The 288,358-nt window shown below is 40.6% G+C and overlaps 10 protein-coding genes across 13 annotated transcripts in view; 4 read left to right on the top strand and 6 right to left on the bottom strand.

Moving 5' to 3' along the window:
• LOC112553874 (synaptotagmin-4-like) overlaps positions 1 to 12,933 on the bottom strand; it is a 13,896-nt gene extending 963 nt beyond the window's left edge. The window contains exons 1-4 of the mRNA XM_025221347.1: positions 12,502 to 12,933; positions 8,778 to 9,634; positions 4,448 to 4,571; positions 1 to 3,610 (exon numbers count right to left, since the gene is read on the bottom strand). The exon at positions 1 to 3,610 is cut by the window's left edge and continues 963 nt beyond it. Of these exons, the coding sequence (XP_025077132.1) occupies positions 3,303 to 3,610; positions 4,448 to 4,571; positions 8,778 to 9,634; positions 12,502 to 12,535 (1,323 nt within the window). The 5' untranslated portion in view covers positions 12,536 to 12,933 and the 3' untranslated portion in view covers positions 1 to 3,302. The remainder of the gene's footprint in view (positions 3,611 to 4,447; positions 4,572 to 8,777; positions 9,635 to 12,501) is intronic.
• Positions 12,934 to 88,283: 75,350 nt separating this feature from the next.
• Positions 88,284 to 193,241, top strand: LOC112554484 (ras-specific guanine nucleotide-releasing factor 1-like). Its single transcript, XM_025222264.1, has 31 exons — positions 88,284 to 88,550; positions 134,128 to 134,234; positions 140,212 to 140,359; positions 140,691 to 140,780; positions 142,710 to 142,963; positions 143,276 to 143,355; positions 144,115 to 144,308; positions 147,819 to 147,938; positions 152,442 to 152,498; positions 152,736 to 152,853; positions 164,155 to 164,324; positions 164,434 to 164,512; positions 164,971 to 165,185; positions 165,533 to 165,615; positions 175,553 to 175,628; positions 176,456 to 176,646; positions 176,882 to 177,093; positions 177,717 to 178,445; positions 179,226 to 179,367; positions 184,368 to 184,477; positions 184,693 to 184,799; positions 185,370 to 185,406; positions 185,636 to 185,745; positions 187,309 to 187,488; positions 187,691 to 187,704; positions 187,810 to 187,908; positions 188,223 to 188,307; positions 188,478 to 188,675; positions 189,933 to 190,012; positions 191,244 to 191,337; positions 193,125 to 193,241. The coding sequence occupies exons 1-31, from the start codon at positions 88,284 to 88,286 to the stop codon at positions 193,239 to 193,241; spliced, it is 4,563 nt and encodes a 1,520-aa protein (XP_025078049.1).
• Positions 193,242 to 201,357: 8,116 nt separating this feature from the next.
• Positions 201,358 to 218,779, top strand: LOC112553625 (sorting nexin-2-like). The gene is made up of 12 exons (XM_025220974.1): positions 201,358 to 201,509; positions 202,888 to 202,978; positions 204,707 to 204,927; positions 205,345 to 205,452; positions 205,906 to 206,047; positions 206,229 to 206,307; positions 206,504 to 206,696; positions 215,219 to 215,312; positions 215,924 to 216,129; positions 216,712 to 216,855; positions 217,059 to 217,211; positions 217,526 to 218,779. The coding sequence occupies exons 1-12, from the start codon at positions 201,429 to 201,431 to the stop codon at positions 217,574 to 217,576; spliced, it is 1,563 nt and encodes a 520-aa protein (XP_025076759.1). The 5' UTR covers positions 201,358 to 201,428; the 3' UTR covers positions 217,577 to 218,779.
• Positions 217,727 to 227,683, bottom strand: LOC112553627 (programmed cell death protein 7-like). Of its 2 annotated transcripts, none has more exons than XM_025220976.1 (9): positions 226,533 to 227,683; positions 225,912 to 226,055; positions 224,940 to 225,026; positions 222,711 to 223,846; positions 222,424 to 222,562; positions 221,630 to 221,742; positions 220,274 to 220,397; positions 218,558 to 218,645; positions 217,727 to 217,905 (listed from the first exon to the last, which is right to left on the bottom strand). In XM_025220976.1, exons 4-9 carry the CDS (start codon positions 222,750 to 222,752, stop codon positions 217,782 to 217,784), a joined length of 630 nt encoding a protein of 209 aa, XP_025076761.1. In that variant the 5' UTR covers positions 222,753 to 223,846; positions 224,940 to 225,026; positions 225,912 to 226,055; positions 226,533 to 227,683; the 3' UTR covers positions 217,727 to 217,781. The 2 variants fall into 2 exon arrangements, with proteins under 2 accessions (XP_025076761.1, XP_025076762.1); XM_025220977.1 differs by having other exon boundaries at positions 222,711 to 222,841.
• On the bottom strand, positions 226,790 to 227,092 carry LOC112554483 (pre-mRNA 3'-end-processing factor FIP1-like). The gene has a single exon (XM_025222263.1). It carries the CDS (start codon positions 227,090 to 227,092, stop codon positions 226,790 to 226,792), a length of 303 nt encoding a protein of 100 aa, XP_025078048.1.
• Positions 227,684 to 227,760: 77 nt separating the features above from the next.
• On the top strand, positions 227,761 to 236,896 carry LOC112553626 (protein prenyltransferase alpha subunit repeat-containing protein 1-like). Its single transcript, XM_025220975.1, has 7 exons — positions 227,761 to 227,976; positions 228,832 to 229,001; positions 230,888 to 230,963; positions 231,066 to 231,170; positions 231,814 to 232,153; positions 233,292 to 233,518; positions 234,071 to 236,896. Exons 1-7 carry the CDS (start codon positions 227,909 to 227,911, stop codon positions 234,327 to 234,329), a joined length of 1,245 nt encoding a protein of 414 aa, XP_025076760.1. The 5' UTR covers positions 227,761 to 227,908; the 3' UTR covers positions 234,330 to 236,896.
• A 105-nt stretch (positions 236,897 to 237,001) lies between these two features.
• Positions 237,002 to 243,801, bottom strand: LOC112553624 (peroxisomal NADH pyrophosphatase NUDT12-like). 2 transcript variants are annotated; one of them, XM_025220973.1, is made up of 7 exons: positions 243,678 to 243,801; positions 242,200 to 242,318; positions 241,540 to 241,645; positions 240,549 to 241,192; positions 238,697 to 238,840; positions 238,124 to 238,275; positions 237,002 to 237,696 (listed from the first exon to the last, which is right to left on the bottom strand). In XM_025220973.1, the coding sequence occupies exons 2-7, from the start codon at positions 242,303 to 242,305 to the stop codon at positions 237,574 to 237,576; spliced, it is 1,275 nt and encodes a 424-aa protein (XP_025076758.1). In that variant the 5' UTR covers positions 242,306 to 242,318; positions 243,678 to 243,801; the 3' UTR covers positions 237,002 to 237,573. The 2 variants fall into 2 exon arrangements, with proteins under 2 accessions (XP_025076758.1, XP_025076757.1); XM_025220972.1 differs by having other exon boundaries at positions 242,200 to 242,306; positions 243,678 to 243,796.
• A 1,176-nt stretch (positions 243,802 to 244,977) lies between these two features.
• LOC112554481 lies at positions 244,978 to 246,894 on the bottom strand. The gene is made up of 3 exons (XM_025222262.1): positions 246,867 to 246,894; positions 245,863 to 246,277; positions 244,978 to 245,433 (listed from the first exon to the last, which is right to left on the bottom strand). The coding sequence occupies exons 1-3, from the start codon at positions 246,892 to 246,894 to the stop codon at positions 245,184 to 245,186; spliced, it is 693 nt and encodes a 230-aa protein (XP_025078047.1). The 3' UTR covers positions 244,978 to 245,183.
• Positions 246,895 to 254,759: 7,865 nt separating this feature from the next.
• Positions 254,760 to 263,331, top strand: LOC112554417 (major facilitator superfamily domain-containing protein 12-like). The gene is given in 13 exon segments (XM_025222185.1): positions 254,760 to 255,044; positions 256,358 to 256,489; positions 257,102 to 257,252; positions 257,665 to 257,875; positions 258,087 to 258,207; positions 258,913 to 258,975; positions 258,977 to 259,114; positions 260,383 to 260,475; positions 260,937 to 261,029; positions 261,544 to 261,717; positions 262,090 to 262,184; positions 262,452 to 262,582; positions 262,703 to 263,331. Coding segments are annotated over 12 exon segments (1,590 nt in total). The 5' UTR covers positions 254,760 to 255,044; positions 256,358 to 256,369; the 3' UTR covers positions 262,903 to 263,331.
• Positions 263,332 to 265,317: 1,986 nt separating this feature from the next.
• On the bottom strand, positions 265,318 to 271,189 carry LOC112554277 (proline-rich protein PRCC-like). Of its 2 annotated transcripts, none has more exons than XM_025221989.1 (7): positions 270,513 to 271,188; positions 270,211 to 270,380; positions 269,923 to 269,973; positions 268,905 to 269,668; positions 268,597 to 268,669; positions 268,151 to 268,351; positions 265,318 to 266,320 (listed from the first exon to the last, which is right to left on the bottom strand). In XM_025221989.1, the coding sequence occupies exons 1-7, from the start codon at positions 270,736 to 270,738 to the stop codon at positions 266,234 to 266,236; spliced, it is 1,572 nt and encodes a 523-aa protein (XP_025077774.1). In that variant the 5' UTR covers positions 270,739 to 271,188; the 3' UTR covers positions 265,318 to 266,233. The 2 variants fall into 2 exon arrangements, with proteins under 2 accessions (XP_025077774.1, XP_025077775.1); XM_025221990.1 differs by having other exon boundaries at positions 266,187 to 266,320; positions 268,597 to 268,665; positions 268,904 to 269,668; positions 270,513 to 271,189.
• Positions 271,190 to 288,358: the final 17,169 nt, after the last annotated feature.

Raw genomic sequence — 288,358 nt, 5'->3', positions numbered from 1 at the left:
GGGTGTTTGTTCGGTCGGACCATAGAATAAGATTGTAAACAGATAAAAACAAATACTGTTCATTATTAAGACAACGACATCAAAAACAAACTCTATGTACAAAACTGATTAATTTACGACTGGGACCCAAGCGGTAAGAACTATCATTCAACAGGGTTTACAATAAAAGAAAGAGAGGAGTTTGAACGCTCGGATTCCAGAATGTCTTCCCCTTCTGAAGGATTTCAGATATCGACTTGCCCGTGTGTGCTGCACTTAATGCCCTCGGTGGCTGCTGATGGAGATCAAGGATGGGGGAGTGGGATGGTGGAGGTGATGGAGCCAGACAGGTGTTTTTGTGCTTCATGCCTCGCGTGTCCCTTGGGAACATCATCAGTTGATGGAGGAGGAAGGAGACGTGTAAGGTCTTCTTAGAACAGCCACCCGGCTGCACCCGTTCATAATGTTCATTGCAGCAGTTTGTCACCTCATTAAACATGGCATCAGTTGTAATGCTATGGTGTCGATCATACAAACAACATGAGGAGAATAGAACGATCCTCTGAGTGGTGTCATGTCATGGAGACAGAGAGAGCAATACACTAGTCCTCATGGCAGAGATGGACCAAAGGTACTCCAAGTGAATGTGTGTGTGTGTGAGAGAGAGAGAGAGAGGGAGTGAGAGACAGAGAGAAAGAGAGAGCTACATGCTGCGTTTCAAAAGCCAGGACTATCACTTTGAAAAAAAAAATTTCAACGGAAGCAGACTTCACGAGACTTGAATTCAAAACCGAAAGTGCAACTACGGCAAGTCGGAACATTTGATAATGATGTGCAGGTGTTTGTTTATATCAGAAATGAGACAACTTTATCCACAATCATTTCAATCTCGTAATCTGGACACCAGCACCCATACAAAACATACTATTTACACAGTGAATTTTGTTGTTAAAGCTATATGTTGAAGCCACAAAGCATCTTGAACTATTGTCCTTACTTACCTGAGGTTTATCATCTTTGATCTTTAAGTTTGGCATGTAAAGCACTCAAGTGAGATTTACTTCTAAAATAAAACAGCAATGAGACTAACAAAGGGGTGTACGGAGTAGAATTAGCTTCTTTTTGTTCAGCAGACTCCTGTAAACAATTAAGTTTAGTGGCTATGTTTGCGACCACGCAATTATCAAATATTTTGTGTTTATTTATGCGTTTGATTGTGTGTTAAAAACGAATACACGCAGAAATAAATGAATTATACAAATTACAAAAGTAAATCAGAAAGATTTAAAAAAATAGAAAACAAACTGTGTATACGATAAAACTCTCACATTTTGTTTCAATTTAAAGGACAGACCTCACTCGCGCAAATGAATCCGTTCTTTTGCCGGCTGTACGGGTGCACGGATACCCGACAAAAATATAAGAAGGAAGCGAACGCCTTACGCAACGAGTTGATGACAGGAGAAGTGAAGCTGAGGGTGAACAAGGTGGGAGACCAACATCACTTAGTTCCTCTGATTCCCTCTTACATTCATGATGGGGACGGGACACATGTTTTCATTCTCACATCTGTTTCCATGGCAAAGCTTCCATTAGTTCGACATGCTGGTTTTTTAGCATCTCCAGCCTTTGTGAATTTAGTATATGTTTGTTTTTGTTATTTGTGTTAGGACTCCTTTCCTGAAATAAATTCATTTTTAATTCATTTTTTTCCTGTTGTAGTTGAGGCTTCTTGTGCAAATAAATGTCTTCTGATGAATTCATACCATCAGTTAACTACACATTATCAATATATGCAATATGTTGATGATAAGTATGGACTTTATCACATCATTTCAGTGTCAACTGGATTTGGAATCTGTCTATTGCACAATATTTCAGAATAGATAATCTCTTCCCTGTGGATTACAAGAAGAATGGTAATGATAAAACCGTGGATGGGACATAATGGCTCACAAATAAGAAAGAAAGAAATAAGGAAAAATAAAAAAAGGAAAGACTCCAAAAAGATATTATAAGAACAAAACTGTGAGAATGTAACACTGTTTTAATCATGTTCTATGTGTTATTTTGAAAATTTTTATTTTAAGGGAGATCATGCCACCTGGGTTTTGTCGAATAATTATAAAAAGCAATAAAGTTTGTGTGAGGTCATCTGGTTTCCCGGATCATAGATGACATTCTTGCTGAATCCTTAAATAAAAAAGAAAGCCACCTAGCCACAAATCACTGCTGAAGAGCTACACAAAAAGAAATCCTCCTGTCCAAAGGTGTCTGTCAAAGTGAAGGTATCCTACCCTGTGTTATTGCGCGTTCGCACTGAGTTCACCCCGGGTGCACCGTTTGTCAACAGAAATCACAAGGAAGTGAAAGTTTGCTACATGGTTACCATTAGTTCCTAGCTTACCACCTCTGTCTCTAAAAAATAAAAATCTTGCTCACATTTGTTTCAGAAATCGTCGGACAGTCCACGATGGACACGAAGGACAGGACAACGACGCTGGACGACAAGCACATCAACGACACGCACAACAACACATGACGCATGCGCCACAGTGTGACCTTCCAATGGGCTTTTAGTGCTTCGACACCACTATTACAATGTAGAAAACATCATGATTGGCTATTTACAAATACAATATGTATCCTCTTGGTTACGATCAGCTCGGGGTCAGTAATGACCTAGGTAATGTAGATAATGGGTTATTACAGAGAAGTCTGTATCTACAACTACTCGGGTTAGAGGGTATTTTCAATCCATTGTCCTCTTGGAAAACCAACGAAACGAAAACGAACTTAAAATCAGAAACAAAATACAAAAACAGATCGTTTATCCCTTCATCAGCACTCCCAGATCAACAGCAAAACTTATCATGAGCAAACCGCAGTTTCTACTTGAAGTTTTATTGAGCGAAATGTTGGACAATGGGAAACTTTACAGAACGAGGTTTTCTTCTTCCTGTAATCACCACCCGCTAAAACAGACGCTCAAATTTTTAAAATAAACTTCGTGGATTTTTTAAACGGTTTAACTATAATTACCGCCGGCTTTTAAATGGTTTAGCTATCATTATCACTTGTTCTATGATCTCACCATGTTGTACAACACACAGGGAGCTGCGCACTGTGAAAACTTCATTATTTTTAGTATCACACGCATTTATTACATTTTTTAATATTTCTAACAGTCTCTTACAGACATCCCTCCCTCCTCCACTAATCTACCCTTCAGCACCCGCATCCCCCACTCCCTCCATCCATCTGTCCACAGACAGCCCAACCATGGCGGTCACGGCTGATTGCCCCTCGTCTCCTGGAAGCTGCTACTCACTCAGCTTGTGCCACTCGGCGATCTGTTTGCGCGGGCAGTTCATGACCTCGTTCCAGTGATTGGCCTCCTGTCCTCCGATCTTGACCCCTATCTCCAGGCGCCCGACCACCTCGTTCTTTGTCATGCGGTCCCAGTCGAGGACGAGGAACTCCAGCGAGATGTTCTGCAGGCCTTCATTGTAAGGGACGTCGAAAAGGAAGGACTCGTTGAAGACGGGGTTCAGGGTTCGCTTCTTGACATGGGTCTTCTTCTTGGCGATGCGTTGGCCGTTGTACAGGAGATAAATCTTGACGTAAGGATCTGCAACAGAGCGGCACTCGTTACTTGGGTAGCAACACTGGCCTCTTGTAGGGTGTATGCCATGCATCCATTCTTTCATTTCTCCTTCTTCTGCTTTTTCATTATTTTTTTTTTATCTCCAGTCCAGTAACAACCTTGATTTTTTTCCAAGAACAAAACAGTCTACTGACTTAGAATCATGAATTGAGTGTTGGACATGACGTTGGACACTCTCTAAACAGGTTCAAGTAAAAAATGTCAACTGATTATGTAACTGCGCATGTCAGCGCAAAGGAGGAACTAGAATCTGCGAAATAAATGATAAATAGGGATCGATTATTTAAAATCAGATGGTGTGAAATACATAGCTATCGACATGTTGACCAGAATGTCGTTTTTTTGTTTGCTAGCATCGCACTTAGCAAGAACAGAAACAGTTTTTGTGTCCTGGCGGTAAAAGCAATTTGTGTTGACGATGCCGAGCCTAGAACTTAACAGTAATCGATCTTGTAATGGCTGTTGATTTGTTTTATGGTGGCAGACAGGAAGGAACTATAAGCCCAGTAATCCCGTTCTTTTGTGTGTGTGTGTTTGAACATTGCGGTCAATCGCTACATTCTGGTTAAGATACAACACAAAACAAACCTGCTCTTCACGAATCACGCACGCACGTACACACAAAGATTCAGACACATACACACGCAGACATTACACAAATATGAAGTCAAATGTTGTTTTTTAGACACATACAAACACAAACACACACAAAGACAAACACACAAACACAAACATACACATAAACACACACACACAGATACAAACACAAACACACACAAAATGTTAGGATTGTATTCTCACCCGACAGTCCAGTGATGTCCATCTTGGGTAGATTTCTGGCCTTTAGCACCACCACTCCCAGACGATTAGCTGCGGGCTGGTAGCAGAGGGACACGAGTAACTCTCCACGGCCTTGATTCCGGAACTGTCAACAAAAACACACACCACGTGACACAAAGTTCATGAACACAATAGGACGACTCATTAAACTCTGCATAACCCTACAAAGTCTGACTGATATCCCCAAGCTAGACCACCCGTCCGAGTCATTACATAAATCTCACCCAACATTCATGTTCATGTCGATATTTTAGTTCAGGGTCCTGTTTCATGTTTTTTTCCCCCGTTTGTTGCGAAGCAAGCAGCTGCAGTGGATGTATCAGTCGATGGTGGCGCAGTGCCTGGACGTAGGGCAACAAAAACAAGTTTCAAGACCCACTACCGTTGGGATACCGCCATTTGTACTGCCTCCCCTCGATCAGTTTGACGGTGTACAGCTCTGTCATGGCCCCCAGACACCGCCACGACCCTTCCCTCCTCCCACGCTATTGATCTGTGAGTGGCTCGGTCCTCCTCTCGGCACCAAATCCACACCGAGCTGCTTGAAAAGACTGCGGAATCCACCGGCCGCGGTTTCCATGGTTATGTGGGCACAGGAACGGTCACTAGTGTCCGAGAACGAGGGTGGAAACCTGACGTCAACAACGGTTGCCCTGGCAACCCCGCAGTGAAGTTCGGTTCCACCTTGTGACCATGTCCTTGAAGGTGTCAACATTTTATGTAATAATTTTTCTTGACAGTTTTCATTCGTCTCTCATGGTTAATCGTTTGAAGATGGGGAGGATGTTTGTAGGCGTTTGTCTCGGGAATGGATGAGTTGTATTCACTAAGGGTAGACTCCTGCACTGAACTGTGAGAAAATATATTTTTGCACCTTCGGTAGTCCATTGATTTCTTGTAGATTTTTGTTGTTGTTGCTTTTTTTACATGTGCTGTTTAATTATTTCAAACAAAGGTCTTAAAGTGCATCGTTGAATAGTAAATGAACGTTTCTTCCAGTAGGACTGATGTTATCTGTCGTGGATGTTGTCTTCAATCAGCTCTCATTTTCTTCTTATCTGTTCTGTTGTTTTTGTTGTTTTTGTGCGTATGAATAAGATATGTGTGCGTGAGTGAGTTAATGAGAAAGAGAATGAGGAGGCTGTGTACTGATGTGAAAGTAAATGGACAGTGCTTTGGTTGCCTCCGCTTGAAGCCGCGAGGCCGCCATGTTGCTGCTCGTGCAAGGACGCTGTCTCTCACCTGTAATTTTCATAATTTTCGTAAACTGTCAAAGCAGTAATTTTTTTCTTCAACTATTGTAATTGTTGTTTTTTTTTTATTTTTTTTTATTTTTAATGAGGAGTTAGGTGCCAGTCTGTTCATCTTCCGTACGATGGCTTATGTGATATTCTGTTTTTTGGTAGTTTATTATTGAAGCTCCAAAGAAAGAAAAATATATCTGTTTGCGAGCATAAATAATAATAACTTATGTGTTGTAAGATGATGCGTGATTGCTTCAGCAAGTGGCACCACAAGGCGCGCAGGTGTCTCCAATAATGTTGGATGAGTGTGGGTGGGAAAAACAACTTCTCTGACGAGAGTGACTTCTATTAGAGCTGACATCATCTGAGATTTCCGAACCTCAAAATAGCATTTCTTGCTCAAAACCAAGACAACCTGCTTTTTGTGAACATCACGTGTCCTGCTTCGTGCTACTCACTCCTTGGAGGAAAGGAACTGCGATGTCGTTATGTGGGGAAAAAATAAAGGTGGATGTGAACATTGGAAGTCAGAGAACCGTTCACCGTGTCATTTCCCTTCACAGACTTCACCTACACTGTCGCACAGAAAATCATTTAAAGGCAGAATTCAAGCAATGGCAAATGTCAGGAGGCCTTTGTGCTCGACCGAGGCAAACTAGAATTAAAGTAATATTTGCTATCCACAAAAGGGAATAATCAGTCATCCGGATTTTTTTTTTCTCAAACGAAGGAATCTTATTCATAAATAATATTAGTTAGGATCAGGTGATGTATTGCCAGTAAAAGATGCAATGGTAAAAATAGAATAAAAACCGATGAGAACTGTGATAAAATCTTGATTTATTTACAGGGGTGAAAAATCGGTGAAGGATTAATGTGATTATAAAGTTTTTTTTTGTAATCAGTAAAAATCGATCACCGTGATTTTTTCCCACTTCCTGTCCTCTTTTCCCCAGACGGAAAATAAAAAATATAGAGGTGGGGAGTGGTGGTTAAACACTGGTTCATGAGTAGAGTGAGAGGCACAGTGAAGGGGGAGGAGAGTTCATGCAAACACGCGCATAACAAGGTCGCCCGATGTTGTCATGTGTACCGAGCGTGACAAGTCTGGAATCGGTTGGCCTCGTTTCCCAGAACTGGTTTCTCTGGTTTTGGTATTTCCCTGTCTCTGGCTTCACTCCTGAAGTGTCACAGTTTCTCTCTCACACACACGCAAGCAAGCACACACCCACTCTCTCTCTCTCTTTGCGTGTTTGTCAATTAATTTGTAAAAGGTGACAACAAACAACTCAGCCCGGACCCCATCACGCAACCCACGTACATGGAACAGGACTGATGGGTGCAGGGGATGTCGGGGATTAGAACCCAACTGTTCATGCCAGTCAATTAGCCAGTGCGCATGTCATGAAACAACATCAGATAGAAACAGTCCTTCTTGGTGACTGAGTGAGTGTTGCTCGTGAAATCATTCAGCGTGGCCGCAGCCCTTGAGTAACATTTGTCAGGCTGTGATAACAAAACAATAGCTTTTTTTATAATTCATGTCTCGCATGAACACCAACCCATTAGCTGTAGAGCCTCTCAAGTGAACACATGTCATCACCTGGGTTCCTGCCAGGTAGAGAGTCAGAAACGGATAGCAGAGTGGTTAGAGCAATGTAGTCCGAATCCGGAGGCACGCCGGTTCGATACCCGTGTTAGCAGAGGGAACTTGCAAACTTTTCAAGTTGTCAGTACATGATCTCATGAAGGATTTGGAAGGGTAAGGCAGTGAGAGAGAGAGAGATGGGTGCCCCACTACCTGTAAAAAAAAAGCCTGCCCCGAGGCCTCGAACTACTCGCCTTCAAAGTGTGGTTCGCAGAAGACCTTTACCAACTAAGGACCGAATCATCTCACAGTTGCCTACATTTCGTGGTTCAAACCCACTTAAGCAGTAATTGCGTTTTTTTATTCCCTGTCTGTCAAGGGGTGGGGAGAGGCAGGGGTCCTTAGTAAGACTAAGTGCTACAAGTTGTCGGATGGTCTGTTGCTGTCAGGAGCGGCCGCCAGGTAAAACTTGTTTAGATAAACACCTGTGTAGACATGCTCCTTGCAGACAGCGGGATCAATCAGTCTAATCTTTGTACCTCCGTGTGTGCGGGGTGATGTGAACGTTGTGAACAGCTCTCACTACCCAAACTCTACTCACAGAACGGTCGACAAGGCGGATTAATCTTCAGTAATCACCCACATGGGTAGAGTGATATTCAGTAATCACTTAAAACAATCCCCAAGAGTGGATACTACTCAGTAATCACCCACACGAATAATCGACAGACCAGAGGGACATTCAGTAAGCAACCATCAAACAATTGCCAAGACGGAGAATATTCAGTCATCCCCCGGAGGGCGACCAACAAGACAGAGTGATCTTTAGTCATCCCCCACAAGACCATGAACAAGACGCAGTAAACATCATTAAGCACCCAAATAAACAAGATGGAGTAATAGTCCACCAGAAAATGATAAACAAGTGACACCCAGTGATCAATCTTGACCATATGCTGAGGGTGGTTGTTTACTCGCTCCCACATGACCGGACAACGCTCGCTGATTATTGATCGTTGATCTCCCTGTTAAGAAACTCTCCAGGCTGTGAGATCGGATTCTGTTAAGCGATAAGCTGCGGAAATATTACCAAACGCTACACATCAGGTAAAATAAACTGCATTTCCGTGTATTTCAATTAGCAAGGGGTACAGCTACAAGAGCACACCTTGATGCATACAGAAATAAATAAAAATTAAGAGGGGTTAACATAAAAACAATTGATAAATTAGACTAGAGGAAAACACAGTAAGAAATATTCCTATAGAAATTTTAAGAAAAGTTTCTAAGACATGCGAGGAGATAAAGTTCAAATGCATACAATCGTTAGTTGCCTCAGTTTATGTAAAATTACTCCAAACCCCTGCTCACCCCTTTTCCCCAGGATCCTAAACACCGATGACAGAAGGTTTTCCTCAGACACAAACTGAAAATCTGGACGAAAGTTCTCTGGACTAACCTTCAGGTGGCGCGGCGTGATATCTCGCGTGACGAGTGCCTCCTTCTTCTCCACATCGATGTCGGACAAGGGGTAGATGACCTCGCCGATGATTTCATCGCGCGAGAAGCGGTCGAAGCTAAGAACGACGAAGTGCAAAGTGATGGCCGGCATTTGGTTGGCATTGATGCCGTAGAAGGTGAAGGTCTCGTCGTACTCGGGGTTCAAGGTCTTGCGCACGACCCGTGTCTTGCACTTGTGTTTCTTCTCCGGCAGCAGCTGCAGCTTGACGTAGGGGTCACAGCCCCCCACGGCGGGGTCACGAGGTGGCAGGTCGCTGGCACGAACCACGCTGACCATCAGGGCGCAGCGGGCTTCGTCATGCTCCACGGAGAAGCTAAGACTCCCCAGCTTGGTGGGAGGAGGATGGCGGGAAGGAGCCTCCCCCGACTCGTCCGTGTCGCAGCACCGCTGCTGAGCTTCCTCCTTCTCCGGCGTGGCGCCATCCTTTTCGTTTTCCAGGTACACCTCCGCGGCTTTCACGTGCACGGGGTCAAGCCCTCCTCCTCCACCCGATTGCGAGAAGCCCGTGGTGGGCATGCGCTCCAGGGAGGATCCTTCGCCGCTAGGTGGCGTGATGGGACTGGTGGCCTTGGACTTCATCACCTTGGAGCCGCCGCCTGTGCCTCGCACTGGGATGCTCTTCTTGAAGCTGCCCGAGCTGCTCTCTTGCAGACCTTTCTTGATGGCAGACGACAGGCGGTTCTGGGCGTTTCGCATGATCCGCCGACGGTAGCACTTGTAGGCCATGGCGGCCATTGCAGCCACGAAGACCACGCATGCCAAGCCGATTACAACGCCGACTGCCGGGGACACCGCTGGCCAACAAAGTCAGATAACTCTCAGTTGAAATTTGCTAACATTTTTAACTAGCAATTGTGTCCTTCTCTGTATATTGTGTTTATTACCTAACAAAACTTCCAAGTGAGAATACTGTCAGTCTTTTCCAGTCTCCTTACATAAGAGAAAATCTTCGCAATATTGTACAACATTAACACAGTCACTAATCTCGTGAGCATTGTCCAGGCAGCAAGTTCATTACCCTGTCACTAAAATAGTCTTTAATAGTGCAAAATGCGGCAACAACATATATTAACAGATGACAAAGATTTCCAGGCTCACATAGTCTGAAAAAAACTGAAAGGAAAGGTAAACAAGCTAAACATCGATTACAACTTCAGTGCATCTGCAAAAAAAGAGAAAACGCAGTAGTGTGCTATGAAAGAAACTAGAAATACGATAGAATGTATTTCGGAATAACCACAAATACATATCTCATACTCCAGAATAAACTACAAGTAGGTACACTGTACTTCAGAATAAGCTAGAAATACGTTATACTGTATTATGGAGTCACATCGAAATACTTGTATTACAATATAAATGAGATATGCAGTATAATGTAAAGCGGAATAATCTATATATGTATATCCCAGAGTCGTATTATTCAGTTTGTCATATTGTGAAGCAGGAAGGACATTTTCGGCAAAAAGCAATAAAAAACAGGCATCTAAAATCTTTTTGTCCCGCACATATTTTCTGGGAGAGAAATGTCCCTTATCTCAGTTGCTCATCAAATATGTATTGTGTATATACATAGACACATTGTTATTCCGTATAGCTCTTATTTATTGGTAATATTAAAAATAGGCTTCTCTTTATACCTCAATAACAACTTCAAAAACCTTCCCTTTAAGGACTGAAGCATTTTATTTTGTGTGTACATTTTTGTGGTCTGCCTTCTTTTACTAAATACTCTCGTAGTTTCGGGCAATGTCTTGGTGACACCAACACCAATGTCATCAACAAAGTAATGTCGGCGAAAAAAACAACGACATCTGAAAACATTCTGCTTATATAAACCGCATTTTAAATGACCCTCATCGTGCTTGGAAGGTCTCTACCTCCAGGGAATGGCCTCCTGATGCCGGTCTTAGGCCTTAATCACCCTCTTCCATTCCCAGCCACTGTTCCCTCCGTTACCATGGGAGCCCAGCTTTTCATCGATCTCTACATCGCACGTGCCGACAGCGCTTCTCGAGAATGTACGCCATGCTCGTCGTGATCAAAAAAAAAAAAAAAAAAAATTCTCAGAAGGGGGAAAGAAATCATCTAGAGGAAAGTGTCGCCTAGTTGCACCAGTAGCTTGCCGTAAAAGTTCGAGAGTAAAATCGTCCATTTTCCGAGTCCAGTCCACGTTTTAGGTAATTGCGCAGAACGAAGACGCGGACTGCGGCGATGTGAGTGTAAACAGCTTCCGTCGAAAATCGATGTTTTGTTAGTTTTGCGCAAATGTTTTGAAACTACTTCTTCTTTCAAAAAAAAAAAAAATTATCTTCATGATCTTGCCTCCTACTCTCATGTCCAAGTCTTTCCTCAAACAGACAATTTATTTACGTGATCTGAGCTTCATGTCTATTAAATTGTAATAATTTTGTTTACAGACGATTCCTTACACTAAACATTAAATATACAATGAGTAAACGATAATATTTGTCTATCATACATGCTCATTTCTGAAAGCAGAAAGAGATTATGTCAGACAATTAGGAACAGAACTGTCTTCGTCTTGCTGCTCACACCTACACATGCACGTCATCTCATTATCATTGGTGTCGCTCCTTTTTCGTTTCCAAAGTTGACGAGTTGTGCTTTACCAAGAGTCAGAAATAAACTCTTTCATACAAATACCAATCCCAACAAATACGGTATATAAGTAAGTAATTGTATATTTAGTTTCTATATATATATGTTTGCTTTTTTAAAGCCTTTCAGATGGTGACACTTCAATTCAAACATATTGCCACATCGACTGAAACCCTTAAGCAACACTCGTTTCTATTTTTATCACGAACACAGACTTAATCACTCCCACCCACCCACCTATCTACCCCACACACCCAGCCACCCGAGTGGTGACGTCGCCACAATTGTGTGCAGTAGAAGTCGTTGGGATGAGGAGACATTTTGATGAAGAGGAAAGGAAAGACGAGTTTATACAGCAGAAACAATGATTTGAGTGTATGTTAGAAATTCCACAGCTTTTATATTTACTGACAGGAAAAAAAGTGAGGCAAATTTGTTTGTTTGTTTGTTTGTTTGTGTGTTTGTTTGTTTTATATACAACTCGAATATAATGTAGTAAATATGCTAATGAGTCGACGTCTCACGCTTCAAAACAGAGCACGATCTAATAATTTTATCAACAAATGGTGATTAAATGTAAATTTCTTATCAAAACCGCCTTTCTTATTGAAACAGTGACTGTTAGATAACGTACTTATGGATTTGTTTATTTATTCACTCTAGTCCATTAACTGTTGATCGTTGATCATACAGTTCGCCAAGACAAATATAAATGTAATATTTTCTTTATCGGAATCTTGAAAAAGCTGAGGAGATTCTTTTCTGAAATATGTGCAGCAGTATAGACATTTTATATAACTGCTGTCAGGGTCTGTTCTTTGAATCACCTTTGGAAAAACAACATCTTTTCTATGAAAAAGGTGTTTAATGAACGATTAATTAATTGATATGCGTGAAAGACAAACCGTAAAAACGACAGAAAATTCCTACTAGATGGTATTTTACAGAACCATGAAGAGCTCTCTCAAAGAATATGGACAGCGAAGTGGAGCCTGACCATGACTCAGCTGACAGTACAGGAATGTCCAGAGCTGCTTACCTCCTCCATGGATCGTTTCGTCGTGGGCCCCCATGAATGGAAGAGAATAAACACACGGACTTTTTTCTCTACAACAGCGAGAAGATAGTGAAATACGGCCTTCGAACGCCCACTGCTGTTTCTTTGTTCTTTTCCTGCAGCTCTATGCACCTTAGAAGGCCTAGGACAAACAAAACTTTGACCTATACTGTTCTGTCTGCCATTCTCTTTCTGTCCAATATGGCGTCGGCAGAAAAGAAATGGTTTCCCTCCTCTTCCAGCACCGGAGCCAGTGGCGTCAGTGCTGCATCAGTGTGGCTGCATGCGCGCTGTCTCTCTCTCTGTCTCTCCACAGAATATCGATCTCTTCTTGCTGTTCTCTGGTCTCTGGTCTCGTTCCAACAGTTTGACGCTCAGGACGTCAGCACAAACTCTGACGTGGATTGGACACCGCCGCGCGACCAGTTCTCCTCTCAACAGCAGTCAGCTTCCGGTCTTGAGGCCTTTTAGTGTTGTTGGGGGGTTGGTGGAGGGCTCACACGACGATTCGATAGTCCATTATTAATCGCAGTGTCAGGTGTTGTTCCTTGAACTCTAACCTTTGTCTCGATGCCGCGCAACGTTTTGTGTGCGTTTGCCGTGCGTGCGACACGAACACAACCGACCGTGTCACGCTGGTTATTATTTGACAAAATGTAATATGGGGGCAAGAAGCCCGCATCACTTTGGGTGACAAACCAATCGAATATTTGCCTTGATGAGCTGGTTTATTAAAAGTTTATTAAAAAGTAATTTCAGATAAGATCAAAGGGTTGAGAAATGGGAGAAAACAGGTAGGAATACCCGGAGAAAGCGTCAGCCGACTAACCAAGCAAACGTTTGTCATATTCTGAGAATCGTGAGAGTGGAGAAAGAGAGAACATATCTGAACCTAGTTCTTTTTTATATTCATGAAGATATAAAGCGAGCGTCGTTCCATTATACTGTTGGGTGACTCTTTATGTTGATTGTGCTTTGTCACTCTCCCCTTTACTATCAATTAAGATGCTTTTGTCACTCACTGTTTTTTTTTTTAAGTAGGCCACACTAGTTATACTATTTTGACAGCCAGATGCACTGATAAAAAGGTAATATAATATTGAATACTGCAACTCCTTACTCCCAGGCTGCATGCAGTCCTCATCCATACATTATAGAAAGTATAGAGCGCGGCTACACGTCTGATCCTTAGAGCTAAGAAACGGTGGATATTAGCATAATTATCATGTACCGCCACAAGTACATGTTGCAATACTCTAATGTGTGTGTGAGAGAGGGGGACAGGCTTTTTATTCAATACTACTCTATCGCAATAGGCCCATTTAGTTAATTGTTTTTTACTCGTACAGATGACACAACTGTTTTGAAGTTGACCGAATTTATTGCAAATGCCTCGACAATTAGAAGTAAAAATGCTCAAATTACGTGTGCAAGACCGGAATCCCTAATTTTAAATAATTAGACTACACATACATATCACATAACTGTTATCACTATTTAATTATTGACAGAATAGATATGCACCATTCAACAGACTATAGGTAACATAATTGATATGAAAATATGTAATATGAAGGAAATACATCTGTGTATGTGTTGTATAGATACGGGTATTTTAGTATACTTTAATTCTATAACTAAAAATATATACATAATGTAGTTTTACAACAGTGGGATATTTATTAACTTAGCTCCATTTTTTTGTCTACGAGAAAACGAATTATCATTACCAACATGCATCACCATGTTAATAGATGATCATACAATTGTTGCATATCACCAACAGTTTTCTAATCCCCCTTGTCTTGATATCAAATGCTGAGGCAATAAACAATGTCCGTCAAAAAATTTCTTTCTTTCTTTCATTCATTCTTTCTTTCTTCCTCTCTCTCTCTCTCGCCCCAGAGGCCATGTAAAGGTTGTGTACGGTTGTGAAGTGACCTTTGGGAAATGTTTTTAAGCCAGCGGGGTTGCAGACTTTGCTCTCTGGACAGCCTTAAGCGGCATCTTGATAACCTTTGATATTTTGTAGTTGACGAGAAGGCATTTGTATTCCTGTCTCACTTTTTGGTGGACTACTACATAAAATTTGCCTCCAGCAAAATTTCTTCATGACAAGTACACAATAGAAAGAGGGTAAGACTTTTGTTTGGTCAGTGAGTGAGAGAGCGAACGAGAAAACTAAGACGTTTCCATTTTGTCTCCACTGACACTCCGTCAGTGTAGGGGAGAGAATCCTTAATGGACTCCTTCGAACAAAATAGCAGTTATTTCCCTTGCATCAGGAGACTGTTATCAAGCGTTGAAGATTAAATAGAAAACGTGAGTTTGAGTGATTTCAATCTTAATCTGTTATCTTAATATTTTAATAGTCGACATATTAGTGCGTGTGGGCGCATGTGTTTGTTATGTAATGTATAACGGTTTATGTGTTTAGTATGTATTTTGTGCATTATCAGTGTATTTTTTGTGTGTATATTTACATTCCTATTGTTTTGTATTATGTGTGTATGTGTACTCACAAGGGAGTTGGGCTGTCAACGTGCAAACGCAAATAAGCTCTAAGCATACACTGCTGATGAATATGGTGACCGAGATTTTTGTTTGATTATTGATTGATATTTTTTAACTTTTCAGCTCACGCTGAAAACTTCAACTCCTTTTTTCTGCCCATTCATAAATTCATTCACCAATCACCTCTCACTACACAGCTCAAAGGCCTAGTAGTGCGCAACATGTTTGACTATTTGTCGTGCTCAGTGTAAGATGCTATTTCCTAGAGTCTAGGGGAATACCACCCTTTTCTTTTCGAGATACACGCCTACAAAAAGAAAATATTAACCTCATGTGTGTCCACAAAATCACCTAATGAACATCATGGGCGCAACTCACTTATTGGCCTAAACCATCACAGTGTAAACGTATATACAGTTCTGACCTCCGTGTTGTTGACTTATTTCTGTGTCTGGTGATGTCTAGAGGAGTGTATCGAGAGAACGAAAGAAGAGAAAGGGGAGGAGATTTTTCCACAGATGAAACTAGTATCTTTCACCGTGCACTGCATGACCCTCATAAAGTTTTGTACCCCACTAGTCCTTTAAAGCCTTGTTTACACTTTGCTTTCATTGCTTTACTTCAACCGCCACGCACGAGAGAACAGGTGCTCTCACATTTGCAGGGAGGCTGGCGACTGCAACACGTCATCAGCACCCGCCTGCCGCAGCTGCCGACGTCAGCACGCCATCAGCACCAGCCTACTGCACTCGTCGACAGAAGAGGAACATCAACACCTCTCTCCAGCCTACTGCAGGTGCTGACGTAAGCCAAACGTCAGCAACCGCCTTCTGCAGCTGCTCTGGCCGTCACGTGACCTGATCACGCGCACTAGAGGTAGCTGCAGCAGCACTCGTGACTACGTCACAGTAGCGCCGTTGCTAAGGAAGCATCGATCGATGGAGTTGTCGGCCTTGCTCCTGGCGGCCATCAGAAGTCCCTTGTTCGTTCGCCTTCCTGCCTGCAGGTGGAGTCCTTCACGTTCTGCTGAACTGACTTCCTCGTGCTTACCAAAAATTGGGATTCATTCAGGCGTGCGTTCCTTCCTGAACTTAATGATGGAGGAGATTTACAGCGGGCTAGCATGCAAGGCGATGCAGATATACCTTTGTTTTATTTGCCCCTTAAAACAACAAAAATTAATCTTTTAACGGTTAATATAAGCTGAATCTTACGGTGTTAGACTCACACAAGATAAACGCCAATAACAGATCACATGACAGTTTAGACATCCACTATCAGAATGAAAAGAATAATGCGATGCATGTACCAGTGAAACACATGTACTACATAAACACTTAGCATAAAATTATCATTATCAAAACATTCCTCTCTCTCTCTTTCACACACACACACACAGAGCGAAAGAGATGGAGAGATGACCTGCACTGTGTAGAACTCTGTTTCAGTTCACAATAAAATAATGTCTAAATGCGTGTGTCCAAAGAAAGTCACTAATGGGGAACTTCTTCTACAAACTTATAGCCCCGGTCACAACACTACAACGAAGAAGCAAGATAAAAGTATCTTTTTTATGTTTTGCTAAACCAAGAAAAATTCGGATCACAGAATTCCGGCAGTAACTCCACGAGTGCAAAGGGATTTCATAAGCACCATTCAAAACTCCCTCCATTGTGCAGATAATGAAAGCAGAAATACTACCAACCCCAGAGAATTTTATAAATTAAAGAGCATGGTCTAACCTGGAAAATCGTTTGGAATAAACAGCCAGTCGATAGCAGCTGAGGTCTCCAGCGGATTCCTGTTGTGCTGCGGGGGTATCTAAGAGAGTAGTCAGAAAGGAATGAAGAAAAAGGAAATGAAAGAGGAAAAGGGAAAAAAAATGGAGTGACAGTGCAACACCGCCAGGTAGCAGCAGCTACTGTCTCGCAATACACGCCATTGCCCCCGTGAAATGTTTGCATGCTGAGACCAGCTGTATCTATTATTATCAGTTATCATAGCCATAGATTGTTATTACATCCACTCTTCTTGCTTTGCTCTTGATGCACCACCAGTTTCCGCTTCCTTCACAGACACTTCATTCCTGAAGCTAATTATTTCCCTACTCTCTCCCTTTCTCTTTCTCTCTGTTCTTGCACGCACTTGGTCCAATATTGAAGCCTGGCCAGAGAAGCAAGCGTGAAATTAATTCACTTTAATTGCAGAAACACCTGTCAGAGTGGAGGCCAAATGGCGGATGTGCAAGTCATATATAAAAAATCTTTCTTGCCTAGTCGGCCTGCAAATAAAAAAATAAATAAAAAACTGGAGAAAAAACATCCGATATAATTAAAGTAATTCTTGCTCATTAAATAATTATTCTGTTGGTCTTTGTGTATTTCTGCCTTTTCTTCTTACTGGTATGCTAACAGCTTTGATAAATATCGTATGCCAAGCTGTCAAAATTACTCAGAATCTGTTCCCTAAAAAAGTCTGTGGGAATAAATTATGAGCATTTTCATGGCTTCTTTGGCAATCTTTCTATCCGACTAAAAAGAAACTTTAATCGCAGAATTTCTTCATTGAAAGCAGAAGTCTTGTGGTGCGGGAGCCTTGGTTCACAGGTACCAAGAACCCGGATGGCAGTGCGCTCCTCCTCCTCCTCCTCCCCCTTCTCCTCCTCCTCCTCCTCCTCTTCGTGTAGCAGACGACACAGGAAGCAGAGATCTGATTAAACAAGACAGCCGCTAGCCTCGTTATCTGTAATTGCTGTAAGATTACACAAGCGCTTTGCATGCGGTAAAACGACCAATAAATTCCCTGAAATTCCCAAAGAGCTTTTCACAACAATACTGACATTCCAATAATAAAGAAGAGAAAGATAAAAAAAAAAAAGATACCCAGTCATCATAAAAAAATAATGTCAGGTCACCCAGGGGCCGTAGTTAGGAAACGAGAGTAAGTCGTTTTCCCAGGGAACAATCAAGGAAAAGCTTGTTTTCGTAGTCACAATGCGATCCCCAGACCTCGGATGTTACTTAACTCCAGGGCATCTTAACCACCGTCTTATGACTACTGCCCCAGGGGTAAAACAATATCTTCAGGGTCTGGATGCCGTTTTATAGCTTCGGAAATAACACGTTTATCCTGGAGTTCCCCATCTTGTCTCGACTTATTCTGGCTTCATCACTAAGGCCCCTGAAAACAAGCTCGGCCCCCACCAACTCTACACAAAATGGGTCATAAAACGACAAAAAAAATCCGCCACCTAGCGTGGATGAAACAAGGGAGAAAATTTGCCCTCCGGATTGCAGAATACCCAAGGGGACATGGTGGATTGCTTAAAAACGAGTTTTCCGCAGGCTGGCGGCTGTGGGCAATCAAGGCGAACAGTGGATGTCAAGCATGTACCCTTATTCCCTTCCCCGAAAATCGGTCTCGAGGGACAGTCCTCGTCTTAAAACTGTTCACAGGGCTTCGGGAAGGAAACACATCGAGAGAAAAAAAAAAACAAGAACATAAAACAAAGAGAATTGTTTGGATGATTCGCTTGGCTGTTGGGAATGGGAACCTAAGACTTGGCCACTCTCCCCATAGAAGAGATGGTTTGGAAAAAGTCAGCTCGCAAATAGCTCCCTTCTCTATTTTGTCCCGTGTTATTCTTCCCTGAAAGGTTTGCCTTCCATAAACCATGAACTATGAAACGGACGAACGATCAAACTCTCAAGGGTAAAAAGTCGCATTTTTTCGAACAGACTAGTCAAGTCTTTAATCCCAACCAAGCTCGGCTACCATTAACCCCGCACTGCCATAATTTGTCTTAAGAAGGAATATAAATAATAATAGGAATAATAATAAGAAGAAGAATGATGGGAGGTGATTTGCTGCGCAAAACCAAAAAGATTTTATGGGAAGATGTTGCATAGAGGGTAAACCTTAGTAACTTATACCTGTGTGTCAGTGGCATAGAAATCGGGGGTACGGGTGGCAAGGGGAACAGCCCAGCCCCTCAAAACAGATGCTGGGTAGGCAAGAATGTGAACATCGTTCACTGTCAACATGAATTCCCTCAGCCACCCACCAACAAGCCGGGCATCTTCCTTCGCCACTGTGTGTGTGTGAGCGCGTATGTCCTGCAAAATGCATTGACACGTCCGCTCATGACAGCAAGGTGGCGCTACCAGCTCTTGTTGTTGAGGTGACATCATCACGTGCAGGATGTCACGTGATGGTAATTGTGCACACCTGTCAGAAAGGCGACCGTCGATGCTAATGTAGCACGCTTCACAAGCCACGCACAAAAGGGCAGTTCAATCTCTGCTGAATGAAAGTAAATGTTCTTTCTTTCCTTTCTTGTTGCATATTGTATTCCAGGAATTTTTATTTTTAATTTGTTTATTTTTTTTGGCTTTGCAAAATTTTGCTTAGATTTGGAATTTCCTGTCCTTGTTTTCTCCTTCTTTGATATGTGCGTGTGCGTGGGCGTGCATTCGGCTTTGTGTGTGTGTGTGTGAGAGAGAGTGGATTTTTTTTTTTTTGTTGCTTGTTTGTTGTTTTTTGTTTGTTTTTTTTTTTTTTTTTTTACAGCGTACAGCTTGAGCTTCGAACACTGTGGCAGTTGAAGAATGAATGACGGTGGAATGACCATTAACCAGGGCACTTCACACCGCGTGGAGCTCAGCCGCTGGCATCACTGGACCTCGCTCTGGGGACCTGCTCCTGCCTCACCCTCCCCACAGCCCCCACAGCCCCACAGCCCCCACTTAGCCCCCCACTTAGCCCCCACAGCCCCCACTTAGCCCCCACTTGGTAGTCCAGACCACGAGGGACCGCAGCTAAGCCGCTTGCACGGATGTAGGTCAGGATGCAAATGAGATCACACCGATATGCTCACCCTCTGCTCCAATCAATTTCTTCCAGCATTTTTCCCATCAGGCTAGCACTTCCGGTCTGTGAGGAATTAATCAAGCTTGACATTTCTATACCTACCTGCAATCAGTTTTCTCTTTATTCTTATCGCTCAACCAGTGCAAGTGGCTATCAAACCTCCCCACACCCCTGCCGTTCATACCTCAGTTCATTTTCCCAGTGTTTCTTGCTGGTCAAACATCAGTCCCTTCATTCAAACTGTCGCTTCTGGCATTTAACTCACATTTAATCAACCTTGTCATTCTGTTTCAGTCGTTTTTCATCCGTCATCATTTTCGTTTGTTAGTTTGCTAGGTATATTTGATTTCAAAAATGGACAATGGTCATTAAACTAGATTGAAACAACCGGCTGGCGGGGTAAGAGGTCACCTATACAGTCTGGCATCAACCATGAGGCTTACCATCCTATTTTAAATATTTTGTTATAACAATTCACTTTTGGTCTACCATTTCTGTCAGTACACATAGTTTTTCTGTTGTTGATATTCCCTGGCTATCATTGAAGGTATTTTGCAAAATATTTGTAACTTCTGGAGTCGCCTCTGTAATGACCAACTGAACATTTCTTGTAGTTTTTTTCTCTCAAAAGAAGAAGGAGAAGCATTTATTCTGCTCACCTCGTTGCCTAATATTCGTTCCCTCACTATAGTCTCTTTATTTTACCCTAACATTTTCTGGGATAATAGCCTATCAGGCTGTGTTTAGAAAGAAGCAGCCAGCCTGAACTTCCTTCACTACAGACCGTGTTATCAGAGAGAGAGAGAGAGAAGAGATATTTAATAACGATAGGTTCTGTGTTTGAAAGTGCATTATATTGCTGTAGGTTTTGATTTCCTCGATTATGTTCAAGCCAGCTCGATGTTTTAAGGTTTTCTCGATAATATAGAAATTGTCGCATCCCACAGAAGTTTATCCGATGTTTGATCCTGTCGAGCAGTGGTGAGGAGACTTCCCAATGATTTCTGAAAAAAAAAAAGGCTCAAGAAAAACCTTTTGCGAAAGACGATGGATATAAGGGCATTTTTTGACTGGTCAGCTTGTTTAGATTACTATCCTGTTCTTTCAACTGTTCAGGAATCACCAGAAAATCGCAGGATGACTACCGGGGTGGATGTAGCCCCAAGTCTCATGAGCCCACCCCGCTCCAAGTCAAGAACGATATCATGGCAAATTAACCCGGAACACACATGCACCAGCAGACCTGCAATGGAGGATTTATTGAGCAGGAATGGAGAACAGCAATGAACATGGAGAACAGCAATGATGCTCCAAGTCCCACGCTCTTGGTGCGTAGGTGAAAATCTTCCGCTCCAGCAATCCAGGGATAAAAGATGTCTTCAGCAGTTGTACTCAGAAAACAGTGTATTGAGTTAAAAGTCTTTTGGTTGAGACCGGCTTTATGATTCTGTCCAAGTTTCTGCTCTTTCTTTCTTTCCCTTCTCCATCCTGTCCTTACACCATGTATACATATGAACGTATGTGTGTGTGTTTTGATAGAGTACTGAAGGTAAGTAAGCAGACATTTTGCTTGTGTGGCCATCGTGTGGGAGGCAGCAAAGGGTGTGGGCCCGGTGCGTATAGATTACCTGAAGAACAAAAGTAAGAGACCGCCCACACGGTAATCGTCTACCCTATTAGCGGTGCACCTCGTCATGAAAAACACAAGAAACACCTTCCACACCTGCAGGAAATGTCAGTCTGTAGGCGGCCATTGAACACAGTCGAGCGCGTGTCCCTGTGTGCGTGTACATGTGCCTGGGTCCTGAGCAATCAAAAATGAAGGTAAAGGTCGTCTGCTTACCATTTTTATGACCGTTGTGGGAAGGGAAATGATGAAAACTTAACTTTTCTTACTGCCAGCTTTATGTGAGAGCACTGTCCATTCCTTCTCCCTCTCTGTCTTACCTTCCTCAGCCCTCAGGGACCCATACCCGCCAGCTATCAACTGAGAAAAGTTGGCTGTGTCACACGGGTATCGAACCTTGGCACCTTGCAGTTTGAACGCCAGCGCTTTAACTACTCGGCTATCAGCTTCTCCAAGAGAGCGGAAAGAAGACACAAACAGCACAACTGTCTGTCTCTCCTTATTTTGCCTTTCTATCTGTCTTTCTCCATCACATATTTTTAGAGACGTTTATTTATTCTGTTATATACTACATAAAAGTATGCGGATGCTGATGAAATGCTATATATAGAATGTTTATATGTACAAGTCACGGTTGACCTTGCTCTGTTTTGATTTGTTAGCTCTGTATGTATAGGCTGATGACCTTTTAATGATTCAAATCTGTTCAATTATATATAAATATTTCTATCCGCTATTTCTCATTTCCATCCATCTCTATCTTGTCTCTGTCTCTCATTCTTCCTTCTGCCTCTCTATCTGGGTCTCTGTCTTTGTCTTCCCTATATCTTTCACTCTTTTTTTCTATTTTTTACCTCCCTCTGTGTTACTCTTTCTCTTAGACTCCTTCTTTCTACTCTCCTTTCTCTTATCTTTTTTTATTTATCCCACCCTCCTTCTCTCTCTCTCTTTTCCCCCATTTGCGTCAGGAGACCAGAATCCTTAACCGCAGACACAAGACAGTCTCTAATACTTGTATTGAAAAATCAAATTCTGCACAAAGCACACAGCTTCTCCACTCCTTCAGTTGCTTCGATCGCCGGCATTCTAACCTGAAGCTTTGTTTTGTCAGTGCTGTCTCTTCCTATTAGCTCTGCACCTATAGCCACTCCAAAACGTCTTTTCTCCGTTTTTCCCTTCGAAAATGCGAAATGCCACATTTCAACAACAACAAAAAAATTAAGAGGAAATCTTTGTTTTAAACTTAAGAGGGCGGATACGTGATAAAGAAGATGCTTGAGATGGTACACTGTGCTTCTGTGAGTGAGTATTGAGTCAACAAAGCTCAATAATGCTTCAACACAAAATGTACTTAAGCTTGTGGAGAGACAGAAGACTTTTGTGTCGTTCAACCGAGGTGCAAGAGGATACCCACCCCACCACCCCACATGTCTTTTCAATCAGCCACCCGCTCATTCAAGCATCCAGAAAAACGTGGTCATAAGTTAAGTAAGTGTGATGGTACTCCTGTACTCGCGAAACCACAATGGTTACTTAAGCTAAACTTTTACCAAAGAGAGAATCAAACTACACTCTTTGTCTTCGATTTTTGTATTTTGGTAATCTCCTGGATCTCTCAAGTTGCAAGTAATTCGACCATCATCATTTTTGGTTTCAATTACATCGAACGTTTGTTTGTGTTCGCTGCTGCCATCAGTCCAGGAAGGAAAACTTTTTTTTACCCAACTCCGGCGTCGCCACCGCCATAATCGTCATCATCATCAATCATCATCATGCTCCAACCTCCATCATCATAATCATCATCATCATCGTCGTCACCGATGGCGCCAGCCAAGTCAACGACGTCCTTGTCATCATCAACGTTGTCTTTGTAAACGTTCCTCAGGCTGGTTGTCGCCATGATGCAAGGGCAGACTACTGACTATGGACTACTTCGAAACGAATTTTCAGCACTAAGTATCAGAACGAGCCTGGTGGTCGAATACGCTTCCAGCTTCATTGGAAAATATCTGCTGGGTGGTCACAATGGAGTATTTGTCAATTAGTCTGCCCATGCGTAGTACTCTCGTCAGTGGTTAAACCGGAAGTAAGGGTTCGGACTACCTTTACCGAGTCATGCGAGATAAGTGGACAAATCATTGTATAAACTGTCCCATGGGTCTTTTTTGTTGTTTAAAAAAATGGCAGAGAAATATTAGCATTATCTGCTTTCCTGCAGGGGGATGCCTAAAAACCTCCAAAGACAAAATTTATGGCTGCGAACGATTCGAAGAAAAAACTTCAAGCAGTCAGCAGTACGAGGACGACATTTTGTATCAGGATTTCAGATAAACGAGCTAGATACCAGCAGTGCATCGTGGGTATGAAAGTCGGGTGAAAACATACAAAGTCACCACGACTAGTAAATGAACTGCTTACAGGGAAAGCTGGAACATCCTTCTGGGACTGGAACCACAGTGAGGTCAGAGACGTGTGTTGCAGCATCAGACATGGCTTTCGAAATAACGGTTGGCGGAGAAAGCCTTAGAAGTGTGAAAAATAATTAGTGCTGTTGAAAGATTTTTACTTTAATACTTTAAAAATACCCACTGCTTGCACAATGCATATTTTTATTATAGAAACGAATCCAGAGGAATTTGCAGAGTGTTGATTGACTACTAGTTTTACATTTCACAGACATGTGCTTCTTATATATATATATAGCGTGAATAATTATCTTATTCCAATGGTCCTGATCAGTTTCTCTCTCTCTCTCTCTCTCACACACTTCTATAAAATGAATCCTTCCCTCCTACAGGACTGTGTCGGACAGTGTACCTGATGCTCCACGCTTACTGATGTACACGTTGCTATTTCACGGCAGCCTGCGCAACCTGCCGTTGGCGGTGTACCTGATGGAGTCAGGGTTGATAGCGTCGCTGATTCAGCCACAACAAAACAATGCCCACTCTGCAGGAAACACACAGACACTATGTCTGAAATAACAAATCAGTCTTCGCAATCAGTGTTTCAATGCTTTTCATGACATTCGGCAGTGTGTGACAGAGACACGCAAACTCTCAAACCCAATAAAAATATTCCACAAAAACATGAATTCACATGTATTCTACCTATTCCAGTCTTTCTATGAAATCGTCAGCTGGCGACCAGTTTAATAAACCTGGACCCCCTGTCGCTCCCATGCACGCTTCAAGAATTCTCAGAAAAACAAAAGAAAAAATTAATTTTGCTATTCATTTTATTTAACAATGTGTAACTGAAATAGCAAACAACAAAAATAAAATAAGTAAAGATAAAAAAAAGAAAAAAACGACAGTTTTAATTTGTTTCAATAGCATTTCTTGCGAGAATATGGGTTAAAATATTTCAATTTCAGAATTTTGCTGCTCGGGGAAAGTGTGTTGAAAGAGCAGACGGCGGTTATTTATATGTTAGCCAGTCAGACAAAGAGCTGCAGGGCCGTGAAAGCCAAGATTTGTTCAAAGAATTTTGAAGAAAAGGGCAGGAAAAGGTAATGATCGTGTTGTTTACTCACTTATTCAACTCTTACTCTCCTCCTCTTTCACGTGCACACTTTTTCTTACATCGCAAAGGGATTTTAGAAATTTTACATTTTGATACTCACGAAGAGATGGACAATCTAAACTTAAATACTATTAACCAGTTTTTGATGTTTTTGTATTTTAATTATGTGGTATCTTCTTTAAAATTTCAGTCCATATGTACAGGCCATGATCAACACAGTAACACATGCTCTCAGCTCCCCCTGCTTGCCTCCAACACACGTGACTTCAAATGTTTCTTAGGCTATAAACCAGCTTTGCAATTCTGAGTAAAAAATAGGGAATGTCTGTATTAAATTGTATCGATATTCCATTTTCTCTTGGATTGGTTTCTTCCTGTGTATATCCCATCATGCATTTTAGTTTAATATATATTTTGTGCTTGATTCTTCATTCCTTTTTTCTTCTTGAAGAAGTCCTTCTGGAAAAGGTAAACGACTTGTTGCTGGGAACATGACACGTAGATGAGATGCTCGAAAAAGAAATTGTAACTACCAAAACAACTAGACCTCAACCTAATAGTGTAGTTTTTAAACAATTCTTTAAGATCTTATGGTGTATCAGTTCGAACCTCAAGAACGAGCCAGAGGTAAGCTTACACTGGTTGCTGTAGAAATGTTCGTATAACGAGCCACTGTTTATAGACTGATTCCAAGTTTTTTCGACTGAACCTGAAGATTTGTACAGTAGCTGAAACAATGGGTTTTTTTTCTTACATGGAGAAGAAAAATAAGATATACACGAGGGATACTAGCAATGATGTGCGAAAGTAAGTTTGATGAAGACTACCACACCATCACCACACCAACACTCCACCACAACTTCATTATGATCTTGGAAATGGGAGGATGCAGCAAAGACGACTTCATTCGTCACCAAAAGTGGACTTGTCGCAAAGTTCTTTTTCCCAGGGAACCAAAGGAAGAAGAATCGCAACGTTAGCAGCAACTGTCTCCTCAAAGTCTGGCCACAAACTTAAAAAGAAACTGTCCAATAATGCTATTGCGGGAATGATTGCCAAGTGTTTAAAGACAGGAGTTTTCGAAAAGACGGATGGAAGTTAAACAGGAGCCTCAAAGCGAGGCTTGCAGGATCAGATGCTTGCATTGTTGACTTCTTTAAATCATTTAGTACACCTGGGTAATAAATGTGTTTTGAGAGAGAGTTTCTGATTTATTTTGAGCATCATGGATATCTTGGACTCTTCGCCATAATTCTGCTGTGTACTGAAATGGTAATTCGGCCATTGTTACGCATGAACGAGGGTGGGTATGAGAGAGAGAAAGTAGCTTGAAAGAGAAAAACTGTGAATCCATCGTGAGACGCGTTGTTAAAAGATTTTCACGCCTTCTTTTGCGAGAGTGGAAATCTTTTCTTCACTGATGAGTTAACGACCCTCACCAAACCTCTTCTTACAACTGTCACGTGTCACAGCCCATCACCGACCTCAGCATCTCTCTCTTCCTCTCTCATTCCACCCTCGCTCTCTTCACGACTACAGCGCATGCGTCGTGCCGACGACAGGAGACAAAATACTTCGAACATATAAACACAGAACGAAAGTGAGGTCAATCAATAGTTCACAAGACATGCGTACAGAGGCAATGGATACTTCAGCCGGCAAAACGCGATGCCCTACTTCCAAGGATTCTCCCCCAGAAAAAAATAATCCGTGGAATTAAAACTGTTCTCATTGAAAGAAACAGAAGACATACGAATGCTGCCAGCGGGGGGAACAATGAATTTTGCAAGGAAAGGTGGGAGAAGAGAAGAACATTAATGTTGCCGACGCCTGGTTGGCCACAGATAAGCGACAAGAGGATCTGGAAAGGTTTCCATCCATTGCGAGAGCTGTCAGTGGCATCGCACCGTGGCTGTAAAATGAATTCAAACACTTCCTCTCTCTCTCTTTCCATCGTCGTAATAGCTGAGCACCAGTCTTTGACGAACCAACAATTTCTGCAGACCAGGGCTTCTACAGAGACACCTGCGTGTATCAAGGGATCCAGGAAGAAGTGAAGAGGACATTTATGTCTCTGAGCCAGATTCATGATGTTACAGTCATCAAGTGCAAATACTCAGAACTCAGACTAATAATTTTAAAGGAAACAATAATAATGAGGTTATGGCAACTACTATGTTCATTAATAATTCATTGAAGACGAGACTGTAGCATCTTATTCATTTCTTTATTATTTTGTCTTCATTTCTTTAACCTAGATATGTTGCAGCGACAGATTTCTTCAACATGTTTAGTATATGAACATCTATCCGCCTTCGTGTCTCGGCCAGGGTTCATTTGGGTGGTGAACTCTACCAGCTGTGTTGTTATTGTGTTGTTATTGTCAACTTTCGATCTTTCACTTCATTTGATCCTGGCTTATTCTTGACAGGTGTCAGCGGAGAGAAATAATGAAACATGTGTACACTTGGTGTCCTTTCTCCTTCTCGACAACAGGTACAGTATGCAACGAAGTAAAGAAGCCACGTGACTTTTTTTTTTTTTTCTCTCTCATCAGTGTCATCTCAAATTATGATGTTTTCAACATTTCCTCTTCGTTATTGCAATTTTCTCTGCGTTGTATTTTTCTGTTATAGCTACCTGTAGCATCTCAATATTGAAAAAAATTAATGTAAACAAGTGCACACGCTTCATCACAAACGGACAGTTTCCAAACATATCTGATTACCGAGTCGGAAATTCGTAATCAAAACTCCTAACAGATTTGGTGAAAATCAGACAAACGATATGGATTTGGTTTCAACCCTCGCCAACTCACCAACACCTCCCCCCACACACAAACACCCTCACACACACACACACAAGCACCCCCACACCCACACAAACACCCCCCAACCCACACAAACATCCACACCCACACAATACTCGCCACACTCTTCCGCATTTATGACAATCGTTCAGTAAGTTTTTGCGATGTAGGCGGGTGGGTTTCAGGTGTTGGCGATGTACCCGTGTAAGTCGGCGCGTACCTGTGTGAACGCGAGAAGCTGTGATACGAGAGTTGGGGGGTGAGTGTTGGCAGGTGGGGAAGGCAAGGAAGGGACGATGCTGCATTTGTCATCGACCGTCAGCCAAGGGAGGGAAGTGCACCCTGCCAGCATGCGGGTGGTGAGAGCAGAGCCAGCGCCTGATGACTCATCAGAGGCGACGCCAAACGACAGTTATTTCTGTCTTCTCACTTGCTGCACCTGCGTAGGTAAGATGACACAAAAAGGAGGGAGAGTGGGGAGGGAAAATCAAAGAGGACACATGCTGCGCAGCGCTGCGCGATGACAAGGGGAGACAATGCCAGCTCGCTTCCATGCGCGCGCATGCGCACTGGCGATGAACAGCGACAGCAGCTTCCTTTAACCCATCCGCGTTGATGTCGAAACCTGCTGGAAGGTCTTTTTTCTGCGCCTTCTTTCCATTCAGAATCAGATTTGTTGGTTAGTTGAAAGTCGTGTTGCGTGTTTATTATTACAAGAAAAATGTTTGTGATTGAGTTCGGCGACATCTTATATACACAGCACAAAACTACTCGTTACTTTTTGCTTTCTTTCCCGACTTGATTACAGGAGACTAATTCACTTCGTCTGGCTGTTCTGGCTCTTATCGTTTAGAGAAAGAGAGAATAATTATGGATACTTGATATGGGACTGTACTTCTTAACTTTCAATCTTGCGTCTCTTCAAAAAAGAATTCAACATGGCGCTGCCTGTCAATTTTTAGACCACCTTTCCAGACAACTACTCCAGGATTAAAGAAAACAATTTTATTGGCTTTCTGTTTCAAAAAGAAATAAGTACACGATGGCATTTCTTTGCTATAAAATGGTTGTACAAGTTCGACACCTGCTAACCTACTATCTATTTCATTCAATACTGGTACTAGGAGAGTTGTATAGGGCTAAACGACAGTTTCAGACGCTGTTGAGGTGAGTGGCTTGCAAGTGCTAGCTTTTTTTTAAAAAATGAGTTTTGAAATGTTTCTTGATACCACCGAGGGGGCAAGGGGAGACAATCCCAATCATATCACAAGGACTAGAGTTTGGTGCAGGGGGTGCGAGTGTGGGATGTGGATATCAGGTGATGAACGAAGTATCCTTGATGTTGAGGAAGGAAGAAAGGTAATCGGAAGCACAATGATTAACACATTTGTAGCAAACTCAGTCCAGTTGTCTACTCTCTCTCTCTGTTGCACGAGGCCTTTAGCAACGCTCGCCTTTTAAATGCTACTCGCATGATTATTGCTCATTATCTGTTCATAGTTAGCAGCTTTTGAAATTCTCTTCCTTTTCATGTCCAACATTCATCGACTAACCAGTTTTTTAAATTATCTCTAAGGACGCACTTCATGAATTGCTATTTTTAACTCCCGCCTGTTGCTTCTTTGTGGGACTGTATGGGGCTGAGGTCAGAAGCTTTATAAATCATCATCATCATCATCATCATCATCATCTTAAGCCAGAGTCTGTTCTGTTCACTCTCGAATTCAACACCCTCACCTCTCAGATCGTACCTGACTGGACAAAATGGCAGACTTCCTGACCGACTTTTGTCATGCAAATGATTCACATTTTGGGCCGGCTGTGCAACTACTGTCGTCAAATAATCTTCGGGTGACTTCAGGGTGGGTCAGAATTACTTAGTCAACTGCCGCTGACCAGTCAGTTAAAACATCCCTCGAGCAAGCCGTGTACTAAAAAAAAAACAATGTGCACTTCACACCCTCTCGAAAAAATTGCGATTAGCATGCGCTAGCATGCAGTGGGATCACCACCCAGTCCTCCCTCTCTCTCCTCGGGAGGAGCTTCGTGAGCAGGCACGCAATGGATCCCCTCCAGGGGTCTGGTGCATAGTGGCGCGATTCTCGCAGTCTGCTAATACTGCTAATATTTTATTTTAACCTGGCATTCACAGGCCGCAACTGTGCACCCAGGTTGCGGTTCTGGACTGAGTGCCAGGAATCTTACAGGCGGAACCGCGGACGACTGAGCCGCTTCCGATTAGGGTGACTCGTCTCCCTTGCAGGGCCCCCAACTTGAGTGACGCGCGAGAAGATGGCGGACTTCCGCTTGGCCTGAACTTGCGATTGGGCACACGCTGTTGCCCACACTCCATGTACAGGAATCATTTTGCATTCTTATTGAAGAGAAGTCGATGGTCTGCTCCAAAGAAGAAGCCTAGCTGAGTTTGTTTTTTTTTTTTAATTAAGGTGAAATAATTTAACAAAATCCTTCTATGATTGGAAGTTGCACGACTCTCTCAATCCGTCCTCTCTGCATCTTCTCATCAGTGAGATAGCAAGTCGGTCGATGTCTTTTCTCTACCCTTACAGATTCACCATATCCCCATATCTCAGTCCACGTTCTTTGGCTATTTTCTATTTCTTTGGCTATATGTGGTTCTGTGATCGTTGATAGGCTATCCTCAACATTCTTCTGTTTCTGTACTCGGTGCCCCCTAACCTCGAACTGGCTTTCCTATATACCAGACATCTGTACAGGAACGGTGAACAGTTGTCTGACTGGATGGATTGTGTGCTGTATGAAAAAGAAATGTAATGGTAATAGCTCATAAAAATGCAGAACACTTTCTATAAGTCAGGAACCTCGCGTTTGTCTCCAGAGACTTGTGATCAGATTTAGAATGGATATCATCATTACTGGCAGACAACAATTCGGATTTAAACGCAGTAAACAGGACCAGGACTAATTCCTACTGTTTGCCGACAAGCGCATCAGGTTCGCTAGTTGTTTGTTGAGGTTGTTTTCGTGAAGTGGGACACAAAGTCAGACCAGAGTTATTCTCAGATAATAAAGGTCTTTGGCCTTTCTCTAAAGTTCGCACATTGCTAGAGGACTGAGTACGAGCTCTGCTGCTCTGCACGCGATGTGTTGAGCTGTGGGCTACAGCAACCTCACTCCTCGTGATGTCATCACGGATGTTTAGGTGGACTGCTGTCTGTCTGCCGAGACCAACGCTCCGCTGCTAGTCTCGGCGAGCCTAAACATGGATGTGACTAAACCGGAAGCTTTGTACACACTTGCCTCGTTTTAGTAGTTAACTGGGAAAAAAAATCGTCTGCCAGCAGTATTTATGCAAAACATATTCATGCAATTTGTTATTTAAAATTCTAATTGAGATTAAAGCATCTGTTTTCTTTTCAAACCACTGTTTTGGGCTTTGACCAAGATCTCAGAATGCCCTTTTCAAACCTCTCTGTTGTGGAGACTGATAATGTTCTGTGGTTCAATTCACAAAATAATGTGAATGGCTTGGCATCACAATTAACATGTCCTCCCCAACCTTCCCTCCCCCTGCTCTCCCACTGACTGCAGCATTTGCAAGTAGAGCACATTCACTCATGAGAGGGATTCGCTTCTTTCCGTGCTAAGAACTTTTCTCCAAATTAGAGAAAGTTTATTATCTTTGTTTTATCTTAACTACGGAGAAATATTATCTCTTACTCTTGTAATGAGCCCAGGCTTTTGAAAAAATTGCTATCTTGTAAACCTTTAAATATAACAAACCTGCTCGGTCTGTTTCAACAAAGCAACCTTTTGAGTGTGTCTGGCTTATGTTAAAGCGATTGTAGAATGAGTTTGGACAGAGGATCGATTGAAGCGACAAACAAAACTTGAAGAAAGTTTCTGAAAATCTTCTTCTCTCCTCTCTAGTGTCTGCTGTTCTTTATGTCTGTGTCTCGGTGTGTGCTCCTGAAGCTCTTTCACCCGCCTGCCTCTTTGCTTGTCTGACTATTTATCTTGTCCACGATGATTGTTTGTTTGTTTATGCGGATAAACTTCTCTCGTTATCGCCCCTACCCCACCCTACCCCACCCACCCACGTGTCTGTAGTCTCAGTTCTGCATCCTTGGCAAGTAATCTCTATTCTAATCTCTGTTCTTTCCCCATTTTGATTCTGGCAAACAATTTACCTCCGAAGTGTGGTGTGCGCATGACCACATGCTGTGACGTGTCGGGGAGGGAGTAAAATATACATCAGCTCCACCAGTTGGGGTCACGTGCACTAAACGGGTGGAATAATTCTATCGTGGTGGTCTGCCTGCCTTGTGTCGGTGCTCATCCGCTTCTGTTTAGACTATTTGTCTTCCGTGAATCATTTTGTCTGTCTTTATTTTTCGTTCTCTGTGTATGTCTTCTGTGCATGCGTGAATGTTTGTATGCACGTATGGATATGTGTATATATGTGTGAATGTATTCCTTTTTTGTGTCTGCGTGTATCACATGGCATGCATATACTATTTGTATATATGTATATATTATCTCTGCATCTCCATCATGCTTGCAGCCGATCCTGCTGAGTTCAATCGATTGTTGCCACGATCGATTTTGCAGAATACTCATTAATCACACCCTCAGTCCCAACCACATGCGGATGCTAGACAAAGTCTCCAATTTAAGTGCAATCCCATTTCTTTCGACTGTGATTGATATTTATTAAAAGCTGTCCTCCCGGGTACTTTGATGTGTAAAGAACATGGAGCTCGAGAACAAGTTCGGGTCTACGGTGCTATAGAAATTATATTATTATCATTATGATCATTCTCATTATCATCCTCACTATTCTGTTATTCTCTCCTGTCCCTTCGTCTAAAATTTCTTACATACTGGTGTTATTTATTGTTTTCCTTCTTTTTGTTTTCGCAAGTCGGGTGTGCTAAGCTGGTGAAGTTCTAATTACTTTTGTTGAGAAAAGCACAAGGGAACGCTAGCATGTTCGAGAGCTTCATGTCTATGGTGGTCGAGTCAGAGACCGTACTTGTACCCCGTCGCCGGAAATGAATCTTGAACTTATTCCAAAACACAAGTACGAACACAGCTTTTTACTCACATTCATCATCTAAAACTGATCTGAAAGCTGAAGAGTAGCACTACTGAACCGATCTTCAATAGTCCAGAAACACCTCCAGCACAGTGACTTGAAGAAGGCATTCGATGAAGCATTTCTTGTTTTCCTTGCTCATCCTCCGCAAGATCCAGCTGACAGCTGCAGCTGCCAGACTTTACAAGCGAGCAAGCGAGAGAGATAGAGAGACAAAGAAGAGAGAGAGACTAGTTTCCAAATAGCTACACCAAACACAAGAAACCACACGAAGTTCTCGTCCATACTGACCACCTAGTCCCTCCCATCAGATGCTCCACTCGCAGCCCCCAAGTCCCATGGCGACTGTTCCGGCGTGAGCGCTATGCATGAGCATACTCCTCGCATTCCCATCAGAATCGTGCGCCTACCATCCCACATCTTCCACCTCCAAGCCTCCATCTCCTCGTCGATTAGACGGGTGATAGAGATGCACAAGGGAGGTGGAAATGTGACCGACTCGCAATGTCCGGATTCAGGGGTGAGAGTAAGAGGGTATTTCATGCATGTCAAGGGCGGAGTCTAGGGTGCATATACTGAGTGGAATTTTCTGGAGCAAAGATCCTAATCCGAGGACTTGAAGACAGCAGTTGTGATCTCGATGAATTGTTTTTCCTTCTCATTCTCCAAACCGTTTTCATTTTATATTCTTCTTCATTATAATGTGGGTCTCTATCACATGGCTTCATTGTTATTGAACCTCATCACGAGGACCAGTCACTGATGTCACGAGGGAAGTGTGCGCAGCCAGCCATGCAGCCAGAACATGAGCTGTAGGTGGCGTTGACTCACAACCAACATGGAAAACCCAACTGAAAACACGATGAACATCGCCATCTGTGGGTTTGTGTGCACAGGGGAGAAAACAAACTGAAAAATGTGAGATACTTTATGATTTGTCTTGACTTTCACGATTTTTCTGGCCTTCTTGTTTCTTGATGCCTTACCAAGGAAGGTTCCAGCTCAGCCTGCAGGCAGGGAGGCAGGAGGGGCCGAGTCCTGGAGCTTTGCAGAGTCGGTGTTCTTGCTCTGCGCATCCTGAGCGGAGATTAGGTGTTGGCGCAGTGGGAGACATAAAGCACATTAAGTATGCATGAAGACTTTAACAATGTGGGACCACTTCAACACAAGCTAACTTTGTCTTTTTTTCTTTTCTTTTTCTTATTTTGTTTTTTCTTTTTTTTCTCTCTCTCTCTTGCTTATGGTGCGTCGTTGAGTACATCACATTTATATTTCTGCTTCGAATCGTCTTCTATGTTTTCCTCCTTCAAAACAAATCCTTGACCTTCTTGGAGAACCTCAACTACCCCGTCATCCTGGTATGATAATTATCGTCGATGTCCTCTCATTACTAATTGTGTTCTATGAAGGATAGAGCTCGCCACAGTACTCTAATGATGTCATCTCATGCCTCGAACGAGTTGTTATGAAAACAGTTTTACAAACAATTAATGTAAACAGCATTGTGTATTGACCAAATTTCTAATTGGTGTGCTTAGTGCCCCTTGTCTTTTAATTTTGAGAGAATACTTAATAATCGAACTTTTTTTTCATTATTTATTGCTAACGGTGAAAATCGAGAAGAATTTCCTGACATAACCTCTTCTGAGTGACCTGTAGACCCTGTTAAACAATGAGACACATGCTGGTATGATCAGAAGTCAGTTCCCTTTTCCGATTAATCTCTTATGAGATAAAATAATAAAATAACCTCTTACATGAGAAATATTCCTGTATTCTCACACTTTGATTGTCCGACACCGCAGTGCCACTGAGGCCGAGACAAACCAAAGTGTTTGGCAAACCTTCTCCATCACACCTCACGAAACTCCGAACGACTACGAATGGCTGTTGTTTTATTTTGACTGTGGTCAGCACGGAGCTCGTCTTATCCCTGGTTACCTTTCCTTTTTCAATCATCACAGTGACTGGAAGGGCAGAGGACGAAAGTGGCTCAACGTGCCTAGACCATGGTATGTGAAAGGAGGAGTCAACTCTCTCCTTCCGCAGCCGTTATCTCCCTTGATAAATTATTGAGATATTTCTGCCAAGCAGCTGTTGGAAAGGCGAGAGTTCTCTAACCTCAGCCCATCAACCTTCTGCTCTACATCTGAGTCAAGTAACACCGAGGTAAAGAGTATTTTTCCTTACTTGCAATAACAGATGGTTTCTCTATATTTTAAGTTCACCAACAGCTCTGAAATTCATGGACAATTTTTACATGTTCCAATTTTCTGACGACTTTGGCTGTTCAGAAATGTCTGTGTTTGTGTTTACTAGACATCATCTGCGTCTTTTGTAATAATATTCAGACGTAAACGTCTAAGTGTTTGTGGTGAGCGGGTGTCTACTGTTCCAGTCATCTGCAACACAAACCATCGTTCAACTGGTGCTGACATCGCAGTCATGTTAACTCAGCCACGTGACTGGCTCATACTGGAGAATGTACGTAATGAAGAATAAAACAATCTCATCACATGCTTGCAAGTCACTCATTCGTGGATTTGAAAATGAGTTCAATGTGTTTTTTGAATCCCAAGCGACGAGGCTTGTCATTGTTGCGGCGTTGTCATGGTACCTCAGTGCTCTAGGGAGGCCAGGCACGGTATAAATGCTGGTTTTAATTTTACAGGAAGTCCTCTAGAATTCAGTAATGTGCTGCATAGACAGAGGTAGACCAAACTGAACCTTGGTTGAAAGCGTTTTCAAACTTTCAATGGAACCAGAGACTTGAAATCAGGGTTATGAACATTTCGGGCACCGGGGCTGTTTCATATGAAGCTTGGACGTCTGGGGCATTAGCCGACCTCTGAGTTGTTTCAAAAAAAATGCGACCCAGAGCTTTTACGGCAAAGAGAAAACTGGTATTATTCTCTCATTAAAAATGAAAATGAAAAACTAGTGTGTCGTGTCTTCGTTACCAACACCAGTATCAGATTTGTTATCAGATCTGCTTGGTTGATTAAATGGTAGGGTTTTAAGTGGTGATGCCTACCACTCTATGGTAGAAAGGGTAGAAACCAGAGTAACGGCAGAAATCCTAAGGGCCAGCCATGGGAACAACTGTCGCAACAAAAGAAAAATTCTCGGGTCCAGAGAGGAGAATAGAACGCAGGACCTCAGTGTATTGGTGACAGGTTGGCTCCGAGCCATCGCATTGTCCTTAGAGAAAACAAGAAAAAAAAGGAGAGGAAGCGAAAAAAAAAGAGGAAAAGAGAGGCAGAGACAGGACAGCAAAAGAAAGATACAGAAAAACAGAGACAGAGAGAGGAAAAAAATAAAGATAACGTGAGATTCTCTAGAGTATTAAAAATGAAGTAGCTATCAATTTATGGAGAACTAAATTGTTGAGGACAACGAACGTGAGATGCGTTCACCGCTCTGTCTGCAACCATATGATCCTCTCTTCCCTCCCTCCTACGTTAATCACCTCTTTCTTTGTCCAAGATTCCGGTGGCTGCCTTCAGGGACCGGGTGCGCACCACGGTGCTGGCCTCTAGCTGATGACGATCACATGGATGGTGCCTTCCAGCCATCACTGGCACCTTGACCCGACCCCAGTTAGGTCAGAGGTCAAAGACATTCTGCCTCTGTCCCTTACGGGTTCTGAGAATGGAGGAGGACCTGAGTGAGGAGGTGAGGGGTTGCCAGGTGACAGACGAATGACTATTTGTTTATCTTGTGGACATGCGCAGTGCCTCCAGGGTAGCGAATGTAGCCAACAGGTTCAGGGTAGGCTTTGCAATAGTCGCAAATAAAAGTGATGCAGATCTTCGCACGAATTAGTTCCTGTCATTACAAGCTGTATCTCATGTCCTTATGAAGGCCGAACACCTGCTGCGAATTGGCAAACAGAAAGCGAGTAAACAAACACCGACAGACAAGAGCTCGACAAGAACAATGAAAGCTATTAAGAGCGATCATTGAAATGTATGTCTGTCGGAAAACTAATTTATGTGTGTATTAATGTTGGTGTCATATTGTGTGTGAGAGAGAAATATCGGAGAGAGAAAGATACTAAGCTATCATATGTATGTGCATGCAAGATACCGAGGTATAAAAATACGCTAAGCTATCAGAAGAGAGATACTAAGATATATATATACTGAGGTATCGGAAAAAATGGGTTCGATATATGTATATACACACAGATATCGGGAGAGAGATAGTAAGATATATACATATTACATTACAACTATCAAAATGGAGAGAAAGATGGAGAGGGAGAGAGAGAGGCTAGTTGGAGAGGGAGAAAAAGGTAAAAAAAAAAAGTGAAAAAATAAAAAGGGAAAGGGATATTGGTGATCATGGAAAATTTCCAGGTCCTGTATCCCTCGTGGGACCTGCAACTGCTGTGGACATGTGACAGCACCAGTATGTAACCAGCTGCAAGCTTCAGCTTGTATAAAACCTGTGTTTACGACTAAAACAATTCGGTGTTTGTGTCTCTAGAGAAGCCGAAGCAATAAAAAAAAGTTCAGTGACATGAAGTCCGATTAGCATCTTATTACCTCCATGTTACAGTTAGTGTATGCTACCTTCTAAGGACCTCACATGGTCTTCTAATATTTTATTGCATCTTTATAAATGTTTGTTGTAAATGGCAGCCATCATCAAATTTATTGTAATTAATGACATTTTAATTTTTTATTACATGTATTTTCTTTACAATGTTATTTTTATGATTAAATGTTTTATTATTATCTTCTTGTTGCTAAAATCACTTGATTCGTTTTGCTCTTATGTTATTCACACACACACACACACATACACACGACACACATTCACACACATACGGAAAGACAGACAAAACCGGAGAAAGACAGTAAAAGACACAGGAAGGGTTGGAAGGTAGAGTGCAAGACGGTCGTGGGCGATATCCAATCTGTAATATGGGTTTGACATTTTCCCTCACCTCGCATGGCAGGAGCTCGCCATAAGCGGCTTTTAAATGGTTGCAAGGAGCTGTCTCAGCGAAACAGATATTTAGAGAAATGTGTTCACATATTCTGTGTCTGGATGAATGGGTGGCCCTCTGTGCACGTCTGTCTTTCTGTTGGTCCAATTGCACTTTGAACTTTGCCCCTTCCCCCAAACACCGGGTATCGGCTGGCACATCAGCTCCCAGTGAGCACAATCATAATCTCGAGAGACTACAGCGAGACTAGACTAATGGCGCAGGTTCTACGATTGTTGATGTCCTTTCCATGCATTGTGACCAAACGTTTGCAACGAGATAACGAGACAGAGACAACGATTTTTTTTCTTTTTTTTTTTGCGTGAGCAGTATATGTCACCTGTCACCTGGCCAAATGGAAAGTCTGGCTATCTGACAATAGTGGTATTTGCTACAGTAATTTGTCGGGATCGCTTCGTGAGAATGACAGAAACAGATATGATAGACTGTAAGTAGTGTTCACTAGCTTGCACTCCTGTGTTTGTCAAAGGTGATGCGTGCGCGAGACTTGCGGTGTGACAGACGCCTGATCACCTCTGACCGACTTTCTCCGAAGAGATGAGCTATTGATCAGCTGATAACACCGTCGATAGCTGACATTTTCTGCAGGATTCACTGATTACAATAACTGATTGCATAAGCTAGATACTCCACTAGGATCGCCAGTCCTTATCTGTCATCATCCAGCAGGATGTACATCTCGCGCAGCTTCCCTGGGTAGTGGCTCAGAGGGAGCTGTGTCCATGAGGATGAAAGCTAAACGGCGCTGAAAGAGATTAGGGAACACAATCCTGGTTATATTCAGCTGGGAAAGAATTTAGTCACAGCTATAGACTTTCAACAAAAAACACCAAATTACCGGAAAACCAACACAATGTCATCAAGTACTCTGCACGCCCTTACACGAATACAGCTGCACACACATCCGGGGATCACAGGACTTTAAAGCCACCTAACACCATCGTCACAGGGAGTATAATCCACACCCCAATGCGACATGGTCTGGAACTCGCTTGGTGCGGGGATAGTCCTAACCCTGCAAGTCACGTATTTTAATTTTTGCAAGTTTGTTAATTTAAATTATTTTATTTCATTTTTTTTTTTACAATTTTTCTAGCTTTTACCCTAAAGCTTTTATAATCTTTTAAACGAGTTATTTCAAAAACACCCATTAATCACGAGTCGACCGTAAACAGAATTTCATAGTATGAAATAATCGACAGATGTCAACTTGAGTATAACGATGTGGACTAATCGATATTCCGCCTGATGAGGTGAGCGATGTCAAGGGAAGCTAGCATCGTGCTCCGCATGGCGCTGCAGGCTCATCCGATGTGCCACCCACCCACCCTACCCTACCCCATCCCATAACCCCCATCCCACCCAAACTCTGGAGTACGGGGATTTCGGTTTTTGTTTTGTTGTTGTTGCTTTGTATTACTAAAGGTTAATAATAAAAAGTGTCCCGGATGTCCCATTCATGTGAGTGGAGAGGCTGAAGAAAAGTGTTCACCTCACGCTCGCTGCCCTTCTAGTGGCACGTGCCCGGCCCGTCACCCCCGTGAGTTCTGCCACAGCCTCCGTAAGTGAAGCCTCATCATGGCAGAGCGCGTGCACAGCACCTCATGGAATGTAGTTCTTTATCAAAACTCACTTGACAACGTTTTTTTTTCAGAAAAATACGTTCAGCCCTGAAACGCTAGACAATGAATAAAATGAATCAAAATGATAGAGCGAGAAACTTTAGTATTTTTTAAATTATTTTTTAAGTTGAACGTCGAACAGAAAGTTGTCATTGACACTAGCTACCTTAAGAGAAGAAGATAAAAGAAAAGCATATTACAACATAACAGAAGAGGTATCATGTCCGTACGTCTTGAGTAAGATGTCAACAAGGGAAGTGGACGACAGGAGAAAGCAACTCATGTCATTGCGTGATTCTTTGTTGTCTCTCTTTAGGGCAAGATGTTTATTTACTGCACTCGTGAGATATGTTTAATTATCATTTTAGTTTTTGTCTTAATATAATTTGGTGGGCTCTACTGTGGCACTAAGATGGATCCACCCTCGTATATTTGTGAGACTGTCAAGTCAGTATTTTTATAATTAAACACCTGTGTGCTCTAAGTTCACGCTTCATCAAGGTGGGAATATTTTAGAGACAGAATCCTCCTCCTTTGAACAAATATTGAACACAGACTGTAAACTTTATCGAGGAGTGTGTACTCGTTTATGTCTTGCTAGCAAAGTCTGAACGAGGACTATAAAATTCTGCGCACATCTTTCGCGCACCTTATTACTAAAAGGTGGATAGTGAAGAAGAGGTGAGCGATGTCAGCCTCATTTTCTCGTCCTGACCAAGCTGGTCCAGCGGTCTTGCGAGTCTAGACATCTGTGGGTAGGGATGCAGGGGACAGCCGGGGTGTCCTGCGTGTCTCACAGCACCTTTTATTGCCCTCTAAGACAAACTAATCACTTCCTGTCGTCTTCCTGCTTGCTGAACCAGATGGGATGCTTACGCTCAGCCTGCCAATTCCAGCCTCGGCATACAGGGACAGGCAACCCCGGGGTCGATCACTGGGTGCTGCAAACCCGCCGGCTACCCTCCCCAGGCTTCGCGCCGTGCTGCACTCGTCTTGAAGATGCTGGCGAGGGTTGGGTGACGATGGAGACAAGTTAAAAAGGCAGTAGAACTCTCACACCTGGAGGTACTACCCTACGTCTCCACCCCAAGAACCACACTTCACATCAATATACCCGACTCAAATAAAAGGACAAATCGAAAGTTGATAATAATGTCATACCTGGAAGTGTAATTGTTAGATACCACCCGGATGGATCCAAGTATCTTTCCTCGTGCACAATACAGATAATAGATGCATATTATATTGGAAGTTGGATTTTTTTTCATTTTTTTCAGTTACTCAAGGTATTACAGTTGGATTACAATTTTTCAAATGAAATGTGCAGGCTGGAAGCAACTTCTGGTTACATATCTTCCGCCTCATAAGGCAATCTGTTAGGTTGCGTGCCTTCGTGTATGTCCGTCTGTCTTTTTTCTGTAAAGATCCAGGCACCTGTTGTTGTTGTTGTTTTTATTGTTGTTGTTGTTGTTGTTGTTGTTGTTGTTGCAGGATGACTCTTAATACCTCATTCTTTATTTTATGGAATTATTGCTCTTGACTTATCTGTGTTATTCGAAGGATGGAATACAGAAAGAGTACTGACAGAGACATCATGGTGTATATCCCTGTGTTCTTAGAATTAAAAGTGGGTGGTTATTAAAAGTTTATGCTATGGATGCTTGTAGTTTGGTCGAAGTGATCATAGAGATAACTTATGTGTATTTTTTTAACTACTGTACGACTACAGGTAATTTGTATTTGTTAGAGAGATGCAGCAGTTATAAGAGATGAGGGCAGTGCCAGCCATCTAAGCACCGACTTTGGTAACGACTGTTATTTCTTTCTTTCACATATCTGGCACACTGACACCAGCACAACAAATACATGTTTTCTTTCCCTCCATCTCTCTCTCTCATTCCCTCACACACGCACACTGTCATGCACGCCACAACAGCATCCCCACCACCCAACTCACATTCACAGTTATTTTGACATAATTACGTAATCTCGGGTACACGCACCCGCTTCTCCCCTTCTCACACGCTCTGTTGATTTCCTTATTCTTGGTTCAATGATGTCATCCCTCCAGGACTAGGAACAAGCAGACATTAAATGCCAGAGGCCGTTCTTTTGTCACTTCTCTTTATGATCTCGTCCAGGAAAAATCTTTCGGCGAGAACACGCGCACTGTAGCTGCATCCTTTGCCCTCACTCTCCCGCTCTCTCTCTCTCCTCCTCCTCTGCCGACGAGAAGACTATGTAGGTCACCGCCAGGGGACGACTGCAGTGCCTCCAGCGGCCAATCAGAACGAGGGCTCAACTCTCGCTAAGATCACTCAGATGGCTCGCGCAAATCAACGGTCGGCCGGATGCTGAGGTGGCGCATATGTCTTTTGGCTGAGTGATGAGCTTATTAAAATGGCGGGAATGAACGAGAACAGGGGCTCCCGAGCCTCGCAGTGAAAACTAGGTTAAGTGGAGAAAGTTGCAGGATAAGAGCTTTTACTGGGACTTCAAGTCTATCATCTTGCATTTGTTGTCTGAGTTTTTATTAATTATCGTAGGTGCATCTTAGTTAAGTGTGTGCATGCCATGGCATTCGAAGTGGTTCTATCAAACTATTATAGTTTTTGCACTAAAAACACTTGTCTCACGAGTATTACTCTTTACATAGATTGTCAATAGTTGTGATTATAGTTAATTGTTTTACTCAGCAAGTTTACTGATACTCTCCGTCCTTACTGTTTCTTCCCTGATTCCTCTTTGCATCTTCCGTCTTCTGTTACATGTCTGTACAATTGTTTCTACATTTGTGTTTGTCCATGTCTCCTATTTGTCTTCAGCGCTGATAGCATGCTCCTTCGTGCTCTATATAAATCACACTTTTATTATTAGTAGTATTAATGTTGTTGTCTTGTGTGAAATAACCTTTCAAGCAAAATTAGATGAGAAGTTTTCATAGAGAGCATGCTCAGAAGAAGTGTTCCCTAGGGATTCATTGTAGAAGGACCATGCACAATTTAAAAATGTGCTTGACGTGAAAACACTTTTGTTAGATTTTCTTCCCACCATTATCACTCATATCAAGTATTTCCTTTTGTGTTGGCTTTCAGTTTACCGTTCTCTTTTCAATCCATCACCTCTACATTTTTGCTTTTAAGAATGTATCCTTTCGAGTTTGTTTTGAGTAAACCACTCGTTTTTGTTTGTTTGTTTTTTCATTTTGTTTTTGTTTTTTGTGTTTGTTTTTTTGTTATTTGGGTTTTTTTTTGTTTGTTTGTTTGTTTGGTTCGTTGGTTGTTTTTTTTTTGTTGTTTTTTTGTTGGGTTTTTTTTTGTTTTTTTTTTTTTTGGCTGTTGAATTATGCGATCTTCACTTCAGTCAAATATGGATAATAATAAATAAATGAAAAAGCCTTGTTTACTCGAGTGATGAACAAGAAACTCGGAACTGTATCACTAAATCCTAAGACTTGTTGTGTGACCAAGCACGTGTATAGGTGGATTGCTGTCTGTCTGCCAAGACCAACGCAGTTCTCCGCTGTTAGTCTCGGCGAGCCGTAACAAAGAATGTGACTAAACCGGAAGCTTTCTTGTCTCACGCCTCGTTTTATCAGTCTGTCAGCAGTCCAGGGATATTAGTTCGTGGTATGACCGACTGTCACAGCCAGATGCATTACTTCATTCTACATCACATTTTCTGCAAGTGTGAAAAGGGATCTGAACTCTCCCATTCCCTCTGCCACTTCCCATGTCGTGACGGCCACGTGTACATTAGATGACATCGTACACCCGACGACAGTTGTTGAAGTCAGCGCCAGCAACCTGCCTACACTCCATCTCGCGCGCCGCCTGGCGGCCAGCATCCTCATGTCTGCAGGTGGGCGGAGGAGGTGAAAGGTGCTTGTGTGGGCCGCTTGCAGGAAGAGAGCTATAAATAGTCATTTGCGTCATCGCCGCATGATGCCCGTATGTGGGGATCCAAGAAAAAGAACACGCAAACTTACTTTCATTATTTAATTCATCGGAGGAGGATATCGAGACCAGATAACACTTTTAAAAATATTCAAATTGCGAAAGGCTGGTTAATCTGTCTACGATTTTTGAATCTGTGAAAGCCGTTAACGAACGCAGTAGCTGCAGTAGTCTCTGTCCAGGATCTGTGACAAAGATGCAGGAAATTTGCTTCGTTTCCAAGGAATTTTTTTCTCTTTTTTTTTTTCTCTTTGTCGTCGTCTTCTATCCTCTTGCGGATTCTCAGCTCTTCATGTGCGTTGAAGTTTTTTATGCTTTCATAGATGCGCGTGTAGGCTGTAGTCCTTGCACACGTGGTCGCACGTGGAGAGATTTTTTTTTATCCGATTTCCCCGCTCGCTATTTCATGTCTCATGAATATTAATCGTACGGTGGCACACACACACACACACACAAACCACACTAGCCCTCTGTTACAATCTTCGTTGCTCGATAACGATGTTGACAAATTTATGCTTTTGTCTTTATTGTCTGTCTTTCTTTCCTTCCCTTCTTTCTTCCTCTATTCCACATTTGTTACACTTTTTTCTTTCTTTCGATCTTTCTCCGATATCCAAGACCAAGCAGATTCTTGCAGAAGCGGATAGGATTCATGAATCTTCGCTGCCCACAGCTTCCATAAAACAGCTTTTTATCAAAAGGTATTTTGTGGGACAATGACAGTGACCTGAAAAGAAATAGGCCAGCGTTTCTTAGTGGGTCAGTAGGTCAGTAATGACGACAAAGGAGAGCGGATATCATTTATTAGGTCAGTGGGTCAGTGCACTTAACTTAAATGTAGCACGGCATGTACTTCCAGACAGAATGAAAGAATGAACGTGTAGCACTTGATGTTCATTTTTGTTTCCTCTGACCATCTTGTATTACATACGTTCACTTCTTTTTCTATCTCTCTCTCACATATCACATGCACAACACAGATAGAACATAAATACATACACAAAATACAATACGAGATATAAACACTAAAGAGAAAGAGAGCGAAGGAGGGGTGGGGAAAGTTAGTGAAAATGGAGGGAAGGGGCGGTAAACGGTGGAGAGGCACAGCCGCCGCCGCTGCCGCAGCTCCACCAGCAGCTGATGCAGCAACAACAACAAAAGTACACCCGCGATGCCGAGAGGCCAGAAGGGAGACGTGCTTCAGAAAGAGTTAAAAGGTAACAACTCTTCAGCCTGGGAGGAAAAGTGGGTTGAGAAGAGGAGGGTGCTGAGAGAGAGAGGGGGGTCGCCTTGTTATGCGCGTGGCTGGGATGTGAGGCACCCGGCCTCTCGCACCGCTCCTCACCAGACTGCTCTTGATGCGACTGACTTTGGAAGACATCTTGTCTCCCTCCTCCTCGCCCCTCCCTGAGGTTACCCGGCACTGTCACTAGAGAGACCAGCTATAACAAGTCCTGCTACTGTTCATTATTATACCTCGAATTATATAACACTGTGGCTCCTTGTTACCCTTTATTTCTCGACTCATATCATATTCCTCGAGGTGTATCGTTTTCTTTCCTGGAATTATACAATACTTTATTATTCTTCGAGTTATAGTAATTTCTAGGTCTCTAAAATTATAATCAGCAATAACTGGAATATCACTAGATGTACCTGTCACACTAGACCCGTCACTAACTTTGAATCCAATGTTAGGGTTAGCTATAGTTGAGCGAAATCACCCATTCTAGGTCGATTTATATCGTTGGTGTTGCTGTTGTCGTTGTTGTTGTTGTTAGAAGTCATCAAAATGTCCTATTATTAGTAACACTGTTAGTTATAAGGCTGTTGATGAAGCTAGTTACATCGCTTGCAAGGTTGTCCAGCATCCTTAGTGGACAAAGCCCACAGTTTGCTTCTATCTTGAATTTTCAAGTTTTGCTGACGAGGACAGCTCGCCCACGACCACCAGATGGCGCTAGACTGTGTCCAGCCTTGCGGCCGTTGAGGACAGGCTGCGCAGTGACATGACCCAAATGACACGCACAAGAGACAATGTTTGCTACCTCCTGCAGCCATCCGTTGCCGTTAGCAACCAGAGTTCGAAATAGCATCGCTACAACCTTTTACATCTGCAGCCTCTCCCTCCTTCCTTGATATTGTGTGTGCGTGCGTGTGTGTGTGCGTACGTTTGCGAGCGTGTGTGTGCGTACGTTTGCGAGCGTGTGTGTGTGCGTGCGTGTGTGTGTGCGTACGTTTGCGAGCGTGTGTGTGTGCGCGCGTGTGTGTGTCTGTGAGCGTGTGTGTGCGTGTCTGTGTGTGTGTGTTACCATGTTTCAAACTGATGCTTTTGTCCATTAGTAGCATTCCACAGCTGCTAGACGCAGTCGAGGCGCAGACGACAAAAAGGTTTCCGTCTTGTCAGTGCAGCAGGCGGCCGCGCCATGCCATACCGCCATCCTCAGGTGATGGTCAGCAAGGCTTGCCTGTATTCGTCCTTTCAATCATTCCCCATACTCCTTTTCTCTCCATTGTTTGTCCTTATCCTTTTCCTCTAAATCTTATATGCAGTAAAATACAGTATTACATGCAGTCTTACAGAGCTTTTTTGTTTTCTTCACTGTTTTATCTTCTGTGGTCTTCCATTACTTTTTTATTTTAATTTATTTATTTTTGGCTTAAAGCTATATCATTGCTGTAATTTTGCCAATTCATTTTTTTTTGTCTTACATTGACACTGTATTAAATAAAATGTGACTATGGAAATCAATAATTAGGTAATGCACCCACAGCCTAATGATCTCAGGGACAGGGAATTATAAGTGGTTCAACGTGACTAATGTTTTGCATGAAACGCTTAGTCCAGCCCTCTTATAGCTTTCATGGCAGCCCTTCATCTTCCCCGAAATGTTTGAAAAGGGCAGCGGAGCTTTCTGGGTCAAGCTTCGAATCCTTTTCTTCCCACCCATCCCCCACACACACGTTCTTCACGACAACAACCTGCTGAACACTTCATAATTTTGGTTTCCCTTTCAGCTTTTCGCACGAAGACCTCGTCTATGAAAGATCTGACATCGGTAACGATAAGCAAACATGACTAAAGAATGGAATGACATCAGAGCTGAGTTGGGGCACGACTGTTTACTTGTACTAGATAATACCTCGACTAGATGAGAGGTACTTTATTTAATAACAACTTTGAATTTAATGTCAAGAGAGTTTATAAAGATTATATGGAAACTATACTATAATTACCATACAGATACGGTACAGAAGCGAGACCTGGACCTTGCTAACAGAGCAAGAGCGAAGAATCCAGGCGTTCAAGATGAAGTGCTTCAGGAGACTGCTCTGGGTCTCCTACAGAGAGAAAAATACTTTGTTCGCAGTCACCTGCCTGATGAGTCTCAGGAGTCTCAACTTGCTATCGTCAATCGGCAGAAACGGAACGGAGCGCCAGGACTGCCAACTGCCATCGTGGGACCTCCAAATACTCTGTGACCCAAACGGTGGCTAGATGTCAGAGGCAGATGTTCGACTCCAAGGCCAGCAAAAGTCGCCGAGGGTAAAGAAACATCTGTGCATTTGTCCGTGCTCCGAAGCACCGGAGCCTGGAGGTTCACGACGCACCCTGGAGGTTTGCAATTTGTCTTTTCTCCCAATGTTTGAGTGTAGGCACAGCTTTGGGGCTGAGAGCAAAAGGTTGGCGCTCGCCTTGAGAAGAAACCCTTGGCAGGAGACCAACCCTTTGTAACGGACGCTGACACATGCATTTTAAGACGGAGTTGTACTCAAGAGAGCGTGCAAGCGTGCGTCTGTGTGTATGTGTGTTTGCTTTATTCCTTGATTTCAAACATCAGGTCTCAGATGTGATACAGGGTGTGTAGAGAGCATTTGTGGACGTTCAGCCGTTGTGAACAGCGCTCCCAGACACCCTGTGTACCCCACACAGTCTGACCGACAGCAGCCTCATTACCCATCCTCCATCATTACCAATGCAGCAGAGTTTGCCCGCGATGTGCTGGAGGGCACAGGGGCGGGCTGAGAGAAAGGGCTCGAGATGGCTAGCACCGTGCCACTCACACCTGTTGTGCCCCGAGACCCGCCATTATCTCCTCCACAACTTGCAAAGCCAGCATAAAGACTGGTCTCAAACGTGATGTCGGGCCTGGCACTGGCCCTGAGTGATTGTACCTCCAGCGAAATAAACAGATAATCAAAAAACTTCCGCACTGCAAGCTTTCCCTTCTTCTTCTTCCCGCACACCCTCCAACACTGTCACCGAAAAGAGTCTTGGGAGTGACAAGACGATGGTCATGTCGGCTGATGTCTGCTTCCACAAGGATGACAGAACTCTGCATCTGCTTTAGTCATGCTGGTCCTGTTGGAGGGATGTGATTGCACTGGTGACAAATGAGAGATAAGGACCACACACCGGACATTCCAGGCAGCAAGCAAATGGCTCGGTGCTTGTTTTTCACTGTGGAAAAAAAAATGTCACAGCTGCAGCTGCGACTTCTGTTTGCATGGCAGCAGTGACCGTGAACTCACTTAATTGATATTTGTGGACATTGAACATTTGTTTCATTCAAAAGCTCTCGTAAACAAAATTAATCTTATTGCAATCATCCATTTCTACTACGGTGACTGTAGTAGTGTCACCAGTGATGACATTTATTATCTCTATCCATCCTGCTCTCCAGCAAACCTGTGATCTGAATTGCAAAATGCGGCAACTGCGCCATTGTGTGAATTTATTTCTTATAGCTAAAAAGTCTTCTATAAATCGTATTAAAGGATAGCCCTAGCCTTTCTTTTCGCCATTATTTACCTCCCCTGATAAAGCAGCTATTATTTACCTCCCCTGATAAACCAGGTGGTAATATACATGGTTGACAAGGGTGAGAGTTACAAACCCGGGTAAGTGTCCAACCTACAAGCTTATGTTCGAAACTGGGGTTACTACCTACAAGGCTACATTACAGTTTATTATTTCATTTTTATTTCTGTCAAAATTCTAACTTCCTTGTCCGAAAAAAACAAGCTAATCTGCATTTAGGTAAGGATAGACCCTCTCACCAACATTAAAACTTTCTTTGAAATAATGAAGTATTCAGGAGGATAAATTAAAAAAAAAAACTCTTTGAAATGAATACATTTTCATACACTGACACCTGTAACCTAGTCTCTCCATTCTGTCAGGTATTTCTTTCTCGTTCACTGGATGCTAGAGAAGGACTTCCGCAAGGTAGCGCTGTGCCAGTGTGGTTATGAGGCTGGGGCCGTGCGGAATCCAGCGAAGCGATCTCGTTACAAGACATTAGTGTGGCGGCGGCCCGCAGGCGGCCCGAAATGAGGTGACAGGTTGCGGGCATGGGAGGGAAGGGAGGGACTGACGATCGGCTTGCCATGGCAATTATTCCAAACCAGCTCTCGCACTTTACTGCCCCTGCTGGCCCTGTCCATACAGTTCTTGCTTTGCTTGAAGAGTATTGTGCTTTATGTATCTACCACGTCCTTTCCAATTTTGTCAGGACCAGACAGGAATCGCTCTTCTGATACAGGAGGCGTCGAAGTGCGGTTGAGGCGGGTTCGAATCCTCTCGTTGGAACAATTAAGCAACCATGCTCTTGTTTTGGGACGCAAAGCTGATTCTATCGGAAATATTTGTTATTTCAGTTGTTTATAAAGATAAGTATTTTTTCCCCGGTTTTTTTTTAACGACAAACGGCTGTTTTGCGAGTACTATACCTGACAAATGATAGACAATGATTCAGCATAGGATATTTCTCTAATACTTCATTCGACCTCCCCCAGTTCCCCCTACCTATTACCTCCTTGAGGGGTTACAGAATTTAGGGATTCCGTAGTAATTCCAATAATGCAAGTAATTCCTAGAACAGAAGCTTGTTTTGCGTTTGCTTAATTGTTCTATCATGTTTTTCCCTATGTAATTGTTTCTATTCACCTGTATTATGTTTCTTTTTTGTGTGATATGTATAAAAACAATAACAACCCCATGTGAATTGAATTAGCATGGAAATAGCCAACCAACGTAGTGAAAACTCTTATCGCTCAGGAACACAATATGGTGTTAGTGGAGAAAAATCCTTTGCAGCCTGTGTTATCACTTTTCAAATGGGTGATGCACGCTGGGATCAACATCTGGCTACAAAACTTTCATTCCAAATGGCATTCTATAGACACGAGATTTTTATTTAATGTTGCGTGCGTTGGTGTAAGTCTGTGTGTGAGCGCGTTTGTATGTGTGTGTTGTAAAGCGCCATGAGCTGGTTCAAAGGGTCACGATATGGCTCTGTTTATGTTCACTTTGTTATCAGTAGTATACTAGTAGTAGTATATTACCTTGTTTGAGTCCACAAGAAATCTTATCCAAACAAACGGAAACACATCGCACAAAGCAACAATAAAAACAAAAGCAGACCAGGCACCAGCCCTGTATCCGGCTCTGGGAAATCGCGACAACGTGGCTATTTGATGAATGAATATAGTTTCGGTCGATGGCAGAGTGAACAGTCAAGAACTAATGTACATGCATAAATAATGAGGTAAACAATCCGCGCTACCACTACGAGAGGTATAGTTTTTGTTGACCTTTGGAATAGCGAATAACGGGGACGGAGTTTAGGCCAGAGATAGCAGGAGGCCGACTAGTCAGTGAATCCATGAAAAGTTGGAGAAATACTCTCTTTGCTATAGGTTTTAGGTTAAAGGTCATAGGCTAAACTAAGAAAATCACGGAGCAATGGACGTAATGATTACTTACTTAAGAACCGAAGTGTTTCGAGTTTTTGTTTGGTTTGGTTTTAGTTCCTTTTGTTTTAGTTTTGGTTTTGGTTTTGGCTTGGCTTGGCTTGGTTTGGTTTGGTTTAGTTTTGGTTTTGGTTTTGGTTCAGGTTCAGGTTTTGGTTTTGGTTTTGGTTTGGTTTGGTTTAGTTTTGGTTTAGGTTTAGGTTTAGGTTTAGGTTTAGGTTTTAGTTTTGGATTTGGTTTTGGTTTGGTCTTGGTTTTGTTTTGGTTTAGTTTCAGTGGGGTTTCTTCCCTTGTTTTGGTTTGATTTTGTTTTGGCTTTGTTTCGTTCTGTTTTGAATGACCAACAGCAGGAAGCAAACTTTAGTTTCTTTTGACTCTCCCCTTGCATTTTTCCCTAAAGAATAGTGGCATTAAAAGTTAGATGAAATGGAGGACACCCACAAATCAATAAAGAGCAAAGTAGAACTCTTGTTTCAATTCCAGTGTTGTGCTCCAACTTCAGGATCTGGCTATAAAAACCATTAGGGCAATGCAGTGCGAGCCCGGTGTTTTGCTGTCACAACTTGAGTCCCGGTGACACGTTTCATAACCATAGTTACGATTCCATTTCAAGCAACAATAGCTCCATGGCAATCCTATTTACATCCTCTTGATGTTTAAAAGGAACTCAAGGTTTGTGGTAACAGATGGTACTAACGGACAGTCCATACAGATGTGACAAAAACCAATGTGAGGAGAGTGACATTTTTTCTCACTGGGAAGTTGCTATCTGTGCCACTTTAAAACGTGTTCCCGAGATAATAAAACTTGATAACGAGGGACACATTCGACAGAAGAGTTCATAATTAAGTTACTGATAACGCTCGCTGATGCAACAACTGCTCGATTGTGGAAAGTGGTTGTCACCCACGTTTTCGAGAGTTTGCGAGAGCGGGTGAGAGAGATGACGGAGTAGGAAGGGAGGAAAGGATGGAGTGAGCTGTTTAGAAAATGTGGACTAGACACTTTTACAGGCTTCAAACCGTATTTTGTGTGGGATGCCAAGAGGGAAGTTCATCCCATACAATGACCCACAGCTTTTGACAAATGAGATTAATTAATCACTAATTTTTTTTTTTTCACCAGCTCTCTGCTTCATCTTTGTTTTACACTAAAAATTTTCCTTTCCGTCTGTATGTAGTGCAAAAAGGTCAAACTAGCGAGTCCGATCGGTTTCTCGTTCTGTTGGCTGATGGCCCACGATAATGGCTTCGCAGTGTTCTCATGTTTCGATACAGCAGCGATGCAGAACAACGAGCAGACGAAATAACCACGGGTACGAGAAGCAGGCCATTGCCCTCGTCTGGTGAGAAACATTAGAATGCCTCGTCACCGTACCCACACCACTTGTGCAGCTACATCATTCAAGGAGCGTAACTCTTGAAGTGCCATCAGTGTACATCAAAGAAATGTAGTCGAGGCGATGAATAAGCTTCTGCCGAGCACAAAGCTTCCACTTCCGCTGGCCAGAGTGCAGTTTCATTTTACCTCAGGTTGCGCGGGACGAGTCTACTACCCACCATCTCCCTCCCTGGATTAGCCGTCTCTTTGAGGACTTCTATTAACCAGAGGCGGAAATTGATGGGATTGGTTACAGCAGTTAACCCTTCTCCAACTTGCTTATGTCCCCTGCTGTCGATCTCCCTCTGTACTGTATCTCACTGAAGGGAAGGGAAGGAGATATGATGGAGAAAATAGGCATTCTTGCAAAGTTATGTAAGACATTGTAACTTTGTTCATTCACTTTGCTTTTATTTGTTATTCTTTTTTTCATACCTGTCTGTTTTTTCTTTCATTTTCTCTCGCTGTCCGTTTTTCATCTCTTTCTCTCTCTCTCATCATCTATATTTTACACTTTACATAATGGATTGCGACGAAGGCTTAGTAGCTCACAAGATTTTTATGATTTTTATGTTTAGTTTTATATATTGTTTATTTTCGAGTTTTCAATTGTTCACACTTGGCTTTTTTGTTGTTCATGTTTAGGTTTCTGCTGTTTATTTGTGGTTTTTCTTCAGTTGTTTTATTGTGTTATTTTATTATTTGAGTTTAGTTCTTTCATATTGTTCACGGAGTTTTGTTTATTCTGACATTTTTTTATGATGCACTTGTGTATTGTTCTTTGTTGGCTTGTCTTTTTGTGTATTTCACAGTTCATCATGTATTCTGACATTACCTAAGTTGACAAAGTTGATTAAGAGTAGAAAGTAAGACTGGTTATCATACAGAGTAGGTGACTCTCATAGAGATGAAGACTGGCTATCATAGAGAGTAAGTGGTTATCATAGAGAGTATTAATGGTTGTCATAGAAACTGTGGCGATCATAGAGAGTAAGACTGGTTATTATAGAAAGTAAGTCTGGCTATCATGGATAGTAAGTGGCTATCATAGAGGGAAGACTGGGTATCAGATGAAACCTTGAATAGGACGCTCCCTCCGCCGAGAAGGAGAAGTCGCTGTAAAAAAAAAAAAATCTTAAAAACTGAACAAAATGAGCGTGAAGATTGTAGAAGACAGACAGATACAGGGAGGAGGCAGGAGATGGGGTTGACAAGTTTCTCTCCTAACTGTGCGTAGCAGCTTCACGCCTGGCACGTCACAATCAATACACCTATTGTACGCACCTTCACGAGTCCCCTTGTCAATGGCGCTCGATACTCCTCTGTTTGCTCGGCGCCGTGCTGCGGCAGCAGGGGGATGCAGCTGTCGATACAGCTGTCGATACAGCTGCCGAAAATCGTTCTGGGCAAAAGCTACTTCACTGGGGCTGCAGCGCTCTCTCAACCGCCGTCAATCAACAACGGCCTCGGGGACAACAGATGTCACTGCCTAAGAATGGCAAATACAATGACATGCCACTTCCCTTCTTTTTTATCGGCTACAACTTATTAATCAAATTCTGCTTTGTGTTTTCTCGCTCTGGTCAGCCCCGGTCTGGTCTCTGGAGGGGCACTTGAGTGACTTTCCTTGGCTTAGATGGAAGCGACCTTCGCCCGTGACTGTGGTCTTCGTGGGTTCGAGAACAGCAGGAAGGTGGAGACTGGATGGTAATGATCATGATGGTTAGTTCGCGACTATCTCTCACGTGTTTATGTTTATTCAGCTCAATGGACGTGTGTTGGTATGCAAGAAATAATCAACTCAGCACCTTTATTTGAGATATTTCAGATGCATACATAGTCTTCCGTCACCTGTCACAACATGATGTGACATGACATATTTAGTAATGTATTGATTAACATTTGGTTGCGTGGAACTTTACAGTTTTTTAATTACTTAAACGGGGTTTCTGTTATTGTTGTTGTTTAATTAGTGCAGGAAACATAATATAATATAATATAAATTTTGTGATTCAAATAGACAGGACCTGGAGCAATCAGGTGAAACGTGTGTTGGAACGAATGAACGCGTAAATGTCAGGATGAATACATGAGTGCACGTATGAGAGCATCTGTGACAATCTCATGTATATATGTTTACTCAGTGCGGTCGAATGGATGTGCGTTCGCGTGCACTAAAGAAAGATAAAATCAAATCAATTCTTCTTTTGAGGTATGTCGTCTCACACACACTCAGTCACAACGACAGGACACCCCTGTATGTCAACACCAAACCAAGAATTGTCAGGTTTTTGCTAGAAAGAGAAGGGTGTACCAGAAATGGTGTGCAACGGGTGCTGCCAGCGAGACTTGAACCTGTTACCGACATGTTGGGTCGCCTAGCAACACTATGAGAACGCGGATGAGTGCAATGCTCTTTTGTAGGAAGCTGATTGTAGGTGTTAATGAGCAGGTGTGACTGCAGGCGACAGGACTGGAAGGTGTTAATGACACTGGCACGAACTGCCAGACCAATGACAGTAAGATCAGTGACATAAAGCTATCGACAACAGTACACATTAGCCATCAGGATCTTGTCGGGAAAAGACTGTTTCGGGATCTTTTTATTGTATACTTTTACTTTATTTATTCGTTCGTTTGTTTATTTAAAATTCAGCTTCAATGATCAAACGTTAAACTCTGTTGGGATGTGCGAGCGAAAGGCTTTCCCTCTTGAACAGAGTGGAAATCAATCAGGTCACGACATGACCTAGAACTGAGAGGTCATGCAATATTTATTTTCGGTATCACCATACAGTCTCAATTGCAGCAAATAGGTTATATTTGTAACATTAATACATCTTGTGTAACGTATATCCATCCTTAAAACTGCATAAAATCGACAACAAGTTTACTTAACATCCAAGCCCACAAGATTACAATCGCAGGTCGTAGAAGAAAAGAACGAGAAAGAAAAGTATTGTTGTTTGAAGCAGGACCAGCAACTAAAGCTCTATATCACTGTAAACAATCCAGCCTTGTAAACAGATGTTACATGTAGAGGACGAACAGCATAACTGAGATAAGATTTGAACACAGAGCAGCCAACTCTCACTGTATTGGTGACAGGTGCGAACCTTTGCGCCACCTGACGGCCTGTAGAAGAGAGAAAGAAAGTGTATTATAAGCCAACGCATAAACGATTCACAATTATTTGTCTATTTCACGAAATAATAAAAGTATATTGTATTTTATATACACATGCAGGCTGTGTAGCCAATTTTTTCGAATAGTCGCAAGAATTGTGGGTTGAAAAAATTTTGACTCGTCCTTCCTGCAACACATTTGTTTTCTTTATGCAAATTATACTTTTGCTAATATGGACAGAATGAACATCACGAAAACTGTACACCACATCGCATGCACACAACTACAATCACCACAGGAGGATACAGGATGGTCTACATGTCCGGAGGGGAGACGGTTGTCAAATAATATAATGAATAATTGCTTGATACTAGTATTGTAAGAATCAGGCGCCTGTAATCTGTAATGTACCACAATGTCAGGGTAGGAATGTCTGGCGGACAGGCAGACCCAAAAAGAGAAGGAGAGAAGAGCTGAGAGCTTTCGAGCTCAGAATAACTGTCATTTTACATTGATTGCGGCAGTTATGCCTGATTTTGTCTCCTGTTAAATAAATTGTTGTATTATAATTTTTATAACCGTTGCCATCGCTTTGTGGAATGAATGAATTTGCAAAATTGGAGTTAAGGCTCCGTTTTTCTCTCTATTTCTTTCTCTCTTTTCTCTCGCTTTTTTTTACCTTTGTCTTCAATGATAATGCTTTATTCATCATTCCGGAAATTAAATAAAGTATTAATTAAAATATTTTCACCATCACTTGTTTTTTGCATGTCTAAATTTGTTTTCTTTCTTTTATTTTTTTTCCTCTCCTTTGCTTTCTTTCTTGTTTGTTTCTGTTTTTGTTTTGTTTTTTTCATTCAGGCTTTGGTGTCAGGTAAACTGGTTTATTCTCTCTTCTTTTCTTCGTGTCATCATCATTTATATGAGTAAAGCTGACTTTATTTCTTTTGGCACTGTTGTATTCGTTGTTGTTTGTGTTGTCTTTGTGAGGATTCTTTCCTCTTTTATCTTGATTCTGTTCCTTCTCTGAGAAATGAACATTTAGGGCTACTACATAAGTTAGAGTCAGGATCTGGATTAGGATTAGCGCTGGCGTGAGAGCAGAACAAGCAGATGAAAAGGTCACGGAGGTCAGTTGTTGTCGCTGAGGCTGCAGAAGGCTGATGGCACAAAACAAAGACCAAGTAGAAGACGGTCTGCGCATGCGTTGCTCAAGTTAGTGGAGAGAAAAAAGTAAGACTGCTTAGAATCCCGTAAAGATTAGGATCAGTTTGAATCTCGTCTGTTTTCGTGTCTGTTGGTGTGTAAAAAGTTGAATGTCTTGTATGATGCTGTGTTTAATAAGAGAAATTACACGGGACTCTTTCTTCTCTTTCGTCCTCCAATGATGCCAACTCGATCCCATTGTCAGCTGATCAATGATATGGTTGGACATTGCTCATAGCCATCTTGATTTTTGTCACTAATATATTTTATCACTAATCCAACTAACGGCACACCACCGATCACTTGAGTTCAAATCCTAACAATGACCGACACTTCCTGTCCCTCGCTGACGTCACACAGCCAGCCACAATCAAAAATATTCGATCTAAGAAAATAATTTAGGTTGGACAAAATCAAAAGTGCAGTTTGTTGTTCTCACAATGAACAAGGTTGTTGTCGAAAGAATGATACTCACTGCAACTATTTAATCAAGAGCCTATTGCAAGAGACTTACAACTGATCCAGCCAGGCACGTGAGACTAATCATCCATGGAAACCAAGCAGCCAATCAGGACACCGCAAAGCTGCTGGACTCCCGCATGCAGCCACACGAACTAAACTCACCATGGATGGTTGCTAATGACGCTTTCTGTTGCAAGGAATACGGTCTTGCTAGATGGCAAGGTTTTATTATTGTCGTTAAAGTTGTAGCGACTTAATTGGGGAGCAGGTGGAGAGGAAAATCTCGTGAAAATTTTATTATTATTTTGTCGTTCTTTCTCTCTGTTAAGTATATTTCTTTATTTAATCTTCTTTCTCTGTCCCTTGCACATTCTGTATTGTCAATAATGCTTTTGTAGCTTCTGTGAGCAGTGTGTGTCAGATTTCTTCTGTTTCACAAGCTTCACGAAGAATGCATAACAGAGTGTATGTGACTATTGTCATGCCCCACTCCAGTCAATTGCAGTCGACCTCCATATTTCCTTCCTTCTCGATACTAACCACAGCCCAAATCGCAAACATCATTTACCTGAATGCAGGTCTGTATTCTTACCTCCTAATGAAGTCACAAGTTTCTAGAATGAGGACTCCACGAGTAACAGACACCCGCAGCATCAAAGGTTTCCTGAAGCTGTTCTGAGTCATGGATGTATCACATCACATCATATCACATCAAAAGATCCATTACATGTTGTATGAGTCTCATTTGCACAAACATAAAAGCAAGTGTCTTATCAAAGATAGGTGGCTGTTGTGGACAGGTCCACAACAAAAACAAATAATCGCCTTTAATGAAGATATTTTGTGGCTACCTGTTTGTTTTTCATTGGAAGATTTTTAAACAAAAAAAATTGATAATTGCGTCTTTTCACGGGTAAAATAAAATCTTTTCAATAAAGAGATTAGTGAATTTTTTTCCTATGACAAAAATTGTTTTAAAAATTGTGAGGGATTGGACCAGACGACTTTGAGCAGCGTGTACAGCCACGAGAATAATTTCTTCTCCCACGTTCCAGCCTTCCCTTGTGCTAAATAATTCGCATGAAATTGAAGCTAAACACATTTGATATGGCAAAATCAATCAACCATCCTGTCACTTCACACTCGCACTCAAGTACACGCAGCTACACGCACGAACACTCACTCATTCTCCCTGACCTTCACCCTCCAAGCAAACCCAACCAACCACCTCCCTTAATCCCCACTGCGCTTGTCGCGGCGCCCCCTGCCGAGATGAGAACGAGTCTGGATATTCAGTCCCCTGAGAGGAGGCAACTCCAGTCGTTTTCGATGCTGCCGGTGCATTTTCTGCTGAGCTTGCCGACCCCAGTGTCTTGCTGACACCATTTTGAATACCACCATCCCCATCGGAACACCAGTCCCTCCCTCTCACCACATCATTTCAGCCTTCTATTCTTTTTTTTTTTTTTTTTTTTCCACCTCGAAGCATTCCCCTCGTTGATAATTATAATAAAGCCGTCGTTGACTTTCCACTGAGTTATTTATGCGATTGTCCGGGCTTTGGCCAAGTTTATCAACGGTCTTCTTAGAGCAGATAACTGTGCACCATCTGAGATCTCAATAACCCGGATGTTATAATAATGACATGGTATGTTGTGTTCAGTTGGAGTAAATGTTGTGAAGTGAGGTCTACCAAGACTGAAAGTGCAAAGCAACTCGTCTTTCACTGGTTCCTAAACATGCACACACGTGGACACACACACCCTCACATCAATATCTAAAACACACACACATATATATGCACATTTTTTTTAATCCAGAAGCTTCGACAAAAGCCACATCTACATGGTGACAACAGCAACAAAAGATGGCCCCGCCCCCTCGTCGCTTTGCGTTAATTATTGACGGATTAGTGGGAGACAGGTGAGAACCAAGTCTGTTCGCGGGAAAATCCGAGTTAATTATTAACGGATCAGCGAGCCTGATAGCCTGGTTCGTTTCGCAGGAAAAGTCCGGTCTCGGAGCCTCCTCACAGGACGAGATTGTGTCGAGTGTAAAGGGAGATAACACAGTCGACGCTGTGCAGAGGGGGGTAAGCACAACGACAAGACACGAGATCGACAGAAATTCCAGTTCAGCGGAACTTGAAAATATCTGTGCACTGTTCTCATACTGATGGATAGACCCTGGCTGGCTTTGCTTGAAGACAGCTGGCCGCCATGTTGATAGTGTTTGGGATGCCATGTCCATGTATTCTTGTATTTTTCACGGACTGTGAGAGTTTCGGGCTGTTTGTTTGCTTGTTTGTTTTCGAACTGGGTTTTTATTTTAGTTCTTACAGCTGAGGAGGTAGGTGACAACCTGTTTGTGTTTCATGCTGGTTGACATGACGTCACGAGTAGCAAGATGGCTGCGTGGTGGCTTCAGAAAGTTCTGCTACAGCCTGCACGCACAACTTTTTCTAGAATATTAGACAGGTGGTTCAGTGTCGTCTCTGAACGATTAGTTTTAAGTATGGTGATGATCTAAAGGAAAGATGGGGTGGTGTTGCTATGAACAAAGAAAAAATATTCTTGCACCCCCGCACTCTTTTTTTCATTGTATGAATTTCGTGACGCAGTCGTTGTTCCACTCAGCTCAGATCACGTGATCCAACACCTCTCAAGGTTAGCTTAAAGTGCGAAGCCCGTATGTTTTCGTTAATTCATACGCAAATGTATGATCTGCACAATGGTCGATTGAATTCTAGCTGAAATGTATTCCTCCTCCACGATGTGAAAAGTTTGTGCTCTGTATGTAAATGCATTACTTTTTCTTTCCAACAGAAAGTTGTTTTTGTGTTTGAAAGATAATCTGCGGAGAACAAACTGAAAGGTAGAGATCGATGAAAGCACAAGTTAGGAACTGACTTACCTGTGACCTCGCTTCAATCACGGAACCTACTTGCGAGTGGTGTCGGAGGGTGAGGGGAGATTTCTGAGCTGGTTATTTGTCTCTGGGGGATAATAATGCGACAGAAACGTGTCCATGACCGCGCAGTGACTCTCGCATCTCTCTCCCGTCATCCGCTCGCTGACTCTGACAAGTGCATCATACATGTATTGTCCCAAACCCACGCTCCTCTCTGGTCCCCAATAAGAAACCAACAATGGAGTCGGGAACTATAATCCTAAGCTAATTGTCACGACGTCGTCGTCGTCGTCGTCGTCTTTCTCCTCCTCCTCCTCCTCCTCCTCCTCCTCCTCCTCCTCCTCCTCCTCCTCATCATCAATAGTAATAATAACACACTACTGTATTTCAATCGAAAACACCAAATTTGTATGGCTGTAAGAAAGAGAGAGAGAGAGAGAATGTGTATGTATGTGCGCGTGCGTTAGATTCTTCGTATGGTACTTCAGGTACTTACAGGTGCTTACATTGACATTTCTTTGCGCATGCGTGAGTAGAGGTATTGCGTGCATGTCTGCCAATGTTTCAGTCCTTTCATTGTGTCTGGCAGCATCCCAAGAAGCCAGTCCACCATCGGCATCTCGTGGCCAGAGTTGCACCGCCGGCTGCGCACCTGAGACTGGAGGCACCCCGTCTACTCCTTCTCTCTGCCGTCACGTGACATCTTCGGGTCTGTTGTCATGGCAATTACGCTGCTCGGCGCACCGCAGACGGCTATCTTCTCTTCTTCCCCCACTCCCTCCCTTTCGAGAGATTCTTCTAGGTAAACCCCCTCCCCATAGCCACCGCCACATTTTCTGCCTCAGTCAACCTCCTCCATGTCTTCTCTTTCACCAGACACATGCTTTTACATATCCTCAAAGGACCCATCGCACTGCGGTCGTTTCCAGGAAAAGGAATTTTTTTCTTTGGTTCCTTCTACTGAAACTGATAAAGAAAAAAAAACAACAACTCGCGACACATATCGGAATGCTTGTCTTCAAAACAGTGACAATGTCTCGATGCCAAGGCAGCGCTGAGGCAAATATTTATACGGAGGTCGTCGTCGTCTCCCAAGATCGCAGCACATTAAAACTATGAAATGTCGCCATGTTTGTGAAACATTATTTTGTCTTATAATGGCACTGCGAAATCGACCTCGGTGCTAATATATATTTTTTGGTCAAGATGGAGTCGTGTTCAAGATTTAATCTGCAGGAGTGATGGCGGCCATGTGGGATGGTGACGACTGATAGTAGCGGAGGTGATAGAAAAGACTGGACATGGCAGTCGGAGTTTATTTTATTCTTTAGATAATATATAGCACGACCATTTACCCAGTTAATTAAATCTCATAGTTGAAATGGCCTAGTTTTAAAATACTCGGCTCAACCCACTGATTCTAGAGCTCTGAGTTCACATCTCGTCTCTGGAAGCAGATATTGCTCTCTGTATCAGACATCTGTTCACATCGCTGGCCGATTCCTTTTTTTTTTTTTCATCTAGCTATTGCCAGTTTCTCCTTCTTTATGTCTTCCTTGCTGTCGTCTAAAATCGCCACTGGGTGAGGGCACTTACAAACCAGGGCAGTCTGTGGTGTAGCAGCTCGGATATCTTGCTGATGTGAAACTTCACAGATGCTGTGTTCATCGTCTTGTCTATTTGCTCAAACAATGTCGCGATCAGTCACGTGACCAGATGGCAGGGATGATAACCACCACTTACTGCAATGACATTTTCTGCAGAAAGCTGAAACGTTGCAGAACTCGATCATCGACTTTTTTTTTGTGGTGTATACTCTGTGAAGTAAACAAACACTGATGCTGTCCCTGATTATAGTTCGATCTGAAATAATATTTTCAATAGTCTCCGACGTCATCCATCCCTTTCGTGACCCCCTCCCCTTTTCTTTTCATTGTTTAATCTTTCACCTCTGCTTCAAAAATCCCAGTCAGTAAATTTTTAAAGTCACCTGCCATCACCGGCACTGCAACCAACCCACTGCAGCAGCAGCAGCAGCAGCGCGGCGTGACAGTCTGCAGCGAACGAGGTCACCTGACTCTTGTCAGTGCTAGAGTCTGATGTGTTCCTGTGCTTAAACTGCAGCCTACAAAATAAAAATGCAAAAATGCAAACGATTTTTCTCGTCTTTTCTCGACAAGATCTCGCGCGCACGCGCTGGCGCAGGCTGCTGTGTAAATCTCGCGGCCGCTCCCGCTGCTTTTGACGTCATTGATCGCGCTTGTCTTCTGGTCTGGCGTCTGCTGTCAGCTTCATTTACACCTGCTTGTCTCCACTCTTGCAGTCACACCTGCACGCTGACACCTACAGCCGATGTGCAAACTAAAAAAGAGTGTGACCGTTTTTTCTTCCTGTGCTAGTGTGTGTGCTCGCGCCTCTGTGTGTTGTGTCTTTGCGTGCGTGTGTTCGTGCATGTGTGAGTTTGTGTGGACATGTAGGTGTGGCATTCAAAGACAGCTTCAGGTCCAACTAAAAAAATTTATTCACTTATCTTCTAGTCGTCTGCCAGCAATAATCACCTGCGATCAGCCTGACGAATTTTCCGAAATCATATCATTGACAAATAATGTTTAATAAATTATTTTAAAAAAGGACTAAGAGGCTTGCATCCAAGGCTACTTCTTACGGTTTTCATAGTTTTCAAACGTAAAATATACAATTTGAGACTTAAATATAGCTATTGTATTATATTCCACAAGTGACTGTCGATTATCATTAATTGGAAGAACGGGAAAACCATTATTTGAGGAAAGGGAGACAATTAATTTTTTTTTTAAATTGATTTTATTTTAGGGATAAATATCCAAACTTTCACGATTACAATACAATACAAACAACTTTATTAATCCGCAAGGGCAATTACCGATGATCTCCATGGAGAAGGTAAGTTTGACCTATGTATAAACTCTAGCCGAGCGCCATCGAGAGTTGAGGACGTATTGCCGAGTCACGTGTTGCGGACGTTAGCAGTTCTTGCAGAAAGGAGGGCGGTCTGGTAGGCGGATTTTTTTTCCACTAAGACGATCAGAGGACACGGAAATATATGCCGCGCCTTCCCAAGCTTAGCCAAACGCAACGAAAAGTGTTTATAAATATTTTATTTCTCGCCCGACAAAGGTCAATGGCTAATAGACAGTCCTGTGTAATCGTTCTTTGCCAATTTCTGTGAATATAGATCCCAATTCTCACCCGAACCCAAACGTCTGTCTTTACCCATGCAGTCATTCAAGATGCATAAAGGCACGAGCTAATGTAATTTTAAAAAATCAACAACATATTTTTAAAAAGAAAAAATAAAAGCAGGAAAAATATGGAAAAGCATGAATGCAAAAACGAGAGAAAAAACTGCAGGAATGTTTGAACCTACCCCAAGAAGTACAGAACCAGGGTCTCCTAACTGTACTGAGAAAAACATCAACAGACATTCTGTTTATTTGGGTAGTTTATCGGCCAAGTGCATTTCGGTTGGTTGACATTTCCCGTGTTCCATTCTCTTCGAGGAGAAAATAATTCTTCGTTCACGGTTCAGATTTCATCTCGCGACATATTTCCTTCTTGGTAGATGAGATATCTATTGAAGGTTTTCCACGGGTAATCAGGGTCTTCCCTCCTACACTCCTTCGCTTTATAGAGCGAAATCACACTTAGGTAAAAGCACTTTTCCATCCAGTCTTCTAGGAGAACGGGAAAATATTTACAGCACATTTTGACCTACAAGAATGGTATTTGTATAAAAATAAAGTGAGACTTACCACTAAAGATTTATTAATTAATTTATATTTATTTTTATTTATAATTATTGCCTCATTGTGAATAAGAAGCTTTTCAGAGTCTTTTACAAGGCTACCCGAGTCTTTTGTTGTCACCCACTACAGTCGTTGAACATATGTGTGTATAGAGATGTGTTCGTGAGTCCGCTTGTGTGTGCGCGTTTGCATGTGTATGTATGAGTGTGTGCATGCATGCGTATGTGTGTATGAGAGTGTGTGTGTGGAGAAGGAAATGGGGAGTGCGTGTGGGACACAGAGAAAAATGGTTCAGCGGAGATTTCAATGGCTCAGTCTACGATGCGTGTATATATATATGTGTGGGAACACACGGTCCACAGGGAATGCCAGAGATGTTGAACTACGAATCAAGCTGCAAATGCTGCTCCAAGAGCTGAGTAAACTGCAAGTGATGGGCCGACTTGCTGTGTTTACACCACACCTCTCGCCAATATCGAAATTTGTGGAAACGAAGTCGGGACTCAGAAGGAACAGCGCTGCTGTCGTCTCCTTCACCCTGCTTGCCCCGGTCCTCCTCAAATAGGTTTAAAAAATGGAGAAATAGAGATTGGCGGAGATTGAAAAAAAATTAATGAAACCCTTTTATATATATATATCATCGTTCAGGTAATTTTTCTGTGCTAACGTTTCAAAACACAGGTAAATTGGTATGGCGGAGTAATACAAAGGACAGTAACACGGACAGTGTTAGTCGGGTAGCCAGGGTGGCTGGGAGTATGGATGCTCACGTTTTACAGCTTTCAGAACCAAGTCCAATAGATAAACATCAACGCTCATTCTCAGCATACTATAGAGCCTGTCTAGACAAAAAGCAAAGTGAAATATTTCAGCACTCACGTATGCACTTTGTGGAATGTTTATTCATGATTTCAAGTGCTCACGAATGGTTTGTGTGTGTGCATGTGTGTGTATGTGTGTGTGTGCATGCCTGTGTAAGTGTGTGTGCATGCGCGTGCGCGCAGTATCAGATCTTGCAGAGATAAACGCGCTGGATAAATTATTCATCATTTATTCTCGAGAGATATGCTAATCAGTCAGGCAGTGGAAGAGAGGGCCTCGCACCAGACTGCGTTGTCAGCAACAAATTTCAATCAGCAGAGAGCCATGTGGCTGAAGGCTAAATAAATGACAGAGAAGTTAGTTGAGTCGGTGTGAATAATATTTCTTCCACTGGCATAGTTCAGGTTTTGATCTTCCACGTGTTTTCGAAAATAGCAATTATGTTTCAGTAATGCTGGAGTGGAAATATGTCTCTCTCACTCTCTCACTCTCTCATTCCATCACTTGGCTCTCATTCCCTTTGCTTTCCTTTTTTTCTCTCTCTCTCTCTCATTTTTTTAATCCATAGAAAATGAAGAACCTTTTCTGCTTATTAAGACATTCTTCAAAAGAAAAATAAGCTCTTTTTTTATTTTACTCTCCTCTTTCCTCTTGTGTGCATTATATGCTTACAGTCAGTGAACCAAAGACTTATCGCCACTACCATCAACAGTTATCGCAATAGGAGACCAGTTTAACTCTTCAGAAAACAGTTTAGATCCCTGGTTCTCCCCTGATCATCCGGACGTAAATGGTCACGTGCTGAGCACCTGACCCTCAGAGTTGTGTCCCTTGTCCTTTTCTGTCATTAAATTCATCAAAAAAGGGGGGATGGGATTGGGGTGGGGAGCACACAAACTGTCAGCATTTTGGGGCGATAAACATGTGTTTGTCGGGTGTGCAAGCGCTCGTTTTGCGAGCAGTAAGGCTCTCGGCTAATTTGAAGGAATTTCGCATCGATTGAGCATTTTACGCCATCTCTTGGCCCTCCATTTCGGGTGGAGAGTCTTGGGCACACGGCAGATTAACTGCCACTCCACCATGAGCTTTTTGTGTTTTAGTTTTCCCTCTGCGGCTGCTAACAGCCTGCTTTTTTGTTTCTGTACATTTTTGTATTTTATTAATTTTGTGTTTTGGAACGAAAACATTTTCCTCCTTGAGCATTATCTCTCGTCTTTTTCGCCTTGATTAATTGTCAGCTGGAGGTGAAGATGATAGCTCCATCATTGTCAATAGCAACTGTTTTACACAAAAGATTTAGATAAATGAAGAGTCGTTTTACACAATGGTAGGATAAATAAAATTTTTGAAACACAAAAGCAGTATGATTTCAGACTAGATGTTGATGTTGTAAATTAATAACTATCACACACAAAAGTCGGATGCACAGGAGCAGTCATGATGCAAGATCAGAATAAATCTTTATGCAAGATCAGAATAAATTAAGAGTAAATTTCAACATACAAAAGCAAGATAAACAATTAGAAAAGTTGGTACAAAAATTGTAGGATAATATAACAATTCAATTTCATGCTTAATTAGGATCAATTAAAAATATATTTTATCACACAAAGTTAGGAGAAAATAAAGTAACATTGGACGCTAAATAAAATATACAATTTGAGTAACATTTTGACATACAAGCGTTGAACGAATCAATTTTAAGGAGTGAAAAAAAGAAAATATTTTTGAACTTCGGTCATGTGATGGAGGTCACGTGGTTAGAACAGCTACAGGGAGGATGAGAAGGAAGTTTCAGCAGGCGGCTGTGCATTGACGCCCTCAGTTGATGGTCTCACCTTCTTCACTCCACCAATGGTCGCACAGAAGTTAAGGACAGCACGTGGTCAGTATTGGAGATCACTCAGACTGGAGCTGATTAACCCTACTCCAAACCAGATGCAGTCAGTCACTTCGCCACTATTTCGGAACTTGGATGTCCAGGACCTTCCATTATTCATCACTGTCCTTACTACATTTCGTGCACAGCGACAACTCGAGCTACAGACGACAAACCGAGAGCAACTTTCGAGAGTATCTAACATTCTGGGGCGTAGTTATGAAGCGAGAGTAAGTAGTTTTCCCGAGGCAAAACCAGGACCTCGAGAAAATGCGTCTTGTTTCCATAGTAATAAAGAGGTTTCCAGACCCCACGGTCACTACTTCATGTTTCTTTCCCCCGGGACACATTTGACACTGTTAATAACTAGTGGTCTAGGAGCAAAGCAACATCTGCGTGTCCGGACTTACCTTTATAACTTCGGAAACAAGAAGCTTATCCTGGGTTCCTCGTGTTAACCCGGGCAAACTTACTTTCATAGCTATACGGTCTTGGGGAATTTTCAACCACTGGAAATAGCTGGATACCAACTTACGTGACTTCCATCTATCAATATTAAAAATGAAAAAATTCCCATTACAATAATTAAAAGTTTTTACCTCTTTCGCTAATCAGTAAAGAAATTCCAGCTAGCCGCATCTTTAGCCAAGTTGTCAGTCTGCAACACGATTGTTTACAACTCTGTTTTAAAATAAACTAGAGTTTGCTGGGAAACATTTCTTGACACACTCCAGATGTGGCTTTCCAGTTAGGCTGAGCACTTTTTTTTTTTTGACAAATGAATGGCGTACAACCATGAACGTGTGTTTCTGGACTGCTGGCAGACGATTTTTTCCAGTTAACTACTAAAACGAGGCAGGTGTGTACAAAGCTTCCGGTTTCATTCACATTTCAGATTAACTACGAAAACGAGGCAGTAGTGGAAAAATTTTCCGCTTTACTCACAATTTTTTTTTTTTTTAGGCTCACCGAGACTAACAGCGGAGAACTTTGCAAGAGGCTAAACGTTGGTCTTGGCAGACAGACAGCAGTCCACCTATACACGTACGTGGCACAACGTTTAAATATGATCTGGTAAGAAAAGCAAAAGTAGACATTGAATCTGGAAGCTGGGCTAGAGTGTGCATACACTAACACCTACCAAATCGTACACAAACATGCTACCTACTTTCTTAAACACACACACACACCGCGCGTGCACAAATAAACATGTTCTTGCACGCACGCAAGCATACATTGACACATGCAGCAGTCCTTCTCTCTCTCACTCACTCACACACACAAACACTCACATTGCCACACAAACTACATTATTTTTCACACACACAGATATTTATACACACTCAAGCACGTATACACAGATACTGTATTTTGTCACACCTGGAAACAAAGAGATACGCATATATCTGTACATTGTATTTCATACATATTGACAGACATATATCATATATTTCATACATATATCCAGACAGACAGAAAAATCCACGCACAGATAAACACACAACACCTTCATTCACACATAAGCGCTCGTACGCACACACACACACACACGCACGCACCCCCTCCACACACACACACGTGTGGTCAGAGAGCAAGCAAAGTTTTCATGTGCAATCTCCCGTCTGCGAAAGACGCACTAGTAGTGTTTTGAAAAATCACGCAAAGGGTATTGATGAAAATGGACACGCATAAAATGCGACTAGCCACGAGAGAAATGTCAACAAAGTTTCCGCGCCAGGCTCTCTCGGCGCACACCAGGAAGTCGTCAATTCACCAATTGCCAGGATGCTGCAGCACGTCCAGTCATACACCTTCTCCAGGTTTCGCTTCGTTTTCGCTTCCGTTTCAAAGGAAACGTGAAGACTTTTTGAATGTCTACCACAGTGTCAGTTTTTTTTTACTAATTCATGAGATTTGTACGAGATCATCATCGCCGTCATTGTCATCATTTTCTGATTGGCAGTAGGTTCAGATGGCAATATTACCTGCAGCTCTCCCAGACTTCTCAGCCTTCTTCTTCTGGATATCTGGATAGAAGATCTTAATCGGGGCTAATTAGTTTCCTTCACTTGTAAATAACGATGGGTGCAACTAAGTGTGTAATTTAGAGACAGGACCATAGTCGCAACAGAAACATCATACCGTGTCGGTAGAGGTCACGGTCAACAACGACCTCCTATCGACAGGTTCCAGGGTCCGTGCTACTGGAACCAAAGCAAATTAAAGTTGCGAGACGGGATATCCATTGGTACCTGGAATGTCCACCCATTACCCCAGTTCAACAAAGTCAAACCATTCCCCCATGAGCTGGAACGGCCTCGGTGGGACATTGTGGGACTGGCGGCGGTCAGATGGACAGGATTTTGGAAGACATCAACTGAAGAGGGCCATAAACTAGAGTGGAGAGGATGCCAGACAAGAGTTTGCCATGGGCTTCCTCGCACATAGGGATGTGGTCAGAGCCATCAATGGCTGTACGCCATAACCAGCAAACTGATCATCATATGTATTTCTGCCGGGCATCACAATGTCATGATTGTCCAAGCATATGTTCCGACTTCCACACACGAAAATAACGAAGTCGATGAGTTTTTACTAACAGCTAGAGAATGCTACAATACTTGATATCCTCAATGACTGGAATCCAGCCTGTTGGCCCAGATCCCTACCAGGAGTGAGTAGTTAATCGACTCAGCCAATACCCTTAATCCTCCCATAAGTAATCGAGGACAGAACTGCACACTAACCAGATGGATTGGTCCATAACCAAATCGGCTTCATCCCACTGCCTAGACGCTCCAAATCCAGCATCAACAACTCAAGACCAGGACATATCTAGGCGTTGACATAGGCAACGGCCATGACCTTCTCATAACGAGCCGGAAGCCAAAGCTGGGGATGCAGCGCCGCTCAAACATCCGCCGAATTCGCTTTCATCTGGAGAAGCTGCAAGAATCAAAATGTTGTCGAAATCTTTAAGGACAGAGTTGGAGGTAAACTCGCACCATTAAACTTGGTAGACTTTGATGTAGACACCATCGCTGGAAGCATTAAGGAGGTGATACTGTCAACAGCCACGGAAGTGCTAGAGCGTCAAAGGGAAAAGAAACAACCTTGGGTCACGAACTGCATCTTGCATCTCTGTGATTGAAGGAAGTATTATAAGAGAGAAAGGAAAAGCAAAACATAAAGCATCGTCTAATTATAAAGACGGGAATGTGCTCGCAGGAAAGTATAAAGGCGCAAGGAAAAAATGGATTTAGAGCCATGTCGGACCATAGGGAGGGAATCGAAAGGGGGGACAGCAAAAAAGTCTACCAACTACTCAAAACCACAAGGAGGTCAGCTGAAGTCCTCAGTCATCGAAGACAGTAATGACTGCCTTTTCACAGAAAGCACTGCTTTACTCAGTCGATGGACCGAATATTGCAAAAACCTTTACCATTTCCAGCTGAGGACAGATGCTAACAACCGGAAAAGAGAATCCAGGCATTAGAAAACAAGTCCATGAGGAGGCTGCTCTGCATCTCATGCTCTGGGACTGACCCTTAAGGTCCTTTAGAGCTGGACGAATCCCCTTGAGCATAGGAGGAACTAGCTTACAATCGTCAAAGAGTCTGGACTGGTCGTCCTGTGCAGGTCCTGTTGACTATCATTTAAGACAAGTGCAAGTGGTGGGACTTGCCAGCTACTTCGTCTGTCATCACGCCCTCCAGACCAGCACTTGTCAAGAACGAATGAAGAAATTATTTTTCTTATTCTCTCTTGCACTTCGTAATTAGTGATATGAGAGACTACACAACATACCTCTTCACCAACAATAAGCAGCCTCTTCAGTTCTAGACATACAAGCCTAAAACCATCACCATAAATGTAATGAGATTTATGTCGTCTCAGTTCCGAGTATGATTCCTCTTTCAAGGGGCATACATCCCACTGGATTGTCGTAATCGTCTAGATTACAGCCTGTGGGAAAGCCTTTCCTTTTAATCGAGCATTTTCTCGTCGCCGATGTGTCCCTGTCGCCAGGCAGGGTAGTCAAGTTGATGAGGACAAGCTCTAAAGTCAGACGCTAATGTTTTCCATTGGGTGGTTCTTGGTGCTTTGACCCGCTCATTGTCCTAATGGAATTAAAGACAATGTCTTGGATCACAAAATGTCATGATGACATCTCGGGGGATGCCTCGTTTCAGCTCTTACCTGAATTGTCAACCCATTACAACGATGGATTGCACGATAAAAGGCACAAACATTAGATGTTTGGAAGACCTACAGTCTTTGTATTCATTTTTTTATGGCATGCAAGGAAATCGGGAAAGTACTAAGCTGCCTTCTGTGCAATTCTTTGAAACAAACATAACCTTTGGCAATATGTCTTTAAAGCACTTGTATCATCATTCTAAGTTGTCTTATACAGTTATAGTTTTTAAAAAAATTATTTGTTGTCTTAAGTTATTTGACCAGGACATTACAACGGATTTTTAAATATCTTTTATCTTACATAGAAAACTTTTAAATATTAAAAGACCTTTGTCCAGCAGGATTAAATGTTAAAAATTTAACTCTTGTCTCTGAAGAAGGACTGATGCTATATCGTTAATCCTTTTTTAATACTGGTTATCGTAACCTTCTTTGACACGATCAAATGTTAAATTGATTAAAATTGTTAAGGATTCCAGAAACTTTTTTAAATTGTCTTAAACTTTTTAATCCGTATATGATTCACAGCGTACTGGATTTGAAAGTCAAGATCCATTTCAGGAGTGTCCCGCAATGCAAAGAAGCCATTAAAATTCGTCTTGGTCGAGAACATTTTTACCGAGAGGCAAAAGGTCAAGTCCGAGGAGACGATTTTGTTTGCTGTGGACGTCAGAACCTGAAGGAGCGGGGCTGAAAATTTGCTGAAAGAGGGGTTTGACAAGGAATACACAGGAGTACCACAATGCTTTTAAAAGAAGGAGGGAGAAAAAAGAAATTCTCAGATGGCTGACAAGATCAGACGCAGAATGTCAATCTGAAATCTGTTAAGAACGAATGTAAATCCAATAATTTTTCTCTTCGGTTGTCACGGCGGGGAAGACAGAACGGAGACTGTCACCAATTCTCTGGGTGTTTGGCCACACAGCCACTGCTGACGCAGGAAGCAGCATTGTGATCAACCTCCGAATAAAAATAACAAAATAAGGCAGGAAAAGGAGGAAAAAATGGGTTTCTGGGAGATTGCCTTGTAGCTGAACGATAGCAGGATGTACAGTCCATCGTGGTGTCTTTTTACTGCCAGTCATGATGGCTCACACCTCTGAGTGTGTTTGTCTGCGTGCGTGTGTCTCTACTAGCATGAACATTTTTATGATGTTAAACATTGAGAGATAATGTAATGGTAGCGTCTTTTATCTCTTAAAACGAAAACCCAAACTACCCAAAACACAAGAACTGCCATCAGTCCTATATTTGTGCAGCGTGCTAGACAGTGAAGCAGTCGTTAGTACCACGACCACCAGAGCTACATCACTGTTCTAACAATGCATGTACCTGTGTATGCATGCCTGTCCGCGATCATGCAAGTGTGTACAGTGCAAGTGAGATGCATTCGAGAAGCTTTTAAACACTGTCTATTTGAATATATTATCTCCCTTCCAAAAATTTCAGTGCTCGGTTTTGGATTTCCTTTTCCTGGCAACATTTTGTCCTAAATTTAGAAACAAGTCGTTTATTTTTTTTTTTTATTATTTTCCCCATCCTCTCTTGTCTACAAAATCCATGCACACATGTATAAATTATCGAAAATATTCATCGAATTCGTTATTATTTTCTGCTTGGTGTAGAAAATTGGTTCCACAACATGGTCAACAATGTGTTGTAGTCTAGGTAACCTGTCCTTGTACTCATGCCATGTGCCCCTGACTGGATGCCTCCCCGTGTATCAAGCATATATCTGTACAGATGTACATCAACTTCATCAATTGCTAACCGTTTGGCGCTCACGCGCGCAGTTCATGCACATCACAACTGTTTTCTTTGTTCCTTCCCTCACAGCAACTGCCTATGCGCTCCCCCAATCCGCGTTTTGCTCAGTCAAGAACAACCCACCCAGCATACGTAAAACAAAAAAAAAAACAAAAATAAAATAAATAAGAGTTGTTATCTCTAGCGCATGCGTGCTTGCAGATATATACCTACGCGATAAAAATTAAAAGGGGAAAAACTCGGATCGATTTCTCTCCCTTACTTCCTTCCCTACTCTCACCAATCCCTGCTGCCCTGCCCTGGTTACACGCCGTAACCCCTTCCACTCCTCTATTCCTCCATCCCTCTCTCTCTTCTTCCGTAAACTGTACTTTGGAATACAGGCCAATAAAGCATGGAGAACGGCGTAGTTAGTGCGTCTCGTGCAGTTTGCATGGCCGCCGGGTGAGCGTGCGTGCGCGCGGTTAAACATACGGGTGTCACGCGCAGATCGGAGACTGCAAGCCGCGTGACGTCCCCAGGCGCCGTGTTGCTGTTGTAGCTGTGGGTCGGAGGGCATCTCGGTCTCTCAACGAAGCAATTTGTGAGGAGGATGGGTGGGGAGGTGATGGGTAGGGGAGTCGTGCATTAGGGAGGAGAGAGGACAGGGCCAGACGATCTTTTTGATCACGTGTGCAGTTTGTTTGTGGTCATTGCAACATTAGCTGAGTGTACAACGCTGACATTCGTCGTCAGTTTAATTTCTGTAGCTCTATCTTTTAAACGGATTTTTTTTCTGAGGCTCTTCGAATGCTTAAAAAAAAAGCCGTCAGACATTGTGCGATTTGTTTATTTTATACTTGTCCTTCTCTATTAATTTTTTTCGTTGTTAGTTTATTTAACTGCCAACGAAAGAAGTATCCAGCAGTGTTTTAAACGGAGGAAAAATTTGACAGTATGTAAATATCCGGGTTACGGATATTTTAGAAAAGCAAGCTTTAAATGAGATCAATGTTAGGGAGATTAAAAAATTTTTAAACTATAAAATAAAAGGGTCACCGTGCTTAAGAGAAATGTATGGGGTTCAACGTACCTAGGACACGACATTATTCATTGGGAGCCCAGCCTCCTTCTTTCAACTACTCTATTCACGTCCAGAGATAAATCAGGTACCCCATAGATGGGCAGAGGTCGGTTTTTTTTTCCAAACTCATAGCCTCAGGTGAGTCTCATAGTCTGTAGACCTTTGAAAGTTGAGCGTGCAAGCCATTAGTCTTTCTAAGGGATGTCTCCATCAAAGAAAAGGGTTGGGGGTAGAAAAGGAGGACAGGAGAACTATAAAAAAAAAAAAGGCTGCGAGCGTCACACAGTTTAAACGACATCAGGTAACGTGACGTCACAGCTAAAACGGTCCTCACGCAGGTGTACAGTAATAGCTCCAGCGCTGGGAAGCTCACCTGTGTCTGGTCGATGTCGACATCTTGGTACCGAGCTCCAGACGGAGAATCGCGTATGTGACAGAGACACTCGGTAGAGACATCTTGCACAGCATCTCCACCTCCACCCTTGTCTTCATCTCCCGCTTTTTTCTTCCAAGAACCTCTCCCTCTTTCCCCTAACACCCCACAAGCTCCATCCCTCCTCTCTCATCTTCTCTTCCCTCTGTACTCCCCTCCCGGTCCCCCCTCCCTAACGACATATGAGCTTGCAAAGCATAGGATGATTGATTTTGCTATCGGACAGGGTGTGTTTCAAGTGGCAGAAGGAAAACGTTTCTCTCCATCTGGCGAGCTAAAAAGCACTTTCCCACCCAAAGAGCTTCCTAGGAGCTCGCGCCGTGGAATGCAGGCCAGCAGTTCCTGACAGTTCTTTTTTCCTCCCTTAGATAATGACTGTTCAACTTTACATAGGCTCCTGAAAGGTGCGGAGTAATTTACAACCTGTTAACTCGTGTAAATACTCCGTGGGAAGCGAGTTCACTGCTTCAAAACTTGACTTTAATTGCGCCCTGCGCAGCCTGCTTCCTTTCAATCTCCAATCATCCACATGCTCTCTCAACCTGTATTATTATTATTATTATTCGAAGACAGGTTAATGGGATGACATGACCATGCGAGGTTGAGGGGAGGTGATTGTGGTGCAAGGAATTGGAGAGGTTGATGAAATAATAAAAGAAATTGTGGTTGAATGGTTGTGTTAGGTTGAGGGGTTTGAGAGACAAATGATTTCGGTGAAAGAATATGAGTATGTGATTGTAGAACTCACATAAAGTGTAACAACAGTGACAGGAAAGATATTCTGCAGCATAAAACCTTACATTTCCTCTCCTTTTTTCTTTCTTCCTTAATACGGTCCCTTGCCCATGTTCTTGTCGACTTCCTGTGTCTGTACATCCTTGTTTTGTCCAGGTCAAGGGTTATCTTTGTAATATTTCTCTCCAAGAACCGTCAGTCGGTGTTTTTCGCAGATGGCTAAGTTGTAGGGTTTTCTTTTGCAGGGAATGAGATTACTTCCTTTTCATTCTTATGTTTTTAATTTAGCAGCCATGAAAGCAAGTCATGAAAGAAAGACTGCCTCGTGATTGATCACGTGACCGATCCACAACGCCTTCAGACCAACGAACGGACAGACTGAGCTGAGTTTGCGGAGGCCAATGTATCCAGATAATCCTTTAACACTTTTTTCTTCTCTCTCACATTTTCTGAATCTTGTAAAGGATGAAATCTTTTCTCTTTTATCTTAGCAAAAACATTTGGACTTTCTTTTTTTTTTAAAATAATAGTTGTTTTTTTTAAAGTGTCTTTGCATTTTGACAAAAACCATTTTGAGAAAGCAGTATCTACGTCTTGGAATTCCAGCTGTTATGTGCGTAGTTCTCCTTCATCCTAAACATGTTTTTACATTTTGTTAATGAACATCGATATCACCCATACTTCTGTGCACCTTGATAATTAACTAACGAGTTATGTAATTGAATTGGATTTTGCACAAAATGTGTCCACTTCAATATAATTACTGTGTGGTTCAAACTACATGTTAGTACACTCAATAAAATTTTAACCAAATATTATATTTTGTATTTTCCATTGTTAATACAACTGTTAACTTTTCAAACAACATACTTCAGTGTCTGTGCTTAAGACAATCCCATGTGGTTCTTGTCCCTTTAAAGAAGAATCGTGGTCTACATTCTCAGAGCCAGACGAATTATCTTTCTAAAGGCTTTCTTAACTCGACAAGTACAGACGAACATATATCCAATTTCGACATTTTTTAAATATATCTTTTGCAAAAAAATAGCACTTGTTGCCTAATATAACAGGGTTAATATTCATGCTTCTTACTGTAGTCAACATACATGCTACGTACACAGACGTTGTGAACCAGGATGCAGCAATCAGGTAAGTGGTTGTATAAATGTATTTGCACTTCAAGCCCCTTCATACATCAAAATTTAAACCACGTAAAAATGTTGACAAATATATTTTAGGTTTTTTCCAAGAACTGTCTGGTGTTTTTCTTCGTTTTGTTTCTTGAAACAGTTTGGTCTAGAACACGGAAAATTGCAGTGCTGACTGGCTAGAAGACTTTAACGAATGGCAGAAAAGAAGGATGGTCAGATGAATAAGGATGTTTGTGTGAACTGTGAAGTAATGTGAAGCATTCACCTGAAGGACGGGTGGAGATAATAGCGGGAGATAAGCCTGGAAGGGATGGGGGCGAATGAGAAACCAAGAGAGAGTAACAGGACATGACGTATCGCGAGACAACAGGGAGAGCGTGAGTTTCTCGCAAGGGCTGATGGGAAAGATGAGTGTCTAACACGAGACTGTACGGGCGTTCTCTCTGTCTGCCACCAGCAGCCTGTAAGATTCACACAGCATTTATTATTCGACCTTGCCCTTTGCCAGACATCAACCTAGCCCCCAACCCCTCCCTCTCCCCCTACACACTATCATTTCTACCCGCCTGCTGTACCCCTCCGTTCTCCCTCCGTAAGAAGTAGACATCAGTTGACAAACATGTTGGCAACAACAGTCCAATCAACCAGACGGCCTCTGGTTCATGTCTCCGTCCCCCTTACCACTTAATTGACGATCAACTCGATGAAAACTGTGTTCGTTGTCAATTATTGTCAAAAAAGTCTTTTTCTTTAGAAAGACTTGCTCTACACTTGAAGAAGTAAAATAACAGCGAAAACATTTTCATGCCTAATTTCTTTAAACCGGAAATTCTGCGTCAGAGGTTCATATACATGACAGTTATAAAATGTGTTTAAGAGGCAGCTGTTTGGGATCAATCTGTTCATTCCTGTTAATTGCTTGCTCCACCTTCCAGATGATGCTTAGAATGTTGTTGTTTTTGTTTTTGTTTTTTTGTTTGTTTGTTTTTTACTTCTCTTTTGATGTGGAACTAAGTCTCTTTTGTGGTCATTTGCGCAGTAGATGATCCTCATTTTCGAGGTCTGGTCCCCATCCAGCCACTGATGCAGCTGCTCCGATGTCCCGCTAGATGACCCCACGTGAAGCAGCCGGCGAGGACGTCGCAAGCCAGTGACTCTGCCGCGACGAGTGTTGTCTGGCGGTTGTCAATGCGTTGTGGAGCATCTGGTGTAGGTAGGACCGCCATCTTGTGCAGCGCGCGCATTTGAACGCGATGATTTAGAAGCTGTGTCAGTTGGCAGCAGCAGACGTCAGTACATCACACATTGCAGCACACAGTCCGCCACAACTAGGCCAGCTGTCGTGTCCCGAGATGCTACAGCATCAGCAACAGTATGTTGGCCATGTTTGTACAGTCTCAGAAAAAAGTGAGTGTATCGACTCCGTAGGTAAAAAGCAGCTGCAAGGATACAGTTTCCTAAACAGGTAGCCTCCTTCTCTCTCTCTGTCTCTACCCTTCCAACAGTCGCAGGTGAGAGAAGCAGACGACCGTCGGAATATTATTACCTTTACTTTCAGACATTCAAATTAAGCCGGTTACCCTAAACCTCGTCGCATAAAATGAAAAAAGATCGGATGGCGTTGAGAGACACACAGGCTGACAGATGAACAATGAAAGCGTTGACTGCCTTTCAAGCTGTTGCCCTAACCGACCATTGACCTGGAGCAGACGACACAGATGCTGCCAGATCGTTTGGATGGAAAAGACAGCCATGCATACTGTGTTATGCACGCCGGGGCCAACAATTATCTGTGACGTGCAAGTTGATCTTCTCGAATGAAAAGTTGTTTTTGGAGATGGAAGGACTGAGCTTTTGTACTTATCTTGGTGTAGCAGCGGACGTGTGTGCTTCCTGTTGACGCTGAACACATGCGTGTGTAAGTGTGTGCACAAGCATTAGTAACAGAAGCTGGAACATCAAAAACATTGCTGTTTATTTTGATTTTTGAAAAACACTGTCCTTTACATTCTGTTTATACGAAGAGCAAAGGAGAATGAAACTCTTAACGAGATGTTTGTTCCGAGCTTAATGAACAATTGAATCTCTTACAATTCTGACACTTCTGTTGTCTCCGATGTGCAAAAGCACCAAATGGGGAAAGATAGCATCACCTTGCTCTGATTATATTAGTTTGACACTATCGCTTTATATTTTTTTCAGTGTATGTGTCCTGAAGATACACAAACGCACACACAAACACACGCTATTATTATTTTATTCAGTTTGTTTTAAACCTTATGGTCTGTCATCATGCTCTACACACACAATTGATTCTGGTTTAACTTTAAACATATTCCTGACATAGACTTCACATGTTTGTGTTGCCTCATACTCAGTACCGAAACAAATATTGGGCGAGGTGCCGTTACGACAAGCTGGGAATATTTTTTCCTGGCAAGAATTCCCCAGCAGCACCTTTGCCAGCTTCACTGACATTCTTGCCGACGAGCCAATCAATCTCTGTTGCATTCCTATTCCTACGAGGACGTCTGTACCTCCCAAGTGTTCCTAGTTCTACACCTACAACAAGCGGACACAATCATACTTACCCCTGTTCAGCCCTCGTTCTCATATCTCGAGACCAACTCAAGCTTTGCGGACACAATAAGTAATTTTCGGACTACGTCTTAACTCCATAATGAAGTAATCAATCCACATCCACATCCACACAAACTGACCAACGAGGTGTTGATGTCTAACTCATTCTGACGTAACAGACAGGAGCCTAGTGACGTAGCACACAGCAGCCTAGTGACGTAGTACACACACCCACTAACACCTTTGTACAACACAACCACGTCCAGACAGACACGTGCAGATGTCTTCGCGCCACCGCTGGCTAGAACCACAACACAGAAGCAGTGGACGAAAGAGGGCGCTGCAGACATCCAACTGGAAATCCCTCTTCCCTCATCCGCAACAAAAACTTTTGCTGGTCAACTTTTTGTTAGTATTGTATCTTAAGGTCAGCAACTTCTGCCTAAAACAACAATGGTTTTGGGCTGCAGCATCAGAGGAACTACAAACTGCCTTCCAGTTGTTTAAAGAGTGAATAAGATGTTTCGTGCTTGTAAATTGGATTTTCAAAATCTGGCTCGCCTTGGAGGGAGGTGAGTTTGGAGTTGACATTTTTTTAGTGGGGTAGGAGGGCAAATTAAGCACGCACTCACACCTCGATGCACGAAACAAGCGAATTGAAAGCCTCGCTTCAACGGCTACCAGAAGAATCACGGAAAGAGGACAAAAGATAAATAAAATAAAACTCCCGATGTAGTAAACAAAATCGAGTTCTATTTTGAAATGATTTATTTTTGTACTATTCATGGTCATTTTAATGTAGATGTTCAGCTTCTAACCTGAAGCAGGCTGCACAGTTCTTCCTACGGAAACGCTGATCTTATTTAGTCTTCTACTATAAATTTTAGCAAAACTGTATAGCGACACACAGTGTATCAGAGCATCCATGATCATTTAGACAAAGATCAAGAATTATCGCCATAAAATGCAACGAGAGGTACGAACGATATGCCGGGTTAGACAGGGTGAGCCACTCACTGTTTATCGCCTGCTCCTGCCACTTAACCCTCAGATCTTAGCCTTTACCTTTCTGAACTGTGCTCAGTATTAAACCAAGGGGTATGGTGCAGAGACTAACAAGCATCCTGGTTCGAGCCTTGTCTAGAGAGGAGTCGCTCGGGAATTCGTATCCCAAAATACTTTCATGTATTTATAGAAATCGCATTAGTTTTTCGGTTTCTAAAACTATCTCAGTATCAGTCAGCACTTCTTTGAAAAATTGGCACACGACAACTTTTTTTTTATCGTTGGTTTGGTTTGTTTTGCTGCTAGTCTTGCAGAAATGTATCAGTCTGAAGATTTCTTCATGTATCTACTTGTCTTTATCAGAAACCTATCAATTTTAGTGAGGATCGAACAAACGCTGCTGATCTGCATGCGCGCACACACACTTACCGGCACACTCACTTCTTGTAATACTACCCGGGGTATCCGGCCTCGCCTGGCTTTATTTCTACATTCTCTTTCATCTGCAATTATGGTGTCAACTTTTGATCCATCGCTTTATTTGAATCTTGCTTATTCATATGCTGTGCCAGTGGTAGTGAAATAAGGTACTCTTGTACTCTTGATACCCTTCCCTAGCTTGACAGGTTGACAAGAGAGGCATGTAGCTGTGAGGAAGCCGCCATGCTGTTCTCTCTTCCCCTTCCATTGCCCCTTTCTACTCCTCCTTCTTTCTGTATTTTGCTGTAGCACAGAGCAGTCTCTCAAATATAGACTTTGCCCAGCTTTGTGTTTGCATAAAAATTTCTTCTATTATTTTTGTTTGTCTTTTTTTTTTATTCACCACTTAACACCGAGAAAGATAATAAATGATTATGAAAACACATGCTCCAAGGCAACATTCATTCAGATAACACAAAGACCAAAAAAATTAATGTTTTTCCCAAATGGTGTCTGACAAATTGCGTGGACATCCATAAGTTTCCAAGAAAACTACAAACAAATCACAGCACTAAGCTTTATTTAGAAGAAGATAAGACTTAAAATACTGGATAAGACTTGTTCCTTGAGATACAATCCGCGTTAATTGACAAGATCAAGTATTTGTGAATAAGGTGGTAATTATTCTCGCTCACTCTCAATCAGGGCTTCCAATGTTATACATTTGTTCCTTTCCATTATCTCACACTAGTACAGCTCCAAATAATTTCTTCAACGAAAAGTATTGTGCAAATAAAAGTTCAAGAAGCATCGTATTAAAATCCATAAATTTTTAGATCGATAAACGAGATTTTAAAAGTTACAGTTATTTTCAGGAGAAGTGTTCTACTTTCGAATACAAAAGTGGAAAAAATAGTGCACTCGTGTCTCGAGGAGATTGGAGGACCTTTTAGCCTGAACAAAGGAACGGAACAAACCCAAGAGAGCATTGCAAGAGGCAAGTGTTTGATTTTTTTTTAATTTCCTTATATTTTATTTTGTCTTTTCTCCAGCCAGAATGGCGCTGACAGGGAGAATGATGTCTGCTTGACAGCGGAGTGGTGTAGACGAGTTACAGTTTGATCCAGGGTTATCTCTCTTTTTTCTGATTTTTTTTTTTTGGTTGATGTATGTATGTGGTATGTATGCGCTGGTGTGTATGTGTGCATGTCTATGTGCATATGTGTGCATGTGTGTGTGTTTTGAAAAATAGAAAGAAGCAGGCAATGAGACATATCAAGTAAACGAACAATGGATGGCAGAAATATACCAAGTAAAGCGATCTGGGTTTTTCCTTCCTTCTAGCGCTATTCAAATCGTTGAGTGTTCATGCAAAGCCACAAGGGATGCATGTTTCTCGTACCCACATCCTCATGTCGTTGATCCACCAGCTACATCGTTACTAATTCCGGCATCGACGACATTTCCTTGTCGCTAATTTCCTTTCTATCCTCACCCCCCGACCCCCAACTCCCACCTCTCTACATCGTCTCCGATCTTTTGCATTTTCCTCTTTCATCGTCTGCGTTTCTGATGGTGCCAAGAATAGAAGCAGCTGGTGGCGGCCATGCTGAGGCTGCTAGACCAGGGAAAGGATGGGGCGCGGAACTGACGCAGATGGTGACGTCACAAGAAGGTTGTTCCACCATCCCACGTGACAAAAACGACAAGGGAAGTAGGGGGGAGCTCGTGGTTATATCTCGCCTTATATTATTTTTTAGTTGCCTCCTCTCTCCACACACACACGTGCAGAGAACAAAGCATTCCAAGTTCAAAAGCAAGCGACATTCCATCAGTTCAGATTCTGGTATGAGAATGAGACCATTGCTGGAACAGTGACGGCAGGAGGTATAAAAATGAACTCTCTTCCAAAAAAAAGAGAGAAAAAGTCTGAAGTAGCAAAAAAAAAAAAGTGTCTGGGGAATGCGGATCAAAGAACGAGCAATGCTGTCCGCAACCTTGACTGAAACACAGCCCGCGTGGACTCCCTCCCATTAGTAAACATATTTTCAGTGACCTTTGCCCCACAGTTTGCATCCAACATCAGACTTAAACCGAGGGCAACTGATAGAGGCGGGCGGGCAAGGGGTGAGAGATACAGATGCCATCGGGAGCGGAACGATGGACAGCTAGCCAGCTGTTGATGTCCGTCTGTTTTTGATATGTGCGTAGTGAGTTCGTGTGTGATATGTGTGATGCGTGTGTGTTTGTGTGTGTGTTGGGAGTGGGGAAAAATTGGGTTCTGGTTTATATTCATTGTAGTTTGAGTTTCTCTGTGTGTGTATGTTAATGTGTATGTAGGGGGAAGGGCATTGAGGTTTGGTTTGCTCGTGTATCTGGTTTGTATTTGTGTGTGTGAGCGCGCGTGTGTATGTGATTAATGTTCTTGAGTGTGTGCGAGGGGGGGGGAGGCAATTCTGGTTTGTTTTCGTCTGTCACCAATATCCTTACAAACAATAATTACAGGCTTGCTAAAAACGAGTAACCCATGGCAACCAACGGAAGTAACAGCAAGCAAAGGGACGTAACTGACTCTTACGTCTTTCGAGTCTCGCTCCACCTGACAAGCTTGGACCCTAGTACCTCACGAGGGCACGAGAAACCCTACTACGACCCATGCATCCGTGATGACACTTATCACATCCCAAATGATGGAGCTACACTGTGGCATTGGCTGTGCCGCACTGTCACACATCCTCCGTTGCGACCCCCCGTTGCCAGGCAGCCGGGTCTGGGTTTGCCGGGTTCGGTGGATGCTGCAGTTATTGCTAGATGCAAGCTCAGCCTGGTAATCAATTACCCATCGTATCGTGTCACTCCTCACCCACCATCCATGATCCCCCTCTTTCACTTCAAGTCTCATCCTTCGGTCTCGAGCATCTCGCTGCCAGGTGTAAATCTACCTGGCGGTCGTTCAGCTGTACTTCCTACTAGGTATTAAAATCCAACTTTTATTTTTTTTATTTTAATTTTTTTTACTTTTTTAAAATACATGTATTATCGAGAAAGCAACTAAAGTCAAAACTAATTTATGTTGGACGTTTTCCTTCAATTTATTAAAGGTGGGTAGTTCAAGCCCCGCCCTCTGTGCAATGCGAGATGCTGTCACCGGGTACAGGTGTTTTTCATACCTGTCACAGCTGTGAGATATATTAGTAGGTCAGTGACACACTGGGTCACGCGTGTTGCACGTCCAGATAACGCGCACTTTTAAGGCTAGTCGTCAAAACAAGTTAAAAAAATGTTTTTTAGGACAAACGACGGAAGCTAAGATGAAAGACGTCCTGACCACGATCAAGAAACGGATGCAAGGATGTTTGGGCATCTGACGAGATCAATCGGTCTTTTGAAGAGGACCTGCCTGGCAGCTGAGAGAAGAAGGAAGAGGGGATGACAAAACAAGGCTTTGGTGGATGGCGTCCTCGTGATTGACCTTTCTCAAACCTTTGACACGGAGTCTCGGATGGTGGTGGGGGATTGTTTTATGCCGAACCAGCAACTAAGCTATATTAGCCACACTGTTAGCAGGTAGCCATATATACTCAGTGAAAAGTCAACTTAAATATAGGTTTTAGAAATACCTTAATTGCATCTTCTACTATTAAGGGAGAAATAACGATAGAGGTTAGAAAAGAATTTTTGTTCGCGAAATATATCAAACGTCTTCACATAGGAAAAATACTTTTCTTCAGATGTACACTGTTCTAGTCACAGGGTCACCTGCAAATTATGAACAGGTGATTTCTTTGATCAGGAAGCCAGTCATTACCACTAACCTACTGACCTATTATTTGACCTGTGCCCTACTGGCTCACGTCCCCGGTACTGTTGGTGTAGCGAAAGGTTGTTGTTGGTCTTTTTGTTTGTGTCTGAAGGGGAAAAAACTTGCGAACTAAAACAAACAAAGGGAGGCAAGTGCAAGTGTATCGCTCTAAAAGCGAGACAGCCTAAAGTGCGTTACACCTGTTCACGATCTCGCGATGCACTCGGTGAGGGTGTGGGTGTGGGGTGTAGGAGGTGAGAACTGTTCTGAGAACGGCAAGCGGGTTTTCCCCCCGAAAGTTGAATGGGCAGGCGAGATGGGTGTGGCAAGGGGAGCAATGGTGTTACGAGGCTGGAAGAAGGGAGTGGAGTGGCGGTGGGAATGGGTTGAGGGGAGAGAAAGAACACAACAAAGCCGCGCGTTTGCTGAAAATGGAGGTCGGGGTAGGGGTGGGTCTTCCTCCACGTTCTCTTTGCTGGGGACCCTACCAACCTTTCCACCGAACCTAGCTGCTGTTGCGTTGCCGCTGATAGCTGTTGCAGTGCTGCATTTGTCTCTCTATCTCACACATACACAAGCGCGCGCTCGCTCTCATTCTGACTTTGTCTCTCTTTCCCTCTCTCTCTCTCACGCACTGTCGTTTCGCTCTCTCACAATCTCTCTCTCTCACACACACACGGAGTTCCCCCACACACACACACACCTCCACCGTAGCCAACTTGCTGCCGTTACTGCTGCGACGACAGGAGCAACAGCAAGACACGCCTCGAACAGCGTGCGGTCGCGATGCGGCACCGCTGGCGCCGTGTGCCGTGCTGCTGCTGCTGCAGCCTGCTACTGCGTGCTGCGCATAGCGGAGGAGCGGTGCAGCACTCGCCGCGGCGCGCTAGAGGACAAAGCTGCTACGAGTGTTCATAGGTACTTACGAAACTTTGTAGCCGCCGCCGTGTCGCCGCGCGCAGCCTGCGCCAAGCAGGAGTCTTGTGTTCTACCTTGCACGACAGAAAACATTGCAAAGGTGTCTCTGCGCTTGATTCAACTAAAAAAATAAAATAACAAAAAAAAATCAGAGAAAGAAAGAAGAGAGGAGAGAAAGAAAGTGAAAAAAAAACCAAACCCAACCAAAACTTGTGGAATTACCTCGCCAGCGGCGAAAAGGGGAAACAGCTTCGCGACATTTGCACCTGGCTGCCAGAATGCCGCCGCTGTCGTCGACTTGCAAACACAACCAACGCGCATCACCTGAACAGGTGGGTCGCTAGACGAGTTTCAAGTCTCCAGCAGTCGCGTCGAGTCGCGTCGTTTGCCAGAAAAAAAAAGAAGAAAAAAAGAAAGAAAGAAGTATTCTTGGTGTCTTCGTTAAGGGGAAATGTGTGTTCTGTGGATGTCCTGCAAACTAAACTCACCCAATGTGTTCTGTATGCGTTCCGGAAACTAAGCAAGCAGAAGGCTTCGCTGTTTTCGCCCAGCGTGCAGTTAACGTTCTTTGACGTCCGTGCGCTTGTCTGGCTTTTCACCAGATGGCGCTGCAGTGAAAAAGTCAAACGCCCTTTCACAGTTTTCTGCCAGGTTTCAGCAGCTGCGCTTCGCCGGTGTCTGACTGCAGCCGAAGGCAAAGCCCAAGGCATGGTTGTAAGGCTGAGGATTTCCACGTATCCACCTGGATTCAACAACGCACCTGGATTCTTGTTTGCCGTTTGGCTAAGGCCTGTCTGAGTCTTTTTCTTTAACATCCATCCACATTTGTGTCGTCTGGGGTTATTTTTCGTGGTTTTGTTTTTAACTGTTGCTTTACTCCAGCATTCCAATTATGTGCGTGCATTTGTTTATTCTTTAAATCTTTGTTTATCGTCGAAAAGGTGAGACTAGTCACACCTTATCCTCGAATTTTTTTTAATTAAAAAAAAAAGATAGGAACTACGCCTGGTGAAACAGTGTTCTGAAGTTGAGAATTACCCTGGAGTACAATCGCTACAGTTAGCGGACATCGCTGCAGTTGTACTGTCACCTGATGACAGGTGGAGGTACAGGTCACCAGACCTAGCGAGCGAGACCCCCGGCTTGACGTTCTGCCGCGGAGTGTAGTCAGGCTCACCCGCTCGCCCAGTCGAAGCCCACCCGTGAAGTGCGAGTGTGTCAAAACCTGAGACTTTACTTTTGCCCTTTGTTTGCTGACGGTCGGCTGCTCTACTAGGAAGCCGACACACTTCGATTAAATCCTGTCACCTGTAAAATAATATGTAAAACAAAAAAATTCCTTTCAGGTGTGTTCTGGGCTTTGTCACGCCTACCTGCTACTTCGTATCTGCGTCAACGTAGGAGACATATTGAGTTCTTTCTCCCAACCTCCTTCCCCACCCACTTATATATATATACCTATTCCGGGTCACGACCCTGACCTCCCTGTCCCCCCATTCTCCCACCCTGTTCACCGTGTCTGGCGGAATACCTATCATTCCACAGGTGATGTGTTGACTTGCGAGGTAAGACCAGCCTGCTGGCCCGGTAAAGCGACAGGTGACATCACCTTTTCCCCCGCTGCAGCTCCCCCTCCACACACACACAAACACAGCATCGTCCAACAGCTGTTTGCTAACGTGCGCGTGGTGGTCATCCTGAAGTTCTTCCATCCCGACCGTCTTCTCAGCGGCGGCAACAGCGCATGAGCGGAAATGCCCTGGCTCGGCCCCTTGCTCCGGATTGGCTGGTGGCGACTCTTTACGTGCGTCGCACGAGCCGAAAGGTCGCCTGGACGAGAGGACACATGCAAAAGTGTGAATTGGTTTGTTTCTCCTTTTCGTCAGTGTAAAGACTAAATCACATGGTTTGCACGAGTTTATTGCTGACCACTGGACCTCTCGGTGACCCTGTGCGTGTATATCTGTTTACCTGCGGTACTGAACACCTTTCATCTCCACTAGCACTGTGCTGCAGTACTTAAAACGTGTGTACCGTGTGTTAAGCAAAGTTCCTTCATTGACAACCTGCAAACAGGAACGCCACCTTAATGTCAGATTCTTTGTACTGTTCATATTCGATGAAGCGCAGACGACTGTACCGGTTATCTACATCATCTACAGTTTTTCTCTCTCAACCTGAAGTAATGGGAAACATTGTTGACTCAAGGCGACGATGGAGTGTCTCTCGCTTCGAGTGATCGTGGAGGTCGTCGGGGAACAGTATTGAAGCTCTGAGTTGAATATATTTTTTAACTCCTCGATCCGTGTCGCCGTGTACTAGGCGTGGCTCTGAAACGTGAAAGGCTGCTCAAAAAAGACGGAGGCAGCATTTTCATACATACACAGTTCAAACCTCCCGAATCGGTTCATACCTCACACCACCACCACCGCCACCAGTCGTGAGAAAACACAGCGAGCTTCCCGGTGTTGCAACATATTTTGCTTGCTGGTGTTAATACTGGAGTACAAGAGTTTGTCGTTTGTGAGAAAGGTTTGATAATCAAGGACTGCTGACAGTCGGCGGCTGTCAGGCACATACAAGTTTGTTTGTTTTGTTTTTCGCCCCTTCCGTTCGATTTTAGCGGAAGTGACGTAAGACAACGTGACCAAGATTGAAGGCAGAGACCACTTGGCAAGGATTATGTAAGTTTGGTGTTCCAGTTGTCCAGTTTGGCAAAACGTGGAGGAAGTGACAGCAATGGATCGTGTCTTGGAGGAGGTACTGTTTGTGGCAATGGTCGAGACGAGGCGAGATTTACAAGACTGAGAAGCGACAGTCATCTGAGGCTCTTGTCCAGCCCTTCGTAAACTGCAGGTATGCCTCGGGATGAGTTGCTTTAGGTAGTCTTTAAGTTCTGTTTAAGTCATCTGTGTGCGTGTGTGTGCGTTTGTTGTGTGTGTGTGAGAGAGAGAGAGTCACTTCAATGTTCTTTACTCTAGCCCACTTTGATAAAAACGAAAACTAACTCTAACATCTATTGCCTACCCTGGGTATGTGCAGGTCAATTCGAGGAACCACGCAGTGGACATCGCAAGAGACAATCGTGCTACAAGGGGAGATAATTGCTGTGAACATTGCCGCTGGATCTGGATCGTGTTCCTTGGAATAAATTTTAAAAACTTTGCCACAATTTCATTCTCAACCTTTGTAATACACATTTACTACTGTATAAGATATATAGTTCTTCATCTATTGAACTTACTAACCTAGTTGCCTCAAATTTTTACTACTTGTTGGTCAAACTGTTTCTTGTCTCCCACTAACACATGTCAATGTTAATCAGTGTTGTTCACTTACTTCTCTTTCTTAATCCACACTCGAAGGATGGGAGTTTGTTCAGTTTATTTTCAAGGATTACATTTCTTGGAACATGCTAAAGCAATTATTTCACTAATTAATGAAAATATTGTCCATTTAGTCACATAATGTTCAGCTGTTTGTACTTCGAAGCATTTACTCCAGAATGTACACATTTGGCTCCAACGACTATTTTGTTATGCTGGGTTAAATTTTGAAAGTACACTTCCGGTGTCCAACGAAGTCGGCTTGTCCCATTCATTCACCGGCATCATTCATAAGACGATCTTTATTCCCAGTGTGGACATTCGAGAAATCGAGTTTCCTGTAATTTACGGATCGCTTTGTCCTCCTGGGCAAAGCCCTCTAACCCAAGTAGACTCAGAGGCATCAAGGATTTTGTTTGAAGTCATATATAAGTCAAATGTCTACACAACGAACTATTTTTAGATATGCCTGAGCATATTGTGTGTTTATAAATATTATTGACAGTAGGGTAACTTCAATGGTTACATTCTTTGATGTGATATGCACGTGTTGTGAAGACTCCTCGCTGACTTTACACTGCTGCCGACTGGAGTCACGAGCGTGAAGGTCGCAGTATGATTGGTCGTGGACGTCGTTCAGGTGTGCAACGACACGAGAGCTGCGTCGCAGGTGGCCCGTAAGGTCAAAGGGCAAGCAAACCACCATTCCACCACAGCCACCACTACAACCACCCTACGTGAATTTACTCTTGCCTACATTTTTTACAGAATTCTACGCATTTCGAATGTTTAGGATAACTGCAGGATTGTACTAGTCTCCGCGATAGCAAGCCGACAAAAACGAATTAGGAACTCATTTCGCCAGCGCCATATCTTCAGGAAGTTTCGATAATGCTGTTAAAGGAATGACGACGGAAACCTCGTCTTGCAGACTTCACGGCTTGAGCTTTTTTATCTGAGCTGTTATTTTTATTATTTTATTTCCCCGACGGTTCTATCGGACTCAAGTGTTCAACACCATGCAGAAAGGCATCAGATTCAACGAAAGCCAACTTCTGTACCTGGCCAACAAGGCGAAGCAGGAGAACACTATCTCTGGCCACCTGTACAAGAAGTCCTCTGACCTGGGCAAATGGCAGCTCCGATGGTTCGTGCTGTACCAGAACCTGCTGATGTACTTCGAGTCGGACAGTTCCGCCAGACCCTCTGGAGTGGCTCTCTTGGAGGGCAGCTACTGCGACCGCGCCATCACACCTGCAATCAAGGGCCGGGAAGCTGAGAAACAGGTGAGTGGACGTAGTGGAGCTTGCTCCCCTCTGTGTGTGTTTGTTGTTTTTCGTTTGTTTGTTTGTTTTTGATTTTTTTGTTGGTTTGTTTGTTTGTTCTGTGTGTGTTTGTTTGTTTTTTGTTTGTTGGTTTTTGCTTGTTTGTTTGTTGGTTGATAGGTTGGTTGGTTAGTTGGTTTTTTGTTTGTTTGTTTGTTTTTTGGACGTGGGTGTCGACTTTGCTTTCTTTTTTAATTTCTAGTCTTCATTTTTATGATATTGATACTGAATGCGTTTGTACTTGTGAAATTGCTAATATGTGTTACAACATAGACCGTGCGTGTGCGTGTGTGTGTGTCGGTGGAAGAGATAATTATGTCCGTATGCATGATATTTAACCCGCTTTTAAACATTTTCTGCATAATGTGTACAATCGAGCATGTGCGATATTTGTGTTCTTTCATTTGTCAGTGTGTTTGTTTTGTGTGTGTGTGTGTGTAAGTGCGAACGCGACATTTTGTGTGATACCATGTAACCTGCCCGTGTGCTTTGTTGTTAATGTTCTCTACAGCTGTTGAATTTCTATTTCTTCACACACATACATGGAGTCTACACAGCTGTCACATTTTCACATTCCACATTCCCACATACAGGCTGTCTCAATACGCGACAGTCGTACAAATAGTTTCCCCACACAACCACCTATTTGCCAAGTTGTGAAGACAAATTATTATAGCTGTGTCAAGAATTGTAGCAAAAAATTAATGTAGAAGCTTTGCCATAGTGACATATCAGACAACAGCCTCAAAACATGTCCATGTTCCACCAACAATACATGTATCTTGTTCCAACCTCGGCAGACGACAGGCGCGGACGACAAAAGCACGGAAAGGTGGGCTCTTAGCAGTGTTGTGTGACGAGGTAACAAGACTAACAAATCATTCTCACCTGTAATGCCATCTCGTGTCTGACAGCCCATTCTCACCTGTCGTGACATTTGTAACCTGCCACTCAACTCGCAGAACACGTAATACCTCCTCATCTCTTTGCTCGGACATTGTCTCATTGTTGCATGATCCTCCTCCCTCAAACGTCGAGTGTGTATGTGTGTGTGTGCACGCGCGTGCGTGCGTGCGTTCGCATGTTTGTATTTGAGAGGACAAAGAGAAACAGAAAAAAAGAAGAAAACGATTATATACAGAGAAAGTCATTGATTATTGCTTCAAGAGTATAACTTAAGTATATATATAGAGAGAGAGAGAGTATACTTTCTGATGGCCAGGATGTTTGCCGCGATATTCTCTTAGAAACCAAGGAAATACAGAGGGAAATACAAATCTCACCTCTCACACACATATTCACACACATACACACAAAGACTTTTTTCTTCCTGCCCTTCCTCACATTGCTCTCTACCTTCGCTCTTATTATCATCGTGTCCTTCCGCTCTGACTGTAATTGTGTTTTCCATCAGAAGCAATGATTTGCATCACGCCCATTCTCCGTTTACTGAGCTCTCGGGAAGAAAAGCTAAATGGAATGAATGCACCGGACCTCAATGCTCCTCTATCTAGCTTCTGCCTTGCTTATGTTCGCTTAGGTCTGTGTTGCCTTGCAAAACATTTCAGATTCGGTATGGCGTAGTGGGAATGGTCCATCTGTTGGCCTTAATGTTCTCCACTTGCTTTGGACTTTTTCCTTTCTTTTCTTAGCAAAGTTCTTTCCAAAATAAGCAAGTCGCTTCATTAAACCTGCACTATTTTAAGTCAAAATCTCTGTTTCATTGTTGGTTTTCTTCATTAGTAAGATTCCATTGTCCTTTGTCCATTGTCTTTGTATGATTGCAAAGTAGCTCATTATGTCCCTTTCTGGAGTTATCCATCCATTTAGCTTATTGAATGTGACTCTGGAAAATCGACCAGTATACTCGAAAGTACTGTCTCTTTAAAATGTGATAGGTATGTTTTAAGATGACTCGTTCTTTAAACATTATTTCCTAAAGCTTCTTTACCTGCTAGGCCTAGAAATTTGATTCTCTGAATGCTGACGTGGAGTCACATTTGTTCTTTTGTTCATTTTGGATTAAGGAAAGAAAACCATTGCAGGTTTGCTGGAATATTCATTTTGAAACACTCTAACCTCGTCACACGGGACTCGTTAAGGCTCCGGGATGGATGCTGACAAAGTATAGCGATGATCAATCGAAATGTTAAACAAAGCCGAGGCGCCACTGACATTAAACTGACGAGTGAAAGATGGATGGAGACAACGTCAGCTTCCGGTGCGAAATGATTTGCCTGGAGACGCTACGCTCCAAGGATTGATTGAACCCAGTGGATCAAGCGGTCCTGCTCTGATGATCAAGGCTCAGTCCGCCATGGGACTTGCTGGATAGTGCGCATGCGCTGTCAGTTTCGCTACTTCCTTTAGCAAGCTAGCGTTTTGCGGTGCTATCGAAAATTTTGCCACTTCACGCTTCCCAGATCGTCTTACTTGTGATGTCAAACACCTTTTACTGGTTCTTCATTTCACTCTTTCTGGCCTTTGGTCTACAGAAGGGAGATGTCTGATTATTAGTACTGTAGATTTCAATGCAAAAGGTCACGGGTTCAAATCCCGATCATTCCCGTGCTCATACACTCCCCTAGTTCTAGTCAGCCTCACAACTTGGCTTCAGTCCGCAGTACAGAGTCTCTGACCCAACGATTTGAGAACATTTTATTGCCTGTTTGGCACCAGGTTTCTTCGGAGCGAAGAGTGCAGGTGGTTATTTGCCTCCCAGCTCCAGGCCGCCCTTCCCGCACAAAAGGGAACACGATATGTGCGACACATTCGCTTTTAAATGGTGGAGGCTGGATGTGGTGTGAGTGCAATTACCGCAATTATCCTTTTCAGGACATGAGCTGCGGAATCTGTTTTCACCTGCAGCGACCACTTACTCCCTCAAAATTCGAGGACGTACATTACACTTGGGGAATGTCATTGCTCGCAGACCCTGAGATTGAAAGGAATTCCACTTTTTGAGGTTCCTGACAAGATAACTTATAAACGCAAAATCTGAAAAACTTTTTGAGATGCAAGCGTTCCTTGAGAAATGTGCATCAGCAAAATAAATTAGCTTCGACCTCCTAATGGCGGTTGCCGTCGTTGTTGCTGGTGAAGAGCGTGTCTCCAAAGGTTTCCGTTGTGTCCACACACCTTCTGGCCTGAAGTATAGCGGGCAGACTCTCAAATTTCCATGGTCAATGCGCTTAACTAGACAATCGGGGCTCGAAGTTCACGGAGACCACCCACATTCACACCTCTAAAGCAAACGGGAATCTGGTTTACCTGGGTAGAAGTGAATAAAATGCCGATGAAAAAATATCTTCTACCGCGCCCTGCCCTGGATGAAAAGAATCACAGTTCATTCTACGGCTATTGGATCATGGGACATTTTTAAAAAATATTTAGCCAGCTAGACGGAAGCTTACGAAACTCCCTCCTATTCCAACTCCTATTAAAACAAGTTAACTTAAGACAATAGGATGTCAGGGTTAATATTAGTTTCACAGTAAGCTTATTCCTAGCAGATAAAAAGCCATAAAACTACAACTTTCAAACATAAAGAACTGGCTTCCACTCCAAATAATTCAGTATAAATCATTTGAGGCAAGAAATCATGCAAGATATATTTGGAGAGTTTTTGATTTTTCTTTTAAAACTTGGTCACCAAATTGTTGTGAGAGACAATTTAGCCGGTAATTCGACGCACAGTAATTGAAAATAATATAGGAAAAAATGTGCAGTAAATTTTGAATTGTAACTTTAGTCTACAAATGACATTCAAAATTATTGTAAAATCATTGTCTGATCATCGATCCCATTCTATATCGCGAGTAGTGAAGACACAGTAAGAGAAAAGCAAGCGGCGTTAACGCGATTCCTAGAATGGGAGGAAGACTTTCTGGACAAATATCTTCAGATGCAACGATCGAGAAGACTTTGTGGACACAGTGGAACAAAGAAATTTCAATCAATGGTCTGACTGTTAGAGGACAGGAGGTTTCAAGCTCTTCCGGGGATGAAGAGCGCACAAAGGAGTAGACTAGCCTTCAAAATCAAATTAATAACTTAAGAGAGAGGTCAAATAACCGTTCAGGTTAGTCTTTAACAGAACCGTTCTATAAAAGAAAAAGGGAAAAAAAAACAAGCAAGAAATACTCTTGGGTAATCTCCTTTATTTTTTTATTATTATTTTATTCTTGATAATTATGGTTGGACTTAGGCTAAATTTTTCTTATAGAGTTTACCTCTTGTTCGGTCTCACGGGTTCAAAGTTCACTCCGTTCCATCACAGGAACACGTCCACTCAGCTGTTCTTGTCCCTCCAGCCAGTGGTATCAATGACCCTCTGGTAGTTCATTCATTGCCCTGATTTATGGATGTTTTCGTGTATGCTGCCAAGCATTAAACATTAGGCAGCAATGCATAAACTAGAATAAATGGCAGCGAACTAGTAACCAGGATGATAAATATAACAATAAATACTCTGGAAAGTCTGATGTGTGCGTTGGGATAGAAATTATGGAGCAAGACATTAAAATTTTTATATCATCTTGTCTTGTAGGCATTAGAGTCAGAATACCCGACATTTAATGTTTTAAAGAAGACAAGCACGTGATATGTTATTTGTTTTCCTTTTTATTTGGATGATGGAGAAGGTGTGACTATTGCAGAAGATGAAAGAATATAACAGATGTTACTTTCGTAAAACAGAGTTATGGCTTGAAATATCATTCGTATGTAACATTAAAACACTGCAATTAGTTTCTGAGAGACATGCGAAGAACAAGAACCAGTCATCAACAGGTCCTTCTGTCAACTTTTAATCGACTGGAGGATGCATATTTATTTTCTAAAATATTTTCTGATGATAAAGCTGGGGGAAAGATGTCTTTCACTCACGTGACAGAGGTCACCTCCCTCCCCATCAAGCCCCAACCCCTTCACTTACTTTCTGTCTCTTTAGAAGTTTGCCTGCTGCTGTATAATTTAGCTCCATTTTATGCATTTTCAGCAGTATGTGCCATACCCGTTCGGAATATGGGCGGTGTGATCAAAGCGGTTCGCTTTCATCCTCTTCCTCTCCCAAGTGTCTGCAGGGCAGTTTCCAGACAGGATGGCATTGCCCCTGGAAACTGGTCACGTGAAGCTACAGTCTCGCAAATATCTATCCTGCATCTCGTAGGGGTGTTTGTTGGGGTGGTGGGGATGGGGTAGCTATGAAGGAAGGAAGGAGTGGAAGAAGGACGGGTAGTGGTAGACAGATGCGGTTAAGCAGATGATCGCTACATGCATTCACACATCCACGCTGGACGTGGTTTCAATGTTTCCACACACATACACAAACTTTCTCTGTTTTTACTGTTGTCAATGATGATGATTAGGTCGTGAATGTTGTCAGTCTGTAGCTGTGAGTTTTCTTCCTCCACCTTTTTTTTTTTTTTTGCCAGCAAGTCCTATTGATCGTCGTTGTCATCATCAACTCGTCATGCCACAACCCCTTCCCCTCCCGTTTCCCCCTTTCCCCACTTTCTCCACGTCACTGTTTTGTTTTCTCTCTCTCATAGCTGTGTGACGCCATGATGAAAAGTCAGTAGGTCCAGCGCCGTTGCCATGGGGACGACTTCGTCACGTGGCTTTCAAAGTGGATCGAGGATGGCACGGTGCAGACAGCATTCTTTGAAACAGGGTGTGTGTGTGTACCTGCCTGTCTGCAAGCTCCTTCTTCTCCTTCCTGGTCGTATTTAAAGTTTGTTTTTTTTTTGGGGGTTTTTTTTTTTTCATCTACCACGGAGCATTTGTGGGCGCGGCCAGACCCGCTATTCGTCGCTAATGGCTGGCTGGATGCTGACGAAATACTGTAGAAGAGAGCTATGCTAACCCCTTAGTAGACATGATGCTGACAGTTACGAGTTCTCCTACCATCTGTTCGTATTCAGCAAACACGTTCACTAATCCTGTCAATCTACCCAGGCGCCATTCTTGTGTTTGTTTCCAAATTTTCAACAAATTTTTTTTCTTTTTTTTTTCTTTTTCTCTTTCTTTTTTTTTTTTTTTTTTTTTTTTTTTTTTTGTCGTCTAATTTGCTCAAGAAACACCATTTAGTCAAAAAGAATACATTCAAATCATGATACAAAGTTTCTTGCTTGCTGTCTCGGTTTTTTTATGCTTCTTGTTTTATTTTCAAGTTTCCTGCTTCATGGACAACGCATGCGCAGTCTCAACCTTTCCGGAAATTTTCGTTGTGCCTTCAGGTCAGATAGCTTCACCTGTTCTCAGTGAACCATGACTCTGATTTAGTCTGTCTGTGCGGTTAACCTGCTCGTTCCCTTTCCATGTTCGAGCAATTCATACACTTGGTACATTCCCGACAGCCATGAACACAAGCTTTGATCTTCGAAAATATATGATTGGTGATCTTGCGGCATTTTTTGATATTTTCCCAAGTGAGGTCAGTGTGTGGAACTCTTCTTGTTGGCTTCAATGAAAATTGCATTGTCCTCAAGTTATGCCAGGCTGGCTCTGTCGATGTGATTATTTCTGCTCTTGGTGAAATCTTTCTCGCTGTCCTAAAGACGAGATGCTGTGGCATGATGGGCAGTGTGGCATGTAAAGACATGTTCAAAGCATCCCGATTGGACATCGATAACCTCCCCACTGTGCTTCATTGTTTGATTCTTCTGTGTGGGCCTCGTGGATAACGATGTCTATTATCTGGAGCAGAAACCAACTATTTGTGCTTGACAGTTGGTGTGATGTGACTTCCTTTATGCCAGCCGCTATTGATATTTAATTAATTATGGGCTTCCCATCTACCATATATTTTATCTCATCTCTTATTTTATTACTTTACTGTGTTGATAATTTTCATGCTTGGGCTGTGATGGTCATCTGTTGCCTTCAATCGTTAGATATACTACCAGGGACCCGATCTATCGCAAATTGTCAAGCAAAAGTAAAAATATGCGATAACTACAGGTCAACCTGATCTGTGATTTCAATATTTTTATGTCGATGCAGAGGAAGAATAAATGAATTATTTTTTTTTACTCAGTATTGTTAGCTTTAAGTTGGGTGCAAGAGGTGAATAAGCAAAGGTGCTTGCGAAAATGCGAGTGTGTTTGTCTGTATGGGAGAGGGATCTGAGAATTTGTTAAGATCAGGTAAACGTCCGGGGTCTCCGTTTACCTGGCTGACGGCGGGGTTTACCTAATATTCGATTACCCTCACATCCTGACCACCATGGTAACAATCGATACAGATCGCCAGATATGTGTTTGAGAAGGGTGGGTTGCGCATGCGTGAGTTCGTGCGCGTGCGTGCGTACATGTAACAGCGCCGGCAATGAATCGTTTTATTCCCCTGACATCCCCACCTTTCCCACCCTTCATGTTGGGAGGAGGGGAAAGGTCCGATGATGGCGACAGATCAAAAGATACATCATTGTCCAGACGAGACATGTCACTCCTTGAAACTATACATGTTGTTCCAGGTACAAGTCACTGCCACTTTTTTCAACCCCAGTTTCTAGAAACGGAATTGTTTGATACCCGGGGTATCCGCTAGGAAAGGGCGCGTGAAGGTGTTGTGATCTTAACTATGGAAATCAATATCCAGTCCACGAGAGGTGCCATTTAAAAAGTTCCAGACTATTTCTTCTGGCTCTGCTTTGTTTACTTTTGTCCGAGAAGGTTTTCAGCCATTTTTTTCCTGTTCGTCAAAAGCTTATGAGAAAAAAAAGGAAACGGAGTGATAATCGCCCTTTATGGAAATCGATATAAAGCATCGAGAACTGATGTTCTATGCAAGCTTCTTTACACTTCTTTTCTGGGTTTTGTTTACTTCGACTTGTAATCCATCAGAAGAAGGTCAAATTTCATTAATGTGATGTCTTCCATTATAAAAACGTTTATATGAAAAAGGGATTTTGATGGATATTCAAACACAGCCGTGAATTACTTTAAATACTGTAATTATTTTTGTATGTTTGCCCTGGAGTAGAGTACCCAGCTTCGACTTATGTTGATTTCTCCTCAAGTTATGATTTTATTGTTAACTTTTGCTTGGTGGATTTATTCAAGTCTAATATCCACGCATCGCGTCTGTTTAGCAACATTGTGAAACACTTGCAGTTTTAATGTCCCTTTTCTAATTTGACAGGTTGGCAGTTTTGTTCGGCAATGTGGAAAATATGTTTCGTGGGAAGGGGCATACACTGTAGTGGTGTCAGTATCTCTTTTGCTCCCCTCTCTCTCTCCCTCCTGGTAGGACGCTCTTAAATGACGACGATGTCAAAAGTTGTTGTTCATGTAGGATGTATGTCGAAATTTTGACATCGCACAACAGTAAAGCTCCGTCGACCACAAAAAATGTTGAAGTATTATCTTCTCGCCAATAAACTAGAAAAGGGATGGACACGAGCAGTGTCGTGTTGTAAGCAGCCGCCACGTTGTAAGCTGTCAGCTCTGACTCCTTGTCAAGCCATCCGGAAGTGCATCATGGCGGCGAGCTCCGCCCTCGTTTCAAACTCTCGTTCTTTCCCGGTCTTGCGCGATGCGCAATCGCTGCACAGCCACAGTTAATTCCAGCCTCGCTTTCGCGCTCCTAGGGACTCCATTTCCTCCGGACGCCTAATACCTGCCGAAATCACTGCGCGGTGCTCGCGTCACTCCGCTGATCCGTTCGAGGCGAGATCTCGGAAAGAAAAATAAATCTCGTTCTTTTCTTGTAAAGTCCTCGTCAAAGTGACCCTCGACCTCTGAGCCTTTGCTTTCTGGGTTCTTTATCTGGACATGTAACCTCGAACAGCAACGGACTTGCCAATTAGGATAACTATAAGGTCAACTGCACTTCATTTCTTTTTATTGTTGTTGTTATTGTTATTATTTTCCTTTCTCTTTAAAGCAAAGAAAATGGCCAGTCTGACATCATTGGCAGAATGTCGAAAAGTTTGAAGGGAAGAAGACAAATAGAGGAGGAATAGCAGACATGTAACCCTAGCTCTGTGGCTGTTTGCTTTCTGGCTGCCATTCATTGAGGTTGATTTCCTTAATTATGTCCATTGCAAAGGACAGAGTCGTTTGGCAGGCGTTTTCCCCTTCCTTCAAAGGAGCCGCAGCAGCGTGGCGCCTGCTTCTGGCCTGATGAAAACAGAGTCGGTGTACAACGACCAGTTAGTGCAAGACACTATAATTGCCTGCTTCCTTCGTTTCGTAGTTTGTTACTTGGTTAGCTGGTCCCCAAGAACATATAATGATTGCTTCGGTGATATACTGCCGGAGAGAGTTCTTACTTCGTCTGCAAGACCCAATAATGAATCCTTTAGTGATGTACACCCAAAGTGACTTCTTAGTCAGTTCGTCCGCAAGACCCTCTAACGGTTCTTTGACGTACTGTCGAAATTATTTCTTAGTTCACCCTCAAGACTGTGGGATTTATACAGTATTATGGCTTCCACACGGCTTGCTGGCTGGATGATTGCTTGTTGGTTCGGGTTTAAGGTGTGAGCTGACTTGGCTAGCTGCCTGGTTGTGGGTGGGTTTGTTGATATACGTAGTAGTAGGAACCGGGACATGGGACATAATTCATGTGACAAAGCCCTCGACTGTGGTCTGTCTACTGCAGGATCTGAAGACTAGATACAATGTCCACTATGCAACAGAAGTTGATCTTTGTCATGTGTTTAGTCTATTGAATATTCAGGGGTATCCAGGGCTGGTTGTATGTCCGATCTTAAAAGCTAAGTCTTAAGTCGATGTCTCAAGTGCAAGTCGACTTTGTTAAGTTTAGTCTGAAAAATTGACTTCCCTTCTGAGACTGGTGACAAAGCTCATTTTCAAGACCTTACATCCACAACAGCCGGCAGCGATTTCCTTACATTTAACCCCAAAACCTTGGACTGATGATTGAAAAATACGTTTTATCCGATATGAAGCCTTCTTTAAGTGTGTCTGTGTGGTGTTTCAGTGTGTTTGCGTGCGTGCAGTGCACCCTGCGCTTGAACTGTGTGAGAAATACTATGAAGAAGAAAAGATGGAGCGATAAAAAGAGTGAGAGAAAGCTGGTCAATTAAAAACACACACAGCCAGTGTTTTAACACATGGACAACAAAACCCTCGCTACCCTTTCGCCTGGGGCTTCAGTTTTATCTTCTGCACATCATTACGGAATAATCACACTTTTTTAATCATCTCCCATTGATGGCGGGGATAAACCTAGCAATGCTCTACTGCCCCGGTGACAAAGGGTTAAAAACCATAATCACTGGAACGTTCCATCGATTATGCAGAAGGCGCCGAGCATTGGCGCGGCTGTGTTTTTAACAAATGCTCAATGAGAATATTTTTCTACCTGACACGTGGTTATTGCTTGCTAGTTGCCTTTGTTCTCAAACACTTCCTAATGTTGGACACCGGCAGGCCAGCAATTAACCACAGAGCTGCTAAGTTAACCCCATACGGGATCGATGACGAACAGACGCCACTCGGTTCTTCCTGAACGAACAGGGCAAGCCGCCACGTAAATTAGGTTTGGGTCCTCCGAGCTCCTCCGGCTTCTAGCGGCTTAGAGAAGCGCAGTGGAGTTTTATCACGTGATCACTGAGAGTACCCGCTGCCTGGGTTCAAACATTAGAAAGAAAAAAATATTAAAATTATAAAATGTTTAAACTTATTTATTAGCCAGTATTTGGGTTAGTACAATAAATGTCGGTTCTGTGTTTATCTCCTCCGTCTGCTACAATTAAAAAATAAATAAAAGGATAGTTTGAGCTAAATATAAATGATAAATATTACACATTTCCGCGAGGTTTTGCCGCTAAGCTGAATCGGTCTGGGTTCAGCTTTTTATTTTTAATCAACTTTTGACGTGGAAGGGTGGTGTGAAGATGTCAAGATACCGGGGAAGAAGGCGATCGTGCGGCTGTGGCTGTTGGACGACTGTAGAGCTTACATTCTGGGTTTGATTGCCTCTGGCATCTCCTGCTGCAACTGGCCTGTGCTGACGTCATCACAAAGTTGTTTTTTTTTTTTTTTTTAGCTGATCTGCCAACCGCCATGGCTCGTGACTTGAGCGTCAGGCTCTGCTTCGGCTTGACGTCATGTCTGGCCGTTAGGGACACACAATTTTTGTATTTTGATGGTAAAGTGGGTTAGTTTCTTATTAATTCTCTTTTTGTGATATGCTTCTGTGTGTGTGTGTGTGCGTGAGAGAGAGGGACAGAAAGAAAGCCCTCCGTTATCCAATGGACCTTTGTGGGTGTGAGTGTATGTTTTTGTTTTTTGTTTGTTTGTTTTTTGTTTTTGTTTGTTTTGTTGTTGTTATTTGTTTTTTTGTTGTTGTTTTTGTTTTTTGGTTTTTTTCGTTGTTTTCTTGAGAGAGAGAATGAGATTCAGTTCTGCGCCTGTGGTGCCTGCCGAACAGTGTTGCGTTTGATATTTTTTGCTTAGAGAGGCGGATCTTCGTCTTCGGCTTTGTCGCTCGTGAGCAAGGATGAACAACGCTTCCTCGTCTCCCATCTACTTAATAAGGAAATCAAGCTTTCAGACTTTCTGCGCAGCAACCACAGAAGGCAAGACTTCCTGTGCCGGGTGGCAGGCGCCCTGCGGGTGTCGTTACCTTTACACAAAGGTCAATGTGCGCTGCGACAGTCATCTGATCTCGTGCGACTGACGACAAGCGATGACGTCAGAGGGCGCTGCACTCGAGTGGCTCCCCACGGGCTCCCCACGGCAAGCGTGACGTTCTCCATGAAACCTTTGCCGTTTCGGCGGCTGATGACGCGATTAATGACGTCATTGGCTGACATTTTTTTTCACTCCATCCCAACCCACCCCAACTCCTTCACGTGCTGGTGTGCGTCTAGAAACAATGTCGCAGAACAAGGGACATAAACTGTAATTAACTCTTAGTGTGTTCATACTGCACAAGCTGCAGGTTCATGTCGAACCTTCCTGACCCAGTATAAACAAACAAATCATTGTTTATCCAAGATTTATAGGAATCTGTGTGTGTTTTTAACAGTCTAGGTTGTAACCTTGTCCTGAAAGTATTACAGTCATTGAGAATATTGTCTTGTGATCTTCTGAGACGCTAGATGCCTCACTAACCTCAGAGCCGGCTTGCATCTCGTTCATTTCCTTACCCCTTGCAAAACAATATTAAATGTTGGCTCAAAAACAATATAAAATAAACGTTCAAGCCGCCGACAAGTTGACAAAATATAGTGCTGTCATAAGTTTGTCGAATAAACGGAATGTGATCTTGAAAAATTATGTCACGTGATGGAGAAGCACACGCTGGTTGCTTTTGAAATTATATCTTGCAGCGTCATGGCAGGGCGTAGTTACATATCAAGAGGAGAATATGGATGCGGGTTTGCATACTTGCATGCACGTGACTGCCTTTTTTTTTTTCAAACCACAATCGTCGCAGCCACAAATTTCCGTTCTCAGACGAGTTTTATACTTGACAGGTTTCACTGTCTGGGCGATAATGTTATTTTCCATGTTATGGTCGAAGAAAATGTCATAATTATTGTAATCATACTCTGGCTTGTGGGTTGTTGCCCCTTGTTCCATATGCTTGTGTGTCTTTATAAATCTGCATTCCTTCTCTATTTATCATAAGATATATATATATATCTTTCTATACAGGTTGAACAAGGGCTTCTACATTATATTCCGTCACATCACATGGTAAACAATAAAATCGAGGGAAAAACTCTCAGTCAATAAACGCACTACATTTTTTTCCCTTCATTTTGTAGACGACTTTCTTAAACACTAACCCTGAGTGGAAAGTAAAAGACTTGTACCTGTGTACATTGTGAAAGTGCTGCTTTATAGGGTGTATGAGGGTGTACAAACGCAAGAATTCTTTTTAACCTTTTAAATTACCAAAATCTAGATAATTCTGTGGCAGTGAAGTTCACTCGCACACCTCGGAAACTAGAGAAACTCAGACCTGCCAAAGAAAAAGTCTTGCTTTGAATGAAGACGTGTCCTGACGCAAAAGGACACTTGGCAGAAATTCGTTTAGCTAATGGAACTTCTCGCTTGTAATTATTAAATTTAAGAGCTTGGGTTGTGCATTTTTATCCTCGCAAGATGAGCTTCCGATTTTTCACATTTTAAGCAAATTACTAGACACTTACTTCCAGTAGCCTCGTGTCAAAATAAAATGCGCAGTATTTCGCTAGTGGAAACTAAATTCAAAAGAAACTGTAATATTTAATTTTAAGAAAGTACAATCCGGGATTTCTTCAATCGTTTCTTAATAAATGTTTGGAGCTTGATGTACGATGTAACCAACCGCTACTCTTTCCTATATCCTTCACTCTAGAAAAAAAATTCTGTGATGACGACGACGACGACGACGACGACGACGACGATGATAATGTGACTCTTTCAAAATCTCGTCCTATTTGCAAGATGTCCTGCCTAACCCATCTCCCCACTTCTGTTGTTTGGGGGATATCCTCTGTAATTTTCTGGAAAACACATTCAGCTGAGTTTTTGAGCAACGGCGGGAAATTAAGGCAGACGATATCTGGTGGTTTGTCTTTTTTAGCTCCTGGTTTCTTGTGGAGAATTTTGAAATCCTTTGAATTACGACACATCAAGAACACATCAGAGTTTTGCAAAGAAGACCCTAGATGATTAAGAGAACTGTGTTTGCTGATGTCCCAAGACACTGCTATGAGTGAAATTAAATTTGTAAAGATGTTTCCTGTTTCCAAGTTTGGAATCTTTACAGATATGACATCGTTATTAAATTCTGTCAAGTAGGAGGAGTGGGAAAGCATTTGTTTTCAAAAAGGAATATCAACACAAACGTTGTATCGTCACGCCATCTTCCTAAATTATATTTTGTTTGGTGTTTGAGTAGATCTTCAAGTTATTCTGCTCGACGTGGTATATATGTGTTTGTGCGAGCGTTTGTATGCATACGAGTGCACGTGTGTCTCTGTGTGATTTTCCTTCTTTTTTTGTTTTTTAATTCATGCCTTCAATGAAAATATACATACAAAGCACGTACAGTATGTTTCTCTAGTCGCTGCGAACTTTTCGTTTTCGAGGTCGATGTGCAATGCTTCTTAGTAAGTCCTTTTCTTTATTTTTCTTTAAATGTTCATTCTTGGATGCCTTTGTTCGTCCCTGTTGCTTCTTTCGGTGGTTTCCTTTTGTGCCTGCCCTATTTTAAGTCGACTTAGCGAATGTTGGGCCAATTCTACCTCAGTGTGCCTCTTGAGCTACAGTTGTCACCATCATAGCACCGAAGCCACGTCACCAACTTCACACTTGTACACTTGCACTTACATTTAAACTTCCTACCTCGCTGCAACTGACTTCCCGGCTGGGATCGCACCCGAAATCAAAGTGGGGTGTGGCCGTTTGTCTAGCAAGCACACCGCAACCCGACACATCCGCCATCGAACTGTGCCGCCAAGTGACGTGCGCTCGTTGGCGCTCGCCAGGGGGAGACGTCACCGCTGGGTCAGGTCGATCGTCGCGTGACGTGACGTCCCGGTACGCACTGCGAGAACTCCGCGATCGCTCCACGGCAAAAGGTGTTGGGGGAGAGGGGGGGGCGAATCGCGGAAGGCAGGGTGGTTATTCCCCCTGTGGCATCTCTCACCTCCCTTTTTGCGGGTGGACTTTCCACGCCGCCAGGTAAGATATACAAGGTAAACATCTACGCTCCAGTGAACGAGATAATTGCTGTCTACAGATAACTGCCGGTGATACACACGTGCGAGTGTGTGTGTGTTCGCGTACATTTCAATTGCATACCCGAAGAATGAAAGTTCTCTCTGAAAAAAGAGAGATGGATTTCGGGTGCAGGAGTGCGTGTTTGTGAAGCTTTTTTTTTTTCTTCTTTTTTGCGTTTTTAAACAAAATTGGAGTTGTTTACTTGTTTTCCTTGGACTCCGTGTTCTTGATCCATTTTTGTTCCGCGGTCTCATAAGCGGGCCAGTATAAATCATGTCTGTCATGTTGTAATTGAGGGGGAAATAGCAGGAGGAGAGAAAATCGCCTTCACTGTCTGCATCAGCTGCTAACCCTGCAGCAGCACCTCCCTCTTCCAGGGAAACTTTCAGCGAAGCTATCTTTTCCCGTCATTTCTGACAGAAAATAAAAAAAAAAAACATTCCATCTATTTTAGTAAATACGAGTAAATCTTGCTGTCATGTGTTTTCCACATGTAGAGAACACATATGAACCTGAAGCAAGCTTTTATTTATCCGGTGACCGATGAGAACAAAAAAACATTGTTGCAGGAATTTTTACAAGGATGTGAGTCACGTGAGAAGAGATTTGCAGCAAGCTAAACAATTAAGCCTTTGTCGACTGCTAAGTTTAATGTAAACACTAGTAGGATGATGGATTTGACATGCATTTATGCAGTAACACGCACGATGAGGGAGAGAGAGAGGAAAAAAGGGGTTGAGATTGAGCGACAAGGGGAAGGAGAGAGGGATAGAAAGCTAAGCATGTAACCACCCTTTCACATTCTCGAGGATGTGAGAATTGTTTAGAGAAACAGAGCGGTTACAGGCTATAAAACAGCCTTTGTTGAAGATTATTACACTTCGCAATTACTCGGTAACACCATGGCAGTCGAACATTGGAAACTGAAACCGAGGGTCCCATCGGAGCCAGGATGTCTGGAACTGTGTCAGGGACAAACACTCGTTTGATTTATTCAGACTGTCTGTTAAATCGACTCTGGAGTGCTTGAAATGTGCTGGAGAGAGCGGGGAAGGAAGAAAAAAATTCAGAATTAATTTTCGAGGCGCTATATATTAAAAACGGTTTTCTTAGTTATTTTTTCATCCTTTTTTTTTTCATCGTCGACTGTTTATCATCTTTCGCCACCTAACACTTTTTATGCTTTTTCTTCTACTACACTTTTTTTTCTTGCAACCATGGCCTAGTTAAGGAAGCTGGAATATGGTTAAATTTCTCTCGTATTTCAGAGTTCGTTTTTGCTAGACAGACTTCGATGCCATCTACGCATTCAGTCCTTTTTACCTTAAGTTTCAACACATGTTTCAGTACTTATATGCCTGTTTCAGGCGGGGTTCGAGAGGTTTACTCTAGCGTGCACACTCTCTGGTCCTGGACATGTTTTTGGGTTTTGCTGGGAAGTAATTCCGACAACACCTGGCGAGATGGAGAGGTGTTAGTTCTGGTGCCAGACACACAAAAACTTGCTACAGTCCGATGTGCTCCATTTCCTTCCCAAGCATTAAATGTTTCAAGAGTCGCAGGTAGAGGGCGCTGCAGAAGATGAGGATTTTTTAATAAGGTTGCAGGGGTGATGATGTTTTAGGTCTGTAACTGAATAGATTTATGAAAGACTTTTTAGGGGGGAAGACAGTTTTTTCTTACGGGTAATCCCTTTCCACACACACACACTATCACCTTCCTCCAGTGAGTTTGGAGATGTTGCAGGGTTCAAGCAGAGGGCCTGAACTCTCTAAAATGTCGTATGTGAAGACATCGCTGATTTTTGCTGGCTGTGATCATCTGATGGAGGCCAACCGTCAGGAAGCTCCTTCATTTGTTCCGGAACTACAAATCTCAAAGAGAAACAGAAAAAAACAAGATGCAGAGTAATGTTGGACACATCAAGGAAGGCTGACGAGGTCCGGAGCATTTTCCACCATAAGAACTCCCATTGCCATCCCTTGATGGTGGTCTGTCTTTTGCGTCGCCCTGCCATGGCCCAGGAGAGGAGACCCCGCTCACGTGACAAGGGAAGACCACTCTTTGATCACTTTCTGGCATTTTCAACTCTCGGTTGATTTCTCGTTCGCCCGTGTCAGTCCCCTTCCCCCCCCCCAACCCGAGCTTGTGGTCTGCCGACCTTTGTAGAAGCGCGAGTGCTGTTAGCTGGGCAAGTATCGTTTCAAGGGAACGAAAGAAGGGGGGAGGGTTATGGGTAGTGTAGGGGAGATGATCGGTGTGTGCACACGCAGCCAGTCGACGCCATCGGCCCGTCGTCTGCTGCAGCCGAGCGTGTGATCTCCGCGACGCCGGATGAGAAAAACTGAATGATGCGGGTGATCTCAATGGCGGAAAATTCACTTCCGTCACATGATGAGGTCTTTGTGTATAGAGACGGGGGCTAGCGCACGGAGCCAGGGAGGGACACTGTGGCGAGTTGGGGGCTGCCCATCACTTCGTCCCAAGTACTTGATTGCAACAGAGATGGAGGCTTTGGTCTGTACTTGATCGTGATCACTTGGTCTCTATTGTAACAGATGGAGCATCGGCCGATACTTGTTCGAGATGTAGATAATTTCTTTGGCCTGGATCTCATCCTGAATTCAGATAGTTTGCTGGCTGAGAAGTTCTGTAGTTTGTCAAGACATAGATGGTCTGCTGATAATGATGGCGCCTTTAGCTGTAGATGATCGTGACACAATGGAGGTTGTGGCTTCTGATAACTCGTGACAGTCATGTGATATATGCTTAGCCCTATAGTTGCTAGTTTCATAGATGGAGGACCTGTAGCTGATCATGACTCCAGCAGTTTACATTCGTACATACGCATAAGTATACACAAAGATACTTACACAAACACTTAGTCTTTTTTTTTTTCCTTTTTTAACACGCAATAAATTTGCAGAAAGCCATATGTTATCAAGTACAAACTAGCAACTCAAAACAATTACAAGGGTAGCCATCCAACAAACATCCCCTGCAAACCAAGAGCACTCCGATCACTATTTGTCAAAAACATCCATAATTTCTTTTTTTGAGCGATGGAAACAAAGAACACACAAAGTTAACAAACTTCAGAGTGTGAGACGTGTCCTCTGTCGATTCCCACCATTGCGGCTGTCGGGGAACCAGTCTCGATTATTCCCGTACGTGCCATTACTCCACCGCGATCACAGCCAGGCAATGTCGGGTGAGGGAGTGGGGCTGAGTGGGGTTGGAGGGAAGAGAGAGAGATGATGATGATGAAGAAGAAGAGAAGCAAAAGATCCAAAACAAATTACGGCCTTTATCGGACAGACCTAAATTGTACTGCGTGACAAATACTGACTGGCAAAGGAGTCCGAGAGGGTGGTTCCATGGAGGGGGAATGGGGAATGGGGGAATAGGGGGAGGCATAAACACGCGCCATCGATCGATGGGCGATTGGCCGTCACGCGTCTCTTCCCCGCGCATGCGTCATTCTCAATTTCAGAACGAGGCCTCAAACGCTGGGTTTTTCCAGTCGTCTGAGAATTATCTTTACATGTTCTCTTGAACGGGGTCTGCAAAAAAAAAAATAAATAACAAACACTTTTATCACTCAAATAACTATTGTTCTTCATCTTAATAAAGTCATTTATATATGTATATCATGACTGTATAACTCTCGTTGTGGGCTCGTGCATTTCACATTGAACATTGAATCAAGATTTTAAGACAATATTAGTCTCTTTTTATTATTATTAATTTATTATTATTATTATTGTTATTATTATTATATTTTTGTCACATTTCTTGTCCATGGACTAACTCCATTGCACTTAGCAACGAGATGACATCCCAATCCAAACTTGAAGACGTGCTAAACTAAATCGAATTAGTCCGTAGATGAAACAAGAAAACAAGCAGAAGAGAGAAGCAGGCAGATGCAGAGAATGGCAGATGAATGCTGGGAATAAATCTTGCAGGAGCACGCAGAAATGTCGGGCAGTTGGGTGGAGGAACTTGAAGTACGGGCTTGGATGTAAAGCCCAACAGTTTTCAATCGTCCTCCTGTGTCTGCCATCCCAAAACACGGAGAAGACAAGCCAGTGCTACAGTAATTGATTTCAGCTGCACGTGCACGAGGGTTTTACAAGAATATGTAAATGCAGATGCTGCAAAATTTACGAAGAGCATGTGGAACATGCCTCAACACCGTTCTTGAGGTCTTCGAAAAATGTCTTTCGTTCTTTAGGGTTGATACGTGCGTGTGGGTGCGTGCATGTGTAAATGATACTGAGGAGGCAAGAGTGTGAGCATCATTCACCGTCAACATCCAGTTTGCACACCCCAAAAGTCGAGCATCTTCCTCCGCAACTCTCCACGACAGCTTCGCACTACTTTCGTGACGTGGCAACAAAAGTAGGTCCTGATCTCTTTCGAAACCCAGGTGCGATTACAGACGCACAAACGCTTTTGTATCTCCAATGGAAAACAGTTAATAACCCCGCTTGAGGGGAAACTATCTTGTAATTAACTAAACCTAGTCATCCGAGAATAATTTAGCCCTCGGGGTAGACTTCAGAGAGTGCCACGCCATTGCCAGAACGCGGCGCGAGGCCACAGCAGGTCCACGAACACAGTTAACAAAATAGTTCACTCCTTAATTTTATATCTTGCGTCAGAGAAAAACATAAACAAAAGCTGAACTATTAGTTTATCTCAAATGTAGTCGTTATTGACATTATTGGAAAGTTGACAAAAGGTTTTTCCTGAGATTTCATTTTGAAGACCGGCATGCATACTCCCGAGAATCACCTTCATTTCCACTGATGTGGGATACTCCCTTGACATCAAAACAAGATAACACTACAACAACAGCTTAATTAGTTCCACGTGCATAACTCTTCCCTCGCGAAATTACTCCCCCTGAACTATGGTAGAAGCCTGTAAAACTGAACGCGAACAAAACATTTTAAAAGCTGATGTAATGGAGGCTGGCAAAACGGATGGAGGTTGCAAAATTGAAGGATGGGGGAAGACACTACACTACAGAGAAAGAAGAGCTGGAGCACTAGTGAGCCGGCGTTTCCGGTCATGCGCCTTTCCCTTTGCGCCCGGCTGCAGGAAGCCATTCATCATGCAATCGTGCACGGCTCCCACAGTTGCAGGACCTGATTGGTCTGAAATCGAGTCTTCTTCCCGCGAGATGAGCATGCGCAGTCTTGGTTCTCTTCTTGGTAAGGGCTTGCGGACACGGGAACTGGTTTGTTCGTATGGTTTGTACTCACCGAGACCAATGAGTACGTTATGACCGAGACTGCTAGGCGCCATCTTGGTAGTTGCGCTTTCTTGTGTAGTCGTTATTAGTCGCTCTGTGATGTTTCTTAATGTTTCTTTAATTTATTTGTGAGCATTTCTTTTTTTTTCGCGTGTTTCAATGTGTTCGGTAGTGCTGAGCTGAAATATATCTTTAGTTGCCCGATTAAGGACAAGTGGTACAATTTAAACAGTCACATGACACATTATATTTTAATTTAAACACGCCATGTTCTTGCTATGACATTCAAGCACTCAAATACATTTCATCTCGTACATGGATGTTTGAGGTAAGAGAAAAGTCGACATGAATGGAATTTTTTTTTTTTTTTTTTGGTTTGAAGATATTGTGCGCACCAGACGTAAACACATCGGACTGGGCATGCGCGTCACGTGTTTCCGTCAGCTGCTAAGATAACGTCAGACGATGTCTCGACCTTTTCCATGAAGTCTTGCTGGACTCGCTCGCTTGTGTACTAACGCGCAGAAAGAGAAGGACAAGAAAAAGGAGAGAAAATGAGAAGTAAGATAGTGAATAAGGACGATGGGCTCTCCTTGTCGTGCTGCATTAACCTGCGATGTTGAACATCCTGATCGATAAGCCAAGGATCTGCATGTTACCAGTTAATTGGTCGTGCCTCTCTCTCTCTCTCTGTCTTTATTTATCCTTTCTTTGTATTCTTTTTTATTCCTTCCTTCTTCATGTCTTTCTTTCTTTCTTTCTTTTTTTTTACTTTTTTTCGTTTATTCATTTCTTCTTTCGTTCTTCTTATGTTTTCTTTGCCTTCTCTGTTACTCTTTTTTTTTACATTCCAACCTTTCTCTTCTTTCTTTATTCTTTTTTATTCCTTCCTTATTTCTCTTTTTTTTTCTTTAGATTTTTTATTCTTTCTTCTCTTGTTTTCTTTTCATTCTTTTCTCTCTTCTTTCTTTTCCTCTAGTTCTCCCTCTTCTTTCTCTGTCTTGCTCTTTCTTCTTTTTGACTGTCTCTTTTATTTCTTTATTCCTACTTTTCCTTCTTTTTGTTTTATTTCTTTCCTTTCCTTCATTCTCTCACTTTTTAATTTTGATTTCGTTATTTTTTCTTTTCTCATTCTTCCGTTCATTTATTTCCCCCTTCTTCCGTTCATTTATTTCCTTTATATCTTTCTCTTCCACGTTTTTTTTTTCCTTCTGACTTTTTTTCGCACCTTTTGCTCAATCACTCGTTGATTCGTTCTGTCACCTGTGATACTCTTGTACACATAGACACAGGCACTCAGGCACACAATCACAATCACAATCACAAACATATTGTCACAAACCTGTTGTTTGTTTTAATCTGTTGGATGACAAGGGGAAACGGAAAAAATTTGGACGAGATGCGTGGGAGTGTGTGAGTGTGAGCCTCTCATAACGGCCTTTTTTGTAATGTAACGGCGTCATAGAGAGGTTCCATCAGTACAAATAATGAAGATTAGGACTCGGAAAACAAATGATTTTTTTTTTTGCTGGGATTTTGTGTCCTTGACAGGGCGGGGAAACCAGTTCTTTTTTCTTCAATGTTGTGAAGTCCAGACCAGACTTCAAAGAGTGAAAATTATTCAAGTGAAAACCTGTTGAGCTTTTTTATTCTTTCTTTTATCTGTTTTCTTGGTATACTGGTTGGATTTTGAACTTGAAGAGCTGAGACAAGCGGGAAGACTAGTATTCGGTGTTCTTTCATGTTGGACCTCCCAACCCGAGGGCAGAGGCTTCAAAAGGGACTTTTTACAGAAGTAAACTGTAAAACAGGGACTTGGTGTTTTAAGTATTCTGAGGTTAATCATTTTGTTTTTTCATTATTTTTCTGTTATTTTGTTTCTTTAAATCAGATTTTGGGCGGATATTTTGTCTCGTCCGACAGTAACTGCAGACTTGCGTGTGACACGCACACTCACACACACACGTGTGTGTTTTTTCGAGTTTATTATTTTAAACTTTTATGCATCATTTGTTGAGATTTCTATTTGAATTATGATGAGGTTCACAAAACATATCCGGGAAGATGTAGATATGAAGATAGATATAGAAGTAGGTATAGAGTAAACATAGAGATAAGTGAACACAGATATAGCAAGTCAGGTCGGCTCGTTGCATGTGAATAGAATGAAGATGGATGACAACTGGTCAGTTTTCTTCGTGAAGGAGAGATAAACATTCTGCTTATTTTTTTCAGGGTTTGCTAACCAATCCATCTTCTCACAACGATACACTACTCTTACTCTTAAGCTTAGGTCCGCTAGCTTAATCTCTCCATCCATAAAATCTCTTCATTGAGTTTGAATCACTCACGACCTATTCCTCTCTGTCTCTCTCTGATCCTCTTCGGGTGGATGGGAGCTCATTTGCCTGTTCCCGCTCTTAGAAAGCAAAGCTATGAATAGATATTTCTTAAAACAACAACAAAAGCGGTGAACAAACCAAAGAAAAAAAAACAAACGAAAAAAGACAAAAAAGAGGAAAACCCACAGCCGCATTACAATAGAATTTAAAATTCAGTCCGTGCTTCTGTAATTTGATGTCTCGCTAGCTTCCTCTTCCTCCACGAAATGATTGATGATCGGTCATTGGATGCTTCAGAGGCATCGGTGGCGCTGGTGTTGCGGGACATGTAGGAACAGGCATCGGTCAGGTCCTCTCTCATTCGTCTGTCCATGGAACAAAATCCCTGGCGTTCTTGTGGGAATATTCCTTGTTTTCCCTTGGATGCAATGCTTGCATATCTTGCATGAATGACAACTTTTGTTGAGGACATGCTAGCTTACCTTTCGGACATGGCAGCGGGCTTCTCTTTATGGCCAGTCGCTACCTATTCTTGTTACAATATTGCAATAATTACTTAATTACTTCTTGTGAAAGTGGAGATGCCTGTTTCTTTAAGGTGATAAAGCTCAAGGCAATTTTTAGGACAAAGAGGAATTCCTGATTCTTATTTTTCTGATAAAAAAAAAGCTGCCTTAATGGTGGATTTAGAGCTTATGGTGGGTTTACTGCTGGAGGTTGTTTACAAAGCTGTTAATCTGGTGTAAATTACTACAACGGGAATGTGTTGATGTTTTATGTCATATTCTAGTATTACCGTTTGGCAGACACAATAATTTCCTTACAAGCATCAATAAAAATGTATACTCTACTCAGTTTTAGAGGCAGTCAGTTCAATATCTAGGAGGGTTTTGCTTTGGGCTACGTAGCGTCCCGAAGGACAAAAAAAATTATACAGGTGATGTAAAGATATGAATAGTGCCTATTCAGTTCACAAAGTAAGTAATCGGCGAAACTGCAGACATCCTGACAATATAGACGGACAGACGGAGACACTTAAGAGACAGACAAAAATAAAAGAGACGGAGAAAGAACGGAGGACGGGGTCTTCAGCAGGAAGGAAGGACTAAGGAAATCCTGGTGTTATTTTCGCTCGATGACCGTGACATCTAAATAAATGTAGTTACTAGGCTTCATTTTCTGCCCGACAGAAAAGTTTTCTGCTTGATCTAGGGTTGGCTAAGAACTTCCGCCTGACATTACGACGTGAAGACATTTAAGCAACAAATTCGTTTTGCTGCTCTCTCTCTCTCTCCTTCTCCTGTTCCTCCTTTTCTTGCACAAGCTATCTTGGAAGGACGAGAAGGGAAGGAAATGGTGTTCAGCCTACCGATGTTTAACTCATTTTCGCTCTTCGGGTCTCACCGGCAGAGAGTCAATATGGTGGAAACAGATTTGTCTAATGTAATGGAGATGAAAAATCACAGAAAGTCAACATGGAAAAAAAAAACACGGCAAGCTCATATGAGAGAAAGAAGAGAGCATGTATTGCTTGTTTATCCTTCATTAAAAGCTCGAGTGTCTCTCATAAACAGCAAATAATTATCTGTTTACAATAGACGGGAGGATGTTTGCATAGTAACGGTCGTTAAGCTTGGCAAGTCATGCTCTAAGATGTCAGGTGGTCTGCAGGTGACAGGAATCTTACCTGAGACAACAGGTGACATGGAAAGGACTTAGGCAACAAAGCACAGATCGCAAGTCGGGATCTGGTGGAACTACCCCGTTAGAATTTATATATATATCCTGTTAGAATATACATCCTGTTGTTACTATGTTCCTACCGCGTGAGTTGACCAACAAGTTTTAGCTGAGTAAATATAAGAGAGAGTGAGATACGCAAAAGTAATTCTTGGAACAAAATTTGTTGTCGCCAGTGGACATCTGCTATGGTATCCATGGAAAATGGCGAAACTTGTTTTAAGTTTTCAAACAGAGCTTAAACTTCTCATTATAAACCAACAAACATCTTTCAATAGCTGGCATTGCTCCTTTGGCTGGCCGGAGTCTAAAATAGAGGCCCGAAGGCAGACAGACAGACAGTTGCAGGGATAAGACAGCTGAAGAAAGAGATAACAAATCGGAAAAAAACGCAGATAGTAGAGAGCGGGGTGTTAACTGCTATCATGGACAACAAATCTTTGCCACAGTCTGTGAAGACCAGCCTCGCAGACCGCCCACCCATCACGCCATCTAGCGAACTGTAGGAGATGCAGAGAAAGTGAATGAGAGACAGGGAGATATAACGAACAAAAGAAAATATTGAGAAAGAATAAAAGATTGAAATAATGACATGACAAACGAGAAAAAAAAGAAATAAGAAAAAAAAAATTAAACGTACTAAAAGGCAACATAACAATAAAGATAGGAAGTACGACATAAACATAAAATTAATGAATGAGTGTAGAAGGAAAGAAAAAGTAAAATACAGCTGTGAGTGAAAGTGGAAGAGCACTGGTTCTGTGACCACAATGGCTGTAAAGAGATCACCTTTGCTCATATTTCCATTTTTTCTTCTTGTTTTTTTCCTCTTGTTTCATTCAGCCACTCACTCTCTCCTCTTCCCTCCACTTTGAAACGGACCTTTTCCTGCCTACATGTTTATTTGCAAGTGTATGTTTTTGTTTTTTTATTCTAAATGTTTATATCTAAGTGTGTGTTTTTGTTTCTCCTTATTCTCTTTCCATCCCCATAATTCTTCTAATTTCGTTCACTCTTTTTCCTGAAATTGCTGTCTTTTTACTTATCTGGCATCACTGCCTGCCGTCTAGCGAAGCAATGTCAGAATAATGTGTTCTACACATTCTATTATTATCATTATTATGAACATCTTTCCTTTTATAGTTTCGTTCATTAACTAAGATTTTAATCTTCTTCAGTTAAAGCCGAATAAAATCACTTATACATCACCTTCAGGCATCTATATCCACCTGGCAAATGTTTTCTAGTATTACCGGTTCATATTTGTCAGCTTTGTTCCTTCTTCAGTTATGATAATCCTACTGCTTTGTGTTTGGGCTGAAGTACGGACAAGAACTTTAGTCTTTAATTTCAAATCACCACCCCAGCTTTCTTATCGGCGATATACGTTCGTATTTCGAGGTGCATGGCCGACGGGTATGCTCAAAGTTCATGGCGGAGTGACACCATCTCCACCCTAGAGGTTGATGATGGAGATAGAGAGGACATGGCGCACGGAACTCACGTGCTTACTGGCTGCTTGGTTTTATAGGAAAATGTTTCTACTTAATGGTGATTTCGTGGAAGGGAGGAGAAAGGTTATGAACGGATGAGCAGCTGCAAAACAGTAAAGTAAAGTATATCCCGAGGCTGGGGCGGTTGTAGGCTCGTGGCGGCCCCGGGCAGAGAAAGAATGGGTGGGCCCTCCTCCCGCCAATGTCAATAAAATCAAGTGGCGACCCGTGATATTCTCATTACGGCCAAACTTTATACTACTACATATAGCTTACTGCTCCGACTCTTGCAATATTAGTAAATACAGCGGTCTAATTATCAAGAAACAATGTTTTTTTCGGCCTCGTTGTCATCTGCTGTGTCCTTTTTATTCTCTCCCTGTTTTATATTCAATATATATTGGTGTGGTCTGTCTAGGTATACAGTTTGCACTTGGTTTAGGCCGCTCCTGCCCGAGATGAGATTCGAAACCAAGTGAGTTACGATCCTCACAGCTAGGAGGGTGAGAGAACGCTTCACCACTGCGCTACCGAGGCCACCATTACGTGGGTGCCTGCTAGCGCAGTGGTAAGGCGTTCACTAATGACTGCAGAACTGCACGGGTCTGGGTTCTTGCATTACTGTACTGTCCATCTTTGTGGATTGTTGATTCACATTTCACTCATCTTGAAAATATTGTAACACTGCTCCACTTCTAAGAAACCTAATCCCAATCAACCTTATGATTGTCTGCCGTTAACACTAAGCTCCCTTGTGATGAAACTAGAGCTTTGTCAGCAGTATTATCCAAACATCTGTGGGAGGCAAATTCGACCCGTGCAATTTGCTTATCGCGCTGGCAAGGGTAATAGGTGTTAAGAGATGGATTTGGCTTCTTTTGCTGGTAAGCGGGGAATCAGCCAATGGTCAAAATAGCATCCAGCAGTCTGTCTTCACATGTCCGAGCAGATGACAGAAATCTTTCGATGTCTGTACCTAGTTTCTTCGCTGCAGGGTTCTCTGAGGCTAATCTGTCCATCACATTCCAGAGACACTTAATTTACACCAACTTTGTCTAAACAGACAACTCGAGAAGATGGTAATAAGTTCAACCCCAGACTACATTGCTGTGAACATGACTCATTCGACATACGTTTGCTGGACTGAAGATAAGCTTACTAGTGTGAATATTCTTTATTGAGAGAGGCAGTGTGTGTGTGTGTGTGAGAGAGCTGTTGTAGCTCTGGTCACGTCCATAACAATCTAACAATGCCACATCGTGTATCCTTTGGAAGCTGACGGCCGAAATTGTATATTGTAATGCCAGACGACTGGACACAGGAGACAGACGAAGAGATAAAGGAGGGGAGGGCAATAAAATTGAAAGCTTTCGTTAGCACTCAATAGCAGGGTTGTGTTTTGTTGCAGTCAACACACTACTGATTATGTCCGACAGGCCTTTATCTTCATACAAAAAAATCCTGTCTGACAAAGGATGAGAAATCGGTCTTGCGGATCTGAAGAGGAAGGTGGGGACAACTAGGAAGGTCTGAGGCACAAAAATGCTTTGTTTTCGAACTTGATCCCCACGCCCTCGCATTTAGAGCACGTGACCCTCCCCACCCCATATCCTTGACCCCCTGTAACGGAAAACTCTTGGCTGTTTTGCCCGCACTGTTTGTGACGTAGGATCACATGGTTTGCGGAAGCTAGTTTACGAGAATATCGTTTAAACCAATACACTCTGATTATCTCAGATCCGTGATTCTCAAAGTGGACTTGGTCTGTAGCTTGAAGGTTCGATTCCCAGATATAACCGCAATGCCAAGACTTATAACCTAACACGACTGTTTGTTTTCGTGAAGCTTGTTTAGCGTTCTACAGAGTGGCCAAGCGGCCAAGTTTGCAGGTGGGCACAAAGTGAAGTTGGAGAAGCTCGCTGTTTATGCTTTCACGAGGAGTTTAGCGATCATCCTTTACCTACCCGTTGTCCTTGACCACCTTTCGTTTTTTTTTTCAATTTTTGTTAGCATTTGTCATTAAATTACTTGCCTTTTCCCTTATTATATGTGTATTTCCCTCAAATGTCTAATTTTTTTTACTTGTTCTTTGTTCTTAATGCTCCAGAGAGTAATAAATATATAAGCTTTGTTTTTCTTTGCCCTGACTTTACAAGCCAGCACAGAACCGCAATCCTCAAAAATATTTCCTCTCAACAACCTCGACCAGAAGCAAGGCTGCAGGAGATTACAAACGCTTATCAGCGTAGAGAGGTGGATAAATGGGCTCAGGTAGAGAAAAAAACTTTGGGAACATTCTGGTGTTCGTCTGTCTATCATGAGGGTGGGTATCACCGTTGCTTGCCTAGTACGGCGGCAACCTCAAGATCAAAGCGGTACAAAATGTACACACCCCGTAGATTGATAGTCTTTACTTCAAGATTATTTGTTTTGAATAGTCTCTATCTCTCTTTATAACCCACACCTCTTTTCGTCTCTCTCTCTCTCATTCTCTCGTTTCTTTGCGCTTCCAGTCGCAAAACTGTTAGCAGAGATTTATTTATTTACCTAACACATTCCTGCATTTCGGCAACACAAGCTTGAGGAACACAAGCAAACAAGACAGGGCCTGTAACTCTTCTCGCCTGTTTCTACTGCAATCACCACCGTATCACGTGACCACATGCGGTTGCCAAACTAAGAGCGAGCTTAGCTTACCATCCGCCACTTTCAATGTTCCCAGCGAGTTGCGTGCCCATGCAGTGTTTTCATTTTGTCAAATGCATGTTGGGATCAGCCTCAGACACTTAACCTTTTATCCCCTAATCGTCATGTCCATGAAATCACCGACATCAGACATCAGAATCGCGCGTGATAGTCAATGAAAGAACTGCGATTATGTTATCTGTGTACAAGCGTGACGTCACGAGTTTGGCATTAATTTGTGCTGTGATTTTGTAGCTATGTATAGTGAAAATAGAAGGTGGGTATTCACCCAGATTTTCGAAGATTATATACTAAGGTTTTACCTGTCGTCAGAAAAAAATTTTATTAACTAAACGCTATCCAGATATTCTCCGTAGAGGCATTACGCAAATAAACTGACCAGGTACTTACTTCCCTTGATCTATATATATACAGTATCCAGAAACTGTAGCACCTTGCTTTATATCCGAAGAAGATAAAGTACTTTAGACCGGCATCAGTCCGACATTGAGTGGTTGGAGGAGAGTTTCAAGACTGAAAACCGGCTGTTCTTTCAGAGAAAAAGGCATTTATCTTGGCTATTATCTCCCTTGTTTTAAAATGCCAGCACAGCACAAAAAGGAAACAAAAACTTTTCAAACTCCCTGTTCGGAAACCGGAAACCACAGCAACTTCCGCCCTGCCCACCGACCAGCGATGTTGTTGTGAATATTTTCGGGGAGATCAAAGAGAACAAAAACTAAGAGTAGCCACGGTTTGCTCGCTCAACAGCCAGGTAATTGATGCGGTTGGAGGTGTGGTGGGGAGGTCGCTGGGAGAGTCGCTGACGTACGTTGGTTAGGAAGCGGATAGCCTACTGGGTAGAGCAGGCGCCCAAACACAAAGGCGCACACTAGGCGCTGGTTCGATATCCCAGTGATGCAAGCGTATCTCTTTCCAGTTGACCCCAGGTGTGGAAATGGCTCTTGAAAGGTAAGACTGGAAAAAGAGAGAAGAGATTAGCTCCGTCCATTAAGATAAAAGGAGAGAGAGATAAGTCTGCCCAAAAATATCTCGCACCCTAACGATCGTAACATCACGTGACTATCTTCAACTTTGACTTTTAAGACTCGTTTCGTGACGTCACGCCACTCTTCGGGAGGTTGGCCATTGGCAGCGCTTCCTCTACCTGGACGTCTTCGTGACAACTCTTTCTACCCTCTCCTGTCGCTCGGAGACCGTTCTCCTGCGTGCTAACAGCTTCCATTCGGTCTTCCTATCGTCTTCTCTCGGACGTGACAACCTCCACAGTCCTTCAAATGTGATGTTACCTTCTACTCTGTGTGACGTTCATTCACCCCACACAACTGTCAACTTCTTCACTCACGCCCCTCCTCCTTTCTCTCTTTTTCCCCTGGGTTCCAGAACCTTCGAATGTATTTATCACCTTAGATCCCGACTTACTGTATAGGTTTTTCTTACTAGGGTGGACAGGGGGCAAGTAATCCATTGGGATACTTAAAACAGTAACAGTTGTCTCTCTTGTTTCACGGCCTGTTCGCACGCTCACCGGAAAGACGATTTCCGTCAACAAATGGTGGAGAAAAGGAGGGAGAAATTCTACACTAGCTACATCGAGCAAAGGTATTATCTCTTTGGTAGAGTTTCCTCCCTTAAAGTCAGCAGTTCCTAACGATTAGTTAAGTAAGGGGAGGTAATTAAACTAACCCTTGTCACTGCATTAGCATCGTAGACATTTTTATACTAAAGTACTAGTCACCCTAATTACAACGCCAGCACTGATGTTGAATTGTGACCTATAACATTATCGCGGCCTTCACCCTCGAGCGCCATAGCTGTTGCGTCGTCACCCCCCTCAAGACACGCTGCGTCAGACACGTGACCTGTCGTGACGTCAGTCGCACGTAGGTCTGCTTCTCGGTTTTCGCGTGCCTCATTTTGCCGGGCAATTTCGTTGGACTCTTTAAGGAAATTGCTTAAAATTATACCAGCCGGGGTCTAGACCATGCTGATACCCTGCTGAGCCTCCGTGGGTCGACCAGCATCCGGTCGTCTGACCTTCTGCCTTTCGCCGGGAATCTCAAACCCGCACGCGCAAGCTGAATACTCTCAAGGCTCGTCTATAGGATGCGTTGGTTGTTGTTGTTGTTGTTTGTGATGTATTTTTGAATGACCGCGATAGTTTAGCTTATACAGTTTGGCCGGTCATCAGCAGTCCACTGACGTAACGGTTAATAGTTTGTCACCACGACATAGTGGTTTGGGGATCCTTCGGTTCAGATCTCATCTGGGTTCGAGTGTTTGTTTTCTGCATGTACAAAATATTTACAGTGCTGCTGCTTTGCAGTGCGGTGTTGTGACGGTGTAGTTACCGGCACGGCACAAAACATTGACTCCCCCCGGCTACCACTTCCCCCCCGACAGCAAGAACGACAACTCAGCATGCGCTCACGCACAGCGAGTACATCAACGGCTTCCCCACCGCCAGTCGAAGGACGGACTCCGGCGCGCATCTCTTGCAGCTACGCCGACGACCAGCCGGCGGCGATGTGCACCAATTTCAGTTAACAACATCCTTAGCAGCATGGCAGCAGCCGTGCCGACGTCGTCGTCACCACCACCACCACCACAGCCTGCCACCACCGCCGTGGGGAGCGAGAGAGGCAAGGCGCTAATGATGGGAGCACGAAGCGCCCCCTGGGGGTCGGAACGCGTCTTGTGCCCGACTGCCACGCCCTGTGTCGCGCCAGACAGTTCACTTGACGATGTAGAGGATGGTGGGGTAGAGATGTTTGTGTGCACGGAGGGGTTGAGTGAGTGAGTGAGGGAGGGGGTAGGACGATGTCTCCAAATTGTATCTGGAAATTTCGCGGTTACCGAAACGGTACCATCGCTTACCGTCCACGTTCCCATGGAGATTAGTTCTCTTCCACCCCGACCCCCCCACCCCTTTCTCGCCTGACATTTCACTGGGGTCAAGGTTGTTGCAGGTAAAGAGCAAATAAAAGGCGCTAGAGGGAATGACATGATAAATGTCATCTTTATAGGAGACGGAAACTTGCAGTTGTTCGTTCTTCGCTGATCGAAGATGTTGTGTCTATGATATAGACGTGTTCTGTCCTTTCCCCCTCAATTTTTTTTATTTTATATCCGTTCGTCTGCCTGCCTTGCCTCGCTCCCATTCATATATTATCCCCCCACCACTGTCACCCCCTTCTCTCTACCTGCACTGCCCCTGATAATGGCAACAAGCATGTGGCTGACAGCACGAAGCATCTGACGGCGTTAAGGCGATAAGTCCGACGTAAGCTAAACAACAACAATAATGACTAACATTAGACAGACAGATACCAGCCTTCTGTCATTCCCCACTGTAGCCTTCGGCTCGTCTATAACAGTTGCCAGAAGTGAACATCTTTCATCCAAATCTTCTACAACATTGTTTCGATCGCGACAGTCTTTTACTGACCGGAATTGACGCAACAAGCGATGCCACGTCATTATGTCCAAGCCAGTTATTTTTCGGTTTGCTTTGTTGTCGTCTCGTCCCGCATCCAGCCCCATGACACGTGCCTTTCTCTCTCTCTCTGGCTCCTTCCTGTCCTCCAATCCATCGTCTGTCAAATAAATTTGCAGCCTTTGCAGGCTCATGAGGCAATTTTACAGGTGGGCGCGTCTGTCGGCAAGCTTTGACATCGGCTCGTCTGCTCTTTACTTTTTCCCTCCCTCTCTCTCTCTCCTGTAGTTAGTTGGTTAGCGTTGTGCATCCTATTGATCCTCGCCACTGGCATCAATGAGGCGCTGAATTTGTCTTTTCTTTGAAGACGGTAGACTCGCTGTCACGTGCCTTTCACGCGATGGTATTTAGGCAATGTGTGACCTGACAGTGACCAATGGGGTGTATCGGTCTCAGTAAATGCAATGTGATGTTGGGATTGCACACACACACACACAAACACATACACACACACACACAAACACACACGCGTATGCGTATGCATACTCGTGCAGGCGCGGGCCAGAATAACACAAGTGAATGCATCCTTTCTTCTTCCTATTTTTCTTTTTAATTTTCACATTAATTTTAGATGAATGAACCCTTTTTTCTACACATTTTTCTTGTTCTCCGCGTTTAGGTTTTAAATCGACAAAAAGTGTGGATCCTTTATTCTTTCTTATCATCTTCATCATAACTTTTTTTTTCTTTTTTTTTTTCTCGCTGTAAACTTGGACAAAAATATCAGACGACTACAATGTCTTCTTCTATCTTTTTATATACGTGCACAAAAATATTTTCTGGGGTAGTTTGTGCGTATGGATCTCCATTCACTGCCTACTTTTACACAATCCTAGGGACGCTTGTATGTCGAGGGAAAGAAGGGTGGAGGGAGAAGAAATCGTGTCCAGAGGATCGTGAAGCTGGCCTCGGTCTCGAAGGGGAAGCAGACGATACTATCCCCACCATCTGGCCTTTTTTCCTTCCTTCCGTGCTCTGCGGGATGAGTCGCCGTCTCCCTTCGATTCCAGTTTCTGCCCCTCCCCTCAAGCCAACCACATCGTATGTCCTCCCGTGTTAATAACAGGACGGCGTCTGCTGCGCGAGACCAAGTAGGTGGCGCTGCCAAACAAATGGCTGCAAGGAACACTGCGCCACGCCAGTCGCATTCCATCATCATTAATGTCATATTGATACACACCGACTTTTTTATTTTCGTTCTGTATTTTTCTTCCTTTTTTTTTCCTTGTCTTTTTCTTTTTTTTCTGTTTTTCTCCCTTTTATTTTTTTTCTTTTTCTTTCTTTTTTTTTTTTCCATTCCTCCAGCTAACAGCAGCCAAGATGGCGGCGAAAAGGTCACACGATTCCGACTTTCAAACCTGTACGTCCGGCGTGGTGTCTGAGAGACAGGGAAAAGGTCAGTGGCTGATGTCACTCGCTCACACTACCTCATGGTGGGAGGTGATGAGGAACATGGGTTACGAACACTGAGCGAAGAACTATACAGCATCCGATGAGGGAACTTCTCACAGTTGTAGAAGTCGGCCAAGAGTGTTCTTATCTCAGGTAACATCTCAAATTTCGGAGAACCTCAGACGAGAATACTTTGCTTCATACCTACGACACCTGCCTGTCCACCTGACAAGACCTCTCAACTGACCTCGGCAGTGGCATCTCGAACCCTGGGGTGGACTGCACGACCTCTGACGTCACTATCCTAGCCTCAGTATCAGTGGCTGTTGGCTCTTGTCATGCTTATCTTTTCCTTTCAGGCTTGTCGTTGGCCTCCAGGGGGCGCCTGTGGCGTATCGCGGCATGGCGGCGCGGCGGTTTTGGCTGATGAGATGTTTACCATTGCTGGATGCTCTCCTCTTTACCTAACCAGACGTTCTGTGGAAGCAGAAAGCTTTCTATGTGTCAGATCGAGGCTAATCCCGACACTTGCGGGGTGTACGTGAGTGTTTGAGAGGTGATTCAGTACAGGTAGTGGTGGTGGTGGAGGCCAGACTGTGGAGCGAGATCAGTGGAGTAGGAACCATAGGGTAGGGGATCGGCCCCTCAGAAAGATCATGAGGAGGCAAGAATGTGAACGCTGTTCACTGTCAGCATTGGAATCCCATCCCTTAGCATCTTCTAAGAATCTTACTATTTCAATACCCTAACCCGGGTTTCTTTTTTTCTCTCTCTCTTCTGTCTACTTTTGAAAATAGTTTTCTGTTTGTATATCTGTCTAATGTTTTCCAAATTGCAAATTATATAAACATTTGACCATTGTCCTGCAAGGAATATTTGTTTTGATTTTCTTTAAGTTTAACACTCTTCTACCAAAGATGTATAAAGTTTACAAAAGTTTCGTAAGTTTCTTCTTCTTCTTCTTGACTATAACAGCTCTAACAAAAAGAATGGAGTCTGGAACAATACGATAATGGGGTGAGTGGTGTTCTGCGAATAAAGTTTGTTAAGGGTGTTTACTCAAACCTACAGGGATGGCGGCTTTCGGTCTCTCCTCTCCCCGCCACCAAGCCATTAGTTCCACTGCAGCGAGTAGCGTGCCTGCTGTCCTCGTCCTGCCAGTCGCCATTGTGGCTGTCTGCCCCTCCTGAAGTCTCGCTTCGTTCTCGTTTCTAGACTCTACGTCACCGATGGTGTCCTCCAGGTCGCCGACGGATTTAGCATCTTCCAAATTACTGCTTTTCTAGGCCTGTGGATCGTCTTTCGTGATAATGTTCATTTGGCCTCCGCCTTTTCTTGATCCTTTTCCATTTTCGTCCTGGACAGACATGATAGGGAGAAACGGACTGCTATCTAATGCGCAGGAACAGATAACTTACGTCACGCATGCGCTGGAGAGAGCCAGCGGCTCATCATTTCCGGTTTTCCTTTACACAGGGCAGCCTGGGGCTGCGGTTCTCATTCTTCCGCTGCTTTCCCAGAGAAAATAAAATTCCAGACACAGGTAGACACAGATATAATTATCCACTTTCCACTATCCACTAGGATAGGGTTGGGAAGAGTTCTGCTTTTCTTTTCAGTCATGAATTTTGTGTTGCTTTTAAAATAGTCTGTACATTATAACATCATTAATAAATGACGAGCTACAAAGCAAAAGGACGGCCTACCAACATAAGAAATATTATTTGTTTTTCAATATGTATCTTTTCAGAAAATTTTCACTGTAATTTCGTGGTTCTGTTAATATTATTTTATCCAGGAAGACCCTACGAAAGCAAAATTAATTCGTCGAAGAACCCACCATTCCCTTTCTGTCAATGTTTTTAATTAATTTATCGCTTATCAATAATCATTTTTCTGAAACATATAAGTGTGTGACAAAAATTATTTCTTGTGAACGAAATATTCAGCGAATCAGTACAAATGCTGTGGAAAATAAAACACAAATCAAAACATTAAAAATGTAAAGTACAATTCACTCTAATCCTACATATTATGAAGAAACAAGTTTTCCTTCCTCACTCATCTTGCTGATTTACTTATTTTTAACTGCAATATCAACATCGTTAAGAAATATAAAAACTGGAAACTATGTGAGTGTTTTCCAGCAGCAAACTGTTTTTTCCACTGGTCATTATCTGTTTAAATATTTGCTTATTTTGAAGAAGACAAATTAATGGATATTTCAGAGGACTGAGTCAATAATCAAAAATAAAAGTTAGGGCTTATCATCAACATATACAACTTGACAATCATTTAATATTGAAGAGTATAAATCGGTTTTGATAAATATCTCATTAACCCTAAAGCAGAAAATCTTTAAAGCATATTTCATTTTGCTCTCTTTCACTTCCTGTACACCGGTGTTGACTTTGTGAAAATATTGAAAGAGGATAGAATACAGCAGTCAGAAAGGTAGAAAGAAGCTTAAAGGTGGACAAGGAGACAAGTTTCACATTCCATGTATTGCTTTCGGGGTTGTGTTGTGTGTATGTGAGAGTGAGAGAGAGAGAAAGAGAAATAAAGAATCATGTTTACACGTCGACGTACTGGTTTTAACCGTAATAATGTTTTTTATGAGAAAATACATTTTAACCTCAGTAGCACCGGTCGCTTGTTTAAAAAAAGTTAGTCAATGCTGTAAAAAGATAAAATATCTGAGAAAAGGAGTACAATCACTAGTGTTAATAGAGTTCAAAAATACTTACACATAAACAACTTTCACGGAAGACCTCAGTCCTCTTCCTACACCATGGCACCCTGCGACTGACAAACTGGACAAACATGATGGTACACAACAGTTGGATACAATACCCTTCTTATGGACTTCATTCCCTGGGAGTAGCAGACGTCCTAAACCGTGAAACTGAATGTCGAATCGATATGGTGCCCTTCAGTTTGTTTCTTCTTCAGTCATTTTAGTAATTACTACATATAAATAAATAATACTTCTGTCTCCTGATATTTGCCTGGAAGAACATTGTGTGGTCGGAGTTGATAAAGTAATATATCGACAAATAAACCTTCTAGCATACTTTTTCATTTTATTATTTTTATTAAAAGTTCTCGTTTGAGATGAGCATCCAGTTTTAGCCTGAACCGATGAGCTCCTCTCAAATGTCTTTTTCGGGAATTCTAGCTTCACCCATTCGATGTCTCGTAAATCGGGAATTTGTCTGTTGGGTAGACTGAACCCCACCTAGCTCACTAGCCAGGTTAGGGAAATGGTACCCATGGGTAAATTGCCGAATTTAAGACGTTCCAGTGGTGCAACAGTTAAGAGATCATCATCACTCCAGTAACATTCAGGTGCGCTGGGTTCGGAATCTCGTTTCGAGCATTTTTTTTAACCTCTGTATGTGACATAATTTTACAGGGTTGGGTGGTTCTGCAGCGATACAGCCATACCTGCTAGCTTGGTGTAAAATACTGACTCGTCTTCTTCACCATCCACCCTCACCACCTCCTCCATACATCATCATCATGACAACAGCATTTGACCACCATCAATTTCTCTCTTCACTTTTTACTCTTTTTTTCTTCTATCATAATCTTTGTTCTTGAACACGTCCTACTTTCCCGTTTAACATCTGTTTGCCCTATTTACCCTGTTTACCCACTGTTTCTTTTCATTCTTTTGTGAATTACAGTTGCGTATCAAATTTCTCTTCTCGCAAAAATAGCCGCCGATTTTCCCGCCGCTCTTTCGCCATTTCGAGTAAACAAAATTGTTTGTTTCTTTTCTTTGTATTTATCTCAAGTGGCGTCAATGTCGGTTACCGCAAATACATTCGCAGACCTTTTCTTTTTCAGCCTTATATCTATCATTATGTGTATCTAAGACTATCTTGTAGGTCCTTTCTCCACTTTTGATTTTTCTTGGTTCATAAATAATGTCAACAGAGAACACAAGACAGAAAATTATGTTGCGTCTGTTTATCGCTAGAAGCTGTTTGTATCTTTGACATTTTCACAAGGGAAGAAGAAGCTGGGTATTAAGCTGGGACAGTTTGCATCCATCATGTCCCAATCCCAGACCTTACACTACCGCCATCCAAGCTGGCACTTAGTAATTTTCGCTGCTTTAAGATAAACTTGGGACTGAGGACATAAACATTTAAAAAGTGTAGACGGCGCTGGCGAGGGAGAACCTTTTGTTAACAAAAGCCAGTGCACTCGTCACATTTGCTGGTTTGTGCCATGACCATGTGTTTTCAACGTTTTCTTGTTCTGCTGAAAGTATGGAGTTTTGAAATGTCAACATTTGAGAACCCGGATTAGGGGGAACACAAGGCCCCTCAATCAACGCCAATCGTAAACAAGTGTTTGAGATAATGCTGGGTGGAAAGCGAGGTTGCAAGATGTCTGAATGGCTGTCTTTATTTAATGGTGAAGGTTTTCTTTTTTTTCCAGATGTTTTCTTTTTGGCCAGTACAGCTAAAAAACAAAAACAAAAAAGAATATCTGTTTGTATGAAACAAGAGCAACAGAATTGTTTACTTTATAATGTATCACAACAAAGCAGCCAGCCCTGTAAACAAGCGCCAGATGCAGAAAAAAAAACAGCGTAGCCGAGACGAAATTTGAACCCAGGACACCCAATCCTTCATTTTACTTCCTTTTACTGAATGACATACAGACTGAGCGCGTTCTACTCAATTTGTAAATTTAAAATGTATATCGACTCAATACATAAATTACACATTTCAAGCGTTTCATGTTTTAGAACAATGTCGCTCAATAACCGAACTCTCCTGTAGCCCTATAACAACAGCTAAAACAAAAAATCTTCAGATGTGAACGTTTGTTCCACTGCGTAGATGCGGAGTAATTAAAAAAGTTTTATTAACTGACATCGTTATTTCAAACAAAAGAAGAAAAGAAGAAGTCGTGCAGAGTCCTTAACTTTATCAATACCACTCAGGAGACTGTTGCTGGCACTGGTTGCAGCTCAGCTCCAGCAGATACATTATACATCACCCAGTGCCAAGATGGCGCAAACTACCGCTGGTGCGGCATTAAGCCGAAAAAGAGAAAGCATAAAGTATTTTCCTGTAAAGTAGATTGCGTGGTTGCCTTGACAACAGGATAAAGCGAAAGGATGGCTGGGCGGGAGGGACTGCTGACTGGCAGGGAGGAGCCGGGGGATGAACCAAGCTGTACACTTGATACTCCCAATGATACTCTTCCCGGCGATCCCTGCGTGATAAAGGACGATGGCCGCGCTGTTTTTGTCTCGCCGATCCCATAATAGTTCATCGCTGAGCGTTGGCATTTGGTTGCTGCTGTCATCAGCTAGGACAGAGTCGACAAATCTCGAGCAAGGGCGGTAGTTAAAAGCTGCAAAAACTAAAAGAGTCTTTATCGTAAGTGGACGAGAAACTGATTTTTTTTTTTTTTTTCATCATCATTTGCAGTTTTGAGAGGGTGAGTGATTAGGATGCATATTTTCTGCTAACAAGGTTTGATGATGACCAGTTTCCTTCAATAAAGAATTGTCACTTTCGTTGTCATTGGTGATGTTAGGGAAGTTTCCTGTCCAAATCAGTGGACGCCAGCTGGTCCTCAAATAGACAACCGCTGGTCAACTAATCAAGCAGAAAATGACCCCTACCTCAGCAACTGAAGCTGATGGCAGATTTTTTTTTAATAACTTACTAAGACGAAGATAAGACTGTCAAAATCTTCAGGTTGATTCTGGAAACAGAGAGAGACACACAGAGTCTTGTCCACCGCATCGATGCCGCGAATAAAGTTTATAAATATTTTAAAAAGTGTAAAGTCCTTATAATTAAGAAAAACAGCAGGAGGAGGTGGAAGGAGGACCGAGGATTCCATTTTCCATAAACTCTGCCTCCTGTGCACTTTTAATGAAACTCATCCTAAAGAGACACGCGTTGTTAGTGGTCGATCCGTTGCCGAGTTTAGCATCATGACGTCAGCACATGCGCACGAGACCCTCGTGTTGGCCTCGTTTTAACATCTTGACGGCCTTCCTGCTGCTCACTCACATCGCAAAAAAACTGTAAAAAAATTAATTAAAAAAATAATAATATAAAGGTTAAGGTTTGCCACACGTGGTTCCATATGTCTTACCGAAAACTTGATCTTTCACATGAGAGAGAGAGATAAATAGTTATCTATGATGAGGAGATGAAACTTGTCAATGCATTTAAATACCTAGGGACAATCTTCGAAACAGGAGACTTTTCTGCGATATCAACATTCAAGCTGTCGACAAGAAGGCTCAACAGCGTTTTTTCCTTCGGAATTCGAAGTTTTTCTCAGAAGATTTCTTTATCTATTTTATGCATCCCACATAGAGAGTTACTGTCTTTCTCGTTTATTTGTGTTTACGACAGTTTATCAGTAAAGGATAAGAGCAGCGTGCATCGTGTTGTATACATCTGCTCCAAAGCTATTAGCGCAGACTAGACTTCCTAATCTTCAGACTCTGTTAAACATGAAGGAATGATTCTGAAAATGTCTGTAATTCTACGGGACGACAGGCAACTTCAAGCAGCCAATCATTTCTATCGACTTCTATTCGAATGAAATCAGGTTGTAAGGCGTGACACAGTAACTTTGTTTTCGCACTATTTTTTATGGCGCCTAACTCTCCTTTCATCGCTGTTAAGGCGCCGAGAACTCCTTTAAAAAAGTCTGTTTCGTGACCAAAAACAAAGGAGCAGTAAAGGAGGGATCTTTTGTAGGGCAGGACTCGACACCGATGAAATAGGACACTCATTTCCTGGCATGGGAGACACAGAGACTAACATAAACTGATTCTAATCCTACTTTTCTATCCTGTGTTCTGGTCTGATTTTGGTATCATTGGTATTGACCCAATAAAGTGCATGAACTGCTCTTGTGGAGGAGAGAGATAAAGGAGATAATAGCTATGCCTACAGGGAAGCAATCGTCTCTCACGTTTTCTGCAATCTATGAAACGGACTGTAGACATCACGAGCTGGTTTGACGCATTGTGATAGTGGGGAGAGGAGGGGAGGATAGAGGAAGGGGAATTCGAACAGAAACAGCCCAACGAGGGAAGCGCTGATAGCTTTGCGCCCGGCACCACGGGATCAATTTTGCCGTTGGACGTGCTTTCTCTGAACATAGTCTTCGGTTCCCCTGGTGTCCACACGGGCACGCGAACACTGCAACTATTATCGCCTCTCCTTGTAATATTAGTGCGCGTGCCCTGGCTCGAGAACAGAGACAGGAAATGAAAAGGACTGGTTAATCTTCGGGTAGCCATAATGACAGAGATGGGGCTTCCTGCTCCAATGAGTGCACAACTACTTTTATTCTGCAGCCTAGTTCAAGAGTAGACGAAAGCGATGCTCGGAAAGTTGTGCGTGATTTTAATTTTCGTACATTCAACATAATACAAAATCCTCTATGCCCACGTGCATACACATACACGACGCGCGCGCAGCTATGTCACACACATACCAGTGTTTTGGGGAGGATTATTTATGCTCCTCCGGAGCGAAAGATAATGTCTGGATTGACTTTCGCTTGTATACAAAGCTGACAGCGATGTGATCTGAGAGCACGAAAATAACGGATTTGTTCCAAACGAGGAATAACTCGCCAGAGACCACTGTTCTTTGTTTGCGACCCGCTGCTCTATCTCCTGGGCCGGGAGTGAAATATTTCACTTTCTCTTCCTCCCACGCCAGTCTCCTTCTCGCCTCCATCTCCCCACCCCATTCCCACCCCAAAACGGCGCGTCCTCGACAAACGTGAGATAAGAAGATTATGGTAACGGTAAGTTGGGGCTGAGACTGTTGGCATGCGACCTCCGTAGTAAGACGATTATCTTCCAGAGACTGACCGCCCTTGACGGAGACCAGCAGCTGCTTGGTGAGTTACGTGCATTGGTTCTCCATCTGGTGGACCACTTCCACAGCTGCTTAATACTTTGCCCTGGACAAGCTGAACGCAGAGTTGGCCTATCGGTGAACCCACCCCTGCCACCCCACCTCCTTCCCGAACCCACTAACCTTCCCGACCGGTGCCATCCACAACCTTGACTTCATGTTTGTCTATAACCTCTCTATCCAGCGTCTGAGGCATTTCCGGATGTGACGGGAACTCGTTTGTCTTTCTATCAATCCCTGCCGACAGGAAGCATGGCTCATTAGTCGTGTAGGGTTGTGTTATCTCGGATTTTGCATCTTTCCTCCTCGAGAGATTTTTTTTTTTTAAAGAAATGCGCATTCAGAAACATCTTTCTTACGCATCGAAGACTTTTTTTATTTCATGATTGTGTTTATTGTAAGAAGCATGGGCTTTGCCTGATGGATGTCCTAACCGAGCATGTCAGTGACATTTATTAACTGCAGACTTCATTGCAAGTTACTACACGCATCAACTTCACACCCGAGTTAATCATTAAACATCATCACTGTCATAGTTGGTCTGGAAGAAAATGTTTTTTTGGAGCGTTAATGTCTGGGGGACTCAAATAAAGTTTACTTGTACTGACAGGTATGGCTAGGCTAGTTTTTTCCACAAAACTGTGCTGTGATTATTTTTTGTGGTGGAAGAAAAGAGGTGAAGGGAAAAAAACATGTTGATTAAATTGATATATAATTTTTCTCATCATAAAGCGTGGAAGAGCTTCTAAATGATGCTAATGATGTGTTGCATGAAAACTAGTCTTGGTGAAATAGTTCATATGATGATGAGTCTTGGTGAGTGTACAACAGAGACTACTAGCTCACCGATGAGTCTTACACCACGAAGATTGTTGTCAGTTCCGTCTCTGTAACTGTATTCTGGCATCACTCCGAGCAGCCTCCGCCATTGAGACTCAAAATTCTGAAGACTGATCGATGGCCTACGGGAATCAAGGGGAAGTTGTTTGGTTACCGACCCTACCCATGTTCTGTAATCCTCTTAGACGAATCAGAGACATTGTGCTTCATGCTTGAATACCTCGCTGTTAGTCTATAATCAGTTATTCTTTGCTTGGAGAAAATAAAGGCAGTCATTTCGAAATTTTCTGCCATTGATACCTGGCAGTTCACGCGTTACATTTTATTTGTTTGGGGGAACGGAGAGAGGAAGGAAGGATGTGTTCGTGTATCGTCGTTTGTGTTCTGCTGCTCTGTGGGAGATTGTGTTTAACTCCATCAATAAGGCTAAGTAGTGCTCACTGTGAGTTGTTTTTCAACCTTTCTAAGCCTCTCTCTTGTCCCTTAGGTCCCTGTAGACTCAGTGTGTGAACAATGATCGTGTATCAAACAGCATTTTCTTGTCTATCCTATTCTTTTTCCTTTTCTGTACCTTGAAGAGATTGGCTAAGAGTTTGTTTGTTAGACCAGTCAAAACCCAAAGGCGTGCATACTATCTGGTTCGATACCCGTGTGTCGCAGCAAACTTACTCCTCGTTTTACTTAGTCAATGACAACTGCTGGTGATAAAAGGCAGCGAGGAAGAGGAGGCGGGCTTCAGGGAAAAAAGCTAGTCCAAAATAAATGTGGGTCTCGAACGTTTTACTCTCCAGCATCACGAAACTACCTTTTATAACTTCTTCGTCTTCTTTTTTTATAAAATTCTCATCTTTTCTGCTTCTTTGTCATTTTGAACGGGTTAACGAAGCATTAGATGGTCTCGGTGAGCCTTTTCACAGCCAAATTCTGGAACTACAGCGAGGTAAGGATACACCTTACTAAAACCCTTATATCTAAAAGTATGGTGATCGTAAATGTATTGCTCCAGTACCGTGTATACTCCTTACTCACTGTATTATTAATCACTAGTTACTGTATTTTTACTCCTTTCTAAATGAAAGTCATCAACTTGATTAATGAGCTTTTGTATCTCCGTCAACACGAGAGCCTGTATCGTTTGCTCTTCCTCTTCACGTGTTCATAACGAAACCGAGGGCTCATACTCCAACGCTGTTTTAGCAGTTAACACGGGAAAATCATCTTTAAGCAATCCTTGAGTGTGAGAGAGAGAGAGATAAAGTATATTATGTATATATTTGTATCTATGCTCCTTGTGATACAGTCGCAAGCATCATGGAATAGACTGGAGCCAATGTCGCCCCACTCACGCCAGCACACACACACACACATTTGCTCTATTTCTCACTTCCTGTCACCAGATCGCAATGCTTTTAGGCGTGTTTGCTTGCGTGTATGTGCTTCAGCCACATATTCAGCCAAACCAACCTCCCAGCAACGTTAGAGAGACGCAACAATGAAGGAGTTGACTCCCCTTGTGCTGCAGTTGCTGCACGTTTCCGAAAGTTGCTGCCTTTCTGCCCTCCTTCTCTCACTTGGGAGTATCCCCACCCCAACCACCACCACCAACCTTCCACCTTTCTTACTTCCCAGTACTTGATGGCAGGCTCTCGGCACACCTGAGACCACGGTCTGTCTTCTAGAGTTTGTTCCCCTTAAAAAATTACCTGACATGTTGAAGAAAGTCTCCGGAGTTGAACTCTGGCCCTACCGCCAGAGATTGGTCTTTGGAGGCCCCCGCCTGACGCCTGGTTTGAAAGGGAAATTCTCTCCCTTGCGGGAGCAGTTGACATGTGACATGTAGTGTGACTGGGAGTGATTGCCCGTCGAGATCGACCTGGCTACGGACATCTGGCTCGGTGGGGAAAATGTCCTAGGAGAGATTCGATCAATGCAATATTGCTTAACCAGCGAGCTTTATTTTTCGACTGATGGCTGGAGGTTCTTTAACTTCAAGTGCAGGGAGACGATGGATGCTGATAAGCTGCATGCGGCGAAAAAAAATATTGTGAAAATCTATTATTTTCATGTAAAGGCACGCACAACAATCAATCACACACTTCTCTCTGTGTTCATGTACATCCCCATCTACGAGTAGTGAAAAAGACATCACGTGCCTCAATGCTGCCTCCAACCTTTATGATCAAAGGTCTCAGGAACCGTTGTGGCAGCCAAGTACGAGTGACGTCACTGAAGTTGATCAATGTCACAAGCAAACAGCAATTATCCTGAAAACAGCTCAGGCTCGCGCGTAGAAGTTGCAAGAAGCCTCATCAGAGCTCTCCGTAGCTTCTCTCATAACGACTGTCGCACGTCGTCCCTCCAGCCAATCACTGCGCCGCTAACAAAACATCCGCGACTGGCCTATTGCACACATATCTGACTTCCTTTTTTATTTTATATTTTTCTCCTTTTGCTCTTTTCGGCGTTTGCACCAGTACATGCGTACCGTCACCGTGTTGATTGTTCTTTTTTTCACTTTTTCGATGTTGTGCTGAAGGTACCTGCGTACCCGTTTACCTTTTATTTCATTTTCTTTTGCTTTACGTCATCTTCGCTCGTTGCACTGTTATCACGACACTGTCATCACCCTGTTGACCTTATCCCGTCATGCATAGCGAACGGCAATATCGTATGCCCAGAGTAGTTAGAGAATAGACAGTTTATTGCTTAATGTTGCTTAGTTATTTATTTAAATGTTTCTCAACCTCTCCCAGGCTTAGAACCAATAAATCACAGACCAAAACGCTTGAGATTTTACACCACAACAGCTCTTCTCTATTATGTTGAAAACAAAACCGGAAGCTCGTATGCAAAAGCCTCGTTCCAGCAGGGACAAACGGAAAGATCAACGGTTCATTGTATTTCCGGTCGTTGCTGACGCAATCGCAGGCCTCATCAAGTGATGTCGGGGCAAAGACTCGACCCCCAGTGCAGCCTCACGCTGGGAACAGTCTGGTCACCTCGTCATCCACCATATCCCCTTAATGTGATTTTCGTCCGGTTGCTCTTATTCCCTCGACAATGTCTGATGAAGTTAAGCTTCATTCTCAAGAGCATTGAGTGACTTGTCCCTTGCTTCCTTTGCTGACTTAGCCAACCGCCGACTGGCTGTGAGTTCACGAACGATTCATCAAATTCGAGTGTAAAGCCAGTGGATCGGATAGACCTGACTTTTTCCCCCCAGTGAGGGGAGGGCACTAATTGCGGTGGGGCCCCTCCCTCCCTCACTCCTCTAAACCTCTTCCAGATGTTTTCTTGTTTGCTCATAAATGTCTCGTGTCTGGACTAGAGCCACGGTTTTAGAACGTATCTGTATGTGTGTTTTTCCTGAAGCTTTAACCCGTAAATCAGAAGTAAATCAGTAAATCTTTAAAGGTCAGAGGGCGGGGTCAACAGATAATCTGGAGGTATCAAAACTTTCGAAAGACTTCCAAGAGGCAGCTCTAAATTTTCAACATTTAGCTGCCGTCTCTGGGGCATTGAGTCCTTCACTGGAGAGGAAAGAGGAAGAAGAATCTTTTCTTCATCATCATCATCATCATCATCATCATCATCATCATCACCATCATCTATAACAAGTCCTTGTGTTCCTGTGTGTTGCAGCACTGTTTCACCATCACATACAAGACAGAGGGTCAGCGACAGTACGACCTGCGCAGCGACTCCGAAGCAGAGTGCAATGCCTGGATCGACGCCATCAAGAGGGCCAGGTAAGACAAAACACCTGACCACAGCGTACCTGTTGTCTCCGTGATCAAAGAGGACCGACTAGACATCAACGTACCTGTAAACTTGAATCTCTTGAATCCACAAAAAGACATATTGACAATTTCATGCAGCCACTCACTCATACATTCTTAATCTTTCATATGCACGTGCACGAACACATGCACGCACACATACACACATATATGCGTGCATACAATCCCTGTCTACTCACGCGTTTTGTATATTGTTGATACAGAATATCTTTCTTCTTTTTTTAAAAAAAAAAAGGAGGATCAATGATATGTTGACAGGAATCTGGGTTATAAAGTGAAGCACTACAGTCTGGGGTGTCGCCATAGTCTCCAACGTTCAAATAAATATACCCTTGTTCCCCGGCGGAAACTTGAATGCTGTATTTCTTTTATCTCTCACCCTATCACCCCTCCCACACTCACACATACCTAAGGCCACACACACACAGACCCACACACACAGACACACACATATCAGTCATTGCTGTCGAGCCAGACCAGAGTAGCTTTGTCTTCAAACCTATAAGCAGCTGTTGCTGCAGCAGAGGTAAATGTCAGGTGTAGCGGCGGCATCTCCCCCAGCCCACCCTACCCTCCACTGCACGTCACCCGACTTCACTGTAAAGCTAACAGCAGGGGCGGGGTATCTCTGACCTCTGACCTTCGCCGCACAGGCAAGAGGCCGGAGGTGACTGATGCGAACGCTGAAGGGAGGTAAGCAAATTATGCTACTTCCAAGCAAAGCTTTCAAACGGAAAAAAGAACACACCACACACACACAAAAAAAAGGCCAGCGAGGCAAGTGAATTGTAGCGAGAATAAAAGCGAGACAGTTAAACTACGGGTCTAGACACGAGTTATGTGTCATTACAAATGTAATTTGGGTCATGCTTTGGGGTTGTTTGCTTTTTCTTCCTTTTTCTCTCTCTCTCGCTTCTTCATCGTCTTGCTAGGAAGCAGCTGCTAGCAAGCAGCCGACACTCAGGGAAGAGACTAGTGGACTGTAGTGATGCTTCTAATCGAATACAAACTAGTCGCGCTTGTCTCCGCCGCAGTGACTGGTCGATCGAGCAGCCGAGGACCGTTAATGTCAAACGACTCGCAGGGTTCTCCTCCCCTTTCTCTCTCTCTAAAGACCTAGCACTGTCCTCAATGCCCCCGGATTGCCTGTCTGGATCCTTCTTTTAGGCAGAGAAATGGCAAATGTGTACAGCGCTACCTGTTCTAGAATCTATCTCACATCGCATTGCCCTCCGACCTCTTCTCTCTCGGGTTGATTGAAATGTCCTGCAATCCCATGCGAACATTGCGACAGACCGGCAACATAGTTATAATGTAACAGAGATGAAGATACAATCAAGAACAATCATCAATTGCAGGTATAGTTCCTGACAAAGTTGCAGGTATCCACAACGCACTGTAGGCGCTGCGTGTAAAACCTGTAGAGCTCACCTGTCCAGCCCTAACATTGTAATCCTAAAGGCAGGCACACACAGTACGATTTCATCTAAGATGGCTGATAACTAGTCTGAAGCACCCCTCTAGCCTCTCTACAGCTGTCTGCATGATTTGAATTCGAAGAGAAAAGATGCAATTAAAAAAAAACATGAACACAATGTGTTGTTGCTGAATGTTCTTTTCGAGAATCAGATGGAGTCTGTACTCATTATAAAATCCTAAAGATAATGGCAACACCCGATCATAAAAGAAAAAAATTACACTCGTGTTGTCCTTTAAGTGGACGAGCTTCAGGTTTAGTTCAATAGTCCTTGGACCAGCTACCCTGCTCCCTTGTGCATCAGTAGGCTCAGATGTTAACTACCCGGGGCTGTCCACCGTCACCAGGATCAGCTGGACAAGAGTCAAAGTTCAGCTGACAAGGGAAAATATTGGTTGTAAGTGTATAACCATTGCCACTGCTATAACATTAACACAAATTATTGGAAAAAGGTATTGATCTTTCAGGAGAGATACACGACCTCGTCTAACAAGCAGAACTATGGCTAAAGCTAAAAACTGTCGGGAAAGGTGTGAAAAACACTCAGGTTTGAAGCGGGAGCCATTGCGCTGGCTCCCTTCTCGGATTCAGCAAGAAAGAAAACACTGCAGCTGCTTCATTGTCCCGGATGTCGGCCATTGTCCTGCTTCAGACAAAAGACCCCTTGTCGTTGCATTATTTATTTTTCTTTTCTATCATTTTGCCTTATTTTCTTTCTCCTCCTTGCGCTTGATTCCTATGGCCGCGGTACAAGACTTGTCGATGAAAAGCAGCGATCTTTTGGAATCAAGTAAACATGTCCTAGATGAGCGAATGCTCAAAAAGGTCAGGGAATCGAGGAACCTTCCGATCGGTTAGCTTGGCTACAGGCCTGAGTAAAGACAGATGCCACATCAGCCACACCATGCCACACCATGCCACACCATGCCACACCATGCCACACCATGCCACACCATGGCCATTGTTTGACGACCATGGTACACGTCTGGGGCAGATTTACAAATTTCTTCCAACAGTGTTATGATCGGTCCAAAATTCCCAAAGAGATCATCAATGGTTTGTTGGTTTACGTCTGTTAGAGATAATTATAGCCGCCTATCGTTAAAAAGGCACCATCATCATCAGCAGCAGCAGCATCACCATCAACTGTCAGTCAGCGCGCGTTCACCAGTAGATGATGTAGATGTGTGTGTTAGTGGGGACACTGGCTGGGAGGCTGTGAAGTGTACTTCCCCAAGCAGCTCTCCAGTTCCACATCTGGAAGTGTTGAAAGCTTTCTAGTTCTTTGCTCTTCCAACAGCATTCGTCTGTCTTGTCTCAAGAAGCACACTGAGTAGAGTTTAGCGCTTCCGGTCATTATGATGTTAATAAGCCGCTGGTCCGATTACACGAACATGCCCTATGCTACCAGACGGCACGTGCTATAAGGAACATATTAAAATGTCATTATGACCTTTATTGTGCGACACACTCATATCACGAACATACGAAAGAGAACTGCTTTTGCTTCCGAAGTTTATTCATTGAAAAATAAATTTACAAGGTCTTCGAAATGATCTACACGATACTCAGCATGTGAAGCACATTAAGAAAAAAGTTCTTACCAAATTCCAGTCATCGTTTGAATCCAGTGTGATCTGATGCGTCCTTTCGACGGTTTGCACTTGAACATAATCACCACAAACATCTAACGAGACTACCTTCATGTCCCTCCTGCTTTAAACAGCGGCCAAAAGTTTCCAGTGCATTTCCTGTCATACTGTGTTGTCACTTGTACCAACTCATCAGAGGCATCATCGTCATTTTCTTGGTCTGCCGATTCTTGTGAAGTGTTTTGCTGCAATTTCGAGCAACAATTGCAAGCGTTTAATCTTCATTCGTCGTAGTTTCATCTCGTTGTCGATGGATAAAAATTCTTCGTTAATTTTCGACCAGTTGAAGATCTTCATTTCCGTCGTCATTTTCACTTTTAATCAGCATGCCAGATCCATCTCGAAGACCAAATGCTTAGAGCGGGCGACTTGTGACTTCTTTTTCTTATTCACTCTTACGTTCGTTGGTCCGATTAAACGGAATTATAAGCAAAAAATATTAGAAATATTAGGCTTGTGTAAAGGATTTGTTTTGGGTTCCTTAGGATTCGGTCCGAATAAGCGGCTGGTCCAATTGAACCAGATTCGACTGTATAACGGATTCCTGCATGCAATCACAAAAACATACTCATTCATATATAATGACTGACACACGCACACGCATGTTAAAAGAAACTCGTGCACCTTTGAATAAGTAATAGATTTGTGCATGCAAACGCAAAAACATACACTCACACGTATTTACTCACGCACGCAGACATGCACACAATGTCATATACCACACACACATACACACGCACACCTCACAGACACTCTCTCACCAAAACAGACACACTTCACACACACACACCTCACACACACACACATTTTATATATTCAAGCACACGGATAGACATCATCGTGTATTACTATTGCTTCTGTTTGCTGGTGTGAGATCAACAGTAGATGTTTGCATAGAATGATCGGGAAGAGCGGCTAAGCTTAACATACTTATTCGGCAACCAATCAATTAGTCCAGCAAACAATGGACCAGCGCCTGCAGCACTTTGTATAATGAAGCGACACAGCAGCGAGAAGTGACGTGGCAGCGACTCCACAAACACCGGATTAGCCGCCAATGGCCACGTCCGACGCCACAGAGGTTCTTTTGTCATTAATTTCCGCTCCCGACTTATTGATTGCTCTACATTTATCGATTCCAGACCTCAGTAACCCTTAGTTTATAGTACTTACTTGTTTCGAGTTATCAGGGGCTGACATTTTGACACCACTCGGTCTCAATTTGTTGTCGAAATGTTGCTGGCCTTTGTGCTTTTTCACTTTTGATCCTAGAATATTCCAAAAAAAATGTTCCTGAACAGATTTCATCTTTGCGGATGAGTTAAAATGACATCGAGCCATTCTTTATAAGGAGTTTACTTGTTTGTGAGTGGACTTTTTTTATTTTGTTAACATTTTCGAGAACTGCGCCATGAATGAGAGGCGGAGAAACCATTGAAGTTTGTTTCTTTTAGATAAACCTTTTGCTTCTTAGAATGATTTTCCCCTTTCTTCCCCATTTTCGTTGCGTCGACTTATTCCTCACATCTTAGAGATAAAATGAAGGATATTGCCAAACTGTATTTGGGGAAATGTCACGAGTGCAGTAGTGTCGAGTATGTTGCATTGTAACTGCCTTACATATGTAGCTGCGCTATTCAAAATCTTACTCTTCCTCATCAACATCATCATAATCATCATCACTAATGTTTGAGATATATCCTGGTTGTCCTAGAGCAGTACAATCAATCGATTAAGTCGATTTTTGTCCTTGATAGTTTGAATAAAGGTCTGACAGAAGGCCAGTCAGTCTTCAATAAGGAGTAGGGGAAGGTACTCCTTTTCACATGTCGCTTATTTAATGCGCGTTTCTCTCCCTTCTCTCTTTTTATGCCAGCTGCTAAGGCGTTACCAAAGGCAAGCAATAAGATCAAATAGTCAGATAACTAGAGTTCCAGAATTACAGTGCACGTGTTGCTGACATAATAGCGAGTTAAAAGTATATTCCTTTTTGAGATCACGTGTGTGTGCGCGTGCGTCCATGGTTGTGTGCGCGCGATTGTTGGTTATAGTGAGAAGTGCAAGTCAGTAAATCTGAAGGCATTTTAGCCATTTTTTTCATCATCATCATTCCCTTAAACTGGCATCGGCCGTATCCGGTAGTGATCGACCAACCGATACCTGAGGTCGGGGGAGCTGAATGAGACGCAGCAACGACGGTGCGCCAGTGGGGCCTGTCTTGTTCATCCATTAGGATGCGCCTCTCCATTCTGTCTTATTCACCAAAAGTTCTTTTTGACTTCAGTCTACATGTGGCTGATTCGATCTCTTTCCGTAGGACTGGAAGGATTGCATGGTCATATTTCCGCCTGGTCACTTTGGAGGACCTTCGGGTCCGTTTTCAACTGGAAGTTGTAAAGGTATTTGCAGCATTCAGTCTATCGGACGAGCATAGCTTTGTTTTCTGTGAAAAGGTGACTAGTGCTATCTTCGATGAATGATGTGTTCTGCTGACCTTCAAGTTCAGGCTTGTTAATAAGAGGTTTTGATCACTCCCGATATCCACTCCCGGGTACGCCCTCGTTTTCTTTTGAGGGTAGATTTGGAGCGCTTTGGCAGCAGGAGGCAGTCGATCTGGTTCTGTATCAATCCATCCGTGGGCTGCAAGGTCTACATTGAGAATGTCATAGTGTGCGATGTAATGAGGACGTGGGATTTATTGTAGAGCACCTTCATAATACTGTTACGCCTATTGCAAAATTTTTTTTTTCTTAGTCTCGTTAAAGCTACATGTAAGCGTGTATTTGTACTGTTACAGCTATTGCAAAGTTTTGGAACAGAAGGAAGAGTTGGAACAAAAGCATTTGCATTTGCTGCAAATTTTGGACAGCGAGCGCCAGGCAAAGTGGCACTATGTTCAACAGACAGAAGAACTGGCGGCAGAAGTAAAGAAACTCAAGGAAGAGGTATTCTCTCCCCCCCCCTCCTCCTCTCTCTTCATTTATATATGTCTTTCATTCTTTTTCTCTCTTTTCTCTCTCACTCATACTTTTTTTGTTTTGCTCCATCAAGTATTTTCTCCCATTGTATCTTCTTCCTTCTCTCTCTCTCTCTGTGGTAAGGATATTTCTTCTTCAGGTATATGAGCTGTAACAGAGAAAGAGAGAAGTATGGACTGAATTTTTTCTAATAAACTGCATAAAATGAAGCTTGAGAATGAAAATCTACGAAAGTGGTTTCTTAAAAAATATCTGGACTAACATTTTCTTAAAAGGATTTTCTTACTCGCTGTTGCAGCTGCAGCAGTTCAAAAAGGAAGTGGCATCCAACACTAAAGTGGAAGAGGAAACGGATGAGTTGAAGAAAATCAAAAAGGTGGCCACATCTGTGGGTTACTCAGTCTTATCTCCCTTTAATCCCAACCTCGCTTTTCCCTGCAGTAGTTGCAAGGCCATGTCCCATGATGCATTTGCATGACACGTTGAAGGTATATATATTATTTTCATTATCAACAAATATGATCAACAATGCATATAGAAAGCCAGAAATGAAGGCGTTGTCATTCAAGCGACTAAAAGTTTCTCGCCAGGTGATAAAAAGCTCCTTTCTTCCTATTCTAGAATCATCATGAAGAGAAATGTTAAGAATTATTTTAAAATTCATGTTCTGAAGTACAGGCACCTATTTCACCTGCCTTTCATATTCGTCCTTCTTTTTGACTGTCTGACACTGAGTCTGTTTATGCTTCATGTCCTATACTTGTCTTTACAATATGGCGTCTGTTTTTGCTGCACTGACCCAAGTTTAAAGCCAAACCTAAGCCTTTCGTTAATATTAATCACTGACAAGGTTGTTATCAATGTTATCATCTTTACTTCATTATTGCTGAACACTGAATCCATTATAGAATATTTCGATTTTTCAATGTCTTACATGTACCATTTATTATTATTTTTGTTATACTATTGCTTATAACTAGATCTTCTTATTTAAAATGAATCGACGATTACAAATATTAGTAAATTATATTTAAGCGTATGTTACATAATATTACTGATAACTCGGTAGGCTCAAACCATTCAGAAATCTTTGTGGGCCATGGTCTTATTTCTAGCGTAGAAAGAATTTGGTTTAGTGGTGCATTTGTCTTGTAGACAAAGCTAATGAGCGGCCGACCTTTGACCTTTGTGCGTGTGACTAGCTAGCAGTATTACCTACCAATGTGTTGTATCAGCAGTACCTTGCTTGTTAGACTTCCTCTTATTTTCCTCCTGTGCTGCCTTCATTCATAATTCAATCGCCTCCAAAACTTTTTGACACAATTTAGCCAACCTTACATGATGCAGATGACTAGCTAAATATTTTCTTCACCACCAGAGGAGGGACAGTTTGCAGTATTCACATCGATATTCGTTTCATGTTCATTCAAAGAAGTGGGATCCCATGTTTAATTTAGAATCGGATGATTTGTATAGATGTTCAGCATAGAACGTCTGTTTGAGAAGTAAATGTCTTTTTTAAAGTTCCACTTCTTTTCATTATCATCAAGATTAAATGGAGTATGTTCACACCTACCTGCCGTGTTTACCTCCAGTCCAAAGTTTACGTCTAAAGTTTGTTTCTAATTTCATTTTTTGTCGCATGCTAGTCTCGGAACTGTTTAGAACTACCCTAAGGTTGTTGTTATCCACCCCTCAGTAAAAACGATCTTGTTTAACTCTTGCTCATATCTGTGCAATGTTGGTGGTAATCGCTAAACTCGAAGAGGCATCTTTCTGTAGGATGTAGTTATCAAAGAAATGTTTTTTATAGATAAGTTCTGACAGAACAGTTACTTCAACGGTAAGTTAAATTCAAACATTAATTCAAAGCTCTTCGAAAGAGACAGATTGCCTTGTCAGTAAATATATTCACGAGTTAAGAAGAAATTTGTCCACGACATTTCAGTCGAGTAAGTCAACCACTGAAGCGATAGATTCCAGCGTGGAGGGGAGAGTGATGCTGCTGGGTGTTTTATCTTTGGCCACGAATAACAATGGTGGGGATAAAAAAAAATAATAAAACGGTTTCTAATGGCAAAAAATAATCAGAAACGTGAGAAGAGGACCATTATATTTTACTTTCAGAACGCCTGTGTCACGTGACTCTCATAATACTGTCACTTCTCTCAGAACACCTCGGTCACATGACTCTCAGAACACCTTGGTGACATGACTCTCAGAACACCTTGGTCACATGACTCTCAGAACACCTGTATTCACGACTCATCGCGCCTCTGCTCTCTTGACGCGACACACCTGCATTCCTTTCCTTCAGGTGCAGAGTTTCTTCCGCGGCTGGCTATGCCGCCGGCGGTGGAAGCAGATCGTGGAGCTGTACATCCGGTCGCCGCACGCAGAGAGCATGCGCAAACGGAACTCCATCGTGTTCTCCATGGTGGAGTGTGAAGAGGAGTACAACCGACAACTCTCATGTCTCGTCACCTGCTTCCTGCGGCCGCTGCGGATGGCGGCCAGTTCAAAGAAACCACCTGTTACTCATGAAGATGTCAACTCCATTTTTCTCAACAGGTGCGAAGTTTTTTTGTTTTGCTGTTTGTTTGTTTTTTGGGGGGTTTTGGTTTTGGTTTTTTTTTTTTTTTTTTTTTTTTTTGTCCTTTGTTTTCGTGGGTGGGAGTTGTTTGCTTGTTTTGCTACACAAAGAAGTGTGCCGTTTGTTGTTGACCAACCAGACGGAATTTTACTTGAAAATTTTTCTGCTTAAGAACGATTTAGGGTTCAATGATGATGCACACCTTCTTTACTGTTTCAGCTTAGTTATCTTTGTGTTATTACAATGTCTACAATGTTACTAAATCTTTGTGTTCTTCTTGCATTGTGCAGTGAGACACTGCTGTTTCTACACCAGATATTCCTGAAGGGCTTGACAGCTCGCTTAGAAAACTGGCCGACGTTAGTTCTGGGTAAGCGTTAGTTACTTCTGACATATAGAAAGGTGGGAGGTTTAACTGTTAGCCGTTGAATGAGATGATGACATTTTACAAACCAGGAAATCATATTTCTTCTTTCATAATGATGAGGAATAGTGGTCTTCTTTGTTTTCTTTCTCAACATATAAAGTAACAGCAGCCCTTCAGGGAGAAGAACGCTAAACATCTCAAATAATAGATGTGCTAGACCGATAGCAAATAATCATGGTTGGAGGATAAGTGTCTTGACACTTACATTTCTTACATGACTTACATGACTTTACACCTCATTCAGCTGATGCTTTACATCTCATTCAGATGATGCTTTACACATCATTTTAGTGACATTCTGCACTCACTGTAAAACTCTTGTCAAACACAATGAGGGAAGCTTATTGCGCTGTGAGCTGTCTAACGCATGCAGTAATTAATGTTAATTAGACGTATCTGTAAAAAAAAAAACATGATGTCCCGAGCTTGACATTTTATGTGCATGGTGTCTAAAGAAAGAAATCGGGGTATTTGTACAGATTTGGCATAATGAAATCCTGCCCTTAGTTTTACTCAGTCAGTATAAGAACATGTTGCACCCTACTACATGTATTTAAGACCAGGGTCCGTGTGCATGTAGACCGGATAGGTTTCCGAGCGGATAACAATCTTTAAGACTGGGTTAGCAGAGGGAGGGGCGGGGGTAGCGAAGTAAGACTAGATTTGCCAACCCCCTGACCTTTGCACCTGACCTGTGTGTAGGGGACCTATTTGACATGCTGCTGCCGATGCTGAGCATCTACCAGGAGTACGTCAGAAACCATCACTACAGCCTACAAGTTCTGGCCGAGTATAAGCAGAAGCATGAGTTCAACGCCTTGCTAAAACGCTACGAAGAGAAACCGGCCTGCGAGGGCAGGACTCTGGAGACCTTTCTCACCTACCCGATGCACCAGGTAAATGACTCTGCACCAGATATTTTGCCTTTTTTTCTTTCATTCTTTTTATTTTTTGTTTGTTTTGTTTCTTAATTTTTATTTCCGCTCCTAGTATTGGCGTTTGAGAGCGTAGGCTACTCATTTCCGGAATACCCAAAATAATCTGTTGATTTTTGTTGTTGTTTTTTTAAGTTTTGGAGATGTTGAGGTGTAAAAGTAAAAATGAGCTGGCAGCTGACTGCTGTATGGTGCTGCAGTAGGGCGTAAAATTAATGGAAAGACGAGGGAGGCTTCTTAGAGATAGTAGTGTAATGGTTTAGTGGGCCATCCGTTTGCAAGAAAAAAACTGTGTATCTTTGAAAGAATGCATTCCAAATAGTAACTGGAAATATATACATTTCTCAACTGAAAAAAATTAAATATAAACCGTGTTTTTCTACAAACAAGAGCAATGTCATATGTATATATATACATCTGTCAGTGCTTCTGCGTACAGTGAAGTGTCAGTGACACGACTGTTCTAGCTTTTTACACTCTAGCTGAGGAAAAAGTCATTGCTGCACTTAATATTCCAAAGACCTTTTCTCCCCCTTACACTGTTCCCCCTCTCGCCCTTGTTGATGGTTAAAGGATTTTTGAATGTCCTGTTTGTTAGTTGATCTTGCTAGTTTATTTGTTTGTTTGTTTTGCTTGTTTTTGTTTGTTTGTTTTTGTTTTTGACATGTCATAAAGCATGCTAAAACTTTTTTCGTCGTCACACCTCATTTCCCTAACTACACATTCTCTTTCTTTTGGGAGATAAGGGTGGAGAAGGGAGGCTGCTCGCCAGGTAAGGCCTCCCCCTAGTCTGACGTTTCTCACGTTCTCACACTGTTACTGCATGCCGCAGCTGATGTGAATGTCAGGCGAATCTTTTGGATGAGCATGCAAAAGGTCGAACCAGTCTGAGTTCATGGCTGTTTATTATAGCTGGGTGTTGTTTGATAGCTGCTTGCGGTAGTGCTTGTTGGACTGTCGTCAGTAGAAAAGACATCAGCATGGTCGTCAAAAGTCGTTTCCTTCTGTCATCAGTTTGCCAGGTTGTCGCCATTTGGCCAGATTCGGGGCTGACATTTGAATTCTCGACTCGTTTCGTGTGCAGGGGTAGTCTCTTTATTCATTCAGATGTGCGACTGACTCTCATTTGGATTGCAAACATACTTCTTTCAGCCCCAAACATCACTTTGAACTTGTTAACAATTTCCGTAAAACTTTCAGCCATTTGACTGTAGTTACATGGTGTTTGTTGTAGACGTACGTGCGTGCGTGTGTGTATGCCTGTGTGAATGTGAGTGTGAGTGCGCTAGCATATGTACGTGCGTGCGTGTTAGTGTATGTGTGATATATATAATGAGTCTTTTCAGTTTTCTTTCCAAACCTGTAGCAAATGATCTGAGTGGGATTTATCAAATTCGATGTAGCTGCCGATGTGTTGTGTATGAAAGAATCGGTGTCATTCACGATAACCCTCAATAACTTCCCTTTATTTACTTTAACACCTCCCTCCACAGACTTCTATCATCTCTGAAGTCTGTGACCTTCCCTCTTTGCAAGTACTAGAGTAGTTTCCCTTTAGTTTTTTGCCACAAACAATGTTTGTCCCACATAACCGTCAACCGCCTACAGTCCGAGTTTATTTGCTTTATAGCATGCTATGCTACGCCTGCTTGCCATTTACACCCGAGAGGTAGTTTACTTTCTTGAGGTGAACTGTCTTCTATTATTTATGATAATAATTAACAATTATGATAGAATTTTCTGTTAGGTTAGTGTTTAGTATTTCTACCGGAATTTTTTTTAAATTATTAGTTACAGCTTTAGATTGTGGGAGAGGGTCATATTACTTTTCAATTAGTTACAGCATTTCAATGGATATGAAATAATAGGGTTTAAATGACTGATAGCGCGTGACCCCATGCTGTCACCAGAAGTAAAAGTGGTAATATAAAATATACCCATGTGGTGTTCAGAGGTTTTACCTTGAAGCGTCCGGTAGTGTAGTGGCTAGAGCACTGCAGAGATGCTGTGAGTTGAGATCTCATCTCCTCACACCTTCTGCATGTGAATTTTTCGCAGGGTTAGAAGCACCGTACTGCCAAACTAAACAGCCAGGTACATCCCATTGAACACAAGGAAGTGGAGTTGGATAGAAGAACTTATTTTTATCTTGGTTAAACTTTGGCCTGGATCCAGACAATAGCAAAACTAAAAAATATAGTTTGCTTAAAGATGTTATTTATATCGTATTTTTATAGTAGGTGATAAAGAGTGTAGTTGATAAGGTTTTGCTAGATTAGGGGAAAATTATCCACATGTAAACTTTCACGGGAGACAATTCATCTGTGTAGATAATGGCGATAGATCTGTGTGATCGTGTGAACACTTGTCTTATTTCCCTTAAATACAAATTGTAGTTTCTGTAACATTATTCTCTAAAACTCTTTAATTCTATCATGTATTTTAGTCCTGAACCCTAGAGAAGAAGTACTATACTTTTTTAAAAATTACCGTCACCTTCAATTAAATATATTTTTTCCTTTTGTTTTTGCTTCCTCTGTGCAAGTTAGGGCACGTTCTAAATTTATTCCCACGAGATTAATTTTAGTTGTGTTTACAATTAATTGGCACACGTTCTGCAGAGAATTCGATGAACAATACCTATTTATCTTCGTGTTAAGTGTTTGTATTTCTCACAAAAAGGATGTGTTAGACACCACAGGGTGAAGTTATAAGAAAACATCCAAAAGGAACGCGCTCCCGAAATTAACTTGTTCTTGAAATAATCGCGTCCCCAAATGGTGATTTGAGGGCTAGACTTGTGTCGGCGTGCTCTCAATTGTGCCGTTTGTGAAAAATAACTGCTTTATCTTGCTCAAAGGTTCTGTAAATCTGAACTCACTTCAAAAGTATGAATGTCTTATGCATGGGAAGAAACAAAATCTGCCAACAGCCATTGGCATTAAGAGTTACGGTTTGGTGAAGTTCTAAGGGTGATTCGTATTTAAAGTTACTCTTCTTGTCTCGTCTAAATAATTATTATTTTAACAGCTTTTGTCCGACTTACCGTTTGTCTAATGTGAATGGCAAAGGTGAAGCAAAACAGCTTTAAAGCTTCTCTCTGCGGTTTGGAGAAGTTGTAGATGAGCACTTGTTGTTATTTCCCCTTCCCAAAACACACCTGTCCCTAGTAGTTCCCCCTAACCCTTTCCTTTCACCAACACTATTTCTGTTCCTCCAGTGCTTTCTACCTTTGTTGTTAAGTGCACCAGATTGTTCTACATTCCTCTCCTTTCTCAGTTACCCCCCAGTTAGCAGTGTGTCTTTCTTGCACCTGTCCTGTCCCGATGTTTGGTTTTTTTTCCCCTCTAACCCTACGCAACTCTCTCGCTCCCTGCTGCTTTGACAACCTGCGGAGGAGAGGGTCTGTGTGACATCCAGCCTCTGAGGCCCATACCTCAGGAGAGGGGTGGTGTATGCTTTGTCCCACAGGCGGCCGTCCTCAGACAGAAGTACGACCCCATGATCACACCCCACCGCCACGCTGACCCCGACAAACCTGCCTGTCAGGGCCGCACCTTGGATACTTTCCTTACCTATCCTATGCATCAGGTAGGTATTGTCCAGGCGCTGCTGTTGCTCTGTCTTCTCTGTCCCTGATATCCTCGTGCTGTACTGTTAACTATGATCACCCTGTCGCTGTGTGTCGGCATTACACCCACTTTCTAGATCCTTACTCAAGGTGTGACCTCATCTGTCACTTTCGAAAACGCACGCACGCGCGCGCACACACAACAACACTCTTGCATTCTCTCTCTGAAACACACACACTGCCTAAAGAATCATGCAGCTTCCATAAATGCACATATCGGTGTTTCTTCCCACCCACTCCTTCCCCCATAACCCATCAATACCAGTCTCTACCCTTGTTTCCCATCTGCAGGTACAGACACCTACGTGTAATGCATCAGTATCATCTTTCTTCCTAGAGTTCACTGTCTTCTAGCTTTCAGCCAGCTAGTACATATTACTTGCCTTCACTTTTTTTTCTTTGTTATTTGTGTGTGTTTGCGTCTACAACTACAACGAAGTTGCTTGCAGTTGGTCGAAAAATTTCTCATTGACAGAAGTAGGCTTTATTAAAACTGACGGTTATAGCACAATTGTTTTAAATAAATAAACTGGACATAATGAAAAATCGCAAGGAACAGCCAAAAATGTACAACAACCTGTCGCAGTCTCACACATTACAGATTTGAATTGTTTAAAACTGAACAGATCTTGATGAATATTTTTTTACTAGGGAAGATTCGAGAATTTTGAGAATTGTTAGTAATTGCTAACAATTATCTCAAAATGGTTTTAAAACCTGTGTTTTTCTTAATCTTCTACTGTTAGGGATTCATTGGTCATAGGTATACACCTTTGAATGTAGGGCTTCGATATGTATACTTCATATACATTTTATAAGTTTTCATAAATAATGATGAAAGTTAGTTATGTTTATTATTAATGCTTATTATGGGTGTTTTCGACTTCTAATACTCTAGTGGACCATTGAGGCTCCAGTGCTATAGAACTGCTGGTGTTATTGCTCTATGAATATATAACAACTCAGCTGGGTACTGCCTTCTTCTATGAAAATGTTTACTCTTTAGAAACGTGTGAGAGAGTCTGGCATGGAAGTTTTCTCGCTCCACCATTGTCATGTCTAGAATTTCCTCTAACCTTGACTCAGAGATGCCTCAGTGTCTGGTAGTAAACTCCTTTCTCAAACTCCTATTTTTCCCTTGTTGTTTGTGTGGGTTTTGTTACATTTTGAGCTTTCAAAATAAATTTCAAATCTCCAGCTGAGTATTGATCACTCTGGGACCAGCACGTGGTCCTTGCATTCATTCCAAATCGCCTTGATTGTTAACCAGCTTAGTCTCCTTAATCTCCTCGACTGTCCACATGTTTTCCTCGTGGCGGTCACTTGCTGACTGCTATTGTCACTTGCCTGCTTGATTTTCCGGTGTGCTTTGATCTTTGGCGACACTGCGGTGACACCTGTGTGTCCTCTTGTAGCACTGCTGCAACTTATGTGTGTCTTTCTGTAGCACCCTCCTCTTTCCTTCCTATCTCCACATCAGCTGAGTAACGAAGGAGTTAACAGAAAGTAACAGGTTAATTAATGCGCTCTGTTTCTGACCATCTCATAAACATTCTAGGCTTGCTTCTCTTAAGTCCTGAAGATTGTTAAATACTTCTACGCCCCTGGATTTCTTTTAGTGTTGAATTCACGATTAGCATGAAAAGGTGATCGCAGGACACGAAATGCAGCTGGCAAGATGCATCTTTCATACTTGTACATAATGAAAGAAAGAATATATTTTTGCTTAGAGGACGCGTTAGTCTAACGGCATAGGGAGTCAAAATGGTGTAAGAGAGGGAAAAGGATGCACAACAGTTGAAATACTGTGTGAAATTGAAAGCAACGTTTGAATGAACATGATGGATGTCAAAATGACAAGTGGTAGTCAAAATGATGTATGACGAAATGACGTATGGATGTCAAACTGACAAATGGGAGTCAAAATGATAAAAAGAGTGAAATGATATACACGAGTGGGACATACGAGAGTGAAACTAATGTAAAGGCAAATAAAACGAGAGGAAGATTCCAATGTTGTCAACTCTTTCAGTGAACCGTTGCAAGCTCCTGTCGAGATCTTTTGTGAGATAATACTTGCATAGTAATAGCTGCATCGTACGAATTGTAACTGTCTCCTTTAATCAGAGGAAAGCACTTTGATCAACTTAACTAGCCGGCTAAAACTTCCCCCTCATGACGGGGATGGTCTTTCATATCATCGGCACTCATGATGTACGAGACTGCGCTGTGTCTGTGTGTGCAAAGGGATTTTTTTTGTTTGAAAAAAAAGCACTAAAGATGCATTATCATGCTTCTGTTTAGACTGCGAGCGAGAGCATGTGAGTAAGAAAGAAAGAGTATTCGTACATGTGTGCGTTTGTGCGTTCGCGTGCATCCATGACGAGAGAACCGAAAAAGGGATAGTACAGGCACTGATGTCTCTTCTCACACTGTTGTCCCACTTGCTGTTTGATTGGTTAGATTGAACTTATCACAAGGAAAGTATACTTGATTCCCCCCTCCCTTAAACAGCCGCTGATGTGGAGATAAGATTATATTTTTGTCCCTCTCCCTCATCCTTAAAATCAACTTCTCTGTCGCTCTGTTGCTGTGCGCTTGTCTAAACTTTGTATTTGCCTAATATATTTTCTGTTGGAAGTATCATGATTCATTTTTTAATGTAAATAAACAATTAAATAGAAAATAATTATATTTCTTTACATTTAAAAAAAATTTTGATAATATGGTGAAAATTGCTTTAGCATTGCCTTCATCGCTTAGTTTTGCATTAATATCTCAATTGATACTTTTCTAAAAGTAGACCACAAGGAAATTTGTGTCCCCAAATTAAAGCTGCAAACTCCCAATCAGACTGTGTCCAAATCCGACTAAGCTGAAATACAGTATTTTGTGTTAAAAATAAATTAGATAAAGTGCATAAAATGAGAAAATTAGTTAATATATCTACCTCATCCAGCCAATCACTACAGACTTCTTTTGGCTCCTGGCGCACAAGAAGTTCCTAGGTTTAATGACTAAAGTGAAGGATTTAGAGCTCGAGCCTTCCTAAAATGAACTATACGATTACACTCTAAATGTAAATGTTAATTAGAACACATGAATAAATATATATTAGCTACCGTTTCTGCGTGACCGATCCCTGTGCTGTACATGACCCTAGTCCTTATATCTTTGTGAATCACGAATCTTGCTTCATCTGTAAGTCTGTTCACGAGGTACCGTAGACAAACCTTATTAGACCGACAGATGTACAAAGACGTTGAAGGAAGTAAGAAACACATAGCAGTGGGACAAGATGGTAAAATGCATCATTGCTTCTCTTTTATTTTCTTCGATCAACTTGAGAGATAAGTTGGATACTCCGATCCTTTCTTGCTATTTTCCTTATCGGGCTTTCTGTGAATATGTATGAACATCAGCTTTTTAGGTTAGCATGCAAAAGCCTTATTATTTAAAACATGAAGCTAGAATTCAACATACTTACTATGCCTACATTATATCAAAGTTAGCATACAAAACAGTTTTCATTCCTACATTAAATCAGTTTTTGACGAACCTTGTCCCTTTATATATATATGTCGTGAAGGTATTTTGGACATCATCGTCTTAGATAAAATTCGGTCGTACTTTCTAAGTTTTTTTTTTTTGTTTTTTTTTCCTTTATCTTAGTTTAAAATACCTATGCATTTGAAATAGTATAGTAAATTTTTTAGAAAAGTAGGCTCGAATTTTCACGCAAAAATTCAATGTCATAGTGAAGACCAGGCTTCCCAGATCCGCTCAATAGTGTGAACTATTTTCTAACTGAACATTAATTCTGTGACCTACTTTCACGAGAGTAGCATTACCAAAAAGCTTTTTTTAAAAAAAACAAGGAAGTGAGATGAAACGCGATTGGAAAGTACTTCCTGTCATGTCAACCAGCACCGATGCTGTTGTATAACAAACACACATCAGGCTGTGTGAAGGTGTTGAGTGGATGGTGTCATTTGGAGGATTAATTTATTCCTTTCTCATGTAAGAGAATTAGTACTACCTTACGACTTGTCATATTTCTAACTAAAACGAATTGCGTCCTGTTTGTGATTTTAATATGTTTTACGAATGATTGCAAAAAAAAGTTAATATTTGTTACGAATATCTCAGAGCTGTGTTTTAAACCTGGGTGCAGAAGCCTTTTTTATATTGAAATCTTAAAACAGATGTCAATGTAAATTGTGTCAAATGAAGTTTAACTGTAGGGAATGCGGATTGGATTGACATTAGAAGTCCACGACCGCTGCAAAACACACCATGATCCACTTGTAAATTAGCTAATTACTATTGGCCTATTTTTAGCTCATAGCTTTAGCTGACCTCTCTAACGAGAGAACAGGAAAAGATCATCTAAGTTTCGCTGTAGCCGGAAGAAGATAAAAAAAAAAATGAAATGATTGCTGACTTATGTGGGCCTGTTGCAGATCCCGCGCTACATCATCACACTACATGAGTTGCTGGCCCACACGCCTCATGACCATGTGGAGAGAGAGAGTCTGGAGTACGCAAAAAGCAAGCTGGAGAACTATCCAAGGTCAGGGTCGTGCTTTTTTATTTTTCTATTGTTTCTATCATTTTGTCTTAGCGGCAGAGTTAAACATAGGTGCACTGAAAGAAAGAGGGATGTCAAGCGAATAGTTCCTCACGTGTGTTAGCATCATTGTGACCTAGTTAAAGGATCAGCTGTTCAACTGACGTCACCTTGTGTCCTCCTGCAGGTTATGCATGACGAGGTGAGCGAGACTGAGAATATCCGCAAGAACTTGGCTATCGAGCGCATGATCGTCGAGGGCTGCGACATCTTGCTGGATGTAAACCAGACCTTCGTCAGGCAAGGTAAGACCTCTCCCTGCAAATATCTTAGTAACCATCGACAGTGTCATAAGAGACACTCAGCTAGTCAGTCTGATATGTGTTGCGCACACTCGGCTCGAGATTTTATGGGCACCCATTTACCTTAGTGTGTGCTGGAAGTGTCAGCAGCTTATACAGACTTAAGATATTGACAATAATTAAGATTCATTAAGATGGCTACTGCATAGGTCGAAGCCATGCTAGCTGAGTGGGTAGTCATCCCTTAATAACTTCCCCTGAGTAACTGCTAAATGGTTCCTGGAACATGTTATTTGTCCTCTATGCAAAGCCGACTCTGTTTAGGAGATCTTAACTTTATTTTGAGAAATACTCTTTTTGTCTACCAGAAGGTCATAAGGTCATGTTTGATCAGTGGCCAGTTCCGCTGTTCTGGGTACATGCGTTGCTATGCTAAGGCACAAACAAAAACAAAATCATAATGAAGTAACTCTGCCAGCAGTATTTTAAAAAACTCTCAGCGTGACCTCCCTTGGAAAGATTTGCAAGGAAAACCATCTCAAAAGACATGGTACCTCTGTTGACCAAATGCATACAGGGATGTGATGTTCTTGATGACTTTGTGACACCGAGGCACAGTCTAAAAGCCAGATTGACTATCCAAAGATTTTAAGACCTTCGGCGGGTGGAAAGTAGTGGAGCTAATAAGAAAAACTCGATCGGGGAGGGGGAGGGGCCAGCAGAATCGGCGACGATGGACGCTACCTGAAAGTATGATTGCATGGTAAACCAGGACGGTTGAAAAGGAGTTACACTTAGCTGACTGCTAAACACTAGTCACTCCGCAAACGCCTAGCTAGTGGCGAGCCGAGAATCTGGGCTCACATCCTTTGTCCGTCTCCCAAATCCCGTCAGTCGCCCTCCATGCAAGCAATGTTGTGCGGGCAGACGTTAGTACGCATGCGCGCGCATGCTTGCGTGCATGCCTGCCGGCCCGCCTTTTGCGCGCGACGAGTGCGCGTGTGTTTCCTGGTGATGATGACGATAATCCTACGCTCATTCTTCCAGTCTGTTCATTGGTCGTCTGCTGGGGCCCGACCGGCCACAGCGGCGTTCGTAGTGACAGGTGTAGTCGGATTTGTCCCGCAACGAGACACTGGCGCCTGCGTCACCGCTAGGTCTATATTTAGCGCACTGCATGCAGCAGGTTATTTTCGGTCTGTTTACTAGCTCTTACCTGGGCCAGGTGCGCCTGGCCAAGCCAAGGACCCCGCGAGTTTCTTTCCAATGGGCTGTGTGGAGCAGATCGAAGTGAGAAACTGTGTGTGTAGCACTGAGGTGCACTTTTGTCACGTGACCTTTTTTTTTTCTCTCTGTTTGTCTGAAGTCCCGCGAGGGGCGTGCGTACGCGGAACAATGTAGTAGATGGCAGCACTGAGCATGGAGTGCCCAAACGCCATTGGTCAGAACTTTCGAGCAGTTCCGAAGCGGATGTTTACTATTTCCCTGACCTGACTACCCGTTCCCTCCCTCTCTCACACACGTTTTCGCACAGCCCAGCAGTGTCCCACGCTACATATAGTAAGGGAACCGGACACAATGTCAGGCAGGATCCACATGCCCGACCATGTCTCAGAGGATTTAAAGTTGCCGTGTTCTTTTATCTGTTAAGTGTTCTATTTTTTATTATTATTATTATTATTTACTTGGACAAGTGCAGCACTTCTAAATGTCTATCAATTTCTTTCGACCCGGATAAGCGATTTAGTCTGTGAGTTTTGTGATGGTTCCTGTTGATGCTGCCATGAGTACCCGAAGCATAACATACGTAACGTATGTTTAGAATAGGTACCCTGCTGGAGAAATGCTGCTGCTATTTATTCAAGATATGTATGGTAAAATCTTCAAAGACCGTATTTGTCTTCAGTAATAAACGGATATATATATATCATAAAAGTAATTGTTCGACGGTGCAGGATTGTTTAAAAGACGACTGTTACACGAGAACAATTATTCTCACGAAGTATTAAAACCCTTTTAAAATTGTGATTTAAAGGCTTACCCGATTTAAACTTAAATACTTAACTTAAAGTTGCCACTATGCAGTTAGTAGTATTTACTATTTGTTACTTAAATAAATAGCATGACTCTAGTCTTTAGTGAGCTTTGCTAGAAAAGCATGCATGGATTGACCTATTTTCTTACTTGTGACGTCACCGTCGTTGACAAATGGGCGCTTGTTTCATTGAGCCTTTGAAAACGAAACGTTTTGATGTTTTTTTTGTTCCTTTTTTGGCTTTTGAGATTTAGTCATCTTTGTTTTCTAAAGCAAGAAGAATTTCAGAACAGCTTCAGCACAAATTAAAATAGAAAGAATATAAACTGAAGGTGATGGAAACTAAACCAGATATGCTTTAAAAATGTACTCGGTGAACCATGGTCACGACTGAATTAGCTCAATGAAAACAAACGCTAGTAAATCCTTTCTGTCGATGAGACACCAAAAACGTCCTATATCAGCTTCCACGCAAACGTGCGCGCGTGTGAGTACATGCGTGTGTGTGTGTGCGCGCGCGCGAGTATGTTTTGGGAGGGGTTGAAGGGGTGACGTTTTGAGGTGTGTTGAAGACGTGATCAACGTAGTAGATTTTTTTTTTCTTCTGGCGACTGCGCAACCAGGTAACGCAGGGACCGTCAGTCAATAGCTCGTTTCGCGTTGCTTGTTTCGTCTGCTCGAAAAACTAAACCTTACCGCCCTTGAAATAAAAAAGTAAAGGAGTGAAACATTACAAAACATTACGAATAAAATGCATTGCAAAAGCAAAATTATGCAAAATATCAATCTCACAATATGCATAAACCCAGCAGTATTCCCAAGTAAAACTCCCAACTCTGCGCACGCAGATACCCATACTTAGAATACGCCGGAGGTTTCGATTCAACACCAACCTCGCATATGGCGCCCATTCCCCCCAACCTCCCCCACCCTCGCAGGCCACGCCGCGCGTGCGTGGAAAGCGTTGGCAGAGTCGTCACGGCCTGCTTAGTTTCCGTGTGAACCCAGGTCGTGACGTCAGAGCTTCTGCGGTCGCCTCGCAGAGACCCTGACCTCGCGACCTATCGATCGTCACTTGCGATCCATACACGCGCTTAGGATCCACCCATCAGCAAAGGAACGTTTCTCTAATAAGAAAACTATTATAGCGTCCACTGAGTATTACACGCTTTCTCGATCAACCATGACCCTCTAATGTCCGCAGTGGCGTAAAGATGTTTATTGGAGATTAACTCCTGGCTGACAGTGAAGCTCGATGTAAAAAAGTATGGGGGGGGGGGGTCGCGCGCACGCAGACAGTGGTAGCATCACAACACTGCAAACCTTGTTTAAAAGCGCAAAGCAGCATATATTAGAATGACTCGGCTAACGCTTCACGATGTGATGTAATCCAAGGTTGCAGTGTTTCCCAACTGAGCTGGCCCATCTTCGTGTTTTCTATTAATGAACTCCACGCTTTTGCAGATCCTCTCTTTTACGTCTAATGCGCGCAAGCGCGCACAGCTTCCTTGATGGAGCTTTCAGGTATGTTTTTTTCGTTTTTGCGTCTGCATACTGGAGGGTAGTCGATCGGGTGGTAAACAAGTAAACAGCCTACTGGCCGTGACACAGAGCCCTATCTCACAACAAACGCGGGGACGCTGGTTGCTGTCTTCTAGACACCACGCCATCCAGCGACAGTACACACAACGTGGCAAACCCCGACGTTTTCCCAGAGACGGGGTCTCTCCACACGCAACTCTTCTATGCTCGGGTTCCACACCAGCGTCCGCGAGTCGTAAGGCACAGCCATTTGAAGAAAATAGCCCCATGCAAAGTGAGAGAAAGAGAAAACGCAAGGTCCGTAATTAAGGGAACTGCCAGTACCACCGTGACCAGGGACGAAACTAGGGTAGAATGGCCGCAGGGTACTCGTTTCCTCGTTCCGCTACCCGACGGATTTGTGTAAGCCAGATGCGACACGTTCTAGCCATCTAGTCACGGTATATGTACGGTGTGAAATATTGTTTAACACAGAAATTGAGCAATTTTGGACAGCACAGTCGTTGATTGATAAGAAGAGGCCCTTATTTTTCGTTCTTCTTTCACTCTTCCCCTGTTGTCTAGGTAGCTACCAGTCTCTCTGTCTTCACATCCTTTGCCTTCGCTTGCTGTACATCGGTGTCAAAGCCGTCAATCATCATCACTCGTCGTTGCTTAGCAAGTGAAGTCCTCGCATGCTTCGCGCTTTTCACAAAGTGTAAGGTTCGACTGCAAGACTGCAGTATGAACTAATTCGTTAGCAGAAGCTTTACGTGGCCAGTGCGGCCCACTAAGCATCGCAGAGATAATTAGGGGACAAAGGGGTGGGGGTTCGTTATGCGGTCAACGAAAGCCAGAGGGCGCCGCACTGTGGGACATCGATTCGACTGTCTGTCACCCCACAGTGCATGCATGTATTGCAAACAATACGTGATCTGATCGTCAGAGGTGTAGGCCTCCACTTGCACAGGGCGCTTTTATGATAACCGTACTACGTTTTCTTTTGTTGGGGGGATTGATATTCCTGCCCCCCTGATCTATATTTGTTCCTTGGGGGGGCGCTGCTGGAATGTTACGCACTGATTTTGTCCGCATGTACACACTCTGATCATGTATTATTTTGTGAGATAGCCAGATTAGATGTTCAGAAGTGAAAAAATTTTGAAATCGCGTCATGTGACGTCATCAGTCGAAAGCAATTGTCTGGATTCGGTCAGCGTCACCGCAGTATATAGAACAGTCTCCTTCTGCACTTTTCTTCACTTTATTTATATTTACCTTCACCTACCTTCGGTTTGAGCGCAGTTTTCATAATTTGAGGAGAAAATATAGAAAGAGTTTGCGATGTCACTTTTTTTACGACTGTCACGTGACGCGGTCTGATGGTGTATACGTCGTGCATCATAGAGCTTCTTTTTTTTATTTTTTTTTTTTGGGGGGGGGCAGTTTCCCCCACCCCAAGACATTTTCTTAAAATAATTACTATTCGAGAACAGAGAATGTCACTTACTTGGTGTTAATTATTGGAATCTGAGCCAGTTTTGTCATATCTAGCACTGTGCTAGAACTAAGAAGTCGACTTTCTCAACATGAAGAATTTACCTCGGTTTTGACTTCAAGATGATTTAAAGAATTCTTAAAAGATCCCCCTTTTTTTTTTTAGAAGGGTGCTTCAGCATGTGCAAGTTTAGACTCTTTATTACCAATCTTTAGGTAATGGTTTAAGGTCAAGCGTGCATGAGGAAAAAGGTCAAGGTCTCTGGAGAATTGACGCGCATTTCATCCATTTGACACTGTGGAGCTGCCTAGAGTCATTCAACCATCGAAACCGATGTGCATATTGTACAGTCAGTGTCGGTCATAAAAGCTGATGACAGTAAAATTCAACTCCCCCGCTTGCAATGCGTGATGCACGTGAGACACGTACTCAATAATAATAATAATATGAAATTAAACTGAAACCTAAATTAAAACCAAATTTGGCAAAGAGAGGTGACTTTTCCATCCCGATTGTTGGGAAAACCTAGGTATCCCATCCGTATTATGTCAAAAATGAACTTATTAATGTTCCGTTGCTTCGTGACTATCTGAACACTAAACAATAAGTTGTTCCTTGTTGTTGTGTTATCGAAACAGTAGTAGACATCTGAACCGGAAATATATATTCTTCAGCATAGAGACCCAGATAGCGTATTGAAGCTTACGTCTGTGACACGTGACCCCTGGTGATGACGTCAGTTCTGGAGACGCCATGGCAATTCATGTCATGTGGTCCTCCAGGCGCGCGAGCCGCTCTCCCCCTCTCGCGCCTTGCATGTCAGCAGAAAGTGACGCGCGCAGCGCAGATCACGCGTGCACTTTCACCCTGTCTCTTTCTCACACACACAAACTTGTGGAAACACACTCACGCTGCGCTATCGATCGCTCGCTCACACAATTCCACGAGCCAACGCTCGCTGCCGCGTCCGCTGCATCACAAGCATGAGTACTCTCCGACGCAAAGACTGCACGTGTGCATCGCTTCTCCCTCCCTCCTTCCCTCCTTCCTTCCTCCCCCCTCCCTTCACACACAACCCACAAAAAAAAAAAAGTTTTCACCACGATTTCAGAGTTGCAGATCAAGGATCCGTGGACGTTACGCTAAACTGATGTCAGCGACACCTAGCAGATGTTAAAGCCAGTGCACCCCAGTGGTTGGAAAGAAGGGAAATGTTGGGGTGGGGCTGGTGGAAAGTCACCGCGTGGTAGTGGTGGTTGTTATAGTGTGGTGAGAGCATGTGACGTCATAGGAGTTACGCTGTTTGAATTTGCGGTGCGCTGATGCGTTAGTCTCTGTCTCTCTCTCACACACACACACACGCACATACATAACATACACACAGCGCGCACACACATCAATACGTTTCAATGCACGCCTTCCTTTATCCTACCCTACCCGACTCTCCTACATTTCCGTCCAGGTTATTTTTAGTATCTGATCGGCCATCAGGGCCTGAGAACTGGTTTCGCGGTCACCACCGTGGGACCGTGCCCTTTGCCCTCCGCTTGTGCACACGAGTTGCAAGACATGGATGTCTTGATATCCGAGGAAATATTTTACATTGAACCAAAAAGCAAATTGAAGATTTATTTACAATGTTCCTTGTCTAAAGTCAAAGGTCTTAATCAGTTTCTTAACCTCGCACCACGTTCTCTAAAAGAAAATACTGCTTCTCTTTCGGTGTGTCTGCTATTCTTGCATTCCATCTTACAAAAGCGCGTGTACGTGCGCATCAAACTATTAAGCTGTATCCGTCAGTTGAGGGCGGGGTGTGGTGGGGTGGGGAGATAAACATAACCCTTGAAGAAAACAAAATACGCTCCAAATCTCTGCTCGCGAATCCCCCTTTCAATGATACCCCCCTCTGTTCCTCGTTTTAATCTCACTCACTTATGCGATCACCCAATAAAATCGTTTCATTAAATGGCTAACTTGAGTACAATATTATTTCAAACGAATTATATTAATCCATAATCCCAGCAAAACAGTCTGCTCTGTTCGCGAGGTACAGTTCTCTCACCTGACTTTTGGAAAGGGATCGGAAGTGATGTCATACTTGCCGTGACCTCTAAAACGTCACCTCGCTAAGTGGGTGACACCTCATTAGCATATGCTCGAAGGGCTGCGACCTTCTAGTATCGTCAGAAACACGAGCTTATATAAATCCATGTCTGGTTTTTGTTTGTTTGTTTGTTTGTTTGTTTGTTTGTTTGTTTGTTTGTTTGCTTTTGAAGTTTTTCGTGGAGCACTTTTTAAAAAAAAAACTTATAACAGCTGTGTTTTTATTAACCTGTTAACGCCTTTGACTTTCTTTTCATATTTGTTTAGGATTATTCTCTAATTTAAAGTTTTCTTCGCCTGTAACCATGAACGAAATATGTCTGCTCTGATTACCCCCGTAGCTGGTTTATCCATCCGTTCGATCCATACCTACATACCAAAGGAGCGCCCTGACGTTGTGAATGCCATTCGCGGACCTATTACTTACCTGGTCCTCAAGCCTTCTGTCATTCCCAAGGCCACTTTTACCAAAGATTTGATTGAGAATCATAACCCCGACCTTACCCCAAATGATATCATAATCCAGATGTTTTCACCAGCATATTTATTAATCCAAAGTATTTGGATTGTAGGTAATTAAGGTTGTCCCCTAACCTTTTTAGGTTCTTGTTGAGTGAGGAGTTTGATTAAAACATTGCTCTATTCACGGTCAGTCTTTTGTGCGGGCGGTGCCCATCTTCGCTCCTTCGCTGCCTTACTTTCCGCAACCCTTTTGAGTCAGGTACCATTCCCGACAGGTGGACTGACTGGGGAAAGTTTGCTGCGCCACGCGGGTATTAAACGGGTGCCCCTCTTAATCTGGACGCCAGCTATCTTCCTCCAGGTAATTAAGAAAGAATCGCGAACCACACATATTATATATGGTCATTAAGATGCGTGTACTTAGTCTTGGGCGCCATGTTTTTGCTTTGTTAATTAAATGTAAGTTTTAACAATTAAGTGATGGAAGGGTTCACCTCGCTGTTTTTAGAACATCAGAAAGTTAGAACACCACAACACCAGAACATCGGAACTTTGCAAAGCACAGAAGAGAAGAACGTGCTGAGAACGGAGGGGGGAAAAAGCTATTAACGATCTTAAATATTACAATGGGGAAGGCACCAATGATTAAGCGTGCGTGGTTCTGTGGCATCTTAAAGGTCAAGCGTACAAGGGCCACAAACAGCCTGAACCTAGCACACTGATATGTAACAAAATTTATAATGGAGTGAAAATTTGTCTGTGCCTGAAAGGTCAGAAACTTCAGCTCTGAATGACAAAGAGTATATGTTATATTTATAGCATCGAAGTTTCAAAGTGTAAAGGATTTCCGATACCCTCCAGTCAGGAAGCACTGGTTTTTTGTCATCAAGGATTTCAAGGTCGCCAAGTTACCATGCTAAAGGCTCTTGTTAAAGCACCCAAGCGCCAACTATCAAAGTGTTGCCGGTGATCTGGCAAACGTCTAGACTTAGCAACACGTTGACCAAAGTTCTGAGGTCCTGATCGTTGGTTTCACACACAACTTTCCCAGACTTAAGACATTCCACAACATTTGTCCAGTTACGAAGTCATTAATCTTCCTCTTACTACTTTTTTCTTTTGAGTGTATCAAAACGTACACTCTTAACTCTTCTTTCCCTCCGTCCATAACAAACTAAAAAGTAAATAACAAAGTTTTTCAAACAAAATAGTAAGGATATATTTATTATTGTTGTCGTGCTTTGCTTCAGGGCTTCAGAGCAATGTTTATCTTACATTGATGAGGGGATGACAGGGAAGTGTGCGCACGCCGTATCGGATGACTTGTTTTTTATTTGCCTTATGTGTATATGGTGTGTATGTATCCTCGTCATGTTTATTGTCTTTTTCGTGAATATTTGTATTTTTTTATATATTTATGTATCATGGAATAAAAAAAAATCATGTGGAAAAATAGTAAGAATATCATTTTCACAAAAACTCCATTTCCCTTTAGATTTTCTGCGGCAATACTTATCGCCCACTAGTCTCATGGGCTTGGACGTTGGAACCTGTTGTAGTTGCTGAGTGTTGATTTGTCTCTTGTTTCATCAATTATAATCTGTTGGACGATACAATATTAATTGTTTTCTTACAATGCCTGTTGTTTTGTACGGTTTTACTATTGATGATATTTTGATATAGTATTGTGAGATTATTTCTCCTGATATGGCCTGTGCAGTAGCAAATAAAAAACGTTCGTCTCTCTCTATGTATATATATACATAAAATAATTATTACTATTAAAGTAATTCTTTCATAGAGTATTTCTCACTTGCCAGCAAGCGCAGTGCGTTTTCCAAGAGAGTACAGCACAAGTATATAAAATTTGTTCATATACTTTTTTTTTGATGCTCGACTTTCCCTTGAAACAGGCCGATTCCGTTTTCTCAGTAAATGTCTCGGTTTCTCTTTCTCTTCCCCACACACACACATAATACATGCCTCGGAAAATGAAAGCAAGGGTTGGAGAAAAAAAAAAAAAAAGACCTCAGGAACTCTGGAAACCGGAAACCTGTTTTCCAAACTAACGAAAGGGAAATAATCCAAGTGACTGAGTTTGATAATTTCCGTAATTTTTTGGTAACAATATGATACTACATGTTACTATCTATGCTAACATGATATACAAAACACACACACACATACACGTTCGCTGCATGCACGCACACACGGATTCAGCTAGATCCATGCAGCGTGGTGTCTGTGCGCGTGTGGCCAGACGTGCAATGCTGTATCGATCCCTGCAACCAGTAAAGGCCCACTACCACCAAGGACCCGGCCTCCATCCCTCTGTCCCCCACCTTCCCTAACCGCCACCATCGTCGTGCTGTTTGTGTATCGGCCCTGCAGGGCGCTTTGCTGTCTCTGTCGACATCGTCGCCGATTCGCTTTACACCACTCATCATCAGTCTCCTCGCTGACCCCCTAGTGCGTCGACGATTTGAGGCGGAGAGCAACAGCAACAGCAGCAACCAGGGCAGGTGGTTGTGGCGGCGCTGGTGCCGGTGGCGCTGCTGTGGTCGCGGTGGCGGAGAAACCAGGCGTGTGTGTGCGAAACTGAGCGGCGGCCATGCTTGTATGATGTACGGGGAATGAGGGTTTATGCCACTCATAGCAGAGGTGAGGAAGTGTTTCCTGTCCTGGAGTCTCAGTCCGATGTGTTGCGTTTCTGTAACTGGGATGGGAGGAGAGGCGGCCACCTTGTTCTGTCCTCCGGATCTCTTTTCGCCTGACCGGCCAAACGCTTGATGTCCCGTGCACGTCACGCGATCATAGTCTGTCAGTCAGTCCAGGAGCCACCTATGGCTGCCCACAGAGCCCATACCCTGGTCACACGGCACCCGCAATCGACGACTAACCGCTGTCAGTGGCTGCCTGTGTATACTGCCCCTCTGTCGTGTCCTCTTGTGGTCAGTCAACACACGGGTAAAACGATCGGGGCCTGCTCGATGCATACCCGCGACAGTCCGTACCCGTAGGCCAAGGGTGACATCGTCTCGTTGGGTCTCGGCTGTTCTCGGAAGACATGTTTTGTTCGATGGATATTCGGTCACGGGTGCGTGGAATAGTTGCACGTGTCAAACGCCCACCAACAAGACGAACACTCCCTATCTTCCCCCACCACACACACACACAGTTCTGCTTGTTTGCACGTGGTGATTGTAAAATACGGAATAGCTGCAGATTTATCCAACACGTGATCGGTATTGCAAGTGTAGACGAAATATAAAGACCGTAGTAATGTCAATGTGGTAAAAGCAGCTAAAGATTGTAGCCAATGGTGTCTACTGAGACCTTTTGTCTTGTTCTCCTTATTATAAGTTTCGCTACTGATGGACATTCAAGTCAAGAGAGAGTGTGTGTGAGAGACAAAGTAATACCCATTAGATCTGGTCCTGTATGTTATTCATTGCAGGCTAGTGATCACAAAAATCAATTAACAACTAAAGCTTTTGAATCTCGTTATATCAACATGATTAGATATCCATGACATCGAGAACATATAGATTTTATTTGGTTTCCTTTCAAAGTTTCAATTGTATCTTTTGTGTGTATTATATTAACGTTCATTCGGACACTGTAAAAAAGGACAATGATGTATTCAGCAAGGAACTGCAATAAATAAGTTTATTGTATATTTCAGGACCTCTGCTGCAGGTGGTAAATGAAAAAAATCGTTCTGCACGTGGACGGCTAGGCTCATTCAGCTCTTCCTTCAAAGACAAAAAGGAGATAGTGCGACAAGTGTTTCTGTTCACCAATCATATACTGCTTACCACCCGTGCCTCCAACGGTCGGCTACATCTTGCAAAGGTTAGGCTGTCAGAAGGATGATTTACAAGCAATGCTTATGTATTTTATTTTGGCAGAATTTCGATGTGAAAACTTTTAAAGTCAATATAGATGTTTGCATCTATTTCAGCATTATGGAAAAATAACCCTCCTGGATTGTACGCTAGTGGAAGACCCTAATTCAGACATCTTTAACTTCGATGAGGACAGTAAGTAGAATTGCTAATTGTCAGATATTTAATGATAAAATCTGTATGTGTTGGCTAAGGATGCAGAATGCTTTCTTGTTCACAATTTTGTCCCTTGTGTTTTTTGTGAAGAGGGGGGATTATATCTGTACAATCTCCATTTGTTTATTGTACTATACATCTAAATTTTGCATGTGAATTACCATTTGTAAGTGACGTGTATTATAGGAGTCTCTTAAGCTTATATGTTTGTGCAATGTATGTGGGTGCTTGGATTGTCTGTCTGATCTGATTTTATTCATGTTGCCAATTCTTTTATGTTCCCTCTGTATATGGGTGTCTTATGTGACCGTATGCATGAAGCTATACAAATATACATATTATGTATATCTGAGAGACTGTTCACACGTAGTATCAGTTTCATTTGGATCTCCTCTCATTTGCTTATTGATGCTCTCATGATTTCACACTGGATTCAGCATCTTCAGTGGACTCAAACCTTAGCCTCAACAGTCAAAATTCAGCAGCCAATCTACTGCCTGGCACCACAGGCAGTGACCGGGAATGTAAAGTGGATTACAATGGCCTTGACTTTCGTTTGATTGTGGACTCGAAGAGTGGTCCACCCATCACCATTACACTTGTGGCATCAACGCTGCATGAAAAGGCTGCATGGTGCAGTGACATCAGTCAGGTGTGCACCAGTTTTGCTCAGTCTTTTTACAAGTGTTGTAAGGAATGTACAGGTGCTCATTAACTTTAGAATTATTGCTTTTTGACAGATAACCAGGGTTTTTATAGCCTTATATGCACAAGTAATTTTCCTAGTGCCACAGTTTGTTGTGATTTTAACAAGGTAATAAGATCAGTTTCTGTACTATATCTTTAATCTCATACCAACATTACCAAAGATCTTGGACAGGTAGTTCTTTTATTGCTGAATGCTCAAAGTAATGACAGATGCTAAGAGTAAGGATCTCCACCCCAGAGTTTTTTTCTGTATAATTTTATTTTTAGGCCACAAATGTTTTTTTTTTCCAGTGTATTGAGAACCTGCACTATAGCGACCTTCTCAACAGCTCCATGAGTGAGTCGTCTTCAGTGACTATGCCCCAATCTGTCAGGTCAGTTTCTCAAAGTATACAGATCTTATTTTTGGCTGTTACCTTTTTGCTTTCCTTTTTTTTTCATAACTTTCAACTAAATTACACCTTTTCTCAAATTTCTTTGCATTGTTCTATACATGAAAAGAAGTAAGGTGATGGAAAGTAGTTCTAAGTAAACGTTCTGGTCATAGTACAAGAAGTCAGGTACTTATAATGATGTCTTTACCACCTTTTAAGAATAATAATAAACGTAATATATATATAGCGCATGATCACATTCATGAAGGAGCATGCTGTCAGTGCTTGAGACAAGAACGAGACATGGACAGCATACCTTTTCCATTCCTTGTTTAAATAAAGCTTGTCTGTACATGAAGAAGTTTATTTTGAAATTATTTCTTAGTCCCTCTTTTCTCCTTTTCAATGTGCATCCATCACTGATCTAAAACTAATTAACAGACTCAGTCTGTCTTTGCCTGAAGCTAAGTAGACATCAAACGAGTTTTCATAAGGTGATACTGTCTCAGTATTTAAATAACCTGCTGCAGTATTTTTCATGAGCTGTTCATGTTATGCGCTTCTCTTATTGAATTGCTTAAATTCTTTGGTTTCTGAAGAAGTAGGTATTCATCTGCTTATGTACCATGCTGATTTATGTGACATTAAGGGTAGTAAGATCATCACCAAGTCACCAATGAAATCATGCTCTCTCGAACCGATTCCAACTCGCCTCTTACCTGAGTGTCTTGACTGGATGATTCCAGTTATCACTCACATTATCAACTACTCCTTGTTGATTGGTGTTTTAACTGTCATTATTTAAGTGTATTGTCATCATTCCAATTCTAAAGAAATTTAGCCTCAATCCTATTAACTTCAAAATCTATCCTCCAATTTCCAATCCGCCTTTTCTGTCCAGCATACCCCAAAAAGCTGTGCTGCACCAGCATTTGGACCATTACTCATGCCAAACCTCCTACTTAAACCATTTCAGTCAGCCTGTCATAAACATAATTCACTCCAAACAATGTTGCTGTGAGTGGTGAATGACTTTATCTGCTTACAACATAGATCACATTGCATTACTGTCAATGCTGGATCTGTTGGCTGCATTTCGTACACTTGACCATGACATTCTTTTCTTGTTTCGTTTTGTCCTTCTGGCATTGTTTAGGGCAGTCTGATGGTGCAACAGTTAGCGCCTGTCACTAATACAGTGAGGACTGGCTTCCTGAGTTTAGATCTCATCTCAAGCATGCTATTCTTTCTCTGCATGTGGCATTGGTTTACATGACTGACTGCTTTCCCGTGATACAGCCGTAGTTGCTGGCTCAGCGTAAAACACTAGTTTAATTTCTCTGAAGTGAATATCCCTTTTGCCCAGACCATCAGGATTCCTGGTGTTATCATCAATGCACCATTGTCCCATAAATATTACATCAATGCAGTCTACAAACCCATCTTCAATCTTTCAGGATTGTCACATCCGACCCTTCCTGTCAGTTTCTGCCACCAAAAATCTCATTTCTGCATTTGTGTTGTCCAAGCTGGATTACTGCAACTCTGTACTTGTCAGTCTCCCTAACCACCTACTGGGCAAACTTCAGACTGCTTAAAATAATGCCACTCTTGCTGTTTCCGTAGGTGACAATCAGACCATTTTACACCCCTCCTCAACAAGTTTCACTTACTGCGAGTTTGAGCTCGCATTAATTACAAGATTGATTACAAGATCGATTGATTATATTGTGCTACCATTGATTTCACAGCATCACATTAACATCTTACCACCCAAGTTGATCTCTTCAGTCTGCTTTTTTTGCCCTTCTCACCTTGCTGTGAATCACATGAGAGAAATTAGCAGACATTCCTTCTTCTCTGGACCCATTCTTAGGAATTCTCTGCCCCTCTCTCTTTGAAGTGTATCTACATTCAAAACTTTCAAGTACATACTCAGTAGCTACCTCTTTAAGAAATATCTTTTATAATTAAGCAAGCTTGTCAGTCATTCCTCAGTTCCATGCCTGTATCTATGCAGCATGTGTTGCCATGGTGTTATCCGTCTGCTGACACTTGTGTTTCTATGTTGCATGGCTGACTGTCAGTTTGTGCTTTTTTTGTGTACAGCATATGGAGCATTTTTCACATACGGAAACATACTTTGCAAATTCTTCTATGAATATTGAGATAGCTTATTGGAGGCGTCTGCGAGTTATGTTATTGTGCATATAGGGTTTATCAAGTAGTTATTCAATCTGTGGTTAAATGCAATAGATAAATGTATTTTTTATTTGTTTATTTTTTTTCAAATGATATCATTATCCAAAACTTAAAGGGGGAAAAAATATAGAACTTGTAATGAAGTTTGGTTTGCTGGCATCAAAGCCAATGGAGAAGCTGATTGAACAGCATCAGGAAAAAAGAAGTCTCTCTTTCACTTAGTATGAGAGATTTGTCAATTATTAGACTTTCTTACTGGTTCTGTATTCACACATCTTTACCTCTGAAAAGATGCAGGAATTCTTTGGACAATTATTTTTAACTTTTTTTCTTAGCAATTAAGTAGCAAGGATTTTCAACTGTACATATATACATATGTGTTCATATATGCATATGTGTATGTGTGTGACAATAATAAGAAAAAGAATTTCTTTATTCAATTTTTTGGAAGGCCATCTGGCCCACGTCAACATCAAATACTGCTAGTTATAAGCATCAATTCCTTTGTATTAAGGTTCTGCAGTTTTAAAACAAGATTTTGGGATTTTACACTGCTAACCTTATTTTTATGTGGTGTTCATGTCATTGAGATCTCCTTCTTAAGCATTCTCTTATATGTAGGGCAACTTGGCAACACTGCCCTTTAGGTTCTTTCACAGAACTTAGTTCTTAGCTGATTAGATCAGAGGGATCTTTTTGAACCTTTTAATTTCCCATGGATATTTTAGCTAATTCCTCGAGCTTAAAACTACTATGTAGTATACAATGTAAACATCTGAGTTCCAAACAGGATGTTTAGCCATAGTCTTCACTTTTGAGTGATGTGGTCTTTTCCTGTGGACTTTATCAACTTTATGTGTCGGCATGATCAGTACGCTGTGATTACCTGCCTTAGTACACTAAGTGTATAGTTCAGAAGCAGATACATGACTGCATGCATATGTCACAAAGAACATTCACATGCATACATTCTCTCTCACATACACATGCTCTTCCTCTCTCCTCTCTCTCTTAGAGTTGCGAGTTCAGATGATCTGCAATGAATTTCCATTGTATTTAGCTATGGGGTTCAGAAGCCTTTCAAGATTACCAGCATTGTTACTTTGGAAAGTTCTGGTGAAGTACTTTGCCTGAACTGTGGCATTATGATGCTCAAGGGACTGCCAAATGTTAATGGTTCTAAGAGAACTTAAGCAGCATGTGCCTTGCAGCCATGATTTCTGTATCAAGCAGAAATTAAAGTGCTTCTGATTGTGGCAAAGATGACTACATATACAAGAAATAAAGTGTACTTCATTTGCACAGATGTTGGTTTACTACTTGTTGATTCTACAGCATTGTTGATGCCTTGAGTTGTGTGTCCAAAAAAATGTGAATTATTGCTGAGGCACATTCAGCTTAGTTGCCAACTAAAATATGTTGTGGTTATGACTGTACATGATTTTATATTCCTTTTGTGGTATTCAAGTACATAACCCACACTGTGTAGGCAATTGTGCAGGAGTTTGCCAGACACAAAGTGCAGTGGACATAGTTACACTAGGGCAGTGAAAATGACAACAGTGATTCCTGAGACTGTGGAGTTGATTGAGACTGGAGTCATCACCTTCTCATCCAAGGTGTCCGCCACTGGAAGATAGTGTCACGAGCTCATTGTGCTTTGGATTACTTAGACCACTTCGTCTTCATGTACATGTGTCATGGATAATACTCAGTGCAGGTATGAGTGCCAAGTTGATGACCACTTCAACATTTAGTGCAGTTTGGTGGGTATTTTTGCAACAGTTTTTTTTGTAATGGAAACTGTGCAATAAACCTGTATTTCTTTTGTAAGAAAAAATAGAGAAAAAACCTGTGAACATGGACCATACATGTATTTATATTTCATGCAAGGAGATGCTTTTACTTATGCATAAAGATTTACAGGTGTACATGCATGCACACAGTCACTCTCACTTGTATGTACACTCTCACTCTTTTATGTTTGTGTTTAGGTTTTTTACAAGTGTATGTTTGTGTTTGGTTATTCTCATTCTCTCTTCTTCTCATTACTTTGTAAATATTTCAGCATTCTTCTTGCACATAATTGAAAGATTTTTGTGAACCAGGGGAAATAATGCATGATGGATTACTTTGAACTCGAATTACCAAACCCATTCCAGCACAAACATTAAATAAGACAATACTTTGTATTTTAAAATACGAACAAGTAGTAGTGTACAGTGCAGTTACCTTTAAATCCCCGCCTTTGCAACTGCATGCCCATTTCCGTTAATGTCTCGTGGTCCATTTACATTATCCATATGACAAAACAATAACTGTAATTAACATCAACATAAAAACTATTTAAAGCCCTACCTTTTTCATCTCACAGTACAGATATAGGAGCCACTTTTGCTATTCTATGGCAGAAGATATCAGTTAAGTCTCTTAGTTTAATGGAGCTTTATAGTGCCTCATATTATCCATTGTCAACCTCCCTCACAGGTAACGCATAAAATTTTGTTGATTGACACTTACCATGGTTACCTGTTCAAATTGGAGTATATGTATAAATGTTTTTTCCTCTTAACCTCTGATATCAGTTTTTGGATTCTCAGAAAGTACATCTGTGGATTACAGGTATAAGACAGAAATAGTTCACAATATTTTTTAAGTTCAGACTCCAGCTTTAGATCAACTTTCATGACAGTGACCAACTTTATTTGTCCCAGTGGGCAATTTGAACATGGGAAGGTGCTCTAGTCACAAAAGTAAGTTAGAAATAAAAACAAGAAATAAAGTTCATTGCAAGGTTTTGCATTAAAAGATATCAACAGTGAAAAATATTAGCAAATGAAAAGAAAAAAGTTATGGGCAAGTTACAATTTCAGATATATATATATAAATAAAAGCAAACAAACTATAAAATGCTATGATTAAAAGGTCTATATCTGACCAATGTCTGAAGACATAAGATGCTTTCTAGGCCAGCAACTTATTTGTATTTCTGACCCCAAACTATTTCTTCTTCCAGTCTTGTGAGACAGATTGTTATGACAGTATATCAGGGCATGTTCTTTTGCATGGCATGTGTTAATACAAAGCATCATTGGAACCTTCAAGGTTTTCTGCTGGTTTACTGTGCATCTCATTTCAAAAATGTTAGGCACCCAAACATAACTACAGCCATGTATTTCCTTTTGATGGAGAAAGAAATATTCTGAGAAATGTGTCATTGAAAAATTTTGTTGCTATGCAAATTTCATGGCTTATATTGTACCATTATCAAATATATACTGTACATACTGTGTATATTCTATGCTTTTCTATGACTTGCTTCAATGTCACAAAGCTATAGGAATTTTCCAGTTCATTGTTATTGTCATCCATACAATCCACTGTTGACCAAAATGCCATTTTTGTGCCAAATGACTGTATATGTACTATAAATTTATAAATTTATTTCACCTTTTTGCCTCCCCAATCAACCTCCAAAACACCAAATCATTTGGACATCTGGTGTCAGTAATTGCTATATGTGACCCATCACTACAAAATGAATCTTAAGTCACACGGAGCAGTTTAGTGGTAGAGACCGAGAAAGGCGATTACGGTCAGCTTAGTGCTATTGACTTGCGCACTTCAAAACTTTATAACTCACTCGATTTTAGAACTTTGGTATCAAAAGAAAGGTTAAAACCTGTACATTAAAAAAATATACAATTAACAAATTCTCAAATATCCGACTTAAGACTCATGTGGGTCACATATTTCTAAGAACATTTATCTTTTCAGTCTCACAATTAAAAGGTCTACATGCATCCACAATTTTATTTAAGTGACTGAGTTCAGTACAAGCTATTATTGACCAAAGTCTAAGCAAATAACCCTCTCTCCATTCTTAAGATACAAGATTTCAAACATCACCATGCAGAGGAAAAGATCACAACCTCAATGTCACAAATGTTAAATGAGATGCTTAATTAACATGGTCCCAAGAGTCTCATTGGCTATAGTTTTGAAAAAGTGAACACATCCATGTACTTCAAGGGAGTAGGGAAGAAGGGTTCAACATTTTTTTTTATGACGATTGGATAAAATTCAGTACCAGATATTAGACTGAATGCCCTCCTTCAGGTCGTAACATATACATTTTAAAGCATGCCAACTACTACATCACCATACACAAAAGAGGCAACACAGAATTGTGCTAATGATACATTTACTTGGTGAAAACTTCAGCCAACAGAGATCTACAGCCATACATTAATTAGGTATAGCTGTGTACAAACAAATCACAATTTAGACCTCATTCTGTGCATGGTGATGTTTGTAGACATGTCTCTCAAGAACAGAAGAACTCAGATTTGGCAAGTTGTATCATTTTGAACAGTCATTAGAAAAGAAAATTTGCTCCTCACTAGACTTTTAATTATGTCAGTGTATGTGACCTCTTTTTCCATAATGACATTCTTCGTTAACATAGCTTATCTTTAGCATAGAGCTTTTATACCTTCTATCTGCTGCTTGTCTGTGAACCTGCAATTTTTCCCCCAAAGACATGTATTTATAGTGCACCAGCATCAAACTCCTTGGTGTGTTTCTGTTGCCAGCCTGTCTAAACAGGACTTCTCTCAAGTACTATTCACGAAAATGTGCACCAAGTAACATACCCCGAGCGAACAACATTTCTCATACACTAAACGTGAAATTTTTCTTACACTGACTGCACAGGCAACTTCTGAAATATATAAATTGGAGAGAAAGATGTATTTTTACATTTAATTTTGGTTTAAAATATACTGCTGTGATAAAAAGAGTCTTAAGTAAAGGAGCCAAAACTGACTCAAAACAACTTGCAAAACTCTCTAGTGGATACCCTTTGTAACTCCTAGGTACAAACAAAACTAAGCAAGCACACATGGTTGCATAAGCAGCATGTTTATTAATGCAAATGTGTAGCCTTGACTGTATATTTCACAGCTTCATAAAAGCAGCTGTTTGGTATAATAATTTGGACAAAAAGATTTCGTTTACCAGATTAATGTAGTCAAAGCAGCTCTTGGTGTACATGGATTAACAACCAGTGATTCCTTCCTAGAAAAGTGCTATAGCTCACAAATGCAAAATAAATTGTGGCCATATTATGTATACCATTGTTAATGTGTTTATTTCCACAGAATTCAACATTAGAGTTTTGTCCTACTATGGCAGTGTTGTGTCGACGCAAAGGATAGACACAGCCTTTTCATCCTCTTATTCCTACAGTTACCAGATTATTGTGATAAATCTTGTGCTTGACAAAAGATTTTGGTTTTTGTTTACTATCTTTGTTTTCTTTCTCTCTTCCTTACACTCTCTCTCTTTCACTTGTAAACAGTGAACATGTGCATTCTGTTTTACGCAAGCACGTGTGCACTATGCATGCATCAGTGCACGCACACAGATCTGGCATCAACACTGGTTCAGTCCCTATAGCGCAGAGTGAGAGGATAGCTGATGTGGGAAGCATTTGGCTGGGTATTGATTGGCCCTGTGATGCAGTCTGCAGTCAGCCATGTTGGTCTGCTCCTGTGTGCCGTGTGGCAGCTTTCACACACATCTTTTATCCCAGGCGATATGCATGAGGAGCTTGCCTCTGACAGCAGACATTATGTTTTTTGCTGGATTCCAGCCTCGGTGATCACCTTTGGACTATGTATAGGTAACATGCAGCCATTAGATCCTAGCCTGACCTATATTAAGAGTCACCTCTGTTTCTTCACATTCACTGCCAATGACATAGGACAGTTTTAGGAAGTGTTGTCATTTTCACCTTCCCATAGTTCATGCTTTTAATATCATTAGTTTTTGGTTGCTTGATACCTTAATAATGATGAACTGGATTTTGGAAGGGTAATAGTATCAAAATCACATATTTGCTTGTCATAACATCTCAGTTGTCAGGTCTTTCTAGAAGCTGGTTTCTTGCATCAGTAAGGTGCAAGAGGTACGTAGTTTTTTTCCTGTAAGGATTTTAGACTTGTTGCAGGAATCTTGCAGAATTCACAGAAGTTCTGTAATAGTGTCTGCAACTATTCATGTCATAAAAAGTCTTTAATAAAAGCAGTATCCACAGGAATGCAGTAGAAATCAAGAAGAGCCTTTCAGTATGTATCCGCAGGCTAAGTAGTAGTTCACATCATCGTCTAGCTGAGCAGAAAGTATGGTTCACATTAGTTTGGCATGTTGCATTATTGTTGATTACTCAGTACATAAGACTACAGACATTTACCTGGGGAGATTGCAGTGACTGGACTTAATTATTAAAGAAGAAAACTATCAGTATGACCAGAAGAGCAAATGGTTGAGGATTTGTGAAAAATTGTAAGAAAGCCTTAGAATGATTATCTTCTTTGAACAATCTGTCAAGGGCATTCAGTCTCAGGATAGTTGCTTTGCTGTGAGCTGAAGTTGTGAATTTCTTGTTTGTGCACTCACTTTCTCGAAATAGTGTTTTTTTATGCATCGAAGTTGAATGCATGAAGAACAAATAGACATGCTCAAGAATCTAGCTTGCTTGAAAAACAAAATATTTCAAACAGCTGGTAAAATCTTTCATCATTGTCTGTTGCTCAGTGGCATAAATTAAGCATTGGTGGCAAAACAACTTCCAGCTGAAGAAACAATTTGGGAAGGAATAAGGCAATATCAAATTCAGAATTTTCTCCCCTTCCTGGATTGAGATGTAGGTCTGGTCTTACATATTAGCCAAAAATTTGTCTCAAAAAAAAAACCAAAAAACCAGTGGGACAGGGGCAAAATTTAACCTAGCCATTCTGAGCAATTTGTGGTAATTGTCTTCTGAATAAAGTCATGTTCCCTTAGTTTTGCAGTTCCCATGTGATTTTAAAAACATTTTGTTGGTGGATACTTGATAAATTGGTCAGAGAAGAATTGACCTACTTTTTCGGGTCCTCCGTTTCAGCACAGATGTGTATAGGTGCACTGCTGTCTGTCTGCTGAGACCAATGCTTAGCCTCTTATGAAGTTCTCTGGTAGTCTTGGTGAGCCTAAACAATGAATGTGACTAAGCTTTGTTTTAGTAGTTATCTGGAAATGTGGTTTCAGTTATATAGAAGGTAAAATGCAGTCACTAAAACAGTGAAGGCAATGATTTTATTTTAAAAGGGTAAATACCGTGGAACCTAATGCAAATCTATTAAAGACTTTGGCACTGCACAGCCATTCCTTATTTTGGCTTGTGTGTTATGCATAGTATTTTGCCTGTGAATAGTGGTTTATGCTATATGTGGACACTATACCCTTTGACATGGAGTATACAGACTGCTTAACACCTACGTCATTTTGTTTTGACATTATATCACCTTCTGTTTGTGAAGCGCCTTGAGCTTGTCCAAGATAAGGCCCTATACAAGCGAACTTTTATTATTTTTTTAATTAATATTGATGCTATACTGTTGCTGCAGTTCAAACAAGAAAAGAACATTTTTGCTACCAACTTTGTTATCACTCATATTCTTATATGACAAGATGTATACAGTTGTGGGTACACCCTAACTTTTGTTTGGGCATGGTGTGAACAGCATGCATGTTGCTGTATTTCAATCTTTATTATTTATCATCAAGTTGCTGTTCTGTATATAGATGCTTGGGCACCATTTCAAGTTTGATTAAAAAGCTATTGATGTTGTCAAAATGAGACACAGTGAGAAATGCATGTATAAGAGCACATTGGCCCCTTTTGTTACAGGTCTGACCCAAAGTTGTTCAGAGACGATGTAGACATCAAGTTCAGCCGCACTCTTAACTCATGCAAAGTGCCTCAGGTAACATGGAATATGTTATGTCTTTTCTTCAGTCTCATCAGCTTCCACCTCCTAATAATTTCTTTACAAAAGTAATGGTGAAGAGGAATGTCCCATAACCTATAGAAGCAACAGAATTGTACGTAGCTCACCTTGTCAGGAACATGGTATATGGACATAACACTTTCCATCCACTGATTGTTACCATTTTGATTAATCGGGTACTTGTGTTGGGTGGCGGTGAAGAGTGAGTTTTCCAGTCAGCAGCTGGAGAAAACTTTAAACCAGCAACCTTCTACTGCCACCAGGCAATAGGTTCTTTACCACTGTCACTTCGTTTCATGTGGAGATCTCATCTAAAAATATAATTACAAATTTATGACCGTCAGCATCTTGGCTGCAGTCTTTAATTACTCCAGTCTGTATGCCACATATAAATATTTGTGAGGTTGTTAGGGCTCATAAACTTGTAAAGCCTTGTAAGGACATCTTGCCTTTTTAAAGCCATTTGAATTATCCTGCACAGACAAAATATGAGGCTGCTGTCATCTTTCTCCAAATCAAGACCTACCTTTTTTTTTTTTTAAATATTCTTTTAAGGGTGGGTGTCTAGACATCGTGCTATGTTCATTGTTCACTTTAGAGTAATGTCATTTCAGTATTGAAATTCATTTAAGAACACAAATATTGTTAGCTAGCAACAGATGGTATAAATTATCAGATTATGGTTCCTTCTTAGATGTGATGGAATAGATTGATTCAAGATTTCACTTGATTATCACAGTGAGTCGCTTCTAATAACAGTGAATGAAATAGTTTGCTCCAAGGTTTTCACATGTTTTTTACAGATCAGGCATGCCAGTGTGGACAGATTGTTGGATCGCCTGACAGATTTGCGTTTCTTAAGCATCGACTTCCTAAATACATTCCTGCTGACATATCGTGTCTTCACAACTGGCCACACTCTCCTGCAGGCACTAAAGAAAGTATACAAGAGTCACGACGCAGCTCTTCTGGAGTGTGGCAACTTGCCTCGACCGTGAGTCCTCTTGATTTGTGAAAATTTACTTTATCCATAAAAAGATTGGTATAAAACTGTTACATAATTTAATTAACATTTTATTTGATAAAATAAAGGATACTTAATAGCACTGTTTCAAAGTTATACATATGGCTGAGTACACATTGCCAGCCAGTTTGCTCTCAAGAAAACCTTGCATACAGGAAAGTGTTTCAGAAGTTACTGAACTCTGGTGATTTGATAATGCTTACAGATCAATATCTGAGGGAGAGTCAGGGAGCCCCCCTCACACAGAATTCACTGGAGAACCTCCAGAGGTGGATGCTCGATACGTGATCAAACCACATGCTGAAAAATTACGACGTATCTCAACTGGCTGCATGAAGTTAGAGGACGAAGGAGGCTCCCTTGCAACGGAGCAGTCCCTCTCAGCTGCCACAGCATCAGCCACAATCACTTCTCGAAGTAAAAGTCCTTTTTTGTTTTGCAAGTTTTTTCCCATGATATTTAGTATATTTCACTTCTTTGTTATTGCCTTTTTAAAATCAGTAACATTTATTCGAACTTTGACTATTAGCCTATGAATATCATTGTTCTTTCCTCTGCAGCCATGACATCATTACCAGAAGTTAAAAATTTGGATGAATGCAGCTCACTGTGTCCTTGGTCTTTCATTCCCCAGTTAAGACATTGTACTAGAGTAAAAAAACATTGTCTTTTAAGGCTGCTGATTTTTACTTATTGACATATGTAATTGCTTTGACATTATGTTTTGATGACAAAACAGCTGTGCTGTGTCTGTCTGGACATGTGTGTGCGTGTGCATGTAGGCGTGTATCCCTTCACAGGTGCATTTGAAATGCATGATATGCACATCTTGCAAGCACATGCAGCTTGTATTTTTTAATAATAAACTGATCTGCTAAGAATGTTCATACAGCACTTTCGTTCAGTGAATTTGGTCAAGTGTGCTTTCATCCATAAAATGCCTAGCCTGCCTTCAACCAAACTCTTGAATTTCCTTTATTGGAGATCTCTTAAAATGGTTTGCCATAAGGAGAAAGTAACAATTGCTTTTGTTTGTCTAGTCGAGCGTGGAGAATCAGCAGACAGTGATGACAGCCGGTCAGAGCTGACAACCTACCTGCAGCCTCCCAAAGTCAAGCTTGCACCTATTGCATCTTGTGAAACATTATATGACCATGACACACCAGAGGTACCTGCCATCACCATGGAAGACGAATCAAGACAAATGCTTCTCGATTATGAGATTGGGGATTCTTGTGTGGATACTTATGATAGCTCCGATGAAGGCAAGCTTTTGGTGCCCAACTTTTCAGGCCACACATCTGCATCTGCAGAGACACTTGTGGCACCTTCTAGCCCCCACATGAGTTCTGCTATGAGTTCCGACACACTGACACCTGGCACACCAAGGTCAAGCCCTTTGACCTCCCCTAGTTCATCGCCAAAGAAGCTTATTATGAGTAAACTGAATGGTAGTGGTAGTCCCATGAGATCAGGTACACCCAGCAAAGTTGCAGAAACTTCCTCCACATTAGATGCTCTAGCCTTGTCACCAACATCGAGTCCAATCCGGATTATAAAGCCAAGACCTATGTCAAGTCCAGTTCGAATCCCGTCCCCTCTTAAACCAAGCACATCGCCAAAGCGTGCTTCATCTCCAGGTAGAATAATCACATCACCTGCACGGTCACCTGTATCCAGCCCCAAGACGCTACGACGTGCTCCATCTCCTATTAGCTACAGCTACAGCTCTCCAAACATAATGGCTCCCCAAATCAAAATGCGACCATGTGAGTCATCATTCACTTACTTTTTAACTAATAGCTGTGTGTGTGTAATAGTGTTTTCATATATGTAAGAAAGAGAGTGCATCTGTCTCCACACTTCAGGCATGTTGCTACATGTTGCAATCACACCTTCGTAACCCTGCATGATCACTTTTGCATGTAGATCTGAAAGTAAATATTTTTCACTTATTCATTTTATTTATTTACATCACTTTATTGGGTCATACAAAAATATGTAGAATCCTGTAGCATAGTGATCATGAATAAATGCAAGTGGTCCATCCTGTTTAGGATAGGCATGAGGAGTACAGAAGCCAGCCCTCTTCCTCTCCCACTTTTACCTTTCCATATTTATCAATTACCTGTTTCTGCTGGGCAGGGGTAGTTTTCCAGCCACAGATTTGAGGGGTCTTCAGACATTTCTGACCTGATCCCCAGTTAAGCATGCTAAGCAGAGGATTAAAGATCCTTGCCTTAAATGTTTTTCATCTATGTTAGTATGTGTACATGTATATATACATACCCATGCTATTTAGGTTATGTCTGTACTTTGTACACCTATGCAAACAAGATCCAGACAAGTGTTACACTGTATCAAAACAGCTTAAACAGGTACTGCAGCTGTATCAAAACAGGTATTACAGCAGTATTGAAACAGCTTAAACAAGCTAACCAGTCTCTGATATCCTCCATTCCCCCATTGTGCAAGTCAGTTGTGCAGAAGCAGCTTGCAGTTTTCAAACATTTCTCTGTGCATTTACATTTATTTTTTTGAGTGTGCAGTCTCTGGACGTCGAGGAAGCGTGGAAGCAGAATCAATCACAATGTCAACACCACGTAGCAGTTTCGCTCAAATTGACGGTTCTCCTCCTACTCGTGCTAAAGCTGGCACCGTTGTTACGTCCTCAAGAGCATCCAAGCGAAGGTTTGTCATGTATCTGCTGTCTCTTCTTGTTGGCCAACTTCACGCTTACCAGTTGTATTTTTAATTTACCTTCAGTCACAGAGAACCAGTTGACCAAATGTTATCCAAGTTATAACTGGTCAAGAAAGCCTTAAAAATAAGATTACAGGATATGCTTTTCCTGGGGAATAAAAAATAAGGTATAGTTTCATTTTTCACATTTGACTTTTTTCCAGTTATTTTCAGTGAAGATGTTCGTTGAGTTGTGTTATTTTATCTTGAGCAACTTTTCCCAATTTATTAGTGTTGACTTTAATAAATATAATGACTATTTAAAATTTTTTTTAAAAATAAGAATATTTAGACTATATTATAGCAAAAACACTGACTGAGATGTTGCAAGCCATGAATAAAGGTACTAAAAATACATCTGCATCACTTACCTGAGAAGGATAATCATCATTCAGTGCTTAACCATGTAAAAACATTATAGTCCATGACACCAAGATGCTGTCACAGCAACAAAATATATTTATTCTATCCTCCATAGAAAAGGACTGAAAATGAAATACTTCATCAGGCTTTAATGTTTCACACATGTGTGTCCCAGAGCACACTCTTAAATTAATGATGTCAGTTATTAGATGTGCAGGGGGATGGGGATACTTTCTTTAACTTTGATTAGGGTCTTTTCTCTCTGCCAGACAAGATTTCCTGCTACAGCTCCTTGTAATGGTCCCCACATCCTGTAGCCCTGCTTTTTACCAATAGTTAGAGAAAAAGAAAACTCTCAACTGAATTTTCAGTCTTCATTTAAATTTGACTGATCTGTTGCCTGGCTTCATGTTATTGGACTGTGACAGGTGGCATGTTAGTTTCAGTTTATCATAATCAGTTGCATGAATTTGTTATTGCTCTATATTTGATCGTGCATGACCTAAGGTAGTTTACTTACCCATGGGCTGAACTCCATTTTGTTTTCCTTGCCTAGTGATAACTGGAAAAATGTATGCATTAGACATATGTCTGTGTCCCTTAAATTTTAGTTTGTTTCTAATCCTGTTTTGTAAGTTTTCATCAGACTGTGTGTATGTTAATTTTAGTTTACTGTATTTCTTTCTGTTCGAAAAATGTTTTTCTTGTTGCTTTGTGGATTGTTTTTCTGTTTTTGTCATTAATTTAAAGGTAATTTACTTATATTCTAACTTTTCATCTATTTTTATTGATTCAGGCTGCATACAGTGTTTGGTTTATATGCAAACCTATCATCGAATTTCACATTCAATTAAAAACAAAACAAAACAAGGGAAAACTAATGATCAGTAGACAATAGAATTCATTTTTATGATTCAGAATGTTTTATAATATACATTGATTTGCACCAGGGTCCTAGAGATAAGACTTCCATTGTTCTGCTTCCCATGGCCAGTGCATAAGAAACAACAGTTCATTTTCACAACATGACATAGTGGTCACAGTGTGTGGCTGTGTTTCTGTGTCATGTTCGACATGTTTTGTTCCGTGTCATAAAACAAAAGATGAGTAACGATGCTAACATACCTGTCCCATTGGCAGAGTTACCTGGTTTTGCCCCGATCCCAGTGCTGGGGCAGCGACGATTGCCAATCGAGCAAGGTTGGTGGACGTGTGGTGTGGTGCGTAGCACTAGTGCACAATGATGTTCACCATGTAACTTGAAGCCGACATCAACCTTGTGCTCTCATTTATATTCATTACCCCACTGTAACTGTTACTACCATCCGCATGTGTATCACAAACGCTGTTGGGGTGTGCAGAGTAGAAGCAGCTAGTTCTCCCAGCAGTAACTTCGCCTTTGAGTCTGGAACCATTGTGTTCCTTTTTGTCCTAGTTTTATATTACCTTTTTTTCTATTTACTTCTTTAGCTTTATGAAGCCAAATTTTACTTAACTCATTGACAATGTGGCATAATGATTTTCAAGGCCACTGATCATTAATAATTCAGCATATGTCATGCTGTGCAATATCAAAAAAAAAATTTAGACAAATTTTAACTTTTAATTATAATTTTGATTTGGCCTCCTACAGTTTACTTTTTTTTAAATAATTTTGAATGTCACATTCTGATTCAATTTAATTAATTTAGCTGTTTATCAATTATGATCACTGCTGGGAGTTTTATTAGAATTTTTTTTTTTCAATCTGGCTAGAATTTTAATGTCCTTTCACCCTTGCTCTTAAAAACAATATAGTCTGAGTCTCCAACATGAGGTATATGAAAGAAGTATTCAAGAACCGTATTTGAATCATTTTCCTAAGTTAAAATACACACTAGCCTGATATATTTCAAAAGACATTTGCATGACTAGATGGCATTTTATATACACATACATAAAAATTTTGAAATATTTGTTCTTCAGTAACAATTGCTTGTATTTGGTTATACCTAATGTGCCTAAGATTGTTTTCTGAGCAGTAGACTTAAAAAGTACAAACTAGTGCTTTATGTGTCTTCAGCTGTTTCATGTGTATTTACAAGAACAAACATCAGTGCTATGCTACTGTGTTTTTTATTTGTTCAGCTTGCAATGTTTATTATTTGTTAGTTTTTGCATATTTCTGTTATTTCAGTTTTCTTGTAGTTTTTTTATTTTTAAGTTCTAATGGAACTTGGGCATCGCATGTAGTTAGCTGCCATGTATCCATGTACTTTACATACAGCTTTTAGTTCTACTAGATACTGGTCGAGCTTTCCCAATACACTTTAACTCTTATGGTGTGCATGAATCATCCCACCTTGCTTTTTGCTGTAGAAGATGGCGTAAGAAGAATAAATCCAATAAAATGAAGCTAACCGTGCTATGTGGTGTCATTGAGAATGCTTTTTCACATATATATATATACACACATACATTTCCCTTTTCACAATGTTTATATTATTTTTGTGTGACATTTTATATGTGTGTATTTTTTTTACCTGGGGAAGGATTTAGAGGAGAGTGATTCAGGTGTGACAAATTGGTAAATTTCTATGGGCAGGGTGTGTCCACTTTAAAAATTGATATTCTAATATTTTAGCAGTTCCAAACCAGATTTGTGTCTTCTTTGATCTCAAAACACAAATATATTCACAAAAATAAGGAACTTGAAAGATAATTAAGTTTGCAGATACATTGTGTTACTAATTTTATAGCCACCAATTTAGGGAGAACTGGAAGGTTAACTCAGTCCTGATGTGTGAAACAGGTAAAAGGGTAAAAGCATTTCAAAAGGGTAAACCCATTTGCTGCTGACCACCAACCATGCTTACACAGTAGTTTTGAAATTTTCCACCAATGAACTATGAACTGTTTTAAGGAAAAAGCTTCCTTATCATAAAGTAGAATAAATTCTTTGTAGCATTACATTCCTTAAAATCTAGTGAAAGTTAGAAGTTTTTGCTTTACAGAGGATGTTTACTTACAAACTAAAGTGATCTTTTTTGTAGCTTCCTGGAATTCAGCACTTTGTGTGCTCACATGTAAAACATTGCATAGTTGATAACATGTTAACAGATTTATTGATGCATGTCACGTATCAGAGTGATGTAGGAAAATTCACAAGACTGAGTAATGGATGCTATTCTGGGTTCTAAATAATTACAGGGCTTGTGTTGTCACAGTGGTGTACCAAAGGACTGATATTTCAACCATTTTTAATTTCTTGAAGAAAGAAGCAATCAGCCATTCAGTTTTCTGTTTTATCATAAGTATGTTTTATTTGAAAATCGGTTGGGTGGGGGAGAGAGACTTGAGCTTATGTTCAATTTCCAACCCATATTAGAAGTGGTTACAGTGATTGCATCCAACCCCAATGGCATGCACACTAGCTGGTTTTATATGAATGTAATGCAGCACACTTTGACCCTTTGACCCAGACATGGTATGGCTGCCAGATTCAGTAAATATTTGGGGAAGGTATGGCATTGAGGGAGAAGAGATAGACACTGCCCTTGTAGATAAGCAGGCCCCAGGATAAGTGGGGATCCGACCAGCTCGTTGCAAAATGACTATAGAGTCATAGGATTACCTTTAGTTTTTACATCTTCGTTTGCTTGTGTCCATGTTTGTGTGCACACGCGTGCACCCATAGACAAGTTTGGGTGTTCAAGACTAAGAATAGAAGGGCTGGTAGTGTCTCCTCTCTGTTGTGTACCTTAACATTAATAAGTAATTAGACTTAAACTAATTTAAGACGCTAACTATATGAGTGTATATTATCTTCATAGCACTGATTAACAGTGCTGCAGATATATTGAATGTTATGGTTTGTTGTACATTTGTATGTCCTCCAGTCTATTTAGAACATAGTAGAAATTTTTTGCACTTGCTTCAACAATTTTAAGAAGAATAATTTGTACATGAAATGCTTCATGAGAAAGTTTATCTTTGATGCAAAGATATGTTTCATTAACAAATAGTGTATTTATACTAGGTATGATGGACAATAGTGTGACTATTAAGCAGTATATACTTTTTATAAAAAGCTTGTTCCTTCTGTGGGGGTGATGTTGCAAGGTCTGAGAGAGATATGGTGTGATGGGTGGATGAGTAGCTTTCTAGCAAGATCTGCGTGCCTGTGTGCAAGCATCCAGTGTGTGCGTGTGTGTACATGCATGCAAGAGAGAAAAATGTATAAGAGTTGATGTGTGAGCATGTTTGCACGCATTTAAATCCACAAGCAAATCTATGTGTATATTTCAAAATTTTTTAATTTAATTTTATATATATATTGTCTGACGATCAATTTCAAACGAGTTTCAGAATGAACTAACAGTTTGTTGAAAATTCATTTTGAAATATCATCATCACATTGTAGTGCCCTGAAAAGTAAAAGTGTTGCTAATACTATCTAGCTCTGTGAATACAATAATATGGAAAAGAAGAATCCGGCTTGGTCAGTGTGCTCTGAACTGGTAATGAGTGGAACTTGAAGTTTTATTTGCCAATAATCACATTAAACGCATTCTACATTGTCTGTAATTGAATAATTTTGTTATTAGATCAAGCTCATCAGCTGCCACTACAGCATTTGCAGCTGCCACAGCCGGGCTGGCCAGCTGCACCTCTGAACAGCCTAAAGAGAGGACTCGCTACCTGAGTGTCTGTCCAGGTAGATGATTTTTTTTTTATTATTACATAAATTAATCTCTCTTTATGGCCAGGTCTATCTACTTAGAAAGTTCTGGATTATACTTAGGAAAAAATCAGCATTCAAATGAAATGTCAACCATGAACATCTAATATTAGTATCGTCCAATTTTACATCCATTGTTTAAAATGAAATTAAGAGGCATTTTCCACGGCTGTTGTTGGTTGGTGTGACAGGGGCATTAGATCTTCGTCCAATGAAAAAGCGAGAGTCTGTGATAAGCACAGCAGCAACCATGCGCGTGCTGAATGTGTTGAAGCACTGGGTCTCAAAACACCAACAGGTGAGGGGGCATGACTCTGCCTGGGTGTTGCCTTCTATCCCCAGTTGATTCTGGTTATGTGCCCTTGGCTTATCATAGTCATGTAGCCTTGATTGGCTTTTACAGCACGTATGTTGTGTTGCACTGAGCTTATGAACTTGTAGGTGTGAGGTATGTTTTTTGTGTATGCTTTCAGTTGGTGTTGATACAATTACATTTTTCCATGAAGTGGTGCAACAGTTCTGTTGTGATGCATTCTGTGCTGTAGAGAAAATGTAACTAAAGGAATGTCTGCATGTGGTTTTTTTTTGTGTGTATGCATGGTCAGAGGTGTACATATAGAGAACCGTATTGCCGAGTCAATGTGCATGTGGTGTGTATTAACTGTATTGATAATATACACGATTACTGTATACCTGTGTGAGCTGCATATACATGGAAAGGATATAACCTCCCCCTTGTTATACATATATTACTTATCTAACTTGCATTTATGGAAAGGTTACGATACAACACTCTTCTGAATTGTCAAATATGTTACAGCTAGAAAAATGCATTAAGAACATGTTGGGACATATTGTTTGTCCTTAGCTGATTCCTGACCTTGTACTCAAAGCTCCCCAGCAAGGTACTGTCTCTAGGAACGTGTCCACACATATCCCTCATATCAGTGATAATAAACAGGCATTTTTTTGTGTCTTACACTTGTGCATACCTAACCGTTTCGCATTTTTTGTGTTTTTCTCAGCCATGGCAAACCACTTTTGTCTTGCTGCCGTGTAGATTTGTTGCTGTTGTTTTTGAAGTAGCCCATCATAGTCCCTTGTTGATGTTGTGGACGATGTGGCTTTGTGCAGGTAGTCATGTGAACAGTAGTTCCAGACTTCCCACTCATGTTCAGATTGGTTCAGCCTCAACTATGAGGGCCATTAATATATTGAAAAACTGGATTTTGAACAAGTGGGAGGTAAGCCAACCCACTTGTTATTCTGTTTAAGGAAGCTTCTTATGACTTTCCCTTCTGTCAACTATGTGGGGTCTTGATCAAATTGTCTCTTTGCCTTGTTGCTTGTATCCAAGAGTGAGAGTGTGTGTGTTAGTGTTCAAGCCAGTGTGTGCATTAGGGTGGGTGGGTGGGTAGCCACATTTCCATGCATGAGAAAGGAGTGAGATTATTGTAATGTAAATCTTAAAGTGCTAAATCTGAGGTGGCAGTGACTCATTATAAATAGTGCAGCTCAAAGACATTGTTTTCATATGATACTGATTTATATAGAAGTCTGTTATATGACCGGGGTTCTTTATATTTTTTGACTCTTCTCCCTTTTCTGCATGATGCTTTGTGTCATTTACTATTTCAGCATGTAGGGAAAAATTAGATATATAATATTAAGAAGGCTGCAGATTCTGCTACTGATTCAAGTCCCATGGTGTCCACAGTGCACAAATGTACCTTTATTTCCCCCTCCCAGGGTTAGCTGCCTTGCCATGATATAGCCTTAGTTGCTGGCTCAGCATAAAGCACCACTCCCTCCCCTCTTCTGTCTTTCAAGTGCCAGCCATGTTTTGCCTTTGTATTTCAGTAGTAGTTAAAACCACCTGGAAGGTTCTGTTTATGATTTTTTGAAGTATACACAAATAACTCTTCTTTAAGCTACCTACCTTGTTACACAGAAATTCAGCTTGTACTAGACACCACAAGAAGAGCTTGCAGAAGAATGAAACCGCTAAAGTCACACAGGGCAGGTTGTTTTAATTTTTTTTTTTAATGAACTTGCTAACTGCCCCTGAACTTGGAGAAACAGAATCTTTAGGAAAAAAAAATTTCCTGCTTCAGGTTTCACAGGTAGTCTTAGCTAATTTTGTTTATTTGTTGCTGACAAAAAGTTAATTGATGAGTATGACTCCTTCTCATTGCTGTTGTGTGTTGCATGATAGTGCAGCTGCAGTGGGCTTGTTAAAGTGGGCAGTTGTTTGTTGCACTTGCAGAGCTGTGACCTTTGGCATTGCATGTCTGCATGTGTTGTAGTCTGAGTCTATGTATGCCTGTATACCTTGAGCTTACTGGCTGGCATAGTGTGTATGAATGACTGAATAAGTGTTATGTGCAAGTGCATATGCGTGTGTATGTGTAGGTGTAGGAATGCATATGACCTGTTTTGTCAGATGCAGACCCAGTTTTTGTATTTGCATGTAGCCAGTCTTTTACTCAAATAAGCATTTCCGTAAGTCTTAAGGGTTTGTTCATAATTCTGATGACTTGTATGCCTTTTCTGAAAGCTTGTTGCCATATGCCTCCCATTTCTTCGCTCTGACGATTTCAATAATTTGCTCTGAATGTGAGAGACCTTAAGCAGTAATTCCTCTTTAGACACATGCAGTAACTCTTTAGTTAGTGGGGGAGAGGGAATTAATGTTTTAATTGGTGTTTTGGGGTTAGCCAGTGATAAAATATCTTTGATTCAGTTAACAATCTTTATGTCATATCTTGGTATTTTTCACTTGCTATGCTTGTTGCCTCCCACTGCAGGACTTTGAGTCTGATGCAGCACTCCGGAGTGCAGTTACAGACTTTCTAGAGGAAATGGTGTGCAACACTAGCCTTCTGCCCACAGAGCATAAAGCAGCTGCTTCGATACTCCGCACCATCTTGCGTGACACTACACCTGAAAAACCAGTTGATCTTGAGAAGCTTCTTACACCTACACAGGTGAGAAAATGTGGAGGAGAGATAAATTTCTTTTCACATTCTTTTTGTTTCTGTTCTGTGACCATCCTGTTTTGTTTTGTGTACTTTTGGGGGATTTGGCATTAAGTGGGTCTAAATTGTTTTGTTTACTATACAAGTTACTTATTAAATCAAAAGGTAGAGATCATTTTGTGTATTTTAATAAAATTATTTTAATTAAAAGGTTCTACAGTTAAAGTAAAATATTATAGATGCAATATTTTTATGTTAGACAAATCCACATGGTTTGGGGTAGGATGTTTGTACTTCTTATTTCTAATTGAACTCACCCCTCTGATGCAGGTACCATCCTAAAGACAACTTTGACACATTATCTGCGCTTGATATAGCAGAGCAGCTGACGTATCTTGACCATCAGATATTCATTGCAATCCGCAGCGAGTAAGGCTCCAGCTGTTTATTTGTTCTTCTTGACTTTCTGTATCCTCTGAAGATTATTTTCCTAGTTCTGTTTAATGTTTCATCAAATATTGTTAAAGAGCTTCTCACCAAAAGCTGGGTTTTTTTTTACATATTAACCTTCTTCAAATGCATCTCTTTTTAAGAAGAAAAAAAAACAGTGGAAACTTAGACATCATCCTAAATTAAATTAAACTAAAATATTTACTTTCTGCATGTTAACTCTCTAAATTTTGTTGTAGAGTAAGAAACCACATCTGCTTTGGCATGTGTGTGCACGCCTTTGTCTGTCATAGGGAGCTGTTGGGTCAAGCCTGGATGAAGCCAGACAAGGGAAACAAGGCACCACATGTATTGTTAGTCAGCAAACGCTTTAATGAGGTAAGTTGATAGCTTTTTTAAATCAAACATCTTGATTATATATTATTTTAAACTTGCATATCAAAAAGCAGATATATTTGAAATGGAAACGTGTTAAAGACTCAGAGGTATTTTGCAACGTTTGAAGATACCCATCCCTCAGCGTGGGCTCCTTTATTGTAATGTTTCAGGTTAGTCGACTTGTGGTCTCAGAGATCGTTAGCCGAGGTAACATGCAAGATCGTGTGGCTTGTATTGAGAAATGGGCAGCCATAGCTGACATCTGCCGCTGTATGCACAACTACAATGGGGTGTTACAGATTTGTGCAGCATTTGTAAACAGCTCGGTGTATCGCCTTAAGAAAACCTGGGAGAAACTGTCAAAACAGGTGAGTCCACATTTGAAGGGACATTGTCTTGCAGTGTAGAAGTTTTAGAACACATTGTAATTAAAAATCTTATTCTTTAGAATAAGGGTGGTGGGGAACATCTAAGGATTGAAAGAGAGGATTGAAAAAGATGACTAGAGAAATGATTGAAAGAGATGAATAGAGAAGGCTTAAACCAAGGATAAAGGGTTAAGTCATTGAATCTTGAGAGCACAAGAGTGATTTTGTATTCCATGCTGGACACTGGAATGAGTTTGTAAAGATCTGAAATAACTTATTATTTATATAAAGAGAGATTTCATTGTCATGCTCACCATAACCCCTTGTGTAAGGCAAATAATAAGTACAGTACACAGAGTATATCAATGGGAAAATGAATTAGATACCCTCTGCACAAAATTACTTTTTTTGAAAATAATGAATTTCCAGTTATTTCCAGTTTTCATATATGCATCAATAGAAAACATGTCAAGAATGTGCCTGAAAAGTCATTGTGGAAATTTAAGATTAATGTCGTAATAGTAATAATAATAAACAACTTATATAGTGCCATATCTTCGCCCTATATGCAAGCTCATGGCTCTTTATGCAGAAAAAAATCCCATGGCATTTGTGGCATGTGCAAAAAGTTTAACATGTGCATGCCAATGTCATCCTTTGACAGAAACAGCACAGAGACAAGCTGTAGTGATTGCTTGGAAAAAAAATTGTTTGACGTACTAGACTTGACTTTAGGAAACACTGTAACAAATCTCACTTTTCTGATGGGGAGTTACCAAAAAGATTGTTATATTTTGTTCTGAAAGTTATTAACTACACAAGTTCAAGAACATCCTGTTCAAAGGAGTAGAAGAAGTTTGAAGGGAGAGATAATCTAACCTGTAGAACGGTGGACACTTTTGTGGCTTCCACCCTGCCCTCAACTTTTCTTCACAATTGGCCAGAATTGGTAGTTGCTAAATTGACAACCATGTTTGGGTCATAAGCATCTTTTCACGCTATACTTCCTTTTCCTGCCCTGTCATTTTGACTGATTATCCAGTTTCTCACAATGTGCAATGAGCATCATCATGGTAGAAACTAGTGCATCATTAACTGTCTCATCATCGTTGTACAATACCTGTTACAAACTGCAGCAGTGTATGTTGACAGAAGAAAATATTGACATGTCCATTGCTGCAGTTTTTCTTCTTTATTCTGTTTATATTCATATTATCATCCATTCATATTTATATTTATTCTTGTTATTTTCCACAGACCAAGCAGATGATTGAAAGGTTGCAGACATTAGTGTCATCAGAGGGACGTTTCAAGAATATGCGAGATGCTCTTCACAGGTAAAAAAAAGTTTTTTTACTACAGTTTCTTCCCAAAGTCAGTCTTATCATTATCTAACACTGAAAGAATGAATAATAACTGAACGAATAATGCAGATCTATTACCCACTATCTCAGATTATACATTATGCAGAATTAGTTTAACCATGAAAAAGCACTCTCTAAGTTAGCATGAATCATATTTGTTCTAGTTGAAATAATCAAGATATTGAAGGTTTTAAATGCATGTTACCACTAAAACAGCAATTTCCACAGCTAACTAGATACCACAATACAAAATCCTGAATGAATAGGAAACAGAAGCTAGCACTGTCCAGAGCAAAGATGTGGTTAACAGCAACACCAAAGATCAGCATCACTGGGATATTGAAGTCAACAGAAAAGATTCAAAAGAAAGAATCCAGGTGTTCCAAACCAACTGCCTGAGAAAATGTCTCCAAAATTCTTACATATATTAGAGAGCACAATCACCAATGGCGGCAACGACAACCATCCTGTTTTCAAAGTTGTTAAGTGGTGTCCAGACCCCTCAAAGGTTGTTTTACTCCTGGAGCCATACTTAAAAAGCAGTGGCAAGGTTCCAAGGGTTTAAAAAAAAAATGAAGTAGTGTTTGTGGGGGTCTGGACACCACACCATAACTTCAGAAATAAGATGGTTTTCCTTAGGTTCCCCTCTTTGCCCCAGGGCAAGACTTTACTCCCGCTTCAGAACTATGGCTCCTGGTGAGCTACCAAGAGCCCCTTCTGGCAACAGCCAAGTGGCCCAAAGTGTTCCGGTTGGCCATGTGACCTGGTGTGACACTCCAAGACAATCCTTCAAAGTACTATCAGTCCTGAGATGGACAGAGATAGAACTGTATAGCAAACACAAAAGTATGGACTTGCTTACCACCATTCAATACATGCCTAAGGGGCAAGCTTTGTCAGGCACTGTTTCTATCCAGCTCACCCCAACACCCATTACTGTCAATTGGTACAAGCCTAGGGATGAATGAATGAACAACTATGTAAGGTCGCTCATCACTATCCACTGCTTGATGTGAGACATAATGGCACCACTTGCTGAGACAGCTTTTAGATATCTGCTCAGCATAAAATCCTACTCACTCTCTCACTTTATCTCATCACTTATGCTAAATTTGTTTAAAACAAAGTATTTTGTCTGTCGCAATAGTTCTTTTTTAAGCAATTTTTAAACCTTCATTTACATAGATGTTGTTCTCTGTCACAGATGTGATCCTCCCTGCATTCCTTACCTGGGAATGTACCTGACTGACCTGTCTTTCATTGAAGAAGGCACACCTAACTTCACTGAGGATGGCTTGGTCAATTTCTCAAAGATGAGGATGGTCCTGTCTGCCTTTCTTTGTTTTGTTTTTTTACATATAATGCAACAAAATCTACAATTTTACTGAAGATAAATAATTATATTTCTTTACCACTAACAGTGCATTGATTTTGCCACATCGTCAAACTGTATATTCTTAAATGGAAGACGGACTCTTTGTCTATTTTAAGACAGCAAATGCAGTTCTATCTGAATACCAGATGGTTAGGCGTCATGTAAACATGAGCAATTTCAGCTCTTGGCAATTTGGCCTGTCAATTTCTTTATGTCCCACAAGGGCAATTTTTGTTGCAAGGAAACAACAGAGTTAGGAGGTTCTTATCAAGTTTTTTCCTCAAATACACCTAAAGAAGTTTAAGGGATCTACTGTAGAATAAAAACTGGTTCCATTTTGACATGATTTTCTCTATCATATCAGTGAGAAAATGTCAGTAATAGATTTTTATGGGGGGTTTTTTTCCATCACAGATTGCCCACGTGATACGGGAAATACGCCTTTTTCAACAGACATCCTACAAAATAGAGCATCATCCACGGGTAAATATTACATCAGCCTGTTTTAATAGGGGAGCAAATGTTGTAACTTTTAAGATTACAAAATAGTATTTCGCTGTCAGTGATGCTCTTATGCAGATATTTGTGCATTATTTTGTTTAAACACAAAGACACACTACATATCTTACTGTAGTGCCTATCCAGTTAGAAATATATGCATATCTTCTTATTCCTTTTCACCCCTAGTGGAATGTAGGGCAAGATACACACACACACACAACACAGATTTTTGGAAGGAAAGGGGTTGGGCATTGGGTGTTTTTTTCCAATTTCCTCTCCATTGCTCTCCTCTCATAGCACAAAAGTTACTTCTATATGGAAGTACATCCCACCAAACCAACCAGCTTTTAGAACAAAAATAGCCTTTCATGACCCACTTCCAAACCCAAAATAACCTCACTCTACCATGCATGCTAAGTGACAGTAACACTTTAACCAAGAACTATAAATCCAATTGAACATGCATGCTACTAATGGTGCACAAAAAAGTCACATCTCAATTACAAATCACAGAAAAATAAAGTGCTTGAGTTTTTCCATGGAAAAAACAGCCAAGAGCCGAAGAACAGAAAGCTGAACGTGCTCGGAATAGGCATGCAGTGTCACATGTTCATAAACCTGACCTTGTGGTTTCAGTCATATTCTTTGAAGATCTTCAGCTGGCTTTTTTTTTTTTTTTTTTTTGTAGGGGGGAAGGAACATACCATTTAGTAGTATCCATCAATCAGATAATCTAACAGATTTGAAATTTTTCAGTTAAGAATCATCTTTATGATATGCATGCAAAAGACACGAGACTCAAATTAGTTCACTTGCAATAGTTAGAAAAGTTTTCTTTATTTTAAAATAACTCCTAAACTTCAATAGCTAAGAAGTAGCATCTTTCCAGACATTTTTTTTAACACTTATCAGTGACAGTAACATGCATTAAGTGTTTAAAAACTTAAACATGCATTAACTGCCCTGACCACTAATAAGTCAGTATATTGCCATGCTATGAAGTACATCTTAATATAATTTCTGCAAAATTTTAAATTTTATAAGTTTGATTGGCCCTCCTGTTACTTAAAGTTTATTTTATGCTTTTAAAAATTATGTAAAGTTCATGCAAACATAGGTAATTTTGAATGCCATAATAATATTCTAAATGAATTAAGAAGCAAGATGGCTTGTTAGTGGAAGTGATAGAAACTGTTGCTTTTGTTTCAGGTGACCAGTTACCTTCTAGATCCAACTCGCCTCTTTGATGAGGAACAAACATATAAAGCTTCCCTGGACATAGAGCCTAAACAGTCTCGATTGTCCATGACCTCTGCCCCATCTTGAACATCACTGAGGACTGTGGGAAGAGTAATCAGAGGAGCAGGAGTTGCTTTGTTAAATCAGTGATGTCAGGACCTGGCAGTGTATAAGATAGGTCAAACCAGAGGGTCTTGTGAAAGAAAAAAGCAGATTGGATGGTGGAGGGCACCAGACCTCATGGTTAGCAATTGCTGGAGAATGTGAAGCAGTTATTATCCTGGCAGTCAGGTCAAACAAGCCTCCCTCATTCAACGGTCCCCATCTGTGATATCACCTGCTGCCACAGTGATGTTAGCAGGCAGATGTTGGGAGGGTGGTCACATGATCTGCTTGAAAAACAATCAGTGACTCTTGCATGTGTGACTTGCCACAAGTGTGGTGCAGAGTTTGCATCGACTGACCATCTGGTATAGATACATGTGTGAGACTTTTCATGGATAGCTGTGTCATTCTTGGTCATGTGGGGCAGGTCTTAAGGTATCACAAAAGTGACATTGTTCCTCCAAAGCTAAAGTAATTCAGTTGACTGAAACAAAAATCAAGCTAAGTTTTAGCTTGTGATAAGGTGCATCGTTCAACCACCAAAAGCATTGGTTTTGGATAACTGATGCCTATCCATGGACCTGCAGAACTACTTTCCACTAGACAGAAGTGGCTTATTGTTCTAACTTATCACAACAGTGAAAGCTTAATGCTCACATTCCTCAAACAGGTTTACCATTTATTTTGATTTAGATATGTAAGTGTTCTTGTATGTCAGATTGACTAGAACTGTTGTTGTCATTATTGCTAGACATAACACTGTTTACGAGATGTCTTACAGGCATTTTAGATTCCCATACACATCAAAAAAAATCTCCACAGCTACAACAACCATCCACATCCCATGGTCTAGAAAACAAATCTGTTGTGTTGCACTTTGTTAATCCCGAACATTCATTGTGTGGTTTGCTTAAACAACATGAAGCTATATTGTAATTTGCTTATTCTAGCTTATCGGTATTTTTATTGGTTCATCCCCATTCATACATTTGTAGCTTCTGTACTTTGGAACTAAGCAGTTCAGCCATCAAGGATTTTAGTTTCCTTAAATTGTAGACAGGGACGCAACAGTGGCATATTGGATGTAATGTAATGATTGAAAATGAGAGCCTGAAAATAAGATGCGCCAGAACATATCATCAGTGAGTTGCAACCATTCTGCATATGCTGCCCTTCACAGCAACTTGCTGTGTAGTCAGTAGCTGTGCATTAGAAATGAGTGCCTTGACTACAGGCAAATATAGAAAAAAAATCCACCATCTTCCACAATATTGTGTGTGTGTGAGAGGGAGAAAGAGAAATCAGAGACAGGAAAAAAGATTCAGAGGTCATTTACAAATACTCTTTCTCATTTGCTCACACACATTTACACATCCTCCCATGTACACATATGCATGTGTGTGCATGTGTTTGCATCAGTGTGTGTGTGCATTTGCATATATATATATATGTGTGTGTGCAGTAGTGCATGTATGTGGGATGTGTATAGATATGCCAAGGTGCACTGTGACTATTCACATCAATCATAGAAGGTGTTGAAAAAAGGTATCTATTCATTATCACGGAGGTTCTTTTCTCACTGCAGGGATCTTACAAAAGTCCTGTTCAACATTAGGTGCATATGAAAAGGCTTGCCACATAAATTCACTATATAAATGGCAGTCCAGTTACATGTGCCAGCTTTTGTTAAGCTTACTGACTTAACAACCTAAAGTGAATTTAGAATTTTAAGCTTTACCTTGGATTGCCCTCATGTCTTCCCGAGCCTACCATTTGTAGAAGCAGCATGTCAAGATTAGGGACCCAGTAGTAAAAAGCTGAACCTGAAAGTTAAGAACCTTTAGCAGATTTATTTTGCAAATATCTGCTAAGATCTTAAAGAATAAGATATTTTGCATTCACCTGGAGAGAATAGATAGCCAGAATTGAGTTTTATGAACAAGGTTTGAATATATGGAACACGATGCAGTTGCAGAGACAGAATACTTTGTTTAGTGTTTTACTGCAGGGACAAATGATCTTGAAAGTTTTAATATGTACTAGTGGACCAACAGAAAATGGTTATAATGCATGTTAGCCTCGTTCTTGATCATCACTGTGTTGATCTATGCCTGAGAAAGTATTGTGATGTTAACATATGACCTAAACCACATGACCAGCATCCAAACACTGATGTGATTTGATGTGGACTGACCTGCAGAGGAATGGCAAAGCTCACGTTCCTACAACAGTACTAACCATGAGGACCATTCAGTATCATTATCACCACAAAAAATGTAATGTGATTATGTTCTTGACTACAACAACCTCTTCTTGTTTTGGATAGCCAAGTACTTGGTGCTATTGTTTTCAAAACGGGTTGACTGCAAGGTGAGGCAGGGTGCATAGTGGACATGCGAAGGTTATTTCTTCAATATAAAAGAAGTTTCTGTGTGTCGGCTAGCACAGACTCCGTGTGCCCATTTGCAATGGTCCTCACAAACTTTAAGGCAGTATGGACCACATTATTTACTAAAAAAAAAGAAAAAAAAGAAAAAATACTGGAATGATTGGTCACTTTTCCTAAGTGGCCACCATTTTTGATGACAAAACCTGTGTCACATTCAGAGACCTTTGCAGCACAGCTGTGGTGAAGGGTTACTGCCTTTGGCAGCAGGGTCTTGAGAATATGCAGTGTACACCTTCTCAGCAGCCTCTTTTTCCAAAAGTGGTCAAGTGATGAGAATCTTGATGCCATGGAAAACTTCGCTTCTCTGTTGGCAGAGGCTGAGGATAAAAAAGAGAATGGTTCAACAACCAAAGGACTAAAGTGGCTACACATTTTTGAAATAAGTAGGTTATAAATCTATTTCTGACTATGAATGGAAAGGGGAAACAACGAGTATGGTGCGCACACCTTGCCTCTCTTTCTCTGTCGCTCTCTCTCACACACTCACACACAGATCTGTTATAGGCGTTTCAGGTTGTGTTTCAAATTAGTGGCATACTAACAGTTTTTAAATTGGACCTTTTGATGAAGGCTATAGGCATGGCCATTGTGCACTCATTCACTTTGTCATACTCCTGCTGATTGTGTTCTGCTGGTGCTACATGGCTCGAAATAGCTGCTGCTAGCCGTCAAAGCCCGATTTGTCCATCAGAAGCTGACGGTCACAAGAACAGGGCAACATCCTGGTCAGATAGCAGCAAACGTATGTGCAGTTATGCAGCACAATGCAGCAAAGAAAGAAGACCTTCATTTCATAACCTGACAGGGCTCTCATTCTCTCTCTCTGTATCTGCGTTTCTCTTTTGTGTTTTGACATTGGGTAGTTATTAGAGGCTATTGTGACAGGTTGTTCCTTGTGATATCCCTGTCTTGTGTACTGTGAGCACTTTAACTGTTTTGTCTCCTGCAAGTTTTTTTGTTTGTTGGGGTTTTTTGTTTTGTTTTTTAGCGAGTATCTCATGAAGAGCAGGCCAAAATCTGCATCACTTTCATGCCTGGACATTGAGTTAAAATGGGCGGTGAAACTGTGTTGGACAAGGGACCAAAGATCTCGTAACTCCCATGATAGAAGTGTTGTACATTATGAAACTTTAATTTTGATTACCTGCAGCACTCTAACAAGACCTGCGTGTAAGAAAACTGTGGTGTGAGAACTTGAATGAGGTCCATTTCCTCAGCATTGTCGGGCATATGTCTGTGGCTGTTTGAGTAGGTTACTTTGACAGTAGCAAAAAAGTGATTATTTGTGCAGAGGACAGTCGTATGAAAATTTTTCTCAAATCTGCATTTTTGCATTCCACAGATGGGTATTGTCCCACCAATGTCTTGAAGAGCTCTCATTGTTTGAAAAAATGTTTGCATACCTCTTGTTTAAGTACAGTGAGTTTGTGTGTACATGCATTTGTGTAGAGCAAATGTTGCATGTATATATTCTGGAGAGTTTATATGTGCAGGTGAATGACTATGAAAGAATGAGTGAACAAGGGAGAGATTGTGTGTGTGTGAGGGGAAGAAAGAACCAGACAAGCATGGGTGTCAAAATAACATTTGTCACATATTGATGTTAAACATGTAATTATCACATCCCCACTGTTGCAAATATTTCAGATTACTTATCAGTTACACTGTATTATATTAACAATTTTATTGGGTTTTTCGTTTTGTGTCATGTTAGTTGTTGGGCAAAAGTCAGGATGATGTTTACTATCACACTGACTGACTGGTGTTGTGGGTTTAAAACATGTCGCCACATTCATCCATAATGTGGTTGGCACTGTTGTGTGGTTTGGGGGTCAGGGTGGCTAGAAGTTGCGTCTTCTTCACATATGACTGCACAGACAACTTGCACGTGACAAATCATTAAACCTGTTAACAACTAAATGCTTACTGTCTTACTGAAATCATGGAAGATAGTAGAAATTCGTTTTGTGTGTGTGTGTGGTGGTGGTGATGATCGGGGGGATAGGCTTTGACTTCTTTACTCAGTGAAGGCTTATGCCGATGACTGAAGAGAGATAAATAATGGAGTGATGCAAAGTTGTTTGTTTTTTTTTTTTTGTTTTTTTTAATACATGTAGGATTGGAGGATGTGAAGAGAGTGGGGTACACGTGTGCGCCTTGTTAATAACTAAACAAGAAATTTTTGAGGGATGTATATTCACGAAGCGAGAATAATTTTACCCATGGTAAAAAGGTAATGGTTGATCGTCCCCTATCCTTTTCAGGTAAAAATTGTTGGGGGGCTAGAATTCCAAGTGCTAGAATTTTCTCGGGCCAGCTGTACGTGAGGGCGCGGTACCCGATGGTTACCTGTAGGCAAAATGGGAAAATGAAGGATAAAATGTTGGTATACGCGTCTCTGTAGTTTCCAAACACTGTCCAGAACCTGCAGATACTGCTTTTTGTTACTTTACCACTGATTTATAGCTAGGGGCAAACATGGATCTCGTAAAAAGAACCTAAAACCAATGATCGACTTGACATGAGCGCGGAGATATGATGATTTAATCGCCGCATGGCGCTTTACAAGTAATAATAATAATCATCATAGGGAGAAATTAAGAAACCAACCAAGACGACAGGAAAGAAAAAGGGATAAAGCATGCATAGAGCGAGGGAACATGTGTATAGTGCGAACATGAACAGTACTCCGTTATTCAAGTAGTCTATAAAATCAAAATATATACGTAAACTATAAAAAATTTTGTAGACAGAAGAAAACGGCTTTTATGTAGCCCTATAGTCACACATTTCACCAACTAAGTAATAGAGTGATGGGCGTGTATATAGGGGTGGATCCCCTAAGTTCGAACTTCTTGTGGGCGTTTTTTTCAATGGTTTCCCCCGTGCGAGGGAAGGTAGGAGTACATGGTGCTGACTTTTACAAGCGATCAGTTTTCCCTAATGGCTGCCCTTACTCTGAGACAGGGTGGAGATTACAGGCAATAACCAATAAAACGTCTTTCTCAGGCATGTACTTTAATTGCTGTTGGCGTTTAGAAAGCTGAAGTGAAACGGTTTCCAACTGAACATATACTGTCAGGGTTAGGGCCGACTATTGAATGTATTCTCCATAAAATAGAGATAAAAATAAGGGAGAAAAAGAAGAACAACGGAAATGACACAGAGACAACTGAATTTTAAAACTGTATTTTTATTGCTTTCGTCTGTCTTTAAATCTCTACATCTTTCTTTACTCATAAGGGATGATAATATTCAATATTTTCAGTTTATTCCCCTGGTGACTAACATAAAATACATCTGTGTTTGGGTGCAATGTTCGTACATTTACAAATGGGCAACAATTCACACCTGTAACACAGAGCCCATTCACCATCTACAATAGCGGCCCCACGGTCCATGTTTGTTTGATGGTGAGCACGACAAGCTAAACGACATTGTAGATCATGTTCATGCACATTCAGTCTCGCGCACCTCTTCGTTCCAAGTGAAGATTTCAAAAATGGGTGGACATGTGCTGATCATCTTTGGTTGTCCTAACGGACATAATATCGTCTATATTCTGTAACTAGTCTCTGCTATAGGTGACAGTTATTCTGTAAGTGAAAGAATGTACCTTGAGGTGCATCGGGGATTATCCTCATTCAAGATAAAAACTTTGCTAAGTGTGCCAATTGAGGACTTGTAAATGATACATTTTTTAGAAAACGGCTGCCACGGATCTGCAGTCGTTGACATCTTGAAGCGTCAATCTGCAATTTCACTTCGAGCAGAACAGTTTCCTCTGACTGATGAGATCAGTGTGATGACAAATGCAAGGCACGCATGTCGAAAAACTTCATATCACACTGATGATGTTACTCTGGTAGTACCAACCAACAAGGTTCTAAATCTTCAGGACATCGCCAAAAAGGACGTGTGTACCCAGCGGCACCATGCAGGCGGTGGGTGCGAGAGGATGTATGAAAGTATGAATGCCTCAGATGTCATCATTCAAAAGGATGTTCTCGACCGTAATGTGGCAATTAATAAGTTAGTGTGAAATAAAGATGTTAGAAGCATTACCGAGGGGTGGGACGTTGCTAAAAGTATAAAAGCTGGGAAGAGAAAAACCTTGGCGCAAGGTAGTAAAGTGAACCTCGGCAAGACGTTGCGCCCTCAGCTCAAGGGACAAGACAGCAGCAGTCAGGGGTCATGTTTAGTGGTGTATTGAGCATTGGCATGGTGACCCTGTGAGGCTAATGCACTTGTTGAATGAATGGATGTATTACACACTTCAAAAACATCCATGACAAGTGTAACCAAACCTCACCATGCAGGCAATCGCAATATATACCGTATCTGATATGTGCTAACTTATCTTGCTGCTGTCAAGCTTCTGAGCGACTTTCTGCGCGGCCATGTCCTTTATAAACATCCAGAGGACTGCACGCTGTCCGTGGACACATTTTATGTTGAAAGTTTTAACAATGTTGCCTGATCTTTCTGCCTTAGCGTGTTCACATTACAAACACGATCGAGGCACTGTGACATGCGCGTGGGTCTTGCTGTTTTAGACTGGAATGAACATGTTGATAGAGATTCTACTTCAAATTACAGCAAAACAAGTGTTCAGCACAACCGGAGACGACTTGGACAACGGCGGAGCACTATTGAAAAGAAAGCTTATAAAGTAGTAGAGGATATCTGGAGATGTGTCGCTGAACAATACAAATTTGATACCGAACATGAAGAAAACACGTTAACTGAAACAGACAGTAGTTCTGACGAAGATTTGGAAATGATTAATATAATTTAAATCACAAAATCCAACCATCATTGATAAATGATCTTGTTCATGTTTGTTATTCTGTGATATCAATTATAGGATCAGTAGCAGTGTTACATTTTGTGTTGCCATTGCTATACTGGTGATTTTTGCTTGTCACTATTGTAGCATGTTAGTAGAGAGAGCAGCCCTGGGGTTGAGATCTCGTCTCGGGACACTCCTCGCCGGGTACTCCGTTTCCTCCACACATCGTTCTCCCCTCGTAGCACAAATTAAATCACCTCAAGGTGGAAGCACTTTCCCAACAGCGATCCAACAAACCCGAACTTAAAGGGATACATAAAGCAAAATAAAACTTTAGAGTCGTATAGTTAGATCCTTTTTAATTATATTCATATTTGTTTGTTCACATGCGTAAAGTTGAAGACTATATATATATAAGTCTGTGTGGGATGTCGAGAAAATTGCACGCGGGACTTCCGATCGATATTAAATTCGCCTGTTGCAACGAAATATCGTTCTCCATCACGTTTTGATAAGTTTCAAAGGACAGGAAAGAATAGAGGATATATATATGCGTTTGTTTGTTCGTGTTTAATGCCGTACACTACAGCAACTATAGGGTAGGGCTATTTATCACGGCAATCTATTCTGTATATATAATATAAAATGATCAGCAAGTGAAGGGAAATGAAACTGACTGTATGACGTTTCGTGCGTAGAAAAGCAATGACCTTTTTTAATGATATTTTTTGCATTAATGATATTCTATGATATACAAAAGTTGAATATGAAAGTATCGTCACTTTTAATTTGGTGAGAAAGTAAGAAGCGCAAATCGTTTCCATAGAGAGCGAGGCACTGACCTTGAACTTACAGACCAGAAAGAGACTCTTACTGCGGAGAGACATAAAAGAGGAGATAACTCGTTACTATACGCTATACAGAGAAAATGGCTGACGGAGTGGAGCCACCCCCTTTTGTAGACGACGAACTAAAAGATGACGATGACCTGTTTGCTGATGCCAAGGAAGTAAGAATTTTATTTTTGGCACAGTCAGTTAGCTTTATGATAATGTTTATAAACGATACATCAGAAATTTGATTAATTCTTTTAGCTTTGAACGTAGATGTACCTAATGTGAAGAGTCAATGTGGTCACAAAGAAAGCATAACGAACAGCAATATATTTTTTACTTCCAGGATGTGTAGTATTCAAAAAGAATATCAAGGTTATACAAGATAAAAGTTCCATCTTTTTGACAGTTTTTCAGCTAATGCTTAATTATTAGAGATCGCGACCCTATGCTTGCATTAACTTGACCATGTAGGTAGGCGTGTCTTAGAAAACCAATTATTCTGTGTAAGCATGGAAGCCGTTAACTGAAGGGTGTAAGCTATATAATCAAGAACACTATCACATAGCGTTATTTTTGGTAATAATCATAGTTTCTCTTGCTCGTTAAATTAATTATATGTAATCTTTATCAAAACTGCACAGCTTACTAACGTAAACAAGATGCTTATCATAATTCTGTTAAAAAATCTTTTAATTACTGTTAAATTACTTAATCAGAATCATCATTATAATCACTAAAAGCACCAAGTGACATGGCGCATTAGCCAATCAATGGCCAGTGAGAATAGTATCAGTGACAGGATGCACTGGTACTTGGCGCCAATGTCCACTCTGAAGGGCTCTTTTTTTACAAGATCGGTATTGTTTCCTGTATCTTTATCTAAAAGATGGGCATTGTTTGCAGAACTAAGTAAATCAAAATCAGTATCCATGGTATATAAATTCCAGCTATAAGAAATAAAAGTATTTAACGCCCTCCACCCCTGCTGAAACCACTAGGTCCCACTATAAGAAATAAAAGTCCAAAAATTAAATTTTAAAATTTGAATTTTGAATAAACATGATGCAGGAGCAGATTTTTAAATGCTAAAGCAGGTATAAATGTATGATTTACCCATACTTGCAACTGAGGACATGAAGAAATACAGCAAATACAGCAAACAACCGAAGCTTATATTTTTATTATATAGTTAATGATAAAGTAATTGCTGTATACCTTCTTTTATGTTATGCTGACAAATTTGTTCAGCAGATATGTAAGTGTTGTCAAATATGTAAATGTTATTAAATGGGTATGTAGCAATAAGAACAAATCAGTAATTATTCTCATAACAATAGTGAGAATATTGTTCCCATTATCAGATCGTTTATTAGAATGATTGTCTGCTGTAAGATACATTCCAATACTGAGGTTTTACTATAATTTGAGGTAAAAGTAAAATTAGATTTTTTTAAAATATAAAGGTGGGACTTCCTTAGAATTGCTTGGTTTTTGTTTTTTTTTGTTGTTTTTTTTAAATCAGTGACATTGTATGTAGTGCATTTCTTGCAGAAGCCATCATCTCCTGACACAGATGTAAGTGGAAGCAGTATTCCAGCAAGGAATAACACAGCACAGGCTAAACAAGATATTTTTGATGATGGTATGCATATTTTTCTAACTCTTTAGTCTGTTCAGTACAGCCATGAAGCCTGTTAAGAGGGGGAAAAAAACAGTCAAAAACTTTTGCTAATGCCCAAATAATCCTTATTTGTTTGGGGAATAAAGAGTGTGACAAAACCTTGGAATAATGGGTGAATCAGATCATGTCCGAGGGGATAAGGGCAATATCTGCTGGCTTATCTTATACTCAGATTCTATGCTTCGTGCACCTATTCACCCATTTCATATGTTTGCTCATTTCCCTCTAAGGTACAGGTTGTCTGTCTCTCACTCTTGCATGTGCAATCAACTGACAATACACAGCATGGTTGTAAATATGATTACTGTTACAAATGATAGAATGTTTGAGATCTGCACATAAGCGTATGAATGAATAACCAGCATAAGGCATTTATGAAGGAACAGGCAGGTGACAAAGGCTCTGTCCAGGTTGTGTATGTATTCACAAACAGAAACAAATGCTAATGCAGCTTACTTAGTTCCCATGCTTAAAGTGAAACGAGGCTTCACAATAGTGTAAACCATCCCTGCTGGCTCTAAGGTACTGATATACACTTCAGCTTGCATTTGCAGGTGAGGAGAAATGACTGAGATTTTGCACTAGTCCAGGTGTATCTCACAACTTCGTGTCATTAGTGGATAGTGTCAGAGTTGACCTTAGTGAACAACACAAATTCCTTTACTGTCTTGAGTGACCCCCATATGATAATGTCAGCTGGTTTGGCTCTGCCTTTTCTCTTGGCATTTGTGACATCTGATGGACCATGTAGTTGTCATGCTCTGTGGTCAATTTCTGTTCAAGAATATCACCTTGTGGTTGACATTTGCATCAGATACATCTGACAAACTGGTCCATTTGCACCAAGAGGTGAATTTGGATCAGAATAATAAACCTAGTTCAGTGAGATGGATGAGACAGACTACCAGTTCTTGAGCCGCTGAGTAGGTCAAATTTATTAACCAACAGATGAGAATTTGGATCAGAATAATAAACCTAGTTCAGTGAGATGGATGAGACAGACTACCAGTTCTTGAGCCGCTGAGTAGGTCAAATTTATTAACCAACAGATGAGATTGTTTGTGCATTGTTCAGTCAAAAATACAGCAAGAAATAAACAAATGAAATAACTTTAAAAAGCAAGCAGGAAGCAAAATAGTCAAATATATCAACACTGACCAAATGGTCCTAAGTAAATATTAACAAGGGACCCCCTCTGAGAAATTACAAGCTGTTTTTTTCCAAGCCTACCTAGTAGCCTTGAGTGTGGCATTTTAGCCATTATATTCAAGTAGCATTAAGTATGCACATCCGGCAAAGGTAGGCTAACCTAGCTAGGTAAACATGCTTGATAAATATGGTCCCTGCTCACGTATTAAAGCAAGGTAGACTATCCTCTACTATCAGCTAAAATTTTTTAAATTTTTTCCACATTCCCATGTGAACCACCCCCCCCCTCCCAACAAAAAAAGAATGGTTGCTTTTGGAAAAAATCCAACACTGTTACGTTTTCTCATGGATTGCTTAATACCTAATACTTTCATTGTGAAGAGTGAGTGTATTCTATTGAATTACTTCTATATTACTAATACATAATTACAGCAGATCTTCATATTGTGTTAAAGCCTCATTGGATAAGGACGTGGGTGTTGTTTTCTTAGAGCCTTATTTGTGACAAAAAATGCTGATATTGACTTGCTGTCAATGTAGGAGCAGAGATCAAACTGGATTCTGATGATGAAGATACACCATCATCTCCAGAAGAGCGGAGACAAAGTTCTGGTGAATACACAAGTCTTTTTGACTCTGGTTCCTCCACAACAGCTTCGGTTTCCAAACAAGCAGAGGAGACTCCACAAATTGCAGTATCACAAAGTTCAACCTCCTCGTCAAGCAAGGCTTCTGGAACAGCCAGGAATTCCAAAGATGAGGTAAAGAGTTAGCTTACTTGATCAAATATATACTATCTAATCTAGCTCTAATCTTTAATAGGCATGTTTTAACAATAAGAAAAATGCAGTTAATGGTGTAAAGTATGCAGTCCATTTAGCTTCTTAGATATTGTCTTCTTCTCAAAATACCAGCAGACTTGGTGGCACATAAATCACAATGAACAATCTGAAGTCTTGATTGATTTTTTTTTTTAAGTGAATTGGTAACAGAACTTATAAATTATAAATTCTCTTTACAAGCAGTATGTACAAGTCACAAATTTAACTTTCCCACAGAATGTACGACAAACAGCATAGAAAAAGGCATTTATATGATTGTTCACCTTTATTTCTTCACAATTTATAACAGAGACACCTTAAAATATAAGTGCCTGTGTAATATATTTTTGTTTTAAGATGGATGAGGAAGATGAAGAGCAGTATGACATAAAAATTACAGTTACCGAACCTCAAAAGATGGGTGATGGAATGTCAGCATATATGGTGTACCGTGTGGTAACCAAGGTAACACATTGAGCCTTCATTGTTTGTCCTTAAATGTTGCCTTTGGCAAGCACATTTGTGCTTACCTAAACATACACCTTTCTCTCTACTGCTTTATTTGCACTGCAGTTACAAGAAAATTTTATTAAAGTATGATTTACTCAAGGATTTTACAGAAAACTCTAGAAGTCTAGTACAATGTGGAGACATAAATCAAGGGGAACTGCTTTTCTTCTCAGATATAAATTTTAAATATTAGGTTGATGCAAGGGTTCATTATAGAAGTTCTACTGAATATTGGAAAGGGTATTAGCATAATACAGGCATCAGCCCCTCCGTCACTATTAAAGTAATAAGTGCTAATTCGTTTTAGTACCTGAGAGATCATTCCACTTAAGTTTTTAGTCTCCAGCTCCATTTATAAGTGTGTAGTAATTTTTATGTTCAAAACTGAGCTCATTTCGCTATGTGTAGACTACTAACCCAGTTTTCCGCAAGTCTGAGATGAGTGTTCCAAGACGATTCAGTGACTTCCTTGGTCTTCATGCCAAGCTAGCAGAGAAACACACTCCCCAGGGCATTGTGGTCCCCCCTGCCCCAGAGAAAAGTGTGATAGGTGAGTGTTGGGTGCTCTGAAATGTTTTGCACAATCTTTATGCATTTCTGAGCAGTAATGAAAATGCTAAATAGAGACATGACAGCTTGCATTTTGGACTGATAAATTTTTGCAGGTTGTTTAAATAGAATAGTAATCTTGAAAAGATACTAGTTAAATTTTCATGTTGTATTCTTTACAGGTATGACAAAAATTAAGATGTCAAAGGAGGAGTCAGGGTCTGCTGACTTTGTGGAGCGAAGAAGAGCTGCTTTGGAACGGTAGTGAGATGATAATCAGTTTGATGATGTTGACTGCTTGTGTTGGTGTGGCTCCTGCTTGATGATTATTGACTGTAAGAAGATGTTTAAGAAAAGTGGGGTAGATATTAAATAAAAAAGCCTGATTTTTTTTTTTTACTTTCCTCTCTTTTATCTTTTTTAAACATCACTTTATTTGTGTTTTTTGTATTTTCAGATACTTGAATCGCACAGCTGCACACCCTGTCCTTCTTGATGATCCAGACTTTCGTGAGTTCTTGGAAAAAGATGCAGAACTACCTCGAGCAACAAGCACATCTGCATTGAGCGGTGCAGGAGTCTTGAGGCTTTTCCACAGAGTTGGCGACACACTTGAAAAGATTGCTTTCAAAATGGATGAAAATGATGAGGTCAGTCCAGATTTGTTTTGCTTTGTTTTTTGTCTTATAGATTATCATCTTAGCACCGAAAATTGTGTCTGTGCATTATTTGATAGCTCGATGGGGTCACTAACAAAGTGGTCAGTACTGTTCCCTGGTACGACATGGGAAGATTCTAAAGCGTAAGACACCTTCATTTCTTAACATTCTTCCCAAACCGTGCTGTGAAAGTTGCGGTCTGATAATCATTTGGGCTGTTTATACCATTTACGTGTGATGACGTTAAGTGCCTGCACCTGCAATTTCTGCAGTTTGTTTGCATCAGTGAAGGATAGTGAAGGAGTATGGGTGCACTAGTGGCAGCATGTTTCAAATGCAGTGTTTGCTTCATAAGGTAGGCTATATCATCCATTATTGTCTCACATTTGTCTTGTCTAGTCTCATCCATGACTTGAACCTTTGCTTATTATCTGTACCATAAACTTGCAGCTTAATATTTTATATTTTATTAAATATTATGAAGGGCATTATACTGAATACACACTTTTCTAATTTATTTTTTAGAGCAGTATTCTTTTTCCCTATTTTAAAATTGCAGCACAAAGATTTCCATGCCCAGATCATTAATCTGCTTGATTATTCACTATTAAGCAGGAAAACGTTGTCTGCCGCTGTGACACTGAGCATTGTTGCTGACCTCAAGCAAACTTAAGTGTACTAGTGCTGCCATTCTAACTGTGGTGCATTTTTCCTTGTTTGCTGTCTGTACTTATGTGGTTTGAGAGAATAGACCAGTAGCTATCACAACATTCTGTATTTATCTGTTCACCTCTAACCTCATTCTCTTTTCCCATTTTTATTTTCTTTTTCGGGTTTTGCCTTTTAATAGAAATGCTTGTGACGGGAGTATTTTCACAGTGATTGGAATGTAACAAGAACATTGTGCTGTTAAAAAATCAGCTGGGCATGTACTTAGGTATACATGTTGGGGAAAGGGGTGCTATGTCTGTGTGCACATGCATGAAGCAATGTTCTCCACAAGATTTCAGTATTTTCTCTAGAGGAAATATATGGAACAGTTTGACAGCACCATTCAAATATCAAACAATATGTCATGTCATTAAAAAGTCTTTCTTGCTGCTCCAAAGACATTCTTTCTCTCACCCGCACACACACACACAAAATTCACTTTTAAAATTTGAGCTCCTAGCTGTTTAAAGCAATATTTACCAAAATTGTGCTTGTGTTTAGCCCTTGTTACTCCTCGAGGAGCATAAGGCTGCAACAACACCTCTTCAGTGGACCCAGTTTTGGGCAAACCCCTTCAGCTGGACCCATGTGGTTCTGATGTCCTTTGCCTCACTCTCTACTGTTCTTTTCCAAGTCTGCTTTGGTCTCCCAACTCTCCTCTTTCCTTGAGGATTCCAGTCAAATGCCTTCTTGGCAATGGTGTCAGCTGGTTTGCGCAGGGTGTGTCCTATCCAGCCCCATTTGTACTTTTTGATGTCTTGACTAGTGGAATTCTACTTGGTTCTTTTCAACAGGCTGCTGTTAGAGATCTTTTCAGGCCATCTTATTCTCAGAATATGGTGTAGGCATTGGTTGGTAAAGGTCTGGAGCTTGTTGCTGATGGTTTTTGTCACTCTCCAGGTTTCAGAACCATACAGTAGAACTGCCTTCACATTGGTGTTGAAGATGCAGGTCTTATTGCGGAAGGATAATGCTTGGGAGTTCCAGTTGGGGCATAGTGCATGTTGTTACCGATGAAATAGGAGACTAATGTCATCTGCAAAGTCCAGGTCGTCTAGCTGTTTGGTGAAGGTCCATTGGATACCGGTGTTGTTGTCTTGGGTTGTCTTGCGTATAATCCAGTCTGTGACCATCAGGAAGATTGTTGGCGATAATATGCAACCATGTCTTAAGCCGGTCTTTATTACGAAAGTGGATAACCTGGCAGGACGAGTCTTCATACAATCCCTGAATAATGTTTATGAGCTTAGGTAAAATGCCATAGGGGATCATCAGCCTCCAGATGACCTGCCTATCTACACTGTTGAATGCCTTCTCAAAGTCCACAAAAGTTATATAGAGAGAAGACTGCCTTTCAATATACTGCTCAATGATGATAAAGAGGGTGGCAATGTGGTCAGTGTATGACCTATCCTGGCGAAACCCTGTTTGTTCTGGTCTCACTCTCTTTTCTAGAGCCTTCTTCAGTCTCTTTAGAATAACCTTTGATAGGACTTTACTGGGGATGGACAGCAGCATGATTTCCCACCAATTGTTGCACTGAGAGAGGTCTCTTTACCTTTCTTCGGAAACTTGACCAGGTGGTCTAGTTTCCAGTCTGTTGGTACTAGCTCTTGTTCCCAGATCTTGTGTAGAAGAGGCTGTAAAATTGCTGCTGTTGTTTCTGGGTCTGCCTTTAATGCTTCTGGGGGCATGCCATCTTGGCCTGCTTCTTTGCCACTTTGCATGCTTTTTTGATAGCTTTGATGACTTCTGTCTTAGTGAGAGGGCTGGTATTGACGTGAAGTTGTTTAGTTACTGGTGGTATATCAGTTAAAGATGGTAGACGAGGTCGATTCAGGATCTCTTCGATGTGTTCCATCCTGCGGTCTCTTTGTCATGCATTGTTTGTTATGATCTTGCCATCTTTGTCTTTCAAATAGTCAGTAGTTACACTGATTATCTTGTTACATTCCAATTTAAAACTGTTAGGCTGACAATTCTGATGTTTTGCCTTTTTTATTTTCAGATTTTTATATAACCAAATTGAAATAATTTCAGTATTTTAGAACAAAGGCATGCATGAACTATACTAGACATAGTACTATAGATAAAAGAGTCCTCAGTCTTTATGAGGATCAGTTCTCTAATCCTAGAACAGAGATTGGTGTTGTCCTGTGTTTTCTTACCCTGATAGTAGAAGTTTATCCACCAGTAAAACTTCCTCCTGATTTAGTTGGTTTTTTTAATTACTTGTTGAATGCCCAATGCATATGAATATTTTAGTTTTTTCAAAGAGATTAGTGTAAATGATACAGAAAATGCTGTATCCACTGTGTCATTCACAATAGTACTATACTAATTCCTTATATGATTAAGGAGAACAAGCAGAAGCTTTTGCCATGAAAATTATCATTATGTAATAAAACATAGTGCGTGTACTAGCAATAAAGACATGCAAATAGACTAATGTTAGTGTAGTTGTAAATAAGGCACTTTTTTAAAAAGCAACATTGAGCTGTCGGTCTAGTTTGTTATATGTTTCCCAATGCTGCATGCAAAGTTTGGTGTTTCAGATTTTTGGAGAGACAGTTGTGTTGATCTTGTGAAGCATATGCTCATATTCTTAATGCTATTTGTAGTATTTCAGATTTTCTGCATTATCAGAGCTAAAAGCTCAGGTTTTCATATATTTCCCAATATTTAATCTGATGAAGAAAGTGAATGGGTTGTCTGATGAAGAGTTATTATTGTTAAAGAAAATTTCTTGTTTACAAATGTACTATTTCTGAAATTGCTACAGTACAACTTGTATTGGGTGGCTCAAAAGCTTTTTTATACAGCTTTATTGATCCCCAGAGACAATTCAAAATAGTGCTCATACTAGCAATAGTATGTACATATAAATAATATAAAAATTATACTACCATCAAAAATTAAATACATGTGGATGTTACTAAAATGACCTCTACCAGTTTAGAGGATGGATTCCTTACTTGATAATCACTCTGTGTGTGTATAATGAACTACCCATTTTAAATAAAAAATAAAATTCTACAATTTTGCTTCATTGGGCCATGCTGGGTATATTTATGACTTGTGGGCCACACCATAGATGTACAACAACAAGCAACAAAATCTTTAAAAAGAAAAATCAAATGCTGCAAGATATTAGTTATATGTGAGATATAAAGAATCTGTTTGCTACTTGATACAAAAGTATTTTGCTGTGTACAACTTAGTCCTGAGGCTGTCTCATTACTAAAACCAATTCATAGATATAAGTACCATGAACATAGCACAAAGTAGCCAGCACCACTGAAGATAGAGTCTCAGTTGTTGCCATTTGACCCCTTGTTGTTTATCAATCCTTTGTGGTGTTGCTTGCACCATCCTGTGTCTTGCTTCTTGCTAGAGATCTATAGTTTGTTTCCCCACAGTGTGTATTCTGTGCTTTGTAGCATTTTGTGTTAGTAAACAAAGTTCCTTTGCAGCACCTGTAGTGCTTCTTGCTCTTGTAGATTGTGTCTCTGGGCTGGTGGTCTGCTGCAAGTTACAGCATGGTTACAGTTCCAAGGTTGACTGCTGTTTACCTAGATGGTTTGCAAAACTTTTCATGCACAGACTTAAAAACATCTTCATCCACATTATTTTAGAACATTGTTCTAAAATTCAGAGGAAATGAAAGTTCGTTAAAAACAGGTTACAGTGGTTGCATGAGTCTTTCAGTTTTCTTAGTTTCTTAGGCTTCATATCAACGTGGACTTTGTGAAGATTGTTGGGTTGTACTAGGTGCAGGATAATCTTGTCATTTGTGTTGTGTACATGCAACTTTTTACATTTCTTGTGTGTCTTCTGCCTTTTCTTGACATTCAAATATGCTGATAGAGAAGAGGAGGAATTATTATGTAATAGATAATCTATAGTACATAACTATATATGTACTATATAGTCTGCTGCCATCATTTGATAGAGGGCATTGCACTTTAATTTTTAGCTTGAAAGCATTTTACGGTTGAGTATGAAAAAGCAATAGAGGGTATTATAAGCAGCTGAGCAGGCAGTATTAAAGGTTAAAGAGTATGCCTTTCTATCTGGTCTTTATGCTACAGTCTTGGGGGCTTTATCTTCACACTTATTTTTGCTCAATACTGCCTCCCTCCCCCTCTGAGCAGCGGAGTTTCCAGCTGGAGGTACCGTATCTCTTTTCGGCTTGTCATCATCTTGTTGTTGTTGTGATAACTCATATATTTGCATTGTGGATTTTGTGTGTTGTTTTTTTTTTGTTTTTTTTTTTTGTTTTTTTTTTGTTTTTGTGTGTTTTTAGTATTTTTTTTTTCTGTTGGTGACAGTAATGATGACTTTCAGTAATATGAAGTTAATGGTTTTGAACCTGGAGGATGAAATAACAGAGAAAAACTTTTCCATTAACAGCATTTAAATGCAGCATAGTTGCACTGTGAGAGTGCTGGATTGTGCAGCATGTTTTGATCTGACTGCATGTGCTTTGTGTTGGGGGGTGGGTAGGGACGGTTGTTATATTTTGTCCCCATTGATAGGAAAGCACAGGCAGCATTCATTAAACTCTTAATCCAGACTTCAACAAGCAGTTTAACTAAAAATAACCACCCTTTTCAGGAATAATGCCAGGTTTTCTCATTTTTGTTTATTTCTGTTTTCTTAGTGAAATGGCAGTAATGTCTGTTTATGTTTAGCATTAGTTTTATGTGGTTGTATTTACATTCTAGAATGTTACAGCTTTTTTTAAAGTTTGCCTTGCCTTGTACACCACATGCTGTGCAACATATTGCCACCAGACTTTGAAGGCAGCTGCCTCGATGCTCTCTCGTGAATCAATTAGACACATCAGCCATGTTATTTTATATTTTTTTATTTTGTCTGTATTAGGATGTTATAGACTGCCAATTTCTAATGCTATCGTAATTAATTTCCCTCAAAAACTTAGGCTAGATCAAAAGAAATTATGAAAACCAGCCCATCTGATAAAATGTGAGATGTACTTATTTTAGCAGATGGGCTGGTCTAGAGACATCTGCAGGCTGCACCTGGCCATTGGATCTTACTTTCTCCATCCCTGATGTAGATGAAATCAAGGGATCCATTTTGTTCTTTTACATGCTTTATTTTGGGTGTTGGGTATTCCTTTGGCTTAATACTTAGGTGAACACCAAGGGTTTTTACTATATGCTGGGCCGACACTCAGTTGCTGTGCCAGGCACTTAAGTGCAGGAGGATGTTGTTTCAATCTGTATTAATTACTGCTTTCTGTAAGACATTCATATGTGTATTGGGTAGATATGCACCTCTTTGTATTCATTGCTTCCTTCGGTTGCTTGAATTTTTGTCAGGCACTTGATTAGACTAGATACAGTTGTCTACTTCTTTGTATTTTCATTGTATTGTTAGTAAGTGGTTTATAATTTTTATTGCTTCTGATGGGCGTAAAAGTTTTTATCAAGACTTTATAATCACAGTTCAGTGACTCATAAAGTTTTAAAACCATCTGTTGATGATATGTCTGTGTATGATTATACTGCATTACACTCACTGCATGACTGTTGATGCCTCAGACAGCTGTGCCTGAAAGGTGTGTAGACAGTGCATTATGTTTGCAGCTCATTATTTGATCCAAGGATCTACTGTTTTGAGAAAGGCACTTTTTTTATTAAACGTTTTTCATTGTTAAAAATTCTTTCCCATGTTAAAAAACCTGGTTCCAACAATACATACAAGACCAAGTTTAGGTTATCAGCTTTTGTGATTTTCCCCCCCCCACCCTTGGAGGTAGGGTCTTTGTCGTTCTGTTGAGATCGTCCAGGCATACCACATTTTGTTTGTACGTAGACCTCTCTTCTCACTGCCCTACTCTCTGTGGACATTGTGTGCATCTGTGCACTTCAGCCTAAATAAGCCTTTGCATATAATAAGCTTAATAAGCTTTTCCTCTGGAGAACACTGTGGTGAAACATGCTGCAGGTCTGGTTGTACCATGCTGGAGATAGTCCCCCTTTCACATGGAACTATGGCGGTATCACAGGAATTCATCACCCTAATTATGGTAGACTGTCCTATCACACTAAGTGTTTCTTCTGTAACAGCAACATAATGTTCACCTTCTTCTTCATTAATCATTATCATCATTCCCTTCTTGAGCTTGGCAAGCAAGAATGCTATTTGTTTTTTATTTGGCTCTACTTGGCTATGGTCTACTAGTCGATGGATGGATGTTTTTACCCAGTAATCAGCAGCATGATACTCTGCAGAAGACAAGTTTCATCACAGTTTCATTTAGCTTATGAGCTTTTGTGCTTCTGCTTTTTTCTTAGTAGTTTGAAAAATCATTCTCACAATTTATTAGATCGCATGAAAAGCTGTGTTGACTAAATGATTCCAATTGTGGGTAGAATTCATGAATGTTCAAAGCAAATTTGCATTACCTTACCCTTTTCTTTATTAACAGTAGTACTAACATGAACCTTTAAATGTATATTTGTTGGTCTTTATATGTAATGTGTACTGGTGTAACTTACTGCAATTTAACAATAATTGAAATGATACTAAAACCATTTTTGAGTAAGCCCCAGCCAAGATTACTTTTGATGGATGGGGTAAGAGATCTGGGCCTTCTGGGCATGAAACTATAACTGAACATTAGATAAGGTTTTTCCGTTCGAAATGGGCTGCACTTGTTTTCATTGACTGACTAAATAAAAATAGCAAAAGATCTTTCCAAATGTGCCATTCTTGACTGCTTAGTTCAGAAAGCCTGAAAGTAATAAAAAAACAAAGTTAATAGTGATTTTGTTTTATCATTGTCATTATTTCTGTTCAAGTTCTTAGTTTTATAAAGAATACATGAACCAATATGTGCATAACTGCAACTTCAGACAGTAGGAGGGAGATGGGAAACCTGAGATATTCATTAGGTTTATACAGATGTAAAGAAAACAAATATGCGAAATGGAAAGTTTTAACAAGTTTTTGTTACTTTTAAAAGTTTGCTGCATAATGCAACTAAGCGCCTACTGATACTCTAAGGATTGAAGTTATAAATACTTTTAAACAGGTAAAACATCAGGTTTTAAAGGTTATGCAGGAAACATAAACTGGAGTGACATTAAGAGGTTTTTGGCTATGCAACCAACTGCAAATGACTTGCATAGTATTTGGCCTAGTGCTACACTACAGATATTTTGTAGATTGGTGTTTATGCACTTCTCTGCATCCAGAGGGCTTATTCTGTGCACTAAAGAAAACTCTCTAGAATTTAAAATCTAAGAAGTGGTATGCCGGTCATATTTTTATAGTATTCTCATGTCTTTAAATAGTATTTTACAGTAACCTATTATTTTTTCTGGATTACAAAAAGACCCCTGGGCTCAAAGCTAGTAAATGCTCCATATGGGGTTTACACTTTAAAAATTCCTTCCATTATGCAACAGTTTATGTTTGGCGATTGGTAGTTTTTGCAAAGAAAACAGTATCTTAGCAAGGGCGAGATAAGAAAGTATATGTGTGAGAGACGGTCAGTGCATGGAATATTTTCATTTTGTAAAAGTTGGTTTACTATATCTGTATTATTTTTTCTATATAGTTTTATTTGGTCTCTGAAAAACACAGTTAGCCTGGCTTCAGCTGGGATACAGCACTAAATGACTTCTCTGATTGATTGCTGATTTTGAGAAAAAGTGTAGTGAGAAACCTGATGTGTTTGGTTTATAACAGGTCTGTTCAAGTGCTGCTGATGTTTTCGAATGCTTGAATAACGTTGATGCCATTGAGATTGTTGCTCTGTGTTGCAGTGGTTTGAGGAAAAGCAGCAGGAGATTGAAGCCCTGGACCAGCAGCTTCACAAGCTGCTTACAAGTGTTGAAGCACTTGTGGCTCACCGTCGTGGTCTGTACTTTTGGGCATGGGCTTAACTGCATTGTAGTGTCTGCATGTTTAAGAAGAGCGTGACTTTCTTTTTCTTTTCTGCGCTTTCACTTTTCATCTTCCTCCTATTGCTCCAGTAGACAAGGCTGGATAGTAAGAGTATGCTAGGCAATAAAATGCACACATCAGTGGTGTTGTTTGAAGAATCTCATGATCCTTGCACTGTATACCACAAGCAATTGCATAAAGATCTCACAAGAAGTCATGAAACCAATGATCTGTTAATCTTCTGCCATTTGGCAGATTTGTAACTCAAGATGCGTCATAGTTTGGACAGTTTAGTTAAAAAATCCAACATTTCTAGGGAAAAAAAACCTGACATGACATTGATGACATTATCCTCAGGCCACTTATCTCCTAGAAGAGCATTACAAAGAAGCAGGCAATTTTTACTTTCTCTGTTCCTCCCTCTCCATATTTAAAGGCTTAGATGCAAGAGAATCTGGTATTTTAAGTGTACAAGTACTGTATAACCACTATCATTTTGAGAGCACATTTAAAACATAGAAAGAATCATAATTAAAGGGGTTTTGTGGTTGAAAATGTGAGGGTTTTTTCTTCTCTTCATACAGAGCTTAGCATGGCTACAGCAGCATTTGCTAAAAGTGCAGCCATGTTGGGAAACATTGAAGAACACACAACACTCTCACGTGCTCTCTCCCAGCTGGCAGAGACAGAGGAGAAGATAGAAGCTGTGCACCGGCAGCAAGTTGACACTGATTTCTACGTTATTGCTGAGTTACTTAAGGACTACATTGCTCTCATAGGTGCTGTGAAGGTGAGACATGTAGTAAGAATATTAGATCTAGAAGATGTATGTAGAGACTTATCAAGTTTGCATAGTGCACTTCTGCAGAAATCTGGGCTTACTGTGTTGTTTGTTTTTTTAATAAATGTGATGTAGTGCCAGAAGATGCAGTTTAATTTAATAGTAGTAATCAGTAGCATCTGTAATACTTTATTGCCAAGGGGGTCTTTGTCTCAATCTCTGCAACCTTTAATTACATTTTTCAAGTACTCTGGTGCTGGTCATAAGATTTTTTTACAAAAAAAGGTAGGAATCCATAATAAACTATAGGAAACTTCTTGCATATCCCCTAACTTTTCCAGCCAGCAGCAGCAAAGTATAAAATAAGCTTCGAAGTAGTAGTTAAGTGCAAATTTTCTTATAAATCTTCTTTAAGCTTCAGTCCTGCACATGCCTCATCAATCTCTCCAGCCACAACTACTTCTACTCTATTCCTCTTATTATGAGAGTCCCATCACCTTTAAAAAAATGTTCATGTCATAAAATTGGAAAAAAATCTATAAGAAGTATGCAAAATGTAAGACTTGACATTTATGATACCTGCCTGAACAGGAGGTGTTCCACGAACGTGTGAAGTCATACCGGAGCTGGAAGGAAGCTGAAACAATGCTTGCTAAGAAACGAGAGGCCAAGACTAAGTTTGAACTGCAGCACAAATCTGACAAAGTGGCCCAGGCTCAGGGGGAGATTACTGAGGTACATACATGCTCTTACACAGCGGCATTGTCAATTTTGTTATGAGCATATTTAGTCGTGAAGGTCAGTTCTAAACTAGAAAATGCTGAACAGTGGTGTACTAAAAAAAAATATTTTTGATGGAATATGTTTAGCATGTAATTTCTTATCAATGCAAAATATCTTTACAAAAAATGGCTTATGTCACCCTTCACTCTTTTCAGTGGGAGGGCAAGGTTGACAAAGGGCAAGAAGATTTTGAAAAGCTGTCCAAGACCATTCGGCGAGAAGTGATCAGGTTTGAATCACATCGTGTAACTGACTTCAAGGACAGTGTGGTACGCTATCTTCAGGCGCTTATGGAGAACCAGCAGAAGGTAAAGTGCATATGTTTGTATGTTATCTCGTTATGAAGATCCTGTTGCTTGATCTTTTCAGACCATATCTTTACCGCTTTAATTCTGTGGTCAACTAGAAGCAGCAATTGGGGATAGTAGATGAATCAATAAATGTTACATGCTGCCCGCGCTGAATTTGTTGTTTAGTTATTGAAAATACTCAGAACTGCTTCCCATACTGTAGAGCTATCTTGTCTAATAATACAAGCAAGGATGATTGCACTTTTTTGTGCTACACTACAGCAGAAACGTGTAAAATATTTTCAAAGATTTAAATTCCCTTGTCTTTGCAGCTTATCAAGTACTGGGAAGCCTTTTTGCCCGAGGCAAAAGCCATTGCCTAAAGTTCTGCCAACATCATTAGCAACTCCAGCAACCTGGGTTGTGCTCTCTCAAGAGACAAAAAAATGTGATAGGGTGTGAAAGATTTTTATTTGGACACTTAAGAACTGTTCATGTACATTCCTCTCACAGGCACGCATCTTTTTTTTTTTCACCCTGCGCTTATGTGTCAATATTTTGCTAGTAAAAAGTACTGAAAATATCTTGTCAACTTGTTTTCAAAGCAGTTGCCCATGTAGTACTGGATGGTGGCTCTGGTTCCACCCAACCATCTGGTACTTGGCTGCTGCCTGGAGTTCCTTCAGGCACTAGAAATGAGTCCCAGGTCTCCCTAGAAAATATACACATGCATCAAACCAACATACAGAAGAGACTTTTTACCTCAATATGAGCATAGCAATCGATTTGGTGTTCACTATCTTGTGCACTTAGCAAACCTGTAGGACTTGCAAAAATATGCCACATCATGTGTGCAATAACGTGTAACCAAAGTTCTAATGACCAAAATTTGGACATAACCAAATAGCAGACAATTGCAGAAACTCTTGCGATGCTAAACTATCAAGAAGTGATATCATTTTTCTGTGATCTTGCCGTTAGCTCTGCTTAAGTGGGGAAAAAAGTTAGCATGCTAAGTGCAATAACCAAAACAAAATTGCAACTTGGCACAAGAATCGCAGTAGCGTATCAAGTGTAAGTCTAACACTCTGTTACAAACTGCTACATTTTATATGCTTTAGGCACACCACACATAGGCTTGTATGTTTGTGCAATAGAAATTCTGCATATGCTTTGCACTGGCACTTTTACAAGGACTAATGGCACTGCATATGAAATGCTACATGGTGCATATGATCACATTTAAAATCCATTTATATAATGACACTGAAGGGCAATGTCTTTTTTTCTTTATTCTTTTGATCTTTGCATTAACATGAAATTAAACTAAGCAAAAAGAAGCAGCTGAAACATGTTTCACTTGCCTGATGGCTAACAGAGAATGAAGGTTCAAGCATGCCTGCTGGTAGAACTGCTCAAAGGGCACCATAGAGCTGTTGTTGTAGTACATCACTGAAAAAAATGATGATGTTTATACAAAGAGGACAAAGACGTTACTAGCAGTAAGCAAACTTACTTTTTGTTAGAACTGTCTCTGGTGTTAAAAGATGTGATGAATCAGTTTATAAAAATACTAAAATGCCTCATGGGTGAAGTTGTTATGAATATGATGGTGCTCTTTGCAAAAATTAAAAGTGCTGAACGGGTGTGTATGCAGGAATGCATGTGTGTCATCTGTGATGAACATTGGCTGGGGTCACTTTGTGAGATCACAACTGTGCCATGCAAATTAAAATACCCTGCTGACAAGAGAAAGAATAATTTCAGCTTTCAGAACAACACAGACTTTGCAAACTCATTTATCAGCCACCTATGTGTGTACCATTGCATCTATCTTATATGGGCTCTTAGAAGATGTCAGACTTGACAGGTGTTTTGTTTCAATGGGGTCAAGAAAATATGCACATCCACTGAAGAAAGAGCAAAAAAAAAAAAAAGACAGATCCCAAACAGCAGTATTTCAAGTCTACAGCAACCCTTAAAATCTTTCAACAATTGACATCTTTTAAAATGCACACTGAGCTTTGTTACAATACCAAGCACCTTCAGTAGCTTGATATACTTTATCTTCATGTACTGCAGCTGGTGCATTTACTCTCACATGCAACAGCAGATGACAGTTAAGTAAAATTGTTTTAGTACAGCTGACTTTTTGAATGTTATACACATACTATTATATTCAGCATAGGCTGGAAAAGCTTTCATTCCATCAATGTACCAAAGGCTGTATGGGTAAGGGTGGAATGCGTGTTTAAATGGCCTGAGCAGTTATCTTTTCAATGCATGTATAGGGGTCTATTCAGACCTTAAGATTTTTTGTTTTTGCATCATTTGGTAATGACAAGAAAATGTGGAAGATAAACATGCCTATGATTTAAGTGATTTGCTGACAGATTACTTTCTGATAAAATCGCATTGCACCAAAACCTTTAATGACGGTATCACCTTGCTTTGCAATCCTATGTTTTTTTAGCTTTGCTTTCAATCCCAGAGAAAATTATTTATAACATTGCTTGCTTTATAATATTAATTTTTTCCTGTGAAATTTCTTTTATTAATCAATACTTTTGCATGTATTTCTGTTTATTTAAATGAAAAAAAAAAAGGTTGGTTATCTTGACATTTCTTCATGAATGTGCATTCACAGCAGGCTATATGAGATCCAAGACCTAAAACAGCTAGGTAGTTTCTCTTATTGAACTGTCTATGAAGTAGCTATTCTCACATCTGCCCCCACCTCTGTAACTAACATGTCTTGTGGCAGTTTTTACTACGCAGATAATGCTTTGTCTCAGGGGTATCTTAGACACTGTTTTATCACTGTTCTCGGGTGGAATGAAGAAGTGAGAAACTGTCTCTGGCACAGCACCTCACTCGAAACTTCTTCTGAATTCATTATATACAGGTTTTGATTAGACAATGAAAGCAAAACATGAATAGAGATCTGTCTCCAGCTGTGGCAAGAAAAGGACAAAATAAAACTGAGGTCCATTTTTTGGCAGTGTTGTAAGCAAACTGGGTGTAGTGCTAGTAACTTCCTATGTGCTGGACAGGAAAAATGTAAAGGGAGTTCAGTCTACCTTCTTGACCAAACAGGCTGGTGAGGTCCTCTTGCAAACCTTGCTCCTCTTCCTCTTTCTGGCGCTGGCGCTTTGCATTCTCCTCTTTCTCCCTTGCTTCAGCCTGCTCCGTCTGAACAATCAAGCTGAGGAAAGAAAGTCACGAGATTTATGACATCACCATAGCCTTAAATTTTCAAAAATTCTTCATCTTTGTAAAGTGCTAGAAGCCCGAATCAAGTTTTCTCTCAATTTTTGCTCTATTGATAATGATGAAGGGTGAAAGGAATAATCCTAATTAAATCATTCCTTGCTACTCCTCTAAGTCATAGGACTGCAGCAATAATCTTAATTATTATAGAGATATTTTACTTTGTGGTGTTTTTATTAAGATTTTGACTTTATAATTAACAGCTGACTGTTTGAGTGAATGGATTAAAACCATGTTGTTAGAGAATGTCAAGCTGGTTTTGAAAAAGCTACTTAACTGTTGATCATATGTTTTACTTTGTTGGGTTTGGTGCAAAAAACAGCTTGTGGTGAATTGCAAGTTATAGGCAGAATTTATAGATGAAAAAAATGTAATTCAATTATTAGAAGTCATGGCATATTTTGTTAAAAAAGTAAAGCCAAATATTATAGATCTATCAAAGTTACGTACAATAATGTAAAAGTAAGAATGCTAATTATATAAATTTTACTAAGGATGTAAAACAAGGGAATGTGTGCAGTCCTTTATTATTTTCTCCTTTTATTAACAAATTGGCTATTAAGATAATTCAGAATAGAAAGCATGGAACCTCATTATCTGTAGACAACTTGGAACTGTTCATTTTATTATTTGTATAGGAGGTTTCTTTGATATCATAATCTGTCATTGGTATTCAAAATCCGCTGAATAATTTAAATACATTCAGATCTTCCTTAAACTTGAAAGTAAATTTAAATAAAAGTAAAATTGTTTAGACGTAAAGGGTAAAAAAAACTAATACTAGAATGAAATTATTAGCTTTTGGGTCTGGCTGCATGTGGATAAATCAGATTCATAAATATAAATATTTACAGGCAACTTAAAAGAGTAACAAATTTTGTGTACATGGCGGGAATGGAAAGATCACAAAATTGTAGTGAGATGCTTTCTTTTGGCTCTACATATGGCATCTCAGGCACTGTTAAAAATTATTTTAAATTAATTTCTATGCTATTTGCTGACAGTTCTGGTCAAATTTAGAGTAGAGGGAGCCAATTTTACTGCTCATTAACAATACACAAGACATACTGTATGTGATCTGCTCTGGCCATTGTCTAAAATAAATGAGGAAGATAATGTGTTGCAATCAATCTCTCTTTAAATTGCATTAAAAAATGTTATCTGACCTTGAGAGCAGCTTCCTCTTTCTCACAGGCCACAATTTGTTCAGTAAGCAGCTCCATCAAGTCATCCGTTTTGCTGTTAAAATGCTCGCCAACTGATGATGGAAATAGCTGACCTAACACCAGGGCAAAAATGCAAAAAAGTAATTAAGAATGGAGCATTACTATCATACCATTAATATTATTCACATTTCTAACAATTTAAGCTACTTTAATGGGCATGTCCAAGGGGATTAAACCATTAGTTATGCTCAGACTATCACAACACAGCAACAAATCTTAAAACCAATGAAGAAAATGGTTTTAAAGGGTAACTCATCAAATCCACAAACACTTTTTTTTTTAATCAATCAAATGGAAGATGAAAATGGTAGGTAAATGGTGTGTGATTTTCATGAGAACTGTGGGTGTAAATTAACTGTAAATTGTTAACTGGGAAATATCTGATTAGTAGTACTGTAAATTTAAGCCGAATGATTATTAGATTTTGAGGACTGTACTTTTCTGCCTAGGATTTTTTTTTTTCTGTGTGTTCTTTGGATGTTGGTGCATTGGATCTTGAAGGGCTTTATGATGAACAGCAACTAGGAAAATAATGTGTCAGCGTTCTGTTCATGCTGGAGCTCTAAATGGCAGAAACTTCAAAGAGAACTTTCTACAAAATTTACTATCATGAAAGACATTTTTCTTTAAGGGGGAAATTACAGTTTTAAATGTCTATAAAATGTTAATCATTTTGTGTGTTGAATAATTTTCAAAAGTATATTTATTTTTCAAATTCAGATGTTAAATATTACCCCTGTTCTCTGCTGCATCACTGCGGATGGCACGCAGTTTTTTCAACCCAGCCAGTGTGTCCTTCATTTTTCGTGCTTCACGTATTTCTCGGACAACTTTGCCAAGTGTTTTGTCAGCAGTCAATTTCATTTCTTTTATCTGAAATCCATATACCAGTTAACATAAATGACCCATGACCATTCACCATGCAGTCTAATACCAAACATTCCAGTAACAGATGCAAACACATGATCAACGCTGTCCACACACAGCAACATAACTTTGACTTATGATAACTGGAGCTCACCTGCTTCTGCTTTAAATTTTCTGCTGAATTTGGTGGCGCCATTGATCAATTGCCAAATGCTTCTGTGCACGTTCATACAGCTCTTGCTGTTCATCCTCTTTCACTTCTTCTTTACGCTTCTTCTGCCGCATCTAGTGCAGAAATATATCACAACAATTTTTTTCAAACAAATACTGCATACTAGTGGAAATGCATACTTTTTTTTTTTTTGCCAAATTTTCCAAATCATTTTTATCTACTCATCCTACACTTTAATTTGAGAGCTAAGACTTGCCTGCCTAAAGTTCAAGATCTTCGAAGTAAAACAAGCACTACTTTTGAAACAGTTCAAGATTTTATAAACACACAAGCACGGATGACTGAAAATATTTATCTGAACTCCAATTCAAACAAAAGATATGCCAAAGTTATGATCTCATGAACAATAATTTCAAAAATACCAATGACTAAATGGATAAAGGATCTATACAGCATTTTTTATCCCTGCTGAAAAAGAAACCTTCCATTCAAATGTAACCCTTGAATAATAAAACTAACATGGCATTCAGGTCATCACATCTGATTCAAGACATGGTACATCGAAAACAGTCAATATTACAGAACTTAGTAAACAAATATTGCATATAGTTTCTACCAAAATTACAGTTTAGGGCTGGGTTAGTTACAAAACCTGTTGATATACATTAGATCAAGGTGCTGCAGATTTACTGGCACTAGAATTAAATATGAAATGTTAAATAAATCAAGTTTCAAAAAGGACCACAATGCATTTACTAAATGAAGTTTGTCTTGAGACCCTTGGCTGTACCATCACCTGGGGGTCAAGAATTTTATACGTGAAGTCAGATCTCCCCACTTTTCACAAAACTTGGTGTATGGAAGAAGAATGTTTGGTATGCAAGAGCTTCCAAAAGCAGGAACCATGAAGCTGATTACTGAAGGCTATGGTGGTTCTTTATATCTGCCAGTCAGTTATTTATGCTGCCTTTTTCTTGCAAAGGATACACATCCAATGGATAGGCAAAGGATATGTTTTCTTGACATACACAGAGGACGTCAAGCATTATGACAGGATATCAACATAACACACTAGATGATAGATCAGCAACTGCTGGAGAAGTTCCAAAAACCCAGAACTGAAAGAAAATCAACAGAACAATGTTGATGGCCGCATTACCCTAATTACCTATAAATTGCTCCATTTAAGTTCTTGCACACTTCTCCTTCCCCAACCCTTGTTTTACTCTGTGTGTGTGAGTGAGAGAGAGAAAGCATAAATATGTGTCTACATGTGTGAGAATATATATATATGTAAATGTGCATGTGCACACACTTGCATGTTCTTACTGTCAGGTTTGTTCTGCATCATGTACCTGCTTTCTAGTCAAGACAAAACAGGAACACTCCCCAGACAGTCTATTTTCTCACAAAGTACAGGTCCATCCTATTAAATATATCAACCCTATTTCATTTTATTTACTGAGTCTTAGCCTTATACAGTCTCTAAGCAGCAGACAATGAAATATGGCTTAGGATGCCACTGTCAGTTACACAGCACAAGAGTTTTTCTACAATGTCTGTTGTGAATTGCTGGTTTTAAGTATTACTAAACAGTCCACCAAATATAGGATAAAATAGCAGCATCAATGTTTGGCCCACATTCTTCTGCATCGGCCTTGTTAAGCTTCCTCCACTGAGCTGCTCAGGACACTTCACTGGCTTTCAATCAGGGCACCCAGAGTGAACAAAACGGCCTCCTTTTGTTTTCAGCACTTTAGTAGTTTTCTCAGCTATTTATCTTCTCTTATTTACTAGGATAAACCCTCGTAGCTACCGAGATCAAGATGCCTTTCTACTCAGAGTACCAGTTCTCCCTTTCCATCTTTAGCAAGCCCTCTTTTGCAGTATTTGAACCAACAGTTTGAAATTCTCTGCCAATGCACTTTTGGTATACAAAGACACATGGACCCTTCAAAATATACCTTAGAACACATCTTTACCAAAAATGCTTAGCAGATGGACTCCCTTGCATATGCATATGTGTGTGCGCAATATTATATATATAGATGAGTGTGTGGGGAGTGCAGCAAGTAGCTCCAAGCAAGAACCAGCTGCAGTAAAAGAATTATTATTAAATGGTCCAAGTGGCAACAAACTTATAACTTCCCTCCCCCCACACCACCAAAAAACCCCACAAATAATAAACTTGAAAGCTCAAAAATATCATACCCTTTTCTTCCTCCTTGCATCCAATTTCAACTTTAGTTCGGACATCTGGCTCATGTTCAGTTGTTCTTTGGCGTTTAAGTAGTCTGCCTGCAGACATTCATCACAACTGCTGCTGAACAACAAGAAACATCAAGTGCCTTTCTACACTCTACAATGTTTAACTTGCTAGCTTAACTTTAAAATTAGCAAAGTCATGCATAAGCACACAAGACTACAGAGTTAGGATGACTGGCTGTGAAGATGATGCTAAAGACCAGCAAGGAGGCAGATAATGCCATTCTCACTTGTTTGGATGCTATCCAACATTTGGACACTTCTGGCATTTACATTTAGGTCCTACTGATGAACTTTTCAAATCCTTTTAACATAGTCCAGCCACACCTTGTAAGGTATCTACTTGGTTTGTGAAAAGACAGGGTGGGGGGATTTATGTTTTATGCAGAAGGAAATGGGTGCTTTATACCAAGCCAGCAACTAAAGCTATATAACAGCAAAGCAGCCAACCCTGTAAACAGATGCCATAATCAGTGAAAGAACTGCATGCCCAAGATTAGACCTGAACCTAGGACAGCCAATCCTCACTGAACTGGTGACCAGTGATAACCAAAGCAACTCACTACTTGTCTACTTGATCGGGAAATCAACGCCAATATAGATTTTTGGATCAGATCCTTCTTGAAAATTCTGCCATAGATGGTGGGTCTCATAATTTCACCAACAGGTCTTGCAGTGGCTGACTCATCTGGCAGAGTATATGTTTCAGTGAATGGAGTGATTCTGTCAGATGAGCAGACTCTCAATATTGAGACCCCTCAAAGATGTGTGCTTTTCCCCATCCTATTTCTGTATATTAATGAGCTCAATATCAACAACCCTATACTGAAACGTGAAATATTAAGGCAACATGTAGGCTCATAAAAATGTTCCCAATATCCACATAATAATTGAGACTTGTCAAACTGTAAGACAAACCTTTAATTGTGTTGTCTTGGCAATGGCTTCCTGCCATTCATTTGCATCACTTGTCACTAACTTTTCCTGCAGCTGTTGCATAGCCCCCTGTACAGCTGCAAGGGAGTGAAGCACTAGATGCAGTTTCTTGTGAACTTCAGGGATCTGCAACCACATTAATGACTGTAAAGTAATAACAAACATAAGAACCACATCCATGCTCCAATTATGTAAATCTTACCATGGTTATTTTGGTTGTAAGTCATAAATGCAAAGTATAAATCTAAGAATTTATTTTAATCAATGCCGGTGAAATCTTTCAGACTTGCAGCATAACCAATCTCTTCCCCTCACAATATGTATAAGTCAATCAATGCAACTTGAAGGCACACAACGGTCTGGTGCCATGTCAGTGATGTTCTAAGAAGACAACAAAACACTGCTTACCACTGAGCTACTTCATTATTACTACACACAGATTTTTCAGATCTGTAGAAAATATCAATTATGCTATGATTTAAAGTGATAAGAAAGTATTTTCAAAACTGTAAAAAAAACTTTAACATGAAACACATACACTGGTAAATTTCACACTCACTACTCTTTCCTTTCATGCATACAATGCAGGAATAGTGGACATACCGGTATAGTTTTCAGCTTCCTCTGTTTTTCCTGTTTGGGATCATGTGCCAATGGATTTAGACTTGATGAAGACTTGCTATGGACATTTTCGAGCCATTTGTTTACCTCGTCCTGAGCACCCACTTCTTCCTTTTTACCTTGTTTGATGTCATCATCAAGAGTGTGATATAATCTTAAAGGTGTACCTGTCATGGTCTTGCCATGATAATGCTGTGATGGCAGACTTGTTTGTAAGCTTTCAGTGCAACTTTTGCTGGCTATATCCGAACTTGTGGGAATCGGATTCTTGATCCAGCATCTTGGCCTTGAGAAAGTGCCATCTGATACCCTTGAAATGGTGGTTGTGGTGGCATTGGCAGTGATGGAGGAGGAAACCCTGGAACTGGTACTGGTGGGGGTGATGTCAATGTACTGGAGAATAGTGGAGGACGCAACTGTGGCAATGGAGGGGGTGGAAGCAAATTTGGGGGCGGTAAATATAAGGGTGGGGGATGCTGCAGTGGCAGACCAAAGTGTGGCAGCTGAAATGGCTGTTGGGATGGTGGTGGTGGTGGAGGCATTGTAGTTGGGTGTAAAGGAAACATCTTACTCATATTAATGTTAGACATGGAAGGATAACTATTTTCAGCATTATTTTCATGATTTTGTACACAATTTGCGTTAACTGGCGAAGAGGCTTCCTGTTCATTAAAACTGCTGTTTACGGTATTCACACGTTCAGAAGAATTCCAAGGCCCTCTACCGCAACTGGTCTCCGCCTGATAGGATTCTTTGTGGCCGAACGTTTGGTTTAAGACTTGATAAGGGCGCTGACCTCTATCCTGCATGCCGTACCGATGGGGAGGTGGTCCACTTCCTCTTTTCATTGCTGGTTCTGAAGCTGCATCGAAGTAACATGCACGAAAGTGTAAAAGGGTCTCTAGACTTCAGTACCACAACACTTGTCTCACGATCTCCGTCACAAAGTTTATCTGCATCAATGTACTTGTTGGCGTGAGGTGGTATCACAGGGAAAGTGAAGGACAACACAATATAGAGGTATTCAAATGTTTTTTAAAAAGTTATAAGAAGCTTTAAATGGTGTACAAAGCGAATTTGTATACCTTATTTGCTTTCGATGTCAATTACGTTGTTTGAAGCGCACGCGAGTACACATGCTTTGAATATTCAAAATATCTATATTCCTAAATATTTATATTCGTATAGGGATTGACATGTAGTCTGCGGTTATAACTATTTCTAAAATATCTGAGAATAAGATTACATTTGTGCTCTTGAAATCGTGTTAAAGAGTAAACAGATAATTCAACATGACCCGAATATTAAACTTTCTTCTGTGCAAGGGCTCTTGAAATCACGTGACCAAAACAAACACTATGGAAGATGCAAGGGGACGAAGACTTTTTTCAGATTTAAACCATGCTTTCAAAAAGGATCCCTTGATGTGAGTATTTGAAATTCAGTTTATAATAGTTAGCAATAAGGTATTTGAAATAACATTTTAAATTACATGAGCTGAGGATACAACGGAATTGGTAAAACACTATCGCTGACGATTAAACAACCGTGCAGAACTATGCTAAGTTGGTGTTTCCTCTGTCGCAATGGTCAGGTGGTGTGTACTGATGATTTTTATGTTTATTTATGAAGTTATTGTGCGCAGTGTGATACAATCGTACAAATATTGATAATTAACCATTTTCAATGTAAAAAAGAAAGTCATATCCTTTGTGTTTAAATATAAATGTACGCATTTCATATGATGGAAATTTTGTTACTAGTTTTCTGTGACATCATGTAGTTAGTATACACTTTTGTTAAACAATCAAGTAATCAGTCATACATAATACAGTGATGTTTCCTGTGATGGTTGGTAGTCTGGATGATGATGATAATTCTTCCATTAACTATAGTATTGCACTGGGGAAAAGAGACAGTGAAATGACTATCCCTGTGAACACACTCCTTTCCAGAGAAAAATCCATGTGTCCATGGATATTTAAGTTCTGAATTCATGCTTAGGACTTTATTGTACCATTCACTCCATTGGTAACCAGCATTTTACCACTGTACTACCAGCTAGACCATTACTTTAAGGGAAACTAGACCATACACGATTTTGTGCACATTGATGTGTGGAGAAGAAAGCAATTAATCATTTTGTGACATCAGATCACTGTTGAAAAACATGCAGGGAAGGGTCTTTATTGTTTACATGTTTTGTCTGTTTGTCTTTCTTTCCTCTTTAGCAATGTCCTGTACTCTCCTGTCATTTTCATGCCTTTTTTGCTTCAATCAGAGATGAATATGACTTCTTGCCTGTGAAAGAACCCCAGAACAATGCTTCACCACTTTTGCTAGTTGAGCACAAGCTTGGCTTAGAGCTTTGGAGTGTGAGGCTCTTGTTCCAATATGCCTACACCCGCCTTCTCACCTGGCGAGACAGGAATTGTCATTCCCCCTTTTTAGGTTTGTGTCATTGTCTGTAATATTATATAGTGTGCACCTTCTTTTAAGTAACTTTAATGTTATTATTAGCGGTGGCTTTAAAATAATAATGTTTACCATAACATAATAATTGATAAAAATTCATTTGTTCTGTTTAAAACTTTCAAATTATATACTATGCTTGATTGAGCTTTAGTGAATGGGAATTTGTTTGGTGCAAATGGGATCTCAGTCAGAGGTCAGTCAAAATATTTTAAATCGGTTTATTGTTTATCAGGGTGCATATGGTACTTATAGGTGCCTATAAGTTTGTCTTTTGGAGGTTGGAAAAATAAGGCCTTTAAAGTGCTTATTTTGAGTGAATAGTCCTTAGAAATTATAGTTAGGTCCTTATAAAAAAGAGAGGTGCTTATTTTCGTAAAGTGTGTTCAGATTCTTCTCACACTCTCCAGTTAAAAAATTCATCACAATCCTGTAAGAATCTAAAAGGGAGCAGTGGGTATATAACTGTTGTTTTTAAAGGCCAAACTTTTACCACCTCTCTTGAAGGATGGGTTCAACTATGGGAGGGAGGTGATGATTCTTGATAGGCCAGAAGTGATTAAATTCATATGTGACTTTTTAGGTAACTGATGCCGCATGTGCTCCTTGCCTCCCTCTCCCCAGTCAAACCATTCTTTTTTGCCATAAGCATGGATAGGAGTGCAAGGAACTAAACTGAGAATGAGGAAATACTTTCCCCAGTTGAACTAGCTGTGGGAATGGGTACCTGACTTTGTAGAGGGTTGGGGGAAGGTAAGGCAGTATGGGAGAGGAGATGGGCAGAGGCCTCACTTAATGCTGGCCCCAAGGAAAGTGAGGTCTTTAACACCTCAGGCCCTAACAACCTTAAAAAGTCATGGGACAACCTTTACCTTTACTAACAAATGTGTTGAAGTACAGTTAGATAATGTTATGATGTAGGTGATCACAGCTTCTTTGATATGTGACTAAAAAATCTTATAACATTGTACAGTCATTACAATTATACAATTTCCTCAAAAAAATAAACTGGCAATGGCAAAAAAGCTGCTTAATGGGTAACTGTAATTGTTAAACTCTGCAGGATACTTCTTATAGAGCTGAAACTAAAATATATTTGTCTAAATATCTATGTATACATGTATATGATTATGTGCTTTAATTCATAACACTGACATAATATTCAGTTTGGTTCATTTTTGTCACTAAAAGTTCCTCAGATATGAACTTCAGATATAAAAAAAATGGGGTGCATCTGGATTTAACCATACTTTAGTTCCAAGAAACATTTCCCAACCATGCATAAGTTTAATTTACGTTCATAAACAGTGATCGGCGGCCATTTTTGAATGAACGAGCTATGGAATTTTTTTTTTGCAAGTGGCAAGGCAGCAAATGAAGTCATCATTCCTGGAAAGTTGGAATACGCAGGTTCCAACATAGACGGTTAAAAGAAAAAGATTACAAAGACTGGATGTTGTAGGACAAAAAAAGCAAAAGTGCAATGTAGATTTTGCGATGTTTCTTTGAATATTGCTTCTATGGCTGAAGCTGGTGTAAAAGCACACATGAAAAAAACATGGGAATAATGAGAAGCACTGTAGAATTGAAACGTAATTAAGCTCTGATAAGAAAATGACTAATAAAATTGTGCCCCAGGTTATACCTTCCATCTTTAATCTATAAATCTGTGATAAAATAAAATATGAGTGACAAACGGCCTGTAGTTTGTTTTGCCAGTATTTATAAAAAACATCCTCAAAATCCTTATAGTAGGTTTCTAGGTCCTAAGGACCTTTTATTTTCAGCTTGTCAGACCTGTGTGAACCCTGTAATTATGATCTTAATGTATCTAAGATTGTAACTGCCTGATCTTTTATCTGCAGATCCTCAGGAACTGTGTCACCTCAGTAGGGCAGTCCTTCTTATCAATCCAGACTGCTACACTGCTTGGAACATTAGGTAACTCTTAGTGAAATAGTTGATCTAGTGATGTAAGTTTCCAGTTGTCATTAATTGGATCCCAACCATCTTGGATTGCTTAAAATGTACTTGTTCTTACAGGAAGGAGTTAACAGAGAGTGGTGATTTGCCATTGACAGATGACCTTCGTTTGGGCTGCCTGATCCTGACAAAATTTCCAAAGAGTGCAGAAACTTTCAGTCACAGGTGAGGATGAAGGAGTATTATCAGCTGAGGTATAATTTCTTTGAGACCTTCTGATTTGACTGGACATCTTGCTTTATGGTAAGCCTCATGCTGGCATCTTCTTTTGTGGAACCCTTCAAACATGTCACATGGTATGGATGAAAAGGATTGATGGGTTCCTTTAGTGTTATACATTATAGGTACCTTAGATAAACGAAATGGGTGTTTTGTAAAACTATGTACACTAAACAGCATTTTTCCATTGAATAGAAACACGTGTGACACTTACATAACAGAACTCCTTCAGGGAAAATTTCAAATAGTTTCAGTCAAAGGTCTCATCATGTAAGACATTGTATAACAAACCAAACATGAAAGTTGATTTTTCATCAGTATTTATTTAATGACAAGGACATTGTGTTACATATATAAAGCATGTCACTCATAAATAACATTTTATTGACATTAAAATATTTATATGTGCGCATTGATGTGCGCCTTTTCTGTGACTGGTTTCTGAAGTTCCAGGTTTGTTTGTTAAAAATAAAAAACCCTAACAAATTAACTAAGGGTCAGAAAATCCTTGACAGTTATAAACATCTGAAAATCTCATATAATCCACAATTTTTTTTCCTGTTCAGAAAGTTGTTACTTCATGTTTCAGACGCTGGATCTTCCAGAAACTTCTGGAACACTGTCTGTCTTCTAGTAATGACAGCAGTGCTAGCACAGAGGCAAGCACTGACAATGGGGGTTTGCTTTGCATGGAAGGCATTGACATTGCACTTGGACCGGATGCCAGTGTTTTGCAAAACTGTGCTGATGGTAGCTTAGGTAGAAGAAGACACACGGTCTTGTCCCTAGAATCTAGTCGACTTCTTGCTGAAAATCTGCAGCAAGAATTGTCCATCTGTGAACGAGCAGCTGACAAGTATGCTAGTAACTACCATGCCTGGACTCACAGAGAGTGGATTGTGCAGTATTGTTTTAATTCCTCACTTCAGGTAATTAATTGCAAACTTGTGGGATTTCAATGCTCTTTACTGTTTTAAAGTAAATGGCCAAAGTCCTAGACTAGAAAAAAACGTGCTGTGTCACTGATGGAAAAAACTGCAAGGTACAAAGCATATATAACTATGATTTTCTTGTTACTGAAGTCAAAAAACAGGAAAAATTGAGAATGCCTACTTTATGTTGTATGATTTTTCATCAGTGATATGGCACAAAGTCCAACCCCTCCTAGATCATGATGGTACGTAAAAATAGAGTAGGGAATTTTTCTCTGAAAAGGCCTGGTAATGGGGCTCTGTCAAACCTTCAACTAGGCTAGCAAACTGAAAGTGGATCTCTCAATGCCGAAGGAAATGAAAGAAGGAAAGGGCAGATGAAGATGGGAAAAAGACTGAAACAGCTCAAAGACAGTGGGGAACTAGTCTTGATGGTTGTGAGTGACATGGAGTTCAAATCACAAGCATAATCGCTGCATGGGCATTAACAAGACTTGAAATGACACCAATTAAACAACAACCAAACAATGTGCTCTACCACACAGTTCACCCACTTACACAGATATCAAGACTACAGTGATACATTTTCATAATCCATTAGTCTGACGGCTGAAGCAACAAAAGACAGCCGCAGCGTTTGTCCGCATGCAGGCATACACTAGTTGACCATGTGTTGAGAGACTATGAAGATGCTCTGCTACCTATGCAAAATGGTGACTGCAGATGTTTGTCAGGTGGCTTAACCTTCAGTAAGGCCTCTTATCAAGCCATTGTCTCCATCTCCCCACGACACCAAAGGGTACTAATGGACAACGGAGAAAAGAATTGGCCACTTTTGCATAATCCCAGACTTTGACCATTGTCCCATTTCATACATTAAGCTAAAGATCTTGTAGGATGAGGAGATAAAACCCATCTGTTGAAGGATCACTTTGTAGAAGCAAAGGAGTTTTTCAAAGGCCTAAAACAGAATATTACCAAAGTATTACCAAAGGTGCCAGTATAAGAAAAAAATGAAGCAAGTTACATTGTGAGAAAGTGTACAAAGTTGAGCTTATTATTATCTAGGAAGTTTTTCTTTAGGAGTATTTTTTATGGTTATCATGATGAGCGCATTGTCTTGTTCTTATTCAAGGTGATGTTGGCTGAACTTGACAGAACTAGAACATGGACGCTGAAACATGTGTCAGATCACAGTGGTTTCCACTATAGACAGTTCCTTCTTTCAAACATTTCAAGACAGGCTGCTCGTTTACATCGACAGTATGCAATGTCAGTTTCCAGCCTCCTAGAAGCTGAGTACAGCTTTGTTTGTGATCTCATCAACTCTTTCCCTGGACATGAAGCATTGTGGTACCATAGGTGAGTTCTTAGATGGTGCTGCTGCTGTTGTAATTTTTGGCTGACAAAGTGCAACTAAATTCATTCATTCTACACCTTTGAGCATCAAATTAAGAATACTTTAGTTTTTGTCTTTTTTCAGTTTTAAGTATATTAAAATATATTCTGACAATTGTAATTGCATTTCTCACCTGGAATCACTCATGAACAGTTGCATAAGCTTGAGTTTTTTAGTGCTTTAGTCAGCTACCAAGCTTCATTTCGACACTGTAGACACCTAGACACCATTTTAGTAATACTAATTAAAAAAATTCATTAGCCCCCATTTCTTCTCTGAAAATAAATGCTACACCAACTTTAATTTTTTAAAAATTGTTCTGTCTTTCCATTGCTTTCTCAGAATTTTGTTCACACTGATTAAAAAAGCAACATGAATATATGTGCATTATTAGTACAACCACATAACAAAATTCTTTAGATAAAATAGTTCCTTTAGTAAGCTCTATTATTGTCAGTTTTGTTAAATATATAAGTATATGCATAAACACTTGTTTTTTTTTTTGTTGTTCTAAGGAGATTCACATTTTATGCCATCATGACTTCAAGGCCTCAGCCTTGTGAGGAAACAAGAGTCAAAGGAGATGCATTAAATGGAGCTGTGCGCAAAAGCGACAGCCAGAAACGTTCACGCCTGGAGAGCAATACAGTGTCTTTACACATACAAGATGAAGTGGAGGCAGTGGAGAAAGTTGTGAATCAGGGTAGTGAAATTTTTCAAAAGACACTTGCCAAGCGATATGCGGAGTGGGTGAAGCAAACATTTCCCGAGTAGAAAAGTGCAGATGCCATACTTGTTTAATTGTTGATTTTGAGGGTTCAAGACCACAGACTTCATTCAGTGTGATTGCTTTAAGTATGTGGGTATGTGCATGTTTCTGAGTGAAGCTAAGCATATAGATATAGGATAATTAAGGATATAGCTATGAATGAAATTGATGTTGCCCAGGAATTAGCTTGAAAGAAGGCAAAAAAGATGCACCTATAACAAAAGCACTCATTTCGTTCCTTTACATCACATGAGCATAAAAGATCAATCTTACCCTAATGTGTGTGTATATATAGATATAGCCATTCCCGGTTGGTGATTCATTCATCAGCTTTGAACAGCAGTTCACAATGCAAAGTGATATTGGTCACTGCAAATTTATACCCTTGTGCATTGTATCCATGCACCTAAGTTTCAAATGGTTTTTGTATTATATATAATTATATTATGCCTAGTCAGTCTGCTTGCTCGTATGGTAAGATTAGGTGGATTACAGTAGAATGACATGATAAAGTAAGCAAAGGAAGTTATGTATGGCTAAAAAGGTGGATCACATTAGAATGGCAGGATAAAGTAGCAAAATCTTGCATGGCTAAAACTATGGTGATGGGCCACTAAGTTACAGCCATTGCCTGTGACAATGAAGACTAATAAGTATTATGCATGCAAAAAGTATGCCTGTATTTATGTATGTGTACATAAGCAATATGCATGTGTAGATTTATGTAATACTTATATTTAAACAATTCAACTTTCAATAGCTGTCGTATTTTTGGTAAAGACTGACCTTTACACACACACACACAGATGGGTATTAATCTTTCAAAGTTTTTTGGTATTTTTTTTATGAATATATCTGGTATAGTTTGTTTAGATAATCATTTAACGCAGAATGTCTCTTATCCGTCAAAAGACTACTTTCCAGTGTGGAATTGGAGAAAAACATTAAACTGCTTGGGAAGGCAAGGTAGCACATTGGTAGTGCATTCAGCTGCGAAACAGTTCTTGGCCTACTCAAACCTGTAGCTAGAAAATTGGCTGTTTATCCAGCAGCAGCTAAGCAGGAAGGGGATCTGATTTGTGGGTGAGGTAAAGACAGTGAAAGGGTGGAGCTCCACCTTGCATAGACTGTGCCCCAGACATGGTGAATCACATTCACTTTCCCTTTGGCCTCTATTATACAAGACCCTTTACCTGCTTCTTAGTGTTAAAAATGGACAGGCCGTATTAAAATGATTGTGCAAGGGTGCTGGTCTCTTTTTATATTTTTGTACATATGCGTCATGGTTTAGTCTAACACAAGGACAAGATACTGTTCAAGTGTCTTTATTGCTTATTATTTCAGGATTTAAATACAGTACAAAGCTACTGGAGAAGGTATTAATGTCAACCATCTAACTGGCACAAAGTGTCAAAGAGCTCTGCAAATTTTCATGGCAGTTTTTTTTATATCTTCTTATGGATAATGATAGATAATTTAATGCTTTTTTTTCTAAGAGAAACAGCACTTGTTTTCTATGGCATCATTTTAATTGTATCTTTGACGGTGAGGTATTTTGTGGTTTGTGACCATTTCCAGATGATTTAGTTTTAAAAACCTTACAAAGATGCAATGTGTAAAAGCATCCAAGTCAATCATGTCATTGTCAATCATTAGTCACCTTCCCATCCATGGAGCAACTGTCTTTTGATGTTCTTTTACTTGCCATTTGCCTTCAGGACAAAAATATCTCACACAGACTGCAGTCACAGAAACAGGGACTATGACTCCAAAATGATATTTGTGTAAAAGTACTGGAAATTACTTCAGATGATTTGTTTACACAACATTCATTTACATGTATCACAACATACAAATACAATAAAAACACAGAACATAATCATATCATTCATTCTATTTTTATAGCACTTTTCCCCACCATCAAGGTGTATTTAAAGCATTTAGCAGAAAAAAAGATACACAATAATAATAACTGCTAGAAGCCTAAGGTCATCCATTATGGAACCAAGGAAGTATGAGTAATACAAGTAGTCAAGAAAAGCCTCGAAGCAAGAGACAGAATGAAAATCTTTCATCGATTACAGTTGATGTCCTGTAAAGGCACAAATTCAAAATCTAAAATATAATGTCGATGCTACCATTTAAATGCATTGAGATATTTTTACAGTCCCTAGATCTTGCTAAATGTCATTATCAGTTAGTGTATAGATTTATGGATAAATTATCATCCCTTCGATTTCACAACCATATAACACTTTAAGATAAACATTTAAATTGGGGTCTTTTTTTTTTCTTTTTGCATTCAAGATCACTCAATAGAAAACATATCCCTCACTTTTCCTTTCCCTTCCATTTCTATGTATGCATTTTCATTCATGTGTCAGCAAGTGTACATGTGTTTTCAGCGCAATATATGGTTGCAAGTGAAATATATGTTTATGAGTTTTTTTTAATGCCACATCTTGTCTTGCAGTTGTCCATTCACCAATGCTTTTTAGCAGTTCAAACCAGATAACTGGCTGAACTGTCAGAAACAGATTTTGATATTAAACTTAAGCATTTTGTTTTTCTACCTCAGTCTCCTGATTGTTCTTGAGCTGTGTTTAAATATAGCCTAGTTAGTCAAAAAGCTTTGTGAAAGAACAATAAAAAATTCTACCTAGAACAAAAGAGGAAGCCTGTCCGATGGCGGGGTGTGGTTGCAGCCCTATGCTCCACTAGGGGCGAATAGGAAACAAGAAGAACAACATAAAGGAGGGATTCTGCTTAAACTACATCAGGATATTTTAATTGAAAATGGGTAGCTAGTTTCATTACCATATAATCCAAAAAGCATGCCTTAAAAACCAAATTACTTGATCAACTTTACTTGTATGCAATGCTCATAAACAAAAAGCACAGTCTTTTTTGCTTTGTGTGTGTGAGAGAGAGATGGTTGGGGGGGTGGGCCTGAGGAATCATGCAACATCATAAATATAAATGACGCTTAATTAGGTATATGCTATCAGAAAATAGTTCTATGATCATACAGTACACATCATGATCATTTGTACTGCAATTGTTTATATTATGCATCCTTTTTATTCAGAATATTTTAAAACCACTGCTTCAGACAGCACTTTTGCTTCCTATTATTTTTAGTGGAATATGGCCTTTTTATTTATAAATCCATGTACAATCACTCTGTTTCTGAAATCAAACTCTTCTAAGGTCAGAGATTGGTGGCAGATCTTGCTACCCAGTACATGATCAATTGCCGGGCAATAGCCTCCTCTGGTGGCAAAAACATGCCATCAGGATGTCTTGCAGCCAGCATCTGACCCACTTCTCCCCGGGTGAACCAACGGGCATCCTCCAGTTCATTTGGGTCAACCTGAAAATTTACACGATTTTTATGCAGTCTCTCTGTTTTTCAAATGCCAAGCCATAGTTAAAATCGATCTCTGAATGTTAACTGCATACATGATAGAAGAATATCTGAATGTTGACATGAAATTTATACAGCTTATATCATTGCAAAGGCTTGATTTTAATAGTTATATTTTGTACAGAATCTCAGTACCTACATACGAAAATTTAAATATACAACAGACTCACTTCAGTGCATCTTCCTCAAGTTAATGAAATGCTTTTTAAAGTTAACAACAGAAAAAAAGCATATTTAGCATATCACAATACAGTTTGTCAATCTAAGGGAAACCAGCTGCAACCACATTAAGGAAATACTGATACCACAAGGATTTATATTTTTTCAGGTGGCAGAAAGGGAGATTAGCAAAGACCCTGTAACACTACCTACCCTTAATTTCTTCTGTGCGAGCATGTGCAATACAGCCAAGCATAAGTGTTGCTGGGAAAGGCATGGTTGGCTTGAGTGATAATCAACACGTCCGACCTTGACTCCACTCTCTTCCTCTACTTCTCTTCGACATGTATCTTCAATGCACTCCCCTTGTTAATAGAATGTAACTAACTTTAACAAGAACTTGACTGATAAATACAGAAACCAATTAAGACAGATCAATATAAAGATAGAAGGATGGATGCATGAATAACAGCATGTTGTAAAAAAGGACTAATGTTAGCAGTTATTTGGTAATTGCTATTTGCCCACAACACTGATTTTCAAATTAATAAAAATTAATCTAAAGATATTCAGTGTCATTCCCATTCATAAAAAACGAAAGCAATAAGACATCTGTCAGAAAAATTCTAGTTTTTACATATAGTTATATGAAGCCCAGCCCTTTCTCTGTAATGATTTTCAAACAGTAAAACTAGTCCCATTTCATCTGCATTTATTTACACTTTGTCCAATCTTCATCTCTTGAGAAAGAAAACCCATTTAAATTGGAAACATAAAATGGCTTACCTGGTTCCATGAATCCGGCAAGACATGAATACATTTTGGGTGGAAAACGCTTTGCCCTTCCTAGCAGACAACGTCTGTTGTCACCAGTGACCACAAGCATGATGAGAGAGGGGTCAACACGTGGATAGCAGGTGTTGTGTACACCTGAATAAGCATAAAGGTGAAGCTAGTTTCACAGAGTGTAGAATGAACTTCTCTTTGTTGACAACCAGAGTATACAGAAGCTACAGGAACATGTGAACAGTTTAAACAGGACATGCGAATCCTGTAACAAATGAATCAGAACTGAAAAGACAGAGGTCATGACGGTCAATAGAAAACCTGGCACTAAACACTTTAAACATTGACAACCATGGCATGTCACTCAAATAAAACCAGAGTTCAGATATCTGGGCAACATGTTTGCAGAAGGATGACAAAACTGACAGATATGGATCCAAATTCAGAAAGCACTTTCAGTGACCAGTTTACTCCTTCGACAGCCATATGAGGACTAAGGCACAAATAATGCAGTATTCATATGCACCATAACATCTCAGTGCCAGACCTTGGGACCAAAGAAGGTCCAGGAAAGAAAATAACATGAAATATGTTTCAGACAACTAACAAGACTTGAAGAACATTTAAAAAAAACAAAACAATCTGAGCAATGGTGGGAGCCTTACCAGTCCAGCAGCAGAGTCAAGTGGTTGAGCCACTTGTCCAGGTTACCAGTCAACCAAACAGCACTGAGAGCCTATCCCCAAAAATGCTGTGGCACTCAAGCAAGAGGATAACCTCACAAGAGCTAGATTGATACACCTCACAGGTGCTGGATTGGCATAGATCATCACATGACCTTACTATCAATGAGGCCTAAAACTGTCATTAGCTGCTGTCTCCATCTCCCTATGACATCCAGGCGGTCCGGTGGCACAATGGTTAGCACCTGTCAACAATACAGTGAGGGTTGGCTGTCCTGGGTTCAGCTCTCATCTCTGGCATGCTGTTATTTCCCTGGATGTGGCATCTGTTTACAGGGCTGGGTGCCTTGCCATGATATAGCCTTAGTTGCTGGCTCAGTGTAAAACACCAATTCCCCCCAACTCCCCATGACATCCAAGGGTATCAGTGGACAATAAAGAAGAAGAAAAAAAAGCTACATTATAGTGAACTAGTCTGGCCCTGGAAACTAGTGTGCCATCCAGAAAAGACATTCAGAGGAATTAAGTAATGAAATTGAAATAGAGAATGGATAAGTAAGAAAAAGTAGGTAACAGAAAACGGTGAGCTCACTAAGCACTGTGGGCAGGTTTTCATTCTACAGTCTCAGAAAAATGTAAGAATATAATTGAACTGATTGCCTTGATGATCAGTATGCGTAAGTTATAATTTTGCCACTATTACTAGTATGCCCTAACATGACACCTCTCATGTTCTTGACAACAAAGTAAGAATTCTATTTCAAAATGTGGGTCAAAATATCCATGTCTGTAGAGACACAACATTCAAGAGAATAAGAATATACTGCTGCAGCATCAGACCTAGATCTTTAATCTGAAGAAATAAAAAAATTCCTACCAATTAAATAAGCAGGCCTAATGTAAATACATATATCTTAAAGACTTTAGTCCAGCATTATTAAGTTCATTCCAAATATGGCATTTGAACTGAAGGAAACTTCTCATTAAAAAAAAATTATCAAATTCTGCTATGTAACATTTTTATAACTTCCAGAATAAGGAAATACAACCACTTTTTAAAATTCTGAAATAAAGCTTTGAATAGACATTATTATAATTTTAATAAGTGACATTTACATTTTCTAAAAAAAATTACCCACTTTATAAATCAAAATGAAGATTTAACTTGCCATTTCGGCTGCGACATTGGGTGTTGCTGCACACCTGTTTGTACCCGCCTTCCACCACCTGGGTGGAACTGCCGCATGTTGGGCAGAATTTATAGCGATCCAGCCACGTTAAGACAGAATTAGCCTCTGCAAATAATCCTGCATGTGTCTTTTCTAGCCTTAAGACTTCTCTTCCCCTTGGAAATAAGCTTGCAAAAATACCATCAGGGTAACTGTCTTTGCACACAGAGTTGTCTTGATCAGGAAGTCTGACAGCAAACCATGCTGAAGAGTGAGGATCCCATGTCTCCAACCCTAGAAATATTACCTGGGCTTTTATGGCCAGACAGGAGACCAGCTGGCTGTAAGTGAACACAGCAAACTTGAACCTGTTTTCTTCTCCCTGTATAAAGAATGGTGACAAATCTGCATCAAACACAACATACTTCGTGCTCTCTTTCTTCATCACTGTTTCTAGCCATTCACTGTTTTTCCGGAGGTCAGAAGCACGGTACAAAGGATTCTGGGAAAAGTAGTTGCTGACCAGGTCATATGGTGACTGAGTGCTGTGTTTCTGGAGATACACAGCACTGTCTATATGGTTCCAGAATGAGGCAATGTCTAGTGCTGTCTGTCCTGATGAGTTCATTATATTCACATCACACCTGGAACAATACCTTTTAAGATGCAGCATTGTAGGTGAAAATTGTAACCAAAACAATCTTAGAAAGGTGTGGCTTAATGTCTTGTAGGTTTTCCAAATCAGTAGATAATAATTCATGTGCACTATTTTATTTGCAATTCAACAGGAAGTTTTTTTAATAAGCTCACTCTTATTATTATTATCATCATCATTTTAATCTTTTTCCTACATGCATCTCATTTTGATTTATTCTCCTCGTCCTCCCTCTGTCATCTGCTACTCACTGGTCTTTCATTCAGATATATTCATCTTTACAGAATGAATTTATTTGTCAAAAGAGGAACAGATGAGGTAGAAGAACTTTCTCACCCTTTCTCCGTAAGATACTGGATGACTGGCAACTGCCCATTACGAGCTGCAAACATCAAGGCTGTCCACCCTCTTTCATTTTTAGCATTGACAGCAGCTGTACCAGCTAGAGTAGAACATAATCAGATGTTTAAGATGGCTTACTCTACTGATGGCCTCTGCTATGTTTAGAGCAACCCATTGTCATACGTTTTTATGCAAACCACCTTAAGCTATCTGCTATGTTGTTCACAGAGCAATTTTGTTATCTATAAATTTCTCCATTTATGAACAACTTTTTGCATCTCATTTGCAGTATCTCCTAATCAGAATTTTCTTATTCTTCCGCAACTGTTTGGATTTTACTAATAAATCTGACTAAAATGTACAATTTTTCTGTGAAAATCTGTAAATGATATTTAATGTTAGCATCCTCACACACAAAAATACTCCATGGACAAACTCTAAGATGCAACTTAAGTCTTAGATTTCCTTGCCAATTAAGTATTTACTGAGGAAACAGGAATCTTTGGTATATATGCCAAGCCATAACTGACTAAAATAAAATTATATTGATTATCTACTTAAAGATATGCTTGCATGAGTGCTTTATTTTAAATCAAAATCTGCAGCCAACTATTTTCTTAATATTGGATCTGTAATATTTCCTTTTAATTTTACCATTAAGTAAGGACTTGACTTCCTCTAAGTTCCCAGTGGCTGCGCTGTCAAATAAACGGTCAGCAAATTGCTGTGTTGGTGCTTTTTCTGCGGCAGCTGCACTCATTCTGAAAAGTCAACTGGATTACCCCATTAGTATATTTATAGTTATTCTTGTAAGCCATGGGATGCACAGAAACATATCTTGAATCCATATATAACAGAGATAGTCCCTGACAAGAAGTAGCTATAACTATGGAAAACCTTTGATTTCTCCCTTGTTTAAATTACATTAATCACCTAAACTAAATTAGCAGTAGACCATATAGGTTTTTCCATGCTGTAATCTATATTGCTATCTGTTCCATGAAAAAAGTACATCTCAGTTAAGTAAAGTATTTTTATCTCCTCTCAGCAATGTGGGACTAGGTTAATATGTAGGTAAAGTGTCCTATGTCATAAATAGTTGGAACAGCAAGTGGTTCACTATGGTCTGGATGAGAAGGCCTGATCATCTCCTGTGACTTTTATTATGATAAACTAGGTACCCATGCCATGGTGTGCATAGAGAATTTTACCAACACAGACTACCTCCCTTCCACCACTCGATCTGTCTTTCTCTCTGAATATATGCTTGCCAGCAAAAAAAGATATATATTTATTGTATCTGCCTTTACTCGACTATCATGCCAGCTCCACTTCCAAGTTCCAATTGACAATGGCTTACATTATGCGTAAATACAACAAAACTGGGCACCAACATGGAGCTGTCACTGCCTGCAGATGTACTCAAGTGTGTTAGCATGTTTTCAAGCCTGGATAAGTCTTCTTATACTCTAAATTATGCTGTTGTACACGTCATTGCAAATCGTAAATTAACGATGCGTTGTTCATATAGATCATGCGACAGTGTGCTCAGGTGCTTGAAAAAGGTTTGATCTCATTTAACTGATGTAAGTGCAGCTTCGATGAGTGGTGTGAGGATCGAGGTGTTTGCCATTAATTAATGATATAAACTTCCATTAATGAACAGAACAAATGATTTTTTCTGCAACTGTTAAGATTAGGCCCGGGAGAAGTCCATGGCGTCGCGTTCCACCAGAGCAACGCCTTTGATGCATACCATCTTTCTACATATCCTGGCGTTGAGGGGTAGTGTTCTCATCGTGGCACAGTTTGAACTTTGATCCCTATATATAATGTATATGCATGTCTGTCCTCGGATCATGCCAAGTCCAGCCATTGTAATTAAAAAATGTTGAATTCTTTTACAACATCGGTACTGAGAGAATCATCTCATTTTTTTTTTTTTTTAAAAAGAAATCCACTTAAATAAGCGGAATGCGCGCTGTTTTGGTTTGTCATCTGATCTGTCGTCTGCATTGGAGTCAAAAAACCTCCTAACAGAAGTTTTGGGAAGATTTTCATTTTCTGTGCAGAAAAATGTTTAGAGATACTGTTAAACCTAGCATAGTGATGTTTTAAAAAAGTTCTCTAACCTTGAAGCGTGCAGCAAATACGAGCTCGAGCGGATAAGAGTCTTGAGAGACATAAGACCACGTACTTGTGATATAAGACACAAAACATAAAAGATAACTCTATTCTCTGACCTTATTTAGGGGTTATTTACTTCCCCTACATGCAGGAGGTCTCGTCAGAGAACATAGATATAGATGTCTAAGCTCTCTTATTATTATTTATTATCTCACATGCCTAAGAAAAAAATAATACATTTAAAAATAAATGTGCTTTCTAAACTGTAGGTGACATGGGACGTTCGACAACGCTGATTGATCAAAGACATGATTAAAGTGGTGACTCCACTCTGACAGTGAACGAAGTTTGAACTCGAACATTACGAAACAAACAAAAAAAATACAAACAAACAAAAGGAAATGCGTGAATGCAGCCATGCACGTATAGCAGTATGGAACATTGTGCATATATAGTAATATGGAACATGGCATGCATACACACTCACACAGGACATGTACAGGCTTAATTGGCGTTGGGGGTGAAGTTACTGGCAACCCCGTGACCGAAGGAGAAGCAGGAGAGGTCGGTGATGTCTTGGAGAGTATAAGTGGGGTGTGAAGGTCGGGTAAAGAGGGTAGCAGGAAAGAACGTGAGGGGTAGTGCAGAGGTGATAGCACGTTTCATCGAGAACGCGAGTGTGTGGTGTGAACGTTTCGCTTTATAGCCAGAACCATCGACTGGCGTTAAAGTAAAAGGACTTGGAACCCATGACAGTGTTGTGTTTGTTCTTGTGGTGACATCGGGAAAACAACCCCATCTACCCTGTTACACACAGACGCCCGTACACAGTGCAGGTAGCATCACAACATCTCTGCTGCTTTCAAGTGTTAAAACGACTATTAAGCAGTTTCAAGTTAACACTTAACAAGAAACAAAATTTGAAAAATGAAACACCCGGTTACTCCAATCACAAAAATTATGTAATATTCAGAATAATACAAACTTAATATAATCATATATTAATCATGTTCAAAGCTTGCAAGTCAGTGTACCAAAAACAAAATCCCGTCTTCTTCGATTAATAATGCCTTAATTGTTTATTTGTCTTATATAGTCTCTTTTCTCTTTCTTTAGATCAAAGCCTATAGACGTAAAAAAAAAAAAATCACTTTTAATTATTCAGTTACCCTCGTAAATAAATATTTGTCATCTCTCTCTCTCTCTATTTTTTTCTACCTTATTTTTATTTTTTTTTTATTTATTTATTTATTTTTTTTTTTTGGACTTTGTGAAAAATCTCCAGCAATGAGTTGGAGGGAGGAGAGATATTCTTATTCCCTCAAAATCTTTTTTGAAAATGCTGCAGTCCCCCTTTTTTGGTTCCTATGCCACTGAATTAACATTGCAAATTGACGGGAATGCACTTAAATTGTGCATTCTGGCATGGTGACCATAGATAATAGATCGAGTGTCGTAGTACAAGTCACCTTTGGTCCTTTTTGAATTGTTGCCATATGTGCTCTAGCATGCTATAGCTGGGTGACTCTAGGACCGGCTATATTGTTCGGACATTTGTTTGTCCGCAAGTTCCATAACTTCTCCGAGATCCAGTCAGGGCTGATGATATAGTCTTTGTCCTTCACCTTTGACCAACTTCGATAGAAATGGGTTGCAGGGTCCAGGTTAATGACTTTGTACGGATACCGGAAGTTGGGATATTCCTTCTTGCTCGTGGCTGAGCCGAGCCTGAAAACTAGCTGTGGCCTTTCTGGAACTACCCTGAAAGAGACATTGTACATAAAGTAATTATCTGTACAGGAAAAGGGTGGCTGCATATGTCTTCCTAAGAGAATTAGGTATACATGTCTTCTTCAACCTTCTTTTGAAGGTTTCTGATGATTACTTGGAAATGAAAAATCTTGGAGTGACAATTTAAATGACATGAGAATCTACGGTGATTTGTGACTCGTGTACGTGTTTCTTGTCTAAACAAATCTATTCACTAACCTTCGCTACAGAACCCCATAATAGACCAGCAAAGGGGACCAATCACATTATTCAAAAAACCAGACCATTTATATTAACATGATCATCCATGGAAAATTCGATTCCATGAAGTTAAAAAAATGAACCCTTTACCTTCAGCCTGACAATACTGGGAAAATTGTTTTTAAGTAAACAACAACAACAAAAAAATTCAACATTTACTTTACAACCTGGTTCCGCCATTCCTGGATGTCAACACTCGTTGCAGATTCACGTACGTGCAGATAAGGAGATGTTTCCAGGAGGTGTGGCAAAGGAAGACTGATCTGCGTCAGGGCTCGAAAGGTCGGAGTTAATATCCGTGAAGGCCGCTTGGTGATGGCAGCTTGACCGGGGGACTGAGACGTGGGAGGTTGTGAAAGGCTGTGGGTGTAGATGACGAAGACAGTTGAGCGGGTGGCAGAATCGGCAGCGGTTGAGAAGTGGGCAACTGAATGACAACAGAACCAGGAGCTGTCCCAGGTGCTCTTTGCTGTCTTTCTGGGAACGAGCTTGGCCAAACATCTGGGCGCGATGAGCCTCTCTTCTGGAATCAACCCCGATGCGTGTAACACGTGATGTCTGCTTTCCACCCACGCTCAGCCACCTTTTCCTCAGAGCCGCTGTCTCTGGAAAAAAGTTCTTCGTCACCTGTCTTTGTCACGTGATCTTAGAATGGTAGGAAACTGACGTCTACTTATTGTTAGGTAATTTTATGCTAAAATACAAAAGTATTGCAAAACCGATGATGAAAAGTCGATCACCATGATGGTGCTCAAAATATCCACATGAGTAAAATAAATAAATAAAAAACCCACGATCAGTCTGTCGGCCTTTACTTAGGCTTGTACTGAATAGGACCTGTAATTGTCATCTCAATTGATGATCACCTGCATCTCTCTCTCTCTTCATACACACGCCCAGGATGATCTTTATTGTTCAGACCGAATTACTATTTTAATCTCACCCATAAACAGGCGTGCAGGGCTGCGTACCTGTCTACTCTCAATCTATCAATCAAACTCTTTTTTTTTCTTAAATGTTCTCTTGCTTTTTTTCGAAGAATTAGCACTAAAGGTGAAAAACTAGAACATATCAGTATGTTTGTCGTCCACTAAAGCTTTTAAAAGACGAAGCTGAAATTCTAGTTTTTAAAATGTCATTTTATTTAAGAGACGGACGCTCACCTCGCCTTCGTCGGCTTAGTTCTACCATTGCGGGATGGAAAATCCCAACCGATTGTCGAACTTGCAGTTTGGAAGAGAGGGTGTCCATGACAGCATCTAAATAGCAAATGATCGTCTTTAGTCACCCACAGCAATTCATTCGAGTCCTCTGGACAAACAAGGACATACGTGATTTTATCAAAGCAACACCACACGTTTATTACAGTAAAAGCAATGTGTTTAAGTCTTCACAAATTGCTGGGTTATGAATGTCATCGTCTCATCATTTCTTCTCCTCTTCCTCAACTTCGATCCCCTTAAAGTCCGGTGACACAACGGTTGAAGAGTTTGTCACCAATACGGGTTCAGATCTCGTCTCGGGCACACCGTTTTTTTTTTTTCTGTGTGTGTGTGTGTGTGTGAACACAAACTGTACATACATGTCACATTATTATAATATTTTCAATTTATTAAGGCTAGGATAAAATAATGTATTGATTAACCCAAATGCACAGCACTGAACAATAATCTCTCCACTTAACTGACGAACATTCGAAAAAAAATCAGGAGAGAAAAAAGAGATCGGTCACTGCGCTCTCAAAAAGGAAAGATCTATTAGTTCATCCATGTCCCCAACAATGATCCTTATTTTAAGACGGTCCAAACGAAAGCCGATGGCGAGGTCATTGCCGACGACATCATCAGTGCATATGATCTGCAATTCTCATTGTATGAAGCTACCATAAATTTCCCTTGACAACAAATATTTTTCACGCGTAATTATGACTTGACAGTTTTATTTCGGCTTTGAGCCAGCCATCACTCTTTCATATATTCATCTCCTGTTTGATGCCGTCAGGTATCCCATGATGCTCCAGGGAGATCAGCAGGAGAAAGGCCTTGCTTCGAACTATGACGATGACAAGGCAAAGATACCATACTCTCGTGACCCAAGAGGTCAGCTGAACATCTGCACGAGTCTCATTCTATCGTCCAAAATGTGTTCGATAAACGCAATCTCACAGAGTGTAACTTGATCAGTGATGAGAATTTCGTGAACCGACAGTAGTCATTGCCAGACGCATGAGTCGCTATTACCTTCTTCAAAGTTTATATAGAAGAAAATATCGAGATGGCCCATAAGTAGTGCAGGCAAAGGTTTCTCAGGTACACAGACTCCTACCGAACGCATACGCGGTAAATCCAACGGGGTCTGCTACATGGCGCACTTATTGTAACTCCAACTGCAGGTCAGAGGTCAAGCAGGCCAGATACCTCTGGTCCCTGGTTTTGTCCCTAGACATCGATTGCAATGACTTGCTTTCGATTCTCTAGTCTAGATCAACATAGCGCCTTCCGTCAGCCAGGTGAGACACAGGTGAGAAGCATGGTATTAATAGCGATCATGCTCTCCAGCTCTGAAACTATTATTCCGTGATCAACAAACATCGGCTGCGCTCTGAACTGCTTTTGAACCCATGCTGCGTTCACGCTGCGTCAGTCAGCCTGGTCCCTAATTGTATTTGTGAATAAAGTATACACTCTTTGTTATTTCCAGCCTGGTATTTGTGAATCGAAAAGAAGTATTCAAAATGTCTCTGGACCTCAGTGCAGTAGTGGCGCCCTAAAATAGCAGGATCTATATGTGAATCAGTATTTCAACCCGTAATAATTTAAAAATCTTTATCGCATTATTTCGAAACCCATGAACTATATTACAGTTTTATTATTATTCACAGCTCCTTCAAGCAAAAAGGAAGTTATCGCCTACAAATGGTATAATTGTTCTTTCTTAAATGAACTCTTTGTGTCTGTGACTGGTGTTTTGCTAAGTCAATCCCTCAAATAGAACGTGCGGCTGTTAATAGGGATTTTCTCAGCTGTACTCCCGCACACGACTTCTAAAATTCATAAAATCGGACACTATTTGTTATCCCCAGCCTCCACTTTCTCACTAATTATCTCTTCCTTTTCTCTCGCTTCTTTTCTCCTCCTCCCCCTGTCGTCTACAGTACATATGCATATAACGTTTTTCTTGTTTTTTAACTTATTTACTTATGTGTAAGTTAAAAAACAAATTCACAAATTCTTCATCAAAATTCGGAAAGTTAGACACAATACCTTCTTCATTTTCCTCTTCCTTTGTTTCTTACAGTAATGAACAAAAATTAAGCATTCTTTTTTCACTGCTTAAAAAAAAATCTTGCTATTGTCTAGATTTTGCTGCAGATGTTTCTATAGATGTATGTTTGAGGCTGCAACAATAAAAAAGACGGAACAATAAAAGATCATATTTGTGGCTTGTGGCACTCCTTTCTAAGTGTTATACCGTTTTTAACACATTTAACGTTCTATTAATGCATAGCAGAGTTTACAGACTGTTGCCTACCTCTTGTTCCATGTCCATGCTGCGTCTTGCCATTTAACTCCTTCTCGCCGACCTACCTGTCGCAAGAAACAGCCTTTGACTGACGCCTCTTGTTGTGGTAGCCCAGGTAGGTCTTGGGTCGCTGTGTACACCGGATCATATTCCAAAAATCAGCCACCCGCGTCATGGTTACATGGCGCCAGGGCAGATCACCGACCCGTGGAGAGACAGCAACATGTTTCCAAGCACTGAAGACATATGGCGGTAGTGTGCAGACGTTATAGTACTGAGCCAGTTTTTCTCGTAGTCCAGGAAAATCTCTCACTCTGAATAGAAACAGTAATTAAAGTATGCTCCGGGACAGCGAGTCACAGTAAGTCGTAGGACAAGATATATACTTGCCTTTGATTATCTCTGTTTGATGAATAGAATGGAAGGAGCATTAAGATTCTGGAAACGTGACTTTACACGCAAAGAAAAAAAAAGGAACATACGTTTCAAAACAATAATCCTGAAGTGGACGACGCAGAAAAAGAAGATTTTAGATCATCGAACATCAAAGGAGCGATCGAAACTTGAGGGCACCGTGAGAAAGGCTGTCTGCGCATGCGCGTGCGTGTGCTTGTGACGGGGAGTATATCTCCGCCAGCCCATGCACCTTTCCCTAACCCGAGACAAATATTAAATTAAACTCAAAGTTGACAATGTACTAACCCTGTCACATTTTGTTGATTTTTCGGGGGGAGGGGGAGCGCAGGTAGATTGACCAACTTTCGACGTCATTGATGAGCGCAGCCAATCCGAGGGCTTCGCGCATAACGGTGGACAACGCTTACGACTTCGTAGAAACCGAGTCCAACACTCTTTCCAAAACGCAGGCGTATGAATTACGATTTTCAAAGGCCTCGTATCCGTTGAAGGAAACAAATATATTCGGAGCTTGTACTCAACTAAACGAAGTTATTAAAAATAGTTCTGCATGCGGGTTTGCCTTTAAAGATTTTCAAAAGTGAGAAAGGAAAAGTGTTTGGGCTTCACTAGACTTTATCAACATGTATCTATAAACTCAGAAAAGTAATATAAAATGGTATCGCATTGGATACAGCCACACAGCAGGCACTTGAAATCCTGATCGAGTGAATCCGTGCAGGCGTCTCCTTTCGATGAATAATGATGGGGTAAATAGTTCCTGTTAGAGAGCATAAAGTACTGAGGTTTTTTGTAAAGGGTTTTCCCCAGGCTATGGCGGAAGGAAGAAACTTTCCAGGTACGTGGTAGTATTATCGTGAGAGGTTTTTATCAAACCTTCGACTGTGTAATGCGAGATTGTCCTTACTGGTTGTCACTGAACCGACTGGCCACCGACATACGTTATGAACGGAAAAGGATTACATAGCTATAACAGACGGCATATCACGGTGTTTGCTTAGGAACAAAATAACACAGATAGACACTAGCTGCTGTGGAGAGGCATCACAATCAGGTAAATAAAATTTTAACTGATTCATTTTGTTGTGACTGACATGGGGATCTTTGCACATTAGTACATTCATCAACAAACTACCATTTTCCGATCCAACTCCCATGCGACCACGACCCTTAGTCTATTCGACCACCGAATACAAAAGTTACTATTCGGTGTAATGGCATATTCGTTGCTCGCTGTATGTAGGGAAAACGAAACTATTTTTTTCCCAATGTAAATTAATCACGTGATATACGTTTGTCAGCTGCCATTGTTATCAATAAAAAAGTGATGCTGTTCGAGGTGATGTGGCGCGTGGATACCTATCTATGAGTGAGAAAAAATACCTTCCTTGCTTTGCTTAATTTACGCAGTATCACGAGCAGTCGGGATGTCACAAAGCGGGCCGGCTTAGAGCAATTCGAATGGTTTGTATAAATACACGGGATATCTGTTGGTCAAATTAGCCTCTTGGGGAGTTTGGGGAAACATGTTTAGATAGATTAAAAGCTATTTCACTGTGATGTGTGAAGATACGCCTCTATTTTCAGTTTTTCGCGCAAGCCTTTAAAAAAATCGTGGGCATATAGTGTTACGTGCAAAACAATTGTTTTACAAAAAAAAGAATTACTTGAAAACGGTTTCTCCTCCCGCCTCCCTTACACACACAGGATGATAGAGAGAGCAGGATCGAGGTGCGCCAGTCAAGCATGAATGATGAAGGAGAGTACGCCATTAATGTTACTCCAGTTGTCATAGCGGCTGTTGCTGCGTGGTGTTGATTAATTTAACCCCTTCCCTTCCCATCCTCCACTCCCGATATTACCCCAGATCCCCATCCTCTCACAGTGAGAAAAATATCGCTTTTAGGTGGAAGCACTTTTGCCTTCCAAATCAACAATTATTGGAATCCCAGCAAATCCCCACTCTCTGTTCACAGGGCAGGATGCATAGGCCACGAGCAAAGCACAGGTAACCCTGGGGGGAAAAAAAAAAAAAAATCTCGAATTGCTGAGGACAGAGGTGCTGGCTCACACGGTGCACTCTCACTCCGTGACGCCGCTGGTGTCGTTTACTGTTGATTGGTTAGTGCCCTCTTTTCCTGTTGACGTCTCTTACTCTTGGTGTCTAGGAGGTATGTCAAGTTTGCAGTTGGTGCACTGTATTGGATGCCAAATCTCTTATGCTGCCCTATTCTAAACTTCTGTTCAGTTTTAGGTACCATATTTGTTTCTACTGTTACAGGACCTTCTGTTTGCTGTAGTTTTGAAATTTGAAATTTGTTTTTATAAACTTGTATCTGTATGGTTTTCTGCCTTGTGTATTTTTGATGGATTTAGACTTTTACTTATTTATTAAGTTACCCTACCAAGTTCTTGATTATTGTTCTGGTTATGGTTGAGTGAAGAAACCCCATATTTCCGGTTTTTTCAAAAGATGTTTTTATTATATAGCCATGCTATGTTTGCAATCTTATTAATTCCTTTATGAAAAAGTTTATTGTTTTTATTTTGGTTTTGGGGGATCCCAGCCCAGGCCTAGAGCTTAACCGGGTAGTGGATCTCGATGGGGTATTTCCTACGTGGGTAGCAGCGCCACTTGCTACCCCATCTCGTCCTGGTAGGAAACCCGTCAGTTGTTCCGCGACTGCTTAAAGTCCAGGAAAGAGTCAGGCTTATTTCACAGTTAACTTCCATACCTGGAGACAATTTCCTCTCCGCCACCTGGAGACGCGCTGCATAGGTTGAGTCTAGTCCCAGATTAAAATTACCTAATTTCGTTGCCGAATTGTCGCATAGATGTATGTGGTCCAATCGACTACAGGCAGTCGGCGAATGGACTTAACAGCTGTGGTGAAATCATGGGACGAGGTCGAATCGACTGCTCATGCCTGCGAATTTATTATTTTTAGTCAGGGTCACAACACGTCGCTATATGAATTTTTGCCCCTTGCCCCATGTCCGAGCATGTTTGTGTGGGACAAAGAAAAAAAACTGGGTGGAGAGGGAAGAGTTCACGTGCTGCATCTAGGTCAGAACATGTGACAATGAATTATCGCCTCTATCATCGGAGACAATAGCCGGTTCAGATACTTTTACCACCTATCCCTCATCTCTACCAGAAAAAAAAAATTGACAGCAGCGACATACAGGTCATCGATGTCACACTGTGCATCTTTCTTGATCATGTCTAAGGGTGTAACAGGTCTAGCACGCCTCTGAATAGTTTCTACGATAATTGCTGTGTGCATTTTTGTCTTGTGTGCATATCACTTAGTTCTCTTTTTTAAATTGCTTTTCTGTAATTTACTACTTGCGTATTCAGTCACGCATTTGTGGTTTGATTGGCACTTGTCCATCTCTCTCTGAATCTGAGTGATCTGATGGACCGCATCGTGATTTACAAAGTAGTAAAAACATTGTACTTTTTTAGTGTCAATAAAATATTTGCAAATTAGCAACATTTTTTTTTAATTTCTAGTGCCCCATTTTCACAAACCCTCATAGTTTTGATCTCAATGTTTTGTCTTCTACAAATTAGCAAGTGTTTTTAATTATATCAGTGGGGCGCGGCTTGAGAAGGATATGGAATGGAAGAACGACGCCAAAGACGGTACCCCACTTTTCTCAATCGAATTTTCAGAATTTGGATGCTAGACTCTGAGCTTACATATGTTCGAAAACTGAGCGAAATGTTGAAGTTAGAGGTGTGTAAGGGTGTGAGGGTAACAAGCACCGCAAGACAATAGACAAAGATATCTTGTATTGCAGGGGTCGATGAGGTCAGTCTTTATCCTTTCAACGTGACCTAGAAACCTGAGCTGTCTGCGTAGATCTGTAAGAAAGATGATGATAACGGCGGTGTGTGTGGTTGAGAGAAAGAGAAAGTGATATTTTTTCATAATACCCCGATTTGTTCATTTGCAAGAAACATATGGAACCTTATCCTCTTTGATAACGGGCTGATTACAATTACAGTTCTAAAGTCAAACGTGGCACACACTAATGACAGATCATGTGCTTCAGCACAAACTGATCAGACCTTTTTGAGCAAAACATTTAACTTCATATGGGGATTGGTCTCTGTTTTTACTGGATACGCAATATCAGATTATCATATGTTATTTGCGATGCTGTACGTCGTGCTGTCCCTGGAGCGATACCAAACACATCCGTTATCTGTGAAGAGTCAGGTCGGGATGACACTTAAAGATAACACAAACACACACAAAACACAATGTTCGTCAAACAGCTAACCTGCAAAAGATATAGAAATTCCATCTGATCTGGGTTTTCACGTTTTACTCGATTATAAACAAAATCGACTGCATGTTATAGTAAATCTGTTTTTATTTTTGCAATCAGAAGAGTTCTAAAGATACGATAATTCACGGTAGTCTCCCTCTTTTCTATGTACACGTGACGCATCAATCGAATCCGAACACGGCATATCGCGAAAATTTGTTAGGCAACGGAGAGATTATATCCAATAGGATACCTTTGATTATGTAGTCAAGGCGAAATTATATCATCTTTCTGTGCTGTACACAGTTGGATTAACTCAACACATTTTATATCAATTTTTCCGAACGTCAGACATAACGACAACAGAACTCGTTGCAGAGGCAGATCTTTCGAAGATTTTATCTTATTTATTAGACCATGCTAAATGACCTACGTAGGTATAATAAACTCATAACAGGTTACTCATGCCTAGAATCACGCGAAGCACAAACCAACGAGTTACAAGTTGCGGCTCCCAAGAAATATCTATCGACAAAGGCCCATCCATGTCACATCACGAACTGAATACCACTGGACTGCTGGCAACGATTTTTTTCCAGTCTGCTAAAACGAGGCATTAGACGACATAACTTTCGGCTTTTTTACATTTCAGATTAACTACTAAAACGAGGCATTAGACGACATATAGCTTCCGGTTTGTTCACATTCTTTGTTACGGCTCACCGAGACTAACAGCGAATCACTTCGCACACAAGAGGCCAAGAGTGAGTCTCGGCATCCAGACAATACGCATCCATGGTCACATGGTTGTATGTCACATGATTTTCTTTGTTTACCTTTCTTTGTAGAAGAGTCAGCATAAAGGGCCCGCCTCTTTCTATTTCTATTTTACATGTGACCGAACGAAAGAGCCATGAAGTTGATAAAAAGAGTTGATTATTATCTTCAGTATAAGAAATCGCGCGATCAAGACTGTGCATGCACAGTGCTTTAGTTTTTAAGTAGTCAATCTCATTCCATTTCAGGTCTTTTTTGATGGTCAGTCATCGAAAGTTGCATGTGTTGTATAATTCAAGACTTGTAGTAACTATCCAGCTGTACCACGGACAGGCTCTTAAAGGGTGAGTTTGAAATATTCATGTATGAATTAATTTCCATATTTAATTTTATTTAATTTTTTTTATTGACTTGCGTTTCATTCTTTATTCATTTTCTTTTTTTTTCCAGTAAAGTAGACCTAAATAGTCTTAATTAATTGCACATACAGATTGCTCAACACGTGATAAACACGTGTCCCTGTAGTGTACTGTAGATTTTCATAACAAATTCATCACTTGCAGTTCATTTGTATAAATAAAAGCCAACAACTTTTAATTATTATATAAAATTTTACCAAGGTTTGTTAAGAGAACCCAAAAAGCAAGTTTAGTAAAGATGTAAAATGTTTTATTTCTATCCTGTTTGATAAGCACTATTATTTTATGTTCATCTTCATTCATATAAATCATCTATATTTGCCACATTTTCATCTGTTTGCTGCTGCTTGTGCTTCTTTGTTGTATGGGACTGTTGGTTTGTAGAGGCCAGGTTTTTTTATGCATAAACACGTTGAGTTTACTTCCACAAAGGGAATGTGCTCTACAAATTCTACTATTATTATAGGATATAATTCAAGCACAATGCTTCTGTCCCAAAAAACACTCATCATCCCAGTAGCCTGAATAAATACATAAATTTTGTAGTCGATTAAAAATATTGTTATTTGATATTTGTCAATATATGTTTCTACCACACTCTAGGTAAAGCTATCCTTTCAGGTATGAGTTATATTTATGAAGTAGGTTAACTGTCTTTATAATTGTTTTTCTGTGGAAAGGGTCTCTGCAAACGAGTTACACTTACCATTACAATTAAGCACTGATTCAGTGTCAAGAGGGCTCAGTAATCTATGGACTGTAGCGACATCATGCATGTACTTTGATCTATATTCCATCTCTTTCTCATGAGAGCCATTTATTCATATGATGTGTATGTCAGGTGGAAGTAAACAATACACTAACTGTTGCCTAATATCTTGACACAAGGCGGCACCAGGAGGAACTCTCAAGTAAATCTGAAAACATTTCCCATTGTAGATACAGCGAGACACTAACAAATAGTGAAATGAGTCCATTTTTGTAGCCTATCATACAGAGATACTCCTATTACATTTGATGCATGAAAAAAATTAATTCTGGTCTGAATGTTTTCTGATCATAACAGTTAAGTGTGTGTGCTTTGTGTGCAGTGAGTAGCTTCTAGCTAGAACCAGGTGCAGTTTAAGAATTATGATTATTATTATTGATATGGAACATGCATGTGTGAATGGTTTAAGCAGTGCACTTTCTTCATTCAAATAATGATTTCCTCGGTTTTTTTTTTGATTTGGCTGCAGGTACAATCAGTCATGCCTGTTGAAGAAGGCTGGGTGCCATATCGACTTCGTTTGGCGTATAGTGTGGGTCATATACAGAACGATCTTCATGCATCTGTATGGTTCAGCTATTTTCTCCTCTACCTACACCAGGTATAGTTTTACATATGCTCTGTGTGTGTGTGTCTGCAATGTTAAAAGCAAGTTTCTGAGATATTTTCTAATTAGATATTGCATTTCTGACTTGAAACACCATTGTCAGACAGTGCAAGATAATAAAACAGATGTTTTTCACTGTCACTATGCAGAAGATCTGAGATTTGTGCGCTTGGTATTTCCATAAAGAAGCTAACCATTATACTTTACACTGACTGGTTTTTTTTCTGGCAATGTTTTCCACTTTATCTGTCTTGCTTGATACCTTTATTTTAAATGTAAGGAATTTCTTTTATGCTCATGAATTTAGTTAATAAGTCTGTTTGCTTCAAATGGCTGCTTGTATTAGTAAATGAAAATCTTTAATTATACAGTGTACTGTATTATGCTAAATGTGTGATATACTAAATTATATTTATTAGGTTTTATATTATTGTAAAGATGTACTTACTACTTGAATGTTGAGGCCAATATGCGTGAAAATATGGTTTATACGTTTAAGTGCATATACCCACTTGTGTTTAGGAATTTATTTGCCTGTATGTGCAGAGGAAATTATCTTTCTTAATCAACATTTGATAATTGATATCATTTTTCTTATATTTCCAGGTAAAAAATTTTAATAATATATGGGCAGGAACACTCTTGCTGTTGGGCCAAGTTGTTGATGCCATAGCTACACCTCTTATTGGATATGAATCAGACAATCGGAATGGCTGCTGCAACTATGGAAAAAGAAAGTCATGGCATCTGTTTGGTATGCATTTTAAATCAGAAACTTTTATTTCTTTTTCCAGATAATTTCAGGAAAATTTTCTTTTTCAGTATTTCAGTTTTATTACAATGTTTCAACTTTATTTCTCAGACACAAGATGCATGCAAATAACCTGACACATACACAAATCTACAAATTTTTCAAATTTCTGTGTATGCATATTCACTGCACATATCAACTGTTGTGTCTGACTTTTACCATTCTTTGGCACAAGAAAACCAAGTTGTATACATTTATTTGGATGCATAACATTGCTGTCTTGGTCACTTATATGCTCTTTTCATGCTGTCTAATATGTCCTGAGGAATATATAAGATATGAATATGATGCAACTTACTATATACCATGTTGAGTAGTATTATGGCCTCTTATGGGAATGTCTGATATTTTTTTCAGGCATCCTGCTTACTGCATTTGGCTTTCACCTTCATCTTCATTAAGTGCATTAATTGCACTAATGAAACACCTGACTATGTGCAGTTCATCTACTATGGTGCATTTGTCATCATTTTCCAAATAGGCTGGGCAAGCGTGCAAATTTCTCATCTGTCACTTATCCCCGAGCTGACTTCCTGTGAAAATCAGAAAACAGGACTTATTGGATGGAGGTTAGCAATGATATCTTCATAGATATATGCAGATCTTACTTATCTTTTAGATTTGTATTCAGGAAAGCAGTCATCCTGTAATGACGTATTTATAACTCATGAAGAACACATGCGGGTGTGCAAATATATGTACCCATGACTTGGTTGCATCAACTCATTTTGGTTCAGTTGCTTGTCTAATCTGATGATTGATGGAGTGGTTTTTGTACAGGTATGCAGCAACAGGATTTTCCAGTCTCCTCACCTATGCCATAGCTTGGGTGTTGCTGTCAGCAGGAAGCAATGCAGTAACTACAGATGATTTGGGGCCAGGCGATAGTGACAGTTTTAGGGTAGGTAACTATAAGTTCAGAATAAACCGTAAAGATTTAAGACTGTTCATAAGAAGAACAGCAATTATCAGAAAATATTTTTGTGGTTACAACCATAGGAAAAACAAGCCCTGAAAAAGGAGTTTAAAATTATGTGGAAATATTTTCATTGAAAGAATAAAAAAAATCATAAAAATGTACTAAACACTGATAGTTAATGTTAAAATTATGTGATCCAGATGACAAAGAGAGAGGGAAAGTAATTGTTTATAGATTAACATGAACAAGGTTGAAAGGGACTATGGCTTCTTTTAGATGAGACTGGAATGCCAGTCCCTTTGAGAAACTGCTTAAATCTGTTCTGAGTTTTGAAATTAACATGTTCTCAACATCATTCCTTGTTCACCATTGTCACTGCCTCCTCATCATTACAATGCTCTCAAATATATTAGGATATCCTGTGATAGTTGCAGACAATTTCATTTGAGTTCTTCAGCAGTATTACAACTGTTATGGAATTTCTATTCCTACAAAAATGGATGAAAAAAATAGCTAATTTTTACCTTGCAATCTTGCAGCTACAGAAAGACCAGTGACTGGAGAACCAGTGATTACATTGTCTGTATTAACAGTATTAAAATGTTTGTCCTGTGAAGCATCTTTTTTTATCTTCATTTTGATACTTATTTTTATTTTGCTCTGTCTCATTTTTTTTTTAAAAACAAGAACCTAGCGCTGATTGCAACAGGCACCGGTCTGTTCTTTAGTGTCATCTTTTCACTTGGGAGTGCCTGAACCCAAACGTATGGAGGATGAACTTAGAAAGGTTACTGATGAGGATGGTATGGCTTCCGTTGAACGATCAATGCTTCTTCATGACCGGAAAAGAACCATTTGCAGCTGGTTTAAAGACATTCGTTTCTACCAGGTATACAGTCTTAAAAATCTGATTCACATCACACATATGTAACCTTGAATTTAATGATTTCTGCAGTGTAATTTGATAAGATTTAATGAAGATCAAAGTGTTACTGATTTAATATTGTAAATAATTTCATTGGATTTTCAGAAACTCTTAGTAAGGATAAGTGTAAGCATAACAGACATAAGGAATGCAAGGACAAGAGTTATCATTTCAATGTCATTTTATTCAATGTCTTTATCCTGATATGGAAAGCATGAACAAAATAAAGCCTTTTTATATCTCATCTCATATCTCAGCACCACCCAAAATTTGATACATTTACATTATGAAGCAGCCAAATTATACTTCTGTTTGGGACAAGAAGTGATAATATTTAGATAATATTTAATGATACTGTATTATGCTGCGATAGAGTGATTTCCCCTCGCCTAACTGGATGGAAGGGGCAGAACTGTGTTGTATTTTCGTCTTATCTGACATCTTCCTCGTGTTGGACTTAAGATTGCCTGTGATTTTGACTGCCCTACCATCGGGTTTGTGGAATGTGGTGTCTCTTCATCTCTGTAGCTACAATTCCTTGATATTCGGTGTAGTTCAGTGAGCTTCATGTCTGCTTGATCAGTGAACTTTTGCATGTGCTGGGGTCATTTGTCGTTCCAGTGGGGCTGATGCCGTCTGTTGGATGTGCTATTTGGAACTGTATTTACTATGAAGTGTATTACAGCTTGTATGACATGTTTGATATTTGGCCTGGGGATTAGGTTCATGTTGTGTGTAGATGCTGATCTTTGGCCTGTAGTACAGTCATTTTGTTCTGACTTCACATTATTTTCACATCTTACCATCTGTCATATTACCATCTGTCATCTTAAGCTTGTCCACAGGGAAAAATAAGGCCCTATACAAGCAAACTGTTATTATTATGTACTATACTGTAGTCATTAGGCTCTGTTATATCTTCTCGCTCTTTGCTGAACTCAGATTGAACATATATATATGTATTTATTTACACACACATATTGATCTAATCATCTGTTCTGTGGCTTGACGTCTTGACTCTATACAGTCAAGTCTCTGACTCCCTGTATATAGGCTTTCTGCCTCCTGTTTCTTTCTCCCTAGACGGGTCAAGGTCCTCCATCTAGACTATTAATAGTTATTTCCCTAGGATATATGTTATTGTATGAGCTGTGCTCACCACTTGAATGTTGAGGCCACATGTTCCAAGTCAATCAAAATTTACCTTAATAATTTTCCTTGTGAACTTGCAGGTAGCGCTTGTCTACATGTGCACACGCTTATACGTCAACATGTCACAAGTGTATCTGCCAATTTATCTCACAGAAACTATGAAACTTGATAAGGTTAGTCACTTCTGCAGCTATACATTTCAGTCTAATAATGCTTATATTTTTTCAAGGTTCAGATACTTTTTTTGATGCATTTTGTTCTCATAAATTAATAAGGTTATTTATACATTTTTTAGACCTTGATCCTTATCCTTGAGAAACTATCATCAACCAAATGTGAATAAAGGGAATGAATTGAAGACATGGCTTTTTTAAAATTAAATTGAAGACAATCAAATAATGATAGGGTCCAATAAACATGATTATCTTAAAATGAAGTACAGTAATTACCGTTAAATATGTTCTGGATTTGATTCTTATTGTTTGGAGATTTAAGAAAAATCATTGTAAATTCCTCCATTCTAGAAGATTCAGTCATTGGAAACTAAGTAAGAGCAGAGGGAACTACTGTGATGTACAGTCCCTTCATCTCTTGATAAATAATCCTTTAACACCACATTTGATTCCTGTTGTAGACAAGCATTGCCAATGTGCCACTTGTTTGCTATGGAAGCAGCTTTTTGACGTCCATTGTCATCAAGATGGTTGACAGGAACTTGGGCAGAAAGGTATGCATGCAGGCGCTTGAGTTGTTTTTTTTTCTGATGTAGCCATAGAAAATACTCAGTGACTGAACTGATTATGTCTGGCAGTTTAAAGTGTCGATTTTTGACTTTTCTGTGTGTGTGTGAATTTAACCTTGTTAGGAGTAAATCCACAGAGTGGACAAGCTGTTTTAAGAAAAGATTATTGAACAGTTGTTCACACTGGCCTCAGTGTGGTCAATCATTATTAATTCACAGGCAGAGAGTCGACTGTACAAATGCAGAAAGTATAGGTTATTGTTATGTGACAAGAGTTTATACTCAAGGCATGTTCAGGTTTTTGACTATCAACATAGCTTTTCTTCCTCTTCTCTCTTTCCTACTGTAGGAAAGTTAGTGTGCTCCTCAATATTATTTTGTGTCATTACCATTTTTTAGGGAAAATAAGAGATTTAGAGGCAAAGCAGCTTAAAAATATTGTTGAGTTTGACTCACTGTTGTAACTGATGTTGGACTGAAGTTTGTGGTGGTGTTGCAGCTGTCCTATCTAATTGGTACAGTTATTGCACTGGGTGCCTCAACCTTACTCTATTTCATCCCATCTGGTACCTTGTGGATGGTTTACCTTGCGGCTGTGATCATAGGTATAGGAGGATCTCTGATGCTTGTGACATCCCTGTCCATTGTCGCTGATCTTATTGGGAATTCAACAGTGAGTCCTCTTAACACCTTGAAATTTGTCAGCATAGCATGCTATTCAGTTTTTGGGGATTGCACAGATGTAAAAGTATAAAAACTAGTGATTTATTGAGCATCATGAAAATTATTTTTAAACATTGCATGTTAAATACATTTTTATTCATAAATCACAGTGTAGAAATGGATTGTTTCAGAATTTATTTTTTTAAAGCTTTTTGTGGATGTCTTAGATTCCAGTTAGAGTGGTTTTGATTGTTGGAAATAGGGTCCCTTTTATGTTTTATACAAAATGGGCTTCATATTTAGGTGACTCTTCTTCAGTGTGTTAACAGTCACAACTTGCTTATATTTTATAGTCATTCCAAGTGTCATTTTTGTGTTCCAGGATTCTGGAGCCTTTGTATATGGTGCTATGAGTTTTACAGACAAACTAGCCAATGGCATCGCTGTGGAAATCATTCAAATCTTTCATCCTTGTGTGTAAGTAATTGCAGTTTATGGCTGCTGACAGCCTTTAGAGATCTTTAAAAATAAAGAAATTAAAAAGTAAACAAGTCATTAAGAAGCATTGCATTTTATATTTCTGTATTAATGAAAGTAAAACTGTTGTAATGGTAGCAGTTGAATTAGAAAAAAAACCGGCATTCTTATTTTGGGCAGTAAATCCAGCAAAACTAACATTTCTGTTGTTTGCTTGCATCTGTTAGCTATCAAATTCATGTCTTTATTTATTGTCATTATTTGCAGAGCTTGTTGCCCAGCTTGTGGACCTTACTATCGGCACATTCTTAGCTTCGTGCCTGGAGGCTCAGCATTCTTTGCACTTGTTGGACTGGCTTGGATTGTGTGCACTTCAGCCCGTACAAGAGCCTCTGCAGGTGAGATGAAAGAAAGCTTTTGTGTAAGACAAGCCTTATGAAGGCTAACATTAAAAAAAAATTGTTTTGATCATGATCAGTAATTATTAAAAGGGATGTTTTTTATATCTTTGTTTACAGGGCCAGCTCTTCTTCATGACCCCACAAGTGGGTTGCCAGGATCATCTTATCTTGAGGAAAACAAAATAACCTCCCACGTCAACGGTTCTGTGCCAACAGATTCAGATGCTAGTGATAGTGAAAGTGCTCCTCTTATTCAGAAGAACCTGTTAAAATCCTCAAATCAAGCAAACGGCTATGCTTGGATAACAAAAGCATGAGCGCATTACACAACTTCTGGTGTGCAGTTTCTTGAAGTTGCAAAAGTTGACATGGCTTTTAGAGTAAATTGACATGGAGATCTGATTTGACAGGACTTTTTAAAGTGACTTGACCTGTTGTTTGGCCTCATAATTTGAAAGTGGAAGCGGTTTCTCTTCAGGAAGCATTTTGGTAAAATGAAGCTACAAAAAAAATTACTTTTATTAGAAAGATAACAACCTTGATGCACAAAGTGTGTGTGTGTGTGGGTGAGAGAGAGAGAGCACATGCTCATGGAAGAAAGATGGATAGCAGAGTGACAGGGCACAGTTACAGGTTTCATACTCATCTGAAACCTGCAGAAAGGTTTCATACTCATCTGAAACCTGCAGAACAAAAGGTGTTGTGATATTTGAGCATGATTAAGGGCATTTTTATCCGTTTGTGTATACAGTGGAACCTCGGTTAACGAACTTAATCCGTTCTGGAAAGCTGTTCGTTATCCGAAACAATTTTTTCCATAAGAAATAGAGGAAATAGATTTAATTGGTTCCCAGCCCCTGTTGACTCGCTAATATTTGAAAGTTACAGGCTGTATAGGTATTTGTTTTAATGAGAACAGTTATAATGCAATATAAATGGAGTTAAATAAACATAAAAACATTAACGAAAGCATTTAAACATAAGAAAACTTGTCGTTTTGACGGCGTGGTTGGAAACAGGTGTGGGGAGGAAGGGGTGGAATTACTGATTCCCCCTCCATGAGCACACGTAACATTTTAAAATCGGGGGCGACTTCCCTTTTCTGTAGCTTTGAGGTTGAAGGAAAAATCTTGTCCAGTGTCTGCTCCTTCTGCCTTTTTTGTAAAACTCTTCGGTAATACGACATCACATATCCGCCACACGCATGCCACCTTCATACTTTGAAATCATTTCCTTTTTCAATTCATTTGTTGGCCGCGTCCTTGTCATTACCTCACTACTATTAATTGCTCTTAATCTTCTTTAGAGCCATGATGAGGATTATCTTATAAAATAAAGCACAAAAATCACTAAATAAGAAGGATGCGCATAGATAAGGAACGACTGATCGTAACTGTGTCTCGAGCGCGAATGACGACATGCTGGTCGGTCACGTGTGGTTCACGTGGCTGTTCGTTATCCGAAATTTTGTTCGCTGTCCGAGACAAACTTTTAACGAAATTTTTGTTCGTTAACCGAAATATTCGTTATCCGAGGCGTTCGCTAACCGAGGTTCCACTGTATAAAGAATATAAAGATTGTGAGCATTTCAAATCTATTTTATCCTGATTTTCTGCTCAGAAATGTGGAATTTCATTGCTAAACTTGCACAACAGTCTCTCCTTTTCCACTTTTAAAATTATATCTTATTATTTCACAGGGTACACTCAATTTTGCCAAATATTGTTTTATGGCTGACTGAATGTGCAATTTGTAATTTAAGTGCCCATAATTTTGCGCACAGCTGAAGTAATCATCAGACTTTTAGTCTATGACCCAACCACACCAACTGCATATCTGCTTTTAAGTTTGTGTCTGGGTTTTCAAGATGACAGCCACCTTTACCATAATTTATTTATTAAAAGTGATAAGATTTATAGTTTGCTTACCTCTGTTTTTCAAGTTGACAGTCACCTTTCTCATCATTTATTGATTAAGTGATTAAATTTGCATACATTTACTTGCTTCTATATCTCAATCACCTCCTAAAATAAAAAGTGAAAATGCACAATTATTTGTTGATTGTTCTGTGGCTTTACTTATTGTGCTCACGTCTAATGTTTTGATAAGTTATACAAGTTATCCTAAGATTTTCAGCCTGATTGGAATTGGTGCTTTTACTGAAGTGCATAGAAAATGAGAACAATGACTTTCCTTTATTCTGCTATGCTTAAATTTATTAGCTAAATAGTATTTTAACAGCAGCAGCAAGTAAATCAAATCTTCTATATAGCAGGACAACCACTAACGTTCCTTTCATTCATATATTTTATACAGTACTGTGCAATGTGGTGGGGACCTCATCATGTTTAATTTTGGTTTTGATAGTCTGATATTATTTCCTTCTTAAAAAATGTAAGATACCTCAAGTCTAAAGAGATGACTTAAGTGCTTATGGTTGCATCAATAGCAGAATGGGCAAGATGAGTAGTCACTGTATACCTTATATAAACCAGAACATAACTGCACTGCTATTGGGAGATTAAATTGTAAAAGAAACAAAACCTGCGCACATAGGCTCATTAAATAAGCTACTATTATTATAATAATAAATAAGTTTTCTGATGCAGTAAACCATCCATGAACCAGTGACACTAAAATAATTCACAATGCCAATTTCGAGCATCTGCATTTTAAACATGTCTCATCTTAATTAAAAAAGAAAAGTGAAGCCAAAGTTTGTTTTATAGGGGTTTTTTGCCATAAATGTTTATTTAATGATTCAATGCCTTTTGTATCACAATGTACAGGGGAAAAAAAATAAACACCATTTGTTCCATGCCTACTTTTAAGCTAGAAACATTTCTCTATTTCTTTACTGCTGAAAATTATTAATGGCACTGTAAGTATATCCTACAACTTTCCTTTTACAAGAATTAATGCATATTGGAGTCTTAAATACATCAGTGAAAAGTGTACAAAACAATATTTACAAAAATATTCAAGGTTAACATAATCCATGAATTAAACAAGTAAACAAGGTCTGCATAGGATTTTTACCAAACTAATGTTTGTATAAAACATTCTCCATGCGCAGATACTTATCCTGGTTCAAGGACAGCCTCAGATGTGTTAACTACTTTCCTCAATATTGCCAAATCATGGGTTCCAGTTGTAACAAGCCACAAAGGACATTTATCATATAATACATAACAGGTTATCAGTACAACAGTCCTGAGATGGTCTTTCATCAAAAAAATGTTTGAGAGATAGGGTAACAGCGCTGACTTAAAGCAAAACATTTTATCTTTATAATTTTAACAAATAAAATAATTGATAAATCACTTACAAAAAGGTCAGACTTAAGCATGAAACAAAGATGTACTTCCCAGAGACTTTTATCTCAAAGATAAAGCACCTACACACCAATGAGATAAGAATGTCAGCAAAAGTATTGTGTGTTGAGGACAATGCATGCTGTTTACTTTTTACCACTAAAACCAATTCTGAAAAATCTGTTATCATGCTGCTTTAACATATTAATCAACCTTCTTTATCCAGGAAAAGTTCACTTAAGATGAACAGTAGATCATAATTAATTCGTGGTTGTTATTTTAACCAAGCTGTTTTGAAACACCTTCACAATAGCTAGAGATAACAAAACTGATGCTAAAATCCATATTTGGATCGCAGATGATTCTTGTTCATCTTGTTTTGTGCCCACATATTTTTCAACTCCAGTTCTCGTTCTTTGGCCTGTAACATAAGTTTGGAGTTTAATTCCAGCCAAATAGTAAGATGTAAAATATGAATTAATACAAAAAAGAAGAAAACAACCAGTTCCCTACTTTTCTATGGATTCAAACATATTTGCAGAATGAACAGAAATCACATAACATCTTATCATTCAGAGAACATTGTAACTTTAACACAGTATTAACCATAGTAAGCTAATACTCTTAGTCTACTCACAAACTAAAAATTACATGCTAGGTGACTTTTGTGTATTGTTTAAATGTCAGATGTATACCAACTTAAAGTTATGCAACACTCATTATTCCAACAGCAAAAATAACTGGTACGTGATCATGCAATAGTGCACATGAGCAAGCAAGCATTCATGTCTGCCTGCTCACAAGTGTGTATTGATATATATGGTGGGTCTGCAATGTGTGGGTCATGTCCAGTCAATGTGGGCAGTGTCAGTGTATGTGCTAGAAAGTGAGTGTGGAAGAGATTTTTTTTTTTTTATTATTGCCCTTCGCACCTCCTGGTGCATAGGCCATCGACGACAGTTTACTGTTGTCGATGTTTTAGTAGCAAAGATTTGTTTTTAGGGGGTGGAGGTGCTGGCCCCACGCCCAACCCTTCTCCTTTTTCAGCCGGGCTTGGGACCGTCCTTGGCGGAGAGCAGCCAGCCCTGTAAACAGGTGCCACGTGCAGAGAAAGAACAGCATGCCCGAGACGAGAAATGAACTCAGGGCAGCCAACCTTCACTGTATTGGTGACAGTCGCTAACAGCGCTAACCGTTGCGCCACCGGGCTGCTTTTAGTGTGGAAGAGAGGGCATATGTTAAAAAAAAAAAAAAAAAAAGTACGTTCATCTGTATGTGAAGGAAATTTACAGGCATGTATAACCAACAGTGCAAGCAGTTAGTGTCTACAAGCATTAGTGTGAATGTGATCAGTATTTGTCGAAGAAATGGTGATCATCATCACATCAAATTCTTTGTGTACTATCACTTAGTCAATAAACGAATTCTTATTCTTATATCTTACTTCCTCACCAACATATCTTACAATGTAGATCTGACTGGTTTCTAGTGCAATTTATGAAAAGTTCAATGTGTTTTTTAAAGCAATCAGCTTAACAATGTCTTACACATATACTTACACAGACAAAAACACACACACACAAGATGACTACACAAATAAAAAAGACAGACACACATTCAAACAAAGAGTGAAAGGTATAAAAAGAGAGAGCTACCCACTACTTAAAGTATTCCTGGCATAAGGCAGTGTTAGGGAAAGACTCGAGGGAAGGTTACTTAATTTAGGGAAGTAAACACTCACTTAATCTAGTTGTTAAATGGAGAATACATGTGGCTTAAACAAAACTGTCCCTGAATGGGTCTATGGCTGGTTTCCTTATTTAGCCATTTTAATCTTGCAAACCGAGATGTATTCCAGTAACTTGATCATTTTCTGAACATGTGTGTGACCATATGCAAATGTTTTACTGGGTACCACACACAGCAGATAGCCGAGTGGTTAGAGCGCTGGCATCCGAACTGAGAACGTGAGCAGTGGTTCAATGCCCCATTAGCACACCACACTTCCCCAGTCGACCCAGCTGGCAGGAATCAGTAACCAACTCCAAGGGTTGGGGAAGGTAAAGCGGCAAGGGAGAGGAGATGGGCATAGCTGGCCCAGAATAAAGTGGGGTCTCTAACACCTTCCCCACTAATGACCTGAAAATGTTTGGGGATGATCTTTACCTTCTCACCTTTTTTACACACACACAAAAAACATCATTAACGGTTAAAATAAAAATATTTATAACAAAAGGCTATACTCTCATACCTGAAAGGCAAGGTAGTGGATCTGCTTCTTGCGTCGCTGCTGGGCTGACGGCAAGTTGTCTTTCTTGCGATGGGGTTGGTAGGAAGTCTCCTCTGTCATTCCCTTCATCAGTCCACTTGGATCTACTTGATCATCAACATTTGCTTCGATGATCTCAATATCTTCTAGACTGAGTTTCCGCTTTCCCCCAAGTCTCTGGAACTGTGCAAAGGTTACAATGCATGTAAAAATCTAAGAAACAAGAGGAAAGGAAGATGTAACAAAACATGATGAAATTAATATAACTCCAGTAATAGTAAATTTATTAATATTAAGTAAAGCCTATATGCAAAAGTTTACAGATGATCAGACATCATACATGATGCTTAACATAACAGAAAACTACCAACAGTTGAGTAATGCTGTGCATGATATAAGAAAAAGCACACGAGGCTTCTCACTCTCACCTGTTGATCAGAAATCATCTGCTGCATCTCACTGCCAGTACTGCTGTCTGCTTCCTCAGTCTCTACTTCCTGCGTGCTTGAGTAAGCAAAAGATGTATTACTGCTTTGTATGCAGGTAGGCTATATAATTGTGATACTTTCAATAGCAAATGCATCTCTAAAAATGTCATTCATAACTCGGAAACAGCAGCTATATATAACTCAAATTTCTGAGGTGAGGGAAGGTTGCATGCATACACAACTATTTACTCATAATTAACCAAGTCCAATATTTGCATGACAGGTCAAATATTTGCTCCTAACCTACCTCCAAGTTGTCTTCAACTGACTCTTGAGCAAGATGCTGCTGCGTTTGCCACACCTGTGCACTGTTTTTGCTACTGCCTTCAGAGGGTGCCACATATAACTCTGGGGTCATAGGAGACACGAGGGGTGACAAAGACCATCCACGGCTAAGTATGGCACTGCTGAAGCTCAATGGTGCATCCTGGTTCACAACTGGAATTCCAAACCCTTGAGTGTTGTCACTGTCATCTGCTACTGATGGCCGAGTGTTTGATGCATCACCAGATCCAATATCAGCAGACAATGCTGAAACTCCCTTTGTTGTCACCTGCTCAGACACAGTCTCTGACGAGGTCACTTCTGTCTGGGGTCTGTCACTTCTGTCCAAGGTGTTGGCAGTTCTTAGTATGCTGACATCAGGTGCTGTGTCCTTCCCTGTGGAAGCTGTAAATGATGTCAAACTACTCTGTTCTTGTTGGGAGTCCAACCTAAAGAAGCTGCCACTATCACTTTCATCATCACTGTCACTTTCATAACCTGTTAGTGCATTGAAGGCACTCTGATGTTTTCTGGAGGGTACTGTTTCACTCAAGGCAGTAGAAGTCATAAGCAAAGATGATGAGACAGTGCTCTGCATTGCACTAGGATGCTTGCTAGACTGTTTCTGGGTAGCATCAGACTGGGAGGTTCGCTTGGTGAGTGTGTGTGGGATGAGTGGGCGGTTCAGTTCTTTCTTTGCTCCATGACTTGGACGAGGTAATATGGAAAAAAGATCTGAGCCTTTGCCCTGAAACATGTGATGCACTGAACATGAATCTGTTGACCAAAAATCTTTCTCTTATAAAGAACAAACTGTTCAAATTAAATGAATGTGAAACTGAAAATTATGGTACTCAAACTGGTAAATATCACAACAGTGAACTAACAGTGTGTTTAGTTCATAAATTCTTTTAGAGGTATATAATATAATCTTCTGAACTCTGAACTTCTGTGTGCTAGAACAACACATTCAAATTAATGAAAGTTTTCTTGTCAACTTACTGAGGTGAAAGTTGGTTGATGTGGCTTTTTATTTTGCTCTTCATCCTCATCCTTCACAAAATTAAAAAAGTACCAGATATTTAATGATGATAACTAGATGGTAATTCATATAAAACAGCATTATTTGGTTACATTTAAAATGAAACTTTTACATGTACACAACAAGTAAATCTTGAAAACAAACCATAAAGAACATAGAATATGCTATGAGAGAAAACTTGCAACAAAATGGAACGTTTTAACCTTGTATGAGAAATTGTGCACACAGTACTTTCTGAGTCTTTGTACCTTGATTAAAGCTGGTATCATGATCCTAGCTGGCTTCTTCCCAGTACAACGCCCAGGAGGCTTTGGCGCGTCGGCCAACTCGGATTCCTTAGGCTTTACAAGCTCATCCAACTCATCTTCTCCTGCAGCATCTACTATTTCCAACTCCCTTTCTTTTGGAGCAGGAAGAGCTGAAAATACGTGACAATAATGGCAATCAAGAAAAAAGCAGCAAACGAAACTCGCATGTAATGTTCTTAGACTTCAATGCCATAAAGAATACTTCAACAATATTCCTGCATGTAATAAAAAAAAATACTAACCGCTCAAAGTTAAAGGGTTTTGTTCGCACTGCAAATAACTAGTGCCAGTCCTGGTTGTAGGTGTGGAAGAACTAGCCCGAGACGTTTGATCATATCTGGTCGGCTTATAGTCTTCTTCGTCGCTGATTTGATTATCAGCGTCAGTACTTTTCGATACTACAGATTTTTCTATTTCTTCTGAATCACTAGCTTCACTGTCACTTGCGCCGTATGCCACGAGTGACATTTTTCTGTAATACGTTGTTGCGTTTTTCCGAGACGTACACCTTGGAAGGGAGGTCACTCTTTTTTCCTCGGGTGCGTCAAACTATCAATCATGGTATTAACGGACAATTAAATAAAATGATCGCGATGATAAAATTTACATATTTTAGCTAGGTTGATACGTTATCTAATGCTTGTGAAGAAAGAAAAAAGAATGATTTTATTAGCTTTCAAGTTCCTTGAAAATAGAAAACAAAATAGTACGGACGATCTGCCAATTTACTATTTTTTTAACGCCTTTCCTTGCTATGTTGAGTCACGTCTTCGGTTCGTTTGCTGGGTCATGTTGCATTGCTCGGGAGCAGTTAGTTCCCTGCTAGTCTGCATTAAATACCGCTATACCCGACTCACTAACCCTGTTAATTCAGATGGTTGCATTGTTCTGGAATAAACCAACGACTAGCTACACCCGAAATAAAAACTACACTTTATTGATTTTATGCAAAACCTTCGCTGGGTTCGACACGAAACGAATTTTTTTACATGGGAAATCACTCTTATCTCGAAAATGGCCTACGCCAAACATTCAAGAAAAACGAATAGGTCAAAATCCGAAGTATGTTCTTTAATAGAGATAGTTGCTGCAAATCAGGCGGTGCTGCTATCAAAATTTAGGACAACGGACAGCAACAGAAAAAAGTAGGAGGTTTGGAAAGATGTGGTGCAGCAGACGGATGATGCGCATTCATCCATCAAAAGTGACGGCTGAGCAACAAAAGCAGTCGTTTGTCCTGCATGATATCGGCGACCTGATGGGAGCTGGACAATCACCCGACAGAGCACTGTCATCATTTTTTTTTTTTTTTTTTTTTGCATGTTAACAGCCGCAAAAGTAGCAGATAATGGTTATTTGGTTAGGTGAAATCAATCCTGAAAATATCGCTCTGGCTGACACTGATCATTGTTGATTTCAAGTTTGTTATTCTCAGGTAAAAAGATATGGAAGGGCCTTGTTTCGGAAGAAAAACAAACAACAAACAAAACAAAGAAGAAAAAGGAAAAAAAATGCACACAGATAAAATATCACTGTACAGGAAGAGGTCTACAACCCCAGATTGCAGAATGGACTGATTAAATATATATTTTTTTAGTAACTGATGTGAATAATGGAGAGAGAAATTTTAACTTGCCTCGAGAAGTCGTTGATTCTCGCTAGGTCATTGAGTCTCGTTACACCCGCATGTCTGCTCGACTTTGCAGAAACAAGAGTGCGACGCCAACACCAGTTATCATATGGCAGATGCTACAGCTCTGTTTGTATCAAGCTGGATTGGGAAAGCTGCGAGCGACAACTGGCTTCATTTGTTTCATCATTATTCTATAGACATAACGTTTGCATGTTATATTGCTTGATATTTGATATGATGTAATATTAAGGACAGTGGGCATACAATTGGTCTGATGGGTTTTTTTTTTTTTTAAGCTGTAAACAGATCAAATCCTCTATATAGCAGGACGACCACTAATGTTCCTTTGATTTATATATTTTATACAGTACTGTGCAATGTGGTGGGAACCATCATGTTTAATTTTGCTTTTGATAGTCTGATATTTTACTTCTTAAAAAATGTAAGATACCTCAAGTCTTACTGAAGTGGGTTGCCCAAAACGGGGTCCGCTGGCGAGGTGTTGCTGCGGCCCCACGCTACTCAAGGACAAAACTAACTAAACTACCTCAAGTCAAAAGAGATGACTTCAGTGCTTATTGTTACATCAATAGCAGATTGGATAATGGGCAGGATGAGCAGTCACTGTATACCTTATATAAACCAGAATATAACTGCACTGCTGTTAGGAGATTAAATTGGAAAAGAAACAAAACCTAAGCAATAGGCTCTTTAAATAAGCTACTATTATTATGGAACACAAGACTGCAGAGATAAAGATTAGTGCATAGTTTCTACATAGTTTTATCTTGAAATCAACAGAGGAAATGTTATATCTACAAACACAATTGCAATAAAAATATGTCAAAGCCTCCTGCTGTATGTATGATGAGTCTAGTATTCATACTTTCATCTAAAAGAACAGAGAAAGTGATATGTAAATCTAACGCACCAGTTCTGCACACAGAAATAAATCATTATCTGTCCCCTCTCCGTTTGCCCTTTTTAATTCATACCAAAATTTTTAAATAACACAGCCTTGTAGCAATGTCTCTCAAGATATGTTAATGGCTAATACTTAGTTGCTGTATTATTACTGTGATTGTGTCTCATCCTGTCAAAGTCCAGGTCCCCTTGCTAACGTCCCCCTCTCTCAAGACACTGGCCAATTTACTGGTTTGTAGTTTGATGCTGGCTTAATTGTATGTCTAGGGGAATTTAAGTATTAAAGGTTTTTGCTGTACATCTGACTGATCATCAGCACTGCTTGGCAAGTAGTCATGTGCTGGTCCAGAGTGGGTGTAAATAAGTTTTCTAATGCAGCTAACCATCCAGGGAATGTTAGCCCACCCCACGCACTCAGTGGGCTTAAAAGGGGTTGAAGGTGCAGCTCTTGGGTCCAAAATTCCACCACAACCCCAGACAGCCAGCAGAGACTTTTGAGAGCCTGATACCTAGACCAGCACCTGGGTTGAGAAGAAAGCAAGTTGGCTGACAGGAACTCATTACCTAGAATACCAAGTCAGTTTTACCCTACAGCTATGCTAATGATCTCCTTGAGGTGTGTACAAACATGTTCAGTGCAGTATGGAAACCCAGTTTCATGTAGACACTAAGATTTACTAATAAGGACACCTCACAATGTAAGCCTCCCACCCTCGATTTTACCAGTAGAGTGGATGAAAAAGCAGATCTAAAACTGCAATAAATGCTGATGGATAGTCTTTCGAGCATTGCATGTATTTTAAACATGTCTCATCTTAATTAAAAAAGAAAAGTGAAGCCAAAGTTTCTTTCATAGGGTTTTTTTGCCATAAATGTTTATTTGATGATTCATTACCTTTTGTATCACAATGTACAAGGGAAAAAAATAAACACCATTTTTCCATGCCTACTTTTAAGCTAAAATACATTTCTCTATTTCTTTACACTGAAAATTATTGATGGCACTGTAAGTATATCCTACAACTTTCCTTTTACAAGAATTAATGCATATTGGAGTCTTAAATACATCAGCCAAAAATGTACAAAACAGTATTTACAAAAATATTCAAGATTAACATCATCATGAATTAAACAAGGTCTGCATAGGATTTTTACCAAACTGTTTGCTATTAACGTGCTGTATATAACATTCTCCATGCTCAGATGCTTATCCTGGTTCAAGGATAGCCTCAGATATGTTAACTACTTTCCTCAATATTGCCAAATCATGGGTTCCAGTTGTTACATGCCACATAGCACATTCATCATGTTAATACATAACAGCATATCGGTCAAAATAATTAAGAAATCACTTACAAAACAAGTAAGATTTAAGCATGAAACAAAGATGTACTTCCCAGAGAATTTTATCTCAAAGATAAAGCCTCTACACAACAATGAGATAAGAATGTCAGCAAAGTATTGTGTGTTGAGGTACAATGCATGCTGTTAACTTTTTAGCATTATCCTTACAGTGAAACTCATGTTCTATTGTGACATCTTGCACATGCTCTAGGACTGCTTCCAGACAAGCACTGAAAATACACCACTAAAACCATTTCTGAAAAATCTGTAATCATGCTGTTTTAACAAATTAATCAACCTTTCTTTATCCAGGAAAAGTTCACTAAAGATAAACTGTAGATCATAATTAATTTGTGGTTGTTATTTTAACCAAGCTGTTTTGAAGACACCTTCACAATAGCTAGAGATAAAACTGATGCTAAAATCCATATCTGGATCGCAGATGATTCTTGTTCATCTTGTTTTGTGCCCACATATTTTTCAACTCCAGTTCTCGTTCTTTGGCCTGTAACATAAGTTTGGAGTTAAATTCCAGCCAAATAGAGATGTAAAATATGAATTAATACAAAAAAGAAGATAACAACCAGTTCCCTTCTTTTCTATGGAACTGGTAGGTGATCATGCAATAGTGCTCATGAGCAAGCAAACATTCATGTGTGCCTGCTCACAAGTGTGTATTGATATCTATGGTGGGTCTGCAATGTGTGAGTTATGTCCAGTCAATATGGGCAGTGTCAGTGTATGTGCTAGAAAGTGAGTGTGGAAGAGAGGGCATGTGTAAAAAAAAAAAAAGGGATTATGTACGTTCATCTGTATGTGAAGGAAATTTACAGGCATGTATAACCAACAGTGCAAGCAGTAGTGTCTACAAGTATTAGTGTGAATGTGATCAGTATTTGTCGAATAAATGGTGATCATCATCACATCAAATTCTTTGTGTACTATCACTTAGTCAATAAACGAATTCTTATTCTTATATCTTACTTCCTCACCAACATATCTTACAGTGTAGATCTGACTGGTTTCAAGTGCAATTAATGAAAAATTCAATTTTTTTTTAAAGCAATCAGCTTAACAACGTCTTACATATACTCACACAGACAGCACACACACAAAAGATGACTACACAAAAAAAAGACAGACACACATTGAAACAAGGATTGAAAGACATAAAGAAAGAGAGAGAGCTATCCACTACTTAAAGTATTCCTGGCATAAGGTAGTTTAAGGAATGACTTGAGGGGAGGTTACTTAGTTTAGGGGAGTAAAAATGCGCTTCATCTAGTTGTTAAATGGAGAATACATGTGGCTAAAAAATGTCCCTGAATGGGTCCATGGCTGGTTTCCTTCTTTAGCCATTTTAATCTTGCAAACCGAGATGTATTCCAGTAACTTGATCATTTTCTGAACATGCGTGTGACCATATGCAAATGTTTTGCTGGGTACCACACACACAGCAGATAGCCAAGTGGTTAGAGTGCTGGCATCCGAGCTGAGAATGTGAGCAGTGGTTCAATGCCCCATTAGCACACCAAACTTCCCCCAGTTGACCCAGCTGGCAGGAATCAATCACCGACTCAAAGGTTTGGGGAAGGTAAGGCAGCGAGGGAGAGGAGATGGGCATAGCTGGCCCAGAGAAAAGTGGGGTCTCTAAAACCTCACCCTTTAACAACCTGAAAATGTTTGGGGATGACCTTTACCTTCTCACCTTTTTTGCACACACACGAAAAACATCATTAACGATTCAAATAAAAATATTAACAACAAAAAGGCTATACTCTCATACCTGAAAGGCAAGGTAGTTGATCGTCTTCTTGCGTCGCTGCTGGGCTGACGGCAAGTTTTTTTTTGCGATGGGGTTGGTAGGAGGTCTCAGTCATTTCCCTTTATCAGTCCCATTCGATCTACTTTTACATCAATGATCTCAATGTCGTGACTGAGCATTCTCTTCCCCCCAAGTCTCTGGAACTGTGCAAAGGTTACAATGCATGTAAAAATCTAAGAAACAAGAGGAAAGGAAGATGTAACAAAACATGATGAAATTAATATAACTCCAGTAATGGTAAATTTATTAATATTAAGTAAAGCCTATGTGCAAAAGTTTACAGATGATCAGATGTCATACATGATGCTTAACATAACAGAAAACTGCCAACAGTTGAGTGATGCTGTGCATGATATAAGAAAAAGCACCACGAGGCTTCTCACTTCCACCTCTTGATCAGAAATCATCATATTGCTACTGCCTTCAGAGAGTGCCACATATAACTGATGTGTCATTGGAGACATGAGGGGCGACAAAGACCATCCACGGTTAAATATGGCACTGCTCAGGCTCAATCAGGGTTACCAGGGATGGTGCCAAGTAAGGACCTTATAAAGACCTTTCATGCATTTGTAAGGACCTAAGTGAGAGTCATCAATGCTAAGGTTTTTCTCATGTACGGTTGGAAAGAGGTATTATTTACGATTCTTTGGTCTTCTGTATGTACTGAAATAAATGTATTACTATTCCAGAGTTATTTTGATGTAATTTAGAACTTTAAAAGTCTCTTTAGCAGTCTAAGTGTGGTCCGTGGACCACTAGTGGTGCGGGCATATCTGCCATGTCAGCAAAGTGATGCATTCCTCGCATTAACATTTTAATTACAAGTAGTTTTATGTCATCTTATTACTATATTACTTTTACGAAGGACATTTAGTTTAGAATTAAAATGAAACTTTTGAGAACCAGCACGCTGATAGCATACACCATTAATGTTAATGTTCTAAGTTTTCTACAAACATAAGCAATAATAATTGCAAGACCTGAAAGCCATTCTTTGGTGTTATACAAAAGTAAGTTCATTTCTCTCTCTCACGCACTCAAAAGAGGGAAGAGAGAGAAATAGAGCTATGCACAGTAACTAGAAGATGAAGGCTCTGCTTCAAGAAAGAGATAAGTTTCTAAAGACCTTTTGAAAGAAGAGTGAGTTTTTTGCGAATACGAGGGGCAACTAGTGTAGTATAGATGTGCACACCAAACGTTTTTTTAAAATTAAGATTCTTCAAGGAATGCAAAGGCTTGGTGATATTTTTAATTTTATATGCATGGCTAACCCTTACTGCGAAAATTCTCTACGTAAGGACCATGCGAACCCTGAATAAGATGAAAAGCAAACTTCGTAGAATATTGTGAAAATAATCCTCTTTCACACTTTAGAATCTCTTAATCAGTGTTAAATATATAAAGATGAACTTACATACTAAATATATATTATTATATACTTAAAAATTTCATGAAAATTTATGAGACCTCCTTCCTTAGAAGCTGTGATACTTTTTCCTCTTCAAGTGGTTTGGATTTTTCTGGTTGGTTTTTTCCCATTGTTTGAGATTCCTGTAATAATCCAGAATTTTAAATGGTATATAGCAGAAAGGTAAAATACCTAGCTTTCTAACTACCTGTGTCCTTGCACTAATATACCTTTCCTACATTTATGCAATGTTCATATCATATGTTTTTTAAATAAAATTTTACTAATGCTCTTCTGTTTTATTACCCATTTATAGCAAACAATCTAATGAAAAAGCATTTTGAGTGAATAAGTGAGCATTGCAGCCAATTAAAGTGACAGTCTATATGTTTTGGAATGATAAATATGTAGTTAAGCTACAGTAATTTACGCGAACCTCTATAAGACACTGCTGGAGTTGCAACATGACTGTACCTGTGGCTTATTTGGAGACTCAACTTGGTAATGCTTTCTTATGTATTCTTTTCTATCTTTTGCTGCCAGGTCACTTCGCTTGAAATATTTCTTGCCTGGTACCTAAACATTTGATACAAATAATACTAACAAGCAAAGACAATATATAATTGAAATATTTTCATTTTAAACAATTGTGTGTTCACTGTCTAATAACTGCATTTGTGTTAAAATTCAAATAAGTCAGATCAGAACATGATTTATTCTTATAAAAATCATTATTCGTGATCAAAACAAACTGATTTTATATTAAAAAATCCTTTTCCTAAATTATATCGGGTCTCGATGAAATTAATGCGGCTCCGTCAGTTTATGCAATGATGAAAACACAAGAGAACCTTTTGGTTTAAAAACAATTTTACTGAAAATATCTAAAACATTATGATAAGCAATCTTTTCAATCCAAAAGATATTATGTACAATAATTATAAATATAGAGAGAGACTTATATAGAATCGGAATAAAATTGGTAAGATCACAAACGCGACTACTGCGTAAACACCTATATGTGCATTCTGGCATCATTGTCACAGATTATTTAGTACAAATTTTAAAGAAATTTAAGACAAATTACCAAGACATCACTATCTTGAAGCTGTCGCTTCTTCCTTTCCGTTTCAGCTTTCATCGTTTAAGAAATCCATTGTTCGATAGGATTGAAAGTTGCAACACGTGGAGATTACACCCAGAATAGCTTCCCTGGTTAGGATTGAGAGTAGTCTCCCTTGATTAGGCCTAGCGAGTTGTGCACACGGCACACAGAAAGGCCTTGTCGCTATAGGTTGCACGCGGTTCTATTTTCATGCTAGGCTGACCTACATTGTAGGGCTGTAGCCAATCGGAATCCTTGAATACAGTAGGCTCCCTTTTACCTCCACATTGTAAACAATGGACCATGTGGTCGGAGGAGAGCTGTACCTGTCCTCATGATTTCTCTTTGGGAAGAATTATCGTGTCTGTTCGACTCTGCATACCTAGATTACATTAACCGAAATGCAGGCTCGATTAAATGAAGCAGTTCATTAAAAGTGGAATATGACATTCGCAAAACGCGTCTTAACTCTCGTGATACTGCATGGTCACTATGGGAAAAGACATCTCTCCCACCGTAACTGTACAAAAATAAACGAAATTATAAACTGGTACTAATCCACCATGATTTTACAAGCAAATAATAAATTTTACTTCAAAATTATCGTCATCTACGTGTGGTAAAACATCATGTGTGTGTGTGTAAAGTAAATTTTAGCTTGAATTAAATTAGCGTCACCTACGTGTGGTGAAACACAACCCTCTGTGTGTGTGTGTTTATTTGTGTATGTGTCTGCGCCCGCGCGTGTGTGTATGTGAGAGAGAGAGAAGGTGGTCCAGCACATACCCCTTAAAAACATTTTTTAAGCGAATCAGCTCATGCGCATGTGTGTACATGCATACGGGTACATTTTGGCAGGAAGAAATTATAGGCACCCCTGGCGACCATATTGTAGTGAGCTGTACTCACCGTTTGTCAGATGCATGTTGTTTCACAACTGATCAAGCACGGGGCGTTTGTAACTGACCTCACCAATCACGCAAATAAGTGTTTTCAGATTTGATAAAGCTGCCCCCTACAATAGAGTGGTACGGACTTTTGTTATGGTCTTACTGTGACCTCGAATTCTCGTTCTTCCATCACTTTTCAGGTAAGTAGTTACAAAATAATTGTGTTTTAGATTTTTACGCGCAAGGATTTACGCAGGTGGTGGTTTCCCTTAAACTTAATAAACTAGTTTCCTTGTGTTCCTTATAAATTATTATAAAACCAGTCTATAGATGAAATAAGAGGGTCTGCACAGATTAGCTGATTATATGAAAGTTGAAAATAGCTTGATTTATCTTCCTAAGAGGGATGAATTGAAACTGGGGATTTTCCATTATTCTTTCACTGTACACAATCGAAACAGGCAAGGGCTAGATCATTCGTGCCATTGTATTGTCAAACTTCCTTTTTGAGTGCAGTTGGCATGGAAAGGCAAAATGTCAATCTGGAGTTTGAGAAACGGTGAACTAGACTACTTTAACTTGTCTGTTTGAAAATGGAGGTTCTTGACAGTTATATTGATCTGTATGATGTGATGTAATATTAAGGAAAGTGGGGGTACGTGTGGTCTGCCGGGGTTTTCTAGCTGTAAACGAAAGGCTTGTTGATCTCCCCACAGGCGATGGAAACTGCGAAAAATATGACTTTCGGAACGAAAAGACAAGACCAGCACCCCCAAGCTGAGTAACGCCGATATCTACATGTAAGAATGTTGTATCACCAACTTTTGGGCTCAAAGTTTACAAAAATGCGAGAAAATGTTTAAATTGCTGTTGATAACAAGATTTGCTTTGCACTATAATTAGTCACATGATAACTAGCTTGGTCTTAATTCATCGAGATTCGATAAAAGGCCTTAAATTAGCCAATGACTTCTATTGTTGCTTGAATTCAATCGCTCAGTTTATCAAAATTTGTAGGGTGGCTTCCCATATTATTGGTAATTTGCTTCCTATGCTGTTCTCTCGTAACATACAAGTGCCTTGTAGTTGTTTGCAACACTTGATTTTGCATGAACATGAAAAGAAATGGTAAAACAGCTTGACTAAAAAAATATCACTGGTTTCTATTTCAGGAAGCTAAGTTTTCTCAAGAAGTCGATGAGAGCCAATAATGGTCGCGTCTTGCACCTCAAGCGAAGGTTGCATTTTCTGACCAAAGAGGTTCGTACATAAAGGCTACGTCCCCTTAACACGTTCCCTGTGAGGGAGATGAGTTTTTCTGCTGAATCAAAGATTGCTGGACTTTCGCAGGGCGGTTTTGTTGGAAACGCAAAATTAACATTGGTATCGGTTTTTGTGAGTATAAAATACCCACAGATGGCTGTCATTTAGTTTTTGTGGGGTCCGGTAGTGTAGTGGTTAAAACACTCGCTTGTCACCATTGTAGGGAGGTTCTGGGTTCAGATCTCGTCTCGGGACGTTCTGTATGAGACACTATTCACATGCCTGGGGATCGGGAGTTTTCTCTGGATACTCTGATTTTCTGCATCCCTTCCCCAACACCATCATCATCATCCCCCTCCACGGTGTAAAAGGTGAAAGGTGGAAGCACACTAATTTCTTCTCAACCAGCCAGCCAAAGCGGCTTGTCTCATTTTTGTATGGACGAGAAGGCAGATTTCGCCTGCTATTTGGATATCCTCTTGTGATATAGCATCACAAGATGCTAAGAACCTAAACCAGTAATAAAAACGTAACGTATATGCATGCAAACAAACAGCTTCTTCAATTTAAAATCTGTAGGGTGTGTTTTCCCAACTATAGTACTCCCGATCGAGTTTGCTCGTTCGCATTGTAGTAATGTAGCAACAATTTCTTTTTAGTATGTCGAACTGTTTGCATTGCATTTTCTAAGTGTCATTTCTGATCGCTTTGTGTGTTCTTTTTTAAAGGTGAAACACATGAAAAAGCAACATAAAAATCACATGCAGATGGTAAGTTTACTGTTACTAGCATGTTTTCTCTTTTCGTACCACCCTGAACATATATTAGTATCAAGTCTGTTTTTTTAATGCACAATATCATATAGGGATAAAATGTAGATGATCGAGAATTCATGTACAAACTCATCGTAATGTTAAATAAAATATGTTCGGTCCTTGCAAGGAAAACTAGAAGGCCGCTAACTGAAAAGGTTCCCAAAGTAGATATGGATTTATTATTATATATACATGTATATCATTGTGTGGATTAATAAAGTCTAACGCAAGCTTGTCTTTTTGCGTACGTATCTACTTTTTTCCCCCAAAGCGCACAGAATCTGGAATAGAGTGTTAAAATATGACTTATTATCGTCGTCGTCAGCGTCAGTATCCCATCACTCCGATATTTTATCAATTCACCTATCCATCAAACGTCATCTGTTGTTATCACCAAACATTATCGCCATCCGATTTCTACATGATGTGGACGTGGTGTTTCAGGTAAAGAAAGCAGAGAGGATCGAGAGACAAATGGATTTAGAGAAGAAGAAAATGAAGCAAAAGGTATTAAACTTTCACCTGGGCTCTTTGTAATAGCATGGTAAAAATGAGAGGTAGGGCAAAAACAAAAGAAAAAACCCTGCAGACTTTACTAGCTTTTTATTCTCTAATGACATTTTGATCATTTAATAATTATTCTGTTGAGTGTTGACAAATCATTTCGATTTTAAAGCTCTGGAAAAGAGGATGAACTGGAGCGATAAGTTGGGAAAATATAATTTTGTCTACTGTGTAGTATCTAGGGGAGGCTATTTCAAGTGTAATGAAGGAGTTCTATAATCATGAGAATTATCTCCCTTCACAACCTCGAATCAGTCCACTTAATGACGGACATCAGAATAAGTCAAATAATTATGTCTGACGATAAATTTACAACTAGAATTCATCTGGTTTAGAGAAAAAAATGACTACCTGATCAGTATACCCACCTGTGCTTTTAATAAGAATGGGGAAAGTTCTATCTTTGCAGGAATTTTAATAAATTATTTATTCGTAAAAATATTTTTGTGTCTATTTGAGTGTGATTCATCCGCTCCTTTCTTGGATTTTTAATATCCATTAGCCAATGATCAAAAGTTCTGTATTCTTGCTCTTGATATAGGTTCTTAAAGCCGACGCCTCGGTGAAAATCGACTCCACGAATAAAGCCAAATCGAACCAAAAGCAAGATGCCAGCTCCTAAAGTCAAGCCACAAATTGAATGAATTGTGTATGGATCTCCTGAAGACAAAATAACAGCTACCTTTGGAAAGAAGGTTTCTGGGTAGAATATTTAGAAAATAAGTCCTTGTTGTGAGTTTAATTTTCTGTGTGTGCCTTTTTTCTATTGTTTGCCACCTGGATTGTATTCGAATGTTTCACTCGTTTCTGCTCCAGTGAAAAGGAGATGCTTGTACGCACGCTGTCTGTTGTACATGTACAGAATGACGACAGAAGCCATGAAGCTAATTTTAGCTCCATTATGGAACACGCGCCTTGTTTACCTCAACTTCTACAGAATGGAGCGGGAAGCACTCAGCCGATTGTTGGTGTTTACAAAATGACTTTAGTTGCTCGACCATTCGACGTGGATTTTGCTGTTGGTTTTATGCAAGCATGAAACTGTAATCAGAATTCATGAATGTAGGGACATGAAAAACATTGCACAGTAGAATCTACAAGATAAAATTAATGGAGGAGTGGTCAAAGCCATTGCCATAAGCAATAAGCCATTGCCAAAAGCCATGTCTCATGCGTTCTACAGGATTACTGGAACATTCTTGCCTATTTTTTTTTTCTCAAATGTGCACGTTCATCTTTGGTAAATTCTTTATGATAGGCTTCAGTTTCACCATGGGAATATGAACGTGTTTGGAAGAGCGTTTTGAGGGTAGCATGGGTGGGCAGAGATAATTTCAAAATGCCTTTTCTTCAAAAACAGCGCAGTGTTGTACTGATCTGGTCTCTGGACCACGGACCACTCTTGTGACACCTGTCTTCATAACATGCCTGTCAATATATGCTCTAACCTATCCCATTGGGTGTAACTATGACCTGCTCATTTCCGTGCCTATTATTCAGTAATTTTTAAGCTGTTTTGCCTGTACATCGATGTTTAAGGCTCGTATTACAGGAATGAAATAAAGCTGTTTTCTCAAATATTGTGACTCTTGAACTAATCAATCATTCGAAAAAATGAGCTTGCTTTACAAAAAAAAGTTTTTTAGTCTTGACAGTGTAGGACGAAAGCGATCGCACTTCTTCCTGTATATCATGTTTTATTGTAGCCTTCATTTTATTTTTATTTTTTGCGTTCAATCTCTTGCTGTTTCCTGTTCTCGTCAACATGTTAACTTTCTGATATACCTTTACGTACAACTGTCCATTGACAAGGTACTTAACTAGTTTAAAGTCGAAAGAGAATAAAGGAGTTGTACTTTATTCACCCCAATACATTTTCTCCAGCCCAGCACCAGCTCTCTACTTTAAAAATCCTGTCAACTTCGTAAATTGCCAGACAGTTGAATGGAACGAAGGGTGCACATCAAACCCACCAGCTGTTAACGTTGGGATTAGCCGATGGAAATGGGTTCCTTTGAGACTGCCTTTGAAGCCGGTTCATTTAGGTAAAACATTTTCGAACAATTGTTCTGGTGTTTTCCTTTACTTTGAGGAAGGAAACACTGGGTCGAAGTAGATGAAATATATTTTTTACTCTTTCTTACAACAGCCTTGTTATTGCCTCTGTCCTCGTCAGTTCTGTCTCCTCAACCCCACAATTAAATTTACAACTTTATTTACCTTCCCTTTTCTTTCTCTTTTGTCGTGCATGTGCACTAGCCCCCTTCTCTGGATAACAAGACTTTTCCGAGATTGGGGTCGAAGCAAAGTTTGTACATTTTGACTTTCTCTCCAAGAACCCTTTTTTTCTTTTTCTTTTTTTTTTTTCTTTCTTTCTAATTTTTTTTTTTTTTTTTTTTTTTTGAGAGCGGTTTCCCCGAAAGCGCATTTTGATCTGAACGGATGTTTGCTGACGGGTGTGGGCGCGGTGCCTGTGCGAGCGGTGATCAAGTGGCCAGGACGGGGTTGGATCCCCCGGGTGCATAGCTTGACGCACCTACAGGGGCACGCGCCGGTGTTTGCGGAGCGCAATTGTCAGGCTGATATCAGGGATACAATCACGATTGCAGCACAGCGCCGACCTGCATTTCCTGCAGCTTTTATCGCGACTTTGAGTGTGGTCTCCTCAAAAAGTCGAAAAAACCCCACCTCCGAACCCATTGGGATATCCTTGCCCCTTGAACGCGTGGTAATAGATATTTCAGATTGCTAACAAAGAAGAAAAAAGCGCGCGCGCGTGTGTGTGTCTGTTTTGTGCGTGCGTGCATGCGATGTCTGTGACAGCTACTTCAATCCGGAGTGTATTCTTAATTTTTTTTCTTCCACTTCTAACGCAAGAATTTTGATGGCATAGCACATGGCGACACCGAGAAAGCCGGTAGCCAATGCCGAGGACAAACAGCGTGGAGGAGAGCAAACACGAAAGGTTTGTAATGCGCATGCGTTGCCCTGCAGACCGATTCAGGGAAAACGACTGCCGGGTCACGAGGTCGGCGAATATGTGTGACGCTTTCGTCCCATCATCTCGACACGACAATATCCACCTTCCCCCATCCTCTCCCCCTAGTTCTACTGATCGCAGACCGCACATCTAACCAGACCAGACGACCCATTTCTCTGAAGAAAAGGAGAAACATATTTCCGGTTATCGAAAATCGAATAATTGGCAGAAACTGAAGCTGGCGAGACGAAAGTTCGTCGAAGATCGACAAATGCTTTCTCAGGTGAAGAAGATGCCAAGACTAGGGAGAGTGAACTGATCCCGAGATATTCTGTCATAATTTGAGTTGTGAGGGATAGATCATTCTAACCAGCGGAGGTGCTTGTGAAGATGCGTGAAAGCTTCGAATTTAGACACAGTTTGAAGAGAAAGGATTATTAAGTTATTAAGTTAAAAAGAAAAAAAATCCAGCCTCGACAACACAAAAGCAGACGTGGGCGTCTTGGTGCCCGAAACTAACAGAAAGGGTCGGATGTGACTGGTTCTGCGAAGCTCAAGGAAGATGGACTTACAGACTGCATTGATGTGAGATTTATGAGACAATGATGCGTCTATGATTAAACCGAGATTGCTGACGGTCTGCGAATAAGAGCTCTTGACTCCAGAGTAAACAAAAGTAGTAGAGGATGGCACACATTTCAGTTTATTTTGGTCCAGCCCTGCCCTGGTGGTGTCGGATTTTCCCAAAATGTAGTTGCAAAACACATCAGGCAGCTGTTCCCGAGGAATGGTAGTAGGGAGAGTGAAGGCACATTTGTGCTTGTCTAACATCTGGTCCACAATCCCAAAATATCCCTGCTTGACGTTCATTGTTCTAGCTTCTCAGGGTCACGTGATTTGAAAGACTTTAATGTAACCACACTTGAGATTCTGAATTTAGCATTTCTCAGTATTGTTTCCGTCACGTCCACATAAACTGGCGTTTGCTCTTGTCAGTCATACGCCATTTTTTTAAGTCGATGAAGTTGTGCAAAAGATTTTATTGCCATTTTTCTATCAGAATGCGACTGCAGCTGTGGTCCTTACGTTAAAGGCATTGAAGTCTCCGTCGTTTGTTTGAGACTTCACGTGCTCTACGTAAACCCTTCCCACCCTCTTTATCGACGACTCGAAAAGGAAACTCGATCTTGAGCGATGACACTGTTCTCCAATTCCACGCCAACCTTCTAGCGGGGACCTCCAGCTAATCGTTCTCGATGTGAGGGATCGCACCCTCGGCCGAGAGCCTGTGTCCCAGAGCACGTGGCGATAGAGTTACCAGACGTTTCCCAACAAGTTAGATGAGTGCAATTTCGATGAAATGGAGAAGAATGAGGAACGAAAACTCCTCATGTCGGCTGAAAAAGAAGACGATTTTTCTGTCTCTTTTAGACACCATTATTCTCCCTCCAATGTCGAAACCTCCTAACATCTGAAAAGCTCTGGGAGCGTATAAATTAGTCCAGTGGCGGAGGAAGTAAAGAAGGCCCACGGAACAAACGAGCTTTGTCAAGTGCGTCGTCAACTCGCCATACGAGGAGGGTTGTCATTATCTCCTTGTGCTGCCGCACGGGGCGCGAGGATTAGAAAAAAAGCAGATGCCGAGGTCATCGTCTTCCGCGCCTCCATTCCACGTCGCTACGGCAACGCGCCAAGACGATTCTTTCATCGGAAAAATGTGACGACAGAAGTGATCCATCGTCTTTTCATCGAGCCCCTCTCCTCTCAACCCACCTCTGCCTCCGTAGAAAACGCGACTCCTGGAGAAAGGCGATGACATGTGGACTCGTCTTTACTCTCGCACGTGCAGCTCCTACTCCAGGCCAGCCTCCCTTTGCTGAAAGACTCGTTCAAGGTGGCGATCCCAGGGCTCCGTTGCGGAAACAAATACTGGGCAAAATGCTGCTGAAGAAATCTTTTTCTCACTATATCGGCAAGAGACGGGAGTGGAAAAGGGAAGAGAGAAAATATATGTGAGTCGAAGACAGTGCAGTGCAGAACTAAGATATCAGCAAAACTGCAAAAGATGTCGTGCAATTTATATTATTTCATGGCTTACTCATAATAATAAAGTGAATTTATAGGGCGATTTACCCTACCATCAAAAGATAGCTCAATGGGTTTTACAAAGAAAAAAGTATAAACACACATAATTGTGATAATAATAGCCTCAAAACAAAGAGTTCATTGTGTTTTCTTTTTGAGATACTATCAGCATAGATGCAATCACTACAACTCTATACTACTACCAAAATACCAACATCTAGCCTTCTCTTCTTCTATGATTGTCTTTTGACTTGAAGTGGTGATTTTTAGGAGTAGTCGTATCAGTAGCAGTGGTGTCGGTGGTGGTGATGGTGATGGTGGCAGCAACAACATTTAGTTTTTCCTTTTTGGCGCACACAGGACTGTCCCGGAGGTCCCATCAAAACAATGGCAGTGAATAAAATGTAGGAACCAGGATTGTAGACAAGAGGTCAAAGGGTCAAGTCCACGAATGTTTACTCACTTAAATTCAGAATCTAGCAGCGAGAAAAATGGACGGTAGAGCAGAAAGCCCTGAACACCTGCACCTGGAGAATTCATCTAGCAAACGAAAACCCGCAGATATGGTGTTTGAGATCGTTAGAAGATAAAGAAGATAACAAAGGAGCACGAAGACAGAGAAACAGTCCAGAACAGCAGCAGGTGAACGCAACTAAAAGCGCAAAGCAACAATATTTAGGAGGCACCAAACACCAGACGAAAGTCCAAAGGATATCACAAAAAAGGAAACCCCCACAGAGAACAAGAAATGGGGATCGTGTTAAACGATGAATTACTAACGACCATAGTTTCTTATCTTCTCTCTTCTGTAGGAGGCAGCAGGTTGAGCTTTGTAGCCACGAAAGTCGGAGGAGTTGGAGGTGTCTCGTGCAGGAAGCGGAAGACAGCAGCCACGCTTGAAAGCGCGAAAACACTTAGCTCGATGGTCTTGTACCGGAAGTTGGCGGCACTTCAAGACATCTTTTCGCCGTCTTGTAACTCACTTTTCCAGGCGCCGTCGACATCGGACCCCCGCGCTGCTTGCACTTCACACCTCCGCAAGCTCTCGGTACGGCAACTACACTCGTTGGGTCACGTGGGTTGTCCCCTGTGCTGCTGCCACAACGCACTTTGACGGCATCAGAAAAAGCCCAACCAACCAGAAGCATGACAATAGGGGGGAGAGTGAGTTATACATGTGTACAAAGCCCTGCCTGTTTTTGTTGTTGCTACAAATAAATAAATTTCTCTGAGAGCACCTGAGTCGGGA

Source organism: Pomacea canaliculata, linkage group LG13 (assembly GCF_003073045.1).
Source record: "Pomacea canaliculata isolate SZHN2017 linkage group LG13, ASM307304v1, whole genome shotgun sequence".
NCBI classification, from domain to species: Eukaryota; Metazoa; Mollusca; class Gastropoda; order Architaenioglossa; family Ampullariidae; genus Pomacea; species Pomacea canaliculata.
Note: the sequence above shows the minus strand (reverse complement) of the source record. Positions and strands in the feature narration are given on the sequence as shown.

What these genes read in the sequence shown, in the direction of transcription:
- LOC112553625 (XM_025220974.1), top strand. Translation starts at nt 201,429, where the DNA reads ATGGCTGACGGAGTGGAGCCACCCCCTTTTGTAGACGACGAACTAAAA. An exon ending in CCAGGAATTCCAAAGATGAG is followed by an intron (nt 204,928 to 205,344) that starts GTAAAGAGTTAG and finishes TTTTGTTTTAAG; the next exon opens with ATGGATGAGGAAGATGAAGA. An exon ending in CTCAGGGGGAGATTACTGAG is followed by an intron (nt 216,856 to 217,058) that starts GTACATACATGC and finishes CACTCTTTTCAG; the next exon opens with TGGGAGGGCAAGGTTGACAA.
- LOC112554484 (XM_025222264.1), top strand. Translation starts at nt 88,284, where the DNA reads ATGCAGAAAGGCATCAGATTCAACGAAAGCCAACTTCTGTACCTGGCC. An exon ending in CTTTAACTTCGATGAGGACA is followed by an intron (nt 164,513 to 164,970) that starts GTAAGTAGAATT and finishes CACTGGATTCAG; the next exon opens with CATCTTCAGTGGACTCAAAC. An exon ending in GGTGCAGTGACATCAGTCAG is followed by an intron (nt 165,186 to 165,532) that starts GTGTGCACCAGT and finishes TTTTTTTTCCAG; the next exon opens with TGTATTGAGAACCTGCACTA.
- LOC112553626 (XM_025220975.1), top strand. Translation starts at nt 227,909, where the DNA reads ATGGAAGATGCAAGGGGACGAAGACTTTTTTCAGATTTAAACCATGCT. An exon ending in TACACTGCTTGGAACATTAG is followed by an intron (nt 230,964 to 231,065) that starts GTAACTCTTAGT and finishes TTGTTCTTACAG; the next exon opens with GAAGGAGTTAACAGAGAGTG. An exon ending in GTTTTAATTCCTCACTTCAG is followed by an intron (nt 232,154 to 233,291) that starts GTAATTAATTGC and finishes TTCTTATTCAAG; the next exon opens with GTGATGTTGGCTGAACTTGA.
- LOC112554277 (XM_025221989.1), bottom strand. Translation starts at nt 270,738, where the DNA reads ATGTCACTCGTGGCATACGGCGCAAGTGACAGTGAAGCTAGTGATTCA. An exon ending in TGATACCAGCTTTAATCAAG is followed by an intron (nt 269,974 to 270,210) that starts GTACAAAGACTC and finishes AATTTTGTGAAG; the next exon opens with GATGAGGATGAAGAGCAAAA. An exon ending in ATCAACCAACTTTCACCTCA is followed by an intron (nt 269,669 to 269,922) that starts GTAAGTTGACAA and finishes CACATGTTTCAG; the next exon opens with GGCAAAGGCTCAGATCTTTT.
- LOC112554481 (XM_025222262.1), bottom strand. Translation starts at nt 246,894, where the DNA reads ATGGTAGAACTAAGCCGACGAAGGCGAG. An exon ending in ACTAAGCCGACGAAGGCGAG is followed by an intron (nt 246,278 to 246,866) that starts GTGAGCGTCCGT and finishes AAGGTGGCTGAG; the next exon opens with CGTGGGTGGAAAGCAGACAT. An exon ending in TGGCGGAACCAGGTTGTAAA is followed by an intron (nt 245,434 to 245,862) that starts GTAAATGTTGAA and finishes TGTCTCTTTCAG; the next exon opens with GGTAGTTCCAGAAAGGCCAC.
- LOC112553627 (XM_025220976.1), bottom strand. Translation starts at nt 222,752, where the DNA reads ATGGCGCCACCAAATTCAGCAGAAAATTTAAAGCAGAAGCAG. An exon ending in AAGAGGAAGCTGCTCTCAAG is followed by an intron (nt 220,398 to 221,629) that starts GTCAGATAACAT and finishes TCTTTCCTCAGC; the next exon opens with TTGATTGTTCAGACGGAGCA. An exon ending in CATTCTCTGTTAGCCATCAG is followed by an intron (nt 217,906 to 218,557) that starts GCAAGTGAAACA and finishes TATATTTTCTAG; the next exon opens with GGAGACCTGGGACTCATTTC.
- LOC112554483 (XM_025222263.1), bottom strand. Translation starts at nt 227,092, where the DNA reads ATGCCTCCACCACCACCACCATCCCAACAGCCATTTCAGCTGCCACAC.
- LOC112553624 (XM_025220972.1), bottom strand. Translation starts at nt 243,730, where the DNA reads ATGTCTCTCAAGACTCTTATCCGCTCGAGCTCGTATTTGCTGCACGCT. An exon ending in CCAATGTCGCAGCCGAAATG is followed by an intron (nt 238,841 to 240,548) that starts GCAAGTTAAATC and finishes ATGCTTATTCAG; the next exon opens with GTGTACACAACACCTGCTAT. An exon ending in TCGCACAGAAGAAATTAAGG is followed by an intron (nt 237,697 to 238,123) that starts GTAGGTAGTGTT and finishes TAAATTTTCAGG; the next exon opens with TTGACCCAAATGAACTGGAG.